The 256,812-nt window shown below is 42.9% G+C and overlaps 3 protein-coding genes across 3 annotated transcripts; 1 reads left to right on the forward strand and 2 right to left on the reverse strand.

Moving 5' to 3' along the window:
- The first annotated feature begins 22,638 nt into the window (after positions 1 to 22,638).
- Positions 22,639 to 47,253, forward strand: LOC137898128 (band 4.1-like protein 1). The gene is made up of 20 exons (XM_068742125.1): positions 22,639 to 22,677; positions 23,312 to 23,479; positions 26,923 to 27,027; positions 29,058 to 29,100; positions 29,261 to 29,336; positions 29,601 to 29,819; positions 30,162 to 30,273; positions 30,363 to 30,515; positions 31,364 to 31,461; positions 31,887 to 32,062; positions 32,630 to 32,862; positions 34,639 to 34,788; positions 38,995 to 39,045; positions 39,742 to 40,101; positions 40,532 to 40,660; positions 43,166 to 43,225; positions 43,796 to 43,888; positions 43,989 to 44,069; positions 44,165 to 44,281; positions 47,149 to 47,253. Exons 1-20 carry the CDS (start codon positions 22,639 to 22,641, stop codon positions 47,251 to 47,253), a joined length of 2,568 nt encoding a protein of 855 aa, XP_068598226.1.
- Positions 47,254 to 49,953: 2,700 nt separating this feature from the next.
- Positions 49,954 to 119,439, reverse strand: cntn4 (contactin 4). The gene is made up of 23 exons (XM_068742127.1): positions 119,419 to 119,439; positions 116,657 to 116,705; positions 116,364 to 116,493; positions 111,735 to 111,910; positions 102,879 to 102,974; positions 91,148 to 91,351; positions 88,788 to 88,890; positions 87,688 to 87,872; positions 84,487 to 84,626; positions 80,781 to 80,910; positions 79,868 to 80,018; positions 66,266 to 66,393; positions 57,861 to 58,036; positions 56,340 to 56,460; positions 55,740 to 55,898; positions 54,747 to 54,896; positions 54,337 to 54,407; positions 52,407 to 52,641; positions 52,026 to 52,141; positions 50,977 to 51,163; positions 50,763 to 50,875; positions 50,518 to 50,686; positions 49,954 to 50,045 (listed from the first exon to the last, which is right to left on the reverse strand). The coding sequence occupies exons 1-23, from the start codon at positions 119,437 to 119,439 to the stop codon at positions 49,954 to 49,956; spliced, it is 3,102 nt and encodes a 1,033-aa protein (XP_068598228.1).
- Positions 119,440 to 180,270: 60,831 nt separating this feature from the next.
- On the reverse strand, positions 180,271 to 204,829 carry LOC137897965 (contactin-4). Its single transcript, XM_068741963.1, has 21 exons — positions 204,786 to 204,829; positions 201,602 to 201,771; positions 200,422 to 200,517; positions 197,391 to 197,594; positions 196,799 to 196,901; positions 196,507 to 196,691; positions 194,223 to 194,365; positions 194,031 to 194,160; positions 193,609 to 193,759; positions 190,703 to 190,830; positions 189,958 to 190,130; positions 189,140 to 189,257; positions 187,891 to 188,049; positions 186,495 to 186,644; positions 185,505 to 185,575; positions 184,967 to 185,201; positions 184,759 to 184,874; positions 183,102 to 183,282; positions 182,208 to 182,320; positions 181,261 to 181,429; positions 180,271 to 180,359 (listed from the first exon to the last, which is right to left on the reverse strand). Exons 1-21 carry the CDS (start codon positions 204,827 to 204,829, stop codon positions 180,271 to 180,273), a joined length of 2,928 nt encoding a protein of 975 aa, XP_068598064.1.
- Between the last annotated feature and the right edge of the window lie 51,983 nt (positions 204,830 to 256,812).

The following is a 256,812-nucleotide window of genomic DNA, read 5'->3' on the forward strand; positions in this document are numbered from 1 at the left end:
TGCATTATAGCATGTGTGACAGAGATTGCAGAGTAATAATCCCGACTCATCTCAGCACACGACACTCTGTTTTCTTCCTGTCTCCGGCTATTAGTCATCGCTCATAAGATTTAGTTGGCGTGCGGTCAGAGGAAACCTGTTTGTAATCAATTCATTCTTCCTGAACTCTTTTGTTCGGGTATTAACGATGATGCGGGAGGATAGCTGCATAAGATGTCCAGTGGATGCTTACCTTATTTATTCTTATTTACTCCCCATTGTTTTCCAGAAATGTCAGCGTGAAAATTTTCCCTTGGTCCAAGACAAATGAACGGAGAATACAATTTGATCTATTTGAGATTTAGCTGTTGGTCCAGAAATCAGTGTGATGCCCGCTTTCAGCTCGATTTTACAGAATCACTAAAAGATAGATAAGATTGTCACCATGATGGACCGCCGCGAAAAAGAATCACACCCAAAATTGAATCAAAGTAAGCTTGCCATACAGCGGGAGCGGTGTGAGTAATGCGGAATACATGCTTTGCTGTAAACGCTTTCCTGATTGCACCCAACCAAGCTGGATCCCATGCGTGTGCTGTTGCTCCTCACCGCGTCGCTCCTCAGCGTGCCAATGGATGTCCTCTCACCTCATTAATCAGGCTGTTGATTTAGAAACAGCAGGCGCGCTCATCTGCAACATCGTGCACTGATTTCTTTTGCTGCAGCAGCATTAGGTGGCTTTAACGGATGAACAGCTACCCTTAACAGCGGGATCTGGGGCAGAGCAAGGTCGGCAGAGGTCAGCCGAGGATGTGTGACGTTGTGGTGTTTTTAGGGCTGCTCGATATATCTCCCTGCTTCGTGTTTGATCGCTCCTGCGATTGTGTTGCTATCGCAGCCACGCACGGCACTCTCACATCTCCTCCCACCTGCATTCACTAGTTGTACGAATGTTAGCCGCTCGCTGTTTTGGCATCAGCGGCTCCCTTTGTAATGGCCGGCCGTTACTTTCGACTGCTCTTCTGCAGCTGCTCCGGCCTTGCTTGGCTTCGCTCTGCCTACACTTATCATTCATGGATTCTCTGTCATGCATTGATTCCCCCCCCCCCCCCCCCCACACTTTGTTTTTATGTTGGCAACGATAATGAGTAGCTCCTTTATAATTCATGCCATGATGGATGTCCCTCTGGTTGCAGTTTTCATGCTGCAATCCCGTCAGACACCCCAACGGCACACGGCGCTGCCAAGCACTCCGGTCCACAGATTAAGATGCTTGCCGTCTGCATTCAGATGCAATTTAGCAAACCACAGTGCCTTTTCCACACAGTAGACTCGCTTGGCAAGTCGTGTACAAAAGTTTACAACACAATAACCTTCTGAGCGGTATTAACAGGCTTTTTCAGTATTTGTCTCTCTGTGCTTGGCCCTGTCTAGTCTTAAACAAATAGCATTGAGCTTCGTACTCTGCAATCTTTTGAAAGCATCCGACTCTGACACCAATAACACAGAGTTACTGTAGCTTCCTTTCAGCCCCAGCACTGATTCTAAAAAGGATAATAATGACTCCATATGAACAGTCGTGAAGCCCGCCCCCCCCCGCCTTTCTCTCCTTCTCTCCTGTGATGCTGATCTGCTTCTGCTCCTCTGGTGACCTGGTCAGGTGTGCTCAACTCCCACAGCTGGCCAAAGGTAATAGTTTGCTAATAGAAAGCCGACCACACACACGGATGACGTTAGCAGTGACATTTTTGCGAGCTCTACTAAGAAGCGTAATGTAAAGGAGTAACCAGGGAACTATACGTATTACATCCAAACATTCAGTTGTGCGTATATACCTCCTCCCCACATTGAGAGAGCAACGGTGGGCGAGCGAGGTAGACGGTGAATGAAAAGAGGGAGCAGCAGAGCGGTGAATCAGAGAAATAAAAGCTCTATTCTGATTGTTTTTTCAGCAATTACCTTGCAACCACTAAACTCTAATTTGCTCCCCGGGCGCTGCAATGGCTGCCCGCTGCTCCAGAACCACGACACAACAGTTAACGGTGATGTCAACGGGCGATGGTGGCGCAGTGGTTGAGAGGGTAGTCCTACAATCGAGAGGTTGGCGGTTCGATTCCTGTCGACACTGTCGTTGTGTCCTTAGGCAAGACATGCCAAGACACATTACCTGGGCGCATGCGCACACGGCGACCAGCAGCAGACTGCAGTTAGACTGTAACTGCTGTAAACCAAATTGCCCTCCGAGGGAGAAAATCAATAATAGGTATTTGGTATTAGTCATAAACTGGGTGGGGCTACCTGGGAAAATGACTTAAATATCAGTAAAAAAAAAAAGAGAAATATGACGCGCTAAATATTTTTCCCGTGTGTTTCAGACCGACAGTCACAAAGGCTGTTAATTAGAAAAGTCGAAACAGCCAAGCAGTCGGGTTTATGGAATTACTGTCAACTCATTTCAGAGGGTGACAATCATTGTTTCCTTACTTCATACTTTACATTTATTCTTCATGCTTTGCACTAATTAGCATCAAAGTCAAGCATGCAGGGGAAAAAAAACATCGGCAAGTTGTCTGTAGCGGCTCCCTCTTGTTTTAATGGGATCTTGTTCCTGTTAGACAGTATACAAAGAGATGAGAAGAGACTATTGTTTGGTGTTACTTTCTGAGGAAAACAAAAAGTCTCTGAGAAGTCTTCACTGTTATTGTCTTTGCTCTTTTTTTAACTTCTCTCGACGGCGAGTGGGAAGCGCTCGCTGCAAAGTGGCCTCCGTTTGCACATGTTGCATAACAGATGAATAATGTGGGAGTGAAATGGTGCACAGTTCTATCTATCTGGCTTTCCGTCTGTCTGTCTATACATCTACTGTATCTATATATACACACGTGTGTCTATCTACACATACGTCTAACCATACATCTATCTATCGTTGCAGGCCACAGTTCTTGCATCATATCTTATGAAAAAAAAGACAGAGAATTTTATCAGAAAATACAACGACTCTCCCACGGCTAGAGTTGAAACAGAAAACTGCGGACCTAAATCAAGTGTTTAATTTCATTTGGCAGCTTCCTATTAAAATCATTCGCCATGCTCAACGAAAGCAGCCCTCGCTCGCGTTGATTGAGAAGGGCTGCGTGTTTGAGGATTAACAAATCGGTGCTTCTGAGTCATTGCTGCTCATTCGTCAATGATTGTTTTAATTTGTTTTTGCACAGCTTTTTCTTTTTGTTGTTGTCGTTTTAGCCCCCGGTATTCTGTGAGTTACGCTCCCACTGGCAGCCAGTCTTGACTCGGGGATGACGATGAAAAGCAAAGGGCAGCTTTGACGTTCCACTGGAACGCTGGAGGCTGAAGAAAATGGTTTGACATTTCTGGAAGTACGATTATTTGCTTTCCCTCAGACCATCTGCCTTTTTTTTTTATGCTTGGAAACTCACAACATGATGGTTAATTAAATGATTTATTAGAAGTCAGAGTCGGGTAAATGATTATTCTTGCAAAAATATGCAGTCTGTTTTGCTGTTTTTCCGTCCACCTCCGCACAGTCGCAGCCAAAAAGAGCCTCAAGCTGTTCTTCCTATTTTGGAATAAATAAACAAACAAAGCACATTAGATAAGGCAAAATCCGTCTCAGTGTTATGTTTGACATTTCCCTCGATTATGTCCTGCTTTTATGACGTTCTTATATTACGTGTTCTGTGCAGTCAGTTCATAATGACACCATAAGGTTGTGCTGGACTCCAGACTGGAGTCATACAAATCCTAAATGCATACAGTACCGTTCTGGAGTCTGGACACACATTTCCATTCAAGTGTCTCATCATTTGTTTCTATTTTGCTTGTCCTCTTTCTTGCACAGTTGCTCCCTGTGATTAGAGCGTAGCTGAAATCAGCCTGATGCCGATGGTTCAAAAACCCCGGAGGACCCCAGGATACGTCAGTGATGATGCGTTCAGCTGCATAAGGAGATATTTCCAGGAACTAAAGTTTTTCGTTCTGATGTTTAACACACAGTAATTTGTGGGCTCGCTTGACAGGTGGCTTCTCAATGATTTCCTGAATGTCTGTCTGCTGACTCAGGTAAAATTGAGACTGGAAATTGAACAATTCTGCAGAAAGAGGAATGGTGAGCGTGGCGTGGGTTGTCCTCTCCGCCCCATCTCGCCGTGAGCGTTCATTTGGATTCATACTTGTTCACCTGCCACTCAATCACAACATCCACCCTCTGCTGGCTCTGTTATGTTCACGGCCAAATACTGAGGCTAATATCTTGCATTTCAGCAACTAATGGTTCAAATCTGTTCAAACAATTAGCCACCGACTGCCTCAGTCTGCTGGTTGATACTGAGGTGATTCGTTGTGGGGGTATCTTTCACTGAAATGATGCTGATAGGAGCTCTGAGTATAAATCCCAGCGTTAAAGTGTTGATGTATACAAGCAAGACTCAAAGGAAGCTGTAAATCTCCATTGAAGTTATTGCATGTTGCGTAGCATGAGCTGCATGAACTCGTAACGTAATATCATAGTGCATTTCCTTTTTTTTTTTTTTTAATGCCTTCCTATAGCCATTGGCTTTAAACTGGACAGGTGGCAACGAGCGATCCCTGGGATGTTTCAGTTGCTGAGCAAGCAGCAGAATAAAATGGAATTAACCTGAACTGGATGGACTTGCATCGATGGCAGCAGTCGGAACGTGAAGGTGAACGAGATCGGCGGGGCTTCCGGCTCGGCGCGTGTTTGCTCATGTACATCGTTTATTCCCTCGTAATCGCTCGTCAAACCAAAAGCCGTTACTCATGCGTATTATGTTCTGACAGTTTTTTTTTTTTTTTTTTCATTTTTAATGGTTTGTGGTCATTATCCATTTGTTGTATTTGTATGAATATTTAATGCCCGGAGATGGAAAGTACACGGCGCCAGCACGGTTGGATTTAGAATTTGTGGGGCTGGTGAACGAGGGACGTGGAAGGATGGGCCATTCATCTAATTTTTTATAATTATCTATAAATGTTTTGCTTCAGAAGTTTTATGGATGCAAAGTAAAACAACTTTGCTACAGATAGATGCAAAAAAATAAATAAATCTTAATTATAAATGAATTTCCTGAAAGCACAAGTAATGGACCATGCAAGTTTTTCAATCTCATAAATAATTGAAGTGTAAAACAGATAATGCGGGCGTTGCCAGGTTTTTGCATACAGCGTTGCAAAGGAGCAACAATATCAGAACATATTTAACCTTCCAGTCTGCTTAAAATGCACATATTTCATAGTTGTAGCAGAGTCCAACTAGTTCTCCAGACAGATCGACCAGGTCTTACGTGGCACCTCTCCAGAAGAAAGCCTTTGACCAAACGTTACAGAAGCACCAACCAGTTCTTTATTTTCTCGGTTCACAGATGTCTTTCTCTCCTCTCCAGAAAAACACCTGCCTTCGTAACATCTTCTCTCTGTTTACCTGAACTGCCTTTACTCTCTCACCTGGTCCTGTTTGCAAACTGAACCCCGAGCCCAGGATCTCTTAACGGTTTGGTGAGCATATATCGATGCTAAAGGATTTAGCTCTGAAACAGCTACCATCCATCCATCCATCCATCCATCCATCTTCTTGTAGATAAGACGACCGATCTCGTCTACAGCCGCTGTTCCGCTTTGCGGGTCACAGGAGTTGCTGGAGCCTATGCCAGCTTGCTATTCAAACCCGGTTCCTGTTTGCTGTGAGGCGACAGTGCTACCCACTACACCTCCGTGCCGGATCAGGATTGTTGCACTTAATTTGTCCAGAGAAAACACCGATCCAGACCCTTTTTTTACTATCGCTTATCGCTCAGGGTTCATTCTTCCCATCTGCTTTTCTATTGGAGATGTTGCCCAAGATTGGAGGGAAAGATATTGATTCAACCGGCTGGCGGGTTAGTGACCCGTCTCTTTTGTTAACAGAGTTGAACTTTAAGCATAATTGCAGAGCAGGAGGTAAAGAGGAGATCAACGTCGGAGTCAGACAGATGCTTCTTTGTCATGACGCATCACTCACAGGGATTCATCCTTCATGCACACATGACAGAATCTCAATCTAACTATCATCTCAAGGTTATTGCAAGACCCCATCGAAAAGCCAGGGGCGTGCAATCTTCCAGTCAAAAATCTAAAATGGCATCAAATTCTCAGTGGTGTCATTTTTATCATTGTTTACTATAGTAAGGTCAGGTTTAAAAATGCGACTCACACTTTATTGACCCCCGTGGGTAAATTCGACCTCAGTATTACACCCTCACTCAACTCTTACAGGCAGAAATCAGATCGCTGCCAAAGGATGAAATCCAATGCAATGGCTAAGCCAATAGCGGTGTCATAAATCGTATCTTGAATTCCAGATACGCCTGACTTTTGACACTGAAGGAAAAGCAGGGGAGTCAGACAATAGTCCACATGGCAGGATCATGCCAACAGGAGCAGGATTTTAACCTTGTAGCAACTCACCAGTGCTACGACGACTCCTTATCCTCAACATACTGCCGTGTAACAACTCCCAATATCTCCGAGTCTGATGAGGAGAGTGATGCAAGAAAGCGTAATACCATAATTCGTCCCTCTGATAACAGAAGAACTTTGAAAAGTCTGCTTTTCTGTGATCCCACAAAAGAATGAAGACTCGTTGCATCATAAATGTGGTTGCTGTGTGAATAAATGCCTGGACATAGTCAAGATAACACTTGCACATAGAGGTTATATAATCTAATATCTGACATACTGACTGTACTTGATAGGCACTGAATGAGCAGCAACCACCAGATTATGCCTCTATATTAGCCTCGCTCTATAAAACGATAACTAAAAGCTTCACCAATCAATACGTTCCTGTCGGCAATGCACCAAAGCAATAAAGTGCCTGCCTGTAAAAGGAATTGACCCGATCCTGCATTTCCATTCTGAGCTACATGGCGTTTTAGCGTCTTTTAGCTCACTGTTTTGCAAAGCTTGCCAATCCGGTGCAGCAGGAACGGGTTTTCAGCGGATTCTCAGACACACCCTCAGTATGATGCCTGATTAGTGTAAAATAGCGAGTTAGCATTTATCCGGTTGTATTCTCACGAGTCGAAATCATTACCGACTAAAAGTCCCCGCTAACCTTTAATCTGCTAAACCGAAGAGGGACTCGAACAAATGCTTGAAACAAGGTGGATGCAAAAAAACCCATCCATGTAAAACCTAAAAATGCATTGGTGTGTTTTTGATTCTGTTTTTAGACAGGAGTGAAGAGTTTAAAGTTTAGCTCTTCTCCATCTGATTCGTCATTCGGTCGTGAGACATTTTTTGCTGATACGTGACTGGATAAATTCACGTTTTCAAAAATGCTTCGACTAACTCTTTCAGCTCTTTCTTAGACGCTTCGGCTGCAATTATTTTAGTCAAATTCCTCCGTTCCCTCCGTCAAATAGCGACTTTGAATGAGTGTTTAGTTCGAGACCCGCTGTAGCGTTACTGGCGTTTCTGTATTTGACTGGCTGTTTCAGTGGCCTCCCGCACATCTTCAACCTTTCTGATCTGCTCCCGTTCACCTTTCAGGCCACCGAATGTGACTTTGAGATGAAACACAAGTTTGCAAGGCCGTTGTTTGTTTACAGATTAAGGTGGAAAGTCAATTACATTATTTTTTTTTACTCTGTTATTGAAGTAATATTGTATTGAATTCTTCTTGTTTAACATGGACTGTGTCGTATTGCATTGAAGCAGAATGCAACTCGGGGCCCTATTTACACAACAATGGTTTTGCTAAAAATGCAAGAGCCTTTTCTTTTTGCAGTGTTTTGGAAATAATCCCAATGCACACTGATACGCAAAACAATTGAAAATGCTGCAGTGTGCATTTCATAGGCAACAGCTGGTGGTGTAAATGTGCAGCATCAACAACAGTAAATGAGATCACAGTGAGGGTGAAGCAAATCTACACAGGAGGAGCGTTAATAAACGACACAGCGTTACATTTTGCCAGTCTACGCGGGGAATTTCGGGTCCCCAAAATCATGTTGTCGTCTAAACAAATCTTAGAATTAAGGTCTTGCATGCTTTAGGGCGGAGCCTAAGTCTAACCAGGTAGTAAGTTTTCCTTCCTGAGCAGAGCTCCGTCACGTGTCTATGAATACCTTAAATATTGTATGTGCAATCATGCAAATTTAAATACACTGCTATATGCCTAGTGCTGTATTATTCATGGCGCTCTTCGTGCTCGTGACAAAAAAAAAAAAAGGTTTCGAAATGACTTGTCTTGAAAACATTGCGGTCCGGAGGCCTGAGCCTGTCGTTGCCACGGCATCAGTCCGTTTCAGTGATTCATAGATTCAACGATTCTGGAGTTAAGCTACGCCGTAGCATTGCTTTACAAATGTTTTTGTTTGAAGTGGACTCCGACGACGGACGGTTTGACCCGTGGACTTCTGGGAACGTGCCTCAAGGCGTTTGGACTAAAGCTAATGTATTAACGCAATAAATGTTTTTTATTAGCGACCGCCAAACAGTCTGTCGCCCTTTATTAATGACTTTTCTTTTTTTTTTTTTACATTTATAGCTACATTTCTAGTGTGACGAGCATCATTCCCCCCCCTCGGTTCATTTATTTGATATCAGAGCAGGGGCCCATCGTTGCCGTAATCGATCACCAGTGATTAAAGAAATACATATTGACGAGTCACACTGATCACAAAGCATGATAATCAATAATTTGTTTGTATTTATATACATTTGCTTTTGTCCGAAAATCATGTTAGACATTCGATTACAGGTAATTGATAATATAGTCTTGTTATGCGGCTGATAGGGACCCAAATAAGAATCCAGGAAACGGGAGTTATTTCAGGACACTTTTGACACACATTATTGCAGTTAAAGACACCCAAATTTCAACATGCTTCTTTTTTTTTTTTAGCACAGTATGAAAGCAGGCTATGAAGAGCACTTCGTTGAGCATTAGTTGCATCTTTTACTTGTAGCATCTTTTAAACGTGTCACACAGCATCTGTTTATCCCTTGAGGAGAAGGAAACGTCAGCCTTAAGGAGATGGATGAATTATTCAAGACGGCGCACACAGGAATACGGAGGGAATCAAAGCCACGAAGGAGCTGCTGATCTAAATATCCCAGGCCTAATAAACATAAGGATGAATGGAGAGGATCTCTGCACACCTAAGGGACTCCAACGTCAATAAGCCGAGTCATGCAATAACCAGCTCCTCGTGCCACGGCGTTTGAGCGGAATTATGGATCTTGTCTCTGCCACACTTAGACCCTCCTCTTCTCCATTATTCTTTCGCTAAGGTTGCAGGTCAGCCATATGTTTTGTAACAGGCAGGATTTTACTAGAGGTTCCAGTTTTACCCTCTGGCTAAGGACAAAGCGTATGAAACCAAAGATTACATGCAAGGCTTTATTCAAACAATCCGTATCGGTCTCTGCGGTGTTAAACACATCGACACACTCCCTCTGCCTTCGGCATCAAGCTGCATCTTTTGACATTTCACGGACTCTCAAGTATTCGGAATATTGTTTTTTAATGTATTAGCATCACCTTCAGTATTCAAAGCTTATAAAAGTGTGAGACCCCATATGGTCAAATCCAATATTTCACCAAAGACCTCCATCGTTTTAACCACTGGACCTGTAGGCATAGGATTTATATTATTTTCTTTATTCATATATGGCAGTGTAAGGAAACAACGAACACAGCACTAAGCTGTAAACTAACATAGCCATCTCAGGAGTTGATTAAGAACAAATGTGGTATTAATTTGGTGAGATTTTTCTACCCATCTCATCTGGTGAACAGGAACGGATGATAAACCTTTGGTGATGATACAGAAGAGAGCCTGGATTCTGGATCACTTTGAAATGTTCATTAATGGAGCTTCAAAAGTTGTTCCTGAATATCTCGTTTGACTATTGACCGATGTTTATTGAATTTGACACAATCATGTAGGGCGAGGATCTCTATTTTAGCACCGAATGTAGTCTGGATTAGATCCAGGATTGGGTCAGTAAAATATATTTAATTTTAACATTGAACTCCTATTTATGGATTCAAAAAAAAAGGTTAAAAATACAATCAACTCTGATTCACTTTTACTTTTCATGGTTGGTGTATAAATATACCAATAACAATTTAGAACCTTTTGGTGCTGATCCAGATCACCATGTGGCTGGAGCAAATCCGATTAGGAGGGGAATGAGCTGCTTGTTGCTGAGTGCTTTTCTAGTTAATATTATTGATGATTTTAGTGGAACATCTTTCCTGTTTTTTCATATCTGCAGAGACAGGCATAGTTCACTCTGAATTATAATTTATTTTGTCATTTTGAAATGCTATGGAAACCGACTTATTGTCGCCAGCTAAACTTGAACATTTGAACATTCATAATTCTAAAATTCCAATCTAAAGAGCCACATGTCGCTGTCTGTACCCCCTTAGGTCACTGGAGGCTGCAGGCAAAACGTGTTTGCTCATGTTATCCTTAAGGTGTTTACCTGTACTGGAGGACATTCTGCATGTTTCTGCAGAGGCTCTTGGAACGGCGGGAGGACATCAGAGGTGGGATCAGCGTTATAGCCATATAAGCACATTGCATTATCTGATGTGTGAATGCATGTTTGCTTGCGTGTGCAGTCTGCAGCAACGCGGTTGTGTTACTCTGTGTGTGTGTGTGTGTATGTGTGTGCGCGCGCTTTAACGACTCCCCTGTGGAATGCAGGCTCATGGAGGCAGCAGGGAGGGCGATGGGTGTCCTAGCGTGAACTCCAGTCAACGGGACGTTACTTTACCCAGTCAGGCCCTGGACTTTCCCCCCGTCTGGGTTTGGGTGTTGTTTATCCGCAGCTGATAACACAGAGTGGGATGCGATGGATCACTGCTTCCCATGTCTAAAAAGGCTTGGCAGGAGCAGAGGGAAATGTGGTTGGAATAGGACAGGATTATTTTAGAAGAAGCTGCCTGGGACTGGGTTGAAGTATTTGTTATGCCTGCCTCGATGGCGAAAGTGTTGAAGAGACTTAAAGCTGTTCTGAGATGCTTCCTGCAGGGACTGCGATCCGAGTCGGGGGGGGATTTCTGACAGCTCCAACTTCACTTGTCAGGCTGCAGATCATGAGGATCACGAGGGCTATTAAATGTCCCACAAGCAAGGAATGGTGGTAATTTCTGTTGGTTTCATTCAGTGAGTTAAGTCGAATAAAATTTGATTTAGACTTCGGCAACGGTGTGAAGTCAGCGCGAACCGCGCAAATATCTTTCGAAGACCCTGGTTCAGCCGTGGATGGTTTGATTTGAGTGTTTTAAGATTAAGAAGTAGAAAGCACGTCATGCACTGGAGCAGTGTCAAATTCAAATGCAAAAATGTGAGCACTTTTTAAATTCTCGAGAAAGAAACACGCTGTTCTTTCACCTTCATTGGCTCTCCTTGTGATTCCATTAAAAGAAGATTTTCCAGACCGTTGTGTACGTTTCACTACTTGGATTTTGTATTTGCATTTTAAAAACTGTGATAAAAGTGACTGTGAAATACTGATAATTGCTTCCTAAAATCATACTCTTTTTTTCCTGCACGAAAAACTGAGACCCTTGTTGCGATGAGGTCGAACCCGCTCTGAGGTCAGCAGAGATGACCTCAGAGCCTCAATTGTGGAAACAGCAGGAGGTCGCGTTTTCCCTGTCGTAACGATGGCGCCGCTCCCTTCCAGTGGCGCGCTCGGTGAGACATGCAGCTCTTGTGATTGGCGGATTTTACGCTGCCCTTTTGAATACCATATTAATGTGGAAGCTGGGATCGAGTTCCTTAAAAATCCATATATATGCAGCAATGAAGAAGACATAAAAGAAAACAGTCTCAGTCTTTCGTTCCATTATAACCGAGCTGCATATTTGCAGAAGAAAATAAAAAAGCCTTTGGAGTCAATCTCATCTTAGATTTGGTTTTCCAGGGGCGAAGAAAACGGGATGCGAGGGAGCATCATGATGAGATGCGGAATGGTCTCCTGCCCCTCCTTCTGTACACTACCGATTGTTTTGCGTGTCGGAGGATGTGTTCAGAAAATCCCACAGGCAGAGCTTCGTCAGGCGTGGAAAACAACATAACCACTCTGTCCCTGCAGCAGCAGAAAATTAAATGAAAGACAATTTCAGATATCGGTTAATTGTGTCAGTCAATTCATCGAGCGCAAATACCAACCCTCCCGCTTCCCTTCTGTTTGTCCGACATAGATTTCCTGTCACCTTCTTTGCTGTTTAAGCCAATTTCTCAAAAGATAAATGGATTATAATTTGACCCCATAAATAATAGTTTCACCTTTAAAGTAGGATTAGCTGATATTGTCCACACAATTGAACAAACCTTTCTTTGAAATTAGCTAAACAGCTTCCCTCTGTGAATTATGATCATCCGATTATGAGGAATAAATGTATAAAAACCTCTTTGAGGTCATTTTGCAGGTTCGCCCGTTTTAAATCAAGTCCTTCTGAGCGATCAGATGTCTTGCATTTAATCATCTATGAGCTGTAAATCTTGACTCCAGAGTATTTCTCGACAACCTTGTGTCATAATTGCTCGGTGCCAACGGGCAGATTGTGCCACAGATGTTGAACAGCGCTGCAGGCCGGCCAGGATCCACTCTCTGGGCTGCTTTTTAATGACAGGCAGCAGATTACACCTTGAGGAGGACAGATTGATGCCCGCAAGGCCTCTGCTGCTGCAAAACGTAAAGGTCGACCAATTAATTGGTTTGGCTGATTAATAAACTCGGATAAAAGTTTTTATTAGCATCACAATCTGCTGCAACGTGCTTGGACTCAACAAGACATTTTAGCTGTGGACTAAATGCAATAAACCTCATTTGGCAATTTTAATTGTGAATTATTTTCTGTCCACAAAAACGAAACAAAGCGGGAAGAAGAAAGAGAAGAATACAAAACTCTTTTTGGGTTCATTTTACAATGACTTAAAGACAGAGGAGTGATTTTCTTGGCTTGAACTCACCGTCATGTTCATTCACATATTTCTATTTTTGGTGGTAATGTTTTGGTGAATTTTGGCAAAAATAGTTTAGTGTGTGCTAAAATCGTGCCCGCTATGAATTTATTTTCGGTTTCATTTTCAGACCCGTTTCTGACAGAGCTGTCCGAGACAGAAACAAGGGACACTGTCCTGCAGCATCTGTTTGCAATATTTTCACAGATATTTCAAATAAGTGTTCGGGAATTCTACCAATAAACAGACACATAGCTGCACCAGGTGAGGCAGAAAGAGACAGCAATGTAACCTGGTTCTGTTTTTAGCCTATGATGCAACCTCTCGTCCCGCCCACCCGCTGCTATTGGCCGAGGTGGGGGGGCTGCCAGCTCAGCCCCCAGAGACTGATGGGCAGAAATGTCGCAGAGGCAGAAAACAGAGAGTCGACTTCATATGTTCTTATTGATCCAGCTTGCAGATTTGCACACAATCGAGTAGAGTTCTGGTGGTCTTGATGGAAGTGCTATCGGAGTTCAGTCTCGGCCTGTCGTGGCTTTATAGTTTTCTGACAATGGAGTCCAATTTTAACTTTATTAAACACCAACCACAGCTCCACTTATCCCCTGGTTGTTTGCTTTGATGAAATATTCAACTGCTGTCGCGTTTGGTGATTTCTTTTCCCCCCGCATTTTCTTCTAGGTCCTTCTTTCTCGCATCACAATCATTTATTTTTAGAACGCATTCAGTCCAGCTCCCTCGTCGCATCTCTGTCGTGTTTGCTTGGATTTCTTATCTGGTCTAAAAAAATCTGAAACCTGTTCTGAAAATATCCAGCCATTGTCTCAATAAGGCTAACATTAGCATAGAGTATAAGCAAGCCGCGACGAGCACAAAGACCTCTTATGGTTTGCCAACGCGTGCAGACTTCTCAACGTTGTAATTACACGTCACTCTGACAGCTTCACCTGTTATCGCCCGGGTTGCACCTGCTGAGATCTATGCCGTTTAATCTGCTCGCAGTAATGGAGCTGTGAGCAGATAGCGTGCTTGCTGCTTGTTATTCCGGACCTATCAAATCACAAAAGGCATCAGGGGGGGGGGGGAGAAGCGAAAGAGAGGAAACTGTGACTGCGTCAAATGTACTTCTCTCTGTAGTCGAGTTCACCGACCGTCGTCTCTGTTGCATGCAAAGCCAGCAGGCTTTTTTTCTTCTCCTGCTTGTTTGAGTATTCCGGCACAGGTGCTCTGTGGGAAACGGTCTCCGGATTGCTTAATGAAGAGAACCTCCCCAATCACAGAGATATTAATTAATCCAATGGACAGGATACTTCCTTTCACAGCTCAAATCTCCTGCTACAGCCCTCTACATAGAACGCCATATGGCGTGGCCTTGTGCCACCCTCTCCCATGGGCGCCAGGGAACAAACTTCAAATGGGCCATGGCAGGGAACGGGGGGGAGGGGGGGTGATGCTGCAGGCTCTGTTGCCATAGTATTTGTGTGGTCTGTAATTTACTACAGAGACCCCTCTCCTGTCCATCCTCTCCACACAGTTATGGCTGTGCGGTATTTTGCATGCATGTGGAACTGCCTTAGATAGACTTCATTCTCGGCATCTATGCACGGCAAATGTGAATTGGCCCATAGCCAAAAATGTTTTAGAGAATCCGCTGCTCTGCTCGGATGATGGAAAAGCTTAGGGCCTAGTTGTGTGTGTGTGTGCAGAGAAGGAGTGGAGTATTGTAGGCGAGCAAACAAACACTCACACTGACTCACATTCCAGCCGCTGCTTCTTTGTGTGGCAACGGCCTGAACGCCGCAGTACGCCAGCCACGCCAATGCCCACAGCCGCTCTGCCTCCTCTCACTTTGAGCAGTGCATTAGCCAGCAGCAGTCGAGTGCTGCTCCAGCTAGCTGGGCGGCAGCAGGATGTGTTCCGCTGGCAGAGAGTGCCGCCGCTCGGAGCTAGAAGGAGGCTCGTCTGTGCCAAAACAGCTCGCATCCAGCCACCCTCTCAAGTCGTTTGAGTTGTCCCCGTCGGAGCGCGCGTGTCATTTGATGAGTTTGCTACCATTAATAACTCCAGAGATGCTTTTGTTTCTTATGCTGGGCCTTCTTCCTTTAATTTTGGGAGAGGTTGCGTTTTGGAAAAAAAAAAATCAGATTCTGCACAGATTGAAATACAAATGCTCCTGGCTTGCTCTTGAATTCCCACAATTCCTCCTGTGTGTCGCTATCTTAATCCCTATAGATAAGTACAGTAAGAGAGTACGGCTATAATCCAATGCGACCTATGGAGAGATAGTGTCTCGGTGTGAGGGCCTCATTGACACCGACCATTTCCCTCTTGATTTATGGCACTCTCTACGACTTCTGAGGGTGAAAGGAAATTGGAAAACCCACCTTAGAGGTGACTGCTGTGTATAAAAATGGGATCTCAGTGTTTGGAGGTAGTTGGTTGTGTCCTTACTGCGGAAGATATCCAAGGACTGCGCTATGGATTTATTCCCGCAAGAGAGCTGTCTTTTTGACGAACTCTGTCACAAGGGCATGCGCTTGCAAAAACGCATTTGAGTGTGACCATTAGCATAATATTAAGCATACGCGAGTTGAGACGGGGCTTCTTTGTCACTTTGTTTGTGCACAACACGGTGCTGACTTTCTAAATAAAAGCATCATTTTTGAATTTAGTGGAAGGGGAAGTAAGGAGTGACCTTGAATGCATCACAAACGCAGAGAGAAGCCACAACAAAAAAGATGGACGCGTCTCCTTAGGAACACTTTGTGCCGAGGAACAAAACTTGTCACTGGAAATTGACCAAAAAAATGAGACTCTTATTTAACACAGAGCAACATTTTAAAGAAAGCCTGTCTGCAGATCGGTTTTCCTCTGAAAAGAAAGCTAATCTGAGCCGTCTGGGGACAAAGCAGGTATTGTGCCAGTCCTTACGACAGGGTCACGAGGCAAGACTTGCAACTTTCCCGTTGGGAAGGTTGGATTTCAGTAAATATTTTGCTGCATAGTCTGTTACTGAATACTGAAATCAAAGATTTCTAATTCTAAGATTATGCTTTTTGTCTTTTTCTGAAGAACAAATGTTTGCTGGAAAACAATTATATGATGATTTTTCTTTTCTTTTTTACGCCCAAATGAGCGACAGATCTACAGATAATTATTACCTGGCTCAGAAGCCCCCCCCCTTAATCTTATTGTGCTTTTTAGTGTCTTTCAGCTACTTGTTTTGGTGTCATGGCCCATAACCAGATCTGATAAAACTGATTTACCGGTAATTAGTGACTGCCTGGTGAATACCGGGCAGCTTAAGAGCTAGAGAGGATGTGTCCGTGAATATCGGATTTGTTTGGTGGCAAGAAAGACGACACCAAATCAATGCAAATGTTGCTATTTGTTTCCCAGCTATGTAAACAGACAGCCATTAGGCAACAAGTTCACCACATCTTTAATGGGATGATCATATGTGTGAACAGCACCCCCGCTTTGCTGCCAGCGGAAGGTTGAAACGCCACTTGACTTTATTACAGTTAATGTTGTTATTATCAATATCATTACTGCCGCAATTATTACCAGCATTATCCTACTATGGCTACTATGACAGGTTTTTGCCGACTACCCTGCTGTACCTAATGTCTTTTTGTGTCAATGTTTGTTATCTCACGATTTAATTGTTTTTTTTTAAAGCGCTTCAAAAGAATGATTCAGGTAACAGCAAAACAAAGATGGAGAGCTCTTTCTTTTTTGTTTCTTTGTTTGATCCAAATCCATCATCGCATCAGCTGCCATTATTGTCACAGCGTTGCAATTGTTTAAAACATAATTGCGGGTTTTCTATACGGCGGCTTGCAAGCATCATGCAACAGTCTTCGTTTGCAACATCTAAAGAAGTTTTAAATACAAATAAAACAACAAAGATACACAACAGACGTTCCAGATGTGTTTTTTTTTTTTTTTTTTTACCAGTAAAGAGTTCCCTCCAGCAGGTCGTAGAGATGTCCAGGGAAATCACGCCGTAAAATTGGGTCGTGGTAAGGGACAGGAACGTAGACACAATAACAGTAACAGCTATTCTAACAGACCCCAAATAACTATCTCAGCTTTGAATGCTGCAGTAAAAACCACAGCATCAAATCTTTCTCTGTTGCATCAAGGGTGAGTTTCTGAAAGGGGGTGAGCTCTAATGTCAACAAGCGCTCCTTCATTCAATGGCTGCTTTCAAAGTGTTTATTTCTGCATGGGAATAAATAAATATCATACCGTGAAAGTGATGCAGTGAAAAGAAAAAGTAGAGATTTGGGCAAAAAAAACCCCAATCATTCAAAAATAACTGTACATAAGAACAGAGCAAAGCTAATTTATTATAGGCCTCGTGCTGAAATCAAAGGCAACTCAGAGAGTGTGTTGCACGGGATGACGTCTGGGTGCTTTTGTATTTCTTCAAAGGGAAAGGGAAAATGAGGCTAAGGCTAACTGTGTGCGGTGCGCTGAGGCAAAACTTCAAGCAGCTTGCGTCATCAGACAAGTCGCGTTTCAAATTGTTGAGCGATGTGGATTTATCGATATCTCGACTGAAACATCGCCAAAGTCGAGTTCATCTCATCTAACAAACATCTTGTTGGGTAATCTCACAAGTGTCAAGCCTCCGGTGCGTCGTGCATGATATACTAGGTTGGAAAGTGTGCTTCGCAGCAGCGATGGAAGAGCTTCTTAATGATAAAGAGCATCCTGGGGCTAAAATGACAAAGTGCAGCATTACTGAAACGGGACTGACCTGTTTGCTGTTTTTCTCATCAGCACTTGAGCAAAAAAACAAAAACAAAAAAAACGGTTGTAATTGAGGGTTTGTGAAAACAAGTTTCCCGGTCTTAGATTTTAATGGTGGAGAGAGGAGACTGTGGTGTGTTTGCAACAGCCCCTCATTAACCGGAGCGGATGCTTCATGCCGAGTCGATTGCACACTGGGCTTTCAGAATGTGACAGCGAGCATGCTTTACCAGAACCAGATAATACAAGAGATAAACATGCCGAAAAAGTAATTGACAAGGAACATATTGTGTGTATGCGCTGGAGCAAAAAGTGTGTTAATCATGGCTGCCATCCACCAAGTATACCCAACGGTATACCGTTTGGCGAGTAGAAATGTATGGCAATAACAACAAAGCGCTAATTATCTGGACACACAAAGTGGGCGGTGAGAAGAAACAAAACATTCTGAATGACTTGTCTTGGAAGACATGTTGATAACTGCAGCCTGAACAGAATGATCTCCAAAAGCCAGCGTTTGAATGGTACTGCCTTTAAGCAGCAGGGATCCGTCTGCCATATTTGCAGCTTTGACAGAGCACTTGTAGGCCAACAAGCTTTGTCTTGCCACCATGTGTCTCCTGCCCCGGAGGGAGCGGGGGGGGTCGTCATGATGATGCATTTACAACCGCCCCATGTACTTCTGCCGTTGTGTCCTCATTTCCCTCCTCTCAACTGCTGTTAGCATGCGCTCAAATGGCTTCCCTTCAGCTACTTTGCTTCCACCCCCCCATTCATCCCGGTATCATCTGGTAGCAGAGGGGATGATGGGAGAAGCGTGAGGGGAGCAAACTTTACATCTGATGTCCCTTCGGTGTTCGACGTCTGGCAGCCGAGCGCAGAGACGTCCCGCCTCGTGCACACACAAGAGTTGTCTCCAGCCCAGCATGGGAAAGGTCAGCTTCCATTCGATAGACTTTGACAGAATGATGTCTCTGCGGCAATTTGCAACGAGCACGCCTGTGGTTCTCTCTGTCAAATCGGCTCTGTCTCTCCGAGTGTCGACATTCATCCGGCAACGAGTGCATTTAGTTTAGCCAATGAGCCAAACTTGCTGCTGCTTGGAATTCTGACGTGTAATCTCTTGAGCGCGAGGTGAGCTACGCATGTGAGTACAACAGTCGCATGGAAGAACATGTTGGCCGTTCTCCTCTGAGGGTGATTCCACAACAGCTGCTGAAACTCGACCCTTGAGGAGTCATGTGGTTGCAAAGGACAGGTTGAAGTGGAGAAGGTTGGTTTGACATGGCGACCCCGGGCGGGATGAGACGAAAGAGCAAGAAGAAGAAGCAGCTCATGCAGAAGAGTCATGTAGTTGTTTTCGAATGCATGTTGTTTAACCTCAGCATTTACGCCGAGGCTTTATCTGCCATCGGTCATTAACCGCGACTCACCGAGGGAATGCAGCGGAGCAATGAGGGCCAGCAGAGGTCCCAGAGCTGCATCCTTGTCTTAGGCGACGCTCCCGTTATCCTGGAGGTTGCTATCCTTGGAGTGACTTCGTGCACTCACACTGACATATTGCAGTAAGCTGTGGGGCTGAGACATGGCGTCCAGAAGCATCGCTGCCTTCTTGGAAGAGGAGACGGTGTCGTTGACAACACAAGGGGACGCTAGCTACTGAACAGCGTTGGACAGAAGGCTAGAAATTATCTGCCTTTTCTTCTACTGCCACCACGACTGTCAGACTCTAATAATCGTAGAATATTTGCTGAAATTGAACATGCAAATCACCTCTGCACCTGTTATTATCTTTATATATTTATTTGCCTTTTATTTACCGTGTATCATCACCCCCTCTTCACCGTGGACTCTGAGGAAGACTTGTAGACCCGCGTGTTAAATGACACGATTGCGTCAGCTGAACCCATATGCGAATAATTCACAAGTCAGCAAGGGGCTGGGTTCTGTCTCTCCATTTTGCCATTGTAATGGTCTTTGTGATTGTATTGTCCCTTTGCGCACAGCGAATGCTAATGGTCAAATGTGATTAAGAGCCCAGAGCTTAGCCGTGTTCTCCACGGGCCAAATAGTGATGACTGTGCACTGTCAGGGCTGAGAGGAGGAGGAGAAGAAGGTAGGAGGAAGAGCTGTGGCTTGCATCTCTGCTTCATATTCTCCAACCAGCTACGGGTGCTGCTGCGTGCAGCGCCTCCACCGCCGACCAGTGGGAAGGCTGCTTGACATTTCCTTTGAGCACCGTTTGCACGTCGGCGTGTTTCCTCCCCCTCTTGTCGTTTCTTATCTTCACAGTTTATCCTCTGTCTTTCAAGCCACCTCGTCTTTCGGCCTGTCATCAGTCCTCACGCAGATCGTCTCTGTTCCTCTGTTACTCCTCGAGGAGCGAGACGATCGGGAGAGGGGAGGAAAAGAAAGTGGTCTATGCTGTTACCATGGCGACTGTATCCAGGAGCCGAGCCAGTGCGCTTCCACGGACATGCGTGCTTGCCTGCTTGTTCTCTCTCCGCTTGCCTAAGATTAAAGCTCACCTCTGATGACAATGAAGAGAAAAGCGACAGGAGAGACGAGTGAAGACGCTGCACCTGCTAGGGAAGAACAGATGCTTGCATCCCTGCAAATGAATGAATCCTTATTCTCGATGACATGCATCAAATTGTCAAAGAACTGCACACAGTGCACAACATAGAAAACCCACAGTGTGCTGTCGAGATGTCAGATGGTGGGTAGACAGAAGCGTAATGGTCTGTACCAGGAAATTAATGCATCCTCAAGGGCTCTTCTGCTGCACTCTTTGATATCAATTTATATTAAATTACCAAGTTATCATCCTTCCTGAGACGATGTCTGAATAAAGGATCCCATTTAGCACAAACTAGCTCCTCTAATGTGGTTTGCCTTCTCAGTTGTTTGCACGCATACACAAGTGTCCACCCTCCAAGGGCTTTTGTTGTCACTGGCTGTCCTGCGCTGTTCGGATCTTTTCTGTCCACTTAAAGGCCACAGTAACTACTGGGTTCGGGTATGATTAGGATATTTCATAGTCGACTGTGTGCACAGAACAGAAGGGAAAAACACAGATGCCGGCGAGCGAAAGTGGCTGCAGTGGAGGAGTTTTCAGATCGTCGGCTGAGACAGATGTAGATTCACACAGATGAATGCATTGTGTTGTGCACGGCAGATGGATGTTAAAACACACACCTGTAATGCACACGGGGGGGGGGGGGGGGGGGGGTGTTCCACTGCGCATGCGATCTCTGAATAGCTTGGTGACGTTAAGCGTTTGCTTCCTTTGCCATCAGAACACCATCCCTGGTGGCGTTTTCCGTCTCTGGTCTGGGAGTTTTCCCAACAGTCGTATCCGCTTGGAATTCATTTTCTTCTAAGCCCTGTAATTTAGAATAATGGAATGGTTGTTATGGCAATGCAGAGGACATGACTCATCTTTATCCACAACGAGTGTGCCTGTGACCGGCCCCTGAACCATGCAGCGTGAAGCGGTTGTGTTCCGCCCTCGGCCTTAGAAAAGATTGCCCACAACCCCCAGGTGCATTCTGTTGATGTGATTCGCTGCTCATTGGGGTTACGAGACTCGATTATGTGCGAGTTTGCCCCAGGGGGATTTGATAATGCACTATATAGGCCTTATTCTTTTATGCTGAAGATGATGATGAATACATTTATTAGACAGAATGTTAGAGTACAAGTACAGTCACACAGTAGCATGTATTACAGTACAAATACAGTCAAACATCCTGTCTAAGGAGCATTTCAAAAAAGCCCTTGCGGTCTTGTTTCCGTTGAACAAGCATGCTTTGTAGTGCATGCTATTAGCCTTGTCTTCCTTTGATAAAAGTTCATCGCCGAACATGTTTCAGGGACGTTAGCATTATCTTGAGGATCCATTGAAAAATCCACAATAGAACACAAATATTTATATTCCAAAGCTACCTTGTGTTCCGGCGTTTGTTGGGCAGCTCTCTCCTCCCTTGTAACTTGAAGAAAGCCGAGAATACAAAGTTCTTCTAACAGCAGGACATCTCAGCGACAGCGTCTAGAGTATGTTATGAGTTGTGAGTGTGAGATTTCTGCATCTCACCATCACAGAGCAAAATGTTCATTTTCAGTTCACCACCTGTTATTCAGATTTAATCATATGAGAAATCCATCGTGGGGGGGGAAGCAAAAAAAAAAAAAAGATCATTTGTAGTTAGGAGATGATAGTGTAATGTTCATGTGAGTTTTATGACTGTGTCATTTGATTATAGCACCCAGCCTTCATGGAGTAAGTCTTGTCCGATCGACTATGTTGGGAAAGCTCTACAAAGAAAAGAGGAAAAAGGAATTCCCTTTTTTTTTATTTTGCAGTCAAATGAATGAACTATTGATTAAATACTGACAGTCACAATCATGGCTAATTCAATAAAGTTTTTCTTTTTTTGATAAGCGTCACCTCGCTGCTGGAGTTGTCTTGCTTAAATAGATGATCATTATCTGGCTCGGAGATGGATTTTATAATTAAAGTAAATGTCCTTGAGACGAATGTGTTTTATGTCTGTGAAAAACATTTTTATTTTATTAAGAAAGCACAGCTTTTAGAGTCTGTAAGGAAGGTTTCATTCTGCTATTGGTACAGTTATTGTTTTGGGGTGAAAGAATTTGTGTGTGTTTTTTTTTTTACAACAGTATCTATGAACTCGCCTCTGTTAATTCTGAGAGAAGGCATGGATTACCATTTCTGGTTGGACATTTGGAGGTGAATTGTATTTAAATTGTGTGTTCTTGTGTCTTCGCAGGTTTGTGCTACGTGAAGCAACAGAGACAGACCCTGAATCAGAGGTGAAGAGAGGAGCAAGGTAGGAGTCCTCACAGACAACAGGGGGCAGCAGCAAGCATGCAGGACTCCGCTTCAGACAACAAGATGGCCAAACAGGTGAGTTTAAGTGCGCTTTTTTGCTTACTGACTAAGTCATGCTTAGGTTTGCTCCAACAGCCAAATAAAAGTGAAAGCCAAATACTCACAGTCAAAATCACGTAAATAATGGAAACACAACACGGGAGACGAGTACGGAAGGTGGTGAATACCTAAACTGAATGTGTGAAGTGAGCTCGGAGCGCTTGGCCATTTAGCGCCAACATCTGGAAGTTGTTCGTATTTCAAATTTATGCTCGTGTCTCAAAGCAATATGTTGCTTGCAGGTTTGCTCATGTCTCAGAACGCTCGTCTATTGCTTCTTAATATTATAACAGTTTCACATTCGCTGAGTTGTCAAGATTCTGAAGAGTTTATGATATGTTATGTTTGTACGAGCAGAAACATCACTAGATTAGAAGAGGGAGTCAATGCAGAGCGTCGTTGTTTTACAGTAATTGAATTAACAGGTTAGTGTGAATAGATGGCATGCAGTACGTAATATAGCACTGCTATTGTAGCCATAATGCTAATTTGTGCACAACTAAAATGTCTTAAATCCATTGGAGGTCATACTAATACAGGTGTATATTAGATCCATGGATGACAGATGAACTAAACCCACGGATTTCTCTTTTCCATTGTCTGCTTTAAGGAACAGAACTTCAAACACCTCGACGAACACCGAGAAACAGATGACGTGTCTGAGAAGACGTCCCCAAACAAAAACCTCAAATCTCCACAGAAGGGCTCCAAACGACTTAAAACCAGCCCCTTCAAAGTGACACTGCTGGACACCACCGAGTTTGAGAAAGACATTGAGGTACGCGTGACCGAAAGCAATTCATGGCGACACGCTTTCTGGAATAAGCTTTGATGTTGTTGAAGCAATCCATTGAAAAACAATGTTCTTAATATCCTTTCTGTTTCATTTTCCTTTGTTGGCAGTTGTACGTGTGTGTGTTGTACTTTGTAGATAAAATATGCAAAAAAGAGAGAGAAGAGAATCAAAGACAGGGCGCCATGCTGAGAGCTCACCAGGGGGGGGGGGGGGGCAGTGAGTTAAAAGCGACAGTAAGTCCTAAAAGAAAAAAAGGCTGATATTTGTGCTTTAGAATCCTGCTTTCAGCAGGAAAACCTAAAAGGGGTGCAAGGTGATAATGTCTTGCAGAACAAAACGGCCAGTATGAGAATATTCATCTCATTAAAAGCTGCTCAATGAAAACTGAACAGGAAATGAGATACAAGAAATAAAATGTTCCCCAGTGCTTGTTTCCTGGTGGATCACACATGGCCTACTTACCCATGGTAAAATCAGTCCAACTTGATTATGGGGGGGGGGGGGGGGGGTTCTTCTGGAGAATAGAACGAAACTGTGTCACAGACATGATGTCATTGAGCCATCCCTGGTGAAATCTGGCTTTTAGTGTATTACACAATAACCCTGTGTGACTTTCTGCTTCCGAAATCGCAGCCAGTCCCAAATTTTGACCACTATTAAAGCTCCGGATCCAATGCAACTCAATCTCGTCTTTCGTTGGACCATTTTTACTATTTCCTCCCTACAATACATCAGTGGCAGACGTACCGTACCTGCACGCGACTCCGCGCAACAAGAGCAATCCTTGCTGCTTTGCTCTTATTCAAAATTCAAGGCTGCAAACTCGCCATTCATCTCATATTCAGCTTCGAGAACTCTGACTGATGCTGTGTTTGCTTATGTCAGTTCTAACCAAATGGGGATGCACTGTGTTGAAAAGATAGAAATAAACTCTAAATGCTGTCGAGTAGAATATCACAATGTCGTCACTACGGCTTTACCCAGTCAGATGAGTTTTGCTCATTTCATTTCATGCGTATTTTTCAATAAGGAGAGATCTGGAGAGAACCAATCGGGACAACATGCCAACTTCCAGAAACATCCCACTTCCTCAAATGGATTTGATCCCAGGATCTTCCAGCTGCGAGGCGGAGGCAGCGCCACCATGCTGCCTTATATCGCAGGGAATCCCTTTTGGCTTGCTATTTGATTCTGTGATAATAAAACTGGTCTGTGTGCCCGAACAAGTCAGCAAAGGTCAGAGGCGGAGACATTTCCCATCTAGGGCTGCCTCATGATGGGAAATATATTTCCTCTTGCTGATATAAGAAAAGTCTCATTGGATACTCGGAGTCCAGAAAAAAAAGAAAAATAAGGTCAGTGGAAGCCATCAGCTCAGACAGCTAATGGGTTGCTGGGAAAATCTAAAGTTATTACATGGTGGCAAGCCAGGTGCAGCCAAGAAGAAAATGAAAGGGCAATGTTATCATGAGGCTAGCCTTAGGGTACTTGTGCACAGTGCCTGATGCACTCTGCATGAAACCTTGTGTGTGTTTAGTGCTGGGGAAGTGCACTTTTAATGCTGGGCGTGCGTCCACCTCTATCTCAGCGCTGTGAAAGCGTTCTGTAATACCCCTGGGCATTTTCTACACCGCAACACGAGTTCGCATCGCAGTTATGAAAGCCTTTTTTGTCTCAAGTGCTCGTCCTGAATATGTGGATGCCCTGGCAGAGCTGCCATTCAGACACGGATGCACAAAGCAGGTTCTTGTGAGCCCGTGTTTTTTTTTTTTTTTTAATTGCACTTCGGTGAGAACCCTTAGACCTCACAGTCATCGGCAGGCTTGCTCCGGCTTCCTGTCTTTAATTGCCGGTGTGGAACTTCATGCCTGTCGTACCCGAACCTCCCTCATGTTTCCAGAACATGGTAATCACAGCTTTGAAGGATGACAGGCCGCACTTTAGCAGTGCTCTCCCAGGAGGTGCCACATTCATGGATTAATTAAGTCTCTTGTCATGGATGCACAGCTGAGCTTCCCTGTGATCCCCGGGGAGGAGAGGAGGAGCCATGCCCTTGCCGATTTTCCTCAACCGCTCTCCCCCCTCACCTAACTTGGGTGCAAACGCTGTGCTTTTAGACGCTGGTGAAATTGAGCTCACTAAATGTGAGTATTTAATTTATCCAAAATAAAACTCAAATCCAATCCCATACTACGATTTGTTCAAATAACTGCTAGATTTCATATATATATATATATACAGCCAAACGTCGACAATGGTGCGTTCAAGGACTGCGCCACCTGTTACTCATAAAACGGAAAGAGCAAAGCTGCTTTTCAAGTCGTTGCCCTGAGACATTAAGAAATAAGGCAGCAGAAGGATAATACTGTATCTGTTTCCTTGGCAACTGCCTACTCCATCTCCCTGTTGCCTCACAAAGTCAGCCCCAGGGGAGGAAGCGCCATGTGTTCGTTGGTGAGTTTAATAATGTGGATGTGCAGTTGAGTGTTACTGAAGGCATCACCATTTACCTAATTCACTGTTGTTCGAGTCCATGCATGAACCAATGAAATTTAATGAGAGTGAAAGGTTTGAGCAATAATTTGGTTAATAACCGGTGAATGTGGCTTTTAGTGTGGAAGTTCTTAAAAGAAGAAAATGCAGGAAGTCCAGTTGGCTTATGCTGATTAGCGATTGGCCCTCGGTGATTGCAGAAATTATATTAGAGAACCAGGTTTCATAGAAAGGAAAAAACTGAACTGTGTTCTGTGGTTCTGATGCTTTTGTTTGAGCTGCATGCTGTTGAGTAGGAGTCACGAATAACCCCCCCCCCCCGGGGGATGAGTTGCAGTGATTTTTAGATTCCCTTGATTTCAGATGTCAGCGCTGTAAGTCATCGCCAAGGTATTCATTGTAGATTATGATAAATCTCATGATTCCAACAAAAAACATCCCTTTTTAGGTGGAATTTCCAAACCAATAATGATGGCGTTACTTCAAAGTCAGTTTTTTCCTTACTTGGCATGATTTCTTTCCTGCCTGTCTATTTTGGGACACGTAGCTGTATAATAAAGATTTTACCGATCAGACAAATTGAACAAAAAGGTTCCTTCAGTGCTAAGAATCCATCATCCTGAATAGTGAAGTACAAATATATGAGAGAAAATGAACCTGTCACTCGAGTGTGAAAAGAAGCGTTCCTGAAGTGCTCGTCTTGAACTCCCGTCAATAGATGCAATCTCTGGGCAGAACCACAGAACAAGAAAGGGATCTCTACAAGCACAGCTCTTTAATGTGTTCTGGTGTCGATGGCGACTTGAAACTAATAAACACCATTTATCAGGCACTCTCGACCACATTGCATTTTGACATGTGGCAGAGAATCTGCTTTCTTCTTCACTGATGTTGACCTTTTCGCCGCCGCTTTGTCCTCTATGTCTTTACAGAAGCACTCCAAAGGACAGACCCTGATGGACATGGTGTGCGAGCATCTCAACTTGCTGGAGAAGGACTATTTTGGCCTGACATTTGCCGACGCGGACCTGCAGAAGGTATAAATGGGAAACCAAAAAATGTTCAGGCTCTGTTTGAATCTGAACAAAAAGTGACTGGAAATGTGACGGGGGGGGGGGGGGGGGGCAGGGCAGACTAAGCCTAAGTCTAGTCTGTCTAGTCGTGCAATCATATCTTGAAGTCAGTGATGAGAAAAAAAAACCCCAATGCTTGGTAAGAAGTGTTGACAGTCCTGCATCATCATCATCATCAGACAGACGTCTCCAAATTGGGCCGCCTGAAACAATTTGCTTTTAACCAGATTTTTTTTGAGGAGCTGTCAGCTGAGGTGTGATTGTTTCTCCTTCCCATACAGAATGCACTTAAATTAGAACACGGATCATGTTGACATTTTGAGAAGAAAGTCTGAAATCCTTCCATCCTGACCCCGAGCTTATACTTCCCAGCTATCAGCGCTCAAGAGTTAACCCTTCGTGGGAGGCTTATTGTGGCATTTCGAATGGGTGTAATCCTCCCTCAGGCCAGGACCTTCATTTCAACAGGCGAGGGCGCAAACTGTTTCCTATTGAAGACAGGAAGGATGACAACACTAAGCCTCTTTTGACATCTTGAGAATAGCATGCAGTCATCATCATCATCATCATCATCATCATCATCTTAAACAGGTTTTATACAGCATGGAGGAACATGACAGGAGCCAACTGCGTGGCTTAGCGAAAGATTGCCAACGCAAATTAGACTGAGAATTGAAATATAATTTCAAATGCCCTTTCTTTGCCTTGGCCGGGGGGGGGGGGGGGGGGGGGCACAAGGGTATAAATGTAACCTTTTGGAAGAACTTTTTGTCTTACACGCGATCGCTTTAGGAATGAAAGTTGCAAAGCGTTTAACAGTCAGTGATTAAAAGTTTGTGCTTCTTTTCCTGCACCGGAAAGCAAAGGGGAGGAGAGAGCGCGTTACTGAATTGCGTGCTCTTTGGCCTTGTCTCACGCGAGATAGATTCAGTGGGACGACGAAATGCCTGTGGCGCATTAACGTCTTTAGCCACCTGATTAAACACAGGAGGAATATGTGTGTGCTTGAAGACGCAATTGTAATTGCTTAGAGATGGCTGCAGTTTGCCCAACATGGCCTCGGGATTGCACTGAGCAGTATCAGCCTCTAATGCGCCTGATTTAAATGCGACCCACGAAGACGATCCGCATTAATAAGCAGTGTGTGTGTGTGTGTGTGTGTGGTAGTCAGGTCCGCATCGATCGCTATCATCCCTCTGCATCACAGGCGCCTTTAGTATCTAAAACGACGTTAGTATCAAAGCAATGCATTACTGTATATGAATTACCTTTACTGTGAGGGAGTAACTTGCTTCGCTGCTTATATACTTATGCTGGTTTGTTTTAATGAGATTCAGCAGCAGACGCCGGGTGAACCAGATGCTGACTCCAAGATGGTGATCGTCTGACTTTTCCTGCAGTCACAATGTGGCTTTTAATACCTCCAACAAGGAGGCTCTGATTTTGCCGGCGTTTATTTGTCTGTCTGTCTGACGGATTTGTTCTGTCTTTAATACCTGAGGAAACAGATCCAGTTGAAATCTGGGGTAAACTATTTTGTTTTTGGACCCTTTCAATAATTTCTGTTTCTGCTGCCTTTACCATGACGCTGTGGAATTAGTAGTGGACAAACGGATTTGTTGTAGCTTCAAAAGCTCTGGATCTATAGATCCAGAAGAAACCGCCATTACTGAAAGTGTGTTTTTTGTGAATAACATCTAAATTGAAAATGATATCAATGTGAATCCAGTTGCTAAAGGTTTGTTTTCATGGTTAAGGAATCTAAAAATATAGATAAAATAAATGTACAATATGTTTTGGTGTAAATCATAATATAGAGGGACTGAGCTGCTTGGCGGAGGTCTGCGCTCTCTGTTATTTAACCATGTGGAAACGCTTCCATTAGAAACACTGATGGAAATTAGATTGAAATGTGACTGATTGAACGATTTCGCGCCGGCCTCGATTCCAGTCCACCCCCTCCGTGTGACTTTATCTCGTCTTCTGTCTTACAGAACTGGTTGGACCCCTCCAAGGAGATCAAGAAACAGATGCGCAGTGAGTGTCTTGTCCAAGTAGCTGGAATCAGAAATGTTTGAGTTGCTAAAATTACGAAGGTCTGCATTCATCTGCTGGACAGCTTTTTTACACTATTGCGCACATTTCCTCAACCGACATGCCGCTTAACCTCCCTACTCTCACTGGAACGTCTCCTCAGACTCTCCGTGGCACTTTGTCTTCGCTGTGAAGTTCTACCCTCCAGACCCGTCGCAGCTCACTGAGGATATCACCAGGTAGAGTTCCCCTGTTAATCAGCTCGCCTCCTTTCTTGCAAATGTAGGTATTTACACAACATATTTATATCAGTTTTCACGCCGTGTTTGCCCCCCGGGTGTCAAAGCAAACCCAAATTCCTCTCTCTTGTCTGAGGATTAGACCTGGAATGCTATTAACTGCCATGGATTAACTATGCTGAATACCTGTTGCAGCTTGCATCGTCTCTGGCTCGTTTGACTGTCAACACGCCCCCCCCCCCCCCCCTTTGTCTCGTCTTGCAGATACTACCTGTGTCTTCAGCTGAGGGATGACATGCTGTCAGGTCGGCTGCCGTGCTCGTTCGTCACCCACGCCCTCCTGGGCTCCTACACCGTTCAAGCCGAGCTGGGAGACTACGACCAGGACGACCACGGCCCCGACTACATCAGCGAGTTCCGCTTTGCGCCAAATCAGACTCGCGAGCTGGAGGAGAGGGTGATGGAGCTCCATCGGAATTACAAGTACTTGACACGCCGTTGCTTGAATCAGATATTATTTGACTACAAATCCCTTAGGATAATGGGGCCCGGCGAGATTCCTCTACGCTGAGACACCCGGTCCCGCGTGGGGTTGGCGGACGCCGTCACATTGCCATCTGTCGCTGAGACGTGCACAGTGCTAGTCTTGCCAATGCTAAATCCTGCTGCTGATTCTTTTTGGCATACATCCTAATGAGATGCAGGAGAGGATAAATGGGAGACATTTAGAGTTGTCAAGGACCTCGTTATGATAATCGCCCCCCCCCCAACTGTGCAGGATTATGGGTTTATTATTTATTGTGACCTGTTGCTGATGTTGCTGAGATATTGTCATGATTCTGCCCACAGGGGATTGACGCCAGCAGAGGCTGAAATTAACTTCTTGGAGAATGCAAAGAAGCTTTCCATGTATGGGGTGGATCTCCATCACGCTAAGGTCGGCGGTCAATTTAAAGGCAAGCAGTTCTCAAGGGTGGACACGGTGTTGCGTTTTACTAATGCCCGCCCCGTCCCTGTCCACTGCAGGATTCTGAAGGGATTGAAATTATGTTGGGCGTTTGTGCCAACGGTCTGCTCATTTACCGTGACAGGCTGAGGATCAACCGGTTCGCCTGGCCAAAGATCCTCAAGATCTCCTATAAGAGAAGCAACTTTTACATCAAAATACGACCTGGAGAGGTAACGTTCCATAGAAACAGTATATTATTATTTATTTCAGAATCTTTCTCAATTTAGATTTTTGTTATGATTTCAAAGCAATGTTCATTCATGCTATCTGGCCTTGGGGGACAGGAAATGGGGGGGGGGGGGTACTCAAGTGGTTTAGGTGCTGGTCCCATACTTGGAAAGAGTATGCACGGGATTGCTCCGTTTAAAAGAAATGTGCACATCTTGCAGTTCTCATTGAGTCATGAAGTCTTCGGCTGACACTTCCTTACAGCTGTTGCTGGAGAAAGCATTGCAGAAGTAAATGTGAGGTCAGTTGTGTTGAGCAGATGGCTGCAAAAGTCTTTTTGTTGACATTTGTTCCTCTGCGTGAGGAGGTTCCTCGTTATGCAGTCCAGCTTATCCTCCGCTCTTATCCTCAGCGTGGCGTCTGGGCCAGAACCCGTCAAGTGACAGAGCTGCACAGTGAGCCTGTGGTTGAGCCAAATAAATAGGCCCTTTAACTGAACTGCTGCAGCTGCAGCCGCCAAAAGAATAGAGGGGCAAAGAGTGTAAATATAGAGTCGTGAAATAGTTTCACAGCCTTTTCCTCCCAATGTCTGATAATTAGTATCATCCCCTGCTTTCAGCTGCTCTTGCCTGACACTCGACATCCCATGATCCAAGTGTGCTTTAGCTTGAGAAGGGAGTGTTTATGCAAGTGCAAAGTAGTCAGTTGGATTAGGTATTCATTTTAATACTATGTGTTGCCCCTAAACTGACATGGTCTTTGGGAAATACAACATAAAAGCACCCGGTGCCCTATCTCCTGCCCCACTCCTCGCATTTCTCTCCATCTCTTTATCCTCTCTTCCTTCCAGTATGAGCAGTTTGAAAGTACAATCGGCTTTAAGCTTCCGAACCACCGAGCTGCCAAGAAGCTGTGGAAAGTCTGCATTGAGCATCACACCTTCTTCCGGTAAGGATTAATCTGTTCTCATTGTCCGAAGTTGGCCACTTAAGGCTCAGTCGATGCAAAGGCGGGGCCGATGCATAGGCGGGGCCGATGCTTAGGCGGAGCCGATGCATAGGCAGAGCCGATGCAAAGGCATAGTTCTCAGGTGCACAACTTCTTCCTTTGCGGCCACCCTCAGTTAAAAATAGAGTTTCTTGAAGATACAGTACCCTCTTCGGCTCAAGCTACTTTCCTGTCGATGGACTCCTGACGTATTGTATGTTATATGTTAAAAGAGGATTCAGCTTTAGCTTGAAGTGACGCTCCATATAGCTGCCTTTGCAAGCAGGTACAGAGCATATTTGGAGAGCGCATAATGAAAAATGATTGCAGTACTAGTATTCATGGCTGTAAACAAATATTTGGAGCGCCATTCTTGTCTTTTACAGGCTCGTATCTCCAGAGCCGCCTCCTAAGGGCTTCCTGGTGATGGGGTCAAAGTTTCGATATAGCGGAAGGACGCAGGCTCAGACCAGACAGGCAAGCGCTCTCATAGACCGGCCCGCTCCGCACTTTGAGCGTTCAACCAGCAAGCGGTACCTGCTGTCCCGGAGCCTGGATGGAGGTGAGAGCCAATAGATCTGTCAGTTTCAACAATGCAGTTAGGAGATGGATGTCGGAAGGAATAGCAGGACAGCTTTTTTCTTTCTTGTCAAAGAGTCAGGTGAAGATAGCAGATAGCTCATTTAGCTTCGTATAAAACCTTGAAACAGGAAACAAGCATTTAGTCTTGGTCTGTCCAAAAGTTAGAAGGATGTCAGATTACACAAATATAACAGGTGGTGCTTGTGTCTTGTTGGAATTTAGATTAGGTTTTAATTTAATTAATAGCGGCTGTTGTGCCTGGGCAGAGGGATGCAATCTCTTGCCTGCCCTGATAGTGAAGTATTTATGACTCATAAAATATAGTCTGTAATGTGACTATAAGCAGACATTAGTCTCCAGGAAAGTTAATTTTCATTACATACTGGTAATTTTACTTGCATGCACCAATGGAAGCTGTTAGATATTAGGCAAGGTTGGAACAAACTAAATCGTCCACAATCAAGAAATGATCTTGATCCCTATAGGTAGCAGCCCAATCGATGGAAGTCAGACTTTTCTCACGTAACAATTCAACTCTCATTGCCAGCAGAGTTCTCGAGGCCGGCATCAGCCATGTGTGAGAACCACGACGGTCTATTGCACCGCAACCTTAGTGATCAGCGCCGCCTCCACAGCCCCTCTATGGATGAGCAGGAGCAGGAGCAGGAGCCCAGTTTGGAGCAGGACGAGGAGGACAAGGACCACGAGCAGGACCATAAGACGGAGCAGGACTATGACTACGACGGCAGCGTCTCTCCGAGCAGAAAGCAAGAGATTGTGGTAGTTACGCTTTCCCATTGGTCTTAAGTTCATTCTTCCAGAATAATGAAAGTTTCAAATGCAGTTTTAGTCAACTTTAAAGCATCGCAAGCCACGGTGCATGGAGATAGCGTGGACTAAAAGGGTGCTGAAGTACATTTCGCCTTATCCAGTAGGGGCATAATGGGGTGGATTTAATGTTCACTAACTCCTCTCCTATGCCCCTATTCACGCAGGCTTATACGCTCACACTGCACTGATTATGAATCCTGCTGACACTTTTTAACCCTCACTCATTTTGCTGAGAATCTCAAGTTCTGTTCTCCGTCGCTAACAAGCGTTTCCTTTTTTTTTTTTTTTACTCTTGCTGTCATCAAGGAGGAGGCTGGGTCGCCAGCTGACAGTAAACAGGAGGTATTTGGTGTCTGGCGATTTGGTCGCTGTCTGTCTGTATACCTGTCGCTGTCCATTCATCATTCATTTATTATTATCATTTATTTAACTATATCCATCTAATTGTCCCTGTTTGTCCCCCCCCCCCCAAAGAAAAAGCATTACGTCATCAAACAAAGGCGTCTTTGGCTGTGTCCGGACTTCTTATTATAGATATGCATCACAGGAAGCATTTGGCAGGCAGGGACTGGTGCTGAATAACTTTTACGATGCATTGAGCCCTGAGAACATTTGAAAAACATCTAAAAAGACAGTTTGTCTTGTTTTCATAATTGATAAGAGCAGCCATGCTGATAATTCTCCAGTTTTCTGCATTCTGCATTTTCCAGTTTTATCCCAATTTGTCTTGACGTGGTCACAAACAAGCGGCTCCAGCCTTCCAGTCTTCTGCCTGTCACTACACCTGCGACAGAAACACCAGGACATTATTATAAGGTTATATATAATATATATTGCATTGCATCTTCTCTCTAATCTGGGCATCGAACCCACTCGCCAAATCAGATAAAGACAATAACGAAGGGCCGCTTTAACATAACAGCCAACGAAGAATAATCCATAGAAAGAAAGACAGTATCTTTATTGGCTGCCTTGTTTCCCCCCTAATTAAGTTCACAACAGGTTTATCTTCCTTTTAATTTACTTCAGATAATACTTTACACGAAAGGGATGCTGAATAATCTGTCCTGAATCAATCTGAAGAGATTAAAAAATGGTATTAATATTAGGAATGCTTCCGGCGGAAGATTTTAATTCATACATCCGGACATTGTTCTCAGTTCACCATGATTTTTTTTATGAACTTGTCCTGATGTCTAAAGTGACTCTTAACTAACTAACTGCTGTAATCTCTGTAGAGTCAAGCGAAACGCCCTGAAATGCAATAATGCAAATGTGAAGTGGCAGAAAACGGAAGACTAAACGAGCAAAGTTATTTTCCATCATCTTCCCAGACACAGTAAATAACAGCCACATTTTAATTAGCTGACAAGGATACCAGATGCTCCGTACTCATTTCTTCATTATCTCTTGGTGTTCGTTTTTTTTTATTTTTTATTATTCATTCAGCTGTAAGGAGAATTGCTTTTGTTTGCTGGGAGCTTCGGCGGCGGCGCCGAGGAGCCAAACACTAGGAAATCCTCTCGTTAATACGAGTGTTTAGCGGTTCACATCTCATCTCCGCCTGTGTGCATCAAGTATCATCCGCACATCCCGGGGACTCATGCATATCAGATGACTAAATGTGAACACTGCCTCCGCCGTGACGTCGCCGTCCTGCCGGTGGCTTCCCTCTTCTCACCTCTCCGTGCTTTTTTGTCCTTCCTCGTATCGTCCCTCCTTCAGTTTCACGACAAGTCGCAGGACTTCTTGCTGAAGCATCAGGCCAGCATCAACGAGTTGAAGAGAACCCTGCGGGAGCCCAACAGCAAGCTGATGAACCGCGAGAAGCGTCTGTCAGTCACCTCCCCGACGGGCACGCCAGAGAAGAAGGCTGTGAGTAAAGGGGCGTTTGGGTTTGGGTGGGAGGAGCGCCGATGTTCTCCTTCTGGCCACTGTTGCATTAAATTCCTCTTTTTTGTGTGTTTTTGTTTTTGCTATTTGACGAGAGAAAACGGAGGCACTGGCTTTGCAGACGGCGTTTGCTCCTTTCATTGTCTGAAGATGTGCTATAATAACACGGCTGTGAATTAATGGAGGTGTCTCTTGAATCTAACTTCTTACGGGCTGCTCAAACAAACGCACCTCCCTCCCGTGCAAAGACGCTGCTGCTCGCAGAAGCAAGCCTAAAAACCTGCCATTTAATTTAAGATGCACATAATGAGGTGCATCCTGCCTGCGTCTGGCGCACCGTGATAATCCCGGCAATATCTCATCGCTGCTGGAGGCACGAGTGACAAGCAGCACAGAAATAAACATCATAATGAGATTCGTGTCGAGATGTTTTCATGAGATCGACACATTGAGAGACACTTGAGGAGCAATTGTCAGTTGTAAATCTTTCCCTTGATGGCTTAGAGGTGCCAAGAATTTCTTTATGCCAAATCGTGAAAGCTCTTAAGCTTCGGTCGCATTTTGCTGATTCATCTTTTTGCGATTGTAGCCTTCAGATAGGTTCGGTTCCTTCCGCACCCGGATGACGAAGTTACCTTCAAATGGTCTTATTTGCTTGGTTATGCTTGCCATGTCTAACTCTGTTTAATCCATACCAACATGTAGGACTCTGAAGAGTGGGTATTGATTGAAAAACAAGAGACAGATCAGCAGGACCAAGACTGGAAGGCAGAAGAAAGGAACCAATCTTCCACATCTGATTCCCCGAGAGAGAGCAAGCAGCTGGACAAAGAAATAGACATTACCCAGATAATACATAAAGAGGTAACAGGGTATGACAGGAAAGAAAGGAAAAGCCATATTGATGGATTCCCATCAGCAAAATTGTCGCGAGAGGCGGACGTAGGCTCTGAGCCTCTGCCAACGAGCAAAAGTCGTTTTGTGATTCAATTATTGGAGAACGAAGACGTGTTTCAAGACAACTCTCAAAGTAAACCACCTGAAGTCTCAGACCCTGAGGCAAGCAGCGATGTTGCCTCGGGCTTGCAGCAGTTCAAGGAACGCAAAGCTTCTAAAGCCCGAAAAAAGAGGAGACCCCAGAGCCTCAACCTGGGAATGACTTCCGAGCTCATCTGCAGGAAAGGAGACAGCGATTCCACCGGAGAAGAAAATGAGGACTCAGATTCAGACGACAACGCAGAAGGGAGCTCTTCAAAGAGAAATCATTACGAATCGCCCCCGGTGGCGTTGAAGAAAGGCGATCGGGCTCAAGATCAGACTATCAAGGCCTCTGATGCCAAAAATCAGGAAGACGCATCAGGAGGAAACAGCAAGGATGCCTCAAGTCAAGAAACAGAGCAGGCAAAGAGAAAAGTCGCTCAGGTTGGGCCAGCAGACGTCGATTTCGGTGCAATAAATGGACCGGCAAAGACGCAGCATGGTAGCTCATTAGCAGGCGTTAAAGCGGAATGTGTGACGAAGGTGCGTGGGAAGGGGCTCATCGACAACAAGGAGCTAGCTGAGGTGAAACTCCGACAGGTCAGGACACACGAGAGGAAGGTCAGTAGCTCCGGGGGAGAGGACGTCGACAGTTTCTTTGGGGAGAGAGCCCAGACGACTTCTCTGAACCGACTATCCGGCTGCAGCTACCAGTCGGAAATCACAAGGATCGTGCCTCTCAAGCCGGAGAGATCAAGGAGCGTCGCGTACAAGGATGAAAGGGACGGCACAGGGCATGACGAATCCACGTGGGCCACGAGGAGAGAGTACCGCTGGTCTGTGGGCTCGCCTGAGGGACCCTCGGACCTGAACTGGGCCGACGCCTCCACCTTCCATCCAACGTTTGGAGATCCTCCAGATGACAACTATGAGCCCGGGAGATCTAAAGAGAGTCGGTCTATTGGCTCAAAGATTTCAGTGCTTCCCAAAATGGCCCCCCCGGCGCCGCCAGTGAAAACACAGAAGGCCAGGGAGTCTGGACTAATATTGCGGAACAGCCGAAATGCTGGCAGAGATCCGAGCCTGGAGGCGGCAAAGAAGAGACACTCGGTAACTGTGCTTGAACTCTGCTATTCACTCAGTGGAAATAAACCATCGCATGAGCTTCAGACAGACACGCACGCCATGTTTCTTTGTTTTTCCTACGTTTTCAGTGACTTGAACATGTGTTGAATGTTTGGACAATTTTCCATGTGGCGTTCCACTTTATTCCCTTCCCATTGTCTTCAACATGCACCGCATTTTTCTGGCAAATCTGTACGGGGTCACCTCTGGCTGTGAAAAACTCTAAAACTGAGAGGTGTCAATCCATCGTTTCGCCGGTTTGTCTTCTCTCCTTCAACTTGTGAGCCTCAAATTTCTTTCCGGCTCACGTTCATCCCTGCCTCGCCATGGAAAGGAAGGCTTTCATATTATCATCGCTCTGATGAGTATTGCACGTCTCGATTTAAAGTATTTAAAGTGGGAATACCAAACAAATCAGTTATTGCGTACTAATATTAGAAACGTAATCACTCTAGGAAAAAAGAGACGGTAAATTGCTCTGCCATCTATTAGTTTGTTGCAGACATCTATTATCTCCCAACATTTTTAGAGACTAGAAAAGCACTCAGAGAGCTCAGACCTCCGCCAAGCACCTCTAATACTAAATGTACAGTAGGCCCAAACGCAAGTGTACCCCCATTTGTCAAAATATCTCGATAATATCTGCAATCTGAATCCGATCTGGATGAAATTCGGTGGTAGGATAGAGGTCCCCACCCTACATGATTTTATCAAATTCCATAAACATCGGTCAATAATCAACCGAGATATTGAGGAACGTTTGAGGAAGGAAGTTTTGAAACTCCATTTACTGCATTGTTATTGAAAATTTCAAAGTGATCCAGAATCCAGGATCTCTTCTAGATCATCGGCAAAATGTAATCATCTGTTCCTGGTAGCATTCCCAACATTTCCTGGAATTTTCCTCAAGATCCGTCTGTAACACTTTGAGTTATGTTGCTAACGGACAGACAGATAAACGCCGGCAAGATCGTAACGTCTTTGGCGGAGATCAGAATCAGAATAAGAATAACTTTATTGTCAATGAGGTTTCACAGACTAGGAATTTGTTTCGGGGGCAACATGTAACACAAAGGTAACGAGTGTTCCGAACGCTCTAGCTCCTCCTCCTACGGTGGAACCTCGGCGAGTAGCGAGCATCCAGACGCCACAGCTCAGTGCCTGACACAGTCAGATTTGCTGCTTTCATTTCACCGGCGGTGTCATTAGGAGATTGCTCGCGGTGTGCCGCTGCAATGAAAGGGATCTGAGGCGAACAGACACGACGGCTTTCATAATTTCCCCACCTTTTTCCATCCGAATCAAGCTCTTGCATATATTTGATTAATAAGGCATGAGTAGAGGCTTTGTGTAGCTCTCGCCGGCCGTTGACAATCAATTCAAAATCAAATTGAACACAGAGAGCTGAAATATATATATATATATATCGCTCCTCAAACTAAGTGTTCCAACTCGCATTGTCACATTGACGGGCTGTGAAATACACCACGACCCCTTTTATTGGACATGCAAAACCATCATTTGACAGCAGTCCCTTATTGAGATTCACGGTGCATTGTGTTGCAGCACTTTCTCAGCTGGTCAATGAGTGGCTGCTGCTCTGCTGAAAACCTGCTCATTATACATACATACATACCGCATGATTCTTTTGCAACGCATCCGCCAGTTCTAACAAATGAACCTGTCTCTAGATGTTGCAGGAAGCCCACCTCTGTTCCGTTCTTTAAACTGCATTTCCTGTGCTATATGCCATTGTTAAGTTTTGCTTGAATCGTACGTCCGAATCCATCCGAGAAAAACGACTGGATCCAGATTGACCCCACCGGCTTTTTGTTCAGCTCTGGGTTGAACGTCTCGCCTAAACTTGGGTTTGAGTCATTGCAGACGTTGAAAAACTCAAAATGATGAGCTACTTTGAAATATGTGGCGCTCTTTCGATTTGAAACTCTCTCTAAGCAGCTCCGGCTCTGTAGGGTGATGTTTCTGTCTGTGTTCTGCTGGTCCACCGGTCGGCTCAGCTAGCTGCTTAGCGCTAACCTTCACATGCTCTCTGTGCCCTTTCCTCTGCTCCTTCCCCCCCTGCAGGAGCCTGTCTCCACTCCTGCCATTTATGAAGAGTCTTTTCCTGATTTCAAGGTTATTAAGGCGTATATAAATCCACCTTCATATGCTCCGCCCATCGTCCTTCTTTCCTCTCTGCATCCCGCGTTGGTAAACTTGCATGCCTCCTGTCTGACTGCGCCGCTTCACCTCATATATAGATGATGAATGATTGTTTTTTTCCCTTATCCATCACCATGATCAGACTTTTAATTGGGTGCTGTAAACACATCTTTGACTGTCGCTCGTGGGATGTAGTTTGTGCTGTTGTTATCCGTTTAGCGGTTATAAGCGTGACTAATGTAAGGGGCGTGGCTTCAAATCGACCGCCTCGGGAGCGTCACTCCGACTCGCGTGGCAATGTGACGTTTTGGCTTTTGACGCCTTAAAGCTGGAGCTGTTTTGCCTCTTACCCCTTGTCACAGATCGGTTCAGCCAAATTGTTCTTTCATTTCAGAGGCTGTTAAAGTGGCAGCGAGGCTTTAAAGGTTTTGGGCTAAATGCCATCATTACGATTACTTCAATATTTTTTTTTATTATTATTTCTATTGTGCGCTTGCCTTATTACATTTAGGTCTGTTTGTACAGGAGTGTGTAGCGCTCTATGCTAGAATTCCTCACCAAGCACGCCGCCTTCAAACAGCAGGATGATGCTTCCCATTCCATGCCACTGTCATCATCTCTCCGGCTTCAGTTCATTAAGTACGGATCCTGTGTCTCTACCGACCCCAGAAGGACTCGGGGGACAGGAAGCCCCAGACGAGCTTCACCTCGGAGGACGAGCAGGAGCGGGACACGGTGGCCTGCATGAGGGAAACTCACCTGGGCATCGAACGCAAGTGCTCCAGCATGACGGTCAGCTCCACGTCCAGCCTGGAAGCCGAGGTCGACTTCACCGTCATCATGGACCTCCACCCTGGCTTGGAGGACTTCTCTAAGGGAATATCGGGACTGGGACAAAGGGAGCAGCAGCCGGAGGTTGGCCGGGAGGACTTTGAAGAGACCTCCAGATTCTACTCGGCTCGCCTGATGGGCTCGCAGGACAAATCTCCCGTCGAGGAGAAGCTTCCCGAGGAGGGAACGCGTCACGAGGTAGACAGATGAATATATTAATTATCCGTAATCATCATCATCATCATCATCGCCTACTGGATCCACCCCGCCTGGCTGGACATGGCACCATGACGACCCGATTACATGGTCCTTTTGTTACATGTTGAATTTTATGTTATGGATTTATTTTATGATTTTGTTTGCACCCATTTGAAGTTATGTCTTTAATAAAAAAAGTTATTTCCCTGCTGCAGCATCATCATCATCATTGCATGTCGTCACCAAGCCCAAAACAAACAAACAATTATTTCACTGCTTCTTTCTTTAAGTTGCCAGTTTTCTCCTGCTTTTATCGGAACGAACAAATGCTGCTCATAGATTATGCTTCATTTCCTGGGGTCCTCATTGTTGTGGATGTAAAGTAAATGCCTGTTTTTTTTTAACTTCACTATGTTTGTGCATCACACAGCCTCCCGTGGCAAAGAAAGACGCCAGCACGGTGAACACGGCCCATCTGTTGAAGAGGTCTGATTCAAGGTCCGAGACACAAACGAATGGATCGGAGATCCACCCCAACCCCATGAATGTCTCACCGCAGGTAAAAGCAACGTGAGCACACCTTACCTCACTGTCATTTACAGCCGGTTCTGCTGATTGACACATCCGGCACTTTGGGATTTGTCACTCGTTGGTTCCTGCCTGAACCGGCTTGAAGGCTTCGCTCCATTCAAACCAGAAACATAAGTTTAAAGTGTTTGTTTTGATGATTTCAACCATTTTTCTAATCTACAAGGCAACTGCTTTCTGACTGTAGCTCCCAGATATACATATATGTTTTATTGAAGCAAAGGGAAGCTGATAACGGTTATGTTTACAGCTGCGGGTCGGATTAAAAATTCTCAAAGTGCTCTAAAGATTTTTAAGGGGTTCGGTTTGCCACGAATGTCAGATATGCTGTAGGATACTCAAATTTTAGCATTTGATTTCATACAAAAGTACTTTGTATGTAGATAATAAGAGATATTTCAATCTGTCCATAATCAGTTTCAACGTTTATTAAATCATGTTTACTGCCTGTGAAATGGCTAGCATGATCTTTAAGTTTCAAAAATAAGTGAAGCAAAAGATGAATTTGCAACCAAAAAAAAAAAACCAACAAAAAAATCTGGACACATTTGTAAATAAAAGAATTGATAAAAATGCGTGACTGAATGTTTTGATCTTCTTGAAAGGTGTGGTGCAGTTTTTAATTTATATATTTAACTTTATTAATGAGTTTAACTTTAATGATTTTATTCCTTTTATTTTACAGATTTGACTCTTGAGGGCTGTATTTCTTTTGATGTAGCGTAGAATGTTAGGGCGAGTGACGATGACTTCTTTGGATCAATCTTATTAGTCTCAGATCAAAGATTTTGCTATTGAGACTTTATTATCGCGGAGCTCTTGATGAGCAGAGGAAGCGTTTTATTCTGGCTTCAGCGTTGTGGTGTCCGTAATCCCAGCGATGACATAACGAAGTGATTAAAGCATTGACAGTGTATTAATGAGGATGATGAAAGCAGGTGAGAATTCCATTCATCTCTGGAGGTGAAGATTTGAGTGCCGGCTGGCTGTCCCTCAGGTGTTTATTATCATGTAATTACCCCTAGACGCTTTAGCCAGTCAGCTCTGGCTGTGGATGAAAATAGGAAATGATGTCTAGACTAGAGGATGCCTGTGAAGTCAGATTTTCTAACATGTCAGTGGAAGACACAGACGTGTGTGTGTTTGTACTTACTTTTAAAGGATATCTTAGACTTTGGGTTTAGGTTAGTGCAAATATGACAAAGGGCATGCTTTTTTCCTAATTTATTTAAGTGTGAACTGAGTGTCAAGTGTAAAAGTTTGTATTTTATTTTATTGAAATCAACAGTGAACGGTATAAAACAACAACAACAACAGCATTGTGTATACAAAGCAGTAACTTAATGATGCCAGGAGAGAAGACAAATACAATAAAGATAAATAAACAACTCTAATAATCTAATAGCCTTCTTATTTACTGAGCAGGAAATGAAGATGTAATCTTTCACATTGATAGAGCGATCAGTAAAAGCATGTTTGGAACTTTGATTTATGAATGTAATACTTGGTTAACATAATAATCAATTTTATTAAATAGAACTCAGACGTCACGTTTTTTTTTTTATCATGGTCACCAAAACCAAAAAGGACGTTTTCCAATGTCAGTGCAAAATCTGGGTAAATAAGGTCTGCGCCATGCGTCGAAGTGAGGATGACGTCATTGACAAACGCTCCTGCATAAATGTTTTTCAGCCAGCAGAGGGCCATTTAAAGCACATTATTAACATTTCAACGACAGTGTTGTATGTTTTACCTGGATTTGTGTTTTAACACATCAGACATTTTTATTGGATGTCTCTTTAGTGATTTTATCATAAAATAGATATAAAGAAAATAGAAGTAAAAACACCACACTATGTTGCTCCCCGCTTGCAGCTCCATAGACAAAGCAGTAATTTGGATTTTTCGCTGCAGGTGTAACTAATGACATTAAGGAAAGCTCCAGTGAGCCAGCGGGAACAATATAACTTAATTACATTTGACTTGAAACGCAGAGGTGAAACTAATTCTGCCAAAACCAGCTCAGCTCCATTAAGTGTTACAATAAGTGAAACAGCGTGCACGATAGCAGAACCCTGGAACCGGATCACCTGAACGGAAAGAGCTCCCCGTCATCGCACCCGGTGCTCACCCGGTAATCATGCGCCAGCATGTCTTTCAGTTGGGAGTTTCACGCTATTGCATATCAGAACATTTGCAAGTAAGAAAGGGTTGCATAAATTGTTTCAGATCTGAATTCCAACTTTTGCTTTGTACTTGCGCTCGCACTAGAAAAGTGGCAAAAATGCAGAAAGCTTACTAAATCTGGATCTGAGGAAATAGAAGCTGGAGACGCTGGAGGTGTAATAATAAATCAAATCAAAAATGCTGCTTGAGGTTCGAGATATCCTTCCTGGATCCTTTAATACTTCTAGTATGCTGATTGAAGTCGTTCCACCTTGACTGCAAAGCGACTTCTTCCCTGTGTCTCATTCAGAACTACGGCGCCGTCAGCCCACGGGAAGCTCCTGCTGCCCTCAAACTAAATGGCTCTCCTGTAAGTATCCCTGCAGGAGAATTCATCAGTGTGACAGCATGTGGTGGTAGAATCAGAAAATCCAGCCGCTGTGATGCTGCAGCCTTGACCTTTACATCATATCCTTATGAATAAATGTAAAAGTGACAAAGGTCTGACAAAAGCACATCTGCGTTGTGACGCACATGACTACAGTCTAAACTAGAAAAGCACTCTGAGAGCGCAGACCTCCGCCAAGCCCCTCAGTCCCCCCTATATTGGGATTTTACACAGAAATTATTTGTCCTACATTTATTTTATCTTTATATCCAGAATGCAGGATGTCTTCTGGATCATCTGCAAAATGTAATCATCCGTTCCTGGTAGCATTCCCAACATTTCCTGAAAATGCAAACAGCATCCGTCTGTAACTCTTTGAGTTACGTTGCTAAAAGTCAGGCGGATAAACGGCGGCAAAAAGGCATGCTTGCATGTCCTCTGACTTTAAAATCACTGAGTATCTTTTAAATGCTATGTGTTTTCTGCATGTGTGCACTAACGTGTGTGTGCGTGTGTGTGTGTGTGTGTGTGTGGATAATGAATGTGCTGCAGGTAAAAGCCGGCATCCAGGAGGAACCTGTCATTTGCCCGCTGACCATCACCACAGAGAGCGTCACCTCAGCAACGACAACTCAAGTTACCAAGGTAATGCCTTGCCTGTTCCAATGGTTACGGATTAAATGACTTGCGAAGGTACAATAGATAAACAATATATGTAATTTTTTGTTTTGTGTGAATCCTTCAGACTGTGAAAGGAGGCTACTCCGAGACCAGGATCGAGAAGAGGATCATAATAACGGGAGACGACGACGTGGACCAACATCAGGTGAGGCCCTTCGTATAAAGCTGACGGCTGAATATGCTGACGGCTAACGTGCAAAGTCTATGTCACGCGTGTCGATGCGCCCCCCCCCCCCCCAGGCCCTCGCCATGGCGATCCAAGAGGCCAAGCAGCAGCATCCGGACATGCTGGTGACAAAAGCAGTGGTTATCAGGGAATCGGAGTCTCCCAGCGAGGAGCTACAGCCGAAAGCAGAGGTGCGTGCTTTTTGCTCTGTTCGTGTGATCTCGGTCCAGCTTAAGCACGGAGGTCAAGTTAAACTACAAATAGACACAAAAGGACCACAATGTCCAAAAAACATTTCCAAATTGGTGCAGAAAGTGAGCATCAAGCAGCAACTTAAGAAACTCACGGGTCGTTTCTTTTCGTGTGTCTGTGTGTTGATGCCTACATGTTGTCCTCTGGTTGCAGTCCTGATCGGTCATGGTGGCTCCTGATGCGGAGTGGCCCTGCGTCCCTGTGTCCCTGCGTCCCCGTGTCCCTGCGTCTCCTCCCCACCCTGCGGTACGCCACCTACTGGACAGGAGGACTCTCTCTCCCCCTGTCTGTGCACACTGATTTGAGAACAGACTGAAGCAGTAGACATCCACCCCCTGTCCCTTTATACAAAACAACTGTGACTCCACCTCCTTTTTCGTCCCGGGCCCGTCCCAGTGCTCCACCCCCCCTACGGACCAGGAAGTGTCTTCTATTGGATGGTTTACTTCTTCTTTCAATCAAAAACGGAGTGACTGAAAGCCAGACCTGCTCACATCTGTTGCTCTTTGAATTCACGTCTATGAGAGGGGATATTTGCTTGCGTTTTATTTAACCACATACATTTAGTCTGATTTATTGACTTTATCTAAGCTCCAGTAGGTCCGATATCCTTCCCTCAAATAAAAAAAAATTACGTCTTCATATTTAAGATCCCAATCATCCGTCCTTTGTTTACTGTCACACGTAGAACGAATAAGAAATAAGATCAGAGAAAGGGCAGCATGAAGAGGTGGGGGCAATGCTGATAGCAAATGGGGCAGTTGGGGGTGTCGGTGGCAGCACATTGCTCGTTGCTGCCACCTGCTGGTCGCGACATCATCAGGACAAGTAACGGCTGTCTAATATGCTTTTTACATTTTTATCTATAGATAAAATTTATGTAAAGTGTTTGCTTGTTTATGGGGTACGAATAATATCAGACGATTATAATCTGCATGATTTAAAATGTCAACATAAATGAGGGAAAGGAAAACAAACAAACTGACATGCCCACATTTAAAAAAACAAAAAAATAAGTGCTGTAATGATGGGACCTGGAGGCAAGCTGAAAAATACAAATGACTGGACACTCCATGATCTGAGTGGACGAAGACTCCAGTGGACAGTTGGAACGTTGGTTCCATTTCCCTGTTTACTGCTTAAATTTGGAGTCGACTCTTCATCCACAGAGAGAAACGCTGGTTAAATATCTTTGGGTACAGTTAAATATATATATAAATTATGTTTTATCGAATAAGTTTCTGAAATGTAATGCTTTATTTAGTTTTTAATTGATTTTACTGACATCCATCACGAGACAAAGTCATGTCATCTTTGCGTTTTTGAACATTTCAGTCGTATTCTTGTTGAAAACTATCACCTCAATTTCTGTGCAACTTTATAATGTAGCACTAGAGATCCTGTAAAGTTACAATCGGAACCATCTCACCCAGAACCAGGCATTCGTTTTCCCCCTGACGTTGTGTGGTCCGATAAATGGACTTGCGGCGATCTCGCTCTGCTGAAACCTCAGATTCTTTTCATGCCTTTCGTTGAGATGTGCCTGTAAATAATCAATATCAGCATCATGTACTGTTGATGTTGATTTTTTGGCCCCCTCGGAGGCAGCGCAAGAAGCTGTAGGCAACATTGACGTACCCTCAGACGTGTCAGCAAACATACAGAGTAGATAGCGACTGTATCGGCTAAGATTCTGCACGATGTTCACCGGATCGCCGCTAACTCCTTCCTCGTGGGACTAAATCATGGGTCAGGAAAAACACAACAACAAAAAGGATCAATTTGTTAGGTGATGCAGAGCTGAGAATCAACCAGGCTCAGCCGACCCCTCTGCAAGTTTCAACTTCCAGATTTTACTTCTAAAGGTAAAAACTCTCCTTAACAGCAAAAAAAAAGAAGTCAAAAAGCCACTGGAAATTACGGCTGGAATGTTCAAACCCACAAGGTGAACGTGGGCTCACTTTGTTCCCTGTTGGACTAACCCTTTTAATTCATGGTGTATGGGTTTGGAGTTGTGTTTATAGGAGTGCGCCTTTTGCTTCTCGCCGAGACCCAGACCTGTCCATTGTCACTGAACATCATACCTGTCTGACCTTTAATACTCTTCCTATGCACCACTTATCACACGTAAAAAAAAAAAGCCGTGCGTCCTCCGTCGTTGTCGAGCTTTCTGCTCCTATTATTAACCGAAGCAGTGAAGCACACTGCTTGTAAAAATTTGCAATAAGCGGCCATTATTTTTTAACCTCTACGTCCTCCAAAGGTGGAAAACTGTGAACTCTAGTGCGCATTGAAGCGAAACCAAAAGCTGTAACACGGAGTTACCGATATTCAAAGGGAGTGTTTCCAACATTTGTGACCATGGCTTTGTCCCCCCCGTTGTCTGATCCTCCCATCCGCGAACTTGAAACTGTCAACCTGCTGTAAACATGTCAGAGAAAAACAGCTGATTACTTTGTGTGTGTTTTTTTTCTTTTCTGGTCACATGACACTGGACTGTTGAAGGCACTTGCAGTGATGGCAGCACATACTACAAAACTGTTTTTTTTTTTTGGGGGGGGGTGACCTGCCTTTGCTGTAGTATTGGACATATTGCTGATGTAAGAGATAAGTTGCCTACTGTGAGATGAGATGGCAAGTTGAAAGATGTATTTATGTATAAATATCCATACTACTGTGTATTTTTAAAGACCTGGGAATTGATAGGAGCAGGGATGAGGCACTGAGCATAATCCAAAGGACAGCAGTGCTGCAGAAATGTCCCCTGAGCGCGGGTGCCTTATGTTTTGGGTTGTGTTTATTGGAGCTGCAGCTGGACGCGCTGACTGAAAACATCCTCTCCTCCCGGTCCAAGGTGAGGAGGATGCTGCCACGAGAGTGCATCGCCGTCTTGTACAGAATGCGACACTGAGAGTCGCGGCGAAGACGCCCCTCTGGATCTTGACTGTTAGTTCACAGCGAGATGAAATCATTCATTCGTCCCCATTCGTGGAGAAAAACCCACATATTCCGGATATGAGCTATTTTTCTGTGAAAAGCATTCAGTTGCTGCGCTGTTTAGCCTCCACCTCCAATCTGCTCCCACCCTCTCCAGTGCTTGGTGGTGTGTATTTGCCGTGTTTGCATTCAGTCTAAATGGAAAACATACATGCATAAATAAAAGTGTCAGTACGATTCAAAGGTTGTCTCTGATTGTGAAAAGAGGATTTTTTTTCCACCTATGATTATATAAAAAAAATATTTATTGATTTACATGTTTTCATAACATATGTAATAAATAGTTCATGTATAATATGGGTGGAGGTCTGGAGAGCATTTTTATTGTAATGACGCTAAAGGCGAAATTACCTTGGAGTTTGTCGCCATCTGGTGGCCAGCTTCGGCATCTACTGTAACTGCAGTCTCGTTATCATGCTTTTAGTGACATCTAGTGCATTTTCTCCAACGAACAAACATGTCAGGATGCAAATTCAGCAAGAGCTTTTATATTTGACTTGTCAGCATCACTTAATTTTATTTAAAGTTTTTTGTAAACAGTTGCATAATTTCTGAGTTTGAGAGTTTCCCTTTTAATAATCTACATATCTTAAATCAACCAAAGAATGCCAACACCTGAGAAAAAAACCCTCCAATATTTGCCACGCCTTGACGGAAGAACCGACAGAGCTCGACCTTGTTCTATAAATCAATAAACTTTATTAACACAGTATAAACAACAAACGACAACAGAGGAGCCCCTCCTTCAGAGCCTATATAAGGACAGTGTCCCCAGTGGATCTCAGAGGGGCCTGACTGAGACAGATGCCTAGACATGGGGCTGGCCGTGGTTAGATTTAACGGTACACACACGGTATACACAAACCTCGGATGCACGGACCTTACATGTTCCTAAAGCCATTCAGTCGGTTTGCAGGTGGACAGAAGAGGACAAAGTACAGTCATGCTAAGCGACAGCTACATTATGAAACAGCGTCATTACATAAAAACCAAGTGAATCATCTCTTAAGAAAGTTCTTTATATATATATTATATATATAGAAATGATTTTCAGTGTACAAAACAGTATATTACACATTTCTCGATGCGTGATTCGGAGCCTACAGCAATCCTCTTCAAAGTACAAACTACTTAACTGGATTACAAGCTACATAACAGATCGTGCTGCACCTTTATGGCACAGCGCCCCCCCCCAAAAACAAACAAACATGGCATCAGGAGACGATGGTAAAAGGAAAAGATCAGCAGCATTGATTTAAGATACACGTCTATAAAAAAAAATTCACCAGGCCCCTCACTATTTTGCCAATATCCAAAGCGATACAGCAGAATGCCATTTATACTAACCTCAGTACAAGCATATGCAAAAAGGATGCTGCACCCCCCCCCCCCCCCCCCGCCGCAAAATTCCTGATCACATACACCATCAACACAGCAGCATGTAAACGTCACTGCAGCTGCTCCATATGTCTATGATCAGTGTTCTTTTTTTCTTTTTTTATATACATATGATAAGTTAAGGCTCTTGAAGGACCTGAGGATTTCAAACATATGATGAGGCACACAGAAGGCAAAGAATAGCTCTAGACACAGGGCTGAAAGAAAGGATGAGGAGCGTGAAACAGCCACAAGGGGTGGTCCGGTCACCGGTACAGTTCAACGGCCAAGGTGGAGGGAACCCAAGGGAGGTGCTCGCCGCTACACCTCGGCGCCATCTCTTGCAGCAAGCCCAGAAATGATCTGTTGGATTTTTTTTTTTTACTTTCCAATTGTGGATAGAGAGCGGATGCTATGACATATGAAAGGCCATTATGGACAGGAGTATTGATTACAATAAATGTTCATCCATCGATGCTACTATGGCATGATCCGATGCAAAGATATTTTATTGAAAGATATCCACCTTTTTGGAATCAACTCTATTTTTACTTTTTTATTAATATGGTAAAACACGTCCAATATCTCAAGTTACATGACCGAGTCCTCTTTAAATAATAAGGAAGTTCAGCCGACGTGTCAATATGCAGTCCTTCGAGTGAAATGTTTCTTGAGATATTGCTGAAACAGAAATGCAGAGATGGAACAGAAAACTTGAAGACAAACACACACACACACACACACACACCCCCACGCACACACTCTGGTGGATTTAAACCAGAAGAAAAAAAAGTTTGCGCCATCAAAAAACATTCTTGACCTCCAAACTGGAGAATTTGATTATGAAATTTGCCATGCTCTTACTTTTTCTTGCCCCAGATCGATTTCAAATTACGAATAAATAAAATAAATAAATAAATAAATAAAAAGAAAATCTATAAAAAGCTCAACATGTCATACAAAAAGATGCATATAAGACATTTTTCTCTTATGATTATTTCTTTTTTTTATGAAAGCTGCTTTGGTAACAACATAGTCACGACATCGGTCAATCTCCTTTACTTAACCTGGCCGGATGCAAAGATCCTTCCCTTCCTTTCGATGCTGTATTTTATTTTTTTCCTCTCCACAGCACATTTTTCTTCTGCCTCTAAAATCTAAATGAATGGATCTCGTTACTCCGGAGAGCAGGCTGCGTTTGGGTTCCTCCGTTGGGCCATCTGCTGGGAGCTGTTTGTCATAAGGATGTCCGCGCTGTGAAAGACAGTGCTATTGTACTGAGGGCCGACAGAGTGGAGACCTTGGAGGCCGAGCCGACAGCGTTGGGTCCTAAAAGTGGTTGAAGAGGCGGTTAGTACGCTTGCTGTGGGGAGAGAAGAGAGCACGTTTCGGCATTCTAACTATAATCGACCAGTACGTGAGATTGTACACGGCATGCTATTGGGCGATGGATGGGAGACGGCCAATCAGAGCATGGTGTTCTGTATCCTGGGCGCTGATTGGCTCATTGATTGAAGCATCATTCTCCCAGCATCTCACCTTGACACGCCTTGCTCATCTGGTCAGCATCAGTGTGTGAGTCGTTTGCGTTGTGTTTTACTTTTCGCTTGTGTTTTTTGTGAAAGTTTCATTAAAGTTTTGAAATATACACTTTACTTTGTTAGAATAAAAAAGTGTTTGTAGGCGTGTGGGAAAGGGAAATACAGGAGAGGGTGGGCTGATAACAGAGCAGGAAAAAACGTTGCAGATTTACACCTCTCGCGTCTTTTGGGGGGGGGGGGGAGCGGTCATCTCCACTGACCTGGTATCCTTGGGATGGTGATCTGCCTGCTACTGCTGCCCTCCCCTCCTTCTCCAAACGGCTTAATCTGGATGATATAATCCTCATCGGTAGGCAGGGCCAGCTCCACGGAGGTGGTGTTGGTTTCCATGACACTGGGGCGGCTGTGCCGATTATTCTTGTAGAGCACCTGATGACGAAGGATGCAAGCCGAGTCAGGAGTCACGCACCGCAAACGCAACTTTGTGGTAAAACCGGCTGCTTACTTTGTAACCGGTGACCTCTGACTCGTTCTCCAGGGCTTTGACCTGCTCCCAGTTCAATATAATTTTGGAGTTTGAAGTGTTCCACTTCACTTTAACTGGCGGCTGACTGGGCGCTGGAGGAGGGAAAAAACACCCACGTTATTCACCTCCAACAAAAAGCTGCCCGGAGACTGGCGCGTTTCTCAAAAAAAAAAAAATCGGATCGGATACTTGCGTGGTTTTTTGGTGGTCACGTTGATGATGGTGCTGGCGGGTCCCGTTCCAGCAGTGTTGTACGCCCTTATTGAGATGTAGTACGTGGTGCTGCCTTTCACCCCCTGAATAACAGTAGACGTCTGATTTCCTACAGTCCTCTGCACACTGAACGCGTCTTCCTTTTCACTTCTAATCCAGTACCTCAGCTGAAGAGAAATAACAGAGTAGAACCGCAGGCGTGAACGGCGAGGACATGACAGACACCTTAAAAGCTTTGTGCTACACCTCGTCATTGAAGTGCAAACCGCAAACGGGGCGAGGGGAACTCAATGCCAGATGTGAACTTGGCTGAAAACAAGCTTTCGGCAAACGCGCGACCTCTCGTGTCATTTACTCGCTGTAAGCCACGCGGCTCAGCCGCGCTTATCAGACATGTGCCTCGCCGTTTGTAAAAAGAGGTCTGTGTTAAATACATGGATGGGGGAAAAAAAGGAAAACAAAGAAGAAGAAGAGAAGGAATCCTTAAAAACCCCTCGCCTTCCCTTCCACTGATAACAGATTGTCTTTGTCGCCCTGCTTGCCGGGGCTGAACTAGCGAGCACGCTCGACAGCACAAATATAATGTGTCTTCTCCTCACCAGAATGGTTTGCTCAGGCGCTGCTTCTCTGTTGACTTTGAGTGGTCAACACTTCTGGCACTTTTAAACAATCCGTGGGTGAAAAAAATCGGCGCCTTTGTTCACGTCTTGGATTTCGATAATGAGCGGAATTAAAACGACAAGACGCGAACTGAGTGCAAAGCCGGAGGCTGAAGCCGCTTTGTCGTGCGGATTAGAGGCGAAACGCTCTCCCCTCTAGAGCGCTGCATCAGCACGCTAATCAGGGTGGCTACAGCACTTAGATGAGAAACAAGAGGAACACAACTAAAGCCACAAGCACGCTAAAGCATTATGCATGCGGACAACTATTATTCCCTACGGCGAAGATGCACGAGCCTCAGACACTCATCAATATGGCGCACACACAAACACACACCGTTTTGCACATGCAGGGATTTTTCTTGCTCACCTCGTATCCCAGCACTCTTTTCTTGCTGGCATTCCAGGGCAGAGCCTTCCACGAGACTTCGATGTCGGATGCAGAGAGACTTTTGGCGCGGACCCTGGTGGGCGCGCGACCAGGCTCTGGAAATAATGCGTATAAATACTCTGAATTATTTTAGAAGTAGTGCTGAGCTTTGATGACCCACTCAAAGTGGGAACTTCAAAAAATGCTCCAAGGCTCTTTCTTTCATGCAGACAACAGAGCGGAGAGCTGGACGGGAAAGTCATCTGGAAGCGGCGATAGAAGAACGCTGGCTGCAAGAGCGCCGCTACCTCCGATCAGACTCTGAATCGATCAAGTCAGGCGAGCGGAGCTACTCTGTGACACATGAGCGATCATACACACCGTCCTCTGCAGAGTAGATGGTGGTGACGGGCCCGAATGGGCCTTCTCCCTCGTTGTTGTAAACGCCGACCTTCACGTGGAAAGGCGAGAAGGGCTGGATGCTCTCGTTTTTGAAGACGTATCTGGACGCTTCGGCAGAGGGTACGGCGGCCTGCATCCATCCCGTTGCTCCGTGGGGTCGAAACCCGACAACGTAGCCGAAACCTGGCCCGTTCTGAAGCTCCTCTGGGACGGGCTGCCGAGAAAAGTCAAATACATAAAGAACTAGAAAACGACAATCAGAGATTGCAGACCCTCGCCTACAAAAGACTATTGGATCTTGTGAGACAGTAAACAGGGCTTCCGGATCAGAGGGGCCAATCCTGCTCTAGCTTGCTGCTCCGGAACGTACTACAAGACACTTTCTGGACTATTTTTCCCATCATGCCATTCGTTTCCCTCCCTCTTAAAGTGGCAGTTTACAGCACAGGCACGATTCCAGATGTAATAATTCTAGAATCTGGATCCAGATCCGGATCAACGCCATTCTCGGGGAGGACTGAGCCACGGACAGAACCTTGCTTGTGTACAAATTTCAAGTCGATTGGGTTACTAGTTTTTGAGTTATGCGCTCGGACAGACAGACAAACAAACAGACAAACATACAAATGCACTCAATTGCAATACCCTCGCCACCCCTTCGGCGAGGGTAACCAACAAAGTTTTTAGAGAGTGCATGAATTTGTCAGCTAATAAGCTGACTGCGGGCAGCTGGGCGGCGCAGTGGGTAGCGCTGTTGCCTGACAACAAGAAGGTCGCAGGTTCAAATCTGACTCGAGGCCTCTCTGTGAGGAGTTTGCACATTCTCGCCGTGTCTGCGTGGGTTCTCTCTGGGTTCTACACCCCCCCCCACCAGAAACACACAATTTAAGTGGACTGGTTATGCTAAATTGTCAATATTTCCTTAGGTACTGGAAATACTGCTTGTAAGTACTTTTCAAAAGAAACCGCAAAAGAAACATTTTAAAGTAAAAGTTTTCTCGCTGTGAAAAGAGCAGCTATAACTGGATGCATCCGTTACACGTTAAAGGGCACTCGGCATGACACCAAACTAGCATCTGTTGGGAAAGTTCAGAGCTGCCAACTTTATTTTCATGCAAAAAGCCACCACTGGATTGATGGAGGAACCGATGGGTGATCAGACTGAGGTCGAGGTATCTCAGCTACGGGCTCGCAATGAAGAATTAGTTGAACCTCTGACTTTTTGTGATTTGTTATTTTCCTAAATGATCCGTGTCAAGCATCCTCCGATTCTCACGAACAGAGAATCAGGATTAAATTTACCCAAAACGTCTCTGTTCAGAGTCCAGTGTGGACTCAATGGAACTTTTCCTTTATTGTACTCATCAAGCAAAATGTCTACACCCCACACAAGGCCTCTTGCAACATACTCAACTTTTAAGCATGTAAAACTAAAAAACACAACATATCATCCGGAAGAAAAACGCCTGAGGAGCTTCCAGCGTCAAGAAAAAAATAAATGGCAGCTTTCCTAAGCCAAAGTTCGACTTTAATTGCGCTCTTGCATAGTGAAACATCAACAGCGGTTCTTTCAAATGTTTCACTGCAGGGGCTGATCGCTCTGAACAGTCTGAGATGCAGAGGCTTTGTGCAGACGAGAGGAAGGAGAAAGAAAGAAAGGAGGGAAATCTGAAAGAAAGTTAGGCTTCGAAGGAAATATTGGCTTTAATTATCTTATTGAAAGCTCAAAGCATTTTTCTCTCCCCTCGGATGACAGCTGCAGTTATTGGCCCTCTGTTCTTGAAAATGAAATGCCATACATTAAGCCATTCTGCTGTTATTAATGAAACGGAGGCCCCGATACACAGAGAGTAATGACATCTGGCTACCCGCCTCCATGGGTGAGGGGGTCCTGAGCGAGCTCGCTTACCTCCCATGTGATGACTAATTCGGAGCGGCTGCCACCTCCTCCACTCACATTAGCCGGCGTGACCTTCGGAGCTGGAGGAAGAAGAAGACGGATCAGCTTGCCCTTGCCGACTTCACACACACACGCAATCGGTTTCCGTGTAACTACACTCAAACAGGGAGGGGCGACTTTTAAACATCTTATAAGACATCAGCAAACATCTCACGGCTTTCAAACGTTTACAGGCAAATGCGTTTGTTTTTGACACAATACTGGAGGAATAAGATGCAAGAAGGACATTTGGCTTGGAAATAACACGCTTATCTTATTCGTGGGAGATAAAAGACGAGAAATAGGAAAGTCCAACATCCATCCGACAGTCCAACACGCACCTCTGATAAGGACATTTTTTCCGCTTGTGCTTTACGTACATGTCCCCTTCGTCCTTGCTTGTTTGGATGGCTTGCTGGGCTCGCCGGTCCCGATGGTGTTGCTTGCCAGAACTCGAAACTCATACTCCACCCACGGGCTCAGATCTATTACTGTAGCCGTCAGCTGGTGGCCCACCACCACCTCAGGAACTGGCGCAAAACACAGTGCCTCCATCAGTATATGTGTGTGTGTGTGTGTGTGTAACAGCTTAGCATCAGCAGCTGTCCAGGTAGGACAGAAGGACACATAATGCACAAAGAAACCAGTATAAGACTGAAGAATCATATATGATGAGCCACACTGACTATCAGCCTGCTAATTCAGATGCGTTAATTTAGCTTCATGTGAGACGTGCAACAAGAGATTTGTGTGTGTGTGTGTTGCTGGAATCAGACAGTGGCATCAAATTTACAGCAATGCACAAAATATGGAAGGAATACAGGAAGTGTTTCACCAGAAATGACATAAAGTCAATTTCCAGTGTTGATGGAGGAGCCCCGTCTGCCTGCAAGGCCATAATGCAGCCCTGCTTCAAATATATGGCGCTCAGGTGGCAAATCAATGAGGCCAGTAAAACAATCTTGGATCAAAATGTTCCTAATTTACAAAAATATCAATAGAACAACATATACATTATGGGATAAATGCACATTATACCTGTCGTGCGTGAATGCTAAAGGCCCCATTAAACAGGATGTGGGGAAAAATAAATGCACCGCTGCTATCGTTTTAACTACACTATCAAATTACTGCCACGGCAACAAGCTTCATCATCAGGATGGGATTCATGTTTCAGGACTCCCGGGGGTCAGATAAAATGGTGGTCAATGGTCGTGCTGCTGCTGCTGCTGCTGCTGCGTAGCGTTCGTGTGCTGGGGTAAAAATTACATGTCATCGGCGAGGCAGAATGAAGAAGCGGTCCCTCCTCCTCCTCCTCTGTGTGATTGGATGCGGGCGGGGGGGAAGGGCACGGCTGGTTGGACAGAGCTTACCTGTGGTGACAGCCTGCCACCCGAGAGAAAACGGCGTCCTGGCCTGGATGGTATACGCCGTAATTGGACTGTGATTATCAGGACCAGGCCTCCAGGACAGAGAGACTGTGGTATCTGTGATTTCTTCTACATGGATGCCGGTGGGAGGCCCCGGGGGACCTGTTAGATGGCGTAACCGAGCAGAAATGGGGGGGGGGGGGGGGGTCGGGAGTCAGACGGCAGAAGGGGGAGTGGAGGAAATGTAAATCAGGAGGAGATGGAAAGATGGCAGAGAGAGGAGAACTGGCTTTAATACCTGGGGCTACTGCAGCGAAGTTGGTTCCCTGGGAAACCTTTGGGAGCGATTTGGTCTAATTAGACGGTAAATTTCCTTTAAACCCCAAGGAAAGACATTTTCTAATCTGCCTGCCTTTTCATTCCATCCCTTTATTTCTTCATTAGCGAGGCACAGCCAGTCACAATAAACATTCATCACCAGGCAAAACCCCCTCTTTACTCAGATGAATGATGCATTATTAAACGTCCTGGAACGTCCGGGAAGCCGGAGGATGCCGTCAGCAGTCGATCGGAACTGAAGGCAGTCCGTTCGTCGTGACTCACCTCTGACAACCAAGTCAACGGCGATGGAAATGCTGTCCACCTTCGTCTGCACCGCACACGTGTACTTCCCAGCGTGCCTCAGCTGGATGTTTCGAATCATGATGTCTCCCGCGGAATGCTGCTGTCATTCATCCCATCCACAATCGCACACACACACACACACACACACACACACACACACACAGCAACATGGTAAGCCTCCAGCTATTGTAATTCCAGTATAAAACAGACTTGGGGGAACAAAGTCGGCTCAACAGAGAATAATAAATCCATAAATCCTCATCTCTTCAGTGCAGAAATGTCTCAGCCTGTTGAGCATGCATGCATTTATTTAAGTGCAGGAATATACTTGCTTAAATAGCTGGTTTTAATTGCGGTTCAGAGCGGAATGGGGTTTTGAGGCAAAGCCTAATGGTTGCTCTGTTCTTAAAGGGAGTGTTTTATTCTATCTTCACTTGCAAGTGTCCCACGCCTCCATTATAATTCCATCAGAGCAGAGCAGCGGACGCGCTGTAATAGCGAGGCAGTCAGGATTCTACGCAATGGCTGGTAGCTTAATCAATGTAAATGTAGACGTACGGCAATATATCAGGGAGGAGAGGCTGAAAACATGGAGCAAGAAGCACCAAAAAAAAAATCATTACAGAATCAGGAGACACCCCACTGTTTAAAATAAAAATATGCAGTTTCTGAAGTAGCCTTGATTTTCTTTTACGCTCCTCACATGATGAGATGTAAGCTGCAAACCTGGCTGACGCTGGTTGCAGGGCGTGTATGTAAATGTCATTTTAAAATAAACCAAAGGCAGCAATTTTGCGGCCATAAATAACACACAAACATTTGATACAAACATTTCCCCTGCGCTGCAGCGGAATTCATCACGACCCTGCTAAAAGGTGAGGAGGTTTGCATTTCGTAGCAACGATTAGCATTCGTATTTGTGCCGTTAGAGCACAGCGTTCAAGCCGGGGCCATGGAAGTTCTAACTGTGGTTTATCTTGAACTAGAAATGTAAGTTACGGTCTATATAGTGCAGAATTAGCAGTAGTATGAGCAGTAAGTACATGGAGTATTACCAATGAGAGAGCTTCTTCTCAATTTCATGCACGCTAATGTTACTTTTATTCCACTTCGCTGTCGTTAGGGACCTGAATTGCTGTCGCTGCTCCAAGCAGCTGTTTCTCTCTGGAATCTTTTCATTCCAGGAAGGTAGCTCTAAAAACATATCTTCATTTAAAAGTTATCTGACAGGTGTCGATCAATGCAGAATCAATTCAGTTTGAGAAATATGTGCCTCACTTTTACTTTTCATGGTTGGTGTATAAAGATGCCAGGAACAATTTGGAACATTTTGATGGATGATCCGGATCACCATGGATGGTGTAAATCCCATTAGGAGGGGAATGAGCTGCGCTCTCCGGGTGCTTTTCTAGTTTGCTTATGGGAACCACTTGTATAAAAGTCCGATCCCTTTAACGGCCTAGCAGATTTGAAAGAAACCTGGAGGGATTATAGACTTACGCCTCCCACTTTTTCAAAAAATCCGCCGTGGCTCCCGAAGTGGATGAGCTGCTCGTTGAAGAACCAGGTGAATTTGAGCTCCAGGGTGGGGTCGTGGCTCACTTGACAGGGCAGGACCACACTCTCCCCGACTGTGACGTCCAACGTGGAGGGCTGGGTGGTGATGACGGTCGGCTCTGAAACACACAATCGCATCGACGCACAATTGATCAGGGCTGTTCAGTCTCCGTTTCTCGGGCTTTGTGATTCAGCCCAGGGAATGGCTTTTACAAAAAGCCACGCCGCTCCACCATCCTTATGGATGTGTCAGACTCAGTTAAAAGAAGGATATATGGGACAGAGCACAAACGAAACTGGTGCGCACAGCTACAATAACTGGTATTAGCTTTGGCCTGCGCTCGTCTCCGTGGAGACCCCGAGACGTGTCTCTCCTGCATCTTGAGAAGCCTCCATATGTCACTGCCAGCCGAGCCTCCAGCTTGGAACTTTCCCCCCGGACAGTTTGAAATCCCCAAAACCCACTGCTCGACAGTAAACAGCACTTCTTCCCAGTCTCTCACTGCTTTCGTCCCAAGTCCGCGCTGCATTACCATGGCGTCGCAAGGGAATAAGACGGTGGAGGAGGAGGAGGAAGGTGGAAGGACTTGAGAGAGGCGAGATGAGGAGGAGAGTCTTCCTCGGAGTGTACAACACCTGTCGCCCTCTTGGTGGTGCTGTGATTACTCGGTTGAAATTGCCACTCTGAGCTCCCGGACTAAATTAACCACGGCAAATGATCCCTGGACAGGCACTGATTCGTGGAGAAAGTGCCCGCAGTGCAGTCTTCATCTAAAGTAACGAAGACATACACGCTTCTGGCACGAGTTATCTCTCGGTTTTCTGATCAGGCCGGAAAATAATGTGATCTGGTGGGTTTCATCAGTTAGACAATGAAAGCGTGTCTGCGAGCGCCGGCCCTCCATCGGCGGGCTGGACGGCGAGGAATGGCAGCGTGCTGAAAAACAGAGACAGAAGGTACTCAAAGGTTTGTTTCATGTTGTGTTACCGGAAGCCAGCTACCTTTCGGATTAAAGGCAGGAAGGAGAAAGAAAGTGTAAGAAACACACACACACAAGAACAACAAAAAACCCTGTCAGGACTGTTTTGCCGGCGTTTTGTGGTGAGGCAGTTTCACCGGGAAGGAAATAGGAGAAAACAAAAAGCTCAAGGACGGCCCTACAAGCAAAGACCGACGCTGAAAGATATCCTCCTTTTATCGCTGCGACACGGGAAAATACTACACACATTACAGTATTTCCTTTCTAATTTATTTTCTGACGCTTCACCTGCTGCCCGGTCCCTTATTGCCTCCGGCAGTACGGCGGGACAACGGTGGTGGGAATATGCTGCCTTATTACCCTCCTCTGTCATCATTTGTGACAGATTATGGACAACCAAGGTTGGTTACACAACCACACACTGGGCTCCTGAGTATAATGTGATTGATTTCTAACTTGTATAATGCCTTGTTACCTACTGCCACTGAGAGGATAGGAACTCACTCACTTAGCGGGGTCAATCAGAAGAAAGACGGACAGAGCATTAAGTCGTTGAGACAGACTGGGTGGGACAAAAATAATGCTGCTGAGGAGTGTCGGCGTGCTTCACTTTGACTTTTCTGACCAACTAAACCTCCTTTTTCGTTCCAAGCGTCGATGGGGGGGTGATAATTCAGAATGCTTGCATCATCACTAATTCATAATTTGGACAAAGTTTTTGCACTTTTTGCAACCAAAACGTCTGAAATGACAGAGTTGGTGAAACTGCAGGAAGCGCTGAATCCTTATTTGCATCAGTTTTCAAATACTCCGCTAACATTAATGAAGGGTTAATCGAAGGTCAGTCGTTACTGGAACCTCATAAAGGTCTGAAAGACCCAATGACGTCAGTGAACGCATCAGGGATTTCAAAGTAAAACCGGGACAGATCTTGTGTTTGTTTTCTACGTCTGGCTGTGAAACAGATTCTTGTCTTTGAGTTCGTTTAACCTTTGCACGGCGGCTGATGAGACAAGTCTGTCTTAAAATTGAAAGGATAGCGTACTGGTTTAGCCTCGTGGCGCAGCAGGGTCCTACGGTGCTACTATATTTTGCGCTCTGCTCCACGCCTACGCAGGCCAGCTGTTTCACACAGACTCCAGGTTTATGTGGGGTTATTGATGCGATAAAACAGCTCTTATGAATGGATCCATCAGAGCTGAAGAAGTAGCTGGAAATCCACTATAAAGCTGCCGCCCCACACTCGCTCGATTCACACAGGATCTGACTGAAGGCCAATCATCCAGCCTCGCCGTGCTCTGGTCTGGTCGAGCAACTAAACCCATAGGAGGAAAACAACGGCTGGATGGAGGATGACATTCTTATTGCTAGCATTAGTATTTATGGTTTTATATAGCAGCTCTTGGGTCTCTTCACTCTTCTCCGACCTGTCCTTGTCTCCATCTCTCCCTCTGTCATTGCCTCTCTGTCTTTCTATCTCTCGCTCTCTTTCTCAACCCAACCGGTCAAGACAGACGGCCTCCCACTATGAGTTTTGGGTTCTGTTCAAGGTTTCTGCCTGTTAAAGGGAAGTCTTTTTTTCTTCTTTTTTTTCCAAGAGCTTGTTCTTGGGGGACAAGTTGGGTTTTGTCTTTCCGTGATACACCTCAGTGCATTCAGATAACCTTCTATCATGATCTGGTGCTATAAAAAAAACAGAGAACTGTATTGAATTCAGTGAAGGAGGAGACTAAATCCATGACTTATTGACACCGGCTCACAGCTGGTCTCCACCCAGAGAAGCTGTGATACAATAGCACATTGTTGAGCAGCAAACAGAGAGACTTAACGCTTACCGAATGACTGCATGCTCTACTTTGACATGCCTCACACGGGCATTTTCATCAGTCGTCTAACAACAAGCAGCCATTATGAATAATAATCCCTCCCAGCTTTGATGGTCTGAAGCTACACTCACACACAGTATATATATTTTTTCTCCACACTGCTCGAGCAATGTGAACTTGAATAATGCAAAAAGGAGTGTGTGCAAAGAACCATGGGCCACAAGATGGGGGAGGCAGGTGGGGGGATTTTGAAAGCAAATTTGCCAGAGCGAAGCCTCACCCCAGCCCCTGAAAGAAGTCCTTCAAAACTGAGATTCACTCAAATAGTCCGGAGGCACGCAGGTTCAAGACACGATGGTGAAGAAAGTGTTTTTTCAAAGGTAGGTTAAAAGGCTTTTCTAAGAAGGCTGAACAATCTTATACATTTGAGAGGAAAATGCAATGTTCAAAGTTGCAGTGAACTTTGAACATTGCATTTTCCTCTCAGGTTATCTTTCAACAAACAAACAAAAAAAATATACCAACCTCTCCTCGCTTCTGATAATTAACAAACGGAGAAAAACTGCCTTCATCGGGACGGCATCGACTCGCGCTTCTTTGAACGCCACTCATTTCACAAAGGATACATCAAGCGTCTCTCAAGGACGAACTTCAATTGCAGGAAAATCGTGTGCACGCCTCTCAAAAGATGCGTGTAAGATTCACTGAATCCATTAAGCAGGCGGTGCGGTGGCACATCTGTGGCATCCTGCTGGCAATCACTGACAGATGGCTGCTTGCTATTTTTCTATATGGCTGTCACATTTATTTCACCTTGTTGCCGGCAGTCAACACGTATCAGAAGCTTTGCTTTGTCGTCCATTCAGTCGGGCCGTGAGAGCAGCCTGACTGCATTCAGCTTCAGCTTAAAGAAGGTTTCATTCAATACTTTCCAAACTCGTCCTATTGTGCGTCAGGCGCAGTAGTTAGTCAAGTGTTTTTGCTAACTTGATGGTCTTTACAGCCACGCTTGAGGCAGTCAGAATTAAAATGGAAATGTTCACAATTACATGGACAACATCAACATTTTCACCTCCTCAGCTTTGGTTTTACATTTGCGATTTGCTCATTTGCATGTAAGACAAAGCGCAGCTGAGGCTGAAGATAATTGCATTAGTTCTGCAGCGGTTTGGTGGTAAACGGAAGTATGTTTGTAATTTCATCCTAATTTTGATTTCAAATAATGAAAAACAGAAGGTATCACCAAATTGATAGTGTAGCCTGATTTCTACACTACAGCTTAGAGGTCTCAAACTCAAGTTACCTGGGGGGCCGCAGGAGGCAGAGTCTGGGTGCGGTTGGGCCGCATCGGGTATTATTAAAATAGTTTAATAATTTTCTGGATAAAGTGGCTTCTAGAAATTGTTTTACAATTTTTCCCTCTTTTCAGCATTTTTAAAATTCAAAATTCAAAAAGACATTCTTAAAATAGCATTCATTGAATATTTTTTATTTTTATTTTTTTAAATGTAAAACTCGCATTAACATTAAACGTTCATGTCATCCTGCAGGCTGCAAATTATCATCGCACGGGCTGCGGGTCTGAGACCCCTGCGATAGCTATTTCAAGGAGAATGTTTAATAGTGTACTGAATTTTATTTTTCATTTAATGAAGAAACAAAAAAAGGAATAAAAAATCCTGCGTACACACACACACATATATATTCTTCATTAAATGAAAAATAAAATATATAAGTGCAGTCCATTTACCATGGATATGGTCCACTGACCATCTGTAAGGATTGGAGAGACCCCTAATTGTGCCTCTCTAGAATAATCCAAATTCAGGGCGCGCACTTATAATCAAGCACAATTAATCTTTTAATATCCCCCCAGTGCTGGAATAATGGGAACATTAACATGGCTCATCTGTTGTGACTGCTGCTCCGCTGTTTGCTAGGTGCCTCCTTCACAGCGGGAGACGCCAAATGCTTTTTGACAGGTATTTTTCAGCACTCACATCAGCAAAGTTAATTTGAATAAACTACTGTCATCTCCCATAAGGGCTGCTCCTTCAAGAGCAAATTACCCCCCACCCCACCCACCTCACACCTCAATAAAGAATCGCATGTAAATTACCCCCCCATCCCATTTACCAAACAGTATTGATTATGACAGAAAGGCAACAGCTCATATACGGAAACATTCGTACGTCGGCTACAGAAAACAGCTTTAACATGCGATGATGGAGAGGAAGTGAGTGAAAGCGGGCGTCAAATATTCCCGTATTGCCTTTCACAGGAATAATAAGTGGATACAGGTGCTGTCTACTTATGCAAAGAAGAACATTCACCACTGTGGTGAATGTTGCAGCTTGATTGGAAAATCACACACAGGCCATCAACCTGAACCTGCAGCGAGATCGGTCCCCCCCCCCACACACACACACTCGTCCCCTCGATGTGGACCCACTGATTGGCTGGGGGGCTCCTGTACCATTTTCTTTTCACAATATGTGTTATATGGGGACAGCAAAGTGTGACCAGAGGAGTGTAACAAGGATGTGCTTTTCGTTATGGCTCAAAGCTGATCTCCGACGATTAACATAAGGAAAGGGGAAAAAAAAGAAAGCGCAAACGCACCGACATTCAACACCGTTCATTTTGCCACTCTACAATTGGTGATCATTTTTGAAGAAAGGCAGTCGTAAATGGGATATATCAGCATAAATCAGCAGCAAGGTGCACTCTAAGCTCTCCTCTACATCCTTGACTGCTGCTGACATTCAAGTATTCATAATATATGAAACTTGTCTTTCATAATTCAACAGAGAAAAAGGAAAAAAGGATTAGAAAAAGGCTGCCTTGTTCGTAGTTAACAGAAGAAAGAGCTGCTCTGGACTTTAAAAAAAACCCATTATGATATAATAGGACGTGTCTTTTAGGAAAAAGGTTTTACAACGCAGGAAGACGCTACAGGACATTCCTCTTATATCGACGGAGAATGCTTTTACACAGTAAATGTCAAACCGGAAATGCTTTGACGGTGCATTTAAAAGGAATCTAAAGATTAATAACGCAGATAAAAGACAAGAGAGAAAAAGGATTGCACCTGCGAGCAGCAATAAGAAACCACAGAAGGGAAAAAAAAAGAAGCTTTGTCTCATCGACAGAACAGTGCTGGAGGACCTATGGCCCTTCTGATCGTATATTCTGGGGAATTAGCCTTTCCTTTTCACCTGTATAAATGTATACCACCAACGCAGGCTACAATCCCACACGCTCTTTGTGTTGATGTGGCTGAACTCCGTGATTTCTCTCTCTCTCCCAGTTTGCTCTAATGTCCCAGAATATTCTCCTTTTGAAATACAAGGCGCAAACTTTTCTCCCTTAGGCCAATACACCGAAGATCAATAATTACATAAATCTGCACAAGTAAAGGCCGCGCAAATAACAGTACCACGGATGAATTGAGCAACCTCTGTGAAAACGGGGTCACGGCGAGGGTACAGTTCATCGAACGTGTCAACAGTTCCCTCAGAAACGAGGAGGCGGAAATATGGATCCCCGTGGACTCAGAAACAGCAGCATGCACAGAATTAGAAATGAGACAATAAGAGGGACAGTGAAGGTTAGACGTTTTGGAGACAAGGTCAGAGAGACAAGACTTGGATGGGTTGGACGTATCCAGATGAGAGATGGGGACTATATCTGTAGAATGATGCTGAAGATGGAACTGCCAGGGAACAGGACTAGAGGTCGACCCAGGAGAAGATACATGGACGTAGTGAGGGAGGACATGAGAGTGGCTGGTGTTGGGGAGGACGATACAAAGGACAGGGTGACGTGGAGAAGGTTGTTTGGTTGTGGTGACCCCCCGGCGGGACAAGCCGAAAGCAAAAGAGGAAGAAGAAAGACAAAGCAGAGAATAATTTAAGAGTTGGTGAACGTCTCTCTGAGACTAAAACGTGGACCTTCCAGCGGCCGTCTACCTGATGACATGAAAGGCTGGATGAATTCATGTGATAAAAGACAGCCGGAGACGCGTTTCGGTCCAATCCCCATCAGAGATTTACAGAAAAGCCACACTTGATCTCTTTTCTCTGACACCCTGGAATATGGTGCAAAGATCTGATGACTGGTGTTTCTTTTTTTTTTTTTTAGCTAGGACTCCAGCCACAATGAGAAATCTGCATCCAGAGGGAAAAAGCAAAGAGGTCTAAATCGCTGAAAGTTAAAGCGTAGTAACTTTATGTCCCATCCTGCCTTTAGATGCTCGACCTTGGGATTCAACCGACCTGTCAGCTGAGGTTTGACTCTGTAATTAACGCCCAGCCTTTTTTCTATTGCACCTGACATTTAGAAAATGATCAGGTGCATCTAATAATTCATTCGGTCCATTCACTCGCTCAAGTGAAAACCTTACAGGTGTAAAAGTTGGAATTAAAAGTAGCAAAGAAATCTTCAAGAAGTTGAATTTAAATACAAAAAAATGTTTTGTCATCTGCGTGGGAGTTTAACTTCTTGACTTAAATAACATAGAAAGAGCTAAAAACCTTTTCATTCATTTGACAGGATAAGTACATTTCCCACAGAGAAACCTATTGGATTTCTATAAAGGCCTTTAAAAAGAATGGGAGCTCAGACAGGGTTGACACAGAGGTCAACGTTAAAGAGGTCTAACTTTATCTCACATACGTTAGTCCCTTCAGAAGTAGAATTCATAATTGGTGGCAAAGAAAAAATACCCCAGCTGTGAGAAAATTTGATCTGTGATGATGCTACATAAAATTACAGATATAAGCTCTCGAGAATACAAGCCCACCTTCCTGTGCTTACTGTTTAGCTCCCGCCCCTTTCACCTCTGCCCAATAGGAGGAGCGAATGTCCCTGCGACCCAAAAACTCAGCACCTGCCTCAAATGAATTCTAGCTCTGAGAAGTTGCCCTGCCAGAGCTGCAATGCTTCACCCGGCCCAGATGATCTAACAGCAGCGGGTCTCATTCACACCGAGCATCTTCTTAGAGGAGGCGCTGAGGCAGTGAGCCGAATGCTATCAACACCTCGGCAAACAGACATAAGCTCCTTTGCAGAGACTGTTCAAGGCGTCATCCTGCCTTCCTGTTCTGTATACATGGAATGGGTGGGCATTGTTGTCCCACCATTAAGCTGGCAGCAGAAGTAGAACCAGAACACAGTTGACGTGCATGAAAAGGGTGACGCAACAGGATGGATTAAAGCCTCTTATGGCCTGTGGAATCCCGGCACGTCATCTAAAATCACACCTCATAATGATGGGTCTTCTTTTCTGCGCTGTTTAAAAATGACTACGGCAATGCAGGTGTGTTTCTCTCTGAAGTGAGGACAGAGAAAAGTCCCAGATTCTCATGGCTCATGGTTAGAGGCTGCACAGATCTGTCCTCCTCCTCCGTGGTAGTTAGGTTTTACTTGTAATCCTGAAAGCCTTATGTTAGCTCATCAAGAAACATAAAAAGCTATCTGTTGCCAGAATGGAAAGCATGCATTTCCACAGCGAAGATGTGAGAGAAGCAGCAGGTCGTACCTTTGACTGTGATGCTTCCGGTGCTGCTGGCCACACCAAACTGATTTCTAGCCACGCAGGTGTAGAGACCGGCATCGGCTTTGGTTGCATTCCATATCCGAAGATTACCGTTGCTCAGAATGGTGACCCTGGAGTTAAAAATAAATGTTAACAAATCCATTACTTCCGTTGCAGCTTGTTGCAAAGCAGACAGCAAATAAAGCACGTTTCAACTGTACGCTTTGGGGTTTCCACGGCAGCGAAAATAAGTGACAAACTAACGAATGCAATTCTGCTTTCTGAAGTGGATTGTATCTCACGTGGTGCTTAATTCAACACATGACTTCACGTTATCTAGGACAACAGCGGCTCGCTGCCCTTTGCACAATGGCCAGGAGTGCTTCAAAAAAGGTCAGAAGTCCTTAGCAAATCTTGACATTTTCAAAATAACAAGCAAAAATGGAAATTATGCCCTTGAGAGCAAGGTACTGTGGGAAATCAAAGGTGGAACGACTCATCAAAGCGCGCTGCATTTTAATGAGCTGAAATGCGGTGCTGAATCTGCACACTGTAAATGTATACCATATATAAATACTTGATTATATAAAAAAAAGGGTAAGAGATTATTCCTCTGTTTGATGGTTTGACTTAGACGGGGCATAAAGTTACTACGCTTTAACTTTCAGCGGTTTAGAACACATGCCCTCGACTTTAAAAAAACACAAGTCAAACAATCCAATTACTCCAGTTAACCTCGCCTTTAAGTCTGGGTTTTATTACCTTTCAGCCCATTGTTTTGGGCTTACAGTTGTCAGTTCCTCTCTATCTGTGTCTGTCTGTGTATTAACACACTGAGATATCTAAACTCATAGCAAGTCACTAACTGCAATAATAACCTTAAATCCCTTCCACTGAAATCGGCATCACGCTCCAAATGTCAATGAACCCACAGAGTCAAGTTTCTGTGTGGAAGGCATTGAAGTGAAATGCACAATGAAGCTTCAAAGAGGCGCAGAGTCACAAGATTATTCAAGACGTCATGGTCTCCCCCATTAATATAAAACTATTAATGACAGCTGCTATAAAGTTTCACAAAGGCGAGTGCCAGATTGTTAGAATCTCCTTCATGCAAAGTGAAACTTATGAGATTTAGAACCACCCTCTAAATTCACCGCGCCAACTAAACACTAATTAAAACAATACGCAGGCATTTTACTATGACTAATTTAGCACTTTATGGGGAGGAAAACTCATTAATTTAAAGTAACAAGGCCTGAAAATGTATTCCTGCTATTGTCTAACTCAGATATTGGTGGTACAATCTGTGGCAAAAACAGATATGTGCTCAATGACAGACGTCTAAACTATACCTGTCACAAGTTCATTTTCTCATTTGCACTAAACGCAATGTACGTAAAAGAGTGTGATATATTCTCCTCACTGTCTGCATTGGCTCTCGTCCAAGTGGTGGGTGCGATAAGAAAGTGCAGAGACATTTATTGTAAGAGAATCTACTTTTAAAACCACATGGGACTGCTGAGTGGAGGCTTCTCGGTTTATATCAGGCTGAGAGAAAAGTGCTGAATGCAAAGTAGCCGGCAATTGCCATCAGTTAGATGAGGGGCAGATCGCCGCGTGGGATGTCCCACAGTTAATGACATCAAAGCCCGAGGCCGATACATTTGAAGAAAACGGCCCATTAAATGGCACTGCAGCCCGGCAGTTGACCATAAACCCCGAGCAGAGTAAGCACAATTAAGACAACTTCTATGCATCAATTACATCAGAATGATGGCGCTCTGTGTATTTAGTAAAGTTTGTCTGATGAGTCGTGCTATTTGAAGGAAAATGCAAACGGAGGGTGAAACTTTCCACTAAATGATATGATAAAGAAATATCCAAATAAGATTATTTTAACAGGACAAATTCTGACCCAATTCGATTTAATCGGTGGACGCAACTTAAAAAAAAAAAAAGCATCCACAACTCCCTCATCCTCCGGGACAAAGTAGCTTTTTTTTTCATTGTGGGATACATCCCACAATAATTGAGAGTTAAATCTTCCACGGGGCTCCCATGGTGCGATCTCGCTTCTTCGCTATTTACCACGTGGCCTATGAGAAGACCGAAGAGGCCCTTTTCTTTTAAAGATATTCGCAAAAGCAAGTGCGCCTTCTGTCTGCCGGCGTTTTGCATCTTTGTCAGCAGCTAATGGACACATCGCGTAGAAGAGGTCAAACGTACAATGGAAGCCAACGGAGCTGCAGCAGGAGTGAAGGGAGCAGATGGAGATTCACTACTAACATGTTTCAGCTTCCCTCGTCTCCTCCGTGGCCCAGACAGCATGTCTGCACGATGTTGCCCATTATCTGAGGACGCATTTCCCACCTCCGTCTCCAGAGAAGTCGGCGGCGGGGCAGGTATCAATAATTCACATGTGAGATGAACGTAAGTGCTGCTTCTTTCATCCCTGCCTCGCAAAGGTTTAGTGGACACAGAAGTGACTCGCTGAAAAGGAGGCGGTTATTTTGAACAGTACAGGCAAATCCACACATGCAATCCCCTAAAAAACACAGGTGCGTATTTGTTTTTTTTGGGGGGGTCATCGCGCCTCAGAGGACGAGGGGGTGTGCGCTTTGCTGATCTTACTGCTCTGTGACAACATGAAAGACACATATCAGTCGGAGCAGCGATCACAAGGACTGTGAAGTGGAAATTGCAGGAAAGAGAGCGGCGCCTGTTTTTGCAGCCTCCTTACAGTCTCTTTGAGATGCTGCCGATAGGTGCGGACATTGCCTCCTCCACAATCAAAAAAAAAAGAAAAAAGAAAAAGGCATTCGGAAGCCCTGTTTTGATGTTTTCCATTCATTTCATCTTTGATCCGTTCAATGAATTCTACACGGGGATGAGAAACTGTCAGGGGACGCACGGAGAACAAATCACCGGCAATTTGCAGTCAAAGGTGGAGCGAGTCTGAGACGGCTGCAGCGGGGCGCGTCAAATCATGCTACCTGCACATAACTACGCTGATGCTGCGAAAGAATAGAAGTGCGACAATACATTTTCAGCACACCAACAGTAATAAGCCTGACCGCAGATTAGATTTCAGATTTGAGAGCTTCAATCGGGGACCGTTCATAAATGCCGACTCCGAGACGCCGCGGCTGATTGGTGGCGTGGCTGCAGGGTGGAGGCCGGCATCCATCTCCACTTAATTAACGGGGTAAATAAAAAGGCTTGTGAAAATAGGGGTTAAGATTCTATCGGTGGAATTGCTCAGCCGTGAGGCCACAAGCCTGCAGTGAATTCAACATATAATTAAGTCTCAGCGGTGGCCTTCTCTAGGCAGACGTCATTGCCACGGCGTGCCGTCGATTGACTCCCAAACGCCACTCACTCAGCTACAAATAATAAACAAGTGTGTCAAAGCACTGCAGGTGGCGTGTTTGATATTCTGTTCGCCGGTCGAGCTGGGCTCACAGATTAGGTGAGATACGTTACTCTTTGCCAGCCATCATCTACCTACCTGCCGGGGGGCTCGGCAGGTAGGCTCGGCCAAACAGGTGAGGTCACCGTATCCTCTCAGCTGGGACAAGGGGCGGGACCCAACCTGAGATGTTGATGGATGCGCTCAACTGCTTTTAAAACCCCGACGTGCGCGGGAGGGCGGTCTGAGCTAAACCGAAGGCCTGCCTCTCCGGAGGTTTTCCACCGCGTGCTGTTGCAGGAGAGAAACCGGCTGGTAAATTCATAATTCAAGCTCAGCTGAGCACCCGCTCAAACCCTCAGATAAATGTGTGTGTGTTTTGTATTAGTAAGACTAAACATAGTCTTTTTCTGGTTAAGATGTCGACCTCTGTGTTAGCGTCTAACAAATTGCATTTTCTTTTTGTGGTTCGTTCAGTCCACAAAGTGATTGGTTCATGCCGGTAAAAAAGGGACATCTGGGTGTTTAATTTAGGCAATTCTCCAATACGGGTGTAACCGATATTGATTTTTTGCTTTACCCAGGCTTGTCTCAATGTCTCTCACCTTGTCACGCTGTTGCTGTTCGCCAGATGGCTCCATGCTAGGATCCGATGAGCACCGAGGTGATTTCAAACATAAAGCCATGCCCGATAAAGTTTAAAAGCAAGAAGGTTCATGGAACAGCGGCTTTATCCATCTACCTACGATGGAGACCATTCTGCAGCTTTAATGACATCTTAGCCTTTAGTAAACCTAATATTTCTATGGGACATGAGAGCCAGGGACGGCTGTGATAGCAGAGGGAAGTATTTTGAATATTGGATGAATGTAAATGGAACTGGTCGCTAAATGAATGTGGTCCACAGAATGAACTACATAAATTCTAATCTAGCCAACCACAAAGGGAGCACAAATGGAGCCACTCGAGGCAATTCCGTGATCTTGTTAGGAACTCTACGGAACGCCTCCTCAACTGGGAAGAAACCCCAGGATAGACTCAGAAATCACTGGAGAGATTACATGTTTCCTCTGCCCCCAATTTCGTTTTTAACCTTTTAAGTATTATACTATATATATATATATGTAAGAACAGGTTTCCAAAAGTGGAACTACATAAACTGGTATCATAAATCTGTAGAAGCACATCATCTCATCTCAGATCAGCGAATGGAGAACCCAATCTAAGATGCTGCGGATGCTTCTGTTCGTATTTTGGTGTCTGTAGTGCTACTGGATCGCTAGATGACAGATGGTAGTCCAGATAAATAACAGTTGTGTTTTATATAACTCAGTGTCAGCGGGTCAATGCTAAGCCCGATCACATCATGAAAGATATACGATTGCAGAGAAGGTACCGCACATCCCCCCCACAGCGCCAGGCGTTACCATGAAGCTTCATTAAAGTTAATATACCAGCGTTTGATTTGCACAAATTCACTGTACCTTGCAAACAATTACCACCATAAGGAAAATGTCCTTTTGACAGGACAACTTTTGGAGCTGTCAATCAAAGCCGAACGACAACGCAACAAGTTCCCCCCTGTGGTCGGCGTCGCAGGAAACTCTTAAGAATGACTGACAGGAAATAAGCACTGGCGCTGCAACCGGGGTTGAGTGTTGCTGTTGTTATTATTTCCTATTTAGCTACACATGAGGTGGAATAAATTTCAGGACATACTTGAAATGGCTTCCTCTTTTGGTTTATTGAGCATTGACACTTCTCCAGGGCACCGGCGAGAATCGGGCAATATTGTTGGTTTATGAAAACACTGCTCTGTGACGCAAGAGCGAATCTACTCGATGAAATGCGTACTGCTGCTGCTGTTAATAATTTTGCTCTACTTTTTAGATACAGCAGGAATCTGTAGACTTATGCTTTAAAATACAGCAAAACTGCTCAAAATAACATGGAAATATTCACTCCGGATCGATGAAATGGCAAATTCTCTCTCTCTTTCCTGCACTAATGCACTCACACAGGTGCAAATGAACACCTTCCAAAAAAAAGCTGTGCATTTTTAATGGGAAGGCGTCTTAATGAAGCAGACGGCGCGAGAGCACCTTCCCTCCCGCCTGCGGAACATTATGTGTTTGTGTTTGTAATTGCGTTGCGAGGCGGTGGGAGTATATCTGTTGGGGCCGCAGACAGGTTTGTAGACGCGCTTCTGGAGGATTCCTTTGATCACAAATTGCTCTCCTGGACTATTCCCCTTCCAGAGATATTCATCTCTTCTTATGTGCTGCGGTATCCCTTCAGGAATAAAAGAGCACACACATGTTCCACAGGAATTTGTCAGAGGAACCAAGATGGATCACTCGTGCTGTGCTGGTGGATTCTCACTTTGAAAAATGATATCATGCACCCACAGTCTTCCAGATAAGAAATAATCCCGGGGAGTAGTACATGGGATGCAGACGGGTAAAGAGGATTCTGACCTAATCTCAGCAAACATCTCACAATTCACTTGATCTCTGGTCTGAGATTGATTTGAGTTTAGCACCAGAAGCATCTTTAACAAGATCCGTCCTTCTCCGAAAAGCTGGAAATACACTGAATGCACAGCTTGCGGCATAAATAAATTATGCCGAGCCTTTGTGATTTAATGGATATACTCTTGTTTGTGAGCCGTGCGGGATGCATTTCCATAATGACGGATGGTGAAGTGATCCAATAATATCTCCGGACAGCAATGTGCACTTTGTCCATTTGGGGGGAAATGTCCTTGAAGAGTCATCCTCCCAAACAGAATTCCAGAAGGCAGATCATCATCGCAAAGACGTTTCTTATCTCCTTATGCTGACGTTGTGGAGACAGTCTCGAGATGATGTCATACATTTCACCACAGACACTACGTGTCTGTGGTGAAAAGTTGCTTAAACCGCCACCCCCCCAGGCACAATGCTGCTATACTGTCAACATGGCCTGATATCAGAGAAAGATTCGCTAATAAAAATTGATGATTCTGCAACTGCACAGCCTCAGTAAAGAACGTCTGGTCATTCGGGTTCATCTTGTACAAATAGTTTCAATGTTCATCTAATCCAGTGACTCCTGCCAGCGAGGATGAAGGGAAAGGTCGGCAAGACAGTGGTGAGGCCAGCCATGATGGACGGCTTCGAGGCAGTGGCTCTGAGGAAAAGATGGGAGGCGGAGCTAGAAGTGGCAGAGATGAAGATGCTGAGGTTCTCCTTGGGAGTGACCAGGTTGGATAAGATTAGAAATGAGACAATAAGAGGGACATTGAAGGTTAGATGTCTTGGAGATAAGGTCAGAGAGGACAGACTTTGATGGTTTGGACATGTCCAGAGGAGAGACAGGGACTATATCGGTAGAAGGATGCTGAGGATGGAACTGCCAGGGAACAGGACTAGAGGTCGACCCAGGAGAAGATACATGGACGTAGTGAGGGAGGACATGAGAGTGGCTGGTGTTGGGGAGCACGATGCAAAGGACAGGGTGACCCCTGATGGGAAGTCGAATGAATCGACATGTCGAAAGTACTACTGATCCAGTGACATGCATGAGTCACTGGATTCATTAGTCGCATGAATCCAGTGACTCGTGCGACTAATGAACAGTGATTGGACATGAAGTGAATAAAAAAATAAATCATTAAAGTGAGTATAAATAAAGTCTATAAGGGTAAAAAAAAATAGCAATGTTTATATTACATTTACGAATTTCATTATGCTCGCATCATCCTGCAAACCTGACCTTCCTTTCAGATGAAATCAACCTGACAAGGCTCACATGGACCAATCAGATGATTCCTGCCTCCTGCGCCGCTCCACCTCTGAGACATGTTTGGATAAATAAAACATTTAATCCTCCGTGCGGATGTGTTTGCCAGCAGGCCCCTCTGAACAGTGTCGGAGGCTGTCTGCAGCTGCCAGGCTCAGCAAAGCGCTAATCCTCGCTTCGCGCCCATTCTCAGGCGAGAAGCGCCGCGCTCTTTCACGCGGGTCTTTCTTTTTTCAGCAACAGCCTGGGTGGAGAGGTGCAGGCGAAGATGCAAAATGAAAAGCGCCAGTCAGCTTGTCCGTGGCAGCCTTGTCAGGTAGGAAAACTTTCCTTCGGGCGAGTTAATGGAATAAGCCTTTCCGGGCACATCGGCTTTCAGTATGCAGGCCTGGCACATCGCGAACCTCCACAGAGTCACAACAAGCAGATGTTCAATTAGAAGCAAATGAGGAGATCTGATGAGAATAAATGCGAAGTGACAATTAAACATGATAAACAATGTTTTAATAAGTAGAACAGTGTGTAGAGTGAAAATGAGGAGGCTGAAGTGGCAGTGTCGGGCTGTCCGTTTTTGCAGATCATTTAATCAAGACATTTGCACACCTGTTTCCATGCAGGGCTTATTAATTCCAAGTCTTCATAAAATCCAGCCCTGGGAAATTTGATGAGACTCTGATTAAAACCTTATTGAAAGAACAAATGCATCATGGAAAGAGATGAGGAGATTTATGATAAGTAAATTATTGCAAAGTTCGCCCACAGTGGTACGCGGATCCGTTCCGGAGTGTCTGACGGAGCAGATGGGCCCGTAAATGGAGATCACTCAGAGAGACATCTCTACATTTAGGTGACAGTGATATTTTATTTTGTCTTCCACTGTATCGGGGATATATAATATGCAAGAGGGACGGCGTTACAGTGGGTCATGACTGCAGCTGGAAACCGGCCATTCCGGCGATGTGTTGTTCCCTCTCCAGCCTAATGGGCTAATCAACATCCAGGCCACATCCAGATATCCTCCTGTGTCTTCTCGCATTAACTCAGTAAGCCACTCAAACAGTTATCATGTTGAGCCCGCAACTACAGCTCAGACTAACAGCCCCCACTTAAAGCCATAAACACACAAAGCAAATAATTTTCAAATTGCTCCGGGCACAAAATGAGTCAGAGAACATCCTGCAACAGTCATCTCTCCTGCTTACAGATTTCAGCACCTCCTTTGGCAAAAACAAAAAGCACCAATAAAAAGATGCATCAAAGCTCTGTTTCTGATATGAGATGAAAAACAAAATATTGGAGGAAGAAGAGAGAGACGTTCAGCCCAATTTCATGCCGGCATTTTGATTTTAAATCGGGCATTGCTTGGAATCTATTAATCCCATTAATGTGTCAAGCGGCTTGATATGGCCACTTTGGAATTGATGGTGTTTTCTTTATGGCAAAGTTTCATTCGCTAATGATAAACGTGAAATCATACATCAGCTCAAGCAATGACGGTTATTCTCATCCACCTTTAAATCATGCTTGAACAGTGACTCAATCCAATCCAATCCTCTCGTTTATAGCATGATAAATATAGCAAAATATATTAATAGTCAGATTCGCTTTCTCCTTGTAGGCCACTTTAGCACAGAAAGGACTGTATTTCTAAACTTTAAGTAAAAAATAAAAAAAATAAGTATTCTCTTTTCCAGGAGAGCATCCCAACTGCAAACATTACAAATTGGCATGGGATTTGCGCCACCCAGAGGACAGAAGGGCTTTGCAGGGTGATGATTAAAACTGGCGAGCCTGTTATTGATACCCATACACCAGGCATCAGTGATAGTGGTGATATGAGGCGCTTGTGTGTAGACCTGAGGATATTAAAAGGCAGCAAGTCACTCCGACTCTCGTCTGCTGACCCGACCGACCTCTGACACGCAGTGCAGAAGTACCTGCTGCTGTTCAGCCAGACTGCAGAGCATCTTTCCTCAGCCGCTCAGCTCTACACGCCACCAAAAATAAAATGTTCTGACTCATAAATACCATTTATTGGACTTTTAAATCTTTTTTTTTTATCGCAATGGATATATATAAAGTTCGAAAAACACAGTTGCCATTGCTTCTGGTGACGCCAGACGCTCACATCGACTCACATCACTAAGTGGGCAATGTGCAATTTATTTATCCACAGGGCATTTAAAATGAAACGTGTGTGTTTTAAAAGGTCATTGGGCCCAGGGTGACAGCTCTTTCCTTTGGTGGAGGTTTCATGCATGCCAGGTCCACCACACCAGCACCCATTGAAACTCAGCATGAGAGTTAACTCCTCCCCCTGAGTCAGTGGAGGTTTCTGCCCCTCTAGACCTTTGTGAATCTGGTGTTTAGGGATAACCCTTGGAATTAAGGTTGGATGAAAGGGGGAGAAACAAGAAGCACAAATAAATCCACTGCATTTTCTCCTCAGTCTATTCCTCACTTTTTGTCTGTCCGTCTTGTTGGTTCCGTGTTTCACCGTGGTGTAGCACAGCCCTCTATGGCGCAAAGTAGAAAATAGAGCTTAATATAACACGATAGGCTAGTCTGCCAAGAAGGCAGGTGACGGTCACATTCACATAAAAAATTGATTTTATGAAACTCGAACAATGACTGACACCATGAATGTTGTTATTTTTCAGCACAAATGCAGACAAGTTAGGGGGAAAAAAGGTCCAAATAAATGACCCAATATTTGGGAGGCAGGTGAATTCTTTAGCGCCCCATTGTGTTTGTTTGCATCCTGTCTTCGTGCTGCGGGACTGCAAACCTTTAACAGTCTAAAACCACTAATATAGAGCTGGTCAAGTAATGAACAGGTGTTACCTTGGTAACACTTACCATGATAAGAAAATGTTTGCCATAGCTAACACCAGTGCACCAATTTACTCTGTAGTAGTCTGTGACATAAAATCACTGGAGAAACTGAAAGCGTCAGAATCATAAAAGTACTCTCAGCTCCTTAAAATCGCCTGTTAAAGGACATAAAAAAAGCACTGAAGCTCATTTCTGGGGGAAACATAAGGTACCAAATAAACCATTATAGCACCTTAAGGAAGCATTAGTCTCGTTCCAGGCCCTATAGGGTGATCAAATAACCGTTTCTTCTCACATTCAATTCACAAACATTCCGAGCTCACAGTTTATAGAAGCACAGACAGCTCACTCTATTACTGATTCCCAATCGTTCTCAGCAAATGTGAAATGTTTGAAGAATTCTGGATTCCAAAATTGTGTTTATGCATGTCTCAAATGTGAATATCATTAGCTGGCTCTGTTCCGAGCTCAGAGTGCTAAGTGCCAATTCTTGAAACTGAAACACTTTATTAGATAGGACTCCAATCCAGGACCTTTTATTCAATTCATTGAATTATTTGGGATTTTGGGGGATTTTCAATCAATAAATTGATAAATAAAACATTCTTCATGCAGTTTTCATTGTCCCGCGTTGTGCACTTGCGGACAGAACAGAGGCCCAACGGAAGCCATTTGGACTTGGCAGTAGCTTACCAGGTGTGCTTTATTCTTGGAGCGCCATTTCCCTTCAGCAATTATAACACAACACATAAAGGAGCACATTCTGCTTCCTGAGGAAATCTAGCTATACCTACCGGCATTTACATTTACTGCCTGTCTAAATAAATCATACGGTACAAAAAGCATTACATTTGGACCACGTTGACACCTTAAACCTCTTTAGATGTTTGCCCTTTAGGACTGGGCTTACTCGCTGTGTGGTGAACCTTTGACTAGCACTCGACTGACAGGACAGCTAATCCAAAGATAAAGAGGACAAAAGAAGTGTCCTATTGTCTTGACTAAAATGAAATTATCAGGCTTCCTCCTTGTGATGACACGAGGCGACGCCTATGTGCCACGCGTCTGAGGAAATGCTGCTGCATTCGAGCATCTGAGAAAAAAAGCGGGGGGGGGGGGAGATTTGTCCCCGCCACACCCAGAGCACTTTAAAGTCTTGCACTCAGGGGTAAATACCTTCTTCAAAAGACTCTATGATCCTGCGCAAATATTTGAATGGCTGCCAAGCCGATAAATACTCAAGGTCTTTAAAAGATGGCGTTTAATGCAGGGGGGGGGGGGGGGGGGGGGGGGCAGCGGGACGTCAGCACATCCTGCGCCGGCTCGTGAGAAGACATTTGACTGAGTGCGTCCAATAAGAGAAGCCTAACAAACTTCTCTTTGCTAGTGACATATTGAAATGCCGCTCCTTTTCGGTTCCTCTCCATGGCCGACAAGGCCCACTTACACGCTCACCACCAAGACCTGCTCCGCTCTGCGCTCTCAGCTGCTTTGTTTCGGCTGATGTCATCTAAACCTCGTCCCTGCAGGGTTGTCTGGGGTAGATAAGGGCCCCTCCGCAACACCCCCCCCCTCGCTTCGGCTATTCCTCTGATGAAATAAACGGGGGGGCTGCTGCTATGAAGATGGATTACCCAGCCGGTGACACTGGTTCCCTTTCCACCAAAGCCACGGTAGTGTGCTAACGCAATTAAGGCAATTCATCTTCGACAAAAAAGGCGTTCACAGCTTTCGTCTTATGAATTTGCACCTTTCTTTTCAGGTGCATAACTAAGCAGAGCTGTGCAGACATGCAAGCGTTACACAATGAAACTCTATATACATGTTAAATACATAGAGAAACGGCAAAAGAAAGTTAACAAGGAAGAACTGCTGCACGTGTGTTCACGATGCAGGCGATGTGTGAAACCAGTGCGATGAATAAATCGTCCCCAAAAAAAATCACATCACACTGTTGATGCACATGTTGAAGGCAAATCAACCCAAACGATGAATTCAAATCAAAATGAGTCCGGCCGTGGGGAGGCGGAGGTGTGCGGCGGAGGCGCTCAGGCCGAGTGAAGGGCACCGGGAGCAGAACCACTATGCAAAGTCCCCGCCACTTTGTTTGACAAGCAACAACACTGCTTTGTGTATATGCAAAGGATGGCAAGACGCTGTGCACACAGCACCGCTGTCAGAGCGGAGCCACGCCAGAGCAGCGGCTGACCCCTGTCTGCGGCGAGGCTTCAAACGCCGGCAGAATTGATCGTGATCGGCCTCCATTCCTCAGACATTTGGAAACAAGTCAGAAGTTGAATGACCAAAAAAAAAAAAAAGTACTTGATTAGAAGTGAATTTATTCCCAGGGTCGTTTCACTACCTATAAAGATCACCTCTGAAGTTCGACCCTAATTTCCTCTCATAATGCCAGTGTGGACGAGTCATCGGGCTAAACCAGCCCTAATCCATCGCACTTGCCAATCAGAGGCGGAATACGAAGACGGCGAGTTTAACTTCCACTTTAAAAAGCTTCGAGATGCGACTTTAAATAAAAGCATAGTTGTGAGCACATTGCGGTAATGAGCAGTCTTTCTACCGCAGCACAACAAGACTAAAATATTCTCTACGGTAGCGGAATAGCACGGCGGCAGCGAGGAATCTCGCGCTGGAGCAGATGTCTTGTGCAGCCACGCCTCATGCAGAGGGTAATCACAGCGACTCCACGACGGCAGCCTTGTTGCTGCTTCAGCCAAGGGCAATAAAATAGTCTGACGTTTCAAACGCGGTCCTGCAAACGCAGCAGAGCTGAGGGTTCAGTAAGCATCGCACGATCATCCGTCCATCCATCCATTGATCGAACTGCCATATTTGATGCATTTGGAGTCAACATGTGCCGTCCTCTGCTGTACCTTCTTAACACAATGGCTTTTATTTAAAATGGAAAAAGTTTTTTTTTCCCTGTGCAAAAGAAATGTCCATGTCGACGTCGCAACGTTTTGGAAACGATCCTTGTCCAGAGGGATTTGAAATTGTGCAGTTAGCAGAGCAGCTTTGCAAAATCAACTCCACAGTAGTGGTTCGGCAAATTTACATTGGAGAATTGCTCATGAACTCAACAGAGAACAAAGAAAAAAAAAGGACAATTTAAAATGTGTTATTTTGTCCATAGTCCATGTTTGCATGTACAAATTAGGCTGGAACCTCGATAAGACCCCGAAAACAGATTTGCCGCGTAAATCATCGGGCAAAATGCTAATTTGCCATTTCAGGCTAATGCCATTTTTTGCGTAAATGGGTCTGTGGAGAATTTTAAGTGTCCAAATGACAACAAGACTTGCCATAGTTAATTAATGTCATATTTTTTTCTGCGTGGTACCACGTGGGCCACATCGCATTGGGTGACGACTTCATCAAAATTTTACACGAGGCGTTAGGTCTGGAAGCAGCGCGTGCTGTTGAGCATAAAATGGTCGGGTATTAACAAGGCCTCAAGGGAACCATTACAGACTGAAAGTAATGAGAACACATGCAATGAGAACCCCCTCGGCCCCCCCCTCATATAATAGGGGGGGGGTAAAATCTGAATAAAACGTCACCTGCTACATTCACGGAGTGGTTCGCTGCCCTTCCGCCAAGAGACCACACCCCAGGGAGACATCTTGGGCTTGCACTCGACGAGCGCGTCTCCTCCTACCTTCACCAGCGTCTGGCTCCTCAGTTGGTTGTGAGAGAAATCTGGGGCAACAGCTGAAACACGAGCAGCATATTAAAATCCAGACTTTACAACACATCTCTTCTTCCTCCTCTGTTTATTTGTCTGATACTTTGCTGAATGACTTTTGATAAATACGTTGCATCCTCACCATGGATTATTCTAGAACTGGATTAGGCTCTTTATGAATAGGATAGTCAGACATCAAAGCGAAACGAATCCCTGTCCTAACATGCTGTCATCGAGGAGATCAGTGGAACTCGATTATTCTCAGTACACATTGATCATGGCTCCCAGTACAGAAGAACGTTCCCTGGCTGTGAACCACTTCAGAAACCAGCGGATTCAGTCCCCCATCTCTTCTGAAAGCGCCACCTTGAGTTTGACCAGCAAACTCGACTCCTGTGGAGCCTGATTCCTATCGGGAACACGATCAGGATGAGCCATGTTGGGGAATGAATAGTGAATGAGCACTGCCGCCAGCCGGGTATAGAGTGGAGAGTGACAGTCTTGACAGGGCAGGTGGGCGAGGCTAGTGAACAGAGCGGCTCCGGCATCCATCACTGTCAGCCAGATGCATTCATCTGATAATTAATGCCTTGCAATTAGCGGCCAATAAGAGCGAGGCTGTAGGTCAGTCTGGCAGCATCGAGTAGAGGAATACGATGAGACCCAATTTGACGCCGACGCTCATGGCGCTGTACAGATGCGTGCTATCAATGTCCATAAAATACCCCCCCCCCCCCCTCGCAAATACTCCCACACACACACAGACACACACCAAAGCAGCGTCTTACCTATAACTCTGAGCTCCGCGTTGGAGTAGACTTCTCCGTGCTTATTCCCAGCCACACATTGGTACATTCCCGTGTCGGACAAGGTCAGGCGGCTGATTGACAGCGCCCCATTCGCCACCTGGATCCGCTCCTATGGACATAGAGACACATGCCTTTAATATGGCCTGGGTCCCAGAGCCCATTTACATCAAACAGCCAGCCAGCGGGGCAGTGAATTATGGTCTGGAAGTGACAGACGTGGCAATAAATCTAGGTTTTCATCACTAATGGAGGGAAAGGCTTGGGTGGATGGAGGCAGGCGAGCAGAAAATGCCCCTAATCAATCTGCATGTTTATGAGAGTGAAATAAAACCGTGCCCTATTTATATCTCCGACTGCACCACAGGGCCCGTTTCCCCTTCCGCACGTGGATGGGATGGGAATGGACGGAATATCAGAACATCTGGGGTAGGATGCTTTGTGAAAATGGCTTTTCTGATAGCAAACGCCACATACATACTAAGTGCTGTTTACACGGTCAAGCTGCACTTCCTCTTCATCATTTTTCCCATTCCTGAAGGAGAAGCCTTGCTCCTCACTGAGCCATCAAATTAAGATCAACCTCAGGACGGATGGCTCTGATGAACTCCAAACTCCACGACTGGATCAGCGCACAAGTTTGACGTTTTATTCTCAATCATAACTTCATCTCTCTGAACGTGGGATCGCACACCGCTCCTTCCTCACAGCGGGGAATCCTCCCACAGTTTTTCTACATCTCTGTGCCACCGTGTCAAACTCCTCCTCCTCGTGCCCTTCATCTCCTGTGTTTTCCTTGGGCTCATCCGTAACATCATTAGAACACATTTCCATGGGGGTTGTCGGAGAAGCCTGAACTCCGGTTGCAGGAGATTAAGGTACCACCACATGAAAAGAGAGACCGTCTTTACTGCAACATCATAAACTAATCCCGCATTTGAGCAAATGGCTCTGGAAGCGTAGGGGCGAATATCCCTGCTGGCGCTGGGAAGCGAATGGTGGCGTATATCAATCTGTGCGAGGGAAGCACTCCCGTTTATGGCCGTGATTAATTAACCATGATGTTCCTCTGAAATCAGCAGTTTTTCATGCGGGGACCTGGGTGACCGTCTGCTCGCCTTATGGTGAAGGAAAGTGATTGGCAATGTAATTTTCCAACAACACTGGGCTCAGGTGATGTAAGACATGTAAGGAAAAATAAATTTACGGCATCAAGAAATGACAGTTATAGATTAGAATCATGAGCTTAGTGGGTTTGACTTGATGGCTACAGGTATGTTTAATCAAATTACTGCCTATGGGAAGCTTTGTGGAGCACAAAAACACATTTCCACTGAAACTACAGCTGCAAATGTTAAACCACAATCAGGAGAAGAAGAATAAAGACAAAACAGTCCCTTCTCTTCCTCTTCAGTAGCAAGAAACACATTTTGATCTGACAAGTTCGGAGAGGAAAATTTCACCACAGGTTGTAACAAAAAGAAATTATTATTGCTCGCCAGGGTAGAACAAAGAACTCCGCTCATTCCACTCGCAAATATTGGATTAATCGACTCTACCATGCCTGAGTGAGAAAGAACTCAGATTAGACACGAGCTAAGCTCAACGGTGGCTTTTGCAAAAATCAAGAACAAAAGCTCAGAGTGCAGCTTGTATTTTCCAACTCAGGATGAATGAACAGTAAAAAGCAGGGAAAGCACTGACTTTCCCATCCGAAGCAGGTGCAGAGGGGCCGTTTTAACATCGAGGCCGTGAAAGGAGTAACGTCGACTCGGCGTGGGACCTTCATTAGAGGAAGCACGAGAGACAGTAGGATTCCTCGAGCATTGTGACACGGAATAATTGAACTCGGCAGCACGAACCACAAACCCTTAACGATCCCGAGCATCGTACAAGTCTGGCGTTCCTCACAGAGATGACCCACAACAACTTGCATGCTGTTGTGTTTACACTCTGAATCAGTGATCGACTTCGTTTGCTCAAAAGTGAGGCAACCGTCAGCGGAAATAAGTTGCAGTGAACTATAGGATCAGAAAGGTCTCAATTGATTGGCTGCAATAAATAACAACAAATGGTGCATCCTCTCCCCGGCGCTCCTTACATCATTGACCTTTCCCTCTTCCACTCATTAAGCCTCTGTGGTTAATGGTGGCATTTCAAACAATGCAACACCTTTGCTGATTAATCCATTCACCCATCCATACGGAATATATTCATTTATTACTTCTGTGAGGGGGAAAAATACGAAGCCCCACACAATAATTATAATCTTTAATTATACAAGCATTGCTTTGTGTAGTCCTCCCCACCCCTCTCCAAATTTAATGGTGATTCTAAAAAAAACAGTTCTGTTTGCAATAAAATGTGTTTGGTTCAGGAGAAGGAGAAAGATCCATATACCAAAAGGAAAACGTATTTGATAATGCAGAATGAACCGGAAATTGCCCTGAATCTATTTTTAAGAAACAAACAAATATGTTTTTTTGTGTGTGTGTTTTCCCGACATAAAAACAGATGGATTGCCTTGTTTTCTAACAAACAAACATATTTCTGCCACCTCGTAGAGGACTTTGATAAAAATGTTAGCCATTGGCTAAACAGATTGCTGATTATTCTTCCCCGATAGCAAGCCAAATCGGTGCATGTGAGGAAAAGGCTAAGCTGTTCGGAGAGTCGCCTCGAGGAATCCAACAGCAGGCCGAGCTTATTCCAATGACACGTGTAACATTCAACCTTTTTTTTTTTTGGCATAATGAAGCAAATTAACATAATGTCTATTTATTTATCAGGTGTAAGCTGTGCTCCAACGTCTGATCAATCTTTTCCAAACAATATAATGAAAGATTCAGGTGCAATAATCCAATATAGTGACGTGAATCTTTTTCTTTTTTTTGTGTAAATGCCAACAACAGATTTCAGTCCGACGCACAGGTAAGCCGGACGGAGACGCCGTGGGCTCATCTCTCAACGTTGTGTCCCTAATGGGACTTGAGAAGAGAGCTGAAATGAAAATAGGATATACAGTGTTCATATGGAGCAATCTCCCTTTCTTCTTCTTTGGTGGCACAGGATTAATAAGTGCACTTGGCGAGGAGCGATTTAACAGGAGATTAGAGTAGCTTTTACATCACTGAGCTTTCTAGACGAGCATGAAATACTTGGTCTGGCACAAAAAAACAGCATAAACTGTAATTCCCTTGAAATAAATGCTGTTTTTCAGAAATGAATAATATAAGGAGGCATGGTGCTGTAATGAAGAAGACAATATTGCATTGTAATTAGTCACTTAAGATGCAACAAACAACACAATAAAACTATGAAAGTACATAATGTACATGGTTACTCTCATTCCTCATGCAGCAGTATGCAAGAAACAGGTGTCAAAGATTGGAACTTTGGAATTGAAGATTCATCTTTTTATTTATTTTTTTTCTTCTAAAGCTACGGATCTATAGATCCAGAAGAATCCACCATTACTGAAAGGGTGCGCCTTGTGACTAACTTCTAAACTAACAATGACATAACTCTGAATCTAATTGTTAAAGGTTTGTTTTCATGGTTAAGGAATCTAAAAATATAGATGAAATAAATGTACAATATCTTTTTGGGTCTGAGGGGCTTGGCGGAGGTCTGCGCTCTCCCAGTGCTTTTCTAGTCTACAGAAGCAAAGGCTCTCGGCAGATCTCACCTCTGCAGACTCCAGGTTGTCTCCATTTTTCATCCACCTGTAAGAAGGCTTTGGCTTCCCCGTGGCTTTGCACTCCCACACCAACGAGTCATCGATGAGCTTCTGGGCATCCTGAGGTTTCTCAATGAGGTGAGGAGGGGCTGGGAACATTGAAAATGGGAGCGTTAACTGCAGTTGTTAGCCAAGGATGTAAGGGATTGGGAAATCGACAAAACCAATTTAGAGTTCCCAGCTTCGGCTTAATTTACTGAATCGAAATCGACTGTCCGACTGACGGTCGATCGGGAAGAAAAATCAGATTAAATACATTTATACATTAATCGAAGTTATAATTACAGTGAGTTCAGAGCAATTAACCGCATTAGCGTGACGCTATTTCTGTTTGTATTTGTGACTACTGGTACTACTCGGTGGATTTCAATTGGAGTTGCATTTTCTTTTGTAACAATGATCACAGTAACTCTCATGATCACACGCTACCATTTCATTTTCGCCGGTTTGATTGAGGGACATTTATTCGATGCTAAATTTGACTAGAAGACCAGTCAGCAGCGAGCAGCAGCAGCTTGCAAGTCTATACCTGGAAATTTAGCGATGTGGCGTCGAACCCTGCACTTATTTATTTTACTTAACGGTGAATTATCACTGACGTTCTCCTTTTTAAGACTTCGTTCAGATTCCTGGTGTGAATTTAGCAGAACTAGAGTTATGAAAACCAAATCCATACTTGTTAGGGTGGCCGCCGCCGGTGCCCCCCCCCACCCTAACTAAAGCTGCAGAACTCTAAAGTGTAATGCTTTACACATTCTGGACGATGTGCAGGTCGAGCCACTATCATCCTACATCACACAAGGCCAGTGGCGGGACAAGAGTAATGGCTGCCTGCACGTTTTCCATTGCATAGACCTGACCCAACGGCACTTTCAAGGACTGACCTTTGAGGAGGCTTTTTAGTGCCAGTTCAAATCCTCCTCTAATTGGCCTCTGCCAGATATAACGTTTGTGCGGATTACAACCTCAGAATGGTTGCACGTGGGCGTTCAGAGATGCGTCTGGCAGGGCTCCAACATCACAAAACAGCCCAGTGATCGAAGAAACCCATGATCACACGTCACACCTTACTCTGAAGTGAAATAGCGGCATGGAGTAAACTGAAGTCATTAGCTTTCAACTAGCAGGGAGAAAGTTCCTTTGACTGAAAGCTGCTGTGCATCCTGTTATGAAGCGAAAGATTGATTCATAAACCTCTAGATTCTACAAGAACCTTTATCGTGACACCTTAGTCTATGTTAGAGATCACACTGTCTTTGTCACTTTTGGTGCCTTTGACCTTTCTGGAGAAACGCTTTTTTCCGTTGAACTCAACAAATATTTTTGTCAACACACTAGGAAAAGAAAAAAAAAAGCTATCCTCCATCGGAGTCCTGCCAGGCCGCACCCGCGGCATCTGCTAGGCCTCAGTGTTGTCCATCGCTCTGCGCCACACCTGCAGAGACCTTATAGACTCTCAGTCAACACCTTCCAAATGAAAGCCGGCAGCCCACAACGGGCCAAAACGAGCACGCAATCAGAGCAAACAGCAAGCGTCCGCAGCCGGAGAAGAGATGGGAATTTTCCCCATGTAAGCGAAAATCAGTCTGTAATAGTTGAGTCTACAGGAAGACAAATGTGAATACGAACGGAGTAAACGAACCTGTCAGAGCTTTGCATTGGCTTCCCGTCCAGGGAACATCCGGATGCCCATTTCTTTCCAGCTTTTCATTCGGTGAGGAGGATTAAACAACACGAGTGACCTCTATTTAGACCAAGCCACAGTTTGAAAGTGTTTCAAAAGACAGAACTAATTCATTTAAAAGCACCTCGAGCTTAAAACCAAAACTGAGCCTCTGAAGCTTCGGCACAGTGAATGAATTTCAGGTTCATCAAGACAAGGTTGAAAACTCGATTGTTTTATTTTCATTCATCTCTTTACTTAATCTTTATTTTAGAGAGATATAAGACAATACATTTTTGGGATCTCAGCACACCAACTGCATCATCCAAAATAAATGCTTCATTTCTGCTCTTCTTTTCACCGTGGCCTGTTTGGAAGCACGAAAGGTGCCCTTATTGATTCCACCATTGGCTTACGCCGCTGACGAATGTCTCAAAGGTTTAGTTCAAAATAAGATTACTGATTTATATTACCTGCCTGCAGACGGCGGGGGAGATAAATAGAGAGGGGGATTGACAAAACACATCAAAAATGACAGAGGAGCCGCAGCTCCAAAGGACGAATTAAGCCGGGGTGTTTCACAATGCGCTGCTGGGCTGTTATACCGAATGAACCCGAGAACCTCCAGGGCTGTCGTAAATAATGGCGAATTGTTTAATGCCCAAAATGAGTTATTTTTGACGGCTGACACAGCCAGACTTGGAGGGGAGACAGTCGGAGGGAGGAAAACAGGGAGCAGCCGAGACGGGAAGAAAATCCATCCTGTGTTTAAAGAGCAACTTAACTGCCTGGAACCTGAAAGGAAAGGCCCGCGTAAACATGAAATGAAAAGATAAATGGAATAGTTTTAAATGCATTCCCACATGAATGCGTTACTTGCAAATACAAGAAGTTTCGAACCTTTAGAAGCAATTAATCGTGTAAAATAAAGATCTTAAAACAAAGTCTCCTCTCGTGTGTGCAATCTAGTGTAAAAGCAGGCTATTCTTCTAATGGTGGCTGAAGCCAACAGGATTTCCAATATCTGCCCTGGAAAGGTGAGACTGAGCGACAATGAGCGAATCCACTAACCCCGTTCCCGTGCATCCAGATGCTGCTGTGCAGATTTTGTCCCTGACATATGTGTCGCTGGTCTATGTATAGCACTTTGAACGGCTTTCATCTCCAGTCAAGTTGGATGTCAATCACGATGCCATCTGGTGGAACTCAATACAAGGCTCAGCAGCAAGGTCGCATCCAAGGGCTCAGCCTCATCCGCATCATTCCTTTAATCTGGATCAAAATATTAGAGGCATCATGGCTGACAGCCTTTAATCATTCTGATGTGCTGTAAAAACGAGCCTCCCTCCTCGCGTACGCTGTGTGAGCCTCTGCTCATCGTCGCCGACTGCCTGATGTGTGTCTGCTTTTGCTGCCTCTTAGTCTGAGCAGGTCTGACAGATGTGATGCACGCTGGTCGAATATTCATGCGCAGAGGGATCACCTACCGTAGAAAGACAGCTTTCCTTTCACTGTGTTCATTCCCCTGGAGTTCTCGGCAACGCACTCGTACGTCCCGGCATCCTCCTGCTGGAAATATGGGATTTCCAAGATGCCGCTAGCTTTCCTCATGTCCACCTTCCTGGAGAAAGGCACGCCATCCACTCTCCTCCAGTTTATGGATGGAGCCGGGCTGCGAGAGGAGACAGAGTTTGACCGTGGCCTTCGATTTCAGCGCATGACCTATTGCTCCGGTGCAGATCCTGCGCTTTTAAAAATGTACTCAAAACGATGCGAAGCAGAGAAGAAAGAATGTTATTTCTCTTTTCTCTGCAGTGAAAGTCAATTCACACCTTATTTTTTTTTATAAACATTGACTTGTTTTAACATCTCTGACAAATAAACAATATATATGTGGCATATTCTTTTATTAACTAGAATAAATCTGAACTTATTGTGTCAATTGTCCCGCCCTTTGCCAAATCGGTTTGGCAGGGCGGAAAGGTTCAAATCCAACTTGAGGCCTTTCTGCGAGGAGTTTGCGTGTTCTCCTCGTGTCTGTGTGTGTTCTGTCCGGGTTCTCCGGCTTCCTCTCACCGCCAAAAACATGCAATTTAGAGGAATTGGTTACAGTAAAATTGCCCATGTGAATGTGTGTGTGAATGATTTTCTGTCTATGTGTGGCCCTGCGATGAACTGGCGGCTTGTCCAGGGCGTACCCCACCTCTCCCCTTTAGTCCGCGGTAATAGGCTCCAGTAAATCCCGCAACACGGATTTCGGATTAAGCAGTTAGGAAAATGAATGAATAATAATAGTTGGGCAGAGGAGTGCAATATTCCAGAATTTATTCTGAAATATTCGGCTGTTTTATACCCTAAACCAACTAATTTCATGCCGTGTTTCCCACACTGGGCTTCTCTACGAGCCTGATAGTGTAACTGAAGATTATTACATCACACAATGCGTCTTCTCATTTGTGACTTGATGGGCAGTCTAGCATGAAACACATGTAGATTGCCGTAAAGAGGTGATATATTACAGCTTCTGGTAAAACGATAACATGATTTTGCTCCTCTGCTGGTGAGTATGTCGTGAGAAGAAGCTTACTTTCCTAGAGCAAAGCATTCCAGCTTCACTGTGGATCCTTTGGCGATTTGAACGACCTCTGGGAACTGAACTTCAATCTTTGGCTCGTATTCACCCATTGCACCTTAAAGAGAAACGCAAACAAGCTCAAGTGTTAGTGCAGGAAATAAATAAGGAAATATAAAGTTGATGCATCTCAGCCAAAAAAAATAAAATAACAAACCCCAAAACAAAATAAAAACCCAAATGGCAACATCTGCTGTCACTGAAAACACGCTTCAAGTGAAGCCTTCTTCTTTTCTTTTCTTTTACCGAGAGATGAAATGCTTTTTTTCACTCCCGACACTGCGCGATCCCACCAGCGGGAACACACTCTGCTCTCAGCGCCGTCAGAAAACGAGAGAAATAAGCCAAACCGCAGCTTTCAGCTGGACGTGCAACACACTGACTTTGAAAGGAAAGCAAACAACTTTGAGGATTCATGCAGGGTTTGATCTTTTGTAGCCTGATGAGTTCCATTTTGTTGTACTGCTAACAGCTATGAACCCTCCAAACATCAGGTCCATAAAACCCCGTGGGCACCGCTAGTGTGACTGCAAAGCATCCCATTCACTGTCTACATGAGCCACAGCGGCCCATGTAGATTATAATTCGGCTGCCATGCATGCACAAAATTCCCAGATAAAGGAACAGATGGGAATGTGAGGTTTATGGTACTTTGGGAGAGACTTATTTTAATCTTCTAACATTGCTGAAGAGCTGAAGAGCCCACATGCTTCGTTTTCTCCACCTTACATGATGCCGAGGTAAATTATGTCAATGGATTAGTAATTGGATGAACCGTCACTTTTACCTGTGGCAAATTCTGGATGCACAACATGATATTTTAAGGCCCTCTCATCACCCCCCCCCCCCCCCGCGAAACAATTCCAAGTTGCTGTAATTCACAGCCGTGTTGCACAAATAGCTCTCGAGATGGAGGAAACAGACCAATTTCATCTCGTTGATTTGGTGAGGCTGTGTTATCAGGATGGCTCCCTGAGTGACTGTGAAAGCTAATTCAGATCCTTATCACAACTGTCTTATACTGGAACGTAACCACAGCACTATCACCCATTTTAAACAGACAGGTGGAAGTGGACAGGTAATTGTCTCGTACCATAACCTTTTGTAGGGGACACATGTTTAACGTGCACGCCTGCACTTCCCTACCAAGGCCCCGTGATAGCCGGGCAGGACGAACATTTTACTGTCAGATCCGCTATCTGGGAGAAATAAGCGTATAATGGAAAAGAAGGGAGGGAAGCGTGACGCAGCAATCGGTCAAACACAAACCATCTGCAATTTTTGTCTGCCAAAAAACAAATAGGAAGAGATTTAAGAGCTGTTTATTCCACGGTTATTCCACTATGTGCTACAAATATGGAAAGAACGCAATTAACTGAACTGTATTATTATCAATCAGAACAGCTGGAAGTTAAAAATCCAAATAAATGTCATTGGAGACTTTATTTAATATTTCCTGTGCTGCATTCCTGAATTGCATTAGATATAGTAAGGAGTGTTCTTCTGGAGAATAAGCCTATACAATTCGGTTAGTTGACAACGACCTTTATGTTGGCGTGCCTTGATAAGGCCAGCCTAAAGCATGGAATCCACATATTAAAGGACATGGTGAAATTAGCAAAAAAGAGAAAATGAACCTTTGACTATCCTGTACTTCATACAAGCTCTTTCCTTTCAGGCAGCAACAAAGGAAGCTTGAATTTTATTCTTTTCTGACAGGTACGGTGACCCATGTGATCCTCAAACCATTGCAGTATCCCTCTACTCCTAATTTATGATGCATAACTAGCCTTTCTTTCTGTATTTCTCATTCATGCAAGTTCACAGTCAGGTGCATAAATATTTTGATATTACCACAATTTTCAGCATTCCAGCTCTGTGCAACAAACACCACAATGGTCTTGAAATGAAACAATGACGTTGTCCTTGAAGTGCAGACTTTGACCTTTAATTTAAGGGTTTTATACCCAAATCAGTTGAACGATAAAGGAATTACAAGACATTTTATAGGTGCCTTCCACTTAAGGGACCAAAGATAAAGTAGCCATTTGTCGGATTACTTTTGGTGCCTTAAAAAGTGGAAGGCACCTATAAAATGTCTTGTAATACCTACACCGTTCAACTGATTTGGATCTAAATAGCCTTACGGTAAATTAAAGGTCAAAGTCTGCACTTCAAGGACAACTTCATTGTTTCATTTCAAGTCCATTGAGGTGTTGCACAAAGCTGGAATGCTGAAAATTGTGTCAATATCTATGGACCTGACTGTATGTAGGCTCATGTACATAAAAACATAATATCTTATAAGAACTCACCATCACTACGGAGCACTAGCGGAGTGGGCGGACCTTGCACTCGGGTCTTCGTGACGGTGTTGGTCACCACACAGGTGTAGTTGCCTACATCCGAGGGCTCCACTTTGGCGATGTAAAGATTCCCCGTCTCCTGTGAGATGAAGCGGCGCGTGTCCTGCTTCACAAACGTCGGGTACTCGTTAAAGATCCAGGAGAAAACCAGATCTGAGGATAAAGAGGGAAAGAAGAATTATCACTTTGAATGGGAAATAAATAACCACGCTCTTGTCCCTGCCGAGGGAGAGGCCATGTAATCGCCGGCATTGGTCTTGTTTGTTTGTCTGTCTTTTAGCAAGATAACTCAAAAAGTCACTGACAGATCTTGATAAAAGTTTCAGGACAGGTTGGGAATGTTACCAGGAACAAATGATTAAATTCTGGTGATGATCCAGGCTCACTTTGAAATGTTCAGCAACATTGCAGTAAATGGAGCTTTAATTGTATTTGACACAATCATGCAGGATGGGGATCTCTACCTCGTCACCGAATTTCATCCAGATCGGATCTGGATTGAGGTCAGGAAAGAATATTACATTTTAACATTGAAAAACCATTTACGGATTCAAAAATCAGTAAAAAATACACCCTTTTCCGTTTCATTTGTTGTTCCACCATGTGGACGGTGTAAATCCCATTAGGAAGGGAATGAGCTGCTTTGCGGACGTCTGTGCTCCCTGAGTGCTTTTCTAACTTTCTAATATTTTTGGTTGGCACCATAAAACATAGATTACATATTTTGGTTCCGTTTCAGACCTCCCACGGGTGACAAAATAAATAATCACATTGAGGTGAAAATTGATGGCAGGATCTGAGAGGTCAAAAAGAAATGTAATTATCTGGACACACTTCAAATGGCCATTTTTCCTGTGGTTGTGCTCGGCATACTCAACCAGGGGTCGGTGGCACACCGGGTCACTTGTTGCCACTAATTACAGCTCCAAACACGGACAACCACAATCAGAAACAGTGATAGATTTTCATGGAGACATGGTGTTCTTTGAATAAATGATGTTCTTGTAAAAACATTCGACAGTACGTGTAGGAATGCTCAGATAGTCAAGACAGAGCAGTGTGCCCCTCCTCACACCCCAGTGTGATGGACCACTTTACTAAAAGCAAGGAAATATATCCACAATGACACTTTTATTGGCTATTTGCCATTTAGCAGATGACTTCGAGCTCATTTGTTAGGCAAGTTGTTATATAAAACCTACCGAGCAATTAATCATCAGATACTTGATCGTAAAAAAAGAAAAAAGAAGATATCCAGAAGCTAGATTTCAACTAAATTATCATCGTTTGATTTATGAGCCATTTTTTTTTTTTTGCTTTCAGTCTCTGATTTGCTCCTTTGTAGTTGCTTGAATTTGAACCTGCAGTGTCCAGCTGTGGTCTTCTCCTTCTGGCAGAGACAGTAAATAGTCTCCTCCACAATACTTGCCCCCTCGAATATGTCAAATATGTCTCGACTGGTTGATTGAAAACGCAAAATACACTACAAAATAAAGACAGGCTGGTCTGAGCAATACTTATCACAATAAATGAATATTTTTGGGTCGGGAAAGGCTTGGAAATTCCAGACTTTTATTTAATGGAATAAAAAAGAAAAAAGACCAGCACTCTGGGTTCACCTGGTATAGAAACACAACAGGTGTGGCATGATGACCTAATTTTTCTTTTGTAAAGTCACTGTGACCTCGGCATTTGAACAATGAATTCTAATAAGTTCAACCTTCAATCTGAACAGGAAATGTCTCCTTTCTTATCTTTCGCAAAACCTTTCAGGTGTTAGCATCTATAGTTATAGATCAACCACAGTTCCAAATAAAAAGAGCCAATATATTGAGAGATAACATCTCAAGCATCTCGGAGGAACTTGCCAAAGGTAGCGACTGACTGCTAACCAAGAATGGAGCATTATGCTAGCATCAGCGGGGCCGATACGATCAATAAACAGCTTTTATATGTCAACACCAATGTCACACAATTGTTTTGGAGAAATTCAAATGAAAGTAAACTCATTGGTAGAAAGTCTGGAGACGCTTTGTGTCTGGTTCATTTGAATTCCAGGCTTTAAAGAGCACAAAACGACAACGATCAATAGCTATTTATCAAGGCTTTACTTGATCAGTAATTTTATCTAATGTGGTAAGATTGAAGCGAATGCCCGGCAGAAACAAACAGAACAATTAGGCTATTAATGACACAATACAATGAATATAAAATAATTAGAACCCACTTTGAATCGCTGCACCCTGAAATAAATATGAATGAAATGAAATAAGAGCAATACTACACGTGTATTACATCATATTTTCATACACCTCACGCCTGCATTTAACTTCCAGCTCCTGCAGTGAATGGATCCTACGATGGACTGACAGTCTTCCGTCACACCCCTGGAAGATTTCCTCTCAATATTGACGTGAACGCCGCGGCCCGCTGGGGTTTTAACAGACAGCCGTTTCCGTGCTGCTTTTAATCAAACCCAACTTGCTTGTTAGCGGAAGAGCGACTAAACAAAGCAGTCTTGGAGGAAACATCCCTTTTGTCTCTGCTGCTGAGCCATTTATCACAGCATGAGCCCCCCCCCCCCCCCCCCCCCACACACACTTCTGGAGGGAAAGGTCCATTGTATGGGAGGCTGCTGATCAGTCCCGTTTGGAGCTCAGGGTTTAAGCTGCTGTGCATGTGGAAAACACAGAGCGATGGCACAGCAGACGCCCACGGGGGGGTACAAAAGCCACTCCAAGGCAGGATAAGGCATGTTTGTTTGTTTCCCCTCCAATGCATTTTGGACTGTGGCTACACCTGCTCTTCTTCTATGTTTAAAACTCATGCGACCACATGGGACAACATGTGGATCACAGGCGTAATTGCCCCAATTGAACCTGCATTATTTATTTTCAATCCGTCGTATCATTCACATCATTCACACAGGCTAATTCTTAATTCCCTATTATTACCTGGTGCTGTTAATTAAATGTCAGCTGTTCACCAGCTGATGGCATCAATCCAGTAGCGCTAGCCTCATCGTTAGCTTCTCACCTTGTTGGTTCCTTTTTAAATATGATTTTTCTGTCACTCCTCTGCTGGTGAGTAACCAGCAGAGGAGTGAAATTGATGCCACTATTATGTGCGATCTCCATCACCCTGCCGAGATTTTGGTCTTTAGAGATGCACTGACTTCCAAAGTTTCAAGTATTTTCAGTTTCAGCAAAGTCATCAGCCGCCACCACCACAAATGCCTGTACTCCAATAATGGGGGAATATTTAACTCAAAATCCAAACCCCAAAGACTTCTGGAATGACTTTCTAATTAATTACCACATTACGGACCCAACGGCCAGAATGAAAACATTCTAGGGCTTAATTTTGTTTGTCAAAAAAAAATTCCAAAGCTCAAGCCAGCGGCAGACGGATTTCAAAGTCCCTAAAGTGTATTTTGTGTTTCTCCCTGGGTTAAAGATCGCTTTGCATAAGACTTAATGAAAAAAAAGAAGCTGTTTCACTCACAAAGAGCAGCTTCAAAGGACGGGCCTCACTGAACACTCAAAGAGCGAACGTTCAAAGACAGCAAGTGCAAGTCAGACATGCTGTCCTATCTGCTTACGCAGTTAAGATCATGACCAGCCTGATTTGTGATGGTGCAAAGAGGGAGCATGAAGACAAAGGTAGTGGGCGGTTATGCAAAATTAGATCTATCATCTTTTATGGTAACCGAGGGGAAAAATACTCTGTCACCTTGAATGCACATGCATCTACACGATGCGAGAAGGTCATCAATGATGTTTAAATACATTAAAGCCTCTTTCGAAATTGAGCACCAGCTTATATTTGAAGGTATATTACGGAAACTAAGTGAAAACATGTAAGTCAGACTTCCAACATTATTGATGAGATAAAAACTTCTCTGACATCATGAAAATGAAAGATGTAATACTGAACACTGAAATCTGAACAACAGAGCTTTCAAGAAACATCATCACATATCCGAGGTTGGATTACGTCATGATGTAGAGCTAATAAAATTATACCTTGTAATTGGATTCAGTATAAAGTTATTTGAGATCTACATTAGTGCAGTGTGCCCATTCAAACGGTGCTGCTCACTCACGTATGAGGCAGCGAGATAAAGAGGTGAATCCAACACCCTGCAGTCGTTGATCCACGCAGGAATAAAATGCTATTATCACGCTCTTGCATTACTACTAATAGGCTGATTACTAATAGGTAAAATAATGCCATCCATTAGAAGATGCACTTCAAATCAAGACATTTCATGCTAATGTTCAGGTACGTCCTCCAGCTTTGTAAATTGTATGCAAGAGGAGAATGAAACGATGCATGTGAGGACCGCATCTTCTAACAGGTAGATGGCAACAGTAATATGGAGCAACTGTGACTGCTTCCACTGCATCCGTTACGTCAAAACCAGCCATGGCTCGCCCCATAATGTGATTAATTTATCCACAGTACAAGCTGGCCTGCTTCCCTTCCTCCTGCTGCATTACTAGAACTAAGCCAGCTCTGACAGCCCAATCCTGAATGGGGCCGGTCCCCAAAGCCAAAGCCAATAGCCAGGACAATTATCTATGCATATATACTTCTAATTCTTTACTGCTGCACCAGGATGCGTTGACATTATAATAAATTAGCATCAGTTGCAGCCTTATTTGGTATTAATGATACATGTAAACACAATATGACAACAATATGCAATTTTAATGACCCAATTACAAACAAAATGAAATGCATCCGCTTGTCCCAGGTTGAAAAATCCTCCAATTTACAGGCATCAGAGACACGGCATATAGTTTCTGCTGATCTGGTACATTCTGTTCTTAAATGCGTCCAGAATCATGCAATCAAAGTTGTGCAGCAGCCAAACAACACGGTCACAGACTGTGTTATAAGAAAGAGTCCCAAATCCACATATTCTCTGATGTCAGCCTCTTTACACAGAGGTAAACAAACAAACAACGAATCCCTGGGAAAAAAAATGAAAATCCTCATTTGAACTACTGTCATCTCACATTGTGTTAATGAACGCAACGCTCCGATATCTGCTCCCGGCTCCTGGAATCTTCTCGCTCCACTGTTCCCTTTTACAGGACCGGACAGGATGCACATGCTCTGTGTTTTCAAAAGCCTTGAGTGGGAGCAACACCAGCTGCAACACGAACACACACCTAACACACACAGACACTCGCCAAAGTGATTTATTCTTGAGTGCATCTTAAAGGACTCTCCACACTAGAAAGCAGAGGTCAGCGGCATTAAGTCCATGACTAAACACGGCAATCTTTTAGCCCACAGAGCGCTGCTTGGACACACTGGTAGGGGCGGAATACGTTTGGTGTTGAAGAAGACAGAAGGTGGCCTCCTCTCAGCCGCCCCTGTTGCCTCCACGGCAACACACAGGAGGTCAACTGGGCTGCACTTTGGGAAGAAACACATATTTAACATCACCGTTAAAACATTCTCCTTTCTTGGACTCGGGAGACAGCGATAAACCCTGTATTTATGGCATGCTCTGACACCGGCCTGTCTGATGGCAAGAGCGAATGGATGCAGATCTGGATTAGCCTCTCCTGGTTGCATCCATAGGCTCAGGTAAAACCACTACGGACCCTGATACCATTAGCAGACATACGACAGAAAGCTAAACTGTTGCTAAAACAGTAACACGAATGTTAACTTAAGTCCATTCGTTGAAGATCAAGCTTTAAAAAATAGCAGAATATAAAATAAAGGGAAAAAGCATTTTAACAAAGGAAAACTCTTAACATGGCAGTTTAGGTGGTTACTATGAAATTTAAAAATTCAGTAGTACCGGTATAGGTGTGTATATATTTGTTTTTAAATGTTATCAGAATGCGAATTCGAATTGATTTATCAGAATCAGAATCAATTTATTTGCGATATATTCCAATTGCTCTATGTGCATCAGATTTAAGACCAAAACAAGCGCACCAATGTTGTTTTGACCGTAAAATGGATCAAAAATATGTTACAGGGCAACCGGCCACAGACACTTTACACTTCAAAGTCCGGCTGTAACTTACGGTGAAATACGACACAATAGAGACACACAGCTCTCAGAAATTGTTCTGACTATGATTTCCCAGAAGAAGTGAGGTGAGATTGCAACATGCTACCCGATGCAGCTTTGGCACAAGCTCCTGGTTGCATCATTCTTTCGACAGGTAAAACTGAGTGTCGTGGGACAGCGTTAGTTCTCAGTGGTCCTGCCCTCGTGAGACAGGCAGTCGCAGCCGCCGCTCTGCTCCAGGCCAACCCAAGAATACGGCTTTATTGAGGAAGACAAAACAGCCACAATACAGAAAACAATCTCCAGTATCATTAGAGATCAAAAGTAGGGATGGTTTAACAAAAGAAAAGAACACACCCTGTATAGCAAATCAAGTCAAAACATCTGAGAACCTCACAAACAGGAAGTAGCTGACAGACATGCGTGATCTAGGATGCCATCATGTACAATGAATTTGACCTTGTTTAGTCCACGCAGCCTGAGAATAGCAAAGACAAGCTGGAAATTCTAACCTGCAACCGGCTCAAGGATTCAACTTAAAACTCTGGTCCAGTGCTCTGCTAAGCAAGGGAGGTGCTGCGGACAAAGCTGTCATGTTTTCTGCCATTGTTATTTTCCCCTTGCACAGCAGGTGACAGCCTATTTCTTCAGGGATGAAATCCCCACAGGCGCCGAGAGATTTGTGTTTGCACGGCGGCGTTGGGGAGCCTGAGGACATGACTTGTGACGGTAGCCACAGCAGCACGGATGCAGCTAGTGGCATACAAACAAAGGAAAATGAAGGCGGTCTAAATTTGGTTCTGCACATGCATCAAGCGCGATGCATGCGAGGTGCGTCCTTCTCCCGCTGCTGCCACCACCACACAAACATCAGAAGCAACAAAAAACAGCGACGCGTACTTTAAGCTTTAAGAAGCTTTAAGAAACACGTCACTCACCAGTGAATTAAGGGACATGTGAGCACACCACTCTCAGACTGCTCTTTGACCTTTTCATACGTGATTAGAGATGCCAGACAACTCAAGGTGTCGCGACTCTATCCCATTTCATGCTGCTCTCGTATTTGTCACCTCACTGTAAGGTAACCGAGACACGTCGTGTCAAAGCCAGGCGAGCTTTGAGGAGAAGCCGCCGCGAGATCTGCACGGGTGGTTTAAGAGCGACACGTGATGTTATTTCAGAGCCCTAAAGTCCCCAGACAGATAGGGGGACTGAATGTGGGATTGTGAAAGTAGATTACCCATGGACATTGTGAAATGTGTCATCTACTAATCAGATTAAGAGGAGGATAATCCCGGGTGCTTTAATTAAATAAATATGACTAATGTGCAATATCATAGACATGTCCATAGTGTAAGGGAAACTGGAAGCCGTGATGTTGCCCTCATCTATTCTTTATTGTAATATAATTCACATTTAAATTAATTCACAGTTTGCAGGAAGTGGTTTATTTGGAAGGTGCTGCTATTGCAAAGTTTCTTTGTTTCTTTTTAAAATGACCGATTTTGTTTAAAATATAATTGCTTACACATCAGACACACTGCTTAAGAAGCAAATGCCAGTTGCCAGTTATGCTAAGCTGTGCCTTGTGCGCTAATGGCACATACGGTGGAGACAAACATTCTGTTTCTGCTTAATACTATAAGCAAGGTGACATATCCTATAAAACATAAGAAGATAAGACAAACGGTCCACAACAATTTGGTAACTGCTTTGATTAATTGATCATTTTATAAGCTAATTGAACTTTTCTCCTGCCCGTTGCCAAATGAATTTGCATATGTCAGCTCTTGAAGAAGACATCGCTGTCCAAGGTGCTGAAGAGTTGCAGAAACAGACTGAACACCAAGCTGTTTTCCTCACCATAGAGCTGGCTTTAGCTGTAGTGCTGCAATGTGCATTGGACAGCCGGTCTCGTTTGAGTCAGTAAATGAAAGCAAGCTTGCAACTACTGACTTTTTAAATCTGCCAAGAGAGTTTTATATGTATATAAGCCAATTTCCGCCCCAGTTTCCTCTCTCCTTTCCAGTGTGGAGTGCTTTGTGGTCAAGAAGATGAGTCAGTCCTTCAGGAAATACCAAAGTGTTGTAATTCGAGGCTTAGCCCACCGTAGACGCTGCTGGAGCAGCAGAAACACAAACTGTACAGACACTGCTGGAGCCATTCGGGCACATTTATATCCCCATCTTCTGACAAATACAATTCATGTAAGTCACTTTGTAACTTTCTAATGAGAATGTTCTGCATATAATTAAGAAATAATGAAATCTAAGCCGAGGCATTATTAAATAAAAACCTTCTGAGCCATAATATAATCATTCTTTACAAAGTTGTTCACAGCCTGTTATTGTGATTAACTCGATTACTATCTTTGGAGGGTGCATCTGCAAAAGGGTGCAAACAGAGGAAACTTCAATAACGCTTTAATGGGAGGGAAAATTATGCCAACCATGTGATGTAACCGTGAATTTTTAACTTGACAAACAAATATTTATCGCTACAGCTGCTGACGGAAGATAAACACTCATCGTGCAATCTTGGAATAAGGATATCCCAGTTAACTCTTGATATTCTTTGTGCTGTAACCATCCAGCCCCCATTCCCCACCCTGCTTCTTATGCATTCACGCATCAATCCGCACGGATAATCCATACTGCCACCCCCCCCGGCAGGTGGAAACCCAGGCATACACCAAACAAGGGTCCATCCACTGTGGAGCGGAGTGGAAACATATGGTCCTGAATAAAGATGAGCCACCCACATTCTGAATTTGATTAAAATGGAATGAGGTCCTCTTGAGGTTGTCTGATTCATTATTGTCTTGTTATTGGATGTCAGGCCGCTGATGACAGATCGAGATCCATCTCCGTGTCAAAGGGACATCATAAAATACAACCACGGATGAACGAGCACGGGAAAGGTTGTTCACTTACGACTGTCTACGCCAGGGGTGGGCAAACTTTTTGACTCGCGGGCCACAATAGGTTCTAAAATTTGACAGAGGGGCCGGACCAAGAACAGATGGACGAAGTATTTGTGTGGGCTAATATAAATGACACATGAAAGTTATTGCATTAAAGGATTTGGCCTTTTACAGGTAGCATTACAGGGATTAGGTCAAATGAATGAGGTTTAATTATAATACAATTTTATTTAATGATATAATTTGGACAAGTTTGGCGGGCCGGATTAAAAAGACCAACGGGCCGCATATGGCCCCCGGGCCTGGGTTTGCCCATGCCTGGTCTACGCCATGTGCTGAATATGTATCCTCGTGTTTTTTTTTCATGGTTTATTTCCTCACTGGTTGTTAAGCATTTTGGGTTTGGGGAAAGTGTTAAAAGGCTTTATTATACCTACAGAAAGTTTCCTTTCATTCAGAAAGCGAGGGCGACTGGCTCATGAATGAAAATGCTGTCAGGCCATATTGGGATGGTGTCGCATACGCAAACAGAATGGATCCGGCGCAACCTTCGCAATGTACTTTGATGAGCTGGAAATTGTCAGCACAGAAAAGTGGCCTTAGCAAGTCAAACAGGAAACATGTTTCCGGATTACCTTCATCGCTCATCAAATCCCTGGTACAATCCTCCCATGTCACAGTGTTGTGCTTGCATTTGAGTGAAAATATACAACACTGCAATTTTTTTTCTTCTTCTTCTCCAAAGCCAAACACACAACAAAATATATAAATATATAAATAAATAAATAAAAGTGCAGCTAAGATTAATGACTGAGCTGCTTTCCTGAATTCTTGCCCCTGGTGCAGAATGAAAAAAAAAAAGAAAGAAAAAGAAATTCTCTGAGGCAACAAATCCTTCTGTCAAATGGCATTAAACTGCTTCTCATCATAAACCCAGAGAAATGCAGCAAGGCACATTCAGAAAAAGAGCGTTTCAAAAGGACTGAGCTGAATCAGTCCTTCTGCCAGTTCTAATCACGTGTTAAAGTCATGCATACGTCACGCCATGCCGGTGAAGGCCGATCACATCAGCAGAATCTGCCAATAACAGTAACGTCAGTACCTGAACCTGCAAAGCAGCAACGTGAATGCAGAGACAGACATGGTTCAAAAACACGTTGCGTTCAAATATTCAGATTTTATGGTAATGAAGTATCCAAAAACACATAACCAATTAAATAATATTTCTGTTACATGTTTCTCAATTAATCCCATGAAAAGAGCAACATCTCAGTTCAATAATTACCTTAAATATTCCAAACTGGCTGAAATGAGACATTTGTTCAGGATAAAGCCAAATTAATGCACATTTGATGTCTCACAGAATGGATATTTGTCTTTATTAAAATAAGCAGTTTTCAGGAGGTAAATGCACTAAGACGTGCATGGCCTTTTAAATTAAATTGAAATGGATTCAAATGTAACTTTATACGAGCAGAAACTTATGAGTGATGTGATGTGATGCGTTTGAAGCTCAATCCCGACCCGTACACAGCAGTGGCGTCGGGGTATGGCGAGCCAGCGCAAACCAACAACACCCAATGCTGAGTTTACTGCATCAGTTTAATGCAAGAAGGATCGACTGACAACTTAGTTAATTTGGCCTAATGGCACAGTGGCAGCAGCTTCTATTACAGAGAGATGCAAATCACTAAAATGGACTTCTAATTGACAGCCTGTATTGGTTCTTTATATTAGTGAGGAGACAAGTGTCTTGAGGGGTCTTTTCATGTGTGGAAAGATTCCCGACATATTGGAATTATTTCCCCAATGGCTCTCAAAAGCCAAAAACCCTTGATTGTATTACTTCTGCATAAATTGGAAGATACGGAAAGAGTCAGCGAAGCGGCTGTTCGCGGAACAAACAAATATAAGCTCATCAAAAGAACGGAAAAGATTTCTAAAATTTCACTAGGAAAAACTCCCAGAAGGGATTAAATGATTCCAATCAATTCTAAGCAAGTAGCATTTTTAGCACAGCAGCCAAGTGCATGGACTGGTGATATTTGTTAATTGGCTGACAGTTGGGTGATTGCCATCCCAGCAGCTGCTGCATGAAGAAGTTCATGTTAGAGAAGGAGACAGGCTGTGGAAGTGTATATCTTTGGCTTCATACAAGCCGCGTGGTTGTCAATTAAGTGTTATGTGTAGCAGCGGAAGGAGAAAAATATTTGTGCACACCTTCCTTTTGTTGTGTTATGAAAATAAAACCCCGATGTGAATTTACAATATTGACCAACAGAGGTCGACCAGCTGTCCAGTCTACTGTCTGTGTTACATCGGGTTAAGCCTTGGTCTGCGTTCGGTTTTGAGATTAGTAATATGACTGCAAGGAAACTCATTATCATATGCATTTTAAATGATTATTCTAAGAAATCTAAGGCATATGTTGCCTTCAGCATGGCAAACAAATAAACGTGACTGTGAAATCAGAATGAGAAAAAAAGCTCCAATCAAGACTGATCACATCTCTTCACACAAGTGTAGTGGCAGACGGAAGGTGTTGATTACCAAGAAGCCAAAACGGCACCGGCTCAAGTGAATGTGAAGCACCACCAAATGAAAAAGTTGAATCTGAGATTTTTTTTTCTTCCAACATCACAGTCACAATTTCATTCCTTTTGCACCAAACACTCATTAAAAATGAGACCATTAATTAGAATATATCACTTTACCTCCAGAATGTGGGGGCGGGCCACACAGCAGAACGACTCCTTGGCCTTCACGGACTGAAACGGAACTTCTTCTGTGAGTCTTGAAGTTTTCCAAGTCTAAAAGCAAACACACGCACAACAAAAAAGAAAAAGAAAAAGAATATTAGACATAAAATAAATCTGGTGCATCTGATCCTTGAAAGCGTTGTCATCAGTTGCCTCAACATTTTTTTCTTTCTCTCTCAATGTCACATCCTATGGAGCCTAAAGCAGCAGGGAAACACAACAGGAGGGCTCGCACAGATAAACACGACACACACACACACACAGCTCCCACTCCCTGACCTACATTTCCTTGGAATGCTGGAGGACTCTGAAGTTTAACCCTGACAAATTCAGCTCCTGTAGAGTCCACAGACCAAAGTTCAAACCCACACTGTGCGAGGGAGTAACCACCAAACAGAAATGACATAGAAGTGCAGGAATACCATCCCGTGTGTGTCCATGCTAGTGTAAGAACATTTTCAAGAAGGAAAAATCTTTGGTAGTAAAAAGAGCCTTTGGCTTCGCCTCTGGCCAAATCAGCCCCCCCCCCCCACCCCACCGGTGTGGATCCCAGTATGCGGATATCCAAGAATCGCTGAAACGGTGCCACAAGTATCAGAGAGGAGTGGCTAAAGGGTTTTATAGAAGGAAACAGTACAAAACAAAGCTAAGCAAATAATATTATAAGCTGCAAAAACCTGGACGGAAAGATGGCAGCTTTATTGTTAATATGAACACTGGGAAACAGGACAGAAAAAAATAAAAAAATAATGGAAGAATATACATTGCAATCTTCTAAATCGATAAATTAACTTTGGAGATTTATGTTTGTTTATTGCTGCTGAATCAGAACAACAAACTTGCTAAACTCTCTTTATGCAGCATGAATGCTATACAGGATAAATGTGGGTAGGAATTTCCCTGCCACTGGTGCATTTCATCCAAACACTTAAATGGGAGCCTGGTTTATTGCATATCCGAGAAAAAGGTTTGATTTTCAAAGCTAAAAATGAAAATCAATTAATAAAAAAAAAAAACAATTACACACATACATTTATTAAAAAAACACAGTGAGAGAAAAATCAACTTGTAAGCACAGAATTGCAAAAAACAGTAAACAGTAAAATGAACCACTTCACTGCTCAGAAAACGTTCAACAGATTTGAATTTTGCTCCAGACATGAAATGTGACAGACTGACAGATGGGATGCAAACCATTCCTATGTGCCCTCTCCTCACTTCCTTCATAGCTTGTACAAGGAAATAATAACAAATATTACTCAAATGTTATCACAATTATCTCCTACTTTTACTATTATTTCTATCCGTTTGTAAAAACCATTTGAGCTACTTTTTGAAAAATGCCATAAAAATAATGCTAATTATTTTTAATATTGGACGGCACGGTGGTGTAGTGGGTAGTGCTGTGGTTTCACGGCGAGAAGCGGCCTATCGGTAAGGCGTTTTTATGTTCTCCCAGTGACCAAGTGGATTTTCTCCGGGTTCTCCGGTTTCCTCTCACCTCCAAAAACATGCCATTTAGGTGAAGTGATTACTCCAAATTGTCCGTAGGTGAGTGTGTGTGCGTGGCCTGCTGGCGACGTGTCCGAGGTGTACCCGCCTCTTTCCCATAACAAACTGGGATAGGCTCCAGCAACTCCTGTGTCCCGCAAAGTGGAAAAGTGGTTGCATGGATGGATTTGTAATGTTGTTGTTTGTCCAGCCAAATCTCACGAGACTAAAACAAGGTGTAAAACGGGCTGTAAAAACACCCTGTACAGTTTGTTCCATGTCGCCTCTTTGCTGCGCCACCAGCTCAGCATGTTTTCATCTGCTACGGATTTTCACGGAAGCCTTGGGAGCTCCAGTGACAAATGGGTCACGTTCTTCAAGTGCATCATGATTTATTCACCGAGTCTGTTTCCACTCTACTTTGTCACATTTAAGTTTCATTGATACACCAATTTTCCATCTTAGACAAGCATGAAAACTTTTTGGAATAATACATTGTTTTCAATCTCAAAGCTACAGCGTTGCCTCTCAGGTGCTTCATCAGAAGAGCACATTCAAAATGTGCCGGGATTCACTCTTCCCAGTCGCCCATTCGGTGCAGCGGGACTTTGTTTGTCGGATCCGAGCGGCGCCTCCTTCTTCCTTTCAATGTTACTTTAGTATTTCTCCTGGTTTTAAAATTCAGATTTAGTGCAGCTTGTCAAATGATGGCTTTACCTTCAAGCGAGGGAGCGAGAAAATGAAAAGAACCAGGACTTAACCATACCCCCGCTCTAGTTCGTATATCCGGGATAATGAATGGAAGTCTTGCTTGAGATAAGTGCATAATGGAAAAAAAAAAAAGAAAGAGTTGAAATCAATACTGACACCCACCCACTAATAAAAGCCAAACAACAATCTGCAGCCTTGCCGCTAAGCAGAGACGGTTCCTGTGTCTGGTCACGCATGAGGGGATTTAATAGCCCTGGTGGTAATCAGGTTACCCTTCATTCATCACACTCACCGCCGCCAAACATTACAAAGCTATTCCTGGTGTGGTTTAAGCAGCAAAAACACTGTTTAACCAAACCCATTTTCATTTGAAAATGGATTCAAACACAAGTAGGCTGTCACAAGTCCCAGAGAATCTCATAAAGCAGGCCTACAACCTAAAATAGTGCCAAAGCAGTGTGTTAAATAGTTCTGATAATCAATCCCATCTGTGCGCAGAAGAAGAAACTCTCTTTGTCTTTAATGCCGGTCGCCACGGTTTTCTTTAACGGCTCGGAAACACGGAGAATCACGACAATGTGGTTTGGGTGAGGGTTAGAACGGCCAAGACTCTGACATCCAAATCAAGGATATGAATGATTATACCTAAGATTATTGGGCTCGCTGATTTATGAATAAGACTATAAGGTCAGTTATTGTTAATGCAGGTCATATTGGCTCCAGGACAAGTCAATTAAGTATCTGCCTATTATTATTTATTTAAATATAAATCTTTTCTTAACCCACAAGCGCAGTTTAACTAACAGCTATCTGAGATCTAAAACAGCAGCTTGTGATATTTTCACACAGAATGAAACCGCATCGGCTCCAGTGATGAAGGAGTGTGAGCCCACCCGGATTTGACTCTGACTGACGGTGCCATGGCGGCTGCAACAGAAACTAAAACCTAAGGGAACTAAAAGGGAACTTTATTATGACTGGGAAATATAGAAAATTAGAGGAAGAAGAGGAGAAGAGGGAAACAAGATATGAGGTTAGCGTTCATAGAACTGGTGAAGATGTGTCAGGACGCCTGCTAGCGTCACCTGGACTCAAAAAAAGGTGCAGTTTGGATTCAGAACCTTCAACAAAGACATGCAAATATTGTAAACTTAAATTATTGTGCTTCAATTAGGACATTTTTCTTAATAGTTTCCCACTTTTCAGCAGCTTGTGAAGTAGAACTGTCTGTCTGGTTATCTATTAACTGTCCATCAAAGGTGATTAGTGATGCAGCGTGGATAATTGACATGCTCTGGTGCCACTTTACCTACGGTTGGTGTTGCACATGAGAGATCACTAATGAGATGTGCCATTCGTTACATGAGTTATTTTGGCTGCACATCAATGGCGTTTCCACTTTTGGAATGGCAGTAAAAGCAAATAAAACCGCTTGATTTGGCGGACAAATGGTTTATTTTTTTCAGTCTTGGCAACAGAGGCTTTTCATGAGCAGGCCCGCCACTTACTTTCATCTAAAAGGCCGATAGAAGGTTAGATTAAAGCACCAAAACCTCCCCAAAATTTCAGCCTCTAGAACAAAGAGGAAAGGAGCAAGAGACATCTAAGGTATTGAATTCATTCCAAAATAAATCTTTTTTGGGGACCTTTTTTGTGTTTTTTTTTTTACCTCAGATCAAAGCTATTGTGATTTGTGAAGTGGTGATGCTACTGGTCCGTGTTCAGATCCACAGACGTGGCCTCACCCGTGCTGAAAGCGTGCACGGATAGCAAAAAAACAACCCACACCTCCCCATCCAAACACACACAAAAAAAAGGAGAGCAAAAGAAGCATTGTTGTCAAGAGAGATGGTGGACAGCGGCAAAACCATAATTCACAACATGATATGAACGTTTGCTTTAGATGCAGGGGGGAAGGTGTGCGGGTGGACCAAAGGAAAGCTTTCCAGGGTGCGCGCAGCTGTGCGCACGTTCACTTTGAGTCCAAAAGAAAAGAAGCAAGAAAGAGCGCTGTGGGGTTCATGTCAAATCACGCACCCATTAAATCCGTCACATTAAAGGAACGGCGGTGGGGGGGGAGGGCCTTGGCGCAAATAATTGTGCTCGCAGAAAAGCTTCATTGCAATCAAAATCAAAAGGGAAGCGGCTAACAATGATTAATCGCCTCAGAAGGAGCAAACGTGACATCCCATCTAGAGCCATTAGCATAAATTACTGCAAACTTGAGCTGGCATTACAAACAAAGATCCAGATTAGGCTGATGATCACATCCCAGACATCAGAGCTTTCCAAATGCCAGCGTGACTAATCATACGTCCAGAAGCCCGTCCAGCCGTGACCGCGTGATTCATTTCAACATGCGACCCAAACAGGATGCTCCGTTGTCTTCAAGTGGCTGGGAGGCGAGGTGCGTGTCTGTTTGTACAGTTTGTTAGAGAAGGCAGAAATGTGAGGACTGTCTTTAATAGGCATTTATTATTTTAGAGAGTTGTTGGTTCACAATTTGGCTTATCGTCCCTGAAATGAACAGCAGCACAACAGACTGCAGCCTAAAATGATCCTAAAGTGTAATTATCTGCTATCCAATAAGTTTAAAGCCAAACTTATTATATTATATACCGTATTACAACTCTATTATAATCATTATAAGGGGAGCCTGTGTTATTGGACTGCAGTGTCTTTAGCTTGGCATAGATAAACGAGGGAAGCGAAGGGTGATGCTCAATGTTTTTAACTATTCCTAGCTTAGAGGACAAATATGAAATTCAGTAAGAAAACCCCCCCAAAACAAAACACATATTTATTTCATTCATCTCGCCAGGAGCATTTTAAGACACGGTGGGGTTGAATAATGACATAAAATCATGCTGTACATTGTCCTGAAACAAAAGTATTGTCAAAATGAGGCTGATGAATCCATAGTTGATCAATAGCATTTGATTTGTTGAACTCAGTCGTGTCCCACTTTTGGGGAAATTAAGAAAGCAGACGGGGGGGCAAGTGTGTTGATGTCAAAGCCCAACGTGTAAGATTAAAGCCCTTAAATGGACTCTCATAATTGCATTTCAAGAGAATAAACACCTGAAAGTAAGAATTGTTGTGCGTTCGTTCAGCACTATTGACTCACAGCAAGCAGGCCCTGGGTTCAAATACACCCGGGACTGTATGGAGTTTGCATGTTCTCCAGTGTCTGCATAGGTTCTCTGCCTTCTACATAGACATTGAAGGAATCCGAAGCCTGCAAGCCTCCTGCAGAGAGTTACATCTGGAGGGTGTATTGCAGATAAATAGTAAAGCTTGGATAAACCCATTAGCTGTTTACAGCTCATTAACTGAGTCAATATGCTCACTCCTCGGTATCACAACCAAGGGAAGATCTATTTGCATTTAAATGAAGTATTCATGTTCCCCCCCTTCAAGGCACAGAAGCCTACAATGACATCACAAATGATCCCCAACTCTATGCCTGACTAACCACGAGCTTGTCTCACATTGACGAGAGCCCATGACTTCTTATCAACTCCTGCACAATGCGAGAAATGCTTCAAGACAAGCGCATTAAAAAAAAGAAGAAAAAAACATTGAGAAATTTGACACTAAAATGACACCGTAGAAACCTTAACACGGAATAAATGCATCACTGCATTCTAAGCAGAGGCCCTCGCTGTTTCGCATATTGGCTCTAAATCCTGTTCATCAGTATGAATTATGACTCTACATCTTTTAAATAACCACTGATATAGAATCAATAGACATACTAATCAAGGACAGAGAGTATTGAGTGGGAGCACCCACTGCCCATCAGTTATCCTCGCCTCGGGGGGGTAGATAGCCACAACCCTTGTGAGGAGTAGCATCATCCATCAAAAGTTTGTGACACGGAAAGGAATGCTGAAGGATTTGGAGTTGCGCCAATTCCAAAGAATAACCTTGAAGGCGTCGTGCAGACAAACAAGTGCTCAGCCAGCAATATGGCTTTGCAGTAGAACTGAGTTTTAAGGGTTTGTTTGCACTATATATAAATGTATATTTATGTACAAGATGACGCGTCAGGACGTTGGTACTCATCTTATCTGATGGAAATAGTCCATGGCTTTTTAGGCGTTATAATAATGAAACATCACAAAGTCGAACTAAAACTTTTTGGTCTAATTTTGCCTTCCACGCAGGTGTAAACTGAACACCATTATTAGTCTGTGATTATGCATTGTGGCTTCAATGAGACGAATAATACAGGGATAGATTAGTCCTCGGGAGCACGGTCAAGACACACCAAAGCCTCTTTAATCAAACAAAAGGCAGAAATCATTCCCAATCAGAGCTAAATGGATAAATTAGAAGGCAGAGCATGATCACAAAAAGACACAAGAATGGTTTAAAAAGAAATCAATCATCTTGTGCACCTGGATCTCGTTAAATATTTGTACTAAATGTGCATTATTTGAAAATGGTTTTACGTGAATGCTTATTGTAATTAATGTGTGTGCAGCCTTGTTATAGCCTGTATGAGAGGCACGTGCCAGCCGGTCAGTGGGCAGGCTTTGCTTTATAAAGCAGTCAGTCTGTTGGTTGCTGATTGATCTGTATTCACTGTGCTTGATAAAAGAAAAAGAAAACCTCATCTTACTGAAAACATGTCAAGATCTCCGCTTCTTGACCGATCGAGCAACCCAACACATCAAACATTGAAAGGATTCTTACAGCAGTGGGATGGTTTATAATGGAGCGACTCGAAATAACCCACAATGCCTTTGTTTATTATAAGGGAAAGTGTGATGGTGAAAGTAGTGATGGTGTAACTCAAAATCCACCCCTCAATGCAATTCAACATTGCTCGCTTTTAGACACTGCCTCCCCTGCTTTGTCCCGACAATAGTCTCATTAAATGGGAAGCTACAGATATTGCAGGAAGTAAGAAACACAAGACTGTGCAAAACTAGATCAAATATCAGACACAATGTTTTGCATTTGATCTTTCAAGTGAAGCAAATGTATGTTTTGTGCTTCAAATGAATGACGTTGCTTGCATATAAAGAGTGCATGGTTTGATATTGACATAATATCTGTGGCTGCCTTTTGTGCGTGAGAAAATGTATTTTCTCAGTTAACCCTTTAAATTCACTTGAATCTCCACGCTGTGGAGTTCATTAAGCTGTACCACGAGTATTAGAAAAGATAGGTGGCAGCCGGTCATACATGTACATCCTGTCTTTGTGACAATAACAGAAGGCTGGTGGGGTCAGAGTTCAGCAATTGACGGAACTGTCACCATCTCATAGATTCCACCAGCGGAATCAGCCTGTAGATTGACTTCTCGCCGGATCAGGGGACCAGACAAATAGCCGAAGACATATTGGTGGCCTCTTCCCCAAACGCTTAACCTCAAAATCTAATCCGAGCGTGTGATCACTCACTTGCTGTTGATGCCATCATTATTCCTGTCCGATAACTGACACATACAGTAGGCAAATATTGACTTCCTGCTCCTTCAGGAATATGAAGTCCAGAGGCTTTTAGACCCATCAAGATGTGTCAAACCATCTATCATCTCAATGCTCCAAAATAGGGGGGGGGGGGGGGGGGATTATATACCATTAATCTACCAGAATGATAGATAACATAACTCCAAGATGCCAAGTCGGCACTAAGTTGTTTACGCGTTCTTTTGAAGGTGGTTTGAAATGAGAAACTGTGGTTTGGCTTGGCCCGGGTTCAGTTAGTCCGCAGGTTCAGTTAGCTTGCAAGCTATTAAGGCTAAAGCATTTACCAGAAGCTATAATGACTTCATAATCAATATGTCAATTTTATAATTATATAAAACTGGATAACTGTTTACTTAAAAACATTTTTTTCATAACTCTACAACATTAAAAATCAGCAAATCAGTGTACTTTTAATTTCATTTGTTATAGACTAAACTGACCACAATAGAGAGAGGAATTACAACTAGAGGGTACCAACACATCGAGGCAACTTCACCTCATTTCATTTAAAATTTTAATGCAATAGTGTATAACAGACCCTGATATGGCACAATAACTGTGAATACATAAACCAAGGATTGTGAATCTCATTGATTTTGTAAAATACTGTTTGTTTGCTCTTTGTCCCAGAAAGTACAGTTAGTTAAAAAACGAAAGTGAACCAAAACCTTAAAGTTATGGTGCGACGGTTGTGTTAAAAAGCTTTACAAAGTTCTGGGAAGCAAAGCAGAACTGTAGATTCAGGCGATGATTCTCATAGGATCACAATCTGCTTTCATATTACTTCCATTGTCACTTGAAATGTTATTCCAGAATCACCATTAACAGCAGCTTCTTCTTCCAGCGCCTCTTTAATAATAGAGAGCAGCACTTCTAGCAGTTCCATTATTTACCATGAAGAAGCCTCGTTTCGAGTTCCCTTAGACATCTTTTTCAGGATTGTGTTTCATCTGCTGTGACGACTTAGATTTGGCTCTAGCCAGCAAACATATGGACTTAATAGTTCCCCAGAGATGTGTTTTCGTATTCCTCATGTTATCAAGCAGAGCTTCTCTGGGCCTGCGTCTCTCTGTTCAGCGCGAGCCACAAACGTTAGCCTGGAGAGAGACGAAAAAGAAATACTTACATGCAAAGGTTAGACTGGCCTCTCGGCTGACGATGGTCCCAAAAGAGTTGGAGGCGAGGCACTGATATGTTCCAGCATCTTGGTCTTTGTTCAGACGGCTGATGCGGAGGTTGCCTCCAGACAGGCTGTAGTGAGATCCAGATTTTGGACTTATTTCTGTGCCATTCAGTTTCCAGCTGGAATAAAAACACACACAAATCGAGAAAATTAATTTTTGAACTAATAAATTAACTATTGTTCAGTGTCGAGTGGCAAGATGGAAGCCTTCCAATGTGCGAGCAAAAGAATGTGACCTCTATGTTTGATTGTGTTTTAAGAGGATAGACATAAAAACGTGTAGAGAGTCCAGAAATCAAGCGCCCCAGCCGAGAGTTAATCTAAACAGCAGTGAGCCATTGTAGTGCCAAGGACTTGACTTCCCGAGAACAGATAGCCTTGCAGCCCATCCATCTTGCCAGGCCACCGTCAAACTACATAAAGATGCTGCTTAATCATGATGCTGCTGCAATTACAACAAATTCGCGCTGCCTTGCTTCATGCTTGTGTATTCCGGACGAGCCGTGGGTGTTGAGGGTGATCAACGAAGGGCAAAAATCATCTGAGATGACAGCCAATTCTAGCGAGGATACACATTATTATAGAAAAATACAGGTGGGAGGAAGAGCAGTCATTTTAGATAGAAGATTTCCAGCCCTAACTTTAGTCAGGGCAATAAAGAGGGAGAGGGAAAAACCCACAGACACCATTATTTGTTATCAATGATGTATAACCATCTAAGCGATAACATGTTCTGAACAGATTAGTGAGGATAAAAGGGCATTTTATGCCTTATTGGAAAATGGATGATGGCGATCTGATCGCAGCCCAAAGTGAATTAGAGACAGATTATTTAATTGAGACAAATTTCTGTTTTCTACTGCTTTGATTTTCTGATGTTTTGCGAACGATTTCAGGTCAAGCTTGTAAAACGGTGTATTGTTTTATTTGGAAAAAAAAGCTGCTTTGATGTGCAAAAAAAAAGAAAAAAACAGAGCTTCGCTAAAGCCCTTTTGTTCAGCAGCAAGGCTGTTTTTGTGTTCTGTGGTCTGAACACTAAGTTATCCTAATTGGGTACCTTTTGATGAATAAAAATCTTTCCAACCCAAACGATTGACGACAGGCTTCCATTACTCTTATAACATACCCTGTAAAAAGTATAGCCAGCTTTTTGTTGTGAGGCAGACCTTTATTTTCCTCGCAAAGGCCCTATTCACATTACATGAAAAAGCCAACGTCCGCCTGCATTGATTGGTGTCCTACTCGTCCTGAAGTGTCTCATATATATAGCAAAATATTTGTGGAGCAGACATTGCAAAAGACACCTCTACCGTCTTTTTTCTTTCAATAGACAAGATGTGAAGCTCAATGGTTTTCATGGCCATTCTCCAGTTCAGTTAAAAGTAAGTGCAAGCTCTCCAGAGACTGATTACGACACACAATAGAAAAGGCCTGGGGTGTAGGGGTGGGGGTTCTCACAGGACTACAGCAGCGATTCATTTGCAGCTGAAGTGGAACAAACCAAAAAGAGAAAAAAAGAAAACAATATTTGACAGCCAAGCAACACCATCGGATTAGACAGGAAAAGCAGAGTGGATAGGACAATCCAATCCCGTTAATGAAAAGGGAACCATCAATTACGAGAGGAGACTTTTCCCAATCAGAGAGACTCTGCATTGTATCCATAGAGGAGTGAAATGGTCGAATCAGGTGAGACCTGGATTAAACCATTTTCCTGTCTCTTCTGGAGTCGCTAATCGAGCTCAGAAAATTTTATGTTGGGTGGAAAAGGAGTTTTCTCGGCTGGAGGAAGACATTTGCAATCCCCGAAAGTGCAACGTCGTGCATGTGCACGCTCATTAAACACTGCGGCAGTTCAAGATAACTGGCTGGTTGCACAGCAGACGTTTTGCCAGACGTTGCAGGAAAACCACAGGTAGACTTTTTAAGGGTAACTACGGGCACAGCGTTCCTGCAGGAGTGGCGGCGAGAGTCGGGATCTTTCCTAAGTGGAATTCAGCAATCGATAATTAACCCACAGGTTTTCCTGCCGTGACGTGTCAATGTGTCATGAGCTCTCGTTGCTTTTAAGCCAATTAGGCACCAACTATAAAGCAGCTGAGACACGCACTTTCCTTTTTTTTTTGGTCACATAAGAGATAAACCAAAACGGCAGAAATCCTCACGGCTGTTTTGAGTCACGACACATCCTCCTCTACGGGATGCACAGATTTCATCAAAACACAAAATAGAAGATCTAATAGTTCTATTTACAATGATTTGTCCTGGAAAACAGGCTACAACGGCAGCACCATTTGTCAGACACATGCTTTATGTAATCATGCAACAACAGGCCATGCACACAGTGGAAAATAATACCACACCATCTGGCTCATGCAGCTGTGAATGTGAGACGGTCTGTTCCTTTTCTTTATAACAGGCTAAATTGCACTAGTGCAAATACTACTGCACTTCACTTTGATTTGAAACATTCCCATGATGCAATTCTATGTGCAGCACGTTGTCAAATCCTCCCACTTCCTTGAAGAGAACACATATTTTGTGAACTGTGACAGGAAGCCCAAACTAAAGGCGGTGTGTCTGAGCACCGCCACGCTATCTGCACTGTGAGCCCTGTTTAACCGGCGTCCTGTAACTATCTGGCAGCCCAGCAGGGCAGTGACTCCATTTGGTGAGTCAAAGAGGCATAGCCATAAACACCGGCTTCTGCAGCCACGGCCTCAGTCACAAGTCACACACGCGCGGGGTGGCGGTGCATTGTGGTTCATCGATCCTGAAATGCTATAATCAATCACACTGCAGTCACGTTGAAACTACGCTGTTTTGGAACTCATTAATTCTTTTTTTTGGGGGGGGCATAGACAAATGTACTATTTGTGACCATGGAGGTAAATATTCTACATTTGGTTCCAACCTGGCGCCTCATCTCATCCTGACTATAATAATAAAGCAGCTTAAAATGATGAGATAGCAAATTTGTTGGCTAGCTATTTTAATTTGTACAATTCTTTAAGAGTACAGTCTGTCTCTGTGTATTCTGAAGGGTGTTTAAACATAAATACTAAATAAATACTATTTTAACGATTTGTCCCTCGGAGGGCAATTTGGTTGACACTTTCTAACTGTAGTCTGCTGCCGGTCGCCGCGTGTGAATGCGCCCGGGCAATGTGGGTGAAGTGTCTTGCCTAAGGACACAACAACAGTGTACATATATGCCTGAGGTGGGGATCGAACCGCCACACACACACAGAACATAAATAAATATGTTTATAGTCTATGAATCTATGTGTCTTTAAACCTTTGCAAGCAAATACTGTATTTTATTTGTATGAGTCATAGGGAGAATAAAGTATTCGGCCAGTCATATAAAAGGGAAATAAAAATAATAATGCACTCTATTTTGCATATTCAGCAGATAAAAAAGAAGAGAAAGGATAGAGAGGGTGAGAGTGTGTGTGATGAAGGTGTGTTTGATATTTATTCTGGATTTGTTTTCCTTTTAAATGAATTAAAACCGTGAAACTGGGTGATTTATGGAAATAGACAGATGATACCAGCGAGCCAACATGGAGATATGCATCGTTTTACTGTTTAATGCACGGAGGAGTTGAGATATTTTAACAAGGCCGGAAGGAGCCAATGGGCCAGAAGGAAGTCTAACTGGTAGAGGCAGCGAGAGTTCACGTTGTAACCTGTGAATGCACCGCTGCAGTAAACTTGGCTGAAAAAGATATTTTATAAACTGAGGCAGGAAGCGAAGCAATGTAAGAATAAAAGATGTCAGAGAGGAGAAACGAGGGAAGCGCTGTATTAGACAAAGATAAGTGTGTGTGTGTGTGTGTGTGTGTGTGTGTGTGTATGCATCACAGAAGGCTGTGTTTACTGCAGTGCGACTTTGAACGGTGGCTGCTTAGGTCATGCTTTAAACTGGCACAAGCCCAAATAAGTTTGCACAAGCAGTGACGCTGCAACGCAACACAAACACAATGCAGCATCCTCTCAGCAGATTAATGGTTCATGCAAGGAGGAGGCAAGGAGGGAAGAAATGCTTCAGTTTGAACTTCACAGCAGCAAAAAAAAAGAAGATGTTTGAGTGGGATGCGAAGCTTAAAATGTATTCATGGGCTACAGACAGAAAGGACAAGTTTCCAGCAGGAGGTTCAAATCCACCATGGACAAGAATTCAATTCTTTCTCCTCTGATCCTGATTCGCTCAGGCTTGGTGTGTGAGGGCGAACAACGGCGCCAGGACTCTCTTGTTGCTGCATCAAGGGACAAATCCGGGAGCAGTTTCATTCAGGATGAATCGGAAGGCCGAGTACGACGACGCAAGGACAACATGCTGCACATTAAAACAGGATAGGGAGACTTTCTTTCGTCGCAAGATTACAACGAAGCAGAGGACGTTTCTACACACAAGCTCCAAGACGTTTCTTTTTTTTTAAAACCCAGGGAAAGTCTTAAACGCTGTCGGTGGGGCAGCTTTGTGTCTGATAAGAAACTTTCTGGTGCGTAGTTTTGGAACGGGCGTGTCCCGTTCCAAAACGCGGGCAGATGAGACGAGGCACTCACCGGTACAGAGGAGGTGGGCTTCCCTGGGCCTCACAGCTAAACACCACCTCCCTGTTCCTCTCCAGCGTCTCCACGGGATACACGATGCTGCCAGGCTGCTTGGTGAAGACGGGACTCTGCAGGACACTGCCTTCTGTAAGACAACAAGGAAAGACAACACAGCTCAGGAGAAGCTCTGACACCGGCCCGCTTGTAAAACAGCCAATTAGTCAGCGACAGCAGCCGGTTGACGCTGCTCAAAGCGCTTAGAAGGGCAAAACCACAAGCAGACAAAACATATTAATCTGAACCACCTGCCACAAGTCCGAGCCGTGTCTTCAGCAGCCATTTAGGATAGAGAGCCTGATTTATGTTGGGGAAATGCCTTCATTAACTTTGTTCAATGTGCTTTTGCTTACTTATTTATAGATTTGCTTGTCCATTTATGTTAGGACGATGTTTCCATGGTGACATCCGTTGTTTTGAATGACTTAGGAGTGGTTTCAATTACGCCATTAACACGATGCACTTTTTGTACAAGGCTGCCGAAAGCCTTGGTGCGCCAAATATAAGCAGAAACACTTGATTCAATGCTTTTAAGTCTTAGACAGATTGTTGCCGACACAACTTTAAAGGATGAGAACAATTATAGACCAAGTAGAATATATTGGTTTCCTTAATGGCATCTTTTGGGATTTTTCTTTTTTATCCAATTAAAAAACTGGATTAGATGACAACTTTTTCTTTGCCAAATCTAAGATATGAAGAAGAACACAAGAAGCAAGTGTTCAAAAGCAGGGTAATATATCAAATACACAACTGAGCATTTGATCTGTGTATATATATGCACTGCTAATTTAAACTATCGATACCGTTGATTCATAACAATTTTATACTACATTTACAAAGTTTATGCCCCTTTACGTTGCGTAATTCTTTATCCTCTGCTTCGCCTCTATCAGATCACAAAGAATCTTTACAAAACGCTGAAACTGATTGAGCCAGAATTAGATTCAAACACAATCAGTGTTAGAACAAAAGCATTTTGGATATATTGCCTTCACAATGTCGGATCAAAATTATTCATTAGGTTTTCAAATTACAGAAACTTTTTAAGCAACAGGGAACGCCAGCATTATATTGCAAAAAAGCAGGGACTGATCCGTGCATTGCTGACAACGATCCGGGTGATGCATAATTCAAAGGATTGCTCAACAGGCAATCTAATTGAGGAAAATGTTTTCCTGCACCCTGCACATTTTAACAGCGTGAGGGTATGCGTCCAATCTCCCAGACGCATTCAGACCTCATACTAATTTTAGCCTGCGGTAAGGCATTCTTTTTTTATGCAAAACTGAACACGGTGTATCACCTCTGACAAACACAATCTGCATGAGTCTGCAGAAAGAAAGAAAAAACAACGTTTCTGGTAAAAACATGAAAGAATGAATTTCGATTTAGTCATTGACGCTGCCATCGATGGGGTCGGGATTAAAATAAAATGCCTGGCTGAAAAGAAATGAATCACACAATAGATGATATCATTTCTCAACAGATTAGTTTCGATTTAAATGTTAAATCGTAAATGATGACAGCGGTTTTGTGTAGCGGGCTGCTCAAGAATCCTTTTCTCAACACAACAAACAGAATTTAAAATTTTCTCTTCTACTCATTCACTCACAAATGAGTCATTTAGCAATCAGCCAGCAATCCTCCAGGTTGTTCAAGGACACGACAAATCTGTATATTTGTAATATTTTGGATTAAAAAAATGTGCCCTATGCGCGATGTAACCTCGGACATTCTTGGCCAAAAAAAACAAAAACTTAATAGACTGTCTTTACAGCCAACGATTCTCCATTTCAAGCAAAAGAGAGGGAATACTGATGATCATCCCACAAGAGATGCATGGTCACATTTTTATAGGCCTTTTATGACTGTGAAAGTGGGTTGAGCAATTAAAACCCTTGTTAAGCATCCACCATCAGCGACAATGACAACATTAGTCATTTGAACATTATTCCAAAAGGTGGAAATCAGCAGAAAGTTAGCAAGTTACAAATACGTCTCAAGATTATATAACCTCACTCATTAGAAAGAGGATAAAAATAATAAAATAGCTGTTGGGGGGGGGGAAAATGGTCCCAGTGGGATAAATAAAATGGCATTATAATTCACAACCAAAAACACACAGTGGTCTGTGTCTGTTGATAAATCGACATGAATTCTCTTACATTCGTTTTTTGTATTCAGCAAAGATTAATAGTTTATTCCTCGTGAATCATCCAAGCTATGTTCTGTGGGACTGCATATCAATATCTGCGCTATCATCTCCAGATATGACCAGTTTATTGGTCACACGCCAACTTCAATATATCCCGGACTAAATCACCATTAGCAAATATCATAGAAATGTGGACGTTTCCAATCATAAAGCATATTCATCTTAATCTAGTCACCGCAGGTGTATAATCTCTTTCGCTTACTTTTGATGGGGTGCAATTCTTCACTGCGGAACAAGGGGCGAAGGCTTCATACAAAGCAGGGGCATATCCGCTATGTGCTCTGTATACTTTATCGCCTAAACTTATATGTCTATAATCCATTTATCTATATAACAAGAGTTGCTCTGTGGAGAAAAACAGTGAATTCTTTTTTTTTAATTAATGTTAGGTGGTTATTCTTGGACAATACGAGCTTTAAATGTACACCCAGTCCAATTATGGAAAGCAGTGTGAAATGAAACTTTAAAAAAGACTAACACTCATTACTGCCGACAAGGAGGTTGTTTTTACCGGCTTTTATCCATTCTATCTCATGGAATCATGGAATCTAAAAATATCAAAAAAATAAATGTTGGACAATAATTTTTTATGTCAAAATGTAGGGGGGGGGGGGGGGGGTAAGGTGCTTGGTAGAGTGCTTTTCTAGTTATTAATGTCTCAATGCTTCCATATCAGACCAGGGTGCAAAAGTAGCATCACAGCAAAATGAGTGAAGCTTTAATCTGCAACTATAATCTTCTTAAATCTGGCGAGCAGTTATCAAGCATTAACCTCATTACACAGCGCCGCACTTCCATGGCTGTGGTGCACATTTTGGTAAATGGAAGTTGCGGGACGTCATCCGTGCTTCACGGTTCCTCCCTGAAGTTTTCTCTGAACTGATTTATGAACATTTAACCTTTCTAAACAGCAAGAGCAAAGGTTTGCTGTCACTGTAGCAGAAACACTGAAGCCTTTTGCCATTTCACGCATCGCAGTGAAATAAAGCAGTGAGTTGTTTTCTAGGTTTCTTTTAGCTCAACTAATAGCAGGATATTTTGACAGTGCCGACCTTTGAGTTAAATGAGAAAAAGGTACTTCATACCATCCCCTGTAATATATATCTATGTGTATAAAAACTGTTCCTTTATACAAAATGATGAATTAAATAATGGTATACTTCTGCTGAAGACATTGTCTGATGCTCCACTGAATTCAGGTTGGTTTAAATTCTTGGCAAATTTGAAGATTCAGCAAATTTTCGAATCGTATTATTTTTGGACATTTTTATACAAACTTTTTAATCAAACCTAACTTTATTGGTTTCTACCAAACTACCTGTTAAGCCAAAGTAATTCTGGTGGTTTTCTTGAAAGTTACACACAGAGAAAACTGCAGTTGGTAAGATATGATTTTCTCAAATAATCGATTGAATCGTAAATGCACATTCTGTCGAGAAATCAGTGAGTGAAAATCGTTGTGTTGTTTGTGAAAAATCTCCATGTAGAAAAGCTGATTCTAAATTGTTCTGTTGGCTTAACTTTAAATAAGGAAACAGCTGGAGTATGAAATAATAGAATTATTAAGAGTTTCAAAAAGGAAAAAGGTGCCAAAGACTGCACAGCCAAATCTGTTCATGATGTCAAAATGGAAGAAATGAATCTTTTTCTGTTTTGCTCTTTCCTCAGTTTACATTGGATTTAATTTGGCGGTTTGGCACTTCGTTCCCTGCGAAGTGCAGTATGTGCAGTATGTGCAATATGTGACATTTTCATGAACAGCATTTCAGTGATTCTATTTATGCCTTCCAGCACTTGAGAGAAGAACTAGCTGAGGGAAGCGATGGTTGTCATACGGAATTAGAAAGTTTTACATCTGAAAATCCGTCCGTGATCATCACGCAACAAAAAGAAATACATAAATATAATTAATGGAAAATCGGAAATATTCCAGCCCATTAGTTAGAAATGTGGGTGTGGCTCCAGAGGAAAAGCAATAGCAAGGTTTATGGTTGGATGTTTGTTCATTTAGTGCGGTTACCTTTTCATGACCTCCGCCAAGGAGGTTATGTTTTTGCCAACGTTTATCTGTCTGTCTGTCTGTTAGCTACATAATTCACAAAGTTACAGATGGATCTTGCTGAAATTGTATTATCTGTTAATAATAACATTATTAATATTACCAGGGACAGATGATGACATTTTGGTGGTGATCCAGAAGAGATCCTGGATCACTTTAAATATTTTATTAACAATGCAGTAAACTGCGCTTCAAAATTTGTTCCTCAATATCTCGGTTGATTATTGAGCGATGTTTATGGAATTTGACACAGTCATGGAGGGTGTGGCTCTCTATTGTATTGCCGAATTTCATCTGGAACTGATCCAGATTCTGGATATTATTTTACTTTTGTACCCTTTCAATACTATCTCTCTGATTACCTCCACAAAGGAGATTCTGTTTCTGCTGCTTTTACCAAGACTCTGAATATAGGGGGGCTGAGGGGCTTGGCGGAGGTCTGCGCTCTCTGAGTGCTTTTCTCGTTGCTTTTGTGTAGTTTCAATAACAAAGCTGATATTTAAGGTCTGAGGTCTGTTATTTTTCCTCCATCTCCCCTGCCTCTCTTTTCTCGTTGCCTCCAGCCTTTTCTGAGAACCCTTCTCCTTATTAAAGGCCTACGAAACAACCACCCACTGAGAGAAATAGCACAAACTATTCAAGGGGCTCCGTTGTGTGTGTGCGTCGGGCGTTTGTGTTAAGTGTTTGTGCAAGAGAGAGAGAGCGAGAATTGACAGGGAATGTGAGCAGGGAACAGGAGAAGGTTAGCATTAAGTTGTCAATTTGGCAGTAAATGAGCAGCATAGGCCGCAGTGTGCCAGATAATAAATGCAGTAACCTCTCAAGATGAAGAAAGCCTCCCGTGTGTTTTTTCCCCCCCACAGTTGTTGTAAAAGTGAAGGGTTGCAGCTCCGATGGCCCATCCAACAACCCCGTCAGCACTTAAGACTGCTGCAGTCGAAATGCAAAGCAGAACTGGGCTTTACTGCTCGGATAACATGCTGGCGGTAACATCTGTGCTGCTTTCTGCTATCCTTCATGGGTGTCACAGAACCAGCGAATTTGCTTCCCATTCAAAATCCCTTTATCCTTCTGGAGACATCTCATTTTGTGGTCTTCACAAGTGGTCCTCCCCACTTTTCGGCATTCCACACATTCCACATTCCTTGCATAGATGCAACCATTTCTCCTCCACGACTGTTCAGTATGGCTTCCCACGTGTTATTTGGCTTCCTCCCTACACCCCAGATATTAAATCTGTATTGTGCATGCTTCCCTTGCACCAAGTCAGTCGTTTTCTCTTCACTCAGTGAGCGCTAATTTTCCTGCATCCCTGGAGTTGCACCCATTTCCCATGGCTCTTTATCCATTTCCAGTATTTCATCTTCATCAGTAATTCCATTTCCCTTGTATCATTTCAGACGATCCACATCTCAAATCCCTTCACTGGAATGTACTCGTCACTCAGTTGGCCATCTTCCCTGGCATTGGTTCCAGTCACTTACTAAAGCATGCTCATGTTCAACTTCAAAACGGATGCGCCTGACGGCGTTCCTTGAAGGTTGAGGGTTAAGCTCTCGAGGCGGTCTTTCTAACATGTGGCACACACTCTAGTCGACGTGATTCAGCTCTGGTATTAAGTACTAGATTGCTCTCTGAAGGGACGTTTCCTTCATGTCCGAGGCCCCGGATTTGTTGGACGGCACCCACGTCCTGCCAGGATCCAACCACGTAAGATGTTAGCCATGTTCCCAATTCATTTAGTCCTATTTCAATAATGTCATTCTTACTTTGCCTTTTATTCACTCCTTCTGATGGAAGTGAGGCTAAACTCAGATTTGTGAGAAGAATGAGCCATAAACTTTCCTCTCACCCAGTTCAGGGGAGGCTGTATTTCCTCGTGCAGTGGAGTTGTGCTGAATACAACGAAAGTAGGTCATCATTAAAATCCTCTGTTTCCCTCATGCTCACGTACCCTTTCCCTGACTCCCAGCAGGCCTCACACACCTGCAATGTTTCCCTTCTCACTATTTCAAACTGCATCATCTTTATTCAACTGTGGGAGAAACATGTCATCCCAACGCTCCAGGTTAGCGCCACAGAGGATGCAACCCCAGCCCTCTGGAAATTGGTTACCCTCCGTTATGGTGGCATTCCAGGATTTTAGAATTTTAAATTTGAAGAAAAATGCGCACAGGTGTAGGGAACATCTTTGATCTTTGTACTCATCACTTTTATTCGCGGCAGCCTGACAATTCTGTCTCTCATCTGGATGGATTATAGTCGACATCTATATTTATTTTTGCTACTTTAAACATTTACACGGCGGCGCCCTTGATCTTGAGATCTTTTTATCCAGAACTTTTTTTTTACTTTGTATGTACCGGTATTGTCCCAAGTTTCCATCATCTGAGGTATCATTAAAAGCTCATCTCAACCAAGGTAGACAAACACAAAAACAAATATTCCTTTTTTACTTGTTGTCATTTGAACAAATATGAACACAAAAGAAAAGCAGGTTTTGTTTATGCTCCATTAATAGATGTGGCCATCGCTGTGTTTCAACCTACGCGAATGATCATTGAGTAAACATGAGCAGTCGTGACGCCTCTATATTCTATTGAATGTATTTTTACAGGGGTACTTTATGCAGATATTATTTGACGCTTTTTTGTTTTGTTTGCATTTACATATTTCTATTTATTTGATATGTTCAATATTTTTGATCGATTCTTGACCTCCTGCATTAGTTTAAGAATTTCTTGAAACAATAATTTCCACTTTGCTTACACTATATGTGTCATTTTAGTACAGTGTGTTCTTTGGGTGTCAACAGCGTACTCTGTACAAAGTTTACTTTTAAAAGTACTAGCCTGTGGTTGACATCTGATTTGGGCGCCCAACCTATTTTTTAAAATGTTTTTATTAATATCATCGTTAAACTACTCACAGTGTTTGATTTGACTCCCCCTAGGAGGTGCTTTTTCATTCTCCATCAGTTTGATGGTTCGCCAGTAGCAAGACTGAATGGGATTCCATGAATTCTAGCATGAGGTTGGGTCTTGGTCTTGGATAGCCCCCTTTAAATTCCCAAATTATGCAACCCCCACCCACAAAAAAAATTAAAACAAAACTGCTGTACCAATTTCCACAAACCTGGAGGGATTGGGTGTAAATCAGAAGCTCTAAACAGACAATGTAGGATTGTTCGGGACTGGTGGAGGTTACCGGTATTCTGAACGGAATCAAATTCACGTTTTCAAAGAATTGACAAAAGAATATTTAAGCTGTCTGGCATAAATGCATCATGTTAACTATTATTGCATAAATCTGTCACACAAATGTTCCTGCAAATCAGCCGGCCTCACACTCACAGAGCGCCCGCAGATGACTTGCTTTCTCTTGGGTATACCAGGTGTCTGAAACCAATCCACCAAGGCCTGGCGGGTTTTAATGTCAGATAACAATGCTACAAGCAAACAGCTATTCAGATGGTATCAGCATTGATCCTCTAAAAACTGGACGGGAGATATTTTTGGACATACTGTGCTCTCTCTCTCTCTCTCTCTCTCTCTCCCGCTTTAATCTAGCTATAAAGAACAGGATTAACGGTCTGAAAATGGTTCCGACTTGGGCATCCTGAACTGTAGCCCATTTATGCTTTCAGCCCGACCTGTTTGGAATGATTTTTCCACCGGTGCAACAATAGAGCCACAATAGAGCCCCGACATAGACGAGGTGATAACTATTTAAAGTGAGGATATTTCAGGACATGCTTGAATTGTGTGTGCAATATGAGGTCGCCGGTTAGTTATAGCATCAGAGATGTGGTATGACTTTCAAAGCAGAACACAATGATTTTTTTATTTTGCAGAGTTTAATAGCAATTCAGCAAAAAAGATGACTGCGATCATTTTTTTTTTTTTCAGAAATACAATCAGTTATGGTTTCTGCTTAGACTTGTTTGGTTTTCCCACAAGTCTGTTCTGCCAACACTATTAGGCATGGCGCAAATTTATTGTGCATGGTCCTCGCAGTCCCGCTGCACAGTCAGGAGCAAACACTGCACCGACACACGGCATGAGAAGAACATCAATCGAGACAGAAACACATAAGATTTTCTTATTCCATCATCCTCAATTTAGAATGCAAGTGAACATCATAATTGGGCTGGTGGGGTTTTTTTTCCAGGCAGAACGTAGTTACAGACCTCACTAGGGTGACTGAAGTCCTCGGAGAAATGACAAATGAGCATACAAGCGTTAGCGTGTATGATGTAACACCTGCAAAGCATCCAGACAGGCAACGCCTGGCATGAAACACCAGAGACGAGCGCTCATCAACAACAAGCACTCCAAATTAAACAACAAAATCACAATCGTTCCTGCCCTCTGCGATGAGCCACTTTCACGTCAGCGGAATTGCGTCTTTTGTCTGTGCTTTCCATCGCGTCTCACTTGCACCAAAGGGATGAAACTGAATTTGAACTTCTAAAAACATTGGCCGCAGATACTGGGTTTCTGCAGCGAAGTCGTTATCGATGCCGAAGTACCAGGACTTTTTTTTATGGTTTGAGGAGAGCGCCTGTTAATGGTGTTACGCAAGATATAGAGGAGAGTCAGAGGTCAAAGCCTGCAATGAAACGGGAGCATGTTCTCTACAGTCAAAATCGGTTTGCAGTCTGACTTTGAACTGCATTTTGTAATAAACTTTAATAGTCGCTCCTTTCACAGATATGCTGACAGATCTTGAGGTTGGATGAACACTGACATGGCCACAATGCGAAAAATAAAAATACAGTCCGGATTTAAAGCATTACGGCGATCATGAAGCCTCTGATCCGGTGTAACAGGTATCGCAAGCGTGTCCATCGGGATTTGGGTATTAAGCCTCTGTAGCTGAGTCTCTCCTCTGCTGTCGTACCCCGCCTGTGCCAGAAACATCTCATTAGTGTTCTCTTCCAGCTACTCAATTAGAATATCTGTCTTATTTAAAAAAAAAAAAAAAAAACCCTACGAGCTGTCGGAAAAATGAAAGAGCAGTGTGTGATGTACGGTCTCGGGTTGTTCCGCACCCTCGGTGTGACAGTCACATGAATCATTCAATTCTTTGGGCCGCATGAGAGCCAGGCTGGTTCTCAACAGCAGCTTTGAAACGCCGACTCCGTCCACACAAGGTGAACGTTTTCTCGTGCCCACAGAAGGGCTTTAATAAAACATGTCGCATATCAAAATGGGAGAGTTGACAAAGCCAAAAAACAAAGATGTTGGGGTAGTGAAAATAAAAAGGGACACTGGTTTCCCTTGAACCTATTCTTAGTCACTAACAATAGCAATTAGCAAGGGCTTGGCACAGAGGGCGTCTGGGGACGGCCGCTTTATTCATATTTATTATGATGCCAACCGAGGAAGAGCAGGTGAGTAAAAGCCGAGACGTCTGCACCAGGTTCAGCCACAGTGGCACTCTCACTAATACTGTCGTCAAGCAGAAGTCAGCTCTACTGGAAGCTTCAACGGGTGGAAGGGGAAAAAAAATAGTGTTATAAACCTCCGACAGTCAGATAGTTAAGAATCTACAGTTCATATTTTCCTTCCTTCCCCAAGCAGGCCTTTGGATCATTGGCTGAAACCAACCTCGCCAAGTCATTTACTTCTAATCAGCCCATAATGAAGTGGGGACAGCTGGGCATGTTTGGAGGTGTGCACAGAAGCAGATCCAGGGGCAAAAGGCCACGGAATCTGCCTCGCAGCGTGGTTCAGCTGCCCTGGCGCCGCCGGGCTCGTTGCAGACTGCTCACCCAGTGGAATGACAGAGGTCGGCGCTCATCCTGTCACTGCAAAACGTCCTGAAGGGAGGAGGGCAGTACTCGCAGGAAGGACCTTGACATATAAGGCACATCCGACATTCATGTCAAAAATAAAAATGCCCTTCACGGGCAATGAGCATGATTATGGAGACACATTAGGAGAGCATCATGCTCGACGGCAGTCATTACATCATCCAGCAGTGCTAATGCTGCGATGACAGATGCTACGTGCCCTTTGGTCAGTCAGCCGAAATTAACCGCAGAATTGATGGAAGAAAATATAGTAATCAGTGAGAACCTGCAGTCGCACCGTTTAAAAGTAAAGCGATGCATGTTTATGCAAATTGAGGTTCAGCATTGCACGAAGAGTTAGCAGCAGTTTACTTGGATTACGGTTATTTGTTATGATTATACCAAACTGCTGGATTATGAGAGATAAATTGCGGCAATTTAAAGATACACAACTTCAAATTGAAATTGCACAAATGACGGCATGACGTTTAAGTCTTGAAATGTCCGTCCCGTCCTCCAAAAGTTCATTGGTTTGCAGTTGTTTCACCACATCTTGAAGATCTTTTCTTTCCTGAGATGTATAATCCATCACAGTAAACATATTGCCAGTTTCTATTGCTGTCACGCTCTCATTGTGACTCTATGGTAATGCAATAAATATAGATGATTTGCAAGGAGCATCAGCATAAAACAACAATCGCGTATGAAGAATAGCTGGCCTCATTCCCTCCGACAGATCAACCATCTTGAGGAGAATTAAAAATTAAAATTTTACTCAACAGAAAGAGAAATAACATGTATATGCAAAACAAGTTATTTCCTTACATCACATGATCGTGTAGTCAGTTGGCAAACCCGGGAAGGTTAGCTAGTATTCATCAACACAGGACTAATTTAAAAATGATGTGTCAGATGGTACAAATAATGACTATTTGCATCTTTTTAGAGGCTTGAATTGCCTAAAATTGTACAGAATACCCTGCAGTGACATGTTCTGATATTACCACCGCTACGCTTTTCTTCACCAACTCATTTGCTAGAAGAACAGCCGATGGATCAGTCCGGGCCAGTGCGAGAAGCAAAAAGACAGTTACTAAGTCTTTCATCAAGAGGCGATTATCCTGTTAGATCACTGGCTGAGGAAACAAGGAATAGTGTCACATGGCTAATTGGCTGAGTGAAGCAGATGTGATTTTGGGCGACTTAGCATCCCCCCCCCCCCTTCAAGTCAAATCTCATACCTCTGAACACGTCTCACAAAAGATTAATTTAGACCTGTTCTTTCACTGACCTGGCTACTTACATTAGCGATGGCGCTGTTCCATTTAAGACCTCCATGGATAATTCAGCCATTACAATTATCATTATTATTACCACAAGACATACTTTTTACTTTAGTTTGTGTTTCTTAGATATTAAAAAAAAGTTGACCGAAGAAACAGAGATTCAATTTAGATTGTATCTTTGCGTTCCATACAAAACACAAATAATAAGTCGGCGGACCGGCGGGGGGGGAACTCTTTGATATGCTAAAGAGTTCCATCTGTTGCCGGCAATAACTTAATGTACCGAGTAGATTCCGGCGTCTGATTTCATTACTTTCAAAGTATATTTTGAAGCACAGCTACTGATCCCTCCTCTTGCTCATAAGCCCGTCGCCATCACAAACAGGAAGCTGCTGCCGAACCTTTACTTTCACCTGTTTGATATCACATCAGATAGCAATCATCTTTTCTGGAGCACAACAGAAGCGAGAAAACACAACGCGTTGCACCGGCCCTCGGATTTTTATGAAACATGCGTCCGCTCCATAATTCCCGCCGGAGCGTCTCTCTTGATGAAATGAACATATTCACAACACCGCCACGGTCGTCTCGCTCATGAAATACAATCCTCAGACCTACGTCGATCATCAATCAATCTACTCCCATTCAATGTATAATTGTTAACCATTAGCACAAATAGAAACCCGGGGGTGAAATTACTGCATGATGCAACTTTCGAATGGGATAATGCATAAGTGTACGCCTGACCTGAAGGTCTTTAACCGTATATCAGTGAAAAGAAGATGTTCCAAATGATTATTTTTCTTTCGGTGGCTTAGTTGCTTCAGGTTCTGAGTGCATTATGTGAATATACTCTGAATTATTTACTATGACAGAGGTACGGCTTTAGCTTATGGCTTTTCTGCACCGATAGCCATGGCAGCATTTTAACTCCTCATGGCTAGGCGTGTGTGAAAACAATTTTTCACCGACATACAAAAGCAGGAAGTCTGAAATCTAAATATAGCCCTGTTAATATTTCTGACGCTGCAAGATCACACGGGACGAGGCTGAAGAGATGCGTGCTTTGAAGGAAATATGCACGTATGATTTAGCTCTTTTTACTCACAAATGCAAATAATTCTAGAATCCAGATGTTTCTTTCTTTCTACAATGGCCAGTAATAAAATAACTTAACATTGATTTAACCTTGCAGGGATTTCTTTTTGGAACATCAGCATCTTCAGCTTTTTGCTCCGACTTCAAGCACTTTGCCCTATTTTCCCGATTTGCGATGACAACAATCTTGCAGTGGTCAAACATACACCGCGTCCCGCTCAGGGCGGGCTATGACTCACTCATGAATCCAGTCTTGGGGTGACGCGTGGCTAAATGGCACCCCCCAGCTACGTGTCTGTCTCAGCATTAGCGCTTTGGCAGCAACTCACTGGAGCTGCTAAGCTGCTAACTGAGCAGTTTGGGTGAATACTTGCAATGGGCTGCACTTCTGTCACGGATTTGGAAATTGTTGTCAAATAGTGAAATGCAGCTGACAAATTTAGGACGTAAATAACGGGAGTAAAGTGATGAGTGACGTTCAAGTTTGGACGCGTTTCTCCTGTGCAATATATGAATAATGGGTCGATTTAAAGCAACTTAAAAGTAGGTCAGATTTGGTTCTTTGTTTAGCAATGAAAGCTGATTTTTATGTATGAACACACATACACACGCACACGCACACGCACACGCACACGCACACGCACACACACACACTGATTCTATTGTGAAATTGCTGGTTGTGCTCACAAATGTGCATCAAATCAGGCTGCTTGTCTTGCCGTTAATCTCCTAGCCTTAATCATGCGTCTGATGATTGTGCAAATGATAAGTGTGTTTTGAAAGCGATGATCTGCGAACAACAATGAGAGCCACATTTGTCTTCATCATGATGATGATCATCATAATGACAGCGATGCTCATCGCTTTGTTATGGCAGTGCATTTTCACTGGAGACGGAGCACGAGCAAAACCCATCACGCTCTTCATCAAATAAACACATCGATAGTAGTTTAGCGCTGAATATCAGGTCCACCCTGCTAACGATCCGTCAATATGTCCATGGCCAGCTTGGATCGTGGCTTTCTTTTTTACAATGAGGGACAAGGTTGCATCAGGTCAGTCGTCTTTGTGCGTTCTTGTGATCTGTTTTCGGGGAATGATCTAAAAATAAATGAACACAGTAATTCAAAATGTGCCTGGACTGTCAGGAAAAGGTTATAAATGAGAGGATATCAGCCTTCTTTTCTTCTCTGTGCTCCCAATCTCACGTGATCGGTTCCCTGACAGCTGCTTTGGTCTGTCAGGGAACCGTTTTCCTTTTCCCTGACGTGACAGTTTGGAAAAAGAAGACAAATTCTTGTTTTGCAGTCGATATTATACTGTATATGGTTCAGAATACAAAACAACAAGCACCTAAGTAGGTACATTTTGTGAAATATGGTTTTCATTTACTCTCTGACTTGCTCTTATTACTCTCGTATAATAAAATGCCCCTCAGCAACAACGGGCAGGATCTACTGAGGAGGCGGATACAATTGTGTTGATATTCTTTTTTTTACCGGATCTATGTGAAACACATAAAAGACTGTTTCCTTGCATTTTTGTTTGAGGGAATACACCACGTGGAGCAGATGTGGCGGTGTCACATGGAACATAAGGGAACGTACTTTCTCCACGTCGAACATCTGAGCCCACAGGACAGGAAAAGCAGATCAGTGGAGACGGGTAACGGAATGCATCACACATCTTTCAGGCCTTTTAAATATTAGTAAGGCATATAATGCAGCACATAAACATCACACTGGGCTGGGAATACATTCTTACCTATAGCCAGGATGCTGGTGTGAAATATTGCTTTAAAGAAGATGCTCTTTTTCAGACTCACTGGTTTTGCAAAAGCAGAAAAGAAAAAAAAAAAAGAAAGTCGAAATGTAATCATATAAAACAAACAAACATTTAGTGCTTTGTCAGCTTTTAGCTGTAGCCAGAGGAATTTTCCACTTTAAGCCTAATTAGCGATAAGCTGATAGAGCCAACCGATATCATATTTACCCTTTTCCCTATAATATACGGCAACATTTGATTCAATAAAGACATTACTTTTCTAAACATGGACTTCCTGCATCAGCAGGCATTGCCTAAACAACAAATTATTTCTGTAACCCCTCCCTGTCAATCCCCCTGACCTACTCCTATTCAGCACAATAATTAGCTACTGTAAAATTCTCTCATATTAAACTTGACAGTATTTATTCTGACACTTAAGTGTTCACGTCTAATTACACATGATTCATTATATGTATTTATTTCTAAGTTGTTGTAATTGGGAAGAAGATGATTACCTCCGCCGAGGCGAGGCGGAGGCTGTGTAATCGCTGGCGTTTGTCTGTCTGGCCGTCCCTTAGCAAGATAACTCAAAAGGTTCGGGACAGATGTGGATGAAATGTTCAGGACCTGTTGAGAACGTTACCACAAACAGATGATTACATTTTGGTGATGATCCAGAAGACATCCTGGATTCTGGATCACTTTGAAATTGACCAATTCAAAAATCTGTTTAAATTACACATCAACTCCAATTCACTTTTACTTTTCATGGTTGGTGTATAAAGATAGCAAGAACCATTTAGAACCTTTTGATGATGATCCAGCCATGTGGACGGTATAAATCTAATTAGGAGGGGAATGAGCTGCTTGGCGGAGGTCTGTTCTCTCTGAGTGCTTTTTAAGTTTTTTCCTGACATTGATACACACTCACAGACACGGTACTGGCAATGATTTGTGAAACAAAATGAAAACCCTTCAGCCAATTTATGATCCATCTGTTGGACAAAACATCACAAAACTGTGCTCAGCGCTAACAGGCCTGTCTGCAAGGACAACATAAAAAAACTGAACAATATAAGTTGTTTGTTGTTTGAACATCTCAGAAAATAAATATTGGCAACAGCCTCAGTGGAAAGAACAGTTTTCAGTATTTCATCGGTCTGGTCCAAAACGTGGACGAGACTTGATATACTAAAACTTCAGGGACCATTTTGATTTGTAAGTCGGCTTTTAAAATATCTGCCTTGAAGAGCTCTTATTCTGTCCAATGCCAACTATTTCAACATCTTCTCATTTATGTCGATGACAAAAATGATTACATTTAGATATTAAATATAGAAATGCTAATGACATAAATTAAAAATGAATGTATTGTTATATCTAATTATACACATAGCAATTACATGACTGATTTACATAATTGTTAATATTTCTAAATAAAATACAGAATTTATGCCATTAATTTCATTGAGTAGCCTATTTAAGAGACATAATCCTCATCCTCAGACAACTGAGAGAATAAAATCTATATGTATTCATTTATTTGCCTGTTTTTCTTATTTGGTTAATAAGTGTAAGCATGTTGGGCATTATAGCTATTATTCATGTCTAAGGTACTTATATTACAAGTAGTAGATTTCTGAACTTGTTTACATGCCCTTTTCTTTACAAGGAAACTATTTTTCAGTGTTGGAACATGGCAAGCAGCATAAAGCAATATGAATAAACTGGGCTGCTCCCAGGAGAGAATACGAGTTGGGGTATAAATAATGTAACAGAAAAAAAATAAAAAAAATAAGGCGTGTTCAGCAAACAGTACTCAAATGAATAAAGTTCAGAGACTTACAAGCCCCATTACAATCCCCATACGATCCTCTAACATGAATATTCCAGTAAAAAAATTAAAGAGAAAATAAATATTTTTTTGTATAGCACAGAGATGTTGTGTTATATTAGCATGTACGCAGTCATATCAGAGGGAAGCTGGAGGCAGTTACGCTTAGAAATGAAATATTAAAGAGTATGACACCTTGAATCATTTATTATAACTAATATAGATATGACTTCTGGAACTGCTTTAATTTGTTAATTACTTTTTAAGTAGCACATTCACACCTCAGCTAAATAATGCGACAAAAATGAATATTTAAATTGTAATTTTATTTTAATTGGTCTTTACATTGCTGCAACAAATATAAAGTCATTTTGGATGTCAACAGCAGGATAAAAGAGAGGATATACAACGAATAAAGCACAGGGGCTTTAAGAAATCTGGAATTTAATGCAAGCGTTAAACCCCAAAACTTTTTCCATTCTGCCCCACATGCTTGTTCTTTATTACAAAGAAAGAAAAGTATCAATGAACTAAAGCAAAGTTAATGTGCACAGGAAGGCAAACGCTTCACTGCAGGCTTAATGCGAGTTGAGTAATGAGATGGAGGGTTTTACCAGGAGACAGACCTCATCAATAGTCTTTTCTTCATCCTGAATCCTATAATACTTGTTGATTAAACACTGAGTAATTTAGCCAAGGCTCCGTGGTGACCCCTCCTATTTGTAAAGGAGACAAATTAAAGTTCTCCATCAAAATGCGATCAATGTCACGGAGCCGCTGGCTGAAATGGGCACCAAGGAATAATGAAGATATAATTCAACTTTACTGCGCGGTAAAAGAATGATGGACATTTGAAATGACCCCAAAGGATTTCCTCAATATTTGTCGCCTCTGTTCTACATCAGTTTGAGAAATTAACTGCAATTGAACCTTTACTAAAGCTGCAATTTTTTTCTTTTCTTTTTTTAACCAATTCTTTTTTATTATACGCTTTGGTATTCAATTATTATTTCAATGAGTACCCGGCGACTTCCTGTGAGCAAAACGTTATATAATCGGGTGGTACCCAGCAGGGAATGAGCTCAGATTGACTTTTGATTATACCTTATACTTGGATGGCAGATTTTGTACTGACTAATGATCAAGGCAACTTCTAATCCTCTCCTTTCATCTACTGGAACTATGGTTCGAACCATTGCTAGGTTTGGCTTGAACATTGCTGTATGTATACTGAATGCTGATTCCTCTCCTGACAGGCTCCAGGCATACTTCTGATCTGTCAAAGTAAGTAGAATGAAATATTTTCATCCCCCCTTTGACTGGTTGCACAATCCTAATTCACATTCAGGATGTCAGTAGCAACCTTCTCTGAGTGCCAAATACGAGATGACGGCAAAGTCAAAAAGCGATATGGCCTCTGATTGTAAGTCTTTAGCAGACAAAAGCTTCCACAATGACTCATTTGTTGAATGGATCCTACATTCTTCTTATTTTATATCTGCGGAAGAAACAAACTGTTTTCCTGTGGCTAAATCAACTTGATGTAGCTCCTTTGGAAAATGCGCCTTTCATACCGTCACCTGCCCCAAATACATATGAATAAGGACTCAGACTTCACAAAGACAGCTTTGGCATGCATCAAAAGTTCTTAATAAGATGCTTTACCTGCAAGGCACCCCATAAGTGACTGCAGCACCAGCAGTTTCCATAGCAACACCATCTTCAATTTTGTAGGGGCGTAGTAGTCTCACATCCAATCACAAATGTATAGAATCCAATTTGCACCTTTCTGGTTTCCCGGCCTGCACAAAAAGAAAACAGGTGAAATGAGTACAGCCGTAGTAACACTTTTAAAACTCCGGTGTCCTGCTCAACATGGGCGACATGCCAGAAACAGCAGGGATGTGCAGCACGAGCAACTTCTTAGTGTCAGTTAGAAACCATAACTGTAGCTGCAGTAACTATGACAACATCGTGGCCAGTATTTTAATTTCCATTTTCATCATGGAGTCCGGAGTTGCAGGATGTTGCTCCACAGGTGAGAGGAAGGGCTTTCAGGGCTGGGTGGATGAAGGGCACACAAACACAACATATTTCACATGCATTCATTCCCCGTCTCCGGCAGCTCTAGGGACAGCAACTTTTATGTCAGTATGAAAGCGAAGCCGCCACTCTAAGTTTTTGCACTGTGGCTTCGAGCCTCACTTTCATACACCGAAAAAGCCAAAACATGAAAAACTTTGAAAGATCTAGAAGAATTTCACATCAAATTTTTTTTTGCCTTCTTTGCGCAACAGAGACTTTATCTCCCTGGAGTTTGCATCGAAAGTTTGTTGAGTGGCAGGAAGGTAACAGCGGCTCAGAATTGAATCGAGTAACAGCTAATGAGCTGGAAGACTGTGATTGAGGATGAGGTGAATAAAAAAAAACCCGAAAAATGATGTTTAAAAAAAAAACTGTCAGTACTCATGGAAATGTGGTAGAATCTTCCAGGCAGGAAATAATTAAGATAGTTTTTCTTGGGGATGAGCATCTCACCACTTCTCGCATGGATGGCAGTAATTTTGACACGTTCGTTTTCGTGATACAGCGCGGCAGCAGTTTATTTATTTTTTATTGCTTTAAAACACTTTGTTTTCATTTTCATTCAACTTCTTAGTTTAATATTCATTTTGATGGGAGAGAGATAAAAAAAAAAAAAAGGGAAGGCAGTCGAGGCCACAGAAGCGCCGAAACAATTAAGTATAATTTTAACTTCTCTGGAACAAAATAAATGGAGGCAAAGCTAAAAGAAGTAAAAAAAAAAAAAAGCATTAGAGCAGTGGGTGATTTGGGAGGGAGGGGGGTATTGTCATTCTCCTTTTCAGCAAAATGACTAAATGTATGCCCTTTGGCATCCCAGTCACCTCCCATTCCAATTTGAGTAACAAAGATAGAGCGAGGAAAGGCAGGTTGTTTGGTTAGTTAGTCTCGTCTTCCTGACTCATTGATCCTTTATCCGACTGTGTGAGTTGGAATCTATGGCCCCGAGTGAGGCTCTGAAATATCAGCAGCCTAATAAATGTCCCTGGTGAAGTAGCAGACAGACTTATAATTGCTCCTTTTTCTTTCAGCACTGCCGTTCTGTCAGAGTCGTCTTGGATCTACGATATTCTCCATAAATACTCAGTTGTATGCTGTAGCAAATAGCGACGTGTAGTCCAGCAGGAACAAGACGATCAGAGAGACTGCTGTCTGTCTATAGTATTCGTATAGTACTCCCATGATTGTCTGGCGCCAGTTGTACGTTTACACACTGGTTGCCCACCGCATTTGGCTCGCAATCCAATTGGAAGTTGGGACAGCCGTTTCGTCATTCGTTGCTAATGCTAACAAGATGAACTGTGCTATACAGCGGGTGTGATATGAAGCCACATGATGGATGATGTCTTGCGACAGAAAACGTGGAGTCCGATTCAACCCTTCATGACAAATGCCTCAGCTTGCCACTCTGCAGCATTGCCTGACCGGCTCCACAATCATGTGCTTGTGACATCTGATGATTTCTGCCAATAAGGATAGGAGACCACTGACTTTTTTTTTAAGTCCGAGGAATCATGCAATAGAATATTTTGCAGAAAAAACAAAGACTGGACAAATCTTTGCTGCTCTAAAGTGATGCCTTTTTGTGTAATTTTTTGCAATTTCAGAAAGACGCAGAACCACTCTAGTCTACCCCGGCTGTGATTCAGCAGAAACACATTTGAAAACGAAGCGAGGAAGAGTGGAACAAAGCCGGTGAAAAACACAAAGCAGCACTCGAAACGGTGGGCTGTACTCCTAATAAATGAGGATCCGCTGCCTTCCCGCTCTGTCTTCCGTCTCCATGTACAGAAAACAGTCCTTTTAATCTCAATGAGTCGTAGGGAGGTACTCTCAGAATCCATATTGTGTACGCCAGTAGTACGAATCTGCACCTAACCATGAGAGAAGTCTTATATGATAAAGGCTTCTGAGTATTAAGAAAAAAAGAAGCAGGCTAAATCCAGTTTCAGGGACTGGTTTCATGACTATAGAGGAGCCTTTTCAGGGATGAGCATCCTGTAAACGCATGCACTCATAGAGCTGTAGTTACTCTTTGTAACTTCTATTCATCCACTTTGTTGAAGACTGTTTTTACAGTGTCAAAGTGAATCATTGGCTTCTGCCACCGGCTTCATCTCGACCGGATGAGGCACCCTGCCAGTTGAAGATAACCCGCTACTGAAGACTTCACAGACTCGCTCTCGCTTTTTGCCGAGGTTTCAAATTTAGTTGCAAGATTCGGAGGAAAAGAAGTGTTGCGGCTACACAAACCCATCCAGCTGAGGTTTGTTAACGCAGGCACTCAATATTACATATTTTATATTCCTCTCACACACTCATTTGCAGTGACACCTTTCAGAACACTTAACAAGTGGGTGCAAGTAAGACAGAAAGGTAATGAAAACAAGCCGACACTGTAATGCAGGAATACTTTCACCCACAAGTAATTGATTTCAGACTGATGTTGGTGCGCAGAAGAAAGGACGAGTGGTTATCTTCAATTCATTCCTTCCCACTGCCACTATGAGAGTTAGAGAGATGCTTCTATCACCAGTCCTATACCACTAACAATAATAACTAGAAAAGCACTCAGAGAGCACAGACCTCCGCCAAGCAGCTCATTCCCCTCCTAATTGGATTTACTCCATCCACATGGTGATCTGGAGGATCATCGAAAGGTTCTAAATTGTTCTTGGTATATTTATACACCAACCATGAAAAGTAAAAGTGACTCAGAGTTGCTGTGTATTTTTAACAGATTTTTGAATCCATAAATTGGTTTCAATATTAAAATGTAATAATGTTTTCCTGACGTCATTCTGGATGAGATCCAGAAGACATTTTTCATGATAGTTCATATCGGACCCCTTTATGACTGGGATTTTTAATGAGTGAACTGAATGCATATTTTACAGGATATGATTTTTTTTAATTTATTTTAAAAGCCTCCATTATAACTAAATGGGAAAATCCATATTTTTTGTTACCGTTTTTGTATCCAGACCCACCTCCAGATCCCCCCCAATCAAGATCCATCCAGCAGTCTTTCCATAATCTTGCTTAAAAACAAACAAACAAAAAAAAGCATCAACAACTTAACCTCCTTGGCAGAGGTAATACAAGTAATTCCCTCTGTCCATGTTAGGGCAATCATTGCATCTGAAGCAGCCGGACTTGTGTTTAGGGTTTGAACTCATTTCATTCTCCAGGCTTCTTCATGTCTGTTCCCTGCGGCGTCCTGAGGAGACACTTAAACTCCTCCGAGGTCGGTAACACAATGACGGTCATTAAGGTCACGCGTTAACATCTGCGTTAAAAGCACTATTACGGCTCGTTACAGTCACTGAAGACGAAAGTGGTTTGTTTGCATAACGGAACATCGTGTCAGATGCCATCATCAGGTTCACTCGACTCGGATTTTGAATGGCCTCCACCTCTAAATAGCAGCCGCCGCCTTTCGCCCACATGCAATTCAGTCTTTAGAGTTTCACCACCTTTCACACGTTTCCTATTCAGCAAGGTTATTCTGCACCTCGGCATCCTGTTAAAAGCTACCTCCAGCCTGAATCGGAGAATGAACAAAATACATGTGCACTAAATGCATTCGCAAAAGTTGGCTGCTAACGAGTTTCAAGCAGAGACAAATACAGATTTGTTTTGATTGCATTCATTTATTATTTTTTATGAATTTCATGACCTTCTTCATTCTGTCGCTCTGACAATCTGCGCCACTGTTAAACACCCAAAATGTGCTGGTAAAGAATATATCCCAGAATAGATGCGTTTCAAAAGCTTGTTCCGAGAAGAAACGGATGTCTTTGGGCAAGAGGTGCAGAATCGCATCTTGAACTGAATTAGCTTGGCAGTAGATAACATGTTTGGCTAATGTGCTGCACCTGCCTAACGACATCCCTCCTCCGATGTTCAATGACATAGGGGCGGACCGCCAAAACGGGAGCAGCGCTGATCAAAGGGAGGTCCATCCATTTTCTGTATAGGCTGATGCTTTTGCAGGGTTTTCGGGGGGGGGGGGGGGGGGGGCTCATCGAGGGCTAACCACATGAAGACACAAACAACCTTCAGAACTACGGGTGTTTTAGAGCCATGAACGGAACCAACTTGCATAACTTTCGAATGCGAGTGGATGTGGGATCCATCGAAGGGAGAATACGAGCCCCACAGGCTTGCAGCACCGTGCTGGCCAATCAAACAGACCACAAAGACAGATGTCAAGTCTAATCAAGAGAGGGCGGGACAGAGCGAGCGAGAAGGGCGAGGATACAAAGAAGAATACAACAAAAAGATGAGAGGATGTAGCCACTTTTCTAACTTGCATGTCCACCATCCTAAACTAGCCCCTGGCCACCATTTCCTTGGTGACCCACTCTGTCTCTTTTGTTGTCCCCGTCATATATCTCTGCATATTTCACATTGGTGAAATTGCGACAGTGCTTTTGCTTCGTAGCGTCTGAGCCGTCCATCTTCCTCAGTTGAGGATGAGCAAGCAGGAACAGCGCCGGTCCTAAAGTGTTCATTCATCGAACCTCCGTATGTCGAACTGGACGCAGCCATTTGTGGCTAATGAATGTGATGTACCGTTTTGTTTTATGGCGCGGTTGCATCTGATATCGAAGAAAACACAAAGGGCCTATTAGCCCATCTTAAAAGCGGACCGCACCCAGAGGACACGTTAAAGGCGTGTTTTAAGAGACGTTCTGAATTTAACACACTGTACGGGTCCACATCTCACATCCGGCGACTGACGCTTTTAGCAAGTTAACCATTTCATTTTCTTCATGTCAGTCTGCATGTTAACTGAAACAGAAACGCCTCGACTTATACGCCCTTCATCCCTCGTTCAGCCAGTCTTCACGCTCTTTTGCATCAAACATCTCACCTCCCATCCTTCTCTCGTCTCTGACTTTCTTCTCCTCCCATTTTTCCAATGAATAAAACCTTAGAAATATTAATAAAAGACTGTGGCCGTTTTAGTATGCGGTTATAGCACCTAATATTAGCACCTTCAGGTTCCGACTTGAGCTTCAATGCACGGTCGTGTTGTAAATAAATTATTCACTTGATTAAAAATATATATTTTCTATTCCTCTGGAAGTGTTGCATTGTTTATCAAATTAATTGATGTCATTTTGAGTTGTGTTTACGAACAGTGCATTTTTTTCAAATATATTTACGGGTTAGCAGCATTTGGCTGCTAACCCGTAAAAAATAGCAGCTCCAAAAAATAAATAATAATAGTTTATTCACCCCGGACGGGAAGTTTTGATATTTGCGGCTCATCAACTGTGCACAGAGCTGGAAACACAAGTACCCCCTGGGTAGAAGAACATGATCAAGGCAAGAACATATTCATAGAGCAGCGCCGAACCAGAAAAGGGTCATACAGAACTCAAACAGAGCTTATTTCTACTTAAGAAATCTGCTCTGTGAAAATGTGATGCGAATATGTGAAAGCACAACCTATGAAAGCCTTAGATCGCATCAGGGGCTATTATATTCATTTTAAATAGCCTTGAAAAGCCAATTAAGTCTTTCTCGTAGTCGATAAAGAACTTCTGTATTTATATTGCAATTGAATGGAACTGAGGACAGAAAGAAAATACCCGTGTTTGTGATGTGGTAGCAGTCGGTGAAATCAGCCAGTCAATTATCACTTTAGCGCTGCATACATTGTCAGCATTTACATCTCAGCTTCGTTCATTGAAAGAAGGAACCTTTTAATTATAGAAGTCTTGCTGCCGTTTCATTTCAGTATCTGTAGGAGACTGGAAAAGTTCAAGGACCTGCGTGCGTTTGGTCTCAAGGTGCATCTTTACCGATGATGGATGCAACACGCTTATTATACAGTCTATACAAACTACATTGTTTCATCAATGAAAACAAACTCAACAATACAGAATTATCATCAGCCACTTGAAACCATTACTGCAGAGACATAATCAATGAAATCCACCCAGAGTCCCTGTAGAAGTCGGGTCAGGCGACGGCGACTGCTCCCTGTCGGTGGCACCATCGGATGCTGCTAATCAGATACTGATTGCATCGCCTCGCTTCATCCAGACTCCCAGTCGGATGTTTAACCGGATGAGAATTCACTTGAACTTAGTTCCAGGAAAAGACACAAAATGCTGGCACTTTTCTGGACAGATCTGGATGAAATTTTCAGGAAATGTTAGGAATGTTACCAGGAACAGATTGAAATTTTGGTGACGATCACAATGAGATCCTGGATCACTAATAATGCAGTCAATGGAGCTTCAGAAGTAGTAATTTTTTATTTTATTTCAGTCAGTATCTTAAATGAGAACAAGGAATTAAAAAAAAAAAATCAACAACATAACAATGACTGAAAAGGTATTGGCGGAAGTGAAACACTTATTTATGCCAAACCCTTCAAGTCAATAGGTCGGTTGATTATTGACCGATGTTTATGTAAGTTGACAGTCATGTAGGGTGGGGGCCTCTATCTTCACCAAATTTCATCCGGATCGGATTCAGAATGTCGTTAGGAAATATATTAAATTTTAACATTGAAAACCCCATTTATGAATTTAGAAATCAGTTACAAATAAACATGAACTCTGATTCGCTTTTACTTTTCATGGTTGGTGTATAAAGATAATAACAATTTAGAACCTTTTGGTGATGATCCAGATCACCATGTGGACGGAGTAAATCCAATTAGGATGGGAATGAGCTGCTTGGCGGAGGTCTGCGCTCTCTGAGTTCTTTTCTAGTCTATAAATGGACTTAGCTTCCATCGCACTGCATTTCCTCTCTTCTCTTCCAGGAGAAAGACAAATGATACATTTATATAGACGTTTTATTAATCCTCTCCTTTTGTCCTTCCTTTAAATGTATGAACCTAATCATACTTTGCTATAATGACTGCAGAATTCCATTCATCTGAGCCGCAGACATCAGAAATGCTCCGCTAAACAAACGGTGCCTGACTGGAATGCAGAATTGTTTCGTTTGAGAAACAGATGAGATTTTGAAAAACTTTTACTCTGCATTTTCTGCACTTCTATCCAGTCTTATTTAATTTCGACAAAATTTCAAAAGAAAAAGAAAAAGAAGGCCATTCACGAGTTGAATTTGTCGCTGAACACAACTCTAAGAAGTGTGGAGTTGTAATGATGATCACCGTCTACAATTGCCGCTACACTGACCTCTGCCCTTTAATCCCACAGGTTGCTATCTAGAATCCAGAATACATTACAAACGTCTTCACGCTGCTTCCTAAATCTGTCCTTTGGGTCGTCTTCCATCATCGTCCATCGTCTTCAGAGAGGAGAGGCCCTCAAAGCTCATATGGAACGAACACACCATTTTTTAAGCCTGTGTAAAACCCATGTCACGATTGACTGTATATCTATACATCTACTGGCTGCGGTTCAGTAAGTAACTTCTCATAGCTCACTGTTATCATTGCTGCGTTCCACCCAGTGAGGATTAGAGCTGCTGATGGGCGGTGTGAGGTTTTATTTTAAACTTTGAGAAAGTTCTGATCGGCGCTGCAGCTGATGCGCACCTCTAATCACAACCCGAATTCTCCTTGTCTCGATTTAACTGAACTTGATGTGTGAAATCAATGGTGGAAGCTTCTGGGGCTGCATTAATTTATTTATAGCAATAGGTAGCTATCCAGGGAAAATTGCACCTCTCCTGTTAGAGGTATTGATTAAATTAATTCTCCCATCTTACCCGTCTTACTTACTTCTTAAATCCAAACAGATTTTAAGAGGGTAAAATTCCCTCACAGAAACAGCAATCTCATGCAATAACCGCGGATAATACGATGCTGCCAATATATCTCCATCGCTTGTCCTTATTTGCTCCTTTGACTCTTAATCTTCTTTGAATAGAATCAAGACGCACCATCTTGCGTGATTCTTCATAAATCCTCTGTATGTTTCATTAAACTTCTAATGAGGAAGAAGCAACGATTTAGCAATTTTTCCAGAAATAAAAACGATAAAAAAAAAAAAAACTCCTCCTTTATATGTAAAACTTTAAGCCCTATTATATCACAACATCGATTCTTCATGGATCATTGCATGAGATAAAACAACTCAATGAATGATTTTTGTTTTTGGCGTGAATTTAAAAATAATTAAGTCATTCATGTGGTCGATGAGGGAATATTCACTTTTTCAGAGAAAGGAAATGTCTATTCAAAATGGGAAATGATCCAAAGTCTCTGACAGACTTTCGGAACAAAGCGTGCAGCTGCTTATGTTTTATCGATCGTCATCAATAGGAAGGTGTTCGGGGGTGCATTTGAACATTTTCTGTATCATTCTTCATTTATCTCAGTGCAGCCAAACAATCTTTAAACTAATAAAGTAACATTAGTCTTTGGGGTGTGCATGTTTATTGAGCATTGAACCGAATAAGGGAGTATTAAAAAGAAGAAGATGGCCACGCCCAGCGGATCACATCTGTGCTGCTAAATCTTTTAAAAGAAAAGGAAATAAATCCACAGAGCCACCAAACTGACCCGATAGTAAGACACAGGCCTTTCTAAAATAGCCATCTTTCATAATAGAAGGTGCCTTGGTGCTCAAATCCCAACTGAAAATCAGATGCCGCATGCCATTTCTCTTATTAAGCACTCAATTATAGCTGTTCCCAATGAGAAGCCACATTCCCCAATGTTAGAATTAGGAAACATTGCCAGTCTGTGCAGATTTACCCCAAAGGACCATGCTGTGTTGGGCAAAAAAAAAAACAAAGAAGGAAAGGCCTAGAAGGGACAGAGCAACGTAAAGCAATGCTAAAGCAGATGAATTATTCTAATATGACTGGATTACAAATAGGGCATTTACGGAACTAATGAGTGGATAAATAGAGCATAAATACAGCTGTCTCAATGAGCCGTCTTAGACCCCCCCCCCCCCCCAGTCTAAATAAATGGGACTGAGGAGCTCTGCTATATTATTGTCAAGTGGACTCATTTCTGACAGACGTGGACAATGAATTCACAACAGTGGGCAACTAATGGTGAAGATGGCGCACATTTCGGAGTAAATCACACTTATTGATGACTTTCTTTTGGCCAAATCGAGCAGTAAAACCATTCCGCTCTTAGATGTGAAGCACGATGAAGCATAGCGCGTGGAAGGTTTTGCATATGGACCTTTAGATGCAGATAAAATATGTGTTCAGTGGTATTTCTGAAGGCAAACATCAAGCTGGCTGCAAACTACTGGGGGGGGGGACTTAAATAATTTTTATAAACTTGTTTTCTGACAAGATCTCATCTGTGGTACTATTTTCTCTCACGCTGGCTCTATAGGATACTTATTTGATGCTTTTGATGCTGGATACACGATTCATCTTCTCCACCTTGCAGTGACCCTCCCTGAATGCGGCCTGATTATAACCATCATATCTTTTGTTTTTTTTAGAGTCTGGCAAAGAAAACATGCAAATATCCAGCATCGTTTGTCAGACAAAGATGTATCACCACTCATGGCCCGTCCAACAACAACAACGCCGCGATGCATGACATGCATAAAACCACACTGCACTCTGGCTGCCGGGGCCTGCAGCCTCCTCATCCATTATGGCATCGTTGAAAATCTCAATGCTCTGCTTGCCGAGAAAAATCCAGCAGGGTGAAGCAAAAGAGAAGCTGCGCCAAACAGCCGGCAGCCAGACGCTTGTTGTTATTTGCTGCTGCTAACCTGCGAGGATTGATTCCAACATGATTGGCAAGGTATTTGCAAAATGGCACACACTTCAGGTGTTAAGCATGTCTGCTGGAGAGTCTGCATGGATGAAAGAGATGTGAAAAACGCTTTTCACAAGATTATTTACAGTATTTATTGTTCACTTTTTTTTTCTACTTTAGTTTTTTCCCCTCTGTCTGAAGGTCGCAGCCATGACTTTAACTTTGGAATTTTTAGAATTGCGCTTGAATTTATATATAAAAATACACTTTTTTTCTTCAATGGACCAAAGGATTAGATGTTACAGTGGTTATTACTGGTAATTCCCTCTTCTTGATTCATCTTCAGTGAGTATACAAATATGTGTATTGCTGGAGCCTATCCCAGCTGACTATGGGCGAGAAGGGGGGGGGTACACCCTGGACAAGTGGCCAGTTCATCGCAGCTAGCGGTTATTACTTATTATATCCCCATCTACTTTCTCATTTATTTTGTCTATGAAATGTCATAAATATAGTGACGGAGCTGACAGTGATGGGTGCGAATTGCTTATTTAGCAAAACTCAAATATATATAGTCATCATATAAATCGTCCCATCAAACAAAAGCAGCAAAGTTCGAACTTGAATGCGCTTCAACCAGATTGTCCCATTGAAATTCTCGGTTTCTATGTTTTATCTTAGACGTGAAACCAATTTAATCCAAGGTGAGCAAGCTCTAAATTGAACCGCCATAATGAATGGATACAGCCTTTTATTAAAGAGCCTGGTGATTGGTCACTGGCTGAGAATGTAGTCAACGGTTCCTTTCCCGGGTTGTCAAATCCAAAGCATCTGGATTTGACAACCCGGGAATGAGACTACACCGCGATCGTCACCTAGAATCGCTCACCCAACCGCTGACAGTATGGACCTGCGTCGCCGGTGCAATCTTTCTTTTCCACCATTAAGCGATGGTTGAGAGTCCCATTCGCACATTGTCCGACAAAGATAGATGCCTAGAAATGAGGTTCAAAAATCAGCTACCATTCTTCACACTTCCGCACCTCGTCTTTTCGACAGTGCAATACGAAAATGCTGAGAGTAATGGCTGCACAGAACGGGAGTCATATGTTGCTCCAACAATAGTGGTCTCTATCCCAGTCCACCAGTAAGGACTGTCCAGCCCCGTGTTTAGTCCAAAAAGGTAGCAAATATCTGGAAGCAAGGTGAAAGACAAAGGAACAAGCTGGCCTCCCAATCTGCCTCTGTACAATTTAAACAGCAGTGGAATCGACCATGATTAATGTGAAGGCTCCATGCGGCTGGGATGCCAGCACTTTTAGAGTCTCCTGCAGCTTCACAGGTCGGCGTGAAGAGTCGCCCGGCCACGACACGGAAAAGCCTTCCATCATATACCGCATCTCCACACACTCAAACGCCAGCTCCTTTCTTTGTTGTCCTTCTTCTAGCTTTCCTGTAGAGCCATCAAACAAAAAGGAACCCTGACGACATTTCACATCGACACTTCCTCCTGGAACCGTGCAACGACATTTCCATGCAGCACCTCTAAATGCAGCTGTCCCAGCATCCCTTTCATGCCACTGTTGTTCTCCGCCACTTCTGACGGACTTGGCGGCTTCCAGGAAGTCGACAACCGGCTGGTTTTTCCCTGTGAGGTTGTAACTGGGCAGACTTGAGTGGCATCACTCAAGCCAGCGGACGGTTAGCTTGCAGCTTAATGGAGCCGCAGCAGGGATTTCTGCTATCTCTCATCAGTTGGCATTTAGATTGGCTGCACGATTTACTACACCACTTTGCAGACTTTAACTTTAGCATTCTTATAAATCTATAATCCTTATGCTCAGACCTCACGGGAGTCGGCGCTTGCTTGTCTCAGGCATTTTGGACAGCTACCGCACACAGCGCTCGTGCTCCTCACTAAACAAAGACAGAGCTGCAGAAATCTTCCCTGGACCCTTTGAGGCGAAGTTTTTTTTCTTTTTTACTTTGTGCTGACCTTTCGAAAAAGAAAAAAACGGTGCGCTCTTGCCAGATGCAACGGATCGCACACAGAGACCCCCCCCCCGGGCCAGCCTCTCCCCTGTCAGGTTTAATAGTGGATGAATGATGCATCTTCATCATATCCTCATTTGCCATTTCTGTCAGTTGAGCGCTCTGACAGGTGTTATCGCCGTGGAGACCTCATCCTCTCCTGGGATTGAACAAGGCGAGGCTTACTTTATGTTCCTGTGGCTGATGCATTCCACCGGAATCCTTAAAATTGTTCTTTGAGAGGGCTTTTTTTTCGGAATCTGGACAGATGTTCAAATCAACACATTAACGCGCTCATGTGGCGTTTGCTGCGCATCAGACTCCACTCCAACAAATACACTGATAAACAATGATGATCCAAGAGCGTCACAAGGCACATGACCAGCACACACACACGCGCGCGCTTCGTAGTGCGTAAACCGAAGCGTGTTGAGGTTCTACTATTCAGGGATGAATCTTTAAGAAGCACTGCGGATACAGGCGGCATCCTGAAGTTTCCTCCTGCGCTGCCCCGAGACGCCACATCGCCCTATAGGTGGTCGGCGGCGGCGGCGACGCAATCCGCAGGGATTATGGAAGGTTCGACATCGCAGGATTACCGAAAATCTGCATTGATTGGAAAGACGCACTCTCACACGCTCGCAGATGACTTTCCCTCCGCGTCTCCACTCCCACAACAAAGTGGATGCGGGGAAATGAGATCAGCAGGGGGGGAAATTCAGAGAAAGGCAAACCGCCCGATGCCTCTTTGATCTAATGTGATCTAGGAAAAGTTAGGATGCGGGCTGGGCTGTAATTTGTGCCCGGACTGACGCTATAACCTCTGATGGACGGTTAACTTGAGGAATCTTAAATTATTACTTAGAAACAATAACAACAAACAGGACCAAGAGAAATAATCATACCTGCTCTTTACAGCATTAACGTCTGCGGAACCCGGCGGGCTCAGATTAATCCGTTCATCGCTGTCGAGTTGGCGACGCTCCCGGCCAAAATATATCCGTCTGACTTGTGCGCAAAAACAAAACCGCTGACGCTCCTTTTGCGCGGCGCTCCGTTGACGAGCTGCGCCGCGCCGCTACTGCGCCTCCATCCCTGCCTCGCTGTCGGTGTCCGGAGCGCAAGTCGCTGCGTCGCGTCTCGCAGGTTGCATATTGTAAAGTGAAGCCTCGCCGCGCTCACTCACTCCGATGCGTCAGGCGTCTCCCTCCCTCCCTGCGCTGGAGCCGAGCGGGACGCACGCCACGCACACGCGCTCGGCGGAGAAAGAGAGAGCGCTGCCTCGTCTCCGCCCCGATCAATCAAGCGGAACAGACTCCTTCCGTCGACTCTCCTGCTCCTCCTGGGACGTCCAAGCAGTCGGAGACGCTCCTCGTTCGGGTCAGGACTCTGGCGCACAATGGACATAAACGTCTCCAGTGTTTGACGTGCGTCGAAAGAATGGACGACAATTAGATTTCTGACTCTGACGCACGTTGATTCGTTCTGGAATGTGCCCTGTTTTATGTTGCCCGTTTCATTCCAGATTTCCTGCCTCCTTGTCTGCTTTCCTTCTGTCGTGATTGTCCGCCCCGCCCTGATTGGTGTCACCTGTGTCTCATTTGATCACCTCCCTGCTTCATATAGTCTATCTATAATATAGATATACATTCTATATCTATAGATATACCTGTCTTTGGACTCAGACTCCCATTCAGAACTGCTAGCCTGCACTTTGACCGCCTGGAGTCCTATTTTGATGGATGGATGGATGGAGTCCTATCTGGTCTTTACTGGGTTCAGTTTCCTGTGTGGCTCCACCCATAACATCCAGGTTACCGATTACAGATGTTGGTCAGGATGCTCATGGTTCCAGGTCATGGGATCTTTGCAGGCTGAATCGAAAGCAATAGATTGCAGATTAAACATGTTACATTAACTTATTTGACATAACTATGCATTTTATCAACATAGACTATATGCAGGCTCAGTTTGGGGCATAGAAATAGACGGATTCATTAAAATGGCCTTTGTTCTAATGATAAGCATTAGAGGAGGTCAGTATCAAAAAGAGCAATTCAAAGCATATCCTTGACTATTTAATGACATATTTACTTTTCCTAAAAATTCCTTTTTGATTTATGGCTTTTATTCACACTAATCTTTGGAATAAAATGTCACCATTGTGAAACTAAAAACAGAATACAGAGAGAGAGAGAGTGGAGCTGCTTCCACTCACACAAAAAAGCTGCAATTCCAACGCCTCTTTGTATTTTTTTTATTTTTTAAATGCTTGAAAAGTCTTCACAGAGCGCCGGGAATGAGCAGTTATTTACTTCCCTTTCTAGGTCACATGAGCAACAAACATGCTCGAAGGTTGTGCGACAAAGTCTAGTGAAACAGGCCTATTGTCTGATCCATTTAAAAGCCCGAGATGGAATATAAAAAAAAGGACAAAAGGACAACCTGGAAGCATTTAGCTGATTATGCACTTTAAAAATAACAATCTGGCCTGCTTTAACATCGATTTGGATTCAAGCATGCACGTCTCCCTGAATGAGTCTTTCAAGTCACTTATTCTTGCTTTTCTTTTTTTGAGGAAAACTTCCAGACTACCCAAAAGTCTAATGTGTGCCGTGTTTCCGACCGCCTTCCAATAATAGGAGAAGAATCTTAGCACAAATGCATTATCTGCTCAAAGTAATACAGTGATGCAGTTGTGAAAACAGAAATCCGCAAAGTTTTTTGAACCTGATAAAGTTGCTGTGATAATTCTTTTTTAAGTTTAACGCAAATAAGTCCCAAAAGCGATTGCACATAAAGCCTAAAGCTCCAATTACAGTGAAAGAAGAAGATCGGTCCAATCAGCCATTCCTCTTCCTCGTGTGGGTAAAGTCATCGCCATCATTTATCTTGGTCTCCGAGCATTCAATAGAAGAATAGGGCTCCCGTCAATTAAGAGTGATTGCCTAAGAGGATCAATATGTGATATTGGTGTGATGCAGGCAGGTCAGACATGGGTCCCTAACCTCACCACCTAATCAATACACTGATTGTGAATCCAACGGTTCACTGGTTCCAGCCTGCTTGGACTCACTACGGTACCATGTGTGCGTGTGTGTGTGTGAGTGTGTGTGTGTGTGCGTGGGTGTGTGCGTGTGTGACATATACTTCATCACGCAGGCTGTCAGAGCTAAAGGAGTGGTGCATCAGGATATCTGCAGTAGGAGACTCTGAAGTTTGGCTGAAAATGTGTCAGGAGCTTTACGGATGATGCTCGGAAGCGTTGACAGATCATTCCCAAACTCTCGCTTTTTACATTCAAAAATAATATGCCGCCTGAACTTTATCATTCCCGACAGAGAAGGAAGGAGACAGCTCCCGCTTCCCACGGAGGCTTTGACCATCGCCCAGCGCGCCCATTGAAACCTCGAGACTTTGAATGTGCACAAAGTATTTCTTTTCCTCGTATTTAAATTAATGTACAGGAAAACACTGTTAGTTTGTTTATGTCAGTTTCAGGGAAAACTTCCTTAGTTTGCATATTAATTCCCTGCAGGCCTCCCAGACTTTAACTTCAGAGGAGGTACCAAACTTGAAGCTAAAAGTAGCTGCAGAAGGACGCCCGTGTTCTGCTGCTTCCAAGTCCAAAGCCTGTTCCAGAACTTCACATGGCACAGAACAAACAGAGACAGAGAGAGGATGAGGGAGAGGTGGAGATGACTTGGAAAGAAAGAAAGAAGACAAATACAGTCAAAGAGAAAGAAAGAGAGATCAATAGACATATAGATAGGCAGTAATGGAAAAGAGAAATAGAGAGAGGGAAAGGAAGAAATAGGGAGTGGAAGACAGGGAGATAGATCAATAGACAGTAATGGAAGAAGAGAGGGAGGGCAGAGAGAAAAAAGAGGTAGAGAAAGAGATAGATGACACAGTGAGATATCAATAGACAGATGGCTAGATAGATAGATAGATAGATAGATAGATAGATAGATGAGACAGCAATAAAAACAACTTAATCCCGTTGGTATTCCTACATTGACATGAGTTGTGTGACGAGGGATTTGTTGCTGAATCCTAATTTATTCCCCAATGGAAAGAGGATGTTTCATGATTTCACCTGGCTCCTTTACTTGGACAGTAATAAATGCATTTATGGCTCCCTGCCTCCTTTTAGGAGACTCATCACACCACAGTATGTCTTTGAAGGAGTTTAGGGATTCAACAACTGAAAGAATGGTTTGCGGCCCAACAGAACAGGGAGGGCTGATTTGACTTGCCGCCACAAGTCCCAGGTCAGAATGGTCAGGTGTTTCACGATATGCAAAATAGATACATTAACAATATTAAATCAAGCTTTGTCCCTGGATTTCTAAAATCTGGAGGATTTAAAGCACGCTCTCAGAATTTGCCTATTTCTATCGCCCGTCAATGTCGGGGCTTCCTGCCGACAGCCACCTGCATTACACGCTCAAGCCTGCAATTAATTCAACCTTTGATCCACCATTTTCTTTCTCATTATCCCTTATATAAGCCTTAATTATGGTGTAAGAGATCGAAGCACATCAACTCCTTAAAAAAAAAAAATCAATTTATACACCAGAGCATTTGTAATTAAAATGTATTTAAAAAAAAGAAAGAGACAGATGGTGGAGGGAATAAAAGGTAGTATTAACTTGGGAAATCTCAGGACAACAGCTGAATGAAACCCTCTGATTGGCTGGCCAGTTAAAAACGGCCCTCCCGCAGTGAACCGAGGGCGTCGCAGGTGTCAATCTGAATCTGGACTATTTCCTCACACATCCTGCATGCCATTTTCATAGAGCGGAAAATCCATTAAGGACATGCTTCAAAAACAGGAGGCATTGTGACTGTATTGTGTCCACTTTTCAGCCTGCTAATGACCGCTTTGCTAACCGCCATTAGATCCCTCTTTTCTCCACAGGACAGTAAAGCCTCCAAACCGTGAAATAGAGGCAGATTTTTTTTTTACTCGCCAATGGATGCATTCTGCTCTCGCAATCCAAAACGGCCGGTTTATTGAGCATCCATTAGCTTCGGCTAAGCTAAAAAACAAAAATCAAGTAATGGACTCATCAATTATCGCTTTAATCATTACGGTCAGTAAAGAATGGGCTTTATTTGAAGCCGTTTTTTTGTTTTTTTTTAAACGTAGTCGTGGGACTGTTGTGCACAGTGCTTAAAAGACTCATCCCAGACGGCTGCATGTGAAAGATTGATGCAATTGTTTTTCGCTCGACGGTGCACCAGAGAGTCACACAGACAGGGCCAGATGACTAAAAATTGAATTTCTCATTAGTGTCTCTTTGATATGTCAGGTTATTTTCTCTCAGAGCACAACCATTGTTTCCGAGAGCCTGCTGTGAACTAGAGAGAACTCAGAATATGGTGAGTCTCCTCTTGATACCCCCACCACACACCCACACACACACACACACACACACAACCCTCCATTACCAAACTGCCATCCCAGAACCATGGCATAAAGCAGAGCTGTCATCTTCGAGAGCCTGGGTCTCATTACTCAGGCCGCATTTATCCACCGATGCTCAGGAAGTCTGCGTTTATCAGGCCTTTTTATCGATGGCCATCGGGGTCATTAGTAGGGATGGACAGTGTTTCCTGTGCACTCATAATTAAGCCATAGTGCTGCAGTCATTAATCAGAGAGGTTGTAGTTGGACTGAAAGCCGAGGACGCCCATATTGGCAGCTTTTCTAAGTAGTGCATTGCAGGATTTCAAGATCGCCGCAGTCTTCTTGTCCTTTTTACGACATGCCTTGTCAGGGGTGGTTGTATTAACACACACACACACACACACACACACACCTACACGCATAGGCACTTTCTTGATTTGTGAAACCCGGGTGTACGTGTCTGGAGAGAAAAGAAAATGCGCTCTACAAAACCGTGATGTAATCTAGTATACGCGAGTCATCATGCATTCAGCTCATGGAGCAATGGAAGCGCTCGCAGGTGGAAGAATTACGGCGGCGGAAGTGGGGGCTTGCATGTTAGTGAAAGCTCAGCATTTTAAAGCTGATTTCAGCACTGCTGTCACGTTGATTTCGGTTACAGCAATCCTGCATTTAGGGTCATTTAAAAATGACATTGTGCCGAATATGCGGGATCAGGAGGGGGGTGACGGGACACGCTGGTTCTCGTCGAACAGCTATGGTTTGCATAAATTTCATTTTTTTGGGGGGGGGGGGGGGGGGATGAAAACATAGGAATACGAGCGACAAAGTCAACAGAGACCCTCCTCAATTTGGTGCATAAGCAACGTGTAAATGTTGCTGCGGGACGATAAACAGAAAAGACAGTTAAATCTCTAGTCATCCCTTGATGGAGGAGAACAACCTTGTTTTATGGGCTGTGCCACAAAGCAGAAAATTAGTTCTCAGGAAAAATTCATTAGCAACTTGCTTGTTTTATAGGGTGACGTGCCCTGGTGTGACCAATGGGGTACAAAAAAGGTTCTCAGAAGATGCTTTTCCTGGTCGGCTCGGAGTGAGGAATATTCAACGTTTCCATAAAGCTTTATTATTTTGCAGCTGATCTGTGAAAGTATTTACCGTAAACACGAGTGCAAATATGCTGTTAATTTGCACCATATTCATATGTAAGTAAGATGTCGTAAGTAATTTAAAAATGAATAAGCAAAGGCGACAACAGGCATTCAGGCTCTTGCCACGTATTTTATAGAGATCTATGGATTGGAGCTCTCATCTGCATTCTGCCAATATATTGGTATCTGTATTAACTACCGATATCTTATTCTTCTGGTTAGTTTGTTCTATTATCTTATACACATTGAGCTTCCAGCCATTTTATGTGTGAACTTTTACAGAAGGAAGTTATTAAACATCACAGCATTTTAATGAATAAACATAATCCAATAAAAGAAGCGTTGGAAAGCCTTGCAGCGGAATCCTTGAAAAAAAAAGTCATTATGACTGCAAAGTCTCTCTAAGGCAGGAAAGCAATCATCAATATTTCAATAGTATTGGTGGAAACATGGGAGGACACCAATGGGGGGGGGGGGGCTTGTAGTAACCAACCAGCAGAAGGTTTATGTGGAATTTGGAAAAAGACCCTGCATCGTTTAAAAAAAAAAGATCCCCAAAATCACGGTTGCCATGGTAGCGGTCGGTGGTGTAACTTTTCAAAACACTAACCCAAAACCAAACTGCGAAAGTTATGAAGGCTGAAATCACAACAGCGGTGCACAAATTGGGGGCGGTGATGTCCTCGTTTTCGGCAGAGCCAAGGCGAGATCACATTTTCAAAAGTTTGCCTTTTCATGCATGAAGCGTTCACACGTTTTTCATAAACTGCATCATCTAAATTAGTTTCTGTCGGCTAATTTCCATGGGTAAAAATGTAACCGCTAATTCCTACTGGTTTGATTGATATGCCTTAGCCGCAGGTAGCAGTTCAAGCCGTGCCTAGCTTCTTATGTAAAATCAAACTGACACTGGCCCTGCTTTAGAGACTAATGTTGATTTAAATGAAGAGGTTTTTCATCTAGCCACTGAAAAGGCTCCACCATGGATGTGGAAGGAAGCCTGGCTGACCTCCTTAATGCGGTGAAATAAAAGAGTGTTTTTTTTTTTTTTAACCAGATGCAGCGTTCATTAACTGTCAATGAGCGGTGGCGGAATGAGCGGGGATATTTCAGACAATTAGGCGAGCCATCAAACAGAGGCTGTGCAGGTCAAAGTGTGGCAGATTAATTACTTCCATCCAAAAATGAGTTGATGCTGTGTCATAAGATATTCTGGCTAATAGATTAACATAATTAATACACAGCTGCAGAACAAGGCAGGCCTTCCCTTCATATTTCAACGTTTCCCCGGTGAATATCAAGATTTATTTTTAGGCATTGGGGAAAAAAAGACGAGAGGTAGAGTGTGAGGAAGCACAGGAGAAGTGCAGTGTTTTAAAGCCCGCCGCCTCATCACCCACAGCTGATGCACTGATCTTCATTTCCCTGCTCAGTGTAGCACATCGCTCATCTCATCACACCTTTCGAGGCGCAGCCTCCTGTGCAGTTCCCTGGTGTTAGCTCGGCACGTTGAGTCGCTGGAAGACATGCTAACAAGGACAGGCGGAGGGTGTCCTGTCGTCACAGAGGAGACACGTAGCGCCGCAGAATAAACTGGGCTCAGTCACACAAGCACACACGCACCTGGAGCGTTTGCTCACATACGGTGATTTTCAGACGAGCGGATTCAATGAAATCGGGGATCGGTGACACAATTGAACATCGGCGGGAAAATGAGTGTGAATGGCTGTGTGCCCTGGGATAAATCGGTGACTTGTGTAGAGCGAACGCCGCCTCCCGCCCACCACCAGCTGGGATAAGTAATTACAGAATACAAAGGAATGCATGGAATCACCATCTTAGAAATCTTGTACTTTTGCACCACCAGCGTGCTGATTTCCATTAGCAATATTCCAAAAATATTTCAAGCTTTTCATCGGAGTATTGCTTTTTGGCATCATGAAATATTGGGCAAGCTGAGGTGCCTGGGTGGAGGATTGTGCTCCGTGTTGTCAGGTTGTAACTCATATTTGTGTCATTTACTTTAGAGCAGTCTCACTAATGGTGATATACACTTATTTACTGTCATTATTTACGTTATAAGAATTTCTTTAACATTGTCGACAACACTTACTTCTGCTTCTAGCAAATATATGAAAATTCAAACCGAATTTTAATCAGAATTGGAGCAGCACAATGCAATGCATAATATTCACAAGGGGGGAACACGGAATAGAGGAAGTGTCTGCTTTTATTGTGCTTTTTTTCATCCCAAGCCGAATCTTTGATTACACTTTTATACAGTGAAGTAGTTGTTCAAATTCCGCATTTTTATTTACTCTGCATGCTGCCGTGGCTGCACATAAATCATATAAATATATAAAAAGGTTTCAAACCAATCTGTCAAGACATATACTGGAAAGGTACCAGCGCTAAGTCTATACCAGCGCCAAGTCCATAGCAAGGGATTCACTGCTTCGTTTCTTGCTTGCTCTTTCCTCTCCTTTAATATGAAAACAGGGAACTATTGTTTCGCCTAACAAATATTCATTAAGTTCCATCTCTCTCTCTCTCTTTCTCTCAACCCAACTGGCCCAGACAGGTCTCCGCCCACCATGAGTCTTAGGTTCTGTTCAAGGTTTCTGCCAGTTAAAGGGACGTCTTTTCTTGCCTCCATCGCCAAAGTGCTTGCTATGGTGAGAAAAGTTGGGTTCTATCTTTCCCTGCTATGCCTGTAAAGGGCCTTGAGATGACTTTCTGTTATGATCTGGCGCTATAGAAATAAAACTGAATTGAATTCTTACCCTCTGCTCAAGTCCATGTTCATGTGCAACAAGCAACGCTGAATCTGCATTGCTTTTCTTGATCATGTGACTTTTTCTCCCAACAATGTACGTACTACGTCATGTTTCCATCAATAATTGTTGTAATTAGTCAGCTTGCATTACATCCCACCGAAATGTCAAAGAAATGGATGCACAAATCTTTTTCTTGCTCTACCAGTTTATTTTCCCATCGCTCTCTGCAGAAGAAAGTCAGTCTAAGTCGGCTCTTCTTGGAAACAACGTTGCGTGATTTGGCACCATAAAAATAAAACTCGAGAACACTGAATGACTCAATGTTCTGGAAAATATACACAACGCCAAAACATTTACCTTAATCTCTAAGTATATTTCTAAACCTTGACTGAACCACATGGAGGACACGGAACCCGGCCTCTTAGCTTCATATGTCAGGACACAGCAAGCAGAAAAATGCAGCCGGGGAACTTAACCAATTACTTTCTCTTCACGCCACATTTGGCTGAAATATTTAATAGCAGATTAAAGTAAGAGGGCTGCTATGTCAAAAGGTTTACAATGCATTCAGCTCAAGAAATTATGGGTAATTTCATGCACAGTGGGATGCAGTCACAGGATTTAAAGCTGCAGCCACTCGTGTTATGCATTTCGCAAAATGGAGTCATTCCTCTTGTACATTTCACTTCTGTCAAAGTCTCAAGGAACTTCTTTGGCACATTGCTGACTGAAAGAGCAACAGCTCAATTGGTCAACTCAAAATCAATTGAGATTTCTAATTGAAATCCGTAAAGTTTCACGTCAGGGCTGTAAATCAGGGCTGTAAAGATCATTAGTAAAACAAAGCAAATTTATGCAAAGTTAAAAATCAAAATCAAAATCAAAATCTGAGAAGGTGGAGGAATTTATATTTAATCGTCCGACTGTATGCTAAAAACCCTTTCATGGTTTTGCGCTTCCTTAGCGCAGCGGCAGAGATAAGAGGCGAAAAGCCCTTTTTGAACCTCAGCACAAAACAGCCCTAATGGTCTTAGATCATGTTCCCTCTCTGACACACCATTAAGTGCTAAATGTTAGGAATTGCATTACTGCAGCTCCTAAGATTAAGAGTGATAAGGAAAAGCTGTTATTCCTATCCTCTGTGTTCACCAGCACTGGCCATAGCTTTCTGCTGATGAATAATTCACACAACCAAATCATCCACTGCAAAAGATAAAGGCCCTCCAACCACTCCTCGAGTGTATTGATTTTCATTCTCCTTGTATATTGGACTGAAGAGCGTCAAATGGATTGAAGCACAAACTAAAAAAAAAGTATAGCATTTTGTTTCTTTGATTATTTAACATGTATTTAACAAAAATGAGACAATCTGAATTTTCTAATCTAAAAAAAGTCATGGTTTTTGTATTTATTATTTTGCATATTTGAAGGGAGATTTTAGCATATTTTAACATTCAGGATCATGTTTTGGCACCTGAAATATATATATAAATAATTCATAGTGCTGGATATGAAACTTCACAAAACCAAATTGCACAAAAGGTCAATTGTTATTATTATTTTTTAAAGAAGTTCAAATTCATAAAATTGTCAAAATTGCAATGTAAAGGCTACTGCTGCTGAACACGCCGTGTTAAACACACAGAGGTAAAACAAGAAGCAGGGAACTTTATTTTGGCTTCTGCTCTTTGTGAGCCATTTCATCCAAGTTAGCAGTCGCCATCTGTGAGTCTACTGTTCCATTCCTGTAATACATTCACTGGCAGTAAGAAGGCGCTGCTTTTAAATGCACCAAAACCAGCCAGCAAGCGTGCATTTTTACAGTCATGGCATTTGTCCAGCGAGCGGTGTAACATGGTGACAAAAACACAAATGGTATCTGGAAAAATGTTCATGGCAGGTTAATTTGATTTTATCAACCATATAATCATAAACAGAGGGTATTGCGATTATATGCCCCGTTGTCTAATAAAAGCCTGCTTGCATTTGAGGCAAATATAGGATTGCTAATGGTGTAAATCTGCTCTGACATTTGCTTCTTTCAATTTCAATAAATTACTTATTACATGTAATTATTGGCTACGCCCGACACTTCATTCAAACTGTTGCAGACATACCCCTGCAGGCCTGGGCGCCGAAATCCCTTTAGGATGAGAGCGTTAATGAGAAACGTCATGCCACATATTTCTCCGTCTTATGGGAACTGAGCTAGGAGGAAAACTTTTGGAACTTCACGGAGAGTTTGCACAAGCCTGTAGAGAATTGCCTTTAGAAATACGCCGATATTACAATGAAGAAAGAAGCCCAATTTGCTGGCCTTTGAAAGAGACGAAATGTATCATAGGAGCGCCGGTATCTCTTAATCATATCCTGAAGTGCAGAAGAAGCGATTTATAATCCAAAACTACTATCAAGTTGTAGTTTTGCTAATTCATATGATATTCCATAATATCTCCTTCGTAACAAGACAAGCATTTAGCGCTCGTATTTTAGTCATTTTGTGATTACATACATTGTATGCAAGAATTTTCTCGGCGCAGAAACAGAACTCAAAACTATAATTTTCCCTGCAAGTGCTGACTTTGAACGCCGTTGACCTCGCACATTTCAGGTCTGTTTACCAACCAAAGTGAAGTGCGCACAACGGTTGGCGATAGATGGGTTTCCATTTCTTGAATGGAAACCTGCAGGCATACATGAACTAAGCAGAAGCTCTTGAGAAAATAATACCACAACAGCCCCCTCCCCATTCGTCAATCAAACTGAGCTCTTTAAAGCTCAAATTTCCCCTCAGCCAAAAAGAACAATAGAGCAAAGAAATCTCAACAGGGCAGAACTGACCTCCCTCCAGGGTCGGCGTTGGCCGTGAAGACAATGCATCAAGCTGCTTTGAATTATAGGCTAAGTTTCTCATAGTCAGAACACGTCTTCTTGGTATTAATGAGGAGGAGATCTGTAGCAGGCTTAAAAACCCGAGAATAAGAGGCACAATAAGGTGCGAACATTGAATTCTGGGCTGTGTTGTACTGTTGCTACATGGTTAAGCAACATCCACTAATGCGCTGGTGTTAAAGCACACGTGGGGATGGTCGGCAGGCACACTTAGGAGACAGGAAATGTAGACCATTTCATTTCATTGGTGCAGCCTGTGGTGCTTTTTCCTGCAGAGAATCTTTGACTGCACCGTCAGCAGTCGAGCTGGATTGTTAAAATGCACACACCGTTGTCCTTCCGAGGAAAATCAGGCAGTGCAAGTACGAGTTTCTTTCTTTGAAAGCAGCAGACCTTCACATGCCATAGTTCTGTAATCACCTCCTGAAACGCGCCTGGAAGAAATCTCTCCCCCTGTGATGTAACAGGACGTGCACAAGATGTGCGTGCACGTTTTCAGCGGCTTTTCTGACAGAGCTGTTTAAGACAGCAAAGAGGGACGCTGTCCTGCAGCATCTGTTTGCTATTTTGACGAAAAGACTGTAACAGATAATTCATATAAGTGTCTGGGAACTGCATTCACTTGTGGAAAAAAGGTATAATATGTCTCCTTTAAATTTACTTCCAATGGAAACATCTGGTTTGAAATGAACCAACTGTGCTGCACAAGATATTTGAAGAGTGAATAAATCCTAAAGGGCATATGTTGGAATTGAGCAGGAGGTCATTCTGACCAAGCCTGCTAGAGTATGGACCCCATGGGGCGCCGAACACATCATTGTATTTATCCTCTACCTAGACCTTTGGTGTTTGCTCTTAAACGTAACCAACGTGCTCTTTCGTGTTATGCACTTGTTGGTTAGAGACTTATTGGGCACAAATAGTAAAGGGGAGGCTTTGGGCTTCAGCCACAGACGCCAAAGAGGACCTTCTTTGTGTGTTAGCCATTGAAGCTACAGGGGAGTCTTTGTGTGTCGGCCACAGAGGCCAGATAGAGTCTTTGTTGCACACTGACGCTTTGCCACACACACTGTTGGTTTGACATTGTTTCACGTTCATAACGAAGATGACTAAGTATTCAAAAAGTACTGCACAAAAAGGCAAAAAAAAAAGTAGAAATGCACGTCTGTACCCAAAAGTATTACAATTCTCTGTGAAACTGAGTGAAGTTGCACAAAATACATGCTTTTATTGAGTAACTATGACGAGCGAGGATGACTGAAAAAGCTTGTAACCGCATAAGCGCTAAATGTATCTATCCAGTATCTATCACCACAACGTATCCGTAACTGCACAGTCTGAAGCCACAGTGTTTTGTGATCGCGATGAAACGCATGCCGAGTCAGAGGAGACACAATCTACCCAACATAATTCGGCTATGCTGAACACGCTGGTCCAAACCCCGCCTCTGTACGGCCTTCCGTTCATGGGATATGATAAAATTAAACCTTTACACGTCCATAACGTCGTCACCGTAAGTCACACCCACTTTTACGTCACGTCAGTTCCAGCCACATATGTCATCTATAAGTGTGCCAAGTTACAAGTTGTTAAGACATTTGTTTGTGTGCATATTTATGCTTATTGTCAACTTCAGACGCTCACTGAAGCGGCAGCGTTCGCCCTCCTGTGGCCGTTTCTGTAATAACACCAGAAATCACTGGATTCCTATTTTAAGAATATCACAAGTGTCTGCTGAGGATGATGAGTGGCTATCATCTCAGGCCATTAAGCACATGCCAGTGAACATTCCACAGAGACAATTTAGAGTACAAATCATCCATGCACACTCACGGTCAACCATAGCAAAGGCATTACTGTTGTCAAAGAGCAAATGGAGTAGACTTTTGCCCCGGCCACATCCTAATCCATCTTTTTTCCAAATGAAGTGCATAATTTGGAAATGCATACACAGGAAGAGGAAAGAGGAAGTGGAGACGCTAAAGGAGGCGCACGTAAATGCCTGAATCGGAAAGGCCAGACAAATAGTGCTGCCTCATTAGGCATTGTTTGCCGAGGTCTTCATTTACTAAACCGATATGAGGCCACCCTCCTCTTCAGATCAGAGATTTTTCTCCTGCTGCAAAGTTACATTAAAACAGAAACAGAGGCCTGGAAAACAGCCTTGTTTGATTTGATGAAGGATGCAGCAGAGGAGCTAGACGATTAGTTCTTTATCAATCAGACTTCCTTATGCTGTCTTGCCTATGATGAGTTCAAACAGGAGAGACAAGAAAAATGAACAATTGTTGAGACAATTATCAATTAAAAGCACTCAGAGAGTGCAGACCTCCGCTAAGCAGCTCCCTTCCTTATCAGATCAGTCGGCCCTCAAATAACTTGGGATAAGGTATTCCTGACCGAAGGATTTGGTTGTCAGTGGTTAAGATTGAGGCTGAATAATGGGAAAGGTAGAAAGTTGAACAGCTTGCAAATGATTGACCAATCCGAGAACATGACAGTAGATAGCATAGCCTTTAAATATCGGGAACGAGGTTGTGATAGTGAGGAGGCCCAAAAGAGATCATCTGTATGCCGAGCTTCAATTCAAGATAGCATTTCCATTAATGCATTTACTACTCAAAGGGGAGCTTTCAGCAAAAATAAATAAACATGCACTGCCTGTTGCTCAAACGCTCATATTTGTTTTCTACAGACGAAAGAAACATTGTTTGTCTGCGAATTACAGAAAGTCTTGCTCCAAACATACAGCGTATGCTTCTCTAACCGAGCAGCACCACGGGATGTTGGCTTCTAACAGACTGTCTTTGTGCAGAGAATGTCATGTCAAAGTCTAAATCCTTCCACGTTTAACTTGGTTCGAACCGAGTTGACATGCTGGGATTTAAAACACTGTCTGGCAATTATAGCTCCGTATTGTCACTATATGTAGATGAGCAAATCCCCACACAGACCTATAACACTTTCACCAGTCAGCAGTGAAGGTTTATGGCCACATATAGTGTATTATGACTTGCCAAATAGCATTGAGAAGGAGCCATTTGGCCACACCCCCCCCCCCCCCCCCAATGTGCTGTACTTAACAACGCACTGACCACAAAACCAAACACACACTTAGTGTCCATGTGTTCCTTTCTCTGCTACATAACTGATTTAAGGGAGGCAATTATGGGCAGCGCAGTCACGGTTAATTCCAGGCAAATATGCAAAACAGCCATAAGTATTGCATAAATCACTGATAAAGCTTTGTTTACAACGTGCACATTCACTTACCAAGACAAAGACCTGATGTGCACTTAGACAATAGGCCCAGCAGAGAATCAGACTTTTATTTCCACACCTGATTCTTCACATTTATAGCATCACCTGAAAGCTTCAGGTGCATTTATATGACAAGAAGCAGCTCGACGAACCCGTATTCAAATGTCATGCTGTAAACTAAGAAGCATACAGCTGCAGTATTTTACCAAGTGTTGGCAAATATGCAATAGATCAGGCTGCACACATATTTTTACACAAGGCTAAAAGGAATGTATGCGTAGATGTATGAGAGGTCCAATAATCATTTTGTTTTGAAGGAATGCGTCACTGATTATTTAAAACAATGGCATATTCCACTTTTCAAAGGAAAAAATATCTTCCAAAGGAGTTTCGCTCCCTCCGGAACGGAGCATTCAAAGAGAAGTGGTCATTTTTTGGGGAGATTAAATTCTTCAACAGCTCCCGATGAAAAGTAGCAGCATGGCTAAGATGGATTTATGGATTTATGCAGTGGAGTTAAGTGGCATGTTTACGGTGATACCTGTGGATTTCTAAATTATTGTTATTTTTTTTACACCCAGGCTACTCACACATGGATCCATTTGGGAAATAATCACAATGGCACGCAATCAACGCAGGCTTAAAAAAAAAATCATAACGCGGCAGCATTCACCAGGACAAAAGCTAATCTCCACACGAAAGGCTAACGTGGTTAGGTGTGTGTGATAGAATCCGTCAGCTACACCTGCTTATCCTTTCAGAGAGGGGTCTTGGTGGAGTGAGAGACCGGGAATGGCGACAATCCGGCCGGATGTTGGGCGAGAGTTTTGGCAACATCCTGGACTGGTGCTATAAAATAATCCATGGCAGATTAATCCTAGATGGCCTCAAATCAGTCATTCAGGAGAGGAAACAATTAAAATCAGGCTGTTTCTGCTCAGTGAGAATTTGTGGGGGTTTTTCGGCAGTGATTTCTTTTCTTTTTGTTAGATATATATTTGGGGACTTCCTGCCAGTCTTCTTGCCAGTCTTGGACTTCCTGTCAGTCTGACCCTTTACTTTTGTACAATCTGTTTTTCCATTATTACAATCATTAGAAACCTTTTGGCTGTACCTCGTGCCTCCGCCACTGCGTTCTGGGATCCTCGTGCCTAGTCAGACTTTTGCATATGTTAAACATTGTCTAATGGTGCAGGAAGGGGAATCTTTATTCCGCGTCTGGTGTGCAGGCAACATCCAAACAAGAGTGACAGTAAAAGAGTGACATGGCAAACCAAATGTGGAAAAGCCTCCTGAGGGTTACGCTATAGCAAGGAGTTCGGCACAAATTGAGAAATCATTTCCTGACGGATGCTGATGAGATGAACCAAAAAGAAAGATGGTAGAACGATTAAAAGAAAGGTAAACTAAAAGGCTGAGTGACAATGAAAAATGTATCCAAATCAATTAAACAACAGCAGCGCTGCCATCTGTTTTGGAGCACGGATACTGGAAGGAATGAGGACAGATGTCTCACTTTGCTTTAAATCAAGACGCCATAAATGGACAAAAATCTCAAATGAAAAAAGGGAGATTTTTTGTTTTTCCCTCTGGGAGAGACACAGAGCTACATTCTTCCTTTCACATCATTGGGCCCAGACAGGAAGAAAGCACGGCCGCTTTCTGAATGCAATCTATTTATTTATTGAAGGTGGCGCAGCAGCGTCTGAGATCATCCAGGCCCATTTGAACCCCCGCCTCCGCTCAACCTTCTGATAACCTTGAGGAGTAAAGGCCTGTGCCGACACCACCTGCTGCCCAGCTTGTGTTTGCCCATGGTCACCCTTGGAAAGTCGGGACACATTCCCTCCACTATATATTATAGAGTCCAGTCCAATTGTGACTAAATCAATTCCCAACTCTTATCAGAATATCACAGTACCTTCATTCTATTTTTTCTCATTACCAGAGCAGCTTGTATTCATTCTGATGTTCTGAGATTTTAAAGAGTACAATAGCATAGCTGTAAAAATCAAAAAGAAATAAGAATTGCCAAAAGTCAGCAACCCCAACTCAGACACGTGCAAGAAAATTGGTCGAATGTGTTAAGTTCACAGAAATATAATGGCAGCATATTTATTTGGGTGATGAATGAGGAAGTGGGTGTGAATTCTGACTTTAAATGCAGTAGCAAAAATACATTTCTCTTTGAGTCATGTATATTTGAATCTTTTCAGTCTCCCTTAAGTATCGATATTGGCTTCTTTCCCCACCTTCATCTTTCCTCGGCGTCAGGTGCTCCGTTAGCGTCCTCGTACTCTCACTCACAGACCATAGAGAACATCAGTCGGCGAGAACGTACCTTCGCACAGACTAACAGCCAATTTTCCTATGATATGTTAATCTGCAAGTGCAACCGCTCTGTATGCGAATGCATTTTCAAAGAATGGTTGTGTGCATCTGAAGTGTCAGCATCGCCTTTCGGTCATCACCTCGGAATCTGCAGAGAACCTGCCTGTGCTGGGATTTCTTTTCTTCAACCATATCATTGTTATTATTTTGCTATGTTGGGGATGTTTCTGCATTGTTGAAAATGCAATAGAGCTGATGCTGATGTGAAACTCCCAGAGCCACTGAAGGGCCTTTTATGTTTTTACTGTATTCACCATTTCCCTTGTGCTCTTATTCTTGCAATGAGCCATCACAGAGTGAATGCAGATCCCAAGGTCATGCAGGGGCTACACAGCGCAAACCCCGCTAATGGATGCTTGAAATCTTACTCTGTTGACCTATTTTAAGATGTGTGCAATATGCACACTTTGAAAATCTGTGATTCTCAACAAACAAACAAAAAAAATCAAATCTTTCCACCTCAGCGATCAAATAAAGAAACTCTCTTTCACTTCTCTGCAGACTAAACTGTCTATGTAACTGCTACTGGGAGGCTCTGAATCTAACACTTAATTCAATGTAGAAGTTTAAGATGTGTAATTGTTGAATATTATTTGCAATATACATTTGACAAAAATTGGACGACTCGATTCAGCAGATTATCCATTCCTAAAGTCGAAAATGTGAACATTAATTTCAATTTCCACTTGGAATCCGCCGCACCTGACCTTTAAGAGCTAGCTTGAAATTTCCATGAGCGCAGGTGATGTTCTATTTAGAGAGACACTAATAAAATATATGAGACTGAAAGTAACCGCAGCTTGAATCTGGTTAAAATGGTTGCAGAATAACCCGGGAAAAAAAAAAACATTACATTTTGACTTAATTTGATAAAGGTGTGCCATTTTAACCATTTAAAGCCCACACCATGAAGTAATCGTCAGAACACTCAATATTCTTTTGAAAATAAGGTCTTAATGGAACCTTCGGACAAATTTGTAAAAAAAAAAAGGGCTTTAATTTCTGAAGTAGAAGTCTCAAAATCCTGAAGGGACGTGTGTACCAAATATAATATGTTTGGCAATAAAGGGTTAAGGTGGTATACTCGTGGTTCACGTGCAAGAAGGTCAGACCTACATTGTGACAAAAAGGTGGAGAGGAAAAGTGAAAGTTATATTATTAACATTTTAAATTTTTAATTAATTTGTGATTTAAGCTACGTTTTTCCAAGTGGTTCTCCATTTGACTGCATTTTCTGCAAATGTGTGAGGAGCTGATAGGATACACATTCTTGCAAACTCTATATTATTCCAGCAATTTTTGGTGACACGGAGAGCTGTGGCAATGAACTCGTGAAAAAAGAGAGGAAGACATGCTGACAGATTGTCAGGAGAGGGTGATGGTTCACCCGGTTCAGCTGGCTGTCAAGCGAGGGATGATTGTTTGAGACCGATTTAAAACCACAGATGAAACCGGGTAGCAACCACTGGGAAACAAACTTTGTTTTAACCAATGGAAAATATAAGAAACAGTTGCAACAAATATAAAGGCATGGGCGTACTTGAGGCTAAGAGGCTTTATGAAAATGCTACATTTAGGATACAGTGGAGGAAGCTGTGGGATAAAAAGACGTTAAATGATTGGCCTGTCACTTAGTATTCGGTTTGATCTGATCACATCTTATCACACGAGGATTCAGACAACTTGATGCTCGGGGCTGCTGCGAGGGCACGGTAGCACAAAAGGTGTATTTTGACACCGGGGTGCGACGTGTAAAGGAAAAGTGCATCAACTTGAACATGATATCTGCGTGAGATTGGAAGACAGATGAACCAATCCAAAAGCCGGGGGTAAATAAATAGTAATAAATAAATAAATAAATAAATAAATAAATAAATAAACGGGCCGGGTGTAAATGTGCAAGAACAAAAAACATTCCGAATAAAAAAATTGACAAATTGAAACACTGAGACATTTGCATGGAGTCAAGGGAACACATGATGTATAGTTCTTGGATCCGGGTTCGAAAAGGCAGATTCAATGTAATGATTGGCCAGTCTGCGTCTGTGGCGCGGGGCCTAGCTTGGGGTCAATTCTAATCTGTACTGAAAAAGCAGCCAAAATCACCAGACTTGAAGACAACAACAGAATATGTTAGAATGTGGTTTCAAATTCAGTGTATTCAAAAGTCAGAACACGCATAGAAATGTATTTAAATATAAAAAATGATATATATTCTATTTTGTAATTCATTGTTAAGAAATAGCCACAGCACGGATAAGACAAATTTTGTCTACGGAGCATTTTTGTTGGTCTTTGCAAGACTTTCCTGGAGACAGTCAGGCCATAGATCATGCTGGCCACACCTGCCATCCAGTACGGGCAAAAAAAAAAAAGGTGCAATAAGCGACTAGGACAGACATGATGGACTTGTTGCAGCCAGCGAAGAGATGAAATAACTTCACGGTCGTACGGCTTCATCCATATCACTCCCCGAGTCCACTGTTGGGCATGCTCAAGCTCCTCATACATCTATTCCCCAATAACATGTCTTCATAGCCTGACTCAATATAATCCTCAGCTACGGATTGGGAAGCAGCTACCGTACATATAAATGTAGAATTGTACCTACATGGGGGAAAAAAAATTCTAGCCGTCAAGTTGTCATATTGTTAACGGGCATTCATACACTATACGAATAGAAAAGCCATTAATGGGTCAATGCTGCAATGTGACGTGGAGTAAAAAGTCAAATGGCCTCAGGTGACAGGACCGTATTCTTCCTGGAAGCGGAGCGGTGGCTGAACGCTGTAATGGAGGACTTGTCAGGGCTAAGAAGACGAATGTTAATGATATCCCTGACAAGAGGCTGCCTGCCTGCCAATGAGCCGACACTTGGTAGGAGGAAAAATACATTAAGATATTGTGGCAAACATCTGTAAAATAAAATAAATAGGACATTTTAGGAGGTCCAAGTCAGGGTTATGGGCTAATTTAAAGTTAAAGTTAAATACAAAGAGTATTCCCAGAAATTGCAGCACTTAGCACGAGTTCATTGGCAGTAAAATAGTCTTTAGTTTTCTCTCTTCTTCTTTTTGTTTTACTCCAGAGATGAAAAAAAGGCACCACGCTGCCTTCCTTGTGATGGAAGCACTATCACACTACCACACCATCGAGTTCATAGCTCTTCGCTGATATTATTATTACCCAGTGCCAAATTGGACGGGTCTCAGGAGGTGGGGATGACATTCAAGTGTCCCGTCTGGCTGTGAATCAGGCGCACCTCTTCATCTCTTCAGGTTTCTCCGCGATGATGCACGGATGACGATTTGTTTTTATTGAGGTCACTGAAGTCAAGTCCACTCAGGAAACCGACTGATGGTGATGGTGCATATGATCACCCCCTCTAAATGGTCATGTGTTATTAGGCCTTTTTAACTTTTTTCAATCAAGCTCCCAGTTTCAGTAGAAACGGGAGCTTTTGACAGCTTTTTGATAAATAGCCACTTATGCTTTTTCTGCTGGTGTGTTATTACCTTAAGTTGCCATCGCAGTTGTGCGAGTTATCGACTTAACATAAGTGCTTTCTACCTCCACTTATGTCCCCTAAAAATATAGTCTCTAATTTCATTTTTGAAGACAGGGTACACTTTGCAATGTCACTCTGTTGCATCAATCAAATGAATAAGCTGGGATCGCAGATCAATTTTCAGGCTTTCTGTTGTCCTGGTCACCCCCCGCCCTCCAAAGAAATCCCATCGCGGATGCACTCAACTCCAAATGATTGTCTTTTTCTAAACCCAAAGAGGCAAACGAAGCAGAAACGATGAGGTGGTTGGAGGACTGAAGCAATCAGTTTCCTCATTTTGACGTAACCAGGCGCACGATTGAGAAACCTCGAGGGAAGTCATTAAATAATTCCTCAAATCTGCCTCTATGTGGGTCCACACCAGAATTCAAATGGCTCTTGCCACATCCTTCCACCAAGTTTCAGGGAAATCTGCTCTGCACCGTTTGTGTAAACCTGCCAACAGCCCAACCGTCCAGCTAAACAAACGGACAAATTGAAAATACAGCATTTCGGTTTGTTTCGCTCTCAGCAATTCTACTTTTCTGGGTTACTTTCACCGTTCTCGTGGCAACATTTTCTGGCTGCAGGATAGAGAACACCTTTTCAGATATCCTAAACCTTCCGCTTCAAGCCAAACGCTGCCTGTCACAGCAGACAGGCAGCGTTAGAAACTCGATGGTGAACACAGTGGAGTATTCCGCTGCTCAAGTATTCCAGCAGGATCTGGAGAAGACAAAAAAAAACACACAGAAAATGCTGACAGAGTGTGAATATCAAATCTCCACTCAGAAAGAGGCCAGAAATGGATCGTGACAGGTATTAGTGTTGTTCTGCCGGATGTATACATAAGCAGCTGTTTGCTATTTTAAAAGGTGAATTATATGTCTTTTTTTTCCCTACACCCAAAATAGTGTCAAAAACAGTTTTGCAGATTTACATAAATTGTCCGAATACTTCAACACAAATATTCTGTAACTTTTTCATTTATATAAAAAAGACACACTTATCCCAGACTAATTTCAATCAATCCCCGAGGGAGCGGATTTCTTTGCTTCGTAGATGTCAAGCATTTTCGAATTAAAAATCGGGCGTACATTCTCTGCAGCGATGCTTCGTTCCAACGTGACGCCTGACCTCAGGCATTGTTGCTGATGGAAAAAAAGTGAAGCTGATCTTCCAAGTATAATTCCTGCGTGGAAAGGTGCACGAGCAGCAGATTCACTCTCCATTTAATGAAACACACCCACACACGCAAACGTTTCATACTGTGGTCTCAAGGTGATAACAGAATTTGATAAGTATTGATTTAAGGCAGTAATACGAGACCCACCTACATACCGTACCTGAAAGGTCTTTGACATGAATTGAGGCTATCTATCGGGAGAAAATGAAAGAGTGTTGAGGAGGGGAAAAAAAAGGCGATTATGATGACTCATTTTAAAGATTCCCCTCTTATCTCTTTTCTTTTGCAACCGATTTAGATCATTTGTCAAAAAAAAATAATCCTCAACAATCACGCCTGCCTATACACACATTCCCTCCTCCTCGAAAGCAGCCTCCACCACAGACACAAACGACAACCACGTGCTGTAGCTCCTCGCCGAGGGGAACGGCCTGCTTCATATTTATGCCTCGTGAGGAGATGCTGTACTTTGTTACGCTTTTGAGTGAGAGATTTCCCTCGCCTCTCACAGCAACCCTTTAAACATCCAAGTCATGCTTCAGTAAGGTGCCTGCTGTCAATTTTATTTATAGACCTCCCCGGCCTGCTCTTTCATTCAGACAGGCGCTCCACCACTCCTTCTTCCACCCCTCGCGTATTGCCCCGAGAGATGCAGACAAGCGCCTACAAGGCATCCTCAAAGGCAAATGGTAAACACGGCTCGCAACAGCACTTAATGCAATCACTGGATAAAGAAACACATGGCTCAGCAACACCAGACCACAACCCTCTGCGAGGCGTTAAGGTGAATAAAAACGCTTTCACTCCATCGCACGGCGTTGGAAGGGTGGATTTCTTCTGAGAGTCACATCCCAGGAATTACAGCCCGCTTCCTCTGGCCGGCGTTCGCCTCTCATGCAGCAGGGCTGTAAGACTCCCCGGTTGTGAATCTGACACTATGATGTGGTGCTCACAAACCAAAGTGATGGTTCCCTGCATGGGACTACAAAGAGTGAGGCCACAATAAAACAGATAGACGCCGTGCAGAATGACAGAGGAGCACTCAGACAGTGTGAGTGTCAAAGCATAATGAGGCCATTCGCATGCATTTGTGGTCAATTTGCAGTTTCATGTTATGCAATAAGGATAATATAATATTATTCCTGTGTGTGTGACCCCGAAGTAAAGATATGCTGCACAGAGGCTGCCATCATAGAGGATCTTCTTATATTAACTAGTTTTCATCTCTCCTGTTCCCCTTTTGGACTTTTTGACATCGGCAACCAGCATAGCTTGGCTGACGGTCCTGTATTAAAAATATTATATGGAATGTTCTTAGCGTGCTTTGACTGAAAGCTGGGTGGTGAGGATCTCTATTTTTACCTTTGCCAAGGAGGTTAGATTTTTGCCAGCGTTTATCTGTCTTTCTGTCTCTTAGCAACAAAAAGATACAGATGGATTTTGATGAAATTTTAAGGAAATGTTAGGAATATTACCAGGAACAGATGATGATCCAGAAGAGATCCTAGATTCTGGATAACGCTCAACTTCTTCCTCTTGAAGGGGATGATATTAATTTCTTAGTATTTTTTCTCATAGCAACTTCTTCCTGTCTGTACATGGTGGTGTCTTCGTACCGGAGACATTTCAGCCATGTGTCTCCCATGCGTCTGACGAAACACGCATATTGTCACAACAAGTGTGACAAGGAGGCAGCCGTTTTTTCACCAATCCATCTCACTTTTCAATCATTACGATGCTCCTAGTCAGACAGCATATCTTTGCGATTCAACTCTATTTTTGTCCATCTTACAGTAATTGTGTCTTGGGCTCTGGTTGCTGCCAAAACATGAGTGGCACACACTCAAAACTGTGCCTGAACACATCTTGTGCGGACAGAAAAAGCTCTGTGTATGTTGTTCGCCTTATGTTGCACACAATTTCTAATGGCCTTAGTGGAGATACCGAACGCATGCATGCTTAACTACCCGGATGACAGTAATCACCACCAATTCAGCAAAGCGATTCCTTTTCTTATTATCTTTTCAGTCATAATTTGGGGAAGAACCACAAAGGGAAATGTCACAGATCAGGTGGCTGCAGAGCTATAATTGGCTTCCATTTCTGTGCAAACAGCAATAACAGCATGGCTGCTGAACACGTTGTTGCTATTCGTTTATGGTTTCCACAGATCCACCATGTATATTGTCGGATTTTCCGTGAAGCATAGACTTTATTTCCTTAAATAAAATAGCCCCGACTTGGATGCCGTTGCTCGGTGATGCCTCGGTAGCGTTTAAAACCCTCACAGATGGCTGCTTTCCTATAGCCTCGAGGAACATAGTAAGGGCTGAGCTCCTTTTAACTGCAACCAAGTGAGTTGGCTCCAGTTATGTTAGCATTACAAATGTCTCAGGGAGACGAGCATATTTACTTCCACAACACTGGCAGATATAAACTTGAACTTGTGGATGTTTATGAATAAACTTAAATGCATGTACATTTCCAAATAACAGCCTGCAAATGTTGAATTGTAATAAGATATGATCAGTTATCCCATATCTCTGCTGTTTATCTGCTATTTCTTGAAGTCATGAAGATCAGTCATGCAGATGCGATCAAGCCCCCCGTGAGAGAGATGATGAGAGTAATCCAGGAATGTTTGATCAAATGAAACTTTTCAGTCAAGCTATATTTCACATGTCTTTATGTCTGATCTATGACGTAGGTCTGTTCCATTGGCATCATCGATCATCATCAAGCAGAGTTAACCGGGCCCTCCTGACCGGTGAGCAGTATAGATCTCTGGAGAAGGATGCCTCGGAGGAACATCTGTCAATCAAAGACTCGGGGAGGCCATGCTGCATTTTCATCTCTCATGAATCTTGTGTGCTGGGATCCAGCAGCTGATGTGATGTATCAATATAATATCTAAAATACAAATCCAATCTGAATGAAATCTTCGGTGGTAAGATAGAGGTTCTGACCCTACATGACTGTGAAAAGAAATCCATAAACATCGGTCAATAATCAATCGAAATATTGAGAAACAATTGGAGCAGGTAATTATTGCTCAAATGCAAAGTTCGACTTTCTCGAGCCTTCGGGGTTGGAGGAGAAGCCGTCCGTCCCATCATTCAACAATACTTTTTCAGTGGCTTTGAAGGGTAATCAATGATACCTGACAGCTAACTTCAATGACTCCTGATTTAAGCAGTCTAGTTAGTAGAAATTGTATAAACATTTTGGCGGCCATCACCCGGAGGGACTGTGTCCTTTAAATATTAACTTATGAAGGAGTGCGACAGCTTCCTGAAGAAAGGAATGACTGGGCAGGCGACAGATTTTAGGATGTTCCCAGTCACCAAAGGTTGAACACGAAGATGACGATGTTAATTGGGGTTGCGCTTCGGGGGGTGGGGGGAGGGCTTCCTCTCCTCTACACATCCACATAATCTTTTTTGGAGGTTGATTTGCGCACAGAAATGAAATGTTCTCTTCTTTACAGCCTTTTGCAGCAAAGCAGAAAAACCTGTAGCATTTCATTAGATCATACCAGTGTTTAAACACAATATGTTGACTTCCTCCTTTGCCAGTAATAAGTGCCAAAAAGCAAACACCATGCCATTAATCTGTTGTGAGCTGCACTCAAATACTTCATTTTCTCCAAGGAGTTAGAAGCAGTCTGTGGGCTAAACTGTGCTTTTACAGCAACTATAATTAGAAAAGCAATTATTCAATTACAAGATAGTCATGGCTACAATACTGTAGCACACAAATCGCATCCTGTAAACAGCTGCAGTGTCTTCCTCTCACCTTCAAAGTTCATTCCGGGCTAATGAACACGGGCTCATAAGCGCTCCACGCTCCCGAATGGGTTGGGAAGATATTTTACCTGTTTATGTTCACCATATGGTCGGTGCAACTTTTCAGCGGCAGCCTGGGAATAGGGTTACCTTCAAGAGAGGTCTCTACACACAGATGTCCTATTCCATAATAATTGTGTGCAAGATGTGTCGAACAGGGTGTTTTGATTTCTTGGCATTCGACCAAAAAGAAAATTGCAAAAAAGGAAAAGCGAGGAAAAGAATGACGAAGACATGCAAAGAAAGAGAGAAAGCATCCACCCAAGCTAGAGTCCGTTCACCTTGCTTTTCACCTTGTTGTCTCGTCAAGCATTACTGCTGTCGGATAATCGGACTATACAGCTGCTACATAATCACAGTTAATAGTGATAGCAATTAACTTTTGAGGAACACAAAGGTAATGAACTTGCTTTTCTATGTACAACCTTCTATTGAAAAGTGATAGAAGAGGACATCAGCTCTCGTGCCTTTTTTTCTTACATAACTGTGCAGATTTGGCAATACGCCGATGATACAAAGGTTTACTTTGTTAAGCAGACTATTTCTGAATTTAAGGAACACACTTAACCCAAATTAAGCAAATGACCTTTCACTAAATCATGTTTAGGACATCTGGTTAATGTGAAATGCAGATGCACTGTCCAAGACTGACTGAACTCTGAGCCACCGAAACAAGAGACCGAAAACAGGAAAAGCTGGAATTTATAACATCTGCCTTAAAAGCCATCCATCCACCCATTTTCGTATTAGAGATTACATCAATTGTTTCGCCTACAGCTGCTTATCCACCTCACAGGTCACGGTTGTTGCTGAAACCTATCCCAGCTGACTAGGGGCGAGAGGCGAGGTACAAAACGGATGTGTCGCCAGTGCATCACGGACAAACACATAGACAACCACTCACGCACACACTCATACCTATGGACAATTTGGAGTGCTCAATTCACCTAAGCTGCATGTTTTTGGAGGTGGGAGGAAACCGGAGAATACAGAGAGAACCCATGCAGACACAGGGGGAACATACAAACTCTACACAGATAAGAATCAAACACGGTACCTTTTGCTGTGAGGCAACAGCGCCACCCACTATACCACCCTGCCGCCCAGTTGCAAACCAATACTAACCAAAACATAAATGGTGATTATACTGCTGCATTAATTGAATACCACTGAAAGAGAGAAGAAAACCACTGAGTGGACCAACTAAATAAAGAAGGTTAAATTCATTTAGAGATTTAGGTATGCTGTAAATTTGTCTGCTTAGGTTCTCAAGACATGCATTTTTATTTTAGAACTACATGTTGTTGCATCTCCATGGATGAATCTATTCCCTCTCCCATTCAGACAAGTCATGTTTTGATGATGCGTCTTAATGGGGCAGAGATTGTACAGAATTGTGTTGAACTCCAGTTCTGTAATTTCCGCTGGTGGTAAAGCTGGCTATTGTTCAGTCCAAATTGCATAGTCTTCCGCTGAGGCATACATTCAGCCGCCATGAGTTTTGGCGGCGCGGCTATTAGGGGAAATTGCTTTCTGTGTTTACTTTCGAACTGAATCAGAGACAAGCCTTTGATTGATGTAAAAAACATGTTTTATTTGAAAAGCTGAGAATAGATGTCCCCCCCCCCCAAAAAAAGCTTGCTTGTTATATTCAGAGGGCAACAAAAAATGCAGAAGAATGCTAAAAGCTATTGCAAAATTGCTCAAGGTAAAACAAATAAAGCTGCACATGCAATTTTATTCTTCTGCCAGTCTGTTTGTTCCTCTGTGTTTGTGCACCATATGTGTTGGAAGCTCGTGCACAGGTAAGATGACTTACAAGCAACGACTGATGGCAAACAATTCATGTCTCATTGATCCATAATTTACAAAGGGTGACTGACAGCTTCCAGATCCCGGGGGATTCCCAAGGTTAATGGTGTGCATGCATTAATGGGATGACATGCTGGAGGTCACTTGGCAGGTTATGACAGATAAGAAGGAATCGTTGTTCAGCACTGAATACAGTGCACTGAAGAAATATTAAAGGGACAAGGGTTCGATGAAAAAGACAACTCCCAAACATGTGCAATTTTGTTTATGTAAAAAGGACGTCTAATTCTGGATTCCTGGGACAATTCTTTTCTGTTAGCACTACAGCATCTAATCAATAATGAAACACTGACACACTAGATACGGCCTACTTACTAGGAATGCAGACAATGCTGAGATGTGCTGTACTCAACAGCAGATCAGACCTGCAGTGCATTTCAATATAAAGTGCTGTTAAAAGCTGCATTCACTGATGGGTCAAAAAAGGCCACGGTGCCAAGGACAATCTTCATGCTCAGCTCTTAATTGTCTAAATAAATAAAAAATACGTTGTGATTTTGATGCCTGTCCTCTATTTTTGACTTTAATTAGCGATCCCATATTATACCCTTTTCCCCACAAGTTAACACAGTTCCCAGACACTTATATGAAATATATGTGACAGTCTTTGGTCAAAATAGCAAACCGATGCTGCGGGACAGCGTCCCTCTTTTCGGTGGATTTACCATTGAACTGACCGGCTTTTGCATCTCCTTTATTCCTTCTGTTCATCCCATTGGTTGTTTTTCTGGTCAGCTTTTCCTGTGCTCCAGCTCCATATCTTCCTGTGATCTCTGTCTGCCTCGCCCATCATTACGCCTGTCCGTCTTCTGGCCGACAGCCAGGCTTCCTCCATCTAACCCTTCTCCACTATTTAGCCATCTGGACTCCAAATAATTATCTCGCCCTCTTCTTAATATAACTACGCTGAAAGTGTTGCAACCCTGTCTGAGACCTGCTTTTGATTCCACACTCCGCAAAAGCCAGCCTTTCACATCCCCTTGAGGCTGAAGCAACTGGTGAAACGTTCTCTTTCAATCCAACCCCATCAGCAGTTAAAACATTGAACATTGTTTGCAGCAGCCTTTGGAGACACATGGAAAACGGTGGCCTGGGTCTGAAGGTTTTCTAACAGAATGTTCCCAAAGTTTTATTTAAGGAAGCCCTTCCTGTCAGAAAGTGATGATTCACACAGTCAGCCCGATGCAGTGGGCTCAGTGGGTGATACACGGGACATCTAGCCAAGTGACCGAGGTTGGCATCTTGTGATTAGTGTGGTGGCAGAAATCACATGATTTTTGGAGTTCAAGACCAATTAAAAATAATTTTCTGTCAGAAGCTGCAGAGCCAGCGTCCAGCTCAACCACAGGATTCCATTCAAGAATGTCGGCATCCACGGACTCGAGTGAAGAACGAGTTCGAACTGGTGTTTGTCAGTCGGAGGCTTTAGCGGTGGTCTTCCACACAGAGCCTCCTGTCAGCTGTCCCATGGTGCTAGGAGAGGACTCATGGTCTTTTTAATTCCCAGCCAATCTTCTGTCCATCACAACACTTCATCCTTGCTTTCGAGCTCAGCTCCGGTCCACACACTGTCACTTTCTGACATATCTCAGCCTCCACCTCGGAAACACCAGAACATATCGTCTGCTTCTCCCCACCTCCAAATCATATTTTCCAACTGCATGTAGGAACAGAGCCTCCCGCCTACCTCTCCGCCCCAAACCTTTCCTTATTTGACTTTTCTTTTTTTATAGCATGGATGAAACCAAATATGGAATATATATATTTTTTTTAAAGGGCCGCTCTAGGTTTAGGTCATGACAGAACATCAGATTGTCCGACATGAGGCGTCACATGTTGGTAATAATGAGCGGGGGGTTGCATTGGAAAGCGGTACAATGTGCACAACACAGCGAGGGTGAAGGAACCACTCTCGGAATGCTGCCATTCCCAGGAGATGTCTATGAATAAAGGATTAGCTACAAACTGTGAGTCAAGCTCTGCCCCCCCCCCTCCCCCCACTTGCTTGCTTTACATATTTAAGGCCGAATTTTGTGCCAGCAGAACAGCAGCTCAAAGTCAAAAGGTATTGTACTGCAGTTTTGTACAGCTGAAAGGAGTCTTGGACGAGTGTATGAATGAACCCTAACCCCGACATTTTCAACATGAATTCCTGATCGGGTCTCCGATTAAAATGATGCAAGGGGTAGGCTACATATACTGCACATATTACAGCCACAAAATTGTCTTCGCATTACGTTGTTTAGCTTTTGAAAGCAAAGACGGCCCATCGCGTTGGACATATATTTGCCTTAAATCAATTTCTTTATGACGCAGAGATTACGAGCTGACATCTAAAGGCCTCCCCATGCGCTCTGAGAAAAATCATTTCACCGCCGATTTTTATCTTCCAGGACTAATTCCAGGCATAAACCGCCTAATCCATCATCGATTTCATTGCCTCAGCCAGGATCTTTGCCACTGGTATTCACTTTTTGAATGTATCTACACTCCTGGGTACAAAGAAAACGTTCAACTTTGATTCTCTTCAAAATCCCTGTCGATCAGCGTGAGGACAGTTTGCTCCATCAATGCCGTTCCGGTCTGTGTCTGCTTCCCAACCAATCTGACTTGATCACCCATGTCAGGACTGAAGTCTGCTAACTTGAAAGTTTGGGTTGATCTATTCAGCAACTATTCTATGGAAATAAAAGTCAGAGTGAAAAAAAAAGAAAAGTAATTGCACAAAGTAAGATGAGAAGAGGCTATCTTCTATTTTTTATTCTCATTCTGCCCAGGAGTGTACACAACCTTGATGTCGCTCTGAATGACATTGGACATTATGAGTCAGAATGACCAACAGAGCTTTTGTTTGATGAGATGCAGGCTGTCTTTTAATGAATACTTTCTTTCAGCGTGATTTTTACCAGAGATTGATTATCTACAGACATAAGTGTCCTTCAGCATCTCTGTTATTGTTACCTTTTTCTGTCTCGGGCTGGATGGATTGCCTCGCTTTGTCCTTCAAGTGGCGACCTTCGACTTGTTTTAGAATTCTGTTGAATTCCGACCAGATCGACTGTTGTTTGAGATTCATGTCTGAGGATGAACTCTCAATGTGATTAAAAGAAGAAGAAGCTTTTACTGTCATTATACAATTCTGTAAAAGGCAACAGAATCTGCTATCAGACAGCTAAAAAGATTTATTTCCAGCAGAGACCAATCAGACACTTAGCAAGTGTGAAAATAATGTCACCTGAAGACCCCGCCTCCATGGAACAAGTGTCCATGAGGTCAGACTCCGCCCACCCAGGAAGTAAGAAAGTCAATCAGATATATTTTTTTGTGCGTATAAACTGTTTGCTTGTTTCAAGTACTTCAGTTATAAGTTGTGTACTGAAGGGTGTTATTTTCATCCAGTGTGTATTGAGCCAGAGATAAAGTATATATGCGTCCATTTACTGTTAAGTATGTGGATCTGGATTTGAGTATAACAAAGATCATAATTCCACCATGTCTTCATCCGCAGTATGAAAACACAACCCTGTAGGCATTCAATTTATTTCCATTTGTTATATCAAATCAAACATATGAACTAGACTATTTTGGACAATCTAAAATTGAGAGACACTTGCCAGGAGTCCATTCTCAAATTAAGTTCAAAAAAACATCCTTTGGCTATAATCTTTACCTTTAGCTGCAGCAGATTCTGGAAAATAATCCTTTGCCATCTTCCCGCGGTCCTGAGGGAAAACTGCTTCTTTTATTGGTGCAACCTGTTGCATTCCCACCGGATAGGCATTCCTCAGCGCACACACAAACATTTTTCTGTGATTCTTTAATGCTTGCTGTGTAGATGAGCTGAAATATCCTGAGACTGGGATCTGCTATTCCTTCCACTGTGGCGTAAGAAACCCGCAAGCTAAAAAAAATAAAAATACACCCATCAAATGCTTCAGAGCTTTCAATGTGAAACTTTTATTGAGTCTTTTTGTAATCTCACAGAGATGTGATTATATTAATACAATAGTATTACACTAATGAAGATTTAGAAGCAGATTAATATTTTTTAATGAAATAAAAAGTCTGATATCAGAACAGGAAAATAATTACGGAATACACACACACACACACACACACACACACACACACACAAATAACCATGAGAAAGTGTTTTAGAGTCTTAAATATGTTTGACAGATGTGGGTTCACATTTTCCATAATCATCATATTCATTTTAAATTTCTCTCATTCTACACAGCTTCACTACGTAGAATGATGAACGGGCAGCGCTTGGCACAAGAAGACAGTGAAAGCTAAAGAGAAAGGACTTTCCAGTCACTCCTTGCATGTCGAAGAATATTTGCATATTCGTATCTTCTGGAATTTTAAATGAGGGATGACAAATAGGAGCCTTCTTGAGAATATTAATGCTGTAATTATTCTTTTGTCCTGCAAAAACCATATCAGACACTTACATCTTTGCCTCGTAGGGGATGGGTATCTTTAGATATTACAGTCCAAAATCGTGAGCCAAATTGTATGAATAACATTATTAAAAGTACTTAATCAGATTGAAATATAATCTGATCATAGGAAACGAATCTGAAATCTAAAATTATTTAGCACTGAGTCATTTCTACTTTTTCGCATCTTATCCATCTGAGTTATGAAATAAAAATAAATAAATAGAATCTATATATTTGAAATACTTTAAAGATGACAGAACAGACTCTATAAGGCAAATCAGCTTTGCTATACACGCTAGGAAAATTCATTATCACCATCAACACCAAGAGCACATCCAACATGACACGTGTTTAAAAAATAGAACATTAGCCGGTATAAAAATGTGAAATATTTACAGCGCTCATAACTCTGTGGATGAGAAGAAACTGATGTTCAAATGTTTATCCTGAAAGGTGTGGAGAAACCGGCGGTCACAAGAAATGTAGAGGTTGCACAGCGACGACGCCACTTCAATAGAATGGAAATCATTGAAATCGGATGAAAGAAGAGATGCCAAGCTTCACCTTAGCAAACAGCGTTTTTCACTGCAACATCCTGACAATTGTTTCACATCAAGGACAGCACAGATGTTACAAGTAACGCTGACAAGTTGGACATTATGTGCAATAAAATTTGCTTTTCTGGGGGGAGTTTTAGGAAATGTATGCATCAAAGAAGATTTCAGGCCTTAGTGAGAACTCCTGTCAAAACACATATATACTTTTTTTAAAGATGTTTTTTGTACAACTTAAAAACAACAACAACAAAAAACTTTTGAAGTCGCATACTTGACCGAAGTGACCAATATCAATTTTCAAACTAAATCCAAATGGTGTGATTTACTTAAATACATCACTGAATTAATTATTCAAGTTGGTATATGTGTAATAAGTGAAACATATACTTAAAGGTCTGTAACATTCATAAAGTCATTATCTTGGAAGTTGAGGCATTAAGGTGGAAGCAGACACTGGAATAGGGACATTGCATCTGGCTTCTTGGACTATGGTGGTCATGCTGGAAATAGGCGATGAAAATGTTCCTTTTGTAACAGTCCAACCACAGAATTGTAGGAATTTGCTAACTTTAACCAGCGGTAGAGAGATAAAAATTCAAATTAGAGATGCAGATGAGAATCAGAAACTTTAAGCTCCTGTCCGGAGTTAAATATAAAAATATTAGAAGCTACAAAATGAGCACCCAAAACAGAAAAATCGTGATGATGGAACAAATCCTCTGTGGAACCGGATGCACACATCCCTCTGAGTTAAGACCTAGAAAGAAAGGAAAACAGATGATCAACCGCGTAGATCGCATTGTCATTTTGAAAATAACTTTACAGCTGCATTAAAACGTGGTGAGAGATTGTGGTGAACGCACACCAATCCATCAAACGGCTTTGTTTCCTGTTTTGTTCATATACGTCCATTAGGCTGGACCAGAATTCGCCATGCACAGAGTTGCGTCGTTGTCATTTTCAGAGGAATTGCATTTTGACAATCTAAACAACAGGGATAGCCCGCTTTCAGTTTGTCGTCCTCGTCCATCGTCCTCCCCAAAACCAGCCACTCCAATGTCCTCCGATACACTCCCTATCTCTCCTCTGGACATGTCCAAACCATTGAAGTCTGGTCTCTCTGACCTTGTCTCCAAAACATCTAACCTTCACTGTCCCTCTTACTGTCTCATTTCTAATCCTATCCAACCTGGTCACTCCCAAGGAGAACCTCAGCATCTTCATCTCCGCCACTTCTAGCTCCGCCTCCTGTCTTTTCCTCAGAGCCACTGTCTCTAAGCCATTCATCATGGCTGTCCTCACCACTGTCTTGTAGACCTTCCTCCTCATGCTCGCCGACACTCTCCTATCACAGAGCTCACCTGATACGTTCCTCCATCCATTCCAGCCCGCCTGCACCCGATGCTTCACTTCCATCACTCTGCAACGTTGACCCTCGGTACCTGAAGTCCTCTACCTCCTTATATTTGGAGCAGCATCTCTTCTTCCTAATTCACTGGGGCGGTCTTATTTAATTTTCGCTGCGTGTTCTGGAGGCCCTGTTGAAGCTACAGTAAAGCTGATAAACAGCATCAGTGCCACGGGGGGGATTAAGTACAGACAGAATCCATCCCACTGACTCTGCTGAATTTGCATGCAGCAGAATATACGAAACTTACTGGACATCGTTGGTATGCGGATGGGCCCGCTGCTGGTGCCATCACCGCCTTCGGTCAGAGCTTTAATCTCAATGAGGTAGCCCTCTCCTGATGGGATCCTTAGCTCCACGCTGGTCTTATTGGTTTCCAGGACAGCAGTCCTGCCGTGCCAGTTCTGGCGATACACAACCTGGAGGACAGTGTGGATATTGGAGGGAACATTTCATACCTTGGCCACACAGCAGTCGGAAAATTAACGTTTACCCACTGTCAGTGAACATATTGAACTAGTTTGCTAAAAATAAAGCCCCGAAGGCACGAGGAGTCTGTGCGGCCAGACTTTTGTTATGGCGTCCCTCCCAGGAGGAGGTAATGGGTTCAAAATGCCTTGTGGAGAGAAGAATTGTCCTGATGACTCACAATCCAGCAGCAGAGGCTTCTGTATCGGCTTTACACATTCAGGCACGCAGTTTCATCTTCATCAAAATGAGGCATAATGTTTCATTTCATCATTCACACAAAACCTGCGGCACAGCGAACTGAATTTAATTGAACACAGTCGTGTTCCCTTTTAATTTGTACTACTGCATTTTCAAAAATTCTTAAATCAGTCTCCTCTACATTCACCGCATGTTCGCTTACAACAGAGCAGCGCGAAATACATCATTAAATGAGCGTGGCTGCAAATCCCCGGGGAAAAAATATGTATATATTTTCAAAGTGGATCAAATGCAATTCATTGTTGTACTGATTGGAAGAGGTGGGATTTCTTCTGTGGCATGACGTCTTTCATTTTTTCACCTGGAGCAGATCTTTGAATTGGAAAGGCCAGACATGGCCGATCTATAATTTAAGCACTGGGGTGCTGAGGTCCATCTTTCTCCAGCAATGAGAAACCCTTTCACTGGGATGACAGCTGCTGAAGCTCCGTCTGTATCTGCGGTTCTGGGATTGACGCGATCACTCACCTTATATCCTGTCACCTCGGACTCATTTTGCGTCGCCTCGACATGTTCCCAATTCAAAAAGATCTTTGAATTGGCCAGGTTCCATTGAATATTTCCCGGAGGCTGACTTGGGGCTGCAACATATGAGGTCACACAGACACAAAGTTCACAAATGAACACATGACTCAAGGTTTAAAGTTCTGAAAGCTCTGAATTTCACCTCTCGATAACTTGTGAGCCAATCTGCACCTCGTGCCTTGCCCTTTATTCACATTTCAAACATATGTCAGACGAGCGAAGTCTGTTAGAATAAGTGCGATCACAACACGTTCAATCACGCTCCAAACAAACAAACATTCATCGCTCATTGCGTTGCCAAAACAATGTTTGATTGTTGATTATTGAAAGATGTAAACTATTATTCTGCTTTCTCTTTCGGGAGTAGGTGTGTCAGCTGGCCTCGCAAGTCCTTTTATCTAACAGATCGATGAAACGGTTCAATTTGACGATGACGGTTGAAACAGTTGAAGTTTGAACACTGTACAGTAATGAGCAAAATTACAAAAAGCCAATTAAAATATATGGCCTTTCAGTTGTATAAGTAAAAATCTAATTTAACATTTTTTCCTGGGTCCACAAGCTGATAGCAGTTGGAAAGTTACAATATATTGTATTTCATGACTGAAATATATTAATTAATCACACGGCTGCAGATAAACAAGCCAGGCTAAGAGACATAAAAAAAATAAATGGGTAAAGTTGTTAAAGTTTTTATTTGTCTCCATGCAGGCATTGAAGCAAAGCTGGAACCTAAAAATACCTACCAGGTAATGAAACAAAAATAATGTCAGTAATAGTCTCATTACACAAACAGTGAAACAAAGTGCTTTTATGACCTTGAGTGTGTGGACTCACGTGGTTTCTTGGTAGTGATGTTAAAAGCGAGACTGCAGGGTCCGAGTCCGGCGCTGTTTTGGGCTCTGACTGAGATTCGATAGGCGGTGCTGCCCTTAAAGCCAGAGAGCAGAACTGAGGTGTTGGCCACCCTTACTCTCTGGGCTTCGCTCTGCTGAGATCCTTTCTCCCAGAAGAGAACCTGGGCCGGTTATAATTGGAAGCACAACATGAAATAGTAGGTCAGACATACATGCGGCCTCATTTTGGGTCGTCCGCTTTGACTTCATTAGGCTGTAAGAACACCACACAGAGACAGCGCATTCTTAATATTTTTTGCAAAGACACCTGTGTGAATTTATGTTAGCCCACTAGTCGACTAAACACGATGGTGACTAATATGACGATTGGATCATGCATATTGTTTTCGGAGTTGATAGAGAGAACTTGTGTTTTTTGGGCGTCAAACAGCCTACATTGATCTGTTTATTCAATGTGCTCTGCAAGCCAAAAGATTCTTTAGAATCTGAGAAACTTCAAAAGATTTTCCCTCGAACCCAAACATGCTCAGAAGTCAACTGGTTTACCCAAAGGATAAGGACTACCAAACACAAGTACTGAGTACTGCTGTATATGCACATAGTTCTACATGTAAGGGAATACCAAATGTCTACTCCACAACATAGCGGAGCCTGGCCTGGGGAAATAACATTCAGAACTCTCCAGGATCTCCCAGAATGCTGCTGGGGAGAATTTCCTGCTTAGCTTTCTGCCGCTGCAATCCAATCCATCCACAGGAAAGACAGTGGGAATTGAATCCCTATTTAAATAGTGTCATATCTGCCCCCCCCCCCCCCCCCCCCTTGCATTTGTTTCAAACAATGTGGAACAATTAAGTATTTCAAAAATGGTTTCAGTTTTTGTAACCATTCAGTCATGGAATTCTGAAACTAAATTGCATTTCTGAATGAAACTCAGCATCTGCTATGTTGCTCAAGTTAGATGCCAAAGTGAAACTTAGCCGTTTGCTGTAGCGGCCTTTTTTCAGTAAAATTGCTGGTTTTCTGCCTGGCCCGTATAATCCAAATCATCCATTTTAATAAAACATCTATAATTAATCATAACAGTCCCAAACAAACCTACAAAAAGCTGTTAAAATTGAATTTGCTGATTCATTGTATAGTTTAAATCTGTAGTATGAATTTACACCAACTGCTCCTTCTGGCTCCCGGATATGACGCCTGTCTTGAAGCAAGGTGTGAATCAAACACTGGCGATGACCTCAAACCTTCTGCATGGGCCCCCTGAGAACAAACTAGATTGTGAAATATCTGCGTTTGGGAGATGCGGCTATTTTTGTCTTGGTTTTCCACAGCCGCGTCCTCTGAGAGCGTTTGTTGTAGCGGGTAGTGATGTATGGTGTTCACACTTCCTTTTTTTTAATTTGCTCATTTCTTTTTTCGGTGCAGCTCTCAGACAGCCGCGGTTTCGAGTCTGGGTATGGGATGTCTGCCAAATGCCCTCTCGATCTGCTAAATTAGCTTGCAAAAAAACACACAAAAAACTTAACACACACACTAGTTTAATAGTTATACACAATTTTATTATACTGCCAGTCATTCGTGGATTAATGTCTCCTTGTTTGAATATTTCTTATTCCAGCTTTTCTTTGACATACCTCATATGCTATGATCTTCCCGCCTCTGGATCCTGGAGGAACTGGTTCCCAGTACACCTCGATCTCAGATGATGACACAGCACGGGCCGACACTCCTGATGGCGCCTCGGAGGGCTCTAGATATGATAGAGCATGAATTATGCATGTCTGAAATGACATGCCAAAGCATACATTTCCCTGGATTAACCTGACGGGCCGTACGACTCGCCTTCTTCCGCAGAGAACACGCTGACGACACGGCTGAACCTTCCCTCTCCCATGCCGTTGTAGACTCCCACCTTCACTTCGAATTGGGACAGAGGCGCAACGCTGTCGCTTCTGTAAATATACCTGCCTGTGTCAGGCGATGCCAGAACCGTCCGGATCCAGGCGTTGCTGCCGAGTGGGCGGAAAGCCACAACGTAGCCGAAATCCTCCCCACTCTGTTGTTCCTCTGGAACTGGCTGAAGCGAGGGCAGAAAAGGTACGCCTTTAACGCAACCGCGAGCAGAGATTGGATGAGGATGTCACAGAAAAATAAAGTAGACACAGCACAAAAACGATTTGAGCTCCAAGCACATGAAATTAGCGCTAGCCCTCGTATCTCTGTTTTGGTTTACGTAACCGGGCGAGTCAGCAGGCAGCAAATCAGCAAGGCCTTGAAATGAAAGGGAAGAGAATGGCGCTGCCAGAAACCCTTTCGACAGAGTCAACGAATTCTGCGTCACGGAGAATGCCCACTAAGAAGCACAATGTGCTCTTCTTACCTCCCACGTGATGACAAGTTCTCCTCGAGCCCCTCCACCGCCATTCACACCCACTGGTGCAACCTTGGGCACTAAACAGACAAAAAAAAGGAAATGGAATAATCCCTTATTTTGGACTCATCCAGGCAGGTGCAGAGGATTCCAATAAAACCCTCCAACCTTAATTTGGCTGATCACAGCTGGTCGGCGGAGCTTCTTATTTACAAAATGGGCTCATCGCACAACAAACAAATTAGGTTTTTGTTGACATCGGGATTACTGTTCGTGTACCGTACCTTTATCAGGCGAGCACCGCACGCCCTCGCCACGTGAGGCCCAGCAGGAATCCGGCTCCCTTGTGATTTACACGGAGCGATGGAATCACTCAGCTGCTCTTAACAGACAAACTCATAGCTTCGCTTCGTGGCATCTGAGTATTGGTCATGTTTTCTCCTGATCCCCTCATTGAGAGTTTAATCATGGCGCCGGTTGAGGAATAAATGAGTTAAAGGATGTTTCCTTAAGAGATGGAAAATGCTGATTCATGCTTGTACGACAAAGTCATTGCACAACACTTCACGATGAATCACAAGGCTGAGGACACACCACACCTGATTCAAATAAGGAGGGGCGCAACGGAGTTCTTTAAAGTCTATACTCTGGAATGTTCTTGGTTCTTCTTCCGGACCTGCTGCAGAGACAGTCAAATAAACTGATCTCCTCCGCGACCTGTTTTTGTGTAATTGCTATAACTTGTTTTACTGTAACAAACAACTCTATTTGGATACTCTGAAATTCTCTATTGGATAAACACCCATTCAAGAATGGGGCCCAGAGGTCCAGCCGGCAGGCCGGTTCCACCGGGCCGGACACAGTCTCTAACAGAGCGATGCTTCCATGTTTAAAACGAGTAATGAAAGTATTGACAGAATCGTTTCGGACTGATCACCATCACATGGAGCGTGGAACGATTCATTTGTTAGAAGGAAAACAACAGTCGGGGTGGGATACCTGCAGGTTTGGTCAGAATCTGCGCTGACGGCGTGCTGGGTTCTCCAACGCCGACGCTGTTGATTGCAACCACCCTGAATTCATAATCCACCCAGGGGTTCAAATCTTTCACAGTTGCACGCATCATCTGTCCAGGCACAGAATCAGGAACTAGGATTAAAGAATTTAGAATTTAGATTGAGTGTTTTTTCTTTCTTTCTTTTTTTGGTTCCACATTGTTTGAAACAAATGCAAGAACCTTTCAAAACAAACAAACAAACCTGTTGGCATGCCTTCAACATGTGATCTAAATGGAATTAAATAAGCCGCAAGAGGAGATTCAGTGGATGTGGCCGACATTACATTTCAGATTATGACTTAAACCAACACCTTCTAGGAAGACAAAATGTAATCCTAAATGAACCTACGTTGCAGATATGATCACCGGGAACTGAGAGCAGAGAAACATCTCTAATACTTTGCTCCTGCCTATTAAAGTACTGTAGCGAGCTCAAGGAGAAGAACCACACTGGAACTGAGCTTGTGTCAACAAGCGCCTTTATTGTGACACAGGACGACTTGACTGCACACGGATGCTGCGCTGAGGACATTCAACGCAACACCCCTCTCACTCATGGTGCCAAAAGCACAACCCAGTCACTCCCATGATGCATTGCGCCGCCCACACACACAGTGACCCGCCCTCGCGATCGCTACAGTACCTTTCATCTGAACGACAGCTCCACGACAATGTTTGAAAAGCTTCTCAAATATTCTCAAATAGGGTTTCATTGCAGCTGATGGGCATTAACTATTAACTATTAAATGTTCCAGTATAATGAACATATATTTAGAATCTTACACAGTGTAAATGTATTTGACAATTTTACAGCTTTAAATGTATTTTCAAAGGTCATGGCTGACATACCGTGTCTTCACAAACTTGATATTTTCTTATATCGGAGGCCTGTGATTGGCCGGGCCCATATCGTGTTCTGATATATACTGTCTGTCAATATATTACATGAATGCCTGTTTGTGAGCAATCAAAGTATTTGTTTTGGGTAGAAGAATGAAATCCAGCATAGATATTTGAATCGCTCAGATATGTGGATTTGCCGAAAACAACTCCTGCATAGCTTTGTTTGAACGTGATGAACATTAGGGCTCTGTTTACACTTTCTGATATATTCCATAAGCTTCAGCAAAGGGAATAACTTTGGCAACAGAATCCGTTCTTGTTGTGCGCTGACATGCTTGCTCTACAAACTTGGGTTCTATGAAATATCTTCAGTCTTTCTCTGTTAAAAGCAAAATATATGAAGGGAGTACAACATCCGACAAAACCACAAATTCATATTTGATGCTTTCAATCCCTATCGACGGAGCGTAATTGAGAATATGGTGCAGCTGTTACCTGTTCTCACAGTTTGCCACCCTAGAGAGAATGGGGTCCTGGCCTGCACCACGTACATGGTGACAGGGCTGTGGTTAACTGGTCCAGGTCCCCAGGACAGTTGCACAGTGGTGTCGGTGATGTCGGTAACTACCAGGCCCTCTGGGGCGCCGGGAGGCCCTGCAGCGTACAGAAACAAAGGCTGGCATCAGCTTCCAAAGCTTGCTATGGCTGATTCAGATCCAGTCGTGGGTGTTAAGTGACCAAAAACCCAACCACTGCTGCTACATCGGATTCTACTGGGAGTGCCAGTCTAATCAATGGACAGATTAATCCAAATTAAAGCATTTACCGTCTGACTTTCTGGCGCCACAGACTCAGCACATGATCCAACGATCATTTCCCTGGTTGTCATTGAAGTTCTATGATATTTAAACGCTGAACAAAAAACATGGTCGGCTGAAGACAATTTAGGTAAATTGGCCTATTTTGTTCCTGGAATGAAAGATCCGTGAGGAGACAAATGTAGTGCCTGCACTGGAGCAAAATCATTATCTAACAATAAACGAACTCATAATGGCCAGAAATGAAACTCTGATTGCCATTCCGTAATTGTGTTACCACTAGCCATACAGCAGCCGTGTGAGATCCAATGGAAAGGCCTGGATGAATGACACGAGATTTTTCCCTTAAACCCTCAAATCTGCCCCGAGGCCTCAGTGGGACTGCTAGCAGTGGGGCAATCATCACTGGGCATCTGTAATGCTTGATGCATACATAACTATACAGTAAATGCTGCACCATGTGGCATGATGGTGCAACCTTCCAGACAACACTGGATCCTCACCTTGGCTGCTTGACTTTCAATAATTGGTGAGACTGATTTGCTAATTTGTCACCTCCGATTGCGGAGTTAAAAACATGTAAATCCCAGGTGGACTTTATTCAAGATGTAGCTGTATGCAAATTACACGAGCTAAAGCCTGGAATGTTTCCGATCATAGAGCCCTGGGTTAAAAATAAAAATAATTATTTAATTTAGAAACATTGTCGGCTGTCAATCTTAAACCCTATTATTGTTCTGTGCATCTCTTAAAACTGACATCCTGGTGATACAGCTATTATCTGACAGCAGAGACATAGTTGTGTCATAATCTAATGCACACACACAAACACACACCAAACAGAAAAGAAGACAAAGAAAACTCTACCAACCTCCATAGAGAGCGACAGAATGACAAGCACCGTAAGGAAGGAGGAGGATGCATACCTCTGACAATTAAGTCTGCTGCTGCCGAGACGGTGTCCACTTCAGTGTGCACCATGCACACGTACTTCCCAGAATGCTTCATCTGAACGTTCCTCACCATCAGGTCACCTGCAAATCCCTAATGACGGAGTCATATCATTTCTATTAACATATGTAGTATATATATATATCCAAAGAAATTACATTTCCTTCTCGTTTCCTGTGATGTCAATCCTCCATAAAAGCATCTGAGAGCAAAAAAAAAAATGATGTGGCAGTCAAAAAAACTCCCTTCCCTTCCCAGTTGACAGAAAGGCTGTACGTAAATGACTTGCTTTGCAACAGTTGCTTTTCTTTTCATTCTTGATTTTTTACAAAGCTTTAATGCAGCTACATGAATGTCACCTGGAAAATTCAGATATTGGGTCTTTGTAAGCGAAAGGCGAGGTGAGCTAACCAGCTGTCACCATGACATTCGCTGTAGAAAATGTCAGCGCTGTAGAGCAGCTCCAGAGGGCCCCGGCGTGAGGGGGCAAATCATGTGATTACAAAATTGTAGGCTCCTGTATTCATTGATTGTTTTCATTCAGATAAATCACCTCTGGGCTGGATAAATGTCATTCCTGTTTGCAGGGTTTTCCCTGAGATGAGAACACACACTGTAGGATCTTAAGCATCTCAGGATCTCTTATAAAGTTCATGAAACATGGGATTAAAGCCCCCCCAAGTACTTTATTAGAATCTCTGCAGGTTGCTGGACAAGCGCTTGCAGCAAAAAAAAAAAAAAAAAAGCCCAGTGCATCAAGGTATGCTTTTTTGCAGCGGGTTAAAAAACATACCTCTCCAATCATCTCAAAATGGTCCTTCCTGTTGAAATCAATGGTTTTCCCGTTGAAAAACCACTTGAAGACGGGATTGAGGGATGAATCGCTGGATACCTCGCAAGGCAGCACGAGGCTCTGCCCCACGGTGGCGTCCAAACTTAAAGGAGGAACTCTAATCTTGGTTGGCTCTGAAGCAAACGAGAGAAAGAAAAAAAAGGATCATTCGTTGTAAGGCTGCATCTGCCTTGAAGAAGGTAATAAAGCTTAATTTGCCCAGAATAGTGAGACTGATTGTGCTTTATCCGTGTAATTAGGTGACCTTAAGTAACTTCACTTAGACAGCAAATGCCTTCCATAACTCAGTAATGAATATTTAAATACGCTGCAATCACACTGTCAGCTCGAAAGAGAGGAAGAAGAATAAAAACCTCCTTCTATAATCATCATTATTTTTAAAACCCCCAAAAAATGTGAAAATGCGACAGCAGCTCTTTTTTATGTGAAATGTTGGTGACAAAATATTACTCACTCACAGCCATAGAAGGCGGCGCTTTGCCCCACCCGGCTACACGAACGATAACTCAGAGCTGACAAAACCCCCGATGACTTATATGTCTGTCAAACCGGCGGGAACATAAAGCGGTGATATATTTCATTATCAATTTCATGCTTGAGTTGGTATTGTATTCCCCCATTAACAAAAGTTTAAACCCCTGGTTTAAAAAGGCACAGCACCAAAAAACCTGCAAGGAAGAAATACCTTTCACCATCAGCGTCCCGGTGCTGCTCGATGTGCCAAAGTGGTTTCTGGCCAAACACGTGTACCCGCCTCCATCGGATCTGGAGACGTTGGTGATGCGTAGAGTCCCGTCTTCCGTGATGGTCCATCTGAGGAAACAAAAGCCGGAAGTTGTCTGAATGAAACGTGTTGATACCGGTCAATTTATTAACTTTCCAGTTGAAATCAAACCCTTTGAACTATTTCACAGGAGGCGCCACAATCGGTTACAAAATTCTGTTTAGGCTCCTAAGAAGATAACAATTATCTGAGCTGAAGTGCACCGGCTTTGCTGCATAGTATCGACAGGCTGGCTTAAATGCAGTTATTAATTGGACACGCAGCAGGCCGCCAGGTTCAGGCAGGAAGGCGATAGGACGAGGAGAGCGGCGCTGCAGAGAAGGGATCTTTACCTGCAGCCTTATCTCTCTTCAACATGTGCAGATAGTATTAACATCCCGTGAGTCATTCTCGACAGACACATCACCGACATATAGATGCATCTCATTCGGGGAAAAAAAAGCCAGGCTCGTCTCTTGGGAGACGTAAAGTAGAGAGTCTGATGAGAGCTTTTGAAAGAAACGGATGTAAAACATGAATTGCACAAGGGACTGTTGAATCACCATCGGTGTCTGCCTGTAACCGCATTTGACTTACTTTTGTGGAATATATTTCCCTTGTGGAAATGTGGACAATTAGATCTTTCCCTCTCGGGAAAAATGGGACTCAACCGTGAAAATCATTTCCTTTCCTTAAATCTCTGACATAAAATACATTCTTTACTTTTGTCATTTTTGACTACGCCTGAAATCATTAAAGTGGCTTCAAATCCATATGATCATTTTTCTTCTAGTTTTGTAGGTAATGCTGCGATAAACCGGCTACTTGTCCAGGTTGAACCCCGCCTCCCACCCAAAGACAGCTGCGATTGGCTCCATTAATGTTCTTTTTTTTTACACATTCATTTTTATTTCTATAGCGCTGCAGGTGTAGCAGGGAAAGACCTACGGGAAAAGACAGAACACAACTTGGCCCATAAAAACAAGCACACAAACTTTCCTTTAACAGGCAGAAACCTCAAACAGAACCAAAAGCTCATAGTGGACGACCGGTTGCGTTGAAAGAGAGAGAGGTAGAAAAACAGAGAGGCAATGACCGAGAGGGAGAGACAGAGACAGATAGGAGGAGAGTCAAAAACAAAGCGAGAGAGATAGTGATACAGAACAGGAGCAGACAAAAACAATATATTGAAACGACATCCAGTGATTTACACATATAGGCTGCAGAGCAAAGCAATGACAAGAGCTGTTATATAAAAATATAAATACTAATGCTAGCGATAAGGATAAGGCTGTTGTTAGCTCACATTTGCCTGTTTTGGTGCAGGTTGCACGACATGCAGCCGCATTCATAAACAAGGCAGATTGACCTCTCCCGTGACCTTTGGATTGAGTAAATCAAACAGGAATGCAGCAAGCAGCCAGCTCAGAAAGCAAACAATTTCACAGTGGCTTCCAAGAATAAATATGTATTCACTTGAGCCGAACTGAGACCCAGAGAGCATGTCTGACAGGAGGCGTTTTGTGCTGATTTATTGACAACAATATCAAACGCTGAGTGAGAGAGGCGCACTGAGAACACGACCTGAGGGGCAATGACTGCAAAACAAATAGAAACGTAAAGAACCCTATGGATTGGAGACAAACGCCATTCCAGGATGTGGATTTCTCTTCTTTTCCAAATGTTCCGTCTGAGTTATGCCTGGGTAATTTTTTCCACCTCTTCCTCATGACCTATCCATCAAAAACATGATGACTAATCAATTCAGATGATTCTCCTGCTGAGCCAGGTCCAACGATTTACAGACATTCTGTGGAAACACGGCTGTACCAAGCCAGAGCCCAAAAGGAACAGAGAGGGGCAAATAGGGAAGGTGCTACTGTGCACTTTACTAATGCCAGGATGCAAATAAAAATGATTTTCTTTTACTTACTAAAATTAGTAAAATTAGTCTTGAGTGTCATAAAAAACGAAACACAATAAAGGGCTCTTTGTTTCTTCTTCGTCTTATTATACAGAATTTGCTCTTTAATGGCCAAAACAAAATAATTTTAAAACAAGAACAACAACAAAAAAAGAAGCATCGTATTACATGAAATCATGAATAACAGCTACGTATTTCCTGAGGAGGTGGTTTATTCTGGCAAGATAATTTCTTTTTTTTTTTATTATTATTACTCATTCTCTGATCGTTCGCTCTAAGAATAAAAATGAATGAGCATCACGTGTATTTACCTGCAAATATTAAGCTCAAATCAAATAAGAAGAGAGCATATTTTATTTGTATTGCTTACACTCTTTTAATAAGAAAAAAAAAGCATATTTTCATCAACTCCCATCTCCTTTTTTTGTTCACAGCTGTCTGAAGGGATGGAAGCATCTGGTTCACCTGGAGTTCACTATTTCCTAACTGTGAGCACCTGGAAATCATTGTTGCTTTATTCCTTTCCTCACAGATTGATTCTACATCCAGCATTTTTGACCAACTGAAAGATCCGTGAAAGACTAGGACCGGATGCTTTTAGGTTTTGGAATCAGTGCCCTCTTTGTCTTGCTCCCCACAGATTACACTTCCTGTCTATCTACAGTAAAAAAAAAAAAAGGGAGCCAGATAAAACTAATATATATCACCAGTGAGGATTAAGGCATTTATCTGAAGGGAATTTATTTTTTTGTCTTGGACCAAACAACACTGTGCTATGCAACGCCGACTTCCAAAGTCCCCTTGAGCTCAACCATAAATAACAATGAGTCCTGGAAATGAAAATCACCACATGAGAAAACCCTTACAGATGCTATCGTAGCATGACCAGCGGTGCATACCCTACCTCCCGCCGGCCTTCAGGAGCTCGCTCCCTCGCCACCAGGAGATTGCGGCCCTGGGGGAGGCGTCGGGCCGACACTGTAAGACCACTTCGCCTCCCCTCTGGATTACCGTGGTCTTCTTCACGGGTCGCCGGCTGAAGTCGGGCGGGGAGGCTGAGGAACAGACCCATGTTAAGGCCGTTGGTCTCGCCTTGTGCATCAGCAGAAAAAATGTCAAGTGCATCAGCAGCAATTACTGAAATTGCATTTCACTGCGGTGCCATCTGATTGTATGAAGGAATTATGCAAATGAGAGAGTGAGGCCGTGACGGCCGCTCCGTATTTATTTGCACTTTTATTACACTGATGGCTCCATGCATGCACGGTACATCACGGCCTTCAGTTCTAATCAGCGTGAACGACACCGCATAAACAAACTGCTCACCTACAACTTTGAGCTCAGCGCTGGCATAGGCGGCTCCTTGTTCATTGTCTGCCACGCACTGATACATCCCAGAGTCTGAAAGGCTTATCCTAGATATGGTCAGCCTGCCGGCCTCCACGTGGATCCTCCCCTGCAGGTCAGGCCAGCTCAGTCATTTTACTTAAACTTTCAGTGTTACCTTCAGGGTCTCACCTGTGCCACTAACGGCTGTCCGTTCTTCAGCCATTTGTACGTGGGCCTCGGTTTGCCGGCGGCTTTACATTCCCACTCCAGTGTGGCATCGATCGCCATTTGAGCGTCTTTCAGAGTCTGGATCCAGTGCAGATGTTCCACATCTTAGAAAAATGACAAGGAATCTGTTCGAGATATATTCATTTTAATTAATATATTATTTCCAGATGAGTTGAATGATATTTCCAATACTTTTTTTTATTTTTTGCTAAAACCCTGCGTGAACAAGGAGCATCTTCTCTTAATGCGAAGCGAATCGGATCCTTGTTTTGACCACTGGAGTGGATCCGCAGCACGTGTGTCAGATTGGCATGAACGAACGCCACGGCAAATTTGCACTACATGTTCCATTCGATTTGCATTTGGAATCTGCGTCCAATTAGCTCCCGATTTGACTCAGGCAGCAGCTCGTCGTCCAGTTCCCATTCAGACCGACCTATCAGGCGCACGGAGATCACAGAGTTAGAGGGATGCAAACTTGTTATCTGCAAATACTAAAATAAAGTAAAAAAACTATGCAGTTTAACTGCACCGGGGAAGAAATGATTTTTGCTCATTAAAAGTTATATCTAATTTGATCTAAGTTGACCTCCAAAATATTAATGTAACTAACTGAAAGAAAATGCAGTTTAGCAAAGGAGCTGCACACAGAGGTAAGAAGAGAGAGGGGAGGTTAACCACTGAGCAAAACGCAACACAATTTAACCTCTTGATAGTCATGCCAATAATGATTATGAAAGCAGTCTGCTCATTTTACACTTCACACTTGCACAGGATTGATGAGTAAAACCAGAAATCCCTTTCCTTCATTATTTGATGTTTTAAATCATTGTGCATTTCTCATGACTAACAGATAATGTGTCAGTCGTTGTAATTTATTTTTTTATTCAATACACATTTCTAGTCTTTTCCTCTGCTCCATTCAGTCTCTTTTCTCCCTTGCATCATTTTCAGTAAAACTATGTATTATTTCATTTTTTATATATTTTTTTACCTTTTCTGGTAAAAAAAGAAAAAAAAGAAACATGAATGCACAATCAACCAGAACCACCGCTTGTATTCAAGGTCATGATCTGACCTTGAATACATGCGCAGAGTCACATGAGTTGTGCTGGCAAACAGAGCGTGCTACGGAAGTTGCCCCAACAGGATGATGTGCGTTTGCCACAAAGTGCCAAATGATGCCTCTGCTAGCAATAGGCATTTTTTTTATGCATTATTTGTCCATACAGCTTCCATTTGAGTAGTAGTATTGCTAGAAATATTTTTCCGGGGCTAAATGCTGGCTTTAAGACACTTTATGAGGAATAGCCATGTCATCAAAACACAACATGTAAACTCGGCAGAGATGTTATTAAAGGGTACTCCTTTCTTTCATTTGCATGACTAGTACAAAAGTTCCCAGCTTGAAGGTGGAGGACAGACAAATCGTTCATTTTCAAAGTAATAGATTTTCTGAAAGAGTCACATTTTGATTTTCCAATAAGAATCTAACCATTTAACACATTTAAAAAACGAAGCAAATGCCAAAGCAGGAACTTTAAACACAATCAAATCAGATTTGAGTTTTTTCAAGTGAATCACAGAGTCAAGGATTCTGACTCAGACATTGCGATGAGAGTATAATTCTAAACGTCACATCAAATCCAATTAATTTCCTAATCGTATTCATATAAAGGATTTGTGAATCTCTTACCCCGCTTCAGGCAAACTGTTAACAAACTCAGTATTTAGTTGCTTTTCACTGCTGTAAACAACTACCGATGATCACGGGTCCTTTCAATTTCCCGTCTGCACTTTGTGTTTTTATATACCGTCTTTTGAGCGCATAACCAATTAAAACACGATAAGCGTAAAGCACCTTGGATCGCAGCTTACATGAAAAAGCACGAGACAAAATGAACTCGCTAAACGTCGGCGCTGCTGATGTCAAACTGGACGCTTTGAAAATGGAAAACAACAACAGCATTTCACTGCATTAAAAAAATTATCTCAGAGTGTTCCAGCCATCAGTGCAGTCGGGAGGACAAATAGAAATGGTAGATTTCCAAAAAGAATGCATGATGAGCACAAATTAAGTCCACATTATCCTGAAATATAAAATACTTTAGTACAAATAATAAACGACTTGTTGTCATTGACCAATAAATAACTAAATAAAACCTCCAGTAAAATATACAAGGATAAAAAAAATATATTATTCATCTCTATGAAATGGGAAGGACAACGAAACATGGTTTCTTACTGTGGAATAGAAGTTCTCCTCTGGCAACATCTCTGCCTCTGCTGTTTCCGGCGACACACTCGTACACACCGGCGTCCTCCGGGCGAAAATATGGGATTTCCATAACGCCACTGGAGTGGTTGATTTTAATCTTGCCAGGGAGTGGATTTCCGTCTGCTCTTCTCCATGTGATAGAAGGCACTGGGCTGCAGAGGTCACACACACACACACACACCCAAGGTCACGCCGATCACATGCTCGCCGCTGCCACGATTTGACAGCATAATGAGCTGCTCGTGTTTCTCACACTTACTTTCCTAAGGCAAAGCATTCCAGTTTAACTGATGAGCCTTTCGGGACTCGGAGTGTGTCGGGGAGCTGAACCTCAATCTTTGGCTCGTATTCGCCCATCACCGCTGCGTGTGGGACGAAAACCAAATCATGTCAGTCAAAGCGCAAAACACGGACGGACACTTGCCTGTAGCTCGTAGCGAATGAAAGAGCTGTGGCGTGGATGACACCGGCAGAGAAGCGAGCGGGCGTGTTGAAGCCGTTGTGCAACAGCGTTTGGGCTCAGCGGACGGATGAGTTTGGATTACATATCTGGCCAAGCATAGCTCTGAAGTGGTAAATGTAAATGGTCCTAATGGGGTTAAGGGAGTGTGACAAGCTCATTGCTGTGCGTGTGTGTGTGTGCGTGCCTGCATGCAGTTTAGACTACATTTCTGGTTATGCAAATATAGGCCATCATGCAGACAGAGACAGTTTCTTGCATTCTTAACCCTGCCTGGTTCAGAGTCTTTGAGATGGTGCAAAAAACTTTGCTACTAAGCAAAAGCAGCGTGTGTCTGCTCAGTGCACGCGAGATAACCAGGAAGCAGCAGAGGCAAAGCCGGGATGCGTACCATCTGTTCGCACCACAACAGGGGTTGGAGAGCTGAGCACCGTAGTATTGGCCATCATGTTTCTCACGGCACACGTGTAGTTCCCGGCATCGGAGACTTCGACTTTGGCGATGTACAAGTTACCCGTCCGTTGGGAGACAAAACGACGGGCGTCCTGTTGCAGGAAGCTCCTTTGTTCGTTAAAAAGCCATGAATATTTAATCTCTGAAAGGGAAAGCAAGACAGTCGTTTCAATACCATACCCAAGAAGGACCATCATATGGTATATGTACACATCTAAAGCTATATATAGAAATGTCTGAAGGGAAAATGGAGGGAAATCGCTGCCTTGCTGATGAGTAGGCTGGTGATATTTTACAGGAGAATTACAGGAGCAAAATGTTTTCAAAATGTAAAAACACAAAATAATAGTGAAAGATTTCTGGTCTCCCTTTTGTAGCTTTTATGTGTTCGACGTTTTAAGACTGTCCAACACGTCACACTGATTGTTTCTTCTTCTTCTTCTTTCCCTCGACAGAGTTTATCAGTCTGGCTTCCTGATGGTCTAAAAAACTTCGTTCTGAGTGTGGTGACAATGTCCCATTAGACTGGTAGGCAATCAGCACAATTTAAAACCCATCTGCAATAGATTAAATGGAACAGCCAATCACCACGCCTTTGCCTAGCCCCTGCTACCACGTATTCTGAATTTGATGGAGTTGCTTGATACCAAGCTGGGTGGGAAAGCCTGCACTGAGGTCAAGTTCAGACTGACGCCTCTGTTTGATGTAGTGCTCACCCATCATTCTTTACAAATGGACCTGTGTTATTCTCAGCAAGGAGATCAGTAATAGGGTCCAGTCAAAAGAGGGCAGGGTCGTCCTTCCCTGTCCCTTGCAATGATTCAATGTCCTCCGGCAATAAAGCGTGGGCATCCGCCACGGATTGTAAAGTGAAAAAGCGAAGTCCGCTGCAGCCCTCATTATTGTAAACTTCATCTTGCCGTTTTATCGACCTCTGAGCAGTTTGGGGTGTTTTATTAGTCTTTGAAGTCGCACTTCATTGCATCCGTGTTACGTGACACAACACGCCCACTGGTATATCAGCCGCTGAGCTTCATCTAAATGTGAATTTCATGTCTGAAATTATTGATTTTGGTATTTTTGTGTGATTTCTTAACAATAACTAGCCATGCAGACAAATCCTGCCTCGACATTTAAGCATGGATTCACTGTCGGGATGAGTTTTAGCTGGAAAATGAACATTCTTTCTTTGCGAATCAAGTTAAAATCAGAATGAAAAGAAACAGTGTGAAGCATAGCAGGCGAGAGGGAGGGGGCGGGAGAAGTATGCAGGGACCGTGGATTGCACTTGACTATTAGTGCAGCCCTCCTGGATCAGAGACATGACATGCAGTCAGTCCTTTTCACTGGGAAGATGGTTAAAAAGTCTCACTTGAGGGAAACCAGTGAATTAAAATCATTAAAGCTAAAGTCAGGGCAGAAACTGACAGACCTTTCATGATCATAGACTGTCAGAGACCAGCTCTGTTTGAGATATGCAGTCTCAGAGCAACAGAGGACTTGCAGGCATGTCCTCTGACAGAGATCGACTCTCAGCACGCCTCCTTTTAGACCACTTACCAACCGATTCCTCAATACGCTCCAGATTATTGTTTTCTAATATGGTTCCCCACTGTTTTGCTCAAATTCTACGTACATCAAGCAATCAATGAATACGTTGTGACAACGTGAATCCGTTCACGAGGGGAAAAAAAGAAGAACATTTTGCGGCATTTTTCAATTTCAGAACACTTCGAGCAAGCATTATCACGCAGCACAAATCCTACCAAATGTGTCACTATATTCTCTTTAGGAGGAAACGCAAAGAGATCGAGGGAATTTAAAGGGAGAGGGAGGCGAGGCTGGAGGGCAAATTGTTTAACTGTGGCATCCCACATGGACGAAGGATTCGGCTGGCAACTGAAAAGCAGAGGAAGTCTGGTACACTGGCGTGAAATTGCACTGGTGGGCACCGAATGGCTGCAGGAGTGCAGACCACTTTGAGGCTCTGCTAATCAGCAGCACACAGACGCATGCGCCTACCGACAGCTGTGCCACGGGATAAATGCTCACTCGGCCACGGCAGCCGCCGGCAACCTTTATGACCCACAGACAAGTCACGCAAATCAAGAAGAAAAAACAGTTGGGGATGTGCAACGTCGACGACTTTATAGATGATGGCGTTGCCACGGATCACAGGAGCAGAAAAGTAGACGACGATGCATGCGTACAGATAAACTGATGACTCATCATAAAAAGTTATTTGTCCAACAGATGTAGTGAAAACAGAAGCAGGAAGAGACAATGGGACGGTATGACATTGCACAAACAAATAGAAAAGCACTCAGAGAGCGCAGAGCTCCGCCAAGCGGCTCATTCTCCTCCTAATTGGATTTACACCGTCCACATGGTGATCTGGATCATCACCAAAAGGTTCTAAATTGTTCTTGGTATCTTTATAACACCAACCATGAAAAGTAAAAGTGAATCAGAGTTGATGTGTATTTTAACTGATTCTTGAATCCATAAATGGGATTTTTAACGTTAAAATTGTATATTTTTTCCTGACCCCATTCTGGATCCAATCTGGATTAAAGTCGGTGGTGAGAAAGAGATACCCCCCCCAACTACATTACTGTGTCTGATTCGATAAACATCGGTCAATAATCAACCGAGATATTGAGGAACACATTTTGAAGCCCCATTGACTGCAATGTTAAGGAAAATTTCAAACTGATCCAGGATCCAGGATCTCTCCTGGATGATCACTAAAATGAAATCATCTGTTCCTGGTAAGATTCCCAAGATTTCCTGAAAATGTAATCACGCTCCATCCATAACCTTTTGAGTTTTCTTGCTGACAAACAGACAGACAGACAGATAAACGGCGGCAAATACTTGACCTCCTTGGCAGAGTGGGGAACAAAACAGATTACTGAGGTGGACAGGACTGTGAGACAATGCAGAAGAGATAAGACAGACCATTGTACCTCCATAATGGGGCGGAGGGCCGCAGAGCAGAACCACAGCTTGACCCTCCCTCACCGACACAGTGTTCCTTGACTTCCTGGTGAAGTTCTGCAGAACTGTTGAAAGTAAAATAAAAGCTTTGAAAGTCAGGCTGTTTGTTCGGCTGCAATAACTTTACCGAGAGGTCGCCGCTTCAAACCCTAACCTCCCACCAACATTAATATCACAGCATGGGTTCAGGGGGGGGGCGCCTCACCAGCTGAACTTGGAGAGATTATTTTCACCTTCAATTATATGCTGTAGTTCTGTGCAGGAGAACAAACAGTGGGAAGACAAATCAATCGCAAAGGCTTGTAAATATCAACCACTTCTCAAGAGGGATAAGACAAACAGGAAGGGGGATCATATCATATCTTTCTTCATGCGTTCCGCTGGCACTACAAAAGAAAGGTAAGCATTGGCAATTATGGGAAATGGAAAACAATGGAAATGTGTAAGCTTATTGTTTGTAAAATGGAAAATGAATAATTGATACGATTTTATAGATGCTGGAAGTCAGTTAAAAAAGATTTGACACTTGAAGCTATATTTGTAAAACCCTACGGCGTGTTACAAAGCAATCAATCGATCAATAATCTTTTGTGAACAGGCTCTCTCGTCTCACGATCGGATCAAAAATAATACAATGCATTAAAGTGATTGTAAGAGGCTGTGATAGCCACGGCCAATCAGATTCAGTCCTTTCATCTGCAGTGAATACAGGGTTAATTCAGCCCTGGTGAACCAGGAATCTTATCAAAAGTTGTTACGTGAATGCACGCAGGAATACGAACGTTACCGTGCATTGCTATCTCCTCTTGTGTGCTCATTACATCAGTTGGTGCTGGAACGTTCACCAGAAACAAATATGATTGCATGAATTGTGCAGCGGCACCGATGATCCAACATCATCTGAGTCGGCTGCTTCTGTAATTACTTGGAATAAATGGATTATACAAAGAAGTAAAACTATAATATGTGGGCTAATGGAAGCTTTAAATCACAGCTAATCATTTCATACAGCAATTCATATTAAATGATTAATCTAGTAATGGATCATGAAAATGATCATTATCACAATAAAGCAAATTGCAACTGAACAATTTCCTTTCTTTAAAATTACACAGTATATCGGGACAAAAAGAAATAACATGTACTCACAGGCAAACTGTACTCTTGCCTCCCTGCTGACAACGGTCCCGAATGCGTTTGTGGCGATGCACTGATACACGCCTCCATGATTGATGACGTGGGGATTATTGATTAAGAGGTTCCCTTCTCCAAAGCTGTAGTTTGGGTCTGTGCTTATTTCTCTCCCATTCACTTTCCACCTGGACATAAATTGAAAAATAACAATTGCTTTGTTTGAGGAGCAGTTTACTCCCAGTTCTCAGTTATGCAAATACAGTAATTTCTACTTAATGTTTATTGTCCTATTGCATATTTCTGGGGGGGTAATTAGTAATGTAGGTACCGTAATTAGACAGACAATCTGTCTGTCTGTCTAGATCAGATCCAGAAAAATAAAAATGGTACATGACAAAATATCAAAGCGTCTGCTTTGATGCAAAAATCAAATGAAACACTTTCCTCCATGAAAGACACTCACCTGTAATGAGGAGGTGGGTTTCCTTTTGCTTTGCAATTGATAAACACCTGCTTATCATCAGTGGTCAGAGGGAAAATACTGTCGCTGGGCTCCTGGGTGAAGACAGGCCCGTGACGCGTATTCTCTGCGTTGAATAAAAAGAAAACACCTTAGCTGCAAAATGTTGCCGAGTGACAGCAAATTAATGGGGGAAAAAAAGAGGTCCGAGAAAGCTTTGCATAAACTCTACACCCATATAATTAGCTGTCAATGTAGCTCTTTGACTCAATTCCGCATTAAATCAACCCTCTTATGCATATGTCACAAGGCAGATGATGCACTATGATGAGAGAGCAATTAACTAAAGACAACCCTGCGGTGTGCTCATTAAAAGGCTTTTTCTCTGCAGGCTTCAACACGCAACGTTTCGCTTTATTTGTTTTGCCCTCATTGAAGGGATGCTTTACGTGCAAGAAATGTAATTAGCGTGACTAACCAGCTTCAGGTAATAGTTTGATGTGACCTGGCATTTCCAATTACAATGAAACATATTCTGCTTCACTTAAAAGTCACTGATGGAAGTGCAGCGAAAGGAAATTTGCAATAACAAAATGACAGGAAGGGTCGCGCAGACGAAGCAGCGATCCACTAAATCACACCCTCCCTAATGATCATGGCTGCGCTTAGCTTAGCATCTTCACACAGCTTGTTGTTAGATTTGTGCAGCCTCCTAATCAAGTGAAATTCGAGATTCTGTGAGCAAGACAGTTAGCATACCCGTCCAGTCATAAAAACGTTTTGATTCTTTTGTTCCTGAACTTGAATATTACATTTCCGCTCCTGATAATGATGCATGCACAGAGAATGGCACGCTTCTATTTTTGAAATTCATTACTGACGTTCGGAATTCTCGCTGTGCACATTGAACATGGGCCATTGAGCTTGATTGGTGACTTCCCCCAAATGAAATGAAAGTATGATGTGGAAATCTGAAGCCTCCGGTGCACATAAACTGAGAATGGACTTATCGTACAGAAACAGCAGCAGATCCATCCATGGGGGAATTTTAACGACATAGCAGATAGATAATGAAGATAAGGAATTTGTACGAATATGCACCCTCCTTATCCGTGGAACGTAACACCCGTGATAAAGAAAGGATGACTGTAAATTGTTTTGTTGAGATCCAGCCAAACGATCGGAGCACAGGAGTAATTAACCAATGTTGCACTAATTACTCCCATGAAATTTAACATTTCTCCGATGGAAATTGGAACGGTGTCCACTCTCCTCTTCCTCTGACACTGTGAGTCATGCGGCCGAGCTGCACACTATTCTTTTTATATTTTCCTTTCTTTTGTGTATGTGTGTACTAAGGAGAAGCCCACTTTTACATATCCCTAACCTTGAGCAGGAGAAAGAGCGTTCCGTCCCACACCATCATCACCATCATCATTCTAATGAGAGTGGGAGTCTTTGCCTCAGGTAAGGGCCTTGTTTCCCAAGCCTCAGAGGGAGGCGCTTCATTTTTACCCTCCCTGCAATGTCCTTTAAATTAAGCAAATTAATGAACATTTAATTGCCGCGCTATCTCATCTGGGAGAGGATCTAATTGTTTGTGTGCACGCCTGAGAACAACCTCGCCTTGTAAACACTGTAAACAACTGCACTGACCAGTCGGACACATGAGCGCGGATGCAAATCAGAACTAATAGGCTTTCATGGGAATGCATACAGATGTCAGCTCAAGAGCAGGTATACATAGACATCAATATGAATATGCATGTAAACTAGAGAACTCTCTGCCACTTTGCATTTTATCCCTCGCTGTCTTGCGTTTGCAGGCTATATAGATATATCAGAGTGAAACTACTGACTCGAGGTGAGGTGCTAAATCAATGGAAATGGAAACACAGCCCTGCAAAAGGCCGCACTTTGCACTCTGTATAAATTTAAATGTATTTGTTTGATGAGTTGTAAATGGTCAGAGGGAGCGGATCCATCAAATGTGACTGCCGATGTTAAGTCTCGCCTCTTTTGTCTGAGTTTTAAAGGTGATCACATCCAGGTATAAAGTGTCAGCCTTTAGGTATATTTTTACTTCTCAGGCAGATGTTGCAGGAGTCCCTCAACATCACATTTGATCTGTACGACTGTGTAAAGAAAACAGTCGGCGTGGCTTCTTTTTTTTAGTTTACCGGGTTGGCCGCATTTCGAGTCCGTGCAGACAGTTGAACGTAAACCAAGACAATTGCATAATAAAACAGGGAGGAATGAACCAGAGAGGAAGAAATCTCTCCTTCTCTAAGTTCTGAGTGTCTCCTGAAATGTAAATCTTCCGTTTATCAGTAGAGACCAGAAAAGAAAGTGTAAATTCTGGTCGCAGTTAGTTTCAACATTATAGTTAATCTCGGGTGAGGAGATGCTCCGACTTCATCCTATCACAACCTCATCTTATTTAAACAGGAAGGGCACATCAAAATTGAAAAGTTAGGTTCTTATTTGCCTTGAAATGTTCTGATAAGCTCTTCACTACTGAAGGGAAATAGTCAGATATGGCTGTGTTTATGCACCGTCTTTAAGTTCCCGGTGGTTAATTTTACCCAGAGGCTTCTAAAAAAATACGGTCCCTTCTGAAAAAGCTATAATTTCCTGCCAAATAAACATAACAAGCATGAGAAGGAGGCAAAAACCCCCTCCAAGAATTGTAAGCATATCAGGTGTGTCACAAGAGCCAAACTTGACTTGTTGTCTTACCAGCCAGGCCCCCTTTGAGTGACAGAAGGATTAACAGTTTCCATGGCAACAACATCTTCATTTTCCAAGGTCAAAGATCCTTCTGGTACCCATCCAGTTTCCAGAGAGTGGGAATTATATGTTGAGTGAAGCTCTTCCGTTTTGCTCTGCAGGAAAAGGAGGGCAGGTGAGTGACGTGGAGACGAGGAGACGCCGCCTACATCAAGTATTCTGGGGGAAAAAAGAAAAAAAAGAAGAACATGTGGGAACTTTGGGTAATTTATAGTCATTCACCCAAATCAGAGGTGCAGAAGTAGGAGCTCATATTTAATGTTCACACCGCTACTCGTAAAAATTACAGGAGATGCTCACAGCAGCAGCAGCAACAACAACAAAAGGCAAGCAGCACACCCTGCCATGGTGATGTTAGCTTTCTAGAACCGTGGGTTCAACATATTTACGCTGGAAAAATGTTTGATGCATTAAACATTCAGTACATATCGGAGAGCATGCTGATGAGAAAAGGCGAAGGAAAAGCCCAGAGGACAAATTAGTTCAATAGAAAAAAATGCAGACAGGCAGCAAATCTTTGATCGATCATAATGCTGGGAACTATTGCCATTGATTTAGAGCTGAAAAAAAAAATATAATATATATATATATATAGATGTCGATCGTTGTGATTAATCTGCTGAGAGCACCAGCTCGACCTGCACCAAGGCCATTGTCATTTAGACCGTATGAAGTGTCACTGAATGCCCCCCCAAATACCCCTCAAGCTATCAGTTCAGTTTCTTGTTAACTCATTCAGTGCCAGCCATTTTCAACTCAGCTATACCCGTTTAACCCATTCTTGAGTTATTGGCCGTTGAAGTGAGGCAGATGTCAAGGGTGTCAGTGAATGTCTGGATTATAAAAAACGTATTTGGAAGTCAATGGCATACACGGAGTTAATGGGTGCTAATATATAGATATATATATAGATTAAAACGAGTTTTAATGAAAGTCACCTCTACGGTTTTCACAGAGAGAAGAAGGTACACAGTGTCTGTGAAGGCACTGAAGTAGATTTATTCTGCCCTCGGTTATTTATTCTAAGGGGGCGAGGCAGTGATTGCCCCAGCTGCATCTTGGCAGCTTTCATTATTGATTTGGTTTCCAATTTTTTAACCTTATGACTTTTTTGTTTGTCTTCCTGTCCGCAGTCTTGTCATGAGTCTCAATCAAAAATGAATGGATGAATCAATAAAGGGAGTTTTGATTGACGTCTTGCTTTATGAGGCTCGTTGGGTTGATAGATTCTCCTGGTCAGGAGAAAACAACTTTACCCATGCAACAACAGAAGATACATTATTTTCTGAACCCTCGAATGCGTTCCTCCTCCTTTGGACTTCTCAGACGGTTGCTGGTTGAGTCAAAGGCATTTCTTTAAGTGCAGAATGAATAGAGGCTAAATGACTGACTCAAAGCCGTGTACGGTAAGTTTCTGTACAAATAAAGTCAAGGTTTTTGGTATGAAACCTGGGACAATTGAAATAGGTGTGAAATGTTTTCCAGACATTTTTTCAAAATCCCTATCTGCAATCAATACTGTTATAGAGGCCTGTAAGTAATTCCAAATCAATATGATTTAAAATTCAAATGTACTTGCCGAGCTCTGTGTGAGATGAACTCAGAACAAGTCAAATTACGCTCAGATGAAAAGCCTACAAAACCCTGCGTCTTTAAAGCGGCCTGGGGATATTGACAGAGTTACAAATACCTTATAAACGGCCAAAACATTGTGAGCTCTCTTATTGATCAAACCGATTCAATCGTGATGCCTCAACCGTTTCCAGCCCAAGTGTAAATTAGTTGGCGGCTTTTAATGAAGTGGCTCTAATTGCCCCGTTTGACCTGTAAGTACTAGATACTACTATGATTTCTGCATTACTCGTATAATTCATTCATGCATGTGAATGAAGACCGAGCACTTGCCAAAGTTAGGATGGTCGATAAGGAATTACAGCCATTGGTATTAAGTGGATTGTGAGAATATGGGAACGATTACAGTCCATTGCAGAGGCTGTCTAACAAGCCCCTGCAGCCCTGAGTCATTAGCGCATGTGCGCTGCCCAGTTATCGGTGCTGATTTATTTTCAGCTGTCCGCGTTTGCTCTGAAGCTGATCAACTTTATTTCGTCTACTTCCAAACACAAGTCTCTCGCTTGCTGCTCGTTCAGAATTTGAAGTCCCGACTCCAAGACCCTGATTGCACACCTCTGGACCGTAGGCATTATGCATTGTGTGCAAACGCAGACAGGCCAACAATTTCTTAAGGGAAATACATGAGGGAGCTGATGATGTTCCTTGATCAGATAGCACGATTCTGTTGTAATGATGCATTGGTCTTTGGCATCCTTGGGGAGAATGTGTTTCTTGGTCACAGTCCTGAAATTCAAAGTAGTTTCTCGCGATGCCCATGATTAATTTATATACCCTAGAAAAAAAACCCACAATGGTAATAATTCCTTCCGCCCAGAGGATGGTGGTCGCAGGTGCTGGAAATTCCAAACGGGATGAGGCCAAGCTAATGGAGCCTGGAGGGGAAACAATCTGTCATGGATAATCCCTAATACTGTAACAGCCAGGCATGGATAATGTGCTTTTCCCCCCGCCTCTCTTCTCGTACTCGCCGGTGATTTCGAGATAGCTGCGGAGAAGTGATTAAAAGGAGAATGGATATTGGCATGGATCGATGTACAGATCCGGAGTGAAGCATGGCTTGGTTTCACCTTTAAAAACGATTCGCCAAATGATGCAAGGAAACAAAAGAGAAAAGGAGCTGGAGCGTTCGCTGTGAACTTGGTGAGCCATGTTGTACTTCACTAAACATTGAGTGATCGGTGGAACACGTGACAGCAGAAATTCACTGCAGCCACCTTGTAATTAACTCCCCCTCGCCTCCTCAAACACATTGTGTGCACCAGATCCCATGAAGATGTCTACCTGACACCACGTTATCATGGCTCACCGCTCCGAACAGTATGAAATCCCGCAGCCTTCTCATTTCAGTCATTGTTCAAGGAAACCATTTCCCGTAATAAAACACGTCTTATCTCTCTCAGCTTTGGTTTACGGCCTGGTTTCATCACGGAAGTTTCCATTCTGCCGACATTTAGCAGAGCCTCTGAATCTCGGGTTTACACATCTTAAATCTAGTCGGCCATGAGGGAGCATGAGCAACGCTGCAGCTCAAGTGGGAAAGTGTCACTCACAGTGCAAGTGCATATTACGCATGGAATAAAAAAGGAGTTGGGTAATATTGAAAGCTAACATCCTGTCAATTCAATACAGACTCAGCAAACAAAGACGCGCATGCAGTTGGTGGAAAGTGCATGGAGTGTGTGAGATGAATCCTCATGCAGGCTTTAAGTAAGAAGAACAGCTTCTGCAGTGTAATATGCTTTGCATACTTAAACGCTGAATTCTAAATTGCCTATTCCTTATTTCATAGAAAAGGGGGATACTGAATGTCACGGTTCTTTGGACAGAACGCTCCCTCCCATGGCTTTATTAGCTTTTACTTCCAAGACAAACGCTTCCCTTTAGAAATGGACAAACAGAACTCTTCTCAAATCCAGACAATGCATTCAAATTCAGTCGCAACCTTCACTGAACCGCAAGCCGAGTTTAGCCATCGTCTCTTTTTTTTAACTTCATACAGTCACCACTGACATCCACTGATTGAAAGATGCTGTGTTTCTATATTGGCAGGAAACATTTACACTGTAACCGTTGTTCTCTGAGTGAAGACGCTATGCTGTATCGCCTCATGGGTCCATATTTCGATGTCCCCTCATTTCAGTCACAACGGTTCATGTTCAAGAGTTTATTTTCTTCTTCAGCACGGATGCTGTTCAAACAACATGTGTCTGTACATGTATTAATAGACATGAGAAGTGGTATTTCTTTCTGAAATTATCAACCAATGCAAATTAAATAATTACAAATCATTTTGCCAAACTTGCTTTTGTGTTGTTTGGCAGTTATTGTTTTATATAGCAGCTGTTAACTCGGTGGTTTGCTCATCAGCTTATATGTTGTGTTGGGTTTTTGACTCTCCTCCTATCTGTCCTTGACTCTGTCTCTCCCTCTCTGTCATTGTCTCTCTGTCTTTCTACCTATCTCTCTCTCTCATTCTCAACCCAACCGGTCAAGACAGATGTCCGCCCTTCAAGTCTTAGGTTCTGTTCAAAGTTTCTCCCTGTTAAAGGGAAGTTTTTCCTTGCCTCCGTCGCCAATGTTCTTGCTCTTGTTGGACAAGTTGGGTTCTGGCGCTATAGAAATAAAAATTAACTAAATTGTTTACTCACATGTAAACAAAAGGACAAGGCAGGGTAAAGAGCTGCTTCGGCAACTTCCAGGACTTCAATCCTGTAATCTTATTAATGTTTGTAAAATGGCAGTGCTAACTGATTTAAACTTTTAATTGCAACTAACAGATTACTCATAACTAAAAGAAAACGTAAAAATACTTTTGGAGAAGGGGAAACTAGCCACACATACTGGCGTGACAATGACTACATACCCGTTAAACCTCAGATGAAGGCTCTACACGATGCAGAGGATCCCCTTCTAGCTACCATATGACAGGTGGAGGCGTGATGGGCTTCTTTGCCCGGGGCCCCCTGGAGTCTAGCTTTGGCACCAACTAGTTCTGAGCAGAAATGTCATTGTTTACCAGTGGGACGCAGCGCCGCTCATCATGTCTTCTTTGTTCTTTGTTACCATTTCCAGCCATCATTCTTCACTTTGTTCTGCACGCCAACCAGATGGAAAGAGACGCTACAAAGTTTATTTTCCTGTTTCACAATGACTCTTTGTGACAGCATGTAAACCAGGACAAATGTGGCATAAAAAAGGGAACAAACAAAATTATTTACAATGGAGAGAGCACGAGTAGAAAATGAGGCTGTCTGGCGAACACAGCAGATCCTAATATACCCCCAAACACTGCACGTGTAGGGTAATTACTGCCACTGACTTCTGACACTCTTGGAACACTATGGCTAAGGTAAATCTAGTGTATGTCACGCTTCTTTTTACACGGTGAGATACATCTGGGATGCACACCTGCCACGCTTGGATGTCGCACAATGGCTTAGCAAGGGCACGGTCTCTCTTTCGAGGATGAATCTGTGGCTCGCCATTGAGAAGTTAACATAGGAATTCAGAGGGGCAGAGAGCGCAGCTCTGCTCAGCGGGAAAGAGAACAAGCTGCCTCAGCACAGCTCAGAAGACCAGATACGCATGTATTTAATAATGTAGATGCGTAAAGACCATCCACGTCGGCTCAGCCCGAGGGCCAGGCCTCATGCATATGGAATATCTATAGTAAGAACATGGATTTTTACCGCTAGATGATCTAGAAGAGATCCTTGATTCTGGATCACTTTGATATTTTCACATTGCAGTCAATGGAGCTTCAAAATTTGTTCCTCAATAACTTGGTGGATTATTGACTGATTTTTATGGAATTTGAAGCAATTATGTAGGGTGGGGACCTCCATCTGAACACCGAATGTCATCCAGATCGGATGCAGATTGCAGATATTATCGAGATTTTTGGAAAAATTGGGGAACACCTACTATACGCATTTAGTATTGGAAATAGAGATTTCTAACAAACGCCGTCTTCTAGCTTCTAGCTTTAGTCAATTCCACAATTCCACAAAAATAAGCTGCTGTGACCCATTTCAAGAGCTGCTTCCTCGAAGAACAAACGTTACGAAGGTGTTGCCTGCTCGTGACTGAAAGCTGTTGAAACAGACCATACAGACCATACAAGCCATTAATCATTAATATGATAGTGTGCTTCCACTAGAGATTAAAAATCGCAAACACTTGCTTCCAGACACCAAAAACTAATCATAATGACCTGAATGTCTGCACTGGCAGCACAGAGGCCATTTACTCAGTGTAATTTGATTTTCAGCAACACAGACTCCAGCAGAGCTACGACAAAAAAAAAAAAGGATCGATTCTGCACCGGCTTTAATAAATAACACTCTATATTCACTGGATTACACTTCAGACAAAGGCGTCTCTACCTGGAGATACCTGGCACAATCGTCCGCCTAATCGCACACTTCTCTCTCTTCCTTCATTTATCCAAGCAGCTGGTGATAACCCACGGAATAAGTGGTAAACATCTTTTCTTCATCATACAGGGATTCATTTTTATATCAGTGACTCAGTTGTTCTAAAACGTCATAACATCGCTCTTAAAGCCATCAAATACTTTGTAAGACTTCCAGAATTACAGAACCATTACTGTTTTTAAAGTCAAGCAATCAACGGAAGAAAACAGAATAACTGTCACCAAAACCATTCAACCCATTTGTGCTTCTCCAGGCGAGCGCACTCAAATCTAAATGAAAAGGGACTGTTTTGGTGAGCGCCTGGGGATTCTGTGTTGAGAACAAAAAAATCAAAGGATGGGGGGGACAAAAAAAAGCTCCCATAAAATTACAGTTTTCATTGCGATGCAATGACAGCAATGTGTGTGACCAAAAAAAAAAAAAAAGCACCAAAAACATTTTTCCAGCGAAAGACATTCCGGTCATAAATTGCTGATGCTGTAAGTAAGACCCACATTATAGAGCATCATCGCAGCTACTCAGCCTCCTGTTGATGGTGCTGGATCGTCTTGCTGGCTGGGGCGATTGTAGTTGTCATTAGCATGAATAATGTAGCATTTCAGACAAGAGAGAGGGATTACATCGTCTCTCCTCGGTCACCCAGCAAATTACACATTTTAGCAAAAGGTGTGCTACAAACCACAGCTGTTTTTTAATTTTCTTTGACAAGACTTTGAAGAAACCTCCCTGTAGGAACATCCCCCCCCGCCCCCGAGCCCGACATTGTGAAACTGAGCCGACTTGGAGTTTGCTCCGGCTGGGAGCCTCACAGCGAGAAACCTCAATAGGAAATGTTGCAGAGCATAAGAAGAGGCCCGACAATGCAGTTACTACATAAAAAATTCATGCCATTTTGTTGCTTCCACGGTTGACTCTCTTCAGAAGTTCTGTCAGCGGCTTCTTGGAAGAACGTTGATTGAAGAGAGGGGTCTGTTCAACGTTTTCAGGAGACTGTAAATGCCAGTCTCTGAGAGCCTGGAGGGAGAACACCAGCAAACGTATGGATTATATCTGATGTCTGATGTTGCAGAGTCTTCAACAATGGCTCTTTCATGTGCATTTCTTGTTGTTGTTTTTTTGCAGCAAGGGATGGCTTGAAATGCCACATCGACTTGTTGAGAGAGTGAGACATAGATTGTCAAAAATGAAAGATTACAAGTTTAAAACTTCAAGAGGCTGAGGATAATTTTGAATTACCAGGACAAAGAGGTATCCAAAAGCTCCAGCACACAGTAAAGATAACACAACAAAACGGATTAAAAGGTCTGTGAGACATTCAACATCAATTGATAGCGATCCTTCAGCTAAATCCCCTCCTAGCCCACCCTCTGTTCACTCTCGCTACCCCAGTGCAAAGACATCAGCCTTATCCGGCGAATAATACCTTTCAACTGATGTGGCGTCAAATTATGCTTTTTCCCTAATTTCCTTTCAAAACTTCAAGTCTTGTTTATTTAATATCAGAAGAGATAAAGCAAGTTCGAGGAGAGGCATTCTCAAATATATCTTTTGTATTTTGGAATATATATATATATATATATACATCAAATAAACAAAACAGTGCCTCGAAAAGCTGATTGATCTCTATGGGTAATGAGGTAACAAAATTAGCTAATGGAGTATATTGCTCTCTGTTTACATTTGATTGGTGTTGAATCGTGGCGAAAACGTCTGTTTGTGAACCTCGGGGCGCAATTGTCTCCGCCGCTGCTTCTCCATCATTCCAAGCACATCAGAACTCGCTGATCCATTTCAATTAAAGCCAGAGGGCTCATTTTGCGCAATAAGACTTTTTGTCAAAGGCTCATCAGAAGTTTCAATTGCAAAAGTTGTTTACACATTAATCTTGGGTTACAGTGGGGTGATACAGTTCCATCCTTACTTTTGAGTAACTAATCACCTGAATACCAAAAAAAGAGAACTGCAAACACCAATCAGCTGTTACATGAAAACCACCTGCTGATTCCTTATATGACTAAAACAGCTTTGACTCTATGAGGCACGGATGGAAGACAAGCACACAACGCGATCTTACACAATAATCGTCAGTGCAAAGGTGGTAGAAGGTATGCAACACATTTCATCATTCCTTTTGCATGAAGCATGCATCTTCTGAGCTTCTGCGGCTGAATGGCTGCACTCTTTATCCACGCTAAAAGTCCTGTCACTTTGATCTGTTACCCCTCATGTTAAAACAAGGTGAACCCCAAGTCTACACCAAGCTCAAAGCTTTTCCAAGCTGTCTATTACGGGCTTCCACATATCCGTCATGCTGCTACTTGACGTAGACAAGTTCGGCCCTTAATTGCGGCAGGGTCCTCTGACACACACAACGAAAATGTGCTTCTGCAGTCCGCAGAAGCTCATTTCCATTTCTCCCGTTGATGCTTTAACTTAACTTAAAATTGCTACTGGTAATTGACAACTTCCATTTAATTGACAAGGAATTGAGCACTTTTGACTGCGGCAGCTCGATATTGAGAGCTTTCAACTTGTTCGACAAGCCTCTCCTCTTCCTTCCGTTAATGATAATGAATGCCATATTCTCTGCAAATTAGTCATTTAAGGTGTTAGCAGGTAGGAAAAATAACATCAGCCATATGAATAGTCATAATAAAATGAAGCAGAAGAGGAAGATGGGGGAAAACACAGGCTTATAGTTAGACACACAATAGCCTCAATAACAGGCACACAAATAAGTAAATGACTAGCGGTGAACACAAAGACAATTCACTTGACTATCATTGGTGCTTTTGAATGTAACCCGCAGTATTCTTCCTGAAAGGAAGATTTAATTTAAATTTGGAATATGTAACAGAACACCGCTTTTTCTTATTTAATAACAACATTTTCTAAATATGATTTTATTATATAATATAGAAATCCCTGCACAGCAGCTGTGGTTTTTTTCAGGGAAAAGGTAGAAGCTATTAAAAAAAAGACTGCTATTTGCAGTTTGGGCTGGAAAAATATGGTTTCTAATATCAAAATGAGATATAGTCTAATAAAGGCTGCCTTAGAGGCCTAATTTGCTATTTAAATTGTGCAGGATCATCATCATATGATGGTGAACATTCCTGTGGATGCACATGTGCAATAAGTTTTGACGTCTCTTTAGGTCATGTTGAGGAGGAAATCAACATGTGGCAACTGCAGCACAGTAACTCAAAACACTGCTATTTACATTCTAGGTAGGAAATGTAGATTCTGCAACTGTTAAAAAAATAAAAAATAAATACCAAGAGATCTCGCTAAACATCCGAAGTTGTTTCAAAGCGCATTCTAAAATCCAAAATATTCCAAGAGGTATTTTACATTTCAGAGACAAATGTTCTGAGAGGCAGAAGGCTGTTGGGCTCACACAGCACAACATATTGGCATGCAGGTTTTCCAAAAACAAAGCAGGAACTCCAGTTGCGGGAGCAACAATGGAACGTGCAAGCAGAAAGATTCCCTGGCAGTTCCATCCTCAGCATCATTCTACCGATATAGTCCCTGTCGCTCCTCTGAACATGCCCAAACCATTGAAGTCTGGTCTCTCCGACCATATCTCCAAAACATCCAAGACTATCCGGCCTTATCGTCCAATGGGGTTGTGACAACAATGACACTAATAAATAAAGGTTGCTCAAATGAAAGCCAACTTCAATTTATTTGTGTCACTGATGTCCTGTTACAGTAAACCTGATCCAAAGTCCTTTTTTTTTTTAGTAACACGCATTTTTGGATAATCCAAAATTATATTTTCTTACAGATTGGGATGGACTGATTTCTCGCTGGCACATTATTTAGCGGTAGTGGATTGTTGCTATGTGCATTTACTCAAGCAATGCATTTGCTTCTACAAATTCATGGCATTAACACAGATTTAGTTTCGTACGATTATAAATGCAGCTCTTCCAGTTGCAGTGGGAGTATTAGTACTTTTACAGAATAACATTCCAAAACATATTTTGTCATCCCAACAGTTTGAATTCAGTTAGAATCGATCAAAAAGTTTTCATTGTAGACAATTGTGTCGACACAATTATTTCTTATGGCCAAGCAATCAGAATATTGAACAAGTTCACTTTCAGTGAAACTGTGATTCTTCCAATGTAATTCATGATTTCATAAATATGCAAACGCCAGAGAAGTTACTGTGAAGAATGCATCACATAAGACCTCGCAAATCAATAGGTCCCAGCTCGCACAGTAAGACCAAAGAAATAGCGAAGTGTGATCTGACAAGGTGTTGGGTTGAAGTATGGATCTCATTTTCACACCTCTTTTGTTTGAGAAAGAAATCAGGAGTGCTCTGCTCATACCTGCTCGCAGGATGTAATACCAGCCCTCCTGGTTGATCATGGCAGCCAATTAAATGCTGAGCTTTGCCTCGGCGGGGGGGGGATGTTTAGCATTCCCTAACAAGACGCTGCAGTGAATGAAGGTGTCACTGAGAGACAGTTTGGGATGCAATCACACTTGGCTGGTGCTGCTGCTGGGAAAGGAAGGGAGCTTGGCTTAGATTAGTATGCAAAGCTTTCGTCCACTGGACATGGCGTTTGCAGCCTGTGACAAAACCGTAATAAACCGAGCAGTGCTTTATTAGCCACACACGAACTGCACAATGTTCTGCTGCAACAGAAAGTAGGCTGGGATTTTTTTTAAAGGGTAAAGAGGCTTAGAGCAGAGGAGGTGCTGTTTTTGACTTTCCTGTGCAACCCGAACGCCACATAGCTGCATACATTCTCCTTTCTCTCAATCCTTCCTCATTTTATTGCCACAATTAAAGCGTTTTTAATCCATTAAAACACTCATTTAAATGCACGAGGCCGCGCTCCATGCTGCAGGCACCTCGAAACCATTTGTCACTCCAGCATTCCATCAAACCTGGCCGCTGTGTTTAGGACTACGCTGTAATACCAGCGAGCAGGACGTGCAGAACACGTGATGCATGCCTTCAATAATAGACAATGAAATGACAATAAGATTTACTTCATTCCCTCTAAAAGCCGCTGAGATTGATGCGAGCGGTACAATCTTTTACAACACAATTATGTAAATCTGGCATGTTTCCTTTTTACAGTTTGAGATCTATTGCACGGTGCACCAAAGAAGGTGCGAGCAACAATAGGAAGGTCTTTGGCACTGGAACAAAGGGCAGGGGACATGTTGGACTGGCCTGCATTAGCCAGAGTGCAGTGACAATGTCAATGTAAGTTCCAAATTACTGTAAATAATAACTCTAATATATCCTTATTATACACCCCAGATTTAGTGACAAGTATACACTCGTTATTTTCTGACATTAGAGTGGCTGGATGCAAAGGACAGGGTGAAGTGTAGAAGGTAGGTTTGCTGTGGCGACCCCTGACGGGACAAGCCAAGAGAAGTACAAGAAGATGAGAAATGCTAATCAAACAAGCAATTTAGAGAAGAGGCAGTGGATCCACTGCTTCTTAGAGTAATTTTTCTATTGTTGAGAAACGTTTTGTTGACTTGCAAGCAGGTACAGGTTGTTTTAAATTCCCTCTATCCAGTGCTGTAATTGGATTTGGTAGCAGTGAATTGACAGTGACCTTTGCGGCGAGCCAGCCTGATTAAACTGGCGCTCTCGTCACCCCTGACACCGCTACTCTCCTCAGACAGTCTGAAGACAGGTACGAGGATGACTCACCTGAGAGGCGAGGCCAGTTGTTTGGAAATGAAAGTGTTGGAAGCTAAAATGAGTTGAGAAGATAAACTATGTAAAAATAATACTAACAATACGAATGCAATGCTAATCAAGGTATGAATGATGGCTCAATATATTTTGTATTTATGGCTGTGTTAGAGTGTGCTTAGGACGAATTTAATCCGCAACACAAGGGTGGAAATTTAAGATTCAGTCAAAATTGTCTGTAAAATCTGAAGAATTATTTGAGGATTTTCTGGGGCTATTATGAAAAGTAATTATTTAAACCTGTCCAGTGGAGCATTTAACATGCTCTCATATTAACGCCTGCCACATGAATCTTTAAATTATTCCAAAGGTTATGTAACCTGTAGCCTTTTTGCAAAAGGTTACCAGTGTTATTGGATGTCCTGAAGTTACGCCGCCCGTCCTCTTTACGTGCCTTGCAGCAAACTCGGCTTCATTATTTTACCTCTCCAGGTTTCCCCAGGACTGGATTTAAGCACAAAGGGGCCCATCATTTATTTGAATTATTACAGGTATCAGAGTTAGCAGTTGAACCTGTCTGTTCGGGGTGTCCGGCGCTCCGAGACTGTAGCTCTGTGGCTCTTTGGCAAGCCAGTAGGCCACATTTTTATTATCCAGCTGAATAATTTATGTATAAGACTATTTCTCATTCCTGACCAATCCTTCCAATGACACATTCCCAAAGTCAGGCCTAAAAGATTGGTGGTACACTTAAAATATATTTAATCATTTACCTTTACTTTATGTGAATACTTCCAGTTCATGCTTTATAGATATATACGTAGTAAAGATTATGAAATAATGAAGGTTCTTCACCTATCCATGCTGACTTTGGGTAAGGAGCTCAGCTCACCATGGACCAGTTGCCACTTAATAACTTATAATAAATTAGCTATGATACAGTAACCTATCTAGGATAGCATATTCAACAAAGTACTATTTGGCAGTACTTGGGTACTATTTTTATTCAGAGCAGTACTTCAAATAGGAACAGGAGGCAAATCATTTTGTTGAAGCTCTGTGTTGTGCAGAATATCATTGAAATGCAGACAGAGACAAAGCATCTGAGACAAATTCCCATTCAACATTTATAATCCTTGCAAGCATAATGAAATTCTTATCTTTCCAAAAGCGCGTCGATCTCTGTAAGCTCTCTGCAGAATTAAGAGTTCTCTGAGCAGCTGTAAATGTGAGACAGATCTATCGAAACTGCTTGTCATTTCTACCCAACGCTGTACTGAAGGGAAACAAGAGCTGCAACGGCATGTCGGGGGGGAAAAAAAACATTTAGTCACTGTTGTTACTAAAGTATAGCTTCTCGCGCCTTTATTAATTTCAATATTTTCTGAGAAATTATGCACAACTGTCATAACAAAAATACTTTGGTACTGGTATTCATAAAAATACTCGATGTAAATCAGTGCACACTAGACATGATTGCTGCCGATTACTTACGATGAACACTTGGCAAACAGACTCGCATCATTTTGACATTGTGGCATCATCAATAATGACCGATGGAGGCATGATTTCAATGTCAATAGGAATGACAAACAAGACTGTGGCTTCATTTGTCTATATTAAGATAAGCTTGAGCGAGGAGCGAGGTAAGCTGTGGGGAGGCATTCAGAAAGATGCTGATTTGAATATGATTCATGGAGGTCCAGGTCTTTAAATCTCATCCAGCTCAGACAGCCAGTCTGTCGCTGATAGGCCGCTGCTCAAACTAGTTCCTGCTATCAGGGCTCACACTCACCGCCTGTGCCCAGAGCTTAGGAGGGGAGTTGCTAGGGGGGTGGTATCATCTGAGCTCAGATCACAAGGTAAAGGGTCAGAAACGGTCTGGCCTGCTGGACAGGAGATCAGCATTACAAAACCTCAGCCAATAGAGAGGGCATGAAAGTTTTAATCACAGATCTTGCTTGTTGTCCTTTTTTCACCCTTGTCTGTGAAATGATGGCTTAATCACGTCTATCCTGTTTGGTCTAAATCCAAGAACTAGTCTACCACCAATGTGTCCGATAGAGCTGCATAATGAGCAACTCTGTAAGATGGACTGCTGTCCAGATGCTGGGCTATTGTAACTGATATAATTAATTGCATTTATTTATATAGAGCCAAGTCAATGGACTTTACAAGACGAGTTGGTCTCGACTGACTCTTTAATCTATGATCCATCCAACAAGCCCTGATGTGCAAGAACACGGAGGCATTGGCGAGGAACTGCTGCCTTTTAACAGGCAAAAACCTTGAGCAGATCTAAGACTCAAGGTGGGTGGCCCTTTGCTTTGACCGGTTGGGTCTGAAGTGAACACATGTTGAGGACGGAATCATTGTAGCACACATCCTTGCCTACATAGGATACATTCAGGCAAAGGACTAGGGTCGCTTGAACTGCCTCTCGCATGTAGACTAGTTTGACAAGGATTGCAATGTAGTCTGCTTAATTTTGCCGAAATCCAACATGTACATTTTCATGTTGACTGACAGAATCATTTGAGCTTTCATTCTCCTCATTTTGCACGCAACAAAATCGGATCTGAAACCAGCAAAGTGCCCAAAAGTCTGCAAAACCAACAGGAAGTCCAAGGACAAGCATGAGATGGTTCAATCTGTGATATTTGAATGAAAGCGGGTGGATGAAGTATTAAAACCTCACAGTGATGATTGGGGGCGGTGAATTTTTTTTTAAGAAAGATCGCTCGGGAATTAATCTCTTCGAGCAATGTTGAGAAAGCATCAACATCTACTTCTGTCATGCTGAGAGGAAGGGGGACATGGGGGCATGTGCTGCATGTCCCAGGCAGCACATGATTTGTACTAAAGTTAAGGCTTGTTGCAGACCTTGTCAGATGATCAGATGATAGATTTGTTTTCATCTCAGAAACTCCTGCAACATCAGCAACATTGCAAAGCTAAACTGCTTTTCTCATTTGACATTATTCCTCCGTTCCCATCTGGCTTATGCAGGCCAATATGTGCGTAATCAAATACAGAATCTCCTTTGGACATCTGCAATCACATCATTGGCTTCATGTATGAAAATTGCAATTTCTCACAGCCTTTGAATTGAAGCACTTGGTTGCAGGTGAGAATACAGTTATGCAGCCAGGCAAGTAAGCAGGATAGTCTACTGTCACTGTGAGCCACGTTCTGCATCCGGATTCTGATGTGATGAATCTACATCTGGTGTCAAGATAAAAAAAAAAAGAATCCTGTGGAATTGAACCAAAACAAGCTGCAATAAAAGGTAACCTTAAACACCACACATCTGGTAATCCTTATTCTCATGAAAACAAAAAATTCTAATGATTATTCATATTTCCAATGCTTTGAAGCTTAAAGTTTGGACAATTGCCCATAACATTCAGCCTCGTTGCTGTGTGATGTGATGTGAGATGGTTATCAGCCCCCACCCCGCCATGCTGCCGAGAATCTGGCCCAAATTAGTTAAAAAATACTCAACTCTAGGACAACATGTTTGCGCATTTGCTGATGGGACAATACTGTTATATTGCACTTATATTTCATAATTTCCATTAACTGAGTGAAATTACCACAAGGGCAGCACATTTTAAAATCAATCCCACATTTAAATCAATTAATAAATCAAGTGCCACTAGCGAGGAGTTAGATTTTGTTGCGCATTGTGACTGCAAGCAATACAAATGAAACTATAGTACTTGTATTTATTATGTTTCTTACGTTTTCAAACTAATAGTTGTGTATAAAATCATTTTCTGCATAGTGAAATTGGCTGATTAATTAATAAGCTAAGCTACACTTGCATAAATGACAGTCATGTACAAAGTAGGAAGGAATGTAAAACTATTATCTTAGAAATGTATTAGTGACATAAATGATGTCTCACTTCATTTAATCTTGCTTTAATTATATCATGATGCATCGCAAGGGGCTCTTTTCCGCTGATATCTATCAATGTGAAAAGATATCCTAAAGCCAATCTTTCCACTTGACTGAAATTCATGCACGACCAATACACACCGAGATCAGTTGAGAAAATGGCGGAGTGTCCTTTAAGGGAGGACAGCCTCACCTAAACACGATTGGCACTGGGGCAGCTGAGTCCTGCCTTCTCGTTCATGTCACTTTAAAGACATCAAAGGTGATGTCAGCAAAGAGCGTGTCATTCCTATCAAGCCATACATGCATTAAGGTCAACCCGACTGAGCCAACCTGCAAACAACAGCTGACTGAGACTTCCTGTCTCTGCTCATTTTGCTCCATGGGAACTTCACAGAGTGTGACATAATGTATTTATTTTTAACTCATTGTATGCCATTCACGTGAATGTCGCTCAACGTTTGGATTATAAAACATGCCTTTGGAGGTGAATGGCATACAATGAGTTAAATGTGACACTCAGTTTACAGAAAATGCCCAGTGATCCCTGAATGAAATGCAGTTCTGTGCTGAAGTACAATAAGAACATCCTGATCTCACCGTCTGGCTCCTCCGAGCAGCAGGGTCACTTTCTCTCCGCATCCTGTCCTCTTTTCTGATTTGAACAGTCATTTTGGCATTCAAGTTAAATTCCGGTGGCTTGTAGAGTCAGCAAAGAGATTAGCTTTTTTTTTTTTTGCAAATGCATTTGGCCAAGATTATATTTATGTGCACAAGCAGGTCAAGGCAATGCATACGTTTGCACAAATGCCACAGTGATGCATGAAAGAAAGAGACATGAGGCGCTTGTTTACTTTGTGCGCTTAAACTGACATGGGTAACAAAAGCACCCTGTCACCAAAATGACTTGGCTTAATGGCATACAGCGAGGCTCACAGTCGGTGTGTGTGTGTGTGTAGTAAACGCTACACTCACACACAGACTGACAACATGCAGCTTATTTCTAGATGTAGATGATGGAAAATCACAGCAATCACGTGATTGGCAAACTTTAATCGATACCTTGTGATGTCATTGTGAAAGCAAAATGAAGGCGGATGTTGTTAGCCAGAGCTTCTTTGTGAAGTAGAAATGTTATCCATCCATCCATCCATCCATTTTCTTGGATCTACAGCCGCTTGATCCACCTTGTGGTTCACGGATGCTGCTGGAGCTTGTCCCATGCAGGTGACTGCAGGCGAAAGGTGGGGTACACCCCGGATGTGTCGCCAGCGCATAGATGGACAACCACCCACACACCTGTGGATTGGGTGATTCGTTCAACTAAGCTGCATGTTTTTGGAGGTGGGAGGAAACCAGAGAACCCGGAGAGAACCCAGGCAGACACAGGGAGAACATACAGACAGATTCTGCACAGAAAGGAGTCAAACTCGGGATCTTCTTGCTGTCAGGCAACAGTGCTACCCACTACGCCGCCGTTCCGCCCAGTTGAAAGATCCATCCCAAGATGCTCTGGAACAGGACCCCGGAACACCCGATGATCTCAGGATGCATCACTGCAGACGTGTCCCAGAGCGTCTTAGGATGTGTCTTTCAACAGCTTCACTAATAATTGTTTCATGTCGCTTTGTTGAACGCAGGAGACATCACATCTGCATTTTGAAGTCGTCTTGCATCTGTCTGATGGCCCTCCAGCTGTCTGCGCAGGCTGTGTAGTAGCTCGCCTTTCATGGCGTAAATTGTATTTTCATGATCCAAAGCCATTTCTTTTGTCTTTATGTGCGTACAGTAATTGTGTCTTGTGCTCCAAGCAGTTCCGAAACCAGTAAGCTACACTCAGTGCTGTGCCTGCGTGTATCCTGTGTAAACACAGATGGAAGATAAGTTTTAAAGCAGAAGGAAATAAATTCTTCTTGGCTAATTACACACAACTCAACCTTGAGAGTAAAGTTTAAATTAGTGGGGACCTAATTTCACTGAAAAACATTAAGCAATTTTCAGTAACCTGTACAAACACAAGTGGACTGCAGTAACTAAATACAAAACTGTACAGTAATATAAACGCTCTCATTTTAAAATTACATTTGTGGTTCTGGTACTGAAGTAAATTTTATAAAACATGACTTAGTTACATTTAAATTAATTAATTAATTGGTCTTCAAGTAGCTTCATGCACTATTGGGGCATCATAATCAAAACACTGCATTCCCATTTATGACTATGCACATGGAGTATAATCTAATGATGCATGTAAGCAGCAAAGGGAATAAATAATAGACCAACTGCATCGAAACGCTGTCAGATCCGCCCATGTGAATTAGAATTGATATTCATGAATGTGCACAAGTGTCAGTGACTGAATGTTGTTGCCTGGGAGTAATGCATCAAAAGCAGATAGTAAAACATTTGCTCAATATTTATGAACTTGGGCTATTAATATTCTCAACAAAAACTCAAATAGGATTCAAAGAAAGCAGATCTTTTTTCCTATATACTGTATATAAAATGTATGTAACATTTTCAAGACAAACAACAATATTTTTCTCTTTTTTGGGGGGGTCACATAATCTTTAATGCACCTTTATAATAAAAAAAGAGTAGCATCTGACTTTGGATAAATTACTGCCTTTTCTATCAATACGCAAACAACAGATGCCTAATATGAAATGCCTCTCAGGATGGAGGCTCTGCGGACCTGTCCAATTCTCATCACTGGGACTGTCCACTCGAACAAAGTAATGAGATCATCCTGGGTGAAGTGATGCTGAAAATGAATCATCTCCTCCCTAGTCCCTGATGGAGCACTGGGCTCATTTCTCTTGGACTTTCCACTGTGAGCCCATCCATATCCATCCTCCACCACCACAGAGGAGAGCTTCACTCATCACAGACGTAGCCTCACCAGCCCCAGCTCCAGCAGGAGAAGCCTCCCCATCTCATCCAATGATGAAGATGCAGGTGAACTTCAACAACAGCACAGCTTCAAGAAAAATATGGTGTTTCCCATTAGGATGCTCCCACACTCGGGGCTTGAATTGGACCACAAAATTGCAATCCTGGTCCGGTTATTGTTTGTCCAGGTAAAGTACGGCATACTTTGATTTAAGGTATATCATTGAAGTATACACAATCATATCCCTGTATCTTCAGGACACATTTTCCACTTTGAGGAAATGGCTATTTCAGTTTCAAGTGTAAGAACATTCCTGTGGGCAATGAAATCACAATGCACGATTGGCGGTGGGATTGAATGATGGGCCACAGTCTTAATCAATTAGGCCTTGCGGACTGCTTCTATGCTGGCCTGTTATTGGGATGGAGCGCAATGATGAATTTCTGCTTGAAAAGGCTTATTCTGGACAGACTCAAACAAGCAATCCATTGCAAAGAGAAATGAGGTGCAGTGTGGCTGTGAAGATAAAGCTTAATCTATCAAAACTGCCTAAGTGCAATGGGGAAAGAGGGTTCGAATAATCACAGATGTCAGGAGTTATTTGGCACCGTTACCACGGATATGAGTTGTCCTGGAAAGAAATGGTTTGTTGAGGAGCCGTGCTGAGATATGGGCTGCCGATCGTTAAGGGGAAATGGTGCAGGTCAGGGTTGGGCTGATGTAACTGGCCGTGCCAAAGGAAGCAAAATCAACCAAGCCAGGCTGCAGGGACAGGCACACCAATGGTGGACAAACACACCTTTGACCAGATGACCGGGTCCAGAGAGCGAGCAGTATGTGGTTCATTAGGAACCCGGGGCCTGCATGCGAGTGATGACTCACTCTGGTCGCACGTATCCACATGCTACCGCGGCTATTTGCCATGCAAATGAAAAAGCGGCACTAGTTGCACTTCTGTCAAGGGATCCGTTTATTGCGGCTGTAAGCAGCTCATCGCAGGATTGGTTCATTGCAAATCCATTTAGTGTGCAGTGCATTAATCATGCTGCAGGCTGCCAAGGTTCGCCATTTATATGCTACTCTGTAGATAACAAGCAAGAGGTGCGGGAAATTCCGCTTCATAACAAGGAAGCTCTCGTTATGCTGTCTGCATTACATTTATTTCTCCAGCGCGGCGTGTCGCGTTACACGTGTGCTAAAAGATTTGGATGGAGAGGCAGCCGACTGGTGCCGCCCGAACACGGAATGGGCAGAGAATCTGACTTGTGCAGCAGGTTTCAGGCTTCTCTGCACAACAGATAGAGATCTGGCATCATTAGTAGAATCTTAATCCCCGCCCATCGAACTCCCAGGGGTTTTCTCTCAATTGCCTTCGTCCTGCAGATCTGTGCTGAGTGGGGTTCTGACGTGACACTCAATGCTAAGGTGATGCTACCACATCACAGAATTAAATTACAGTACCGTAAAAATGAAAATGAATTAACACGGATGTAAAAATATCACATCAAACATTGACATTCGTGCAATTAACAGCGTTGAGGCAGAAAATCCACATGGATTCATGAAACATCACGCGCATACCGTCCGTCAACGGATCAGACCTAAATCGGGGCAGGATGGATGGAGGTGCCAGTGAGCCATTTCCACTCGCCTTTTCCCCTCACACCAGATGGGATGCCACGCCTCTACTTTCCTGCATAATTCTGCTATAAAGCCAGTGAGCGTTTGCTCTAATCTCGATCAGATTTCACTCACAGCCTGGAACATCCAAAACATCTCTATTAGTTATATTTAAAAATACCCAATCCACAGATACCTGCCGTCTATAGCCACCCGGATATTAAACATGAGCCGAGGCATTTGGGTGGCGCGGGGCGATAATGTGAGCTGACATCTGATATGGAATGCTCGGGGGCATTGGAAATATAACATCAGTCATATCTGAGAGATATCTCAACTCAATATTCGGATCGTATGAAAATGGTTCCGGTCCTTATAATATATGTGTTCCAGGCAGTATGTTGAGATCAGAGTGCATCCAACATGGATTTGATCATATACGGGCTGTTTACTCTCAAGGCAAAGAGCCAACGAGCTATGTGCTCTGGGATTCTACAGGCTGGCTTGGTACCAGCACCAAGTGGGCAAAGCAGCATTGCCAATGCAAGCTGGTGGTTCTGGTAGCATCCTTCCTTTTTTGCTCATGGAGTCCCTGTAGTAACTGGAGAACTTCTACATCCAGTTAACTTCTCTGCGTCGGGTTCTGGAATATTGTAGCACAAAGCGACCACGGGCTTCAGTCTGAGGTTAGAGACACTATAGGATGAAACAAGAGAAGTTTGACCCCCTTATGTTTGGAGTCAAGTGAGACCAGAACAGCAGTGGCTGCACATACAGATTGAAACCGTGCACAAGCTCAGTGCTACGCGCACTCTAAAGCTGTTCTCGTCATGCAGGATTCTGGTGACCTCGGTGTAGATGGGTAAAGCCTGGATAAATTACCTCAGCCCAAACAGACAGTTTTAATTATATTAAACCCAAGAAGATGGGCTTCATCTAAATCTACAAGGTAATTATTGCATAATAGATGAAAATAGCAGAGACAAAAAGCTCGACTGCAACATTTCATATGGCTTCAAATTATACGGGCAGGAAATACTAAAGATCTTCTGCCAAGGGCACATTTCAGTGAAGACAGACAGTTAGAAAGGAGTTCATCAAGTTGTCCCGGGTTAATGCTATTCTTGTTAAATGCATTTGTGAATGAAAATAATAATGGTAACACTAAAATACTTCAACAACCAGGAATTGATGTATGCATACAGTTTTGTAAAGAAACATTGTCTGGAGGTCTACTCTGGAAATTCTTACCGGAGTATAATCAACCAAAAAATAAATAAAATAACAATAAATACATTTAATGACTGAAATGTGGGATTAGAATTTGAACTTTTTGGCCACAGATCCACATCACCTTCTTGTTTCCTCGGGATGGCCATTCTAGAGGAAGGGACGGTTTAAATAATTCAGAATGGCTGAAGTGTCTACATTTAAAGTCCACACAGGCTTAGTCCTAAATTCCATTGCATATTTATGAAGGCGGTGATCCGTCACTGATATTGATTGCCGTCTTTCATTTTTCAAGTTCCCTACTTTTTACAAGCAACTCAACCGAACAGTTAAAAATGACTCTGCAGTTTGTACCTTTTTGGAATATAGCACAATATGATTGTGGATCTTTGCAATTAAGATCAACTTGAACTGCCTCGAATAATATGCACCACAGCCGGTCCTCACTGAATGATGTCGTTACACCCTGAAGACCCCTTCCCCAAACAATTTATTCCTTAAACGAAACCCCTGTTGACAACCTGGTTGACATTTTGTGTTGTTTCTATTTGCACACGTTTAAGCCATTTATGTACAATATAAATTGTACATGTGTAATCACTCACAACTCAGCCAGCGCATTCCGCTGGTCGTAAAAGCGATTCCTTGTCGCTAAACTCATACTTTTTACATTTCGAAAGCCTGCTGCAACGCCGAGTCGTTAAATGAGTGCATCATTAAGCGAGGGCCTCCGTACAATTATTTTACTTGCACACGCTTAGATGACCATGCAACACAGAAGTAGCCTATACGTGCTATATGATGTGAAAATGTCAGACTGAAGTTGACGTTATAGTAATAAGCAAGCTGTCAAAAATCCTCCAGCGTCAAAATTTAAGGTCACTGGCTTTTGTCTCCTGCTGTCTGAAACCCAGGACCTGTCCTTTCAGAAATGACTGGCGTCTGATGGTGAAAATGTGACCTGTGTTATTAGAGAAGAACAAGGGAGCATCCAGACAGACGTGTGAAGTGACATTAAGGGTGGTGAGCAGCAGTGAAACAACAAAAGTGCTTCCTTGAGACAAACACAATATGTCATTGCGATGAAAACGCCTCGCCGTCGGGGGGGTAGAATGGCATTGTTCTCATCTCAGCTTTGAATTGCGAGAACCAGTGATCCATAAAGAATAAGACTTAATGCAAAGCCGCATCCTTCTGAATGAGACTGTGCATCACGGCAGATGTCTCGTTCCTCATTTCATGTGACAACCGTGCGACTTATGGAAAAAAAAAAAAAGAACATTCTGAAAATGGTCGGTAGCTGCTGCTGTGAAGTCAAATTGCTCCTGTAAATGTACTCGGAATTGCATTCTGCATGGGTAACTGTTAGCTGCATATACCGGTAGGGAGGTTATATGAAGAAAAGGAATAAAATGCCACTGTTGCAGATAGTAAAATAAAATCCATACTGTATAGCAGAAAGCTGCGCTGACATCTGCACAGCAGATGAGATAAATATGCAAGCCAAGGTTTTATCCACCAATACTCCAATCCTAAATAACCGTTGCATTCTAGACGAAACTAAAAAGTTTTTTTTTTCAAATTTCACTATTTGCTACAAATGCCATCTACATATGAGCTTTCAAACTGTTTGCAAGCGTGCAAGGTTCAAACAGGCTTACTGGCTCTCTATCAGCGTCGTGCAGGTGTATTCTTCACAAAATATGCGCCACCATTAATGTGTCCGTGACGCTTTTGGATTTGTTAGAGGAAACTAAACCCAGCTCCTTTCTGAGGAATTATCCTCAGCCATCTTTTCCATCCATACTTCAGAGTCTGATTGAAAAGCCCGTTTGTAAATTTCCAAACATGGCCGCGCGGCTCGCTGCTGGTCTGTGCTGATACCAATAATCTGCACTTTATTAAGACTGCAGATAGTGCTCTTTTCTTTTTTCTTCCTGTGAAATTATTTTGGGAGCATGCAGTTGTTTACTGTCAGTATTGCTTTGGTAATCCCGTGCCGGACCAAAGCTGCACACTTAGATATTACTATGAAAATCTGGAATATTGGCGCTAGTGCAGAGGCGCAAAAATATCCAAACAAACATGAAGTTACAGTTACAATCTGCTTCCTGAAAAACATTCATCAAAAACATCATCCTGTCGACAGATGATGTTTTTCTTGGGAAATATCAGACAGAAAAATATTCCTCTGCTTCCGTGAGACAAATATGTTGCATGGCTAAGCGGGTTAAACCATGGAGTCAAGGTGCGCATCTCACATCAACGATAAGCAATTATCATGGATTTCTGGCAAAGTTCTCATATCCAGGTTTGAATTAATTATTGATTGCAGAAGTAAACATATTGGAAATGCTTTTGGAATCGTACATACATACAGATTCAATGAATGGACAGCAACTTTGCTGCGATGGGCCATTTTTAGCACAAGAGAGGGCAAAAAGATGAAAGCAGCTCCCTGTTCAGTACGGTACACTACATGGTAATTCCATTCGCTATCCTTCAAAGCAGAGAGAGTGAGGGCTCTGATTTATTCATGAGCAGACTTTCTTCAGTTGGAGGCTGGGAGACAAAGCCAGACCACCCAGAAGTTCGTGGATTCATCCGAGAAAAATCAAATCACAAATCAAACCACGGTGGGAACAGATACGGGTCCAACTGCACAGGTTAGCTTTGCAGGAAGTAGAATCCACCCATTGGTCTGCTTCCGGATTTCACTCGAGATGGCTGCGGGCCCGGTTATTTGATTCGTTCACACGTGAGCTTGAAGATATCTTCCGAGCTCCGTGATGGAGATAATTTGACATTATTCTGGCTGCACAGCCGCCATCAGGTTTCTGTCCGTCTCTGTCAGACTGAAGGTCACCGATCTGTCCGGTTTAGCTGGCCTCGTGTAGCGTGACACCGCACCTCCATCTTCCCCCTGACTCTCACCCCCCGCTCCGGAAACACCAAATGCTGATACCATAAATCTTATTGTTTATTCACAGTGTTGTATTTAGTGGTTGTGTAGATTTAAAATTATTAAATCCTTCAAAACAAATTATTGATCACAATGCGTCAGAAATGGCACCCTGGTGGTGCAATGAGTAGCGCTGTCACCTCACAGCAAGAAGGTTCCGGGTTCAATTCCTTTTTGCGCGGCGTTTGCATGTTCTCCCTGTGTCTGTGTGAGTTCTCTCAGGGTTTTCCGGCTTCCTCCCATCTCCAAAAACACGCAGCTGTAGGTGTGAGTGCAAGTGTGCATGGTTGTTTTTCTTTTGTGTGGCCCTGTGATGAGCTGGTGACACATCCAGGGTGTACACCTTCTCCACCCCTTAGTCAGCTGGCATAGGTTCCAGCAGACAGTGACCCACAAGGCGTTTAAGCGGCAAGAGATCCGACAATTACGATGGATGGATCAGAAAGTCTCAGGCTTGCTACTCTAAACAAATTCAATCTTTTTTAATATAAACATGACAAAATAATTCAGTGGAAACTGCTGCTGAGATCATTGTCTGCAAAATGAATTCAAAATCAATCAAGATAAACAAAATATATATATAATAATCTGATATTCTACTTCCAGTTTCTTAAATATGAAGATTTGCGGGGATTTTTTCTTTCACTGGATTTTAAATTGAATATCTTTAGGTTCAGAGCTGTCGTTTAGCCCAAGCAAGGCATTTGAAGATGCCACCCCCCCTCCCAAAGATATGTTGAACTAACTACCGTATTGGCCCGAATATAACACGATGTTTTTTGCATTGAAATTAGGCTGAAAAAGTCGGGTCGTGTTATATTCGGGGTCTAGACATTATACCCATTCTGAACGCTAGATGGCGCCAGATATCGTTACAACGAATGGTGAACTGAACTCCCCGGGCCAAAGCAAACGCCTATCATTATTTTATTGCGATGTTTTTCCTTATTCATATGTTGTGAGATGTGTCTGTGTGGATGTGTGTGTGCGCGTGCGCGCGTCCAGCTGCGGTGTGTCCCGCCGGAGCGAGCGAGTGTGTGATAGAGAAAGAGAGAGAGCGTGCAGAGCAGAGCAGCAACAGAGAGGACTAGGAGACTTCAGCCTTCGTCCCCAGCCTGGTCTGGAAGTTAACCCCGGAGGCGCTGGAGAACAACGATCTCCCCAGTTAGACTTCACTTTGATGGTTAATGCAGTTATTGCAATTTTGTTGTTTTATCACAGTAGATTGGTTTATTTACATTTTAAAAACCAGAAGCCATTCATTTACAAATGTGATTGCACTTTTGTTCACATATTTAAATGTTCAGATATTAAGATGTGAGACAGTTTTTGCATGGTTTGAATGTGGCAAAATAACATGCTTTTTCTCTCGAATATATTGTTATAATCATTTGTTTCAGATGTACTGTAATTATTTTCTGTATAAAAATTGAATTTGGTGTTCAAAAAGTATTTTCTCAAACTTGAGTCTTGAAAAAGAGGGGGTCGTATTATATCCGGGGTCGTGTTATATTCGGGCCAATACGGTATACATTTATAACAATGAATTCACTAACCACAAGTCGCAGTCCTTAGAAGCAATTGCTTGTCTTAGTAAAGTCACACAAGTTAGATTTATAGTAATATCATTCTGTTATGTACAGTACCGGTACTTGATGCAAAATATTACTTACTAAGTATATTTATGTACTTTAATGCATTGCTACAATGAAGTGCCTATAGCTATCAGAAACAAAAGGCCATTGAAGCCATCAGACCTATTATATTTTCCCTTTCGCATCAGTAGAGCGATGAGATCTTTAATCCAAGTTATGACACTGGTTTATTCCATACAAATGGCACCTTCGAACACGTCAGACTGCAGACAATAAGCAATAATTATACCTTAATAATCATAGGATGTCCCCGGGCTCATCGCGAGCTGACAGCATCAAACAACATGTGCTGTCTCTGGCGTCCATTCTTGCTGCTTGGACAAAGAGTCGTTTCTAATAAAGAAAAATGACTTTTCATCTAAAGCCTGCGGGGGCCTCTTCGGCGTGATCTGGCCACACTGATCGATATCACGATGGGACACACCGACCCAAACAACAACAGCGTGACATAATAAACCAATTGTGTTCCTGACTTCCTTAGATACAATTAAACTTTTTTAGGCATGAGGGAAGTTTTTGCCTGAAATGACGCTCGATTTTATCTTTCCTATTAGACAGATATTCTTAAAGCCAAAATTATACTTGGCATCCTCTGGACACTTTTTCACATTGTCTCCCCCCCATGCCACTTCACTTCACTTTTCTTGACTTGTCCCTCGGAGGGCAATTTGTTTTACAGCAGTTATACATACATTTTACAACATTCAAGGGACATATAAGACACAAGAGTTGAGCAGCATCATTGTACAGGTATATAGTGAACATGATAGAAACAGTGCAAACAGGTTACATGCATACATAAACATGGCAGGGTCACCTCCTTTCTGTGGCATTCAATGCCCTGATGGAGAGCGGGACAAAGGAGAACTTATATCTATATTATATCCACTGTCATAATCCTGGCCTTTGTGCTTGAGTATTTCCTGCTTCATTTGCTACTTGCGCTTCCCTCCGCTGTGATGGTGATTGTATCCACCTGGCTCCGATTGCCTGCTCCTCCCTGCACCACCTGTCTGTCATTGTCTCATCCTGCTACTTAGCCTCAGTGACTCCTTGTGCCTGCTGTCAGCCTGTCTGCGTCCTCAGCTGTGCAGCTGCCTGTTTAATTACTTGCCATCCTCACTCGGTTTTATCCGTCGCGTCTGCAGCCCGGTCTCGTATTTTAGCCGTAGGTGGTTTTCAACGGCGAAAGGGTTGACTGATTTTTGTTCTTCACACATGTCCACAACCGTCTCATATCTGGGACATGTTGAAGGATAGAAGCAACCTACAAAGCCACAGTTTAGTCAAATAAGACAACTTGTACATTTGCTGTGCCTGATCGCCAACAGGTGTTTCCTTAAATAACAGACGGTGATTAGTAGAGAATTCAGGTCAAACACACACCAACGGCTGAAGCGCCTCCCAGGCGCATGCTATTAAAGGGCGAGCTGCCAAGTATATCAGAGTTAGAGTTGGTGACCCACTTTCTCAGTCTTTTAGGTGACTTTATAAAACAGCCTGTTGAGGAAAACCCAAGGGTTATCCGACGCGAGTTCAGCGATCTCACCGAGGCGTTCTTCGCTGGGACTCATCGCTCGACAAAACCGAATTCCCAAATGAGAGATAATGAGTTTGATCCCGGTGGCTAATTATTGGGTGTCCCAGGCTGTGACTTCAGGCTTTGGTGCATTGTTTGATGCTTTTCATCAAACAAGTGCCGCCTGCGCGACTGAAGTGGAACAGGTTGCTCTGAGGAATTGAAAGTAAAATATTACAGCAAAAGGCAACACTTATTGGATAAAAGAGATGAATGCTAACAGTTTGTGTAAATTCCATGCACTTATCGTACAACTTAATGCATTCTTCAGTATATATTAAATATTAAACTCAGGATGAGCATTTACACACACACACAAGGCATGTACATAAATACAGCTTTTGGAGGCTAAATCAAATTCAGATATAATTTTTGGTCTGTGATATCCATGGGCGTTCCTTTGACAATGCCAGCTCAACAAAAGGGACCGATGGTAAAAGACTAAACCCCTTCACGGGCTTCTCCTAAACCGGGATGGAATTTTTCCTGCTGAAAGCGACTGCCTTCTGCAAAACCAATCAGCTTTCACCATTAGCGGCGCCATGTCTATAGGACGTATAAAGGATGATACCTGATTATACCCACAAGAGGAGATTCTTCCCTGCATTTAACCCATGGCTTACCCTTGTGGCGCACGTATAGCCACCGCTGTCCCAGGCTGAGATTTTTATTCCCATGTACGGTTTAAAAATCATATAATTAAATCGCTCAAAGCTACAATCGAGGTAAAACACACTAGAACCATGTCACAGCCCCCACTGGGCTGGCTGTTAGCCGCGGGAATATTGTACTTGGAGAGCAGAAGCGACTGACAGATGCCTGAGTGGCAACGCAGCCAACTTCAAGGCTTCAGCAGCGTGCTAACACAGAGGCAGCCTCTGCTTGGATCCACCTGCAGCTATCAAGACTGCCAATTCACAGGCGGGAGAGGAGCCGGCCGGCAGGCTGGCAGGTCTGCGACCCAAAGTGCTGCTTCAGTACGCTGTATCGCAGACCTGACCTCACGAGACAAGAGTCAGCTCCAGGTGTTACACTACCCCATCCGCTCCATACATCACTGTTATCTCTATTACCAGAGCGAAGATTAGCTTTCAGCCGGCACTACCTCACCGTTCCGGTCTGCCACTGCTTGAGCAAGAACCCAGAGAACCCAGGCAGCGTCGGATGATAACCCGAAAAAACAAGGTGCACGGACATGTTCGAGATGATTTTTTACTTCAGCCATCCGAAGTATGCACAATATACAGCATAAATAAACCACAGAGTTGCGTCACGTTACAGAGCATTTTCTGAGTAAATACGCACAACTGAACCTTTCAAATGACTCTTGCTGTTTACCTTTGTGAATTAAACCACGGTGGATTAAAGAAATTGACCAGAAACACCCCGAAGCGTGCCAGGAGTCTGTTAGTTCCTCGACCTCAAATTATGTGTGTTCGTTTTGGAGACATTAATGAGCTGAACAGCGACAAACGGACTCAACTTTATGTGATGGAGCAAGTGGTCATGTAAACCACATTCCTAATTTTGGATTGTGAGAAGCAGGAAGCCCCTGCCGTTAGGTGGTGAGGAGGAAGTGAAGGCACCCATATGCATTCTCCATGAAGACCCTTCTGCGACTATTAGACAGGGGCCGGGTGAACGTCAGTGCTCAGAAGCCTCAGAGTGGAGTATCAATCTTCATTCCACTGGAGTAAGTGACAGAGGAGTGTGATTATTGGAGATAATTTGGAGGAGGAGGGGAGGGGGGGTCGTTTGAATGATAGCTAATGGCATATTTATTATGTTGTAAGTCCTGGGTGGGTAAGGGGAGGTGTGTGTGTGTGAGAGAGAGAGTGTGTTTGTGTCACAACACAACGTGTAGCTCAAGGAATCTGAAGGAGGCTTGGTATACAGAATTTTGCGTTCCGAGAAATGGTGCGCATCCATTTGCGCACAAAGAGACGCGCGTGCGCAAATAAGAAGTCTCCTAATGATTTAAGATGAACAACACAGGCGCAATTACGAAACCCACTATGGAAAAGCTTTTATCCAATTTATGATCGCCCAAGCGATGTATTTGACTTATGTTTGGACTCAAACAGAGAGCGCGCTGAAATTAATAAATTTAAAATACAAATGCTTTTCTCATCGCTGTTTCTTAATAACACACAAAACAAATGCAGGAGTTGTGCACTGGACAACATTTGGAGAAAGCCTCCCATCTCTGATCTCCTGCTGCAGGTCTCTCCTCCGCGAAACGAAAATGAGCTTGTACTTTTTTTTCTTTTTCTTTACTGTACGTGCGTTGCTCCTATCGTATCCAAACTGACCGAGCCGTGCGTTACCGGAAACCTCTCACCACCACGATTAACCGCTCTGTGCGCTGCAGCCTGAAGGAAAGCGCCAAAGCTCACGATGCTTCACACACGTACGAATAAATAATACGCGTTCAAACGGGAATCTGTAGAAACGACGCGACGCGTCAAAGTGGCGTCTCGGGCTCGCTGCGCAAACGCCTACCCAGGAAAGAGAGAGCCATTATGTGCGTGCTGCACTGTGCGCGCAGCCAGGATGCAGAACTGTACCAAAGATCGCACACTATTGCATAGCACAGTAAGTTTGATAGATGACATACCTGTTCAGGAGAGGAGACGGAGCTGGAAGCAGAGGAGAGAGGAGCGCAAAGCCAACACAACCTGCTCTGGATGAAAGGACTGATGCGCGTCCAGCGGAGAACTCCAAAGCGCGTCTGCGTGTGTGGGTTTTCTTTCTGCCCCTATAAAAGAAAGGGAGATTCAGACCACCCCTTATATCAAACAGCTACGTCTTCCTCACCACTGTGGCATCTGAGTTAATTAATTAAATGTATAATGAAACATTCAGGGACTTTGGTCCCATAAAACACGGCATATCATCATCATCACTTTAATGAGCTAAGCAAGGAAGTTGCATCCTGTCTTTATTTGCATGGGACTTATTTAAAAAAAAAGAGTGCCAAGAAAAAACAAATCACTATAATAATAATAAAACAAATCATTATTTCAAATATACACATTTTCAGATGATTACCTAGAAAATGAAATGCTGAATTATCGTAGCCACAGAAATATTCAATGCCAAAACAATTACCATTCAACAAATGTTCCAGCCATTTTCAATTTGCCTGAGATAAATATTTCACACCGCTGTGTTTGAAAATCCTTCAGCCATGGACACAAACCAAAATGAGGGCTCTGCTCCTCATCTACTTTTCAGAGAATCCAACCCCGAAAGCTTAAAGTTGATTCAGGTATTTGTACTTATCCTCTATGCAACTGAGGTAATAACTTTCAGCTTCATCTATTTTTTTAATTGAGTTCTAGGCAAGAAAACTATTTCTGATAAAAGAACCAAAGATAAAAGTAATAATTGAAAGCAGTATTGGCATACTAAAAAAATAATTAAAGAAACACATGGCCTTAAAAATCCCTTTGCTGTCACGAGCTTCTAAAATGAAACTTGTTTCGCGTGATAAGAAAATAGAGTTTCATCAGTGTAGAAATGATTCGTTCAAAATCTTCTAAAGCTTTGATGTACAGGAAATTAGTGATCCGTTCTATATTTTTTTAAATTCAAATTAGATAATCGTCTAAAATGCCATCAAACCAAAGAAATAAATACTGGGGGGAAAAAATCATACATTTTGTTTGGGCTCTATCTTTGTCCAGATATGTAAACGAGCGCTTTACCCTCATTCTAGCCAGTAAAGCAGCAGAACAGGAACGAGAAGTCATTATTATTATGGATTCTAACTCCAGGGAGCATTCATGCATGGACAATCCCAGGGGGAAGATACACCAGCACCATCATCATCATCAATATAATCAACTCCCTTGTGAAATCCCCCATACCCAAAAATAGAGAGGAAGTGGCAAGGATAGATTTCATTTTCATGATATGTGGAGAATGTGTTCAGAATCCAGGAATGCAAACTACGCCAGGGGTAAATATGCTGTTATCAGAAGCGTTGAGATAATTAAAGTATTCATTTCATGTAATTGCTTCCTAATCCGGTGGGACGCCAATATTCCAGCCTCCTGATATTGAACAAGCTGAGCAAGTGGCGCACATAGCTCTGAAATATCTGATGGTTTCAATCATTTGGGTGACAAGGTGGCTTTTAAAATGTGTATTGCCTGTCAGTCGTAATGTCAATATAGAAGTATGATATATGTCTTTTTTTTAAAGGGGATCCAAGAGACACGGCAGCGTCTCACTGCTCCAGATCACACTGGAGAATCTTCATTTTCACTTCATTTATTTGGACATTGCATGACATTTTGGTCTTAACAGTGGAAAAAAAAAAGCGAGTTCAAGTCAGTAAACATGGCTGGATATACCAATCTGAAGTATGAGAGAATAGGTTAGAATATTTTCGCTTTCAAGAGATTTTTTTTTTTTTTTCACAGTTTGAGAACACAAGCTTGGTTTGCCAGAAGCAAAAGCATGTGGGAGGTTTATAGGCGGGAAAACATTGATGTGCAAGGAGCGAGAAAGTAATAGAACATTACATTACAACAGAAATTCAGGGTGTTCGAAGGGTCTCCAGAAATAGCAAAGAATGAATCTGTTGCACTGCTGACCTGATCTTAAACAAGATCTCAGTATCCTCTTAGTTTCGGACTTAAGCAAAAATTATGGCCTGCCTTATAGTGATGTGTATACGGATGTAAATCCATTCCTGTCACTGGCCGCAGTGCGAGGAATGGATTTGGCTATAGTTTAGCTTTGAACAAATGCATTCTGCGGTTTACTGAGGTCGGGCTTGTGCACAAGAGGTGTAATTTGGCTGTCTCCCTTCACCATAAGTGAAATTGCATTCTGTGTTTCATTTCACATCCGTGAGGAGAAAACTGAGATGTTATCTCCTTCCATTTTATGCTTTCTCTAATATGTGTGAGAAATTCACAGGGAGCAATTTTGGAAATGTTATGCAAACTATCAAAACAACCTAAACCACCAATAAAGGTGTCTAAAGTTTTAGGTTTTCTTTCTTGTAGTGCAAAAAAAACTAACAAATGCAGCAGCTTTGTGGCAGTTTCAGTGTAAAAATGCCAATCTAAAAATAACTTGGAACATCTTACATGCAGGACCAAAGCTCTTAAAAGTAAAAGAGTGCAGCATGTGTAACATGTCAAAGGAAAATTACAAGAATTCGCACGGCACAGGTAATAGTCCTCACACACTCAACATCCACCAATAGCATCATTTATCATCTTCACCCGAGTCATCAGCCGCCGCCGCCACCACCACCTCCGTCGATCTTAATCAGCAAAGACTTTCTGACACCGACTTCCTGTCACACCAATTATCACGTGTTGATGTAATGAACTGTCTTATTTACTTCAACCCAGTTTCCCCTGATTGCAATGTCAATTGGTCGACAACTGAAATGTCTCTAGACTTTGTTCCTTGAGAACGGCCGCCTTCCTCTTGACAAGAAAAGAACGTCCGTCTTTCTCTGATGAGTTCAGATTCTGCCAAGCCCATTTATTTTTTTGTGTTTACTACTAGCAGACTCCTGCCTTCCAGACGTCACTAATGAGACACACACACGCATCCAGACTCATACGTGCTGCTCAGTGACTGTCGGTAATGATTCATAGCATCTCCTCCCACTCGGTGTGAGTAACATTACAGAAGAAAGAGACAAATCAGAGTTGCTTTTTATATCCAGACCTTTCAATCACGATCTGGCCTGTCTGTAATAAGTGACTCACTAAGTCTGGCTGTCTAATGTATGTGCTGTCTCAACAAATTGCTTCACATGGGACCAGGGAGGAGTCTTTCCTTTTCTGTTGCACACAAAACCCTTGGCGATGAAGCATTGCTTCAAGCTGTGATCAGCCTTTGCTTCGCGTTGCCCCTGATATAAAATACGACCGTATGAAAGCCTTTTCTATAAATAGCTGTGATTCTGCAAAGGCGCATAATGACTCCAATTGTTTGAAACTTTGCCACCGTTTGTCACACGTGGCTGTTGCAACTCTAATCAGAAAACTGCTTGGTAGAGTGTCTGTGGTGGCCTCTGCTATTGCCTTAATTCACATTTCTGTCTTATTAGATCTCTGAAATGTTATTTGCCTGCTGAAGCAGCACAGGTTTCTTCCTCTAATTGTCTCTTCAGGGAGAGGGTCTTCATGTGTGAGGGGAGGAAGCAAAGATGTTTTTTCTTTCTTTTTTTTTTTTTATCTGACCACAGGCACGGCATTGTGACTAACAGGAGAAACTGTGATTGTCCAGAATGGCCATCCCTCCTTTCGAGGACAAAGAAGATTCCAGTGAGTGTAAAATGTTTAGAAATACCCAAGAAGAAGACGGCAAAAGAAACAGGCACTCAGAGAGCGCATACCTCCTCCAAGCAGCTCATTCCCCTCCTAATTAGATTTACACCGTCCACATGGTGATCTGGATCATGATCAAAAGGTTCTAAATTGTTCTTGTTATCTTTTATACACCAACCATGAAAAGTAAAAGTGAATCGGATACAGGACCACACAGAGACAGACAACCATTAATGCACACACTCACAACACTATGGACAATTTGGAGCAGTAAATTCACCGAAATGGCATGCTTTTGTTGGTGGGACTGTAAAGAAAACTAGCTCTGTTGCACAATCAGCCTGTAGCGTGTCAGTCCATCCCAGGGCGTGCATGCGTTGGACGGAAGACACTGGATCCATGGGGGCCAAACTGCCTCAACATGCAGAATAAGATGAAAATAGCATTGGCAGATAAAACAAAAGCAAGGTGCAATGTGGAGCAAGAAACCCTAGCATGACAGAGGAGGGGGGGGGGGGGGGGGGGAAACCTCATTAACACCACCTGCCTGGCCCCATCCCAGTTCTCAGTCTGGGGAGCTTTTAAAAGGGTATGGTCATCTGGAGCGAGCCTCACTAGTTTTTTTCAGAGCTACATATGGGTGGGAGGCAGGCTCATCAAGCAAATTCATAATCAGATGCCACCAAAATCCATTCGTATAGCTTCATGTAGGTTCAACCGTGACTGTTGGAATGTAGCAACTGGTTGAAAAAGGCTCTGGAATGATTGTTATGCAGGGGTTGGTATATGCTCCGAAACTCCCTGGTGGGTGAAATAATCATTTTTACAAACTAAAAGCAACCTCATTTTTTCTCTTGGAAACAAGGCTGCCTGCAGAAATAAGTGTGAGACTTGCGAGTGAGAATAAAATGCAACCAAGCCTTTCCCTTCATGTCGTTCAGTGTCTATGGAATGTCGTGGAATGGAACGACGTGGCGACAGGTGAAAACCCGTTTATCCGGTGCTGCCGATGTGCATCCGTGTCCCGAGGGTGACAGCGCGTTAAAAAATTGATGTGTGGCTGAAAATAGACGGCCGGCCTGAGTCAGAATGAGCGCGACCGTCAGGAGTACAATAGGCTTCGAAATTGTAGCAGCCCAATTTACCCAAATTAATTATTCACAGAGCAGAAGCTGGTATCAGTATCTAGACACACAATTAGAAAGGCACAAGGTTGGGCTTGTTTAAGGGTACATTCAGAACAAAACTAATGAGCACTGACACACTGACTGATTGCAGACCCCGGGAGCTATTTGTCTCTCCTCCAGCATGTACTGCTTCGCTGAATACGTGCCCGAAAAAGGCTTTTGCAGTCTGAGCCACATAAGGGTGAATGAATTATGCTGTAGCTCTAATGTGTTTTCTGTAGAATTAAAGGATGTCTATTTGAGTCTTCTTAAAAACAATTTCCCCGTGACAGATGCGCAGCCTCGAGCACAGCGTTGCTCGAGTAAATCCTCAGAGTCTGCAAAATAATAACCTCTTCGGAATTACATCACAATCTTCTGAAGAGCCCTCAAAAAATGGCATCGCTGTAACCCCACGGCTTCTCAACTCGAGGGATCCGTTCACAACGTGCTCACGAGTGACGGCGAGCCTAAATAAGCCGGCCGGCAAACGGGCTTCATGGAACGCTGCTTTCTGCACTTGGATCCGTGCTGAGGGCAGAGACATAGATAATCAAAGCATGACAGTGGGTTTTACATTTCAAATAACCCACAGTGCTTTACCAGCAGTTATTTACAGTGTTAGCACTGCTCATTAATGTTTAAGCAGGCCCTAAAGGTCCGGTTGGCAGACAAAGCTGGAAAGCAAAAGCAGGGGAGCGAACTGTTGTTTCTCGACTGCACAATATGAAACACAGTAATGGCGCCGCGCAAAGTGCTGCAGCATGCATTATTAATGTGTTGATGATGCAATATGTAAAGGTCACGGCCATTGTCTCTGCACACAGACATTCATCATGCAGCGTGTCTCCGCACGCAGTGATGGAGAAGACTGGCATCTCATTTACATTTTGTAAATTCAGAGCATGCTATCGTTCAGATCTGCAGTTTGATAGCACACGCTACTAAAGGTGAAGGTGATGAATAGACACATTGGCAGCTCCCTTTCATTTCCAGGAACCTGAATCTGTTACCATGACGGCATCCGTGTTGGCGTCGCGTTGATCTTGTTGCCGTGCGGGTTTGAGTCCATCTGCAAAGAGGGAGTCTCCGACAGCAAATAGATGGTAATCCTCCTTTCCTGCTTTTACCTGGTTCAGCATTGTAATCTCATTGCCCATGCATGTCTCATTAATTCACCTCACGGCCGAGCAGCCCATCGCTCCTGCTGTCACCACCTCGGAGGATCCTCCAGCCCTGCAGGCCAACCCAAGGTCTCCAAACAAAGCAGGGGCGTGGAGGGAAAAGGGTGCCTGTGCAGCAGCCACAAATCATTGATGAGGGTCAGACCGACTCACCTTGGGCTCGGCTTCACGCAGCCCTATAAATGAAGACTGTTATGCCCTCAGATGGACGGACTGCAACATAACTGAAGGGAAACGCCGCGCTTTTAAATAGCCTCAGGCTCGCATATTACAAGGGGAATATTTGCAGAAATGAGCTGAACGTTGGAGGGATTTTTAGTTGCCACACACTGCACTGATGAGATGAGGTCGATCATGCCAATTAAACCGGAAGAAGTTGCGACTGAGTCGTGTAATTGCAGCACTAATGATGCTTTAAAAATCACTGTACAGTACTCGCTATTCACTGCATCATTACCAGTATGAATGTGTGATCAGTACGATATCTGGTGTTGTGTTTTTAAAGAGTTAGCAAATTGCAGAAAAGATGACTTCATTCGGAATATTTTTTCCTCCATGATATCTTTTTACGTGATAGAATAAGCTCAGAGTGTTTATCAAATGTTCAAACAGACTATCAGTTTATTTGTTTAATGCCAAATCATGGCATTACAAGGTAATTTACAGGAAGAGGAGGTCTGGCCCGACTCTTTGTTCTACAGAGAGCCAAAGTTCTGCAGCCCACCTCCACCCCTTCACACATAAATAGAGGACACCGGCTCACCTCCAACCGATGGTTGTTCCTTCCATGAAGGCATCCTAACATCAAGGGCCAGTCCTTAACTCCACCAGTGTCAAGATTCTGGGGGTTTCTGGGGATTTTGGAATGTTAAACGTCAATGCAAATAAAGGACACAATTATAAATTGTTCTAAAGAAAATGAAATACTCATTTCCAATTAAAAATATAATTGTGTGCTTGAATTTAGTTGTGTTTCTGGGGCTGTGTGGTTAATCCTTGCAAGGAATTTTGCCGGGATTTTTCCTTTATACTGTAGTAATTGTTCTAAACTTGGAGCATGCTGACAGAAATAAACAAACAAACAAACAAACAGCAGCATCGATATGAGGACACCGTGGGCAGTTTTCAACATCAAGTCACTGCCTGGTTTGTTTTGTGTCAATAGAATCTCACGCGATCATCATCCACACTTTCATGGCACAATGGGTGACGTGTTTAAAACCTTCTTCACATCATTTCTATACACACCTCTCTCAACCCCCCCCCCCCACACACACACACACATCTGTGAGTTTAGTCTGCATGATGTGATAATAAACGTTTTGTTTTGACATCCAGTCCCTGAGCAGCCTGCAAATTCCATAAACACATTTTGAGCAATCCTAAGATTGTGTCCCAGGTGGGTTCAGTGTCGCCACCATTGTTGAAAGTGCGGATTTGACAGTTTCAATTACATAAATGCCTGCAAGACATTTCTTGTATGAGGCTCAAATGGTGTGAGTGGGAGGATGGTGAAGTACAGACGGTCCTCACTTAGCGACGACTGGGAGTTCCGACGGGCTTTTGAAAATTTGCATCTACATCGCTGTTTGTTTGTTAGCAAGATCACACACACACACACACACACAAAACAAAAACTACAGAATGGTTCTGATTGATCTTCTGTCACTGTGGTTGCACTGCAGGCCAGACTCCCGGCTGAGACCCCCTCCATTGAGAAGCCTCTTGGAGCGACAACATGAGTGATGAGCTGCGTTTTGCCGAGGGTCAAGGTCAGCGATGTTCGTTTTCTGCGTGTAAAAATGGAAGGTCTGACATATGATCCTGAAGTGCCAAATAGTTCTCAGTTAATCTGGCTACTTTAGCTCCTTTTCACCGCTGGATAATACATCACAGGAGAGATCAAGCAATAAATCGCTCTCATTTGTTATTGCAAGGATCTGACATCCTTAAAACAGAAAGAAAATCCTGTAGTGCATCGCAGGAGGAACAAAGATTAAAAGTTGGAGTGAAAGGAAGCGAGGAGTTCCTACGCCAAACTGACAAAGCCGCTTTCTCCTCGTCTTTCACATAAAACGTACGAGTGTTTCCAAAAAGCGGCGGCATGATTGCGCTTGGTTGTCCATTGTCCATGAAATAAATCGGTTCTTTAAGAAGATCTGACAATATGTTGTACTCCTGTCCGTTCTTATAAAAACACATTAAGAATACTTTTCTTCCACTTGCCAAAAGACAAATGAACAAAGAATGAGCAGCGAAGATTAAAATGCTGGAAGCCAGTGAGGCTTTTATTTTTTATTTTTTAAGACACAGATAAAATATAAAAGCTGCAATAAACATCCTCTCCTGATAAAAAAAATTGTCAGGGAAGATCTGAAACCGGCTTTAACAGAATAAAAACCATGTGGGTATAAATAGTTTACAGTATGATCAAACAGTGTCAGGAAGCATTAGACGCACTGTACATATCACAAATCTCATTTTTCAGACGACAGTGGCAACTCTTTTTTCTGTTTTTTTATCAAGTTGTTCGAGCTTGGATGTGCAGAACTCAAAACTGTGAAAACTGTCAGCAGCCGCAAAATCACACGCCACAGCAAACAAGTCGTTTCCCATTTCCCTTGTGCCGGTCATCATAAAAATAGTCTACAGGGCCCGATGAATGGCCGTCCTCTTCATTTTTCTTTGTCATATTTCCTTAATTTTTTTTTTTCAAATTGACGGGCAAAGCAATCCAAATCTCGACACTGTTGGGAGAATGCATCCATATCGACAGAGGAACGCTATCAGGGTCTCGACACAACAGAAAAACTCCAGTCTGGAAGTCCCGGAGATGAGGCGGGAGCCTTAGACGCGGCTCGCAGCCTCGGTTACTGGACTGTTCAATACCAAAGGTAGACTCTTCCTCTGGAGACTGTTGAAGCCTTCCTGGAGTGCAGTGCTGCAGATTTGTCCTCTGTGGCAGCCTTCAAGGTGCACAAGATAAGGAAAATGAAAAATGACACTGTTGGGACACCTGAGGACTGGTGTCTCTTGGATCTCTTATGCTCCACATCGGTGGAATATATTCAAAAGTGCTTCTGTTTTAGATGTAAATTTCTCAAGGGAAGAAAGGGATCCGACGTGCGCACGTTCCGTAGGTGCAAGAGAAACGGGAAGGAGGGAAAATTGCCACTTCATTCATTCTCCTGACCGCTTTATCTGAAATCCGGATCACGGATATTGCTAGAGCCTATCCTAGCAGTCAAATGGATGAGGGGCGGGGAACACCCTGGACACACATACACACACACACACACACACACACGTATAAGCAAATTATCGAAATCACTTTACCTAAGATGAACTGGAGGCACCTGGAGAACCCAGAGAACATTCAAAACAGCACCACCCACTGCGCCACCATACCAGTAAAAAATAAACAGGTTCAAAACATTATAATTATTGTTGCAATTAATAATATCACTATTCTATGAAGAAAAAAATATTTGAGAGAGAAATACACTTGATATATTATATACTCTATATACTACAGTTCACAGGAGTAGTAAGAAAAAAAACCCCAGTATGCCCTAAAGTCAAAACTTTAATATAGATCTCCTCAAGCCAAAGTGATTACTATTCACAACACTTCATCGGTCCATATGGATGCAAGGCTGTTCAAAAAAGAAACATTTCTGAGCTGAGACGTAAGACAACAACTATGTCCTCTGGCACAGAGCATGAACTCGTTTCTTTATTATTTCCGGGCATCCTCACTGTGCGTTCCCCGACTCTTTCATCAAGCCATGAAGGAGATGAATGATGTGCAAGGAAGCCCAGTGGAAAGCAGTCATGGAATCCCACTCTGTTTACTGTTACTTCGGAGCCACCGAGTCCACAGCACATTTGTCACGCTATTGGCACATCGGCATACAGTAGAGCACGGCGCCCAGGCCGCTCCCTCGTTCATCATATCGAAAGCTGATAAAAAGACTCAACTTAAATGAGACAATAACTGAATAGAGTCGTTGCATTGTCCCACCGTGGCTTTGTCATTTGAACGCGCAGTTTAAAACGGGGCTGCATTGCTGTCCTGTCTCTTCGTGCGCTGAAAAATGTACGATGCAAAATTACCATTTAAATGGAAAGCGGTTATGTTATTTGTGACAATATCATTATCTTCAAAATACACCAGGCATAAAATTGTCAAATGATTATCTTCCCTTCAAATTACAATTTAAACAAATTAGCGCGACAGCGATACGAGCCGCCCTAATTTTACTCGAGGTTGGAATGTGAGTGACTTGTTTGACAAAATATCTTGAATAGAAACAATGTGAAGAACAAGAAAAACCCACACAAATAAATACTGCATTTACCACAACAATAACTGGCAGCAAAAAAAAACAATTTGCCCGCTTTTACGGAAATATATTAAAACATAGAATTTGTTCTCCGCTCACCGTGGGCTCAGACAACAACAGCAGATGCTTCGCTGTAGTGCTTCCAGATTTAAGGGACAGAAATAGAAAGTTCTCCACAGACTGGAGACCGTAATGCAAAGCGGCCTCGAAGCTGAACAAGGGATTCTGCATTCATTACGGTCTCCTGTCTGGAACTAAAGAGAGCGTTGAGAGCGCTTCATTAATGCGACTAATTCTGCATTCAAAGGTAGCATCTGAGGCCTGAAGCGGCTTTGAAATTAGGCCTCTTATTTTTGTCCAGACAAATTGAATTAAAGCAAAGATTAGTCAGCTGTTAGGTTGAATGAATAAACACGGCAGTAATGTGTATGATGTGCCAATACAATTTCTTATCATTTAAATATAAATCATTATATGCATCTACTAGTGCACTTTCGGCTTGTCCCTTCAGGGTTCTCCACAGCAAATCAACCTTCTCCACTTCACCCTGTCCTTTGCATCGTCCTCCCCAACACCAGCCATTCTCATGTCCTCCCTCACTACGTCCATGTAATCGTCTCCTGGGTCGACCTCTAGCCCTGTTCCCTGGCAGTTCCATCCTCAGCATCCTTCTACTGATATAGTCCCTGTCTCTCCTCTGGACTTTATCTCCAAAACATCTAACCTTCACTGTCACTCTTATTGCTTCATTTCTAATCCTATCCAACCTGGTCTCTCCCAAGGAGAACCTCAGCATCTTCATCTTCATAAATGAAGCCATTTAAATAACACTGAGGGGCAAGATGCAGGCCTTAAAATCAGCCACCACGACATGGACACTCTGGAAGACTAAGTAGCTTCAGCTGGAGACTAGTTCCCCGTGATCGGTGCCGTCCTTCCTTCCCTCGTCCACCAATCAGCCCATTGCTCGCCAACTCACTGCAATTTGCACAGCATAGGTCCAGACTGGGAGGACACAGTGAGGGGGCCGTGACAGAACGCAACAAATAAGTCTGTAATAAAATGCTACATTATGATTTGTCCGTTTTTCTCTTCCATCTTGGATCTGCTTTGTTCTCTGTTAGATTGTAAGGCCTTTCTAGACAATTAGAGTGGGGTTACCAAGGAGACGCACGCTGTCACAGAGGAGAAAGAGCACTTTAGAAACACAGTCAGTTTTTAAAAATTGTTCTACTCAAATGTCATCCTCAGACCAATTCATGACAATACAAGACGTGACCATACATGTTTTTTTTTTCATGGATGTTTACCCGGAACGTGCTCTGATCATTTTTAGCTGGTGTCTTCCTGCTGACCCCCCCTCCCCCCCAAAAAAAGGATTCAGCGTTGATCTACACAAAGAAGACTGACTCCCACCTGAATCCGAAGGAACACCCAAAGCCCCACAAGCGATTTACACTAGCTGGCAATAAAGTAAAGATGATTTGCCAGGATCACCGGTAGGAAGTCTGACTTCCAGCGGCGATGCCATGTGTTTCCCCACAGGAGCCCACTCCACTGCAGGTTGTGTGATGCTGTGGATACATGGAGTTTGCGCTGCTTTTCATTGCTGTGCTAGAATAAAGTGTAATCAGCTAATGTAATCTTTTTTTTTGCACTGAACAATCAAAGCAGCACAATTTGTTTTATTCGTTTTTGTTTTGGAGGTAAAACAATTTTATGCCTTGCTCCTGAGGTAATGTTGCTGATATTGATATTGTTTAAAATTTATTTTTCAGTATCAAATGGCTTGATTAGTGGGTTATAAAATTATTTATATTATACATAAGGATTTGAAGTTCTTGAAATTAAGATAAATTGAGGGACTTTAAATCGTTTCTGGTTCAGATTAATAAAGTAATTCTTTGTTGTAAGTGGATCTATATCTTCATTTGTTATTTTATTTTATTTTATTTTGTGTTAATAAGGATTTAATATTATCCAGAGGTGTAGTTTTTTATTATTAAATAATTATATAGACATATTTCACTATTTGTAGTTGTGGTAGAGGGTGTGAGGTGGCACAACATGTTTTCTTCTTTCTAAGAGGGCTTGACCGGACAGGATTGTGAAGTATTGTGTTAGTTTAGTATTGTATCCTCTTCATGCCTTCCTCTCTTCCTTCCTCGTTTTCCCTCTGATCATTCCCACCTGTCTCTGATTGTCTCCTCCCTGTTCCACCTGTTCCCCATCGCCTCTCATTGCCCGCGTATTTAGTCTGTTTCTCACCAGCCTGAGTTCTTTTGACACATTTAGTTGTAAAAGGCATCTTCAACCAAGTTTTCACCCTTTTTCTTTTTTTGAAAGCTACAAATACTTTCTTTTTTCTTTTCAACTTTAGCATTTCTGCTCTTATCTTCCCACTGACGGCATTCCCATCACTCACCTGACCCGTCGGATCCTTTCTGATCAAAATAATCTGTTCAGGATGACCTGAAAACGGCATGCATCTTTTCCAGTCACAAATTATCAAGAACTTTCAACATTTTAAATCTTGTTCAGACTGAAAGCTCAAGAAATTTATATTTTGCAATCCATTGAAGGCAGAATGTCGGAACCAGTGTAGGAGGGGATTTTGCAGCCCGACATCATTGACTCATTTCCTGACTCATGGCCTTGTTAAGACAGTTCAGTAAAAAAGTAAAAGGCTCAGTAATCATGGACTCTAGTCGAGCCTGAAGGCCTCCATTTGAAAAGAGACTTAATGAAATAGTCTTTCAAAATGACAATAAACTTGGACTTCGCTGGCTCAGCAAACATGAAATAATGAAAGCACATTTGATTGCACAATCTCTGCCATAAAAGCGAGAATAAAGTGATTCCAAACCAACCATAAAATTGCAGATGGTAATCATTGTAGGCCAGTAAATATGTTAAATGACTATCATCGTTATCGTCTGTCCCTGCCAGACCCGTGGCATACATCATTACTTTACCGATGAGATGGAGCACCATCTTTCATGGTGGAAAGTGTTTCATTTGATTTTTGCATCAAAGCAGCCGTTTTGACATTTTGTCATGAACCATTTTTATTTTTTTATTTATTTTTTTTTATTTGGAGCCCCTTTTTAATTGTCCAGTATTGGACTGGGAGACCACAAGGCAAATATGATTGCTCTGATGATGAGGTTAGAAAACAGCCGAGACATTTTACAGATTAGCATTTGGCCATTTCTGGAACAATCTGAACACTTGGAAATAAATACAAAGTCTTGTATTGACAGGCCAAGATAAATTTAGGTTACGTGAGCGAAACAAAGCAGAAGCAGCAGGATTCCGGTCAATTAGACAATGAAACCCAATAATCTTCTCCAGCATCAGATCAACTCCGCATGTTGGCTTCTGCTATGTCCTCCCATGCTGAGAAGATCGATGTCAGTGAGGTTATTACTCCTTGAAATCACCTTTCCTGACGCACTGCTTGAACATTATGCCCTTTATAAAATTGGTTCCATCCATTGAGGTGCAAATTTAAGATCACACATTTCTCTGATGAAAGAAAATGGTGCTTCAAATCCACGTGGTCCTGAAATGCAAATGAATGTTCACAATAAGCACATATTAAAGAGTTAGCTACTTAAACAGGGAAAAGCTATCATACCATGATTTAAATCCAAGATGTCACTACCACGTTTGATATTTACTTACTACATCTTGTATATGTGATTATTTATTCAGTATAAATTGGAGGTAGAAGGTTGTAAAGTTACATTCCAGCCTCCAAAAATGACTAAATGACAATATTTGAAGAGAAGCATTACATCGTCCCCATTTCACTGCATAAATCACCGGCCAATGAATCTTGCTGTGGTCAGTTTTTCGAGCTTTTCTAAAGGCAGTGCAGGGTTGATCAGATTTTTGGGGGTAAAATCATCGGGGAATTGATTATATCCTCTTTCACTCAGTGCTATGCTAATAGCTTTGAGAATGAAATTTGCCAACAAAGAGGAGCAGTTTGCCTTATATGGTAATTCCAAGGACATTGATATTGCTCACTTGGCCTCATGCAAACTAAACATCTTGTTTTGTTCATCAGACTGTTCCAAATTGAATTCACCAAATCTTATCAGAAAATACTTGTTGTTCATAATTTGTTGGACAAAGTTATTCCTGGGTTCTTATTTGCATAAATGTTTGTTAAAAACAAGCGGCTCACTGGCTCCTAACCAGGATTCAGACGCAGCAACAAAAGCCAAATGCAGATGGGTCTTCTGCTTTGTTTGCACCCACTGTCTGCAACAAGAATTGTGTACTTGATATCTTAAATTTGAACATTGCAGTTCTTAGTTAAGATGGCAATATCTGCTGTATGTGCATAAAATTAGCCTGACTAGGACGGTCTCTAAAGGACAGCTCAGAAAATGAAACTACAACACCAGACAGTCTTTTTGTTTGTCAAATTTAAAGCTTGAGACGGTATGAAGTTGTATACTTGTATACTCGTTCCAACATGTAAGTGGAGACAGCCGCTGACAATAAATGTATTATTTATTCATTAAAATTACAAATTCCCTACATTCCGTATCATATTGGATGCATGCATGCATCGTTCAGGATAAAAACAACAACAGCTTGTTTTAAATTCAAACAATACATACGCGGCTAACATCTGCTTTTAATGAAGGACGCATCATTTGCTCTGGCAGGATGGAAGAAAATATTGAAGAACATGCTGTGCATGACAACTTTTAAGAGGGAGACATTGGATTTTTAATGTGTTTGTGCGCCATGGATGAACTGTAAAGCCAGAGCGGCGTGTTAATGTCAGCTGGAAAGGGTGCCACCTCCAAAAGGACATGCTCTCAGACAAAGAGAGCAAAGGAGGAATGGGGGGGAGGTTAGGGCCAATCCTACAGGGTTGCAGATTTATTATGGTCATTTTTGATAAGAATCCGCAAAGAAAAAAAATCTATATTATTTCCTTTTCTTACTATTTGATCCATTTGCTTGCCTTGATTCTTCTGTTAGAAGCTTAGTCTGCAGGAACTGCTGTGACAAATGTGTCCTGAGACCTGTTTCTGCCTCTGGAGCCTGCAGACTCCGGCGAGGCGCCGGACCCACAGCTGATAACACAAGTTCTCCCCTGATTGGACGAGAGCGGAGTAGCCCACTCGCCAACACGGCAGCAGCTGTGAGCTCGGGTTATAGCGAGGCTCGGTCCACTCAAGCCAGCGAGTCATTAGTCTTACCCTCAGATAAGACTGGCGCCCAGGGGAGCCTCCTCGCCTTCTTGCTTCACACCATTGCCAGAAAGGGAAGAGCTTCATCTGATTGATTACAGCACAGCAGGTTTTGCAGGATAGCGTGCAGCAGTAAGATTATGCAGCCCATTCTGTAACTAGATTAATCTGATGAGATAGAATTGGCTGCTTATAAGAACACTGGATTGATTTGTTGTTTAAAAAGCCAAAGACTGTTTAGCACTCTGAGATCTGTTGTACTTGAAACTCACCTTGCTATTTCCTGCTCAATTGGTGGATCGCTTTGTCAAAGCACGCTGTTTCCAAATCAAGCCTTTCACCATTAGACTGTGCATTTTCACATCATTCTTGTCTGTGCCGCAATAAAAATGTTAATCTGGTTATCTGCATTACACGTTCCCAGATGGCCGGATATTAAACCGCTATGTGCTAAAACGTTTATGACAACAGATACAGTATATTCATTCCCATACATTAAGATTGGGAAGTCTATTTGTTCTTTTGCACAGGTCGTTTTCATTCAGGGCAATCAAAATTCAGTGAAGTGGGATTCGTAAGGAGCCATTTGGACAATAAACACAATTTGTTCAGTGCCCCCCAACAGCACTTCAATAAATAATACAAGCAGCTCTGAAATTGGGTTGTTATTGAATACAAGCCGCAGGCAATTCCCGGATTACTCCTTTTTTTCCGTATCAATTCACAAGGATGGGAAGTATTTACTGTCGAGGAATTCTATGGTATTTCATCGTTTTTTGAACTTTTGACACCATTTAATTGTCCACTAATCCATCCATTAGTTGTAATGAGTCCTATGACCGGGTTCCTATCTCATTTCTTAGAAACATTTTGATGTTTATACCTGAAATGGTTTTTGTCACTGAGGGCCAGCAGCAAAGAAAAGAAGCTCCGAGAGTGAAGAGAAACAGTAAAAACTCCTGAAAGCCCAGAGGAGCTGCAGAGTTGCGGGATTATTCTCTATATAGGTTCGACCTTTTCTCATGTTTTCTCATTCGGTCCCTTATCGTTAAAATAGCATGTATATCCCTGGTGTGGTGTTCATATTGTTGTTACTCAGCCAGTGTTCGTGGGTCTGATGGACCCGTTGCATTTTGTGGCTTTTAATGCCTCACAATCACAATTTTATATTAAAATACTGAACATATGTTTACCTTATCCCAATTACAAGCAGTATAAACAATATATATGGTTAGTATTTGCCCTTTACCTTTGTTAGGTCACATTTATAAAAAAAAAATTGTTTAAAACATAATAAAGAAAATCAATTAAAATCAAGATATGAGTGGAAACACATTTACAAGTGAAGCAAGATTTTTCAAAACTACTGACTTTTATTTCTTTGAACTTGAAATTTAACCCATTCAGGTGCACAACACAAGCTGAACTCAGAGTAAACATATCAGTCAAGACAACACATCAGCCCCATTGAACACATGGCCTTTAGCCGCTAGCCTATACAACACATGAGGGGCAGAGCTTCACTGTGTGTTGCAGATATACTTTTTGCACTTGATGCATGTATATTGTGTTTTCCTGTCCATCTTGGGTCGGACACTTCACACCGCTTCTTCTTGTTCTTGGTGTTCACAACCTAGAATAATGAAAACATCAGACATTTTACTAACACCTCTCTCTCTCTCTCTCACAAGACATGAGTGCCAGACATGCGCTGCAGCAGCATCACACACTTACTTCAGGCTCTGCAGACTGTGGTTCTGTAGGTTGGGTGGACAGGGCACCAGCATTCTCCTCCTGAATCTTCCTCACCATGGCTGCAGAGGCTGGGGTTCTGGAGATATGTTTTCTTCTCTTGATTTGTGGTCTCACCAATGCCTTTCCCAGATCCTCAAGAGCCGTCTCTTCTGGAGCTTCACTCGTTTCCACTCTGGGTTTGTGCCATCCAAATGACAAAGGCATTGTACGCTGAGAGAATATCACCAGTGGCCAGCGTAGAGTCCTCCGTTTGCAGCTGTAGACAGTCACCAGCTTGCCCATGTTGTGGGTAAGCTGGTGACTTAGAGAATGCCTCCTCTTGCGGCATTATAATCCATGATGATCTTGGTTTGTGATGTTCCTGGTCACAGATTCTTCCATCCCCGTGCATTGTACTCATGAGTACCACATTCTTGCCTTTCTTTGGCACATAGGATACCAGGGATGTGTCAGCCGTTTATACAAACTTGGAAGACTTGACAGGCCTGTTCTTTGAAGTCAGCAGTTGAGGTGGGAGCTCTGAGCATCACAGGCAGCCCAGATCTCGCACATTTGACCCACTGATTTTCTGTGTACCTACATTCTGTCATCCTCCCATCTAGGCCGGCTGCGTGTGTAGGTGTGTGTGTAGGTGTGTGTAGGTGTGTGTAGGTGTGTGTGGTGGTGTGTAGGTGTGTTTGTGGTACACACAACATCAATTTCCACACTTCTATTCGCCCCGGGTCCAGTGGACCCGAACATCTTATATGTAATAGAAATGTGTAGGGGGGGTGTATGGTGTGTTGTTATTAAATATGTATTCTGATATATGTTCTTCACATAAAATGAGCCAAAGCCAGTGAGTCTCAGTTTGAAAAAATAATTAATTGTATCCTTTTTCTTTTAATGAAAAATGAAAACGGGTCCCACAGACCCGAACACCACACAAGGGATATATATATATATTTTTTCTACTCGGCACAGAGAGTAACTGATGACCGAAAACAAATGAAGGTGACTGTGGATTAACTTCCATCCATCCACTTTCTTCTGCTTCGTGCTTTGCGGGTCACGGGAGATGCTGGAGCCGATCCCAGCTTGTTTCTGGCGAGAGGCGGGTTACACCCCGAATGCGTCGCCAGTGCGTTGCGGGGCCACACAGAGGCAAACAACCACTCACACACACACTCGTACACCACGGACAATTTGGAGCGATCATTTGACCTAAATTGCATGTTCTTGGAGGAACCCATAGAACCTGGAGAGAACCCACGCGGACATACACACTCTCCATAGAAAGGATTCCGATTCCAACCTGATACCTTCTTCATGTGAGGCGATAGCGCTAACCACTGCGCTACCATGCTTAAAAATTTTAAATATTCAACTTTATTATATTCATGCTGTCAAAGAACTTTAAAGTGATGACACATTTAAACTGCAGCAACAAAAAAAACTCCTGCCCTTCCCCGTTTTCTCTTTAGTTCAGCGCAGAATAACGCATGCGCACGGAGAAGCGGGATGAAACATGGAAGCAGCTGGATCCGAAGAGGCCAGTTCTTCACTCTCTGACCTGACAGTGTCAGACAGCATCCAGCGGGAAGCAGGGCTATCTGAGACGTCTAACTCGGGCCCATCTGTCTGCCTCCCCGGGGTCCTTCGCTACCTTTGCCCTGCCATGTGTTTCCTAAGCCCACATTCCCAAATCAGTGGCAGCCGAGCCCACAGTCAGCACCTGTCTGTGCCAGATACGTCAGTCTCTGCAGGCTCTATCTGAGCCACATCACATTACCATGCCGGGTTATTCTCGCTCTCCGGGCTTCTCACACCTCTTCAGTAAATTATCACCTCCCCAGGAAGAAAGAGCGGCGCTGCCCGAGAGTCTGAATTACCCATCATCAAGAACCACAAGCCCCAAACGCTTGACATGGCAGTGGAATAATCATTGCCCTCACAACTGCTGCTCGATGAGGGTCAAAAGACGTCAGCACTTAGACGTCATGCGTCGAATGCTGGGTAAATGCTTGCGTGCTCTATCTGCTCCTTGTCTATAGAAGTGCATGTTTAAATGAGCTCTGGAGATTCAGAGAGATCGAATGGCTGTGGATGACGCTGCCATTCGCCACAATGCAAATGTTTGCCTTGCCTTGTTAATGCGCACATTTGATTTCAGGCTGCTGTGAGTTAACTTGACCAAACCAAGGCTACACTGATGGAGTAAATGGTCCCTCCTACCAAAATAGAGGCTTTCGGAGTAGTTCTTTCTTTTTCTTTTGTTCGCCTGCAGGAGTCTGGAGACGATCCTTGCTGACTCTGGGCAGGAGGCAGAGTACACCCTGGACAAGTTGTCAATTCATAGCAGGGCAACATAGAGAGATAAATGACCATTCACACTCGCGATCATACCTATTGTCAATCTCGAGTAACTAATTCACTTATATTGCATGTCTTTGGCAGTGGGAGGAAGCCGGAGATCCTGATTGGAAACCCAAGATTCAAGAAAACATGCAAACCCCACTCAGAAAAGTCCTCAGGTGGATTTGAACCCAGTACCACCCTCCTGCACACAATATATATATATATATATATATATATATAAAAACTACGTTTCCAATGATTCACTCGCATCCCCAAAAAATGTTGTTGTCTGCTAAACATGCAAAAATCTCCATTTAGCAATTCTAGATGTATGGAGAATAGAAAATCAGCACTAAAAAAATATTCCTCACTTAGTTTTAAAGTGTGCTTTTTATGTGGGTACCTGGTTTCTCCATTCATTCAACAGAAGGTGGATCTTCCTAACCTGAAAACTACAGCAGATTGACAGGAACGACTTCATTTTGTTACACAATAAGTGTTACGCTGATATTCAGGAACCCAAAAAAGACAAAGTAAAAAAAAAAGTCTCACCAAAGTTTTCTTACAATTTTCATTCCCCCAAAAGTTCCCTCTCATGGACAAAAAAAAAGTGTTGTTGAATGAGACTCTCATTCAGTTTGAGTTGGTGACAGCTGTGGAGATCTGGGGGAACCAATTCATTTGCAGCCCTGGTGTGAAAACTGGAGATCAGACCCTCAGATGTCACCGGAATATGTAAAAAAAATTCATATGCTGGAGCGGGAAAATCTTCGGAGAGCAGAGCCTCGGCTACACAGTTCCTCGTTACCTGACTGTGAATCAGACATGCAGGAGTTGAATTTCTACTTATAATTTTTGATGGAGATGGCAGTAGCCCAGAAAGTAGCTTTACATGTCTGTCAAAGGGAGGAAGCAGATTGTTATACAGGTACTTTACCAAGGAAGATGCAGCCATCCTGTACAAAGCAGCAGTATACCGACGTCTACGCTGTGAAATGAAAATTGGACCCACTGCTTCCTTTTACTTTTATGATGTCGGCTTTACAGCATTTTGTAACAACATTAGAATATATTTATGTGGCAGGGGAAGGAATCCATTTTTCCTCTTTACTTATTGCAGTTTTTACATATATTTGCACCTTAGAGGCATTTCTGATGTCCATGTGACTCTTCTATTATTTATAACCCTCTGATTTTGATGAAACACTCCTGGAGCGCTTTGCCTGAAAACGGGTTCCCTAATGTCATTGGACTCTAAAAAAGCCCACCTTGTGCTTTAAGTCATTGACCCCACCTCTCCTCTATTCATCACTCGACAAATGGTGATGTCCAGAAAGAGGCTGGCTTTGACTCCCTACTGGCAATTCCATTAGTGGTCGGGACACATAGTAGGGCATGTTTTTTAGACATTGGCATGTATTTATATACAGAGGATATAATGTGTATAGGGTAGTGGTTAAATATAGGCGATGCTCATATGCTACTTTTAGTTCCATAAGTTCTGCTGCTGATAAAAGGAGTTTATATAAAATACACTGCTGCCAGATTGAGGAAATCACACGGTGTGAAAAAAAACAGCTGGTGGACCCCAGAATGCAGACTGTCTGTTTGCAAGCCGGAAAGCGAGCCAGCGAATCGAGTGTACGGCAGTTTCTGTCTCCCGAGAGGAAATTGTCTCTTTTTACTCCCCATTTAAAAAATCAAGACGTAGCATAATACACTTACGGTAATTTAACATGGGCCGACGTACGACCAAATCATCTTACGGGAAAACCCTCAGAAGCAATTGCGGTCGTAATTCGACGCCCCCGTCACTCCCTGCAAATGTCAAAAAAGAAAGAGTAACCCCAGCAACATCCGAATACGTCCGGCTGCTCGCATCGTTACCAAAGAGGATCTTCAATATGTCTGCCAGACAGTCTCTTATCAACACCTGAAGGTCGTATTTGTGAAAGCCGGAGCATCTAACCGCTGCAGATAAGGCAATCCTGGCTGAGCGATGACAGTGTCTGACAGTGAGAACCCTTAAACTGACGCTTCCAACTCCCCCACTATCAACAATCGGACG

This window comes from Brachionichthys hirsutus, chromosome 8 (assembly GCF_040956055.1).
Source record: "Brachionichthys hirsutus isolate HB-005 chromosome 8, CSIRO-AGI_Bhir_v1, whole genome shotgun sequence".
Taxonomy (NCBI): domain Eukaryota; kingdom Metazoa; phylum Chordata; class Actinopteri; order Lophiiformes; family Brachionichthyidae; genus Brachionichthys; species Brachionichthys hirsutus.

What these genes read in the sequence shown, in the direction of transcription:
- LOC137898128 (XM_068742125.1), top strand. Translation starts at nt 22,639, where the DNA reads ATGCAGGACTCCGCTTCAGACAACAAGATGGCCAAACAG. An exon ending in AGTTTGAGAAAGACATTGAG is followed by an intron (nt 23,480 to 26,922) that starts GTACGCGTGACC and finishes ATGTCTTTACAG; the next exon opens with AAGCACTCCAAAGGACAGAC. An exon ending in TCAAAATACGACCTGGAGAG is followed by an intron (nt 30,516 to 31,363) that starts GTAACGTTCCAT and finishes TCTTCCTTCCAG; the next exon opens with TATGAGCAGTTTGAAAGTAC.
- cntn4 (XM_068742127.1), bottom strand. Translation starts at nt 119,439, where the DNA reads ATGTGCACCACAGCCATGGAA. An exon ending in CCACTCCGTGAATGTAGCAG is followed by an intron (nt 66,394 to 79,867) that starts GTGACGTTTTAT and finishes TTTTAACTCCAG; the next exon opens with GGTCACCATTCTGAGCAACG. An exon ending in CATCTACTCTGCAGAGGACG is followed by an intron (nt 52,142 to 52,406) that starts GTGTGTATGATC and finishes CATTATTTCCAG; the next exon opens with AGCCTGGTCGCGCGCCCACC.
- LOC137897965 (XM_068741963.1), bottom strand. Translation starts at nt 204,829, where the DNA reads ATGGAAACTGTTAATCCTTCTGTCACTCAAAGGGGGCCTGGCTG. An exon ending in GACAGCCGTTAGTGGCACAG is followed by an intron (nt 194,161 to 194,222) that starts GTGAGACCCTGA and finishes CCTGACCTGCAG; the next exon opens with GGGAGGATCCACGTGGAGGC. An exon ending in CTCCTGAAGGCCGGCGGGAG is followed by an intron (nt 190,831 to 193,608) that starts GTAGGGTATGCA and finishes TTGTTTCCTCAG; the next exon opens with ATGGACCATCACGGAAGACG.